The sequence below is a fragment of the Scyliorhinus torazame genome, chromosome 18 (assembly GCF_047496885.1).
Source record: "Scyliorhinus torazame isolate Kashiwa2021f chromosome 18, sScyTor2.1, whole genome shotgun sequence".
NCBI classification, from domain to species: Eukaryota; Metazoa; Chordata; class Chondrichthyes; order Carcharhiniformes; family Scyliorhinidae; genus Scyliorhinus; species Scyliorhinus torazame.
Genome location: NC_092724.1, coordinates 63,474,327 through 63,762,684, shown reverse-complemented (window position 1 = coordinate 63,762,684; position 288,358 = coordinate 63,474,327). Strand labels below are relative to the sequence as shown.

The window sequence follows — 288,358 nt, the reverse complement described above, 5'->3', positions numbered from 1 at the left end:
TCCCTTTCGGATAAAGTTACCTGCCAGTAACCTTTAAGTAAATCCAGTTTGGAAATAGAAGCAGATTGTCCCACTTTCTCAATGCAATCCTCCAAATGTGAGGTAGGATAAGAGTCCATTCTTGTAACTGCATTAACGTTTCTATAGTCCACACACAACCATTGGGTACCATCTGGTTTAGGTACCATCACTATGGGTGAGCTCCATTGGCTGCAACCCACTTCAATTATGCCATTTTTAATCATACTCTCAATCTCTTTGTTAACCTGTGCCAATTTTAAAAGGTTAAGTCTGTATGGATGTTGTTTGATTGAAACAGCATTTCCGACATCTACATCATGTATAGCCATTTTAGTGCTTCCCAATTTATCTCCACAAACTTGTTCACGTGATATCAATACGTCTTTCAGGTCAGTCCATTTTTCCTCTGGAAGGTAACTCAACAATTTATCCCAATTTTTAAGAACATCCTCGTTTTCCAGTCTAATTTGAGAGATGTCAAGTTCACAGTCATCTGGATTTGGTTCACCACTTTGAGTTAGAATCATTAAAACCTCTCCTTTTTCTCCTTCCCTTTCAAAGTACCTTTTAAGCATATTCACATGACACACTCGGTGAGTCTTCCTTCTAGCTGGTGTTTTTACAACATAATTCACCTCACTTAATTTCCTTTCAATCTGATAAGGTCCACAAAACCTAGCTTTTAAAGGTTCACCTACAACTGGTAGCAATACTAAAACTTTATCTCCACAGGCAAAACTCCGAACTTTGGATTTCTTGCCCGCTACCCGATTCATCACATTTTGTGCAACTTTTAAATGTTGTCCAGCCAATTCACCAGCTCTATTTAATCGTTTCATAAAATTTGACACGTAATCCAATAATGTAATTTCCGATTTCTCCCTCACCAATTTTTCCTTAATCAATTTAAGTGGTCCTCTTACCTCATGACCAAAAATTAGTTCAAAAGGACTAAATTTAGAACAAAGAACATAGAACATTACAGCGCAGTACAGGCCCTTCGGCCCTCGATGTTGCGCCGATCTGTGAAACCACTCTAAAGCCCATCTACACTATTCCCTTCTCGTCCATATGTCTATCCAATGACCATTTGATTGCCCTTAGTGTTGGCGAGTCCACTACTGTTGCAGGCAGGGCATTCCACGCCCGTACTACTCTCTGAGTAAAGAACCTACCTCTGACATCTGTCCTATATCTATCTCCCCTCAATTTAAAGCTATGTCCCCTCGTGCTAGACATCACCATCTGAGGAAAAAGGCTTTCACTGTCCACCCTATCTAATCCTCTGATCATCTTCTATGCCTCAATTAAGTCACCTCTTAACCTTCTTCTCTCTAACGAAAACAGCCTCAAGTCCCTCAGTCATCCCTCATAAGATCTTCCCTCCACACCAGGCAACATTCTGGTAAATCTCCTCTGCACCCTTTCCAAAGCTTCCACATCCTTCCTATAATGCGGCGACCAGAATTGCACGCAATATTCCAAATGCGGCCGCACCAGAGTTTTGTATAGCTGCAACATGACCTCATGGCTCCGAAACTCAATCCCTCTACCAATAAAAGCTAACACACCGTACGCCTTCTTAACAACCCTCTCAACCTAGGTGGCAACTTTCAGGGATCTATGTACATGGACACCGAGATCTCTCTGCTCATCCACACTACCAAGAATCTTACCATTAGCCCAGTACTCTGTCTTCCTGTTATTCCTAAATTTGGTTGACTCATTAGGTGCATCCCTAATTGCAAACAGTATGAATGGAATTCCTTTATCCCAATCCTCTGGATAATCTTGACAATAAGCCCTCAACATTGTCTTTAATGTCTGATGCCACCTTTCTTTTTTTAAAATAAATTTAGAGTACCCAATTAATGTTTTCCATTTAAGGGGTTATTTCGCGTGGCCAATTCACCTACCCTGCACATCTTTGGGTTGTGGGGGCAAAACCTACGCAAACACGTGGAGAATGTGCAAACTACACATGGACAGTGACCCAGAGCCGGGATCGAACCAGGGACCTCAGCGCCATGAGGCAGCGGGGCTAACCCACTGTGCCACCGTGCTGCCCTGATGCCACCTTTCAAATGCTCCCTGCGAGTCTGGATGGTACGCAGTTGATTTAAGCAGTTTTATTCCTAAGCTATCCATAACTTCTTTGAATAACCTTGAGGTAAAATTTGACCCTTGATCTGATTGTACTTCTGTGGGTAGTCCATATCTAGTAAAGAAATTAAGTAACTCCTCCACAATCTTTTTAGCTGTAATATTGCATACTGGAATGGCCTCTGGAAACCTCGTATACACTTCCATTGTAGTCAAAGATATTGATTCCCACTTTTTGTTTTAGGAAGCGGTCCTACGCAATCAATGAGGACCCTTGTAAAAGGTTCCTCAAATGCTGGAATGGGTAACAAGGGTGCTGGTTTTATCACTGCTTGAGGTTTCCCTATCACTTGACATGTGTGACATGATTGACAAAATGTAACTACATCTTTATGTAGTCCAGGCCAATAAAACTGTTTCTGGATTTTAGCTTCAGTTTTCCTTATTCCCAAATTACTTCCCACTGGTACCTCATGTGCAACTAGCAACTCCTCCTTTCTATACCCTACCGGCAATACTACTTGATGAACTTCTGCTCACTTTTCATCCACCTGCATATGTAAAGGTCTCCATTTTCTCATCAAGACATCACTTTTACGGTAATAACACTCTGGTATACATTCAGATTCCTCTTCTGTGTATGCTTTCTGATACATCCGGTTTATTTCTACATCTTTCTGTTGTAACTCCACCAATTTTCCTGAACTAAAAATATCCGCCTCATCCTCCACCTGTTCTTGTTCTTTTTCAACCATCCGATCAAAAATCGTTTCTGATAATTGCACTTCAACGTCATCTTCACTCTTTGATTTCTCCTCTTGTCTTAACCTGTGACTTTGCGACCTTGTTACGACACAATCTGGAAAAATCCCAGGATATTCGTCCTTCAACACTTCAGTTGTCTGATCTTGCACTGGCCTATCAACCACAGTAGGCATCACTCCCACCTGCGATCCAGCTATACCATTACCCAAGATAAACTGTATTCCTGGACAAGATAGTTACTCTATTACTCCGACTACCACTTCACCACTCTTCACTGGACTTTCTAACCTTACCTTATATAATGGAACACTACTCTTCTCACCCTGAATTACACATATTACCATCTTTTCTGGCAACATCCTTCACAAACTACATAACCCCTCATCTCTTACCATTAAAGATTGACTAGCTCCCATATCTCTTAAAATTGTGACTTCTTTACCTGCTCCTCCTGATACACATGAATAAACTTGACCCACAAAAGTAAATTCTTTAAAGACACGTGCCACCTTCTCATCAATCACCTCTTGATCAGGCTGTACAATCTTTTGCACCTCCTTTGCCTCACTTGGGCTTTCCTTTACCACTTTAACAAACCCCACTGTCTTATCCTGTTTTACCATATCAGCCTTCCCAGTGCCTTTCTTCAACCACCAACACTGTGACTTTACATGGCCTAGTTTATTACAGTGAAAACATTTGAAACTTTTCATGTCTCTTCCACCCTCCTGGATTTCTTACTTAATCTGTGGTACACTCTCCTTATTATCTCCCATCAGATCACCTTTACCTTTACCACTTGAGTATTTCTCATGTCCCCCATTTCTATCCATTGCAGGCTGAAACTGATGTCGGAAACAAAGCTTTGATTTCTGACCTAATTAATAATCATCTGCCATTTCTGCTGCTAATCTCGCAGTTTTAACCCTCTGCTCTTCCACATGAGTTCTCACTACATCAGGAATTGAATTTTTAAACCCCTCCAAAAGTATAATTTCTCTGAGAGCTTCATACGTTTGGTCTATTTTCAAATCCCTTATCCACCTATCAAAATTACCCTGTTTGATCCTTTCAAACTCCATGTATGTTTGACCAAATTATTTCCTGAAATTTCTAAACATTTGTCTGCAGGCTTCAGGCACTAGTTCAGATGCAACCCAAAATTGATTTTTTCACCTCCTCATACGTCCCAGATACCTCCTCCGGTACTGATGCAAACACTTCACTAGCCCTATCTTCAAGCTTTGTTTGAATCAGTAATACCCACATGTCCTGCGGCCATTTCATTTGTTTAGCTACCTTCTCAAATGAAATGAAAAAGGCTTCAACCTCCTTCTCATTAAAAGTCCAGTTCTGCTTTCAGCAAAATTAATTGTAATAATAATCTTTATTGTCACAAGTAGGCTTACATTGCACTGCAATGAAGTTACTGTCAAAAGCCCCTCGACACCACATTCCAGCGCCTGTTGAGGTACACAGAGGGAGAATTCAGAATGTCCAATTCACCTAACAAGCCTGTCTTTCGGGACTTGTGGGAGGAAACCAGAGCTCCCGGAGGAAATCCAAGCAGACATAGGTAGAGCGTGCAGACGCCGCACAGACAGTGACCCAAGCCGGGAATCGAATCTGGGACCCTGGAGCTGTGAAGCAACAGTGCTAACCACGGTGTTACCGTGCTGCCTGATGTGATTTTTCATCACATAGCAATTAAAAATCCAGTTGCACCTGATTGAAGGGTTTATTTATTTCTAACAGCAGAGAGGAAAAGTGCCAGTTCTTTCTGATTTCAATGATTGTGGCTCCAGGGAGGTTTGGCAGTAAGGCCAGTGACAGATCCCAAGTGACAGCCACAATTTAAGGATTTCCACTCATCCTGCATATCTGACATCTGACGCCGTGGTCAGTTTCAGAGGAATAATAATGATGAACACTGACAATTCATGGACCTCCTCCAATTCAGTATGTCTCCCTTGCTGATTTACTCCCCTCCTGTATGGAGTACTGGTACGGTGAGGTGAACAGATTTTATCTGAATGTGTTAATATGGTGATTGACCCTTTAAGAGTAACACAGGAGATAAAGTGTCACCTGTCCTGGGGGAGCAATTGGGATTCAGATTAGGGAATCACCCAAGGGGTGGGACCCCCTTAGGAACAGCTCCAGGCAGCAGGCGACTGAGGGGATTATCCAACTCGACTATCTGCCCCTCTACCATAGCTACATTTGCGGCTGGGTGTTCCTGAGAGGGAGAGCATGCGGTGCCCACAGGTACATCAAGGCTGTCTGTGCCCTGTGGGCCCGCAAGGCCAGGGGTGCTTTATCGACTCTTTTAATCATGTTTTAGTTTGATGTTTTAAGTTTCATTTGCTCTTTGTTTTTGTTTAATGCAGTATCCCATTAAGGAGCGGTTCCTTTTTAATTTGTCCCTCAATTTGTTTCATCTAATTTAATTGGTTCAATCAAAATAGTTGGAGTACTCTTCGGAAAAGAGACATTTTAGGAGTTAGCTACAGCAATGCGGCAGCTGTACAGTTCTTATTAATAAATACCTTTGTTGTTAATTAATGAAGTCTGTGAAAGTGCATCTTTACAGTCAATTAAAATAAATTTACATGGTGAAGAAAGTTAAGAACACAGCCTTTCCCTGGAGGAAAGGAAATGCTGATGTAACATCATTGGAATTTTCTTGTTTGAACGAAAATAATCCAAATGAATTGTTCACTCTGGTGAACATTAACGTGGGAAGAACACTGTGGTAAACATCACTAGTAACACATTGCATGTATTACAGTACTACCCATGTATTACAGGTACCATGGTAAATCCCTGCCTGCTGGCTCCTCCCAGCAGGCAGCGTATAAAAGTGTCTGCTCTCCAGCGCTGCTTCCATTCTGGTTCCAGCTGCAGGAGGCTCAACATCTTGTTCAATAAAGACTCGATTGTTTCACCATTCTCGTCTCCTGATAATTGACGGTACATCAATTTATTGCACAAGATTTTAAAAGATGGACTTCCTAATCAAGCTTGATTGCCTGCAGCTGAGCCTTCACGCAGCCAACGCCATGTCCACCTTCGAGCACTGGCTAGCCTGCTTCGATGGCTACCACAGAGCAGCCACTGAAGAACTCCCAGACACACAGAAGCTCCAAGTCCTCTACTCACGGGTGAGCCCTGAAATGTTTCCCCTCATCCGGGATGCACCCACCTACACAGAAGCGATGACGCTATTAAAGGGACATTACGTTAAGTCGGTGATTCAAGTGTACGCCAGTCACCTCCTGGCCACGAGACGGCAACTCCCCGGGGATTCTCTGGATGATTTCTTGCGGGCTCTACAGATTCTCGGTAGGAACTGTGACTGCCAGGCAGTTTCGGCAGTCCAACACACCGAACTATTAATCAGAGACACTTGTGTCACTGGCATGAAGTCTATGTACCTTCGCCAGCGACTATTGGAAGGGGGGTACGCTCAACCTTGCAGAGACTAGGCAGCTTGCTAATTCACTAGAAGTGGCCTCCCGTAATCTGGAGGCATACACCTCTGACCGCGCGGTACCCTCACAGGCATTGTGAGCCCCACCAGCTGCCGACTCGAGCTCACCGCAAGCCTGCGCCGCCCTGCAGCCAGCCAACTCCGGAGGGCCCTAATGTTATTTTTGCGGCCAGAGCAAACATCCCAGGCAGTGCTGCCTTGCGCAGAGCGCGAGCTGCAACGGGTGCGGGAAGAAGGGCCACTTTGTTTCCGTTTGCCAGGCCCGGTCGGTCGCCGCTGTTTCCAGGCCTGGCATTGCTGCACCCCCCACGTGTGATTCAGGGGCGCCGCCATCTTCTCCACAACAAGCCACGTGCATCCCGTGGGCGCCGCCATCTTCTCCACCACAAGCATGAGCCGCCCGTGGGTGCCACCTTCCTTGATGCCGCCCGCCATGTGCGCCCCTTGGACGCCGCCATCTTGGGCCCGCCGCAGGACCTTTGCTCGTCGGGCTGTTTGGTCCCCGCTGATACCTCCGCCACTGCCGATCAGCCAACATCTTCCGCAGCTCGCCTCAATCACCCTGGGTCAGTCTTGGCACCACAACCTCGCGACCGCTACGACGACGGGCGCTACGAACGAAGATCAACGGGCACGAGACAACCCGCCTCTTTGACTCCGGGAGCACCGAGAGCTTCATCCACCCACTACGGTAAGGCGCTGCTCCCTCCCGGTACTCCCCGTCACCCAGAAAATCTCCCTGGCCTCCAGATCTCATTCCGTGGAAATCCGGGGGTACTGTGTCGCGACCCTCACCGTTCAGAGCGTAGAGTTCAGCAACTTCAGGCTCTACGTCCTCCCCCATCTCTGCGCTGCCCTGTTACGAGGTCTTGATTTTCAATGCCATCTCCAAAGCCTTACTTTTAAATTCGGCGGACCCCTGCCCCCCCCCCACCATCTGTGGCCTCACGACCCTTAAGGTCGATCCACCTTCACTGTTTGCAAACCTCACCCATCGCCACTAGGAGCAGACGGTACCGTGCCTTTATCAAGTCGGAGGTCCAACGGCTTCTGCGGGAGGAGATCATTGAGGCCAGTAACAGTCCCTGGAGAGCTCAAGTGGTGGTAGTGAAGACTGGGGAGAAGCACAGGATGGCCATTGACTACAGTCAGACCACCAACCAGTACACGCAGCTCAACGCGTACCCCCTCCCACGCATATCTGACATGGTCAACCAGATTGCGCAATACCGAGTCTTTTCCACAGTAGACTTGAAGTCCGCATACCATCAGCTCCCCATCTGCCCGGAGGACAGCCAATACACTGCCTTCGAAGCAGCTGGCCGCCTCTATCATTTCCTTAGAGTTCCCTTCGGCGTCACCAATGGGGTCTCAGTCTTCCAGCAAGAGATGGACCGAATGCTTGACCAGTACAGGCTGTGAGCCACCTTCCCATACTTGGATAATGTCACCATCTGGGGCCACGATCAGCTGGACCACGACGCGAACCACCAAAAATCCCTCCATACCACCAAACTCCTTAACCTCTGCTACAATAAGGAGAAATGCGTGTTCCGCACCAACCGCTTAGCCATCCTTGGCTACGTAGTGGAAAATGGAGTCTTAGGGCCCATGACCGCATGTGCCTCCTCCTGGAACTCCCTCTCCCCCACTGCACCAAGGCCCTGAAACGATGCCTGGGGTTTTTCTCCTACTATGCCCAGTGGGTTCCTAATTATGCGGACTAGGCCCGCCCGCTCATCATGTCCACAGTTTTTCCCCTTATGGCTGAGTCCCTCCAGGCCTTCAACCACATCAAGGTGGACATCGGCAAGGCCACGATGCACGCGGTCGACGAGACCCTCCCCTTTCAGGTCGAGAGCGATGCATCGGACGAAGCTCTGGCCGCCATCCTCAACCAGGCGGGCACACCCGTGGCTTTCTTTTCCCGCACCCTCCATGCCTCCGAAATTCGGCACTCCTCTGTCGAAAAGGAGGCCCAAGCCATTGTGGAAGCTGTACGACATTGGCGGCATTACCTGGCCGGCAGGAGATTCACTCTCTTCACTGACCAACGGTCGGTGGCCTTCATGTTTAACAATACGCAGCGGGGCAAGATCAAGAACGACAAGATCTTGAGGTGGAGGATCGAACTCTCCACCTATAACTATGCGACCTTGTATCGCCCGGGGAAGCTCAATGTGCCCCGTGATTCCCTATCCCGCGGTACATGTGCCAGCGCACAAGTGGACCAACTCCGGGCTCTCCACGATGACCTCTGCCACTCGGGTGTCACCCGGTTCTTCCATTTTGTCAAGGCCCACAACCTGCCCTATTCCATTGAGGAGGTCAGGACCGTGACCAGGGACTGATAAGTCTGCACAGAGTGCAAGCCGCACTTCTACCGGCCAGATAGAGCGCACCACGTGAAGGCCTCCTGCCCCTTTGAGCGCCTCAGCATGGACTTCAGAGGGCCCCTCCCCTCCACCGACCGGAACGTGTACTTCCTCAACATAATTGATGAGTACTCCCGGTTCCCTTTCGCCACCCCATGCCCCGACATGACTTCTGCCACGGTAATCAAATCCCTGCACAGCATCTTCACTCTGTTCAGTTTCCCCACCTACATCCACAGCGATTGGGGTTCCTCCTTCATGAGTGATGAGCTGCGTCAGTACCTGCTCAGCAAGGGCATCTCCTTGAGCAGGACTACAAGCGACAACCCCCGGGGGAACGCGCAGGTGGAGAGGGAGAACGTAACGGTCTGGAAGGCCGTCCTGCTGGTCCCTTGGTCTAGAAATCTCCCAGTCTCCCGCTGGCAGAGGTCCTCCCCGACGCGTTCCACTCCATCCGGTCACTCCTGTGCACCGCAACTAACGAGACCCCTCACAAACGTGTGTTTGCCTTCCCCAGGAAGTCCACTTCAGGGTCTCGCTCCCAACATGGCTGACAGTTCCTGGACCTGTCCTCCTGCGGAAGCTTGCGTGGAGCCATAAATCGGATCCCTTGGTTGAGAAAGTCTACCCCCTCCGTGCGAACCCACAGTACGCCTAGGTGGCACAGCCCGACGGGCGACAGGACACAGTCTCCCTCCAGGACCTGGCATCCCCCGGGTCCCCACCCTCAACCCTCAACCTGATACCGCTCTCCCCCAGGTTGCTTCATTCACCCCTGCGCCACCCACCCTGCCACCAGCGAACCTCACCGCAGCCCTCACTCCAGCAGGATCCGTCCCCTTACTGGATCCACTAAGGGGTGGCGAAGGAGAGGACAACACGCTCCCGGAGTCGCAGGTGACCACGTCGCTGCCCACATCACCACCAGGACTGAGGCGATCGCAGCGGAGGATCAGAGCCCCCGACAGACTCAATCTGTAATGTTTACTTCACCCCCGCCGGACACTTTTTTAAACAGGGGGTGAATGTGGTAAACATCACGAGTAACACATTGCATGTATTATGGTACTGCCCATGTATTACAGGTACCATGGTAAATCCCAGCCTGCTGGCTCCTCCCAGCAGGTGGCGTATGAAAGTGTATGCTCTCCTGCGCTGCTCCCATTCTGGTTCCAGCTGCAGGAGGCACAGCATCTTGTGCAATAAAGCCTTGATTGTTTCACCATTCTCGTCTCGTGGTAATTGATGGTACATCAAACACAAAATAAAATTAAGAATAGATTAAAGAGGGACTTCCGGCGACAGGGATGTGTTGAGGAGTCACACATCAGGTGGCTCGCCTCCCACGAACCTGAAACATAGGCATTTCTGCCTGAAAAATGCCCGCTAACAACATCAATCATCCCCACAGCACTAACAAAGCATAGAAGAAGAAAAGGATGCAACTAGAAGCCCAGGAGGGAATAATTGAACTGGAAAGGACTGCGACTGACCAAGGCAACTGGGCTGTCGCCCTGGAAAAGGAGGTGGCAAGGCACGCCGCGACACAAAGGAACCTGAGGGGAAAAGTTGAGGACCAGGAGAACCGATCGAATCGTGGGCCTATCAGAGGGGATTGAAGGTAGGACCGTGGGGACAAAATCCCCCATCAGGTTAGTCACCTGGAACATCAGGGGACTTATCGGGCCAGTGAAAAAATCCAGAGTCTTCACCCACCTGAAAAGTATGAAAGCCAACATAGTCTTCCTCCAAGAGACGCACCTGCGAGAGGAAGGTCCTACTGCGGGTAAGGAAGGGCTGGGTGGGGCAGACGTACCGTTCATGCTGTGCGATGAGGGCCAAGGGGGGTAGCATATTCTGTTAAATAAGAGGACAAGAGCGTAGTGGCGCAGTGGTTAGCATTGCTGCCTCACGGCGCTGGGTTCCCAGGTTCGATCCCGGCTCTGGGTCACTGTCCGTGTGGAGTTTGCACATTCTCCCCGTGTTTGCGTGGGTTTCGTCTCCACAACCCAAAAGATATGCTGGGTAGGTGGATTGATCATGCTAAATTGGCCCTTAATTGGAAAAAATTAATTGGCTACTTTAAATTTATTTTTAAAAAGAGGTTGGACACGGCCCTCCTGGCAGACAAGACTTGCTGCGAGAAAATGTACAGCCACAGGCGAGTATATTACTAATTGCCGTAATGGGCAGGTCTCACCCTTCACATTCTGGGAGGCACTGAAGGCTGTGAAGGGGTAAAATTATTGCCAACAAGTCACGTAGAGATAGGGAAGAGAGGATGGCTAGGCATCAGCTAGTCGGGTCTATACTGAGGCTAGACTGGCAATACTTCGAGGCCCCGACTATAGAGCTCCTGGTGAAGCAGAAAAAGTTACAAATGGACTTTGACCTGCTCTCCACGAGGAAAGCAGAGCATCATCTCTGCCAGGCACGGGGGATCCTGTACAAACACAGAGACAAGACTACCCGCCTGCTGGCTCACCAGCTGAGAAAGCATGCAGCCATGAGTGAAATATCCTAGATCAGGGACATCAAAAGCAAATTAGAAGCGGAACTGGAGGAGGTCAAAGCATTTGAGACCTTCTATCGGGGGCTGTACTCCTCGGAGCCTCCAGCAGGGGACCCGGGGATGAAGCAGTTTCTGGAGTGGACTTGCCAGTCATGGGGAGGATAGGAGACGGGTCCTGGCAGCGCCGTGAGAACTGGGAGAGGTCATGGAGAGTATTAGCTCCATGCAGGCGGGGAAGGAGCCGGGACCATACGGTTTCCCAGCAGACTTCTACAAAAGATTTGCAACAGCACTGGGCCCGCACCTGCGGGAGATGTTCACAGGTTCACTGACAAGGGGCACACTGCCGCCTACGCTAGCACAATCCTCAATCTCGCTGATACCTAAAAAGGACAAAGTCCCAATTGAATGAGGTTCCTACAGACCCATCTCACAGCTAAACACAGAAGCGAAAATACTGGCCAATATCCTAGCCAAAAGGCTGAAGGACTGCGTACCAGAGGTGATAGCAGAACTCCAGATGGGTTTTGTCATGGGTAGACAGCTGGCAATGAACATCAGGGGTGGGTTCTGCGGGAATTGGCGGGGCGGGCAACTCCAGCGGGAAGGAGTGGCGTGAACCATTCTGGCATCGGGCCGCCCAAAGGTGTGGAATCCTCCGCACCTTCAGGGGCTAGGCCAGCGCCAGATTGGTTTGCGCCGCGCTGGCTGGCAGGGAAGGAGCATGGCGCCTCACCAACTGGCTCCGAAGGGCCTCCACCTGGCAGCACGTATTGGCGCATGCGTGGGAGCACCAGCGTGTGCTGGCGTCATCCCAGCGCATGTGCAGGGGGGGATCTTCTCCGCAGAGGACCACAGCAACCAACGCGGAGGAATAGAATGCCCCCACGGCACAGGCCCGCCCGCAGATCGGTGGGCCCCGATCGCGGGCCAGGCCACCCTGGGGCACCTCCCAGGGCCAGATCCCCCCGCGCCGCCAGGTCCCGCGGTAAGTACCTACTCTAATTTACGCCAGCGGGACTGGCCAAAAACAGGCGGCCACTCGGCCCATTACAGGCCGGAGAATCGCTGGGGGAGGGCGCTGCTAGTGGCCGTCGACTGGCGGACCACGATTCCCGCTCCCACCAAATCCCCGGCGCCGGGGAATCCCGCCCCAGGATGAATGGGATGATGACCCCATCTGGGGAGAGAACATCTGAGGTGTATCTCCTGCCCGATGGAAGAGGTTGGCAGAGAGATTAATACAGATGGGAGGGTTCTTGATGGTGGTGGGGGTGATGTTGGCGGTGGTGGTGATGGTGGTGATGGTGGTGGTGGTGTTGTGTGTGTGTAGGAAGTACAGTAAGGGGCTAAGTAGGCAGACTTGCGGGGCCCTGGTATTGAGGACCATCTTGGAGGAGGTGTTGTTGTTTATCCTGACAGATTGACCGACTGTCTAACACTGTGCTTTGTCTGTCTATCTCCCCCTCCACCACCAGGAAAGGTGGCCCACAACCGCCAGGAGAGGGAAAAGACTGGAGGGGAACCACCAGACCCACAGCCCCTCACCGCAGCAGAGCAGCGGGCATTGGACCTGCTGGTGGGCCCGGAGAGAGGGCCGTTGCTGGGGTGAGGGTCAGCATTGGGTGACAATGTGAAACCCCGCTGAATTGTGGATCCTCATGGCACATACAGCCCCATTCCCCCACGCCCACCACGACCCCCACCACCACCCCCACCACCAACCCCACCCCACCACCCCCACCACCACCACCCCACCACCACCACCCCACCACCACCCCCACCATCACCATCACCACCACACCACCATCACCCCCACCACCACCACCAACCCCACCACCACCACCACCAACCCCACCACCACCACCATCACCACCACCACCATCACCCCCAATACAACCACCAACCCCACCACCACCACCATCACCACCATCACCACCACCGCCAACATCACCCCCACCACCACCACCAACCCCACCACCACCACCATCACCCCCACCACCACCATCACCCCCACCACCATCACCCCCAATACCACCACCAACCCCACCACCACCACCATCACCACCATCACCCTCACCACCACCACCAACCTCACCACCACCAACTCCACCACCACCACCACCAACACCCCCCCACCACCACCACCATCACCAACCCCACCACCACCACCACCACCATCACCCCCAACACCACCACCAACACCACCAACACCAACCCCACCACCGCCACCACCACCACCCCCAATACCACCACCAACCCCACCACCACCACCATCACCACCACTACCACCACCACCACCATCACCCCCACCACCACCACCAAACCCACCACCACCACCATCACCATCACCACCCCCACCACCATCACCCCCACTACCACCACCACCAACCGCACCACCAACAACCCCACAACCACCATCACCCCCAAAACCACCACAGCCCCACCACCACCACCACCACCAACCCCACCACCACCACCACCAACCCCACAACCAATAACCCCACCACCATCACCACCAACACCACCACCACCACCAACCCCACCACCACCAACTCCTCTACCACCACCACCACCACCCCCACAACCACCACCCCCACCACCACCACCACCACCATTACCCGCACCACCATCACCACTACCCCCACCACCATCACCCCCACCACCTCCACCACCACCCCCACCACCACCCCCACCATCTCCACCACCACTAACCCCACCACCCCACAACCATCACCCCCACCACCACCACCATCACCACTACCCCCACCACCATCACCACTACCCCCACCACACCCACCACCACCACCCCCACCACCACCACCAACCCCACCACCACCACAATCCACACCACCACCACCACCATCACCCCCAATACCACCACCAACTCCACCACCGCCACCATAACCACCACCACCACCGCCATCACCCCCACCACCACCACCAACCCCACCACCACCATCACCACCACCACCATCACCCCCAATACCACCACCAACCCCACCACCACCACCATCACCACCACACCACCATCACCCCCAGCACCACCACCAACCCCACCACCACCACCACCAACCCCACCACCACCATCACCCCCAATACCACCACCAACCCCACCACCATCACCACCACCACCACCAACCGCACCACCAACAACCCCACCACCACCACCACCAACCCCACAACCACCATCACCCCCACCACCACCACCACCACCACCAACCCCACCACCACCACCACCAACCCCACAACCACTAACCCCATCACCATCACCACCACCACCACCACCCCCACAACCACCACCACCACAACCACCACCCCCACCATCACCACTACCCCCACCACCATCACCCCCACCACCTGCACCCCCACCACCATCACCCCCACTACCACCACCCCCACCATCTCCACCACCACTAACCCCACCACGCCCACAACCATCACCCCCCCCACCACCACCACCACCACCACTACCCCCACCACCATCACCACTACCCCCACCACCATCACCCCACCACCTGCACCACCACCCCCACCACCACCACCCCACCACCTCCACCACCACTACCCCCACCATCCCCACCACCACCCCCACCACCACCACCTCCACCGCCACCACCACCACCACCCGCAACCCCACCTCCACCCCCACCCCCACCAACCCCACACCTACCCCCCCACCACCACCACCACCCCCCCCACCACCTCCACCACCCCGCACCACGCCACCCACAGACTCCAACTCCACCACCAACACCCTTGAAACCATCCCCTCCCACACCTCCCTCCATCACCACCAACCCCACCACCACCACCATCACCACCACCACCACCACCACCGCCGCCATCACCCCCACCACCACCACCCCCAATACCACCACCAACCCCACCACCACCACCATCACCACCATCACCCCCACCACCACCACCAACCTCACCACCACCAACCCCACCACCACCACCAACAACCCCCCCCCACCACCACCACCACCAGCCCCACCACCACCACCACCATCACCCCCAACACCACCACCAACCCCACCACAATCACCATCACCACCACCACCACCACCGCCAACATCACCCCCACCACCACCACCAACCCCACCACAACCACCATCACCACCACCACCATCACCCCCAATACCACCACCAACCCCACCACCACCACCATCACCACCATCACCCCCACCACCACCACCAACCTCACCACCACCAACTCCACAACCACCACCACCAACCCCCCCACCACCACCACCACCATCACCAACCCCACCACCACCACCACCACCACCATCACCCCCAACACCACCACCAACACCACCAACACCAACCCCACCACCACCACCACCACCACCACCAACCCCACCACCACCACCACCATCACCACTACCCCCACCACCATCACCCCCACCACCTCCACCACCACCCCCACCACCACCCCCACCATCTCCACCACCACCAACCCCACCACTAACCCCACCCCCCCCCACAACCATCACCCCCCCACCACCTCCACCACCACCCCCACCACCACCACCCCACCACCACCACCACCACCACCCGCAACCCCACCTCCACCACCACCCCCACCAACCCCACACCTACCCCCCCATCACCACCACCACCACCACCCGCACCCCCACCAACCCCACCACCACCTCCACCACCCCGCACCACGTCACCCACAGACTCCATCTCCACCACCAACACCCTTGAAACGATCCCCTCCCACACCTCCCTCCATCACCATCACCCCTACCACCACCACCCTCACCACTATCACTCCCACCACCACCCACACCACCACCCACACACTCCATCTCCACCACCAACACTCTGAAACTATCCCCTCCCACACCTCCCTTCCACCACCACCAACATCCCGCACCACCCCCACACACCCTCCATCACCAGCACCCCCAAACCATCCCCACACCACCCCTTCATCCAAACCATCCCACCACCCTGCCGCACCACCCTCCACCACCACCAACCCCACACCGCCCTCACCACAACCACCGCCACCCCAACCCACTTTCCAATCATGCGCCATGTCTTGTGTCTTGCAGGATCTCCTGGCGAGGAGAGGGCCTCTCTGGTGTCCTCCATCCACAACCCCAACCCCAAGTCGATAGCAGCGTGGACGAGGACACAGACAGCAACGGGCCAAGACACCCCGGAGCATCAGTCCAGGGATGACAATGAGTTCCCTGCACAGCTGTCTCCAACACCCTCCACCATTTCAGAGACACCTCTATTAGGCACTTTAGTGAAGAGGCTGCTGATGCATTTTCTGGTGTGCACCACACACTTGCAGTACAGCAGTTGCAGGTATTCACCTGATAGGTGAATGGTCGGTCTGAGTGCAGCCTGACCCCAGGGACTAGTTAGCATCCAGACAGGTTTGGGTTCCTGGAAAGGGAGGTCCCATCAATAGTGGAGATGCAGTCACAGAGCCAGGGATTGTATCAGGAGGTGTCAGCAACCATCCAGAGCCTGAAAGTGCAGATGAAGGAGTCCAAACACATGCAAAATCAGGAGGTGGTGCCAACCATGCGTGCCACCCAGGACAATGCTGCACGGGTGGCATCCGCGCTGGAGGCCTTGAGGTCAAAGGTATCGGCCATGGGTCAAGATGTCCAAGGTTTGGGGCCCTCTGTGCAGGCAGTGGCCGAGGCCCAGGACAGGGCTGTCCTGCCACCAGCAACCATGAACCAGAATCCCTTGGAAATTGCAGCGGCGCTCCAGTCACAGTGGTTCATGGCTGAGAGCATTGATGTTATTGCCCAGGGCCTGACAAATGTGGCACAGACCCAGAGGGAGATGGCGCAGTTACTGGCTGATGTGGCACAGCCCCAGGAAGTGGTGGCATAGTCACAGGGTGATGTGGCAAAGTCCCAGAGGGAGGTAGTCTACTCCCTGTGCTCCATGGCCACGAGCATCGAGACCCTGGTCGAGACGGCAGTGGGCTTCCAGGACTAGCGATGCCAGATGCCTGGGAGCCTCAGGGGTTGGTTACGCTCCCACACCCATCCATGGAGTAGCCCAGGGGCCAACAGGCAACCCAAGGAGGGGCGGGTGATGGGGCCCATGCCGGTGACTCCCACAGGGGAGATGCAGGAATACCACAATGCCTTGGACCCCCCCCCCCCTTCTCTCCCTGGCACATCTGGTGGGCAGCAGCCAGAGCCGGGCGGCACCATGCCACCTAGGACACCTGAGCAGCAGCCAGGCCCATCCAGACCGGTTCACCCCAGAAAACGGCCACCAAAGGCACCCAGGTCACAGGGTGGGAATCGCAGCCGGCCGGCCACCTCAACTCGTAATGTACAGCCTGGAGATCCACCGATAAGTTCACTGTTTTACAATAAATGCATGTTCACAAAGTTTTAACCAGCCTCTGTGCTCTGTCAGTTGGATGTGAAGGATAAGCTGGGCTGTCTGCAGAGGGGACAGTGGGGATGGGGGGAGATGGGCGGCCAGTGGGTGTGGGCCTTGGCCAGGGACCCCAGTTCAGCCAGCGTTCGCCGCTCTGGTGCCCCTCCCCCATCCCTTTCCACCGCCAATTCCTCCCACCTCGCCTTCCCCCCCACCCCTGTCCCGACCTCCGCCACCCCAAGTGTCCAGTGGGACCATGTGATGGAATGGCCAGCTCGCAGGCAGGCATCACTCAGGTAGACAGTGGAAAGTGTTACCCTGGGCAGAAGTCAAACGTTGTTAAATTATTGCAGAGCAGGTTGTCATCATCCTTCATCCTGTGGAGCAGACCCACTGTTACTGTCAACTCAGGGCCCACACCGCCGAGTGAGGGAGGTAGGAATCACGGAGGGGGTTGCAGAGAGGAGGGGGCTCAGAGTGGGTGTTCATGGGAGGGAGTGTCTGCACCTATCCAATGCCTGCAGGGGGTGGAAGGCTGACATGTTAGCATGGCGCGTACTCCCATGCCCAACCAAGTCCACAGGGGTACCTGGTGGCCCCGGCCTGCACTGCAGCCCCTGCCACCCCATGCCCCTCCCTCCCACCCCCTTCCTCCTTCCCCATACCCACCCTCGGTACTTTGCTCTCTGCACCCCTGGCCCCGTCGGTGCCCGGCACTGTGGGGGCCCCTTGCCCTTGCGCCGATCCCTTCTGCCAGAGGTTCCATTGGTTGGTGATACCCATGCAGGTGGTACGCCCCACGGCTCCAATCGGCACCGTCCTGTAGAGGCTACTCTTATTGCCCTTGAGTGGGCCTTGCGGCTCCGCCAGTAGGCTGGTGGCCGGTTGGGGTGTGGGTCAGTTGGTGGGGGGTGGGAAGCAGGGGTGGTGGGGTGGCCATCTATACAGCCGGTGTCACTCTGCTCAACCATGGGCCACAGTGGATGGTCTGTGGGGTGCGCAATAAGGCCATGCAGGCCACTGCAATGGCAGTCTGTGCTTCATCGCGCTGGTCCCATGGGCGGTCACTCCGACCCCCTGGCTCATTCACTGATCACCCCATGTCACCGTCCTGGCAGACGTGCACCCCCCCAGCCAGCCCTGCCAATGACAGGACAGGCAGCCCACAGTCCCGCCTCTGCTTGTCCCACCTCTCTCCCCCTCATCGGCCACAGCGCCTGTTTTTTGATTTTTGAAACCACAAGTGAAGCACGCGGTCGGCAATCCCTCCCAGCGGAGGCTGAGCACCGCTGAGGCCCCAGAGAATATCCGGACAGGCACACTAATGATGTGTGGGCAGAGTTTACTGAACGTGCAGAGTTGAATGCATTGGCACTGCTGTGGAGGCACCGAAGCATGGCATTCTGCCGGGCGCCCGGCGCCGGCCACGATTTTGGCCTCACGACCTGTTTCCTGCCCGATCGCCTTTCCCGATTCCGGTGTCAGCCGACAGAGAATCCGGCCTGTAGTTAGGGAATGTAATAGTGTTAAAATTAAGATTTTAAAAGTCAGAACTGTTGGGTGGGCTTGCAGATAGGTCGCCACGCTCAGGAACCACCTTGGAAACAGGATAGCCTGCCGGGTTCCGTGCTTGTACTGATCGTCAGTCATTGGCCTCACAATTGTGGTTGGGGCTCGAGGCGGCCTTCAAGTAGACATTAATGGCGGCGAGGACAGGAAAACCTCGGCCTACCCCACCCAGCCCTTCCCCGTAAAACTGTGGCAGGATGGGATTTCATGGCAGGGTGGCAGAAAGGCCACCTGTCCCTCCCTGCACACTGCAAACCTGCCGGCTGGGGTTCTGTAACATTTTGTCCATGTCGTTCAGTGACAGAGCAGCCATGATCCCAGTCAATAGCAGAGAACATCCAAGAAGGCAAATAGACTGCTCCAGTTCCTGTCCTCCCATATGTTACTTACACGCCTGACTTCAAAGAACTGCAGTTGCCATTTCAAGGACAGGGTATTTTTCTAGACAAATAGTGGGAAGAAGATTTCGTTTTTTGTTTATTATCTACAGATTTCCATTTGAGCATCAACATGGCCATGGCTCAGTGATTTCTGATTCTGTAATAGAACAGCTGCAAATGAAGTGTTACAATTCAGGCAACTTCCCAATATTCTTAATGTTCGTTAATTTGTTTTGTTATAACCTCTGACCACAATTTCCAAATATTCCCCATTTCTATTGCCAGATCTCTATTTGTATTTTTCTGATCTTTCTGTAGCTGTGAAAATTCCTACCAGTAAACTTTGAGCATCAAGTAACAAACAAAATGAAAATAATGGGTTTATATTCCCAGCGCTCCCATGGGAATGGTAGCATAGACCATAGAACATAGAACATTACAGCGCAGTACAGGCTCTTCGGCCCTCGATGTTGCACTGACCTGTGAAACCACTCTAAAGCCCATCTACACTATTCCCTTATCGCCCATATGTCTATCCAATGACCATTTGAATGCCCTTAGTGTTGGCGCGTCCACTACTGTTGCAGGCAGGGCATTCCACACCCTTACCACTCTCTGAGTAAAGAACCTACCTCTGACATCTGCCTTATATCAATCTCGTCTTAATTTAAAGCTATGTCCCCTCGTGCCAGAGATCACCATCCGAGGAAAAAGGCTCTCACTGTCCACCCTATCCAATCCTCTGATCATCTTGTATGCCTCAATTAAGTCACCTCTTAACCTTCTTCTCTCTAACGAAAACAGCCTCAAGTCCCTCAGCCTTTCCTCATAAGATCTGGTAAGATCTTCCCTCCATACCAGGCAATATTCTGGTAAATCTCCTCTGCACCCTTTCCAATGCTTCCACATCCTTCCTGTAATGCAGCGACCAGAATTGGACGCAATACTCCAAATGCGGCCGCAACAGAGTTTTGTACAGCTGCAACATGACCTCATGGCTCCGAAACTCAATCCCTCTACCAATAAAAGCTAACACACCGTACGCCTTCTTAACAACCCTCTCAACTTGGGTGGGAACTTTCAGGGATCTATGTACATGGACACCGAGATCTCTCTCGGTCTTAGTGATTTCTGATTCTGTAATAGAACGGCTGCTGCAAGCAGTGGGGAAATGAAGTGTTGCAATTCAGGTAACTTCCTAATATTTTTAATGTTCATTAATGTATTTTGTTATAACCTCTGACCACAATTTCCAAACATTCTCCATTTCTGTAACTGTTACAATTTCTACCAGTGTCATTTGAGCTTCAAACATCAAAAAAATGAAAACAGTGTGAGACCCTGGGTGGGATTCTCCACCGGCCGACACCAAAATCAGGAAACCCAAATGGGCGGAGAATCGGTACCGATGCAAAAATCGTGGCGGGAGCCGATTTCATGCAAAATCGCCATTCTCCGTCGCCTCGACAGCGGAGTCAATGCGTTCCGGAATGCACGTACAGTAAACGCCATTGGCATATCATTAGGGGCCAGTAGATGGGGGATGGGAGGGGGGACATGAGGGAGCAGAGGCCGCAGTGCCAACTGGGTACCTGTAGCCCGTTGGAGCTGGTTGGGCACGGGGTTATGCACCATGCTAACATGTCGGCCTTTCACCCCCTGCAGACAATGGATATTGGAATTCAACCAGCAAAGGTGGTCTTCCTCATAGTCGCCACAGCCCTGGGGATTGCCCTGTGGCTGTACAGGTTGGCACTGTTCGAGGGGGAGGAAGCTGCAGCAGCAGAGCATGTAGCAGTGGAGCCTGCCCCAGAGGCACAGGAGGCAGCTGCCCAGGATGGAGAGCCGGCAGCCCAACAGGCCAAGGAGGAGGAGGGAGAGGTGCAAAGGAGACGTCACATGAGGCTTCGTGTGTACCGGCAGATCTGTCATTCAAGGACCTGTGGGACCGGGCATGCCGCCGAAGACTCCGGCTGAGCAGGGGAACAGTGCGGCGTACTTGCCTAACATGGCACACCTGGCAACATGGGGTAATGGGGGAGGACACCCGCTCCCGGTGGCCATCGCGGTGATGGTCATCCTGAACTTTTACGCCTTGGGGTCCATCCAGGCACCAAGTGGGGACCTGTAAGAGCAGCACGGTGGTGCAGTGATTCACACTGCTGCCTATGGCGCTGAGGATCCGGGTTCGATCCCAGCCCTGGGTCACTGTCTGTGTGGAGTTTGCACTTTCTCCCCATGTCTGCGTGGGTTTCACCCCCACAACCCAAAGATGTGCAGAGTAGGTGGATTGGCAATGCTAAATAGCCCCTTAATTGGAAAAAAAATAATTAGGTACTCTAAACTTCAAAAAAAGTGGCGATCTGTCCGGGGTCTCACCGGGCTCAGTGCACAGGTGCATCCGTGCCGTAATGGAGGCCATTTATGTCAGTTGGCACAATACATCTACTTCAATGTGGACCGAGCCCACCAGGTTCCCTGGGCAGTTGGGTTCGCCGCCATCGACAGGATGCACTGGGGGTGATTGACGGAATGCATGTCACCCATTAAGCAGCTGAAGATCATAGGCACTCTACATAAACCAAAAGGGGTTCCACTCGATGAACGTGCAGCTGATATATGACCGATACCCGGGCACTGTGCATGGCATCTTCATCCTGGCACACGCGACGATTCCTGACATGTTCGAGATGCTCCCCCAGCCCCGGCTGGGTGGTTGGCTCCAGGATGACAGGGGTATCCAATGTGATGGTGGCTGATGACACCTATCTGGAAGCCACAGACCGACACGGAGACCTTCTACAACGCAGCCCATGCAGCGACCAGGAGCATGATAGAGCGGTGCTTCGGCCCCCTGAAACTGCGGTTCAGGTGCCTGGACCGCTCTGGAGGGACTCTCCAGGATGATACTAAGGTTCGCCTGCATTGTGGTGGCCGGCTGCGTCCTCTACAACATCATGCAGCAGATGGGCAACGTGCTGGAGTGTGAGGATAAAGCCCAGGCCTCCTCCGATGAGGAGGATGTGGGGGGAGGGCAAGGATGGGCAGGACATGGGGCACAGGCAGGCACGGGAGGTTGCATGATGTATGCGCCAGGGCCAACACTCACAGGATGCCCTGAACGCCTCAAAGACGACGGAGGGTGGGGGAAACAGGCGAGGGGCACGGACACCGTATCGCTGTCCCACACCACCCCCGTCCCACCTGGCCGCCCCTTCACCTGGAACCCCCCGTGACACATACCTGCCGCACTACAGCGTGCAGGCCCTCAATTGGCAGTAACACTGGGTCTGGTCCATGGGATGTTTGATGATGACAACCTGCTCTGCAATGAGCTCTGGTGCTCCGCATCATAAGAAACTGTCTGACTCCTGCCCACGATAGCACTTTCCACCGTCCATCTGGGTGATCCCTGCATGTGAGCTGGACATTCCATCACAAGGTGCCATCAGACTCCTGGATGATGGTGGTGAGGGCCGTCAGGAGTGAGGGTAGGGAGCCCAGGCCACCCACAACCTCCACCCATTCCACCCCCCACTGCGACCCCTCTCTGGCCAGTCCAGACCAGCCCACCCCTCACACCCATCTGACAGAGCACCGAGGCAGTGACAGTGTAAATAGAAGTTTAATGTGAACAAATACATATTTACATACCCTAGCCCCTATCGCTAAACTGTGCCCTGCACCCATGCCAACTTAACTGGTGTCTAACTTCCTGGCCTTACTGACAACGCTAATTCTAGGTGATGCCACAGATGGTACAACAGGAGTGGAGATGGTCTGCTGTGATTCCCACCCTGCGACCTTTGTCCCCGATGGTGGCCGTCTTCTGGGGCAATCGGGCCTGGACGGGTCCAACTCCTGCTCAGGTGTCTCAGATGGCATGTTGCCACCCTGTTCTGCCAGCTAATGCACCAGGGACAAGAGAGGGGAAGCCAAAGGTGCTGCGGTGTTCCAGCACCTCTGCTGCCGGTGTCACCTGCAGGGGCCCCAACACCCCCTCCCTCAGGGTGCCTAATGGCCCCCAGGCTATTTCATGGGATGGGGGTGCAAGGGGAGCTAGCCCCTTAGACTCCCCCGCCACCTGGCACTGCCAGTCCTGGATGCCCACTCTGATCTATGCCAGGGTCTGCATACTCGCGGCAATGGAGCACTCCATGAAGATGTACTTCAGGTGCCTGACCGCTCTGGAGGGACTCTCCAGTATGATACTGAGAGGGTCGCCCGCATTGTGGCTGCCAGCCGCGCCTCCACAACACCTCCACAACATCGCGCAGCAGAGGGGCGACGTGCTGGATGGAAGAGGATAATGAAGCCCAGGCCTCCTCTGATGAGGAGGATGCGTGGGAGGGTGAGGATGGGCAGGACATGTTGCACAGGCAGGCAAGGCAGACAGCATGATGTATGCACCAGGGCTAAAGCTCAAAATATTGTTGCTTTTACAACTGAGATTCATAGATTGTACAAATGTATCAATTTATTAGGGAAAGGTGGGCCTTTGGAGTTAGGTCACAGGTCAGACATGATTTTATTGAATGGAGGAGCGTGCACAAAGGGGTAAGTCCCTCCTCCGGTTTCCACATTCCTAGGTGAAGAATGAAGGATACATGGGATGAACCCCTGGTTAGAAAGGAGTAGAATACACTGGAATCATTTCATAAAAATTGGGGGTTGCAGGGTCAATGTGGATGGGCCAAATGGTCTTGAATATTTGAAATGTTAATATGAGCTGGCTCTTTATCTCTCCTCAGATGCCATTAGACATTCTGCTCCCACCATTATTTCTGTCCCATGTGCTCTGTGTGAGGAAAACTTACCCATTGGTTTTTGGTAACAATTGTTTATTTGCATTCTCCACTAATCAACCAATGGCAACTGGTATTTGCAATTTGCAATGGTTTTTGCAACTATCTATTAATATCCACTACAAGTCCACCGACTCCCACAGCTATCTGGACTACAGCTCTTTGCACCCTACACCCTGTAAGGACTCTATCCCTTTCTCTCAGCTCCTTCGCCTCCGTCACATTTGTTCCGATGATACCACTTTCCAAAATGGTGCTTCGAAAACATGTTCCTCCTTCTTCAACTGTGATTTCCCACCTACAGTTGTTGACAGGGCCCTCAACAGTGTGTGGTCCATCTCCCGTGCCATGACCCTCGCCCCTTCCCCACCCTCCCACAACAAGGATAGAGTCCCTTGGAAGTGCTGCCATCTCCAGCTCCTCCAAGACCGAGTTAGGGAACTGGAGCTGGAGTTGGAAGAACTTCGGATCATTCGGGAGGCAGAAGGGGTCATAGATAGCAGCTTCAGGGAATTAGTTACACCAAAGATTGGAGATAGGTGGGTAACTGTAAGAGGGACTGGGAAAAAGCAGTCAGTGCAGGGATCCCCTGCGGTCATTCCCCTGAGAAACAAGTATACCGCTTTGGATACTTGTGGGGGGGAGGACTTACCAGGGGTAAGCCATGGGGTAGGGGCCTCTGGCATGGAGTCTGTCCCTGTTGCTCAGAAGGGAAGGGGGGAGAGGAGCAGAGCATTAGTAATTGGGGACTCGATAGTCAGGGGCACAGATAGGAGATTTTGTGGGAGCGTGAGAGACTCACGTTTGGTATGTTGCCTCCCAGGTGCAAGGGTACGTGATGTCTCAGATCGTGTTTTCCGGGTCCTTAGGGGGGAGGAGGAGCAGCCCCAAGTCGTGGTCCACATTGGCACTAATGACATAGGTAGGAAAGGGGACAAGGATGTCAGGCAGGCTTTCAGGGAGCTAGGATGGAAGCTCAGAACTAGAACAAACAGAGTTGTTATCTCTGGGTTGTTGCCCGTGCCACGTGATAGTGAGATGAGGAATAGGGAGAGAGAGCATTTAAACACGTGGCTACAGGGATGGTGCAGGCGGGAGGGATTCAGATTTCTGGATAACTGGGGCTCTTTCTGGGGAAGGTGGGACCTCTACAGACAGGATGGTCTACATCTGAACCTGAGGGGCACAAATATCCTGGGGGGGGAGATTTGTTAGTGCTCTTTGGGGGGGGTTAAAAACTATCGACTAGTTTAAACTAATGCAGCAGGGGCATGGGAACCTGGATTGTAGTTTTAGGGTAAGGGAGAATGAGAGTATAGAGGTCAGGAGCACAGATTTGACGTCGCAGGAGGGGGCCAGTGTTCAGGTAGGTGGTTTGAAGTGTGTCTACTTCAATGCCAGGAGTATACGAAACAAGGTAGGGGAACTGGCAGCATGGGTTGGTACCTGGGACTTCGATGTTGTGGCCATTTCGGAGACATGGATAGAGCAGGGACAGGAATGGATGTTGCAGGTTCCGGGATTTAGGTGTTTTAGTAAGCTCAGAGAAGGAGGCAAAAGAGGGGGAGGTGTGGCGCTGCTAGTCAAGAGCAGTATTACGGTGGCGGAGAGGATGCTAGATGGGGACTCTTCTTCCGAGGTAGTAAGGGCTGAAGTTAGAAACAGGAAAGGAGAGGTCACCCTGTTAGGAGTTTTTTATAGGCCTCCTAATAGTTCTAGGGATGTAGAGGAAAGGATGGTGAAGATGATTCTGGATAAGAGCCAAAGTAACAGGGTAGTTATTATGGGAGACTTTAACTTTCCAAATATTGACTGGAAAAGATATAGTTCGAGTACAATAGATGGGTCGTTTTTTGTACAGTGTGTGCAGGAGGGTTTCCTGAAACAATATGTTGACAGGCCAACAAGAGGCGAGGCCACGTTGGATTTGGTTTTGGGTAATGATCCAGGTCAGGTGTTGGATTTGGAGGTAGGAGAGCACTTTGGGGACAGTGACCACAATTCGGTGACGTTTACGTTAATGATGGAAAGGGATAAGTATACACCGCAGGGCAAGAGTTATAGCTGGGGGAAGGGCAATTATGATGCCATTAGACGTGATTTGGGGGGGATAAGGTGGAGAAGTAGGCTGCAAGTGTTGGGCACACTGGATAAGTGGGGCTTGTTCAAGGATCAGCTACTGCGTGTTCTTGATAAGTATGTACCGGTCAGGCAGGGAGGAAGGCGTCGAGCGAGGGAACCGTGGTTTACCAAGGAAGTGGAATCTCTTGTTAAGAGGAAGAAGGAGGCCTATGTGAAGATGAGGTGTGAAGTTTCAGTTGGGGCGATGGATAGTTACAAGGTAGCGAGGAAGGATCTAAAGAGAGAGCTAAGACGAGCAAGGAGGGGACATGAGAAGTATTTGGCAGGAAGGATCAAGGAAAACCCAAAAGCTTTCTATAGGTATGTCAGGAATAAGCGAATGACTCGGGAAAGAGTAGGACCAGTCAAGGACAGGGATGGGAAATTGTGTGTGGAGTCTGAAGAGATAGGCGAGATACTAAATGAATATTTTTCGTCAGTATTCACTCAGGAAAAAGATAATGTTGTGGAGGAGAATGCTGAGCCCCAGGCTAATAGAATAGATGGCATTGAGGTGCGTAGGGAAGAGGTGTTGGCAATTCTGGACAGGCTGAAAATAGATAAGTCCCCGGGACCTGATGGGATTTATCCTAGGATTCTCTGGGAGGCCAGGGAAGAGATTGCTGGACCTTTGGCTTGGTTTTTTATGTCATCATTGGCTACAGGAATAGTGCCAGAGGACTGGAGGACAGCAAATGTGGTCCCTTTGTTCAAAAAGGGGAGCAGAGACAACCCCGGCAACTATAGACCGGTGAGCCTCACGTCTGTAGTGGGTAAAGTCTTGGAGGGGATTATAAGAGACAAGATTTATAATCATCTAGATAGGAATAATATGATCAGGGATAGTCAGAATGGCTTTGTGAAGGGTAGGTCATGCCTCACAAACCTTATCGAGTTCTTTGAGAAGGTGACTGAACAGGTAGACGAGGGTAGAGCAGTTGATGTGGTGTATATGGATTTCAGCAAAGCGTTTGATAAGGTTCCCCACGGTAGGCTATTGCAGAAAATACGGAGGCTGGGGATTGAGGGTGATTTAGAGATGTGGATCAGAAATTGGCTAGCTGAAAGAAGACAGAGGGTGGTGGTTGATTGGAAATGTTCAGAATGGAGCTCAGTCACAAGTGGAGTACCACAAGGATCTGTTCTGGGGCCGTTGCTGTTTGTCATTTTTATCAATGACCTCGACGAAGGCGCAGAAGGGTGGGTGAGTAAATTTGCAGATGATACTAAAGTCGGTGGTGTTGTTGATAGTGTGGAAGGATGTAGCAGGTTACAGAGGGATATAGATAAGCTGCAGAGCTGGGTTGAGAGATGGCAAATGGAGTTTAATGTAGAGAAGTGTGAGGTGATTCACTTTGGAAGGAATAACAGGAATGCGGAATATTTGGCTAATGGTAAAGTTCTTGAAAGTGTGGATGAGCAGAGGGATCTAGGTGTCCATGTACATAGATCCCTGAAAGTTGCCACCCAGGTTGATAGGGTTGTGAAGAAGGCCTATGGAGTGTTGGCCTTTATTGGTAGAGGGATTGAGTTCCGCAGTCAGGAGGTCATGTTGCAGCTGTACAGAACTCTGGTACGGCCGTATTTGGAGTATTGCGTACAGTTCTGGTCACCGCATTATAGGAAGGACGTGGAGGCTTTGGAGCGGGTGCAGAGGAGATTTACCAGGATGTTGCCTGGTATGGAGGGAAAATCTTATGAGGAAAGGCTGATGAACTTGAGGTTGTTTTCGTTGGAGAGAAGAAGGTTAAGAGGAGACTTAATAGAGGCATACAAAATGATCAGGGGGTTGGATAGGGTGGACAGTGAGAGCCTTCTCCCGCGGATGGAAATGGCTGGCACGAGGGGACATAGCTTTAAACTGAGGGGTAATAGATATAGGACAGAGGTCAGAGGTAGGTTCTTTACGCAAAGAGTAGTGAGGCCGTGGAATGCCCTACCTGCTACAGTAGTGAACTCGCCAACATTGAGGGCATTTAAAAGTTTATTGGATAAACATATGGATGATAATGGCATAGTGTAGGTTAGATGGCTTTTGTTTCGGTGCAACATCGTGGGCCGAAGGGCCTGTACTGCGCTGTATCGTTCTATGTTCTATGTTCTATTTTGAAGCGGGGCACAGTGGTATTTTCAATGGACGAATAATTCTGGTTCCCCTTTCAATTGGGAACCCAAGTTCAAATTTAACCATGGCTTATAGTGAAATCAATTTATAAAAATCTGAAATTAAGTCCAACGATAACCATGACACCATTGTCCACCGTCATCACACAAAAAAAATGTGGCTCATTAATGTCCTTCAGGGAAGGAAATCTACCATCCTTCCATTGCCCAGCCTACACGTGACAAAATAGTTCAACAGCAATGGCCCAGTAAGTCAATCAGTCGAAGGGCAATGAGCGATGCGGTCCCACTGTAGCCATCTGGGATGGCCACTCCCAGAATACAAAATGGATGCTCGCAATGAATGTAGGGAACTATGGACAATGTTAGGAAAGCAAGCAGGCGCAGAGCCTGTATGCATATTGGGAAGGAAGCTCCCAGACGGGCCTGAAACTGTAGGTCAATTAACATACTGATAGCCCATCTCCGGGAACAAAGGAAAGACACTCGAGCAACCGATTCAGCTCCAGACATCCCGGCGGCAGTTCCCCAAACCGAAAGCACAAACAAAGCAAGGCCAACGGCCACCTAAGACACGCCCAGCCATCAGGGCACCCACCCCTTTATTGGTCAAGATCAATACCAGTGATCAAGATGCGGCGCAATTAATTGGGGCCAAGTTTAAGGCCCACCCAAAAGCGCGAAGCCCCTTCGGGTATAAGAAGAAACCCCCGAGAGAGAATCGCTCTCTTGGACTTGGCTCTCAAAGCGGAGAGACCCGTCCACCAGCTGCACCAGAAGCAAGTAAGTCCAAGGTCAACGCTCGATACCAGATGGACGACCTTAGCTGTTTCCCCTCTACCTCTTCGAACCCAACAGCCTCAGATCCGAACAACGGCCATTGTTACTCTGACTGAGTGGGCACCCAAAGTTAAGTATAGGCGTTAGCGTTAGAGATAGTTTAGTTTGTAGTACTTTGTGCATGTGTAGATCTTACCATGTGTGTAAATAAATAGTATTGACTTTGAACTAACTAACTGATGCATTGGCTCTTTGATCAGTATTCGGGTTTGAACCTTGTGGCGGTATCGAGAGATACCTGGCCACTCTAAAGCAAACATAATTAGAATTAAGGAACGCGACCATATTGACCGCCATATTTAGAACCAGAGAAACAGAGCAACATTACTGGTGACATCTGACGGGACTCGACCTAGAAGTGGCCTAGCCACTCCGAGAGAACCCAAAATTTGAATTAGAATCCAATTGGAAACAGAAAAACCACAAGTGTAAGAACAATACCGATCAAACCACCAAGATTCGGAAGTGTGTTATTTGCATGCGTTCTAACAGGGATATAAGGTAAACCTGAGAGATTTTGTTGCGTAAAACTGTCGGGAGTTTTGTAGGCCGGAAAATAGCGTAAGCCGCACCTGTGTTTACATCACCACTTTATCACCCCCTGTTCCAAATTCGGTAGAGACCCCTGAGATAGCGATAGAAATGGCAATGAAGGCAATGGAACGCCTTATGAACCCCAAGAATTCGAGGTCACAGCGACCAGTAGAGTAGGACAGTGTCCCATATGGGAAGAGGAAATCAGAAAGTACCTCAAAGGGAAAGGGTGGCCCCTTTGGAGCGAATTCTGCACGAATGATGAAACCGGTCCCGGAAGTATAGGGCATACTTGGTGGGAGCACCTGACAGAGATCCATAGGAAGAACTTAGGGAACGTTTGCAAGCCGATGGCAATCGTGTCCTGCTTGGCACAAAGGAGGTCGTGAGGACGCTCCGTAGAGAGATTGAGGAGAGAGAGACAAGAATAGTGAAGGAGACGCGAGTGAATAAGAGAAAGAGAACAGGGAACTGAGAGAGCAGTTAGCGGCGAGGGACAAGGAGATGGCTGATACCAAGCGGGCACACCAATCTCGTCTCGCCCATTTGAGCAGCTTTCAGTCGCAATACGACAAAGCCTACCAAGACACGGTTTTGGTAAGGGAGGAAACAGAACAACAAGTTGAGCAGTTACAGAAACAGTGTAACGATCTAAAAGCAGCCTTACGAGCACTCCACACTTCCACAACGGAACAAAGGCCGAGCTCGGTAGATCACGCAAAATGCCAGAAGCAAGTTGCAGAATTGCAATCTCTGCTTTCTGTCTAAAATGGGTTCCAGGACACGTTTGGATCCCAATTAGACCTAGAAAATGGCCCCGATTGGCAGGAATTAAACGAGACTGCCCACAGATTTGTACATGGCACATGTACACAGGACAAGCCACAAAAGAGAAAAGCATCCCAACCCTCGACTGCTCAGGCAGAGGACAACCCTATGAATCCCCTGTCACCACACAGCGCAGGGCTACAACGGAAGGAGACCCAGATTTTCTGTACACCACCCCATTAATCGTCACTCAATTATGGGACACCTGCGACAAGATTACACCGTTCCTACCCACATCTGACCCCCACCATTACGTTGCAAGAGTAAAACAACAGGCGACCATGTACGGCCTGGATGAAAAGGAGCAAGTGAAGATCACAGTTTTAAGCCTCGACCCTTCAGTCATGGCAGCCCTTCCCAACCCACAAAATGTAGGAGGCGGCACCCTCCAGGAAATGCACACAGCGATCTTAGATGCAATCGGCTATAACAAAGGAGACCCCGTAGAAGTCCTAAACAAGTGTAGGCAAAAGAAGACAGCACCCCACAGTGTTTGCTGGACGTTTGTGGATACATTTCACAGCGGTGTTTGGAGAGTTAGCCCGTGCCCATTTGACCCCAGATAATATGGCCAAAGGGACCCGCATCCTAGTCTCTCATGCGACAGAGGCAGGACAGAGAGCTTGCGCAAATTACGACCCCTCAGACAAGGCCCACAACGAGAAATGGGTTTTAAAGAGATTGTCCCGAGCTTGGGAACAGTCCGTTCAGGGAAAATCAGCTCATGGTAAAGCAGAGGAAGAGCAAGCAGATGCTAACATGCATCCAGTTAGGACACACCAGAACCCCGCATGGGTAAATGAGTGAAGAAACAGCTCACAGCAGCCTAAACCCCAAGAATGTTACAATTGCGGATAATTAGGACATCACACACGAGAATGTAAAGGCCCCCGAACCAGCAATGACACCAACAGCCCCAATCCCTCACCCAGGGAACCATACCCAAGGGAGCAATACCCCAGAGAGCCTGCTTCACCTTATGTGCCCCAGGGGTCATGTTACAACTGTGCACAGTCAGGACCCTTCGCCCGAGATTGCAGGAGACCCCCACCACCAGCTAGACTAGCCCCCAGATATGAAAGAGAACACCACCCACAGCAGCTGCAAGGTCCCTGCTGCCCCATGCAAACTGTGAGCGCTTACCCACCACTTCTCATGGCAGGGACACCTCAGCAATGTCACTTCATTTTTGTTTCTCTCCTCCTTCCTCTCTTCTTCGGTCACACTACACTGACTCCATATGCTAGTTACACCCCAAGCCAAATGTGATTTACGGTATCCTACTTTCTGATGGAACCTGCACGATTTTGTTGTGTTACGTTAAATGTTTGTTACTGAAAACATTGAATGTTGTTGGTCCACTTAAAGTTTTCATGGCCCCATGCCACCACTATTTTAACGCCCACTGGCAGTTAAAGGAACAAGTTTGTCCGTAGACAACTGACCATAGCTACTCTCCTGTTTTGAAGGTAGCCACAAAAGGCAACCCCACGATGATCACAAATTCTTACCATTCTTGTCCGGTCACTCAGGCAGTGGAGAAACGGCACTGCTCCCCGCCCTGACCGAGGACCCCCATCTGGTCAGCTACGCTTGGGTAGAGCACATACGGCACTGGTCACCGTCCTACCCGGGGATTCCACCCATTCTTGCCCCGCCGCGGCCCATACGCACCCCATTTGGAACTTTTAGTTCAAAATTCTTTTGTTTGTTTCACAGTGACCCTCAGGTTGCTTTCCATATGCTACTCACATCCTCAAACACTGGGATGGTACATTCAGCGCATTGCCCACACAGGCTGCGAGACTGCTCGCATTGTGTCAGTATTTTCTTCTTGGATGTCTTGTCCAAAAATATTTGGTTTAAAAAAAATCAAAAAATGAGGGAGTCACAGATGATGACCAATTATAATGGGTAATTGGCAATAAAAGGACAGACAGACATATGAGATCTTAAACAAGATAATAACAGAAATTATGCTGTATCCACAGAACGCCGGAACCACAGAAGCCTCAGGACGATTATGAAAGAAAGAAGAACATGAAGACAACCATCATCGTCTACATTTGGATCTTCGTGGGATCCCTACAGTTGCACGCGGACGCAACCTCCCTGGCCCCTACCACACAGGCCGTGAATGTTTTCCATCCCTGCCATACACTGTACCCAGAGATAGCAACCGATACACCAACCTGGTGTGACAAGTTCATTACTTGGTATTCCCTGTCCTACGTTGTAGAAGCACTATTAGTAATTGCAATACTCTGCAGTGTCGTTCAGACACTAAGGCTGAGGAAGTGGCAGTGGAAAGCCTCCCGCACTCCGGTATACACGTTCAGATCCCCTATTTTCGGACTTCAACAAACCCCCCACCCTCTTTAAGTGAATTAAAGTGCATCCATATTTTTTGTGTTTGTTTGTTCTTATAAAAGAAATATAAAACTCTGTGCTTGACTGCCAAGACAGAGAGACCTGTGTTGCTGCTACTGTATAGTTTAAAAGGTTGTACATGTTTTCATTGATTAAGGATAGTTTAGTTAAGGACAGTTAGAGGTTCCAGTTTTTTATTTTGTAATGCATGCCTGAATGTCATAGCGCCCCATAGAATTTTATAATGATGTGTGTACATAAAGTAATTTGGGAAAAAGTTCCAATCCATAGGACAGAGTAGTGTAGAGCCTGTCCTTGCCCGACTTAGGAGGAGAACGAAGAAGATGCAGTAATTTGATCCTTCACGCTTCGCGTTGAGGATCACAAGGAGGGCATGTAGCCATCTGGGATGGCCATTTCTAGAATACAAAATGGATGCTCGCAATGAATAGGGCAGCACGGTAGCATTGTGGATAGCACAATTGCTTCACAGCTCCAGGGTCCCAGGTTCGATTCCGGCTTGGGTCACTGTCTGTGCGGAGTCTGCACATCCTCCCCGTGTGTGCGTGGGTTTCCTCCGGGTGCTCCGGTTTCCTCCCACAGTCCAAAGATGTGCAGGTTAGGTGGATTTGCCATGATAAATTGCCCTTAGTGTCCAAAATTACCCTTAGTGTTGGGTGGGGTTACTGGGTTATGGGGATAGGGTGGAGGTGTTGACCTTGGGTAGGGTGCTCTTTCCAAGAGCTAGTGCAGACTCAATGGGCCGAATGGCCTCCTGCTGCACTGTAAATTCTATGAAAATTATGAATGTAGGGAACTATGGATAATGTTGGGAAAGCAAGCAGGCACAGAGCCTGTATGCATATTGGGAAAGCAGCTCCCAGACGGGCCTGAAACTGTAGGTCAATTAACATACTGATAGCCCATCTCCGGGAACAAAGGAAAGACACTCGAGCAACCGATTCAGCTCCAGACATCCCGGCGCCAGTTCCCGAAACCGAAAACGCAAACAAAGCAAGGCCAATGGCCACCAAAGACACGCCCAGCCATCAGGACACCCACCCCCTTTATTGGTCAAGATCAATACCAGTGATCAAGATGCAGCCCAATTAATTGGGGCCAAGTTTAAGGCCCACCCAAAATCACGCGAAGCCCTTCCGGGTATAAGAAGAAACCCCCGAGAGAGAATCGCTCTCTTGGACTTGGCTCTCACCGAGGAGAGACCTGTCCACCAGCTGCACCAGAAGCAAGTACATCCAAGGTCAATGGTCGCTACCAGGTGGACGACCTTAGCTGTTCTCCTGTACCCCTTCGAACCCAACAGCCTCAGATCCGAACAACGGCCATTGTTCCTCTGACTGAGTGGGCACCCGAAGTTAAGTATAGGCATTAGCGTTAGAGATACTTTAGTTTGTAGTACTTTGTGCATGTGTAGATCTTAATGTGTGTATAAATAAATAGTATTGACCTTGAACTAACTAACTGGTGTATTGGCTCATTAATCAGTATTCGGGTTTGAACCTTGTGGCGGTATCGAGAGATACGTGGCGACTCTAAAGCAAACAATTAGAATTAAGGAAGGCGACCACATTGACCGCCATATTTAGAACCAGAGAAACAGAGCAACACCACACCAACTCCCCCCAATAATAATTTTTAAAAAGTACTTTAAATCATTTACAGTATTCAATTATAATCTGTTGATGCTCTGTTCACCCAAAATAGCCCGCTAATACAAAGGATAAAACATCCCCACACCTCAACCAGCAGCAACACGAAGGGACAATGCCAAACAACAGCCACTCCAAAGGCTGCGTGGAAACTGGAGTGGAAAAAGCAAGGAGAAACAAATGGCCAAGCCAGTTGACGTATGAGGCAGCGAAACATGGGCCTCGCCAGAATGGGAAGGACCGACCCGCCCACACTGAGTGGAGGATGTTTCTCTCAAGGAAACTGAGAGAACACAGAAGAGACAAAAATCATTCAAGCTACGGTCAGGGGTGCGGTCGCGGAAGCTCTGCTGACCATGCAGGTGGCCCGAGACAAGGCGGAGAGCCAACTGGAAGCTCAGGAAACACAATCAAAGAGCTGGAGAATACCGCAAAAGACCAGAATGGCCGGATCGTCACCCGAGAAAAAGCAGCAAGTCTGGTCAGGGGAGTCTGAAGGAGAAAATCGACAACCAGGAAAACAGATAAGAGGTGCGAAAACCAGCGGAATGTGAGTCTGCCTAAGTGGATCGAAGGTCGGAACCCAATGGACTTTGTGGCACAAATGTACAGTGCAGAAGCAATTCGGCCCATTGAGTCCACACCGGCCCCGGAAAGAGTACCCTACCTGAGCCCACACCTCCACCCTATACCTGGAACCCATCAACCCCCACCTAACTTTTTGAAACTACGGGGCAATTTAGCATAATCAATCCACCAAACCTGTACATCTTTGGACTGTGGGAGGAATCCAGGACAACCAGAGGAAAGCCACGCTTTCCTCTGGTTGGAAAGGAGGGAGAATGTGCAGACACTGCACAGACAGTGACCCAAGCTGGGAATCCAACCCGGGTCCCTGGCGCTATGAAGCAACAGTGCTAACAACTGTGCCGCTGTGCCATTGGGTTGGATAGCTTCGCCAACTCACTGGTCACTTTGCACAAAGTCGGGGAACAGATGAGGGCAATCATCACTAAAATGCACCGGTACCAAGAGCTGGAACCTATCCTGCGCTGGGTGATGCAGACAAAGAACTGTAACTGGGAAGGTCACCAGATTAGAATCTACATGGACATTGGGGCTGACCTGGCCAAGCACCGGGCAGAATTAACAGGGCGGAGGCTGCCCTGTAGATTGGGATGCTGTACCCAGCCGAACTCAGAGTCATATTCCAAGACAACGAACACTTCTTCAATGCCCCTGCGGTGGACAGGGACAGCAGTGAAGGGATTTTCGGAAGAGACTTTATTTGTTGATTTGCTAACTGTGAACCAACATGATGAACACTTTGCGTGGGACTGCACAACCTCGTTGTGCGGACGACAAATTAAAGAGAAGGAATGAGTGATGGCAGCAAAGCGCAGAAAAGGGTGAGGAGAATGGCAGGTAGGGAACTCAGAGAACAGGCGATGGGAGGACACAACTAACCTTGGGAGGAGGGCTACCACACTAGCAGGGAAGCTACCACCCATAAGCGTACAGGAAAGCGAGGCCGTGGTGCATCTCCTGCAATGGAGAGAGTGCCTGGCAAAGGGGAGGGGGGCAGACAATGGTAATAGGGCACGACTAGGGGAAGAAACCGGGAAGGGAGCAGGGTGGGGGGGCAGAGAATACCACAAGGGTAACGCAGGAACAAAGAGATCAAGCACATTAGGCTGGCTGCAACAGGTCACCCGTGACCACTTTGAACAAAATGGCACTGCAAGCAACCACGATGGAGGATCTCTGAACAAAGGCAAACCCCAGAATGCAGGGTGTCACCCACATAGCGTACGCACAGTTGTCGGCCATGCTAGGCGGCCCCTAGACAAACGGAAACCCCAGAGCGCAGGGACTTGACCTCATGGGGAGAACGGTGACTGTGGCGGTCTTGGACAACCCTCTAACAAAGGGAAACCCTGGAATGCAGGGGCGTGTCCACGAGGTAAGGGTGCTCCCGCAGGAACGGGGGGGCGGACAAAAAAACCACCAGGATAGTCACCTGGAACGCCAGCGGACTCTACGAACCAGTGAAAAGATCCAGAGTCTTCGCCCACCTGAAAAGTTTGAAAGCCGACACAGTCTTCCTCCAAGAGATGCACCTGCGAGAGAAGGTCCGACTGCGGGTAAGGAAGGGTTGGGTGGGTCAGACCTAATGTTCCAACGATGGGACAAGGGCCAGGGAGGTAGCTATCCTGCTAAATAAGAGTTTACAGTGACAAGGAGGGTTACGGACCAATGGGGACGGTATGTCATGGTCAGCGGTGTCTTGGACGGGACACCAGTGGTCCTGGTCAACGTGTACACTCCCAACTGGGACGGAGAACATTTTAAAAAGTCCATGCCGGAAAATGCACGACAAAGACACGTGCCAACTAATCAAGGGGATACTTCAACTGTGTACAGGACCCACGGGCGGACAGATCGAATCCCAAAACAGGAAAGTGTTATGGGTCCGGGTTTACAGAACCCCAAAGTATTTCATGAAGTTCAACCCACCCACAACTTTTAATAGATTGTGGTGTGGGACGCACAAGGCGTACTCTCCAGGTGTGATACAGTAATTATGGACAAATGGTTTTTAAAACAAAACAATGTTTATTCTATGAACTCAATTTAACCTTTTAAAAACAAACATTGAATATCTTAACACCCATTACTTCAAAGATAACCCCAAAAGACTACAACACTAAATAATCCTTCAAACTGTTCCTTTAAACATCCAAAAGACCTCAAACCTTCAAAAACAGACATGAGGTTACATTCAATATATTTATAGTCTTTGGGTTTGCAGACAGCAACAGACCAGCTCTGTGTTTCTTCCTGCAGCTCTCAGCTAAACACAGACATTCCCAGCTGCCTCCTCAAAACTGAAACCAAAAGCAGAAGTGAGCTCAGCTCCCCCCACCCTCTGACATCACTTCTGTAATATGATCAGCTCCATTTCTTAAAGATACATTGCTTAAACATCCATTTCTTAAAGGTACTCTCACATGACAAAAGATTTCCAACATGGTGAAAGAAGTTGGCATATTCATGGAGCAGATGGGGGCTATGGTTCACCCACCCAGGGGAGAAGGAATTCTCCTTCCCCCAGGTACACAATGTACATTCATGGATCGACTTCTTTGTAGTGGGGAAATTGGTGCTTCATGGGCTAGTAAGAGCAGAATATTCCGCTATCGTATTCTCCGACCACGCTCCATATTATGTGGGTGTGTGGTTGGAGATGGCTGCAACCAACGCCCCCCATGGAGTTTGGACATGGCCCTCCTGGCCGATAAGGCTTTCTGTGAGAAAATATCAGAGGCCTAGATGAGTATATTACTGATAACCAGAATGGGGAGGCATCATCCTCCAGGCTCTGGGAGGCGCTGAAGGTTGTGATCAGGGGTGAAATTATTGCCCTCAAAGCACGAATAGACAGGCAAAAGAGGGTGGCTAGACAACAGCTAGCCAACTCCATACTGGGAGTAGATCGGCAATACACCGAGGACCTGACTGTAGAGCTGCTGGTGTAGAGGAAAATGATATAGACTTTGACCTGCTCTCCAAGAGGAAAGCTGTGCACCAACACCGCCAGGCACGGGGGACCCTATACGAGCATGGGGATAAGCCCAGCTGCGTGCTGGCTCACCAGCTGAAAAGGCAGGCAGCCACAAGGGAAATAGTCCAGATTAGGGACAGCAAAGGCAACTTAGTAGCGGGGCCGGAAAAGGTTAACAAAGCATTAGAGACATCCTTGCAGGGGACCCGAGGATGAAGCAGTTCCTCGATGGACTGGACATGCCAGAAGTGGGGGAGAATAGGAAATTGGGGCTGGAAGCACCACTAGAACTGGGAGAAGTCATGGAACACATCAATTCACTGGCGAGGGGCACCCTGCTGCCTACACTTGCACAAGCCTCAATCACTCGGATACCCAAGAAAGACAAACCCAACAGAATGTGGGTCCCATCTCACTGCCAAACGCAGGGAGAGTGCAGATGATCAAGCTGAATGTACTGCCCAGGTTCCTCTTCCTGTTCAGATCTAAGGTCTTCTTCAACTCATTAGAAAAACTGATCATGGCATTTGTGTGTTGGGGGAGTGGGGGGTATGAGAGCGAGAACCATGGGGTCCTAGCCCTCCCAAACTTGTAATATTACCACTGCGGAGAGGGTAAAAGGGTGGAGAAAAGAGCCAGAGACCGAGTGGGTGCTTATGGAGGGGAGCTCCTGAAGTGAGACCTCCTTCCGGGCCCTGGCCACGGCGGTATTTACATCCCCACCTAACAAATACTCGACAGGTGCAGTGGTGATAGCAACACTCCGGTTGTGGAACCAGCTGCAACAGCACTTCAGGCTATCCAAAATGTCCGACAAGGCCCCCATCTGCAACAACCGCAGGCTCACGCCTGCGACAATGGACATTGATAAGATGGAGATAGGACGGGGAGGACGCTGACAGTTGGACCCTGCTGCACTGACAACAGATTGACAACACTCCAGGAACTAACAGAGAAGTGCCAGCTGACAGGGGAAACAAACATAAGATACATGCAGGTAACTTCTTGCATAGGGAAACGAGGACATACCCACTGCCACCAAAACAATCGTTGTTAGAGGACCTACTGGACGCAGACATCCTAGGGAAGGGGAACTGCGGCGATACGTATGGACAGCTACTGGGGAGGGCTAACACACAACTGGACAAGACAGGAAAAAAGTGGGAGGAGGACTTGGGGTTTGATATAGGGTGGGGACACTGGAGCAAAGCCCTGCATAGGGTCAACTCCACCTCCACTTGCGCAAGGTTAACCTAATACAGCTGAAAGTGGTACACAGACCTCACATAACTAGAACCTAAATGAGCAGATTCTTCCCGGAGGTGGAGGACAAATGCGAATGGTGCCAAGGAGACCATGTCAACCATGCCCACATGTTCTGGTCTTGCCCCAGACCTGTTGGGTTTTGGACAGTCTTCTTTGAATGACCGTAGCCATGGTATAACAATGAGGCTTGGGGGGGGGGGGGGGGGGGCGGTTCATACCAACCCATTAAGAACAGGACATAAGAGCTGATGAGGGAAGGCGGCACTGCAGATGGCCAGAAGGAAAGGGGGTTCAGGAAGAAAAGGGGAAGAGTAAAACAGGGGAACAAGCAAGAACTAAACGCCTACTGGGGAACGTAAGACGATAAGCTGTAACCGCTGTAAATAACGGAAGATAACCGATGTGTATATATATTTTTCTTTAGTTTTCAATGTATGGCCATGCTTACCTTTGTTCTCTTATGAAAAATCCTCAATAAAAACGTTAAAAAAATTATAATCTGTTACCCCCTTCAGAATCCAGCTCTTAGGCTCGTGCTGAATCAGGGGCGAAATTCTCCGGAAACGGCGCGATGTCCGCCGACTGGCGCCCAAAACGGCGCAAATCAGACGGGCATCGCGCCTCCCGAAAGGTGCAGAATGCGCATCTTTGGGGGCCAAGCCCCAACATTGAGGGGCTAGGTCGGCGCCGGACGAATTTCCGCCCCGCCAGCTGGCGGAAAAGGCCTTTGGTGCCCCGCCAGCTGGCGCGGAAATGACATCTCCGGGCGGCGCATGCGCAGGAGCGTCAGCGGCCGCTGATGGCATTCCCGCGCATGCGCAGTGGAGGGAGTCTCTTCCGCCTCCACCATGGTGGAGACCATGGCGGAGGCGGAAGGGAAAGAGTGCCCCACACGGCACAGGCCCGCCCGCGGATCGGTGGGCCCCGATTGCGGGCCAGGCCACCGTGGGAGCACCCCCCAGGGCCAGATCGCCCCGCGCCCCCCCCAGGACCCCGGAGCCCGCCCGCGCCGCCTTGTCCCGCCGGTAAGGTAGGTGGTTTTAGTGGCGGGGCTTCGGCCCATCCGGGCTGGAGAATCGAGCGGGGGGACCTGCCAACCGGCGCGGCGCGATTTTCGCCCCCGCCGAATATCCGGTGCCGGAGACTTCGGCAACCGGCGGGGGCGGGATTCACGCCAGCCCCCGGCGATTCTCCGACCCGGCGGGGGGTTGGAGAATCTCGCCCCAGGTTTGTCGTTCTCTTGCATGCCTGGAATCAATGAAGGTGACATATTCACAAATGGGCAGTGATCATGTGGCTCAAAATCTTACATCAAACCGGTCAGAGCAATGTAGTATTATTTGCTCCGAAGTTTGAGATACAGTGGTGGGAATGCTACGGTAGGTTTTTGTTCGTGAAGCTTATTCAAACTTTAGTAAGACTGATATTTAGCAAGTGAAACAAGTTTTTATTTACGAATGAGTTAAATGGCTATTTGAGGTAGAAATATTATGGGTAATGAAAAGGCTCTCTTTGATTTGTCTATGTGACGATTGGAATTGTTTTAACAGAAGGAAACACAACAAAGACTTGTATTTTGTAGCAATTTACGACAATCTGACGCCTGAAAGTGCCTTGCAAACATTAACTTACTGTTTGTAATGAGGTCACTGGGCAACCGATATTCGCAGGGCAAACCCCCTGAGCAGGGAGGTGCTAATGAATAGATATTTTGCTTAAGAGAATGTTTGATTGCAGCACTTAATCATCTCTAATATGGGGTAGGAGCCTCCTACAGATACATTATCAGTTTTTTTTTCCAAACAGTTCCGTGGGGTCACTTACAGCCAAGTAGTGAGAGTGGGACACAGCACAAAGTTGCGCCCGAAAGTCAGCGCTTTTGGCAATGTAGCATTTCATCAGTACTACACTGGAGTGCCAGTCTTGATCTGTCTACTCAGTCCCTAGGCTGGGAGTTGAACTTGGATAATAAGAGGTGATTGTCCTGCAATCTGAGCCACAGCTGAGGTTTCTCTCACACTGAGGAGATATATTTTTTCTTTTCAGGCAAAATCAGCCTCTAATCCGCAATGTGATATCTCGAGGAGCGCCACAGACCTGCAGGAAATATTCTGAGAAAATGTCCATTATAATCTCGGACTGTATGGAAAAGCCGAATATGCTTTTCTCGATATAAACCGGACTTTATATTAATTAGATTCCTTGTTACTTTGTGCTGAAATAACTGGACTGTCATTTTCTCAAAAATTTTAAACTTTTAATTAAACTGTTGAATCAGATGTTGAAAATAGTATTCATTTCAGATCATTTTGCTGTCTGTATTAATGCTGCAATATATTTCCCTGCACATGCTATGGTCTGGCAGGTGGGGAGGGCTGGGCAAACCAAATCCCAAAGGGGCACTTCGAAAGCTATCACAACACATTTCTGTTGCATTTTGACTGCAAGATGATATGTGTAATTAAGTCCAAAGCCACAAATTCCGAAAACACAGATTTTAAATATTAAATTAAAACATTTATCAACATAAACTTCAACAAACAAGGTTCCACTTCCACAGTTTAAATTAGTCTTACAGAACATTCCCCCAAAAGGATTGCACACAAACTTAGACTCACAAATAAACACCACTTTAGGAAAAGATCCCTTGTATAAAATCCAGCAAAGTTATCACTAGGCAAACACACTGTTGCTGCAGTGGAGATGTCATAGGGCATCCCCTTCACCCACACTCTGCTGTGGAAACTCAAAAAACTTTAAATTAAAACCCTGATTTCTGAAAAAGCAGACACCGTTCTTCACGGCTCTCTTCCAGCACACGCCGGGGCTTTTAAATAGCCATCGCTTAAGCTCACAGAACCATTCCTTAAGTACTCTCCCTGCTGTACCCCCCCCCCACCCGCCCCAATGTTATAAATTTTGAATTTGACCTTTCACAAAACGGAAAAATCTTTTCTGTGTTCCCTATTGCCACCACATCCAGGTAAAATAAACTTTAATAACCTTGCCTTATTTATAAGCTTTTCTAAGTTGGACACCCTTCTTTACTTCCCTTTCAAATTCAACAACTGAACACAGCAAACCTTCATTATCTCCTAAAACAAAATTCCAAGTAACGTTTATTTATTATGGAAAATTCAACTTGATCACGTTTACTTCAAGCACCTTTCACGCCTCAACCCCATTTGATGTCCTCAAAACCTGTAGACACCCGATCCCCAGCTTCATTAAATGATATTCTCTCACACACACACACACACACACAAGCCTGCTTCACAGAATAGCATAATAAACCTGCAAAATCAAGCCTCAGACCACTCGGAAACACTGAATTGCAGAAAGATGGTTTCATTTCCGCAACCGATTTTACATTACTGCCTATATTTATCTTTTCAAACACTTTATTACACTATTACATTTTAGGGTAGATGCACCAATCATGAACATAGACACAAATATTTTGTACAAATTGAGCACATTTCAGCCCATTCTACATTTTCCAAATGTTAAGATTCCTTTGAATTTTAAACTCTCGACAACACGTCTGCAATTATCCTTTCCCGTCGAGCCGGATGTATAACTTTAGAAATTAAACAGCTGCACTAACAAACTCCACCTGAACAGTCTGCTATTCTGCTTTCAAAACTTCTGCAAGGATTGTGGTCAGTGTAAATAATTGTCTCTGAAAAATTGCTTGCAATATAAATTTCAGAATTTTATAAGGCTAACAGCAAACCGAGAGTCTCTTTCTTGATGGCTGAATATTTCTACTGATGTGCAATCAACTTCCATAAGAAATATCCTGTCTCTTCAAAATCTACTTCATTTTCTTGTAATAACACAGAACCAACATCCACATCACCGACGTCAATAGCAACATAACCCGATTTGTAAAATCAGGTTCTGTTAAAACAGGTGTAGCATCAATCAGGGGTAGTGGTCATTCCGCTTTCAAACTGTCAAATTTGGACACTCATGTATCTATTGGAATTAACTGCTCTTTTTTAAAACTAATTCAGTCAATGGAGCAACTACACTTCTAAACTTTGACACAAACTTCCGATAAAATCCACCCATGCCTAGAAATCTCAAAACTTCCCCTTTTGTTGAAGGCATTGGGAATTTCACAATGTCTTTTACTTTTACATTTCGGAGGGCCACTTGACCGTGTCCAACAATGTGGCCTACATTGACCGTGTCCAACAATGTGGCCTACGTTGACCGTGTCCAACAATGTGGCCTACATTGACCGTGTCCAACAATGTGGCCTACGTTGACCGTGTCCAACAATGTGGCCTACATAATTCACTTTCGGATTAAAGCCGAATTGGTTTCTTGCAGTCGATCAAACATTTCCTGTAAATGTTGCAAATGTTTCTCCCAAATTTGACTGAAAATTACTTAGTCATCAATATATATATTTTTTATAAATTCAGTGTACCCAATTATTGTTTTTCCAATTAAGGGGCAATTTAGAGTGGCCAAACCACCTTCCCTGCACATTTTTGGGTTGTGGGGGCAAAACCCATGCAAACACAGGGAGAATGTGTAAGCTCCACTCGGACAGTGACCCAGAGCCGGGATCGAACCTGGGACCTTGGCGCCGTGAGGCAGCTGTACTAACCACTGCACCACCATGCTGCCCATTAGTCATCAATATAAACAGCAGCATTAATCAGACCTTGAATTATTCTGTGTTAGTTTTTGAAACTGGGTGATCTGGCATCAAAAAAGCCGATTTCTATTTTGCGCTTTCCGATAAGTGTACTTGCCAATACCTCTGTAGCAAGTCAATTCTTGTGATAAACTCTGACTCTCCCACTTTCTCAATACAATCCTTGGATTGTATTCACTTCTGGAAATCTAGTGGTCACATTCATGATTACTTTTCCTGAAATACTTTTCACTGTACTTCGGTACATGTGACAATCAATATCAATCAATCAGTCATGATTGTCAGCAAATGCTGATTTCCATATTATATCATGGAATATAATATGAATCTATGTTTGTTACTCTGTTCACTTTGTGGTAATCAACAGAGTCTTTGCGATCCATTTGATTTCACAATGGGTGAACTCCAGTTACTGCTAATTGGGCTCTGGGTTGCAATTCTGAAAAATGAATCTGATTTTGTTTTACATTTGAGCTAATTTTACTGAATTTAATCTATCAGGCTGTTGCATTATTGAAACCAAAGTTCTCACATCAACATCAGGTACAGCTAAATGCTTTTTAAAATCTATCTTATTTCCACAAATTGCTTTGTGTGACTGCAGTGGCACTTTCAAATCATTTTGACACTTTTCTGGAAGTTAACTCAGTATCATAGTTAGATTCCAAGTATTAATATGTTAGATTCCAAATATTTCCCCATTTTCCAGTTTAATTAGAGGAAAGTCAATTTCAGAATACTTAATTTCTACCCCCTTTTCCTTCTCCATGACCACCTGTATTTCCTTCTGATTATCCTTCCTGCCAAAGTATTTTTAAGCATGGCACACTCTCGAATTCATTTTTCTATCTGGGTTAATTACTAAACATGTTGAGAAATTGAACTAAAGAAAAGAGCATTAGACTGGGATGACCAGTTAGAATAGTGCATTCTGGACATTAATTCGGGTTGCAGGGAGTGAACAAAGAGATGGGCAAAGCATGGCGAGAGCGGGAGGGGTGGCTATCGGGACTGGTTCTTTGCACAAAGGATGCTGGGAGGCAGAGGCCCAGAGGAAGGAAAGGAATGTGTAATGAGCCTATCAGAATCAGTGGCAGTTAGATTATATGACCAGGTCAAGGAAAGGGCCTATCGGAACCTTGTATTCGTGTATGTGGAACTTGATACTGCACGAATGTAAACTAAAGACCACATGTGTTGCCTCCCTTTGTCTCACTCACTCTGGGAGTTTCAAGAGACATGGGTCTCCTGCCTTCATCAGAGGGACTGTAAACTTGCAAGCTATTTGAAATAAACTAAAGGAATTTCTAAATCCGAACTCAGCCTTTTAATTGAGACCAGACTGGACAGAAAGAACTCAATTTCTTCATTTGGTGGCAGCGGAGGGATTTCTACAGGCGACTACCGGTCACCTGCAAAATTAGAATTAAACTGATCTCGGACAAAGAGAGAGGAAATGGGCCCACGACGTGTGTAGCTGGAAAATGACCATGTCGGTTTTCCTCTGTCTCATAGTCTGATGAAGTTTAATCACTCGCACATGGTCAGGTAAGTGCGTCTCGACAAAATCAAAGGTCAGTCTGGCGGATTAGAAAACTAATTTCAATCGATATAAGTACGATTGAGGGCTATTTAACTGAGGGAATTCGAGGGGACAATTCAGCTAGGGCTTGAGGGAATGTGCCTCGGAATTCATTTTGCATGTTGAAATTAAAATTGGTTGTATTGAATTACACTTTAATTCGGTTAAGTTCTTTAACGGGTTGAGGAAATGTTACAGACAATTCAGCTTAGACCACTGAGGGAATGTTCTGGAGACAATTCAATGCCGTACAATTAGAATTGATTAAAGTTGGATTTTGTTAGGAGGAGGTATGTCTCATGAGTGAAAAAGTTGGGAGATGAATGGCCACTAGGGGGAACCAGAGATTTGGAAAATTCAGAACCGTATTGGAAAAGAGGAGATTTCAGGAATGTTAAATTTTCTTTACAGTTTTGAAGAAGGAAAAACACGTGCAAATTCAAAGTTTTATTGTCTAGTTGGTTGAAATGAATGAAAGTATAATGCTTTGAATTCCTATCGGTTGAGTGGAGATCTCGGTGGATGAATGAGTGTGTGTTTAAAAAGAATTTGTGAACTTCCTCTGGTATTCCTAGTTTTTAAAATGTTGTGTTTTGCAAAACGAAGTTGCACATCAATTAGGAGGTATACAGGTGCAGGTAAAGTGAGATTTAAAACGGGGTAAGTATTTGAAAGTGCTTTAGAAAATCAGTAATAATGATTAACATTGTGGAAGTTATTTAGAACACAATTCTCAGGAAGTAAACAAAAAGCAAAATCAAAATGTATAAATTGGGATTTGTAAATGATTAGTTGAACTCGGCAGAGAAAAAGAGAGAACAAAGGAATCAAAAATTGAAATGCGAACACTAGGCATTCGGTGAATTGAGGCCATGTGCTTCTTTATTCGAGGCAGCCATGATGTAACAACATTTAAAAATTTTGTTCGGTGAGTTCCAAATTGTAGAGATTTCAGTATTTTCTCTGTAAACTCACTACATATTAAATTTAAGACTTGGGGATTTTCATATAGCAAAGACTATGGATTTTTAAAAACTTTATTTTAAGATTACACAGGGGGAAAGAAAGATCCCAGTAGAAAGGAAGTGATATGGCACAGCTCCACTGGGTCCTAGTGCCCGCTGAGTTACAAGAAAGTCACTAGCAGAAGAAATGAAGTTTAGAATTTAACTACATTGCAGGCAGAGCTTTAGGGAATAAAGATATGGGACCGGAGCTTAGATTAGAAGTATTACTTGCAGTATCAGGAAATGAGAATCTGATGGCAGGGAACGATTAATAAAAATAGATGCAGAAAACAAAAATTAAGATATTAAAACCAATCGATAACGTAAAGGAAATAAGGAAAGCAAACCTAGCAATAAAAAGAATGACACAGGGTTAATCAGCACACAATTCCAACACACAATCCAGGGAGACGATACAGGCCGTAAAAGAAATAGCCCTTGAACCGAGGTGCCAAATGCGAGCTGGAGATAATGATCAAAGAGTTAGAATAGCACGGAATCATTCAAGAAGTCACATCATCGATGAATAGCCCACTTCAGGTAGTTAGCAAGCCTGCTGGTACATTTAGAATGGTAACGAATTACAAAGCATTAAATAAGGTTACAAAAAGGAAAAAGAGAAGGATAAACAGTATTTAATAAATCCACAAACTACATTGGAGAAGGTGGCAGGCAAAACCTATTTAACTAGTACAGGTTTAGCCAACGGATTCGGGAGTGTTCCGTTAGACCCAAAAAGCAGGGAAAAGACAGCATTTACCTTTGGCACCAAACATTACGTATACTGTAAATTGCCACAAGGATATGTTAATTCCCCAGACCACTTTCAGGCAATAGTAAGGGAGTTGATTAAAGATGATTTGGCTTTAGTATATATTGATGACGTGTTAATTGGAGATGATGATCAGGGGGACACGTGTTGAAGGAGTGACCAAAATTATTAAAACACTTAATGAAGCAGGGTTTAAGATAGGGCTAAAGAAATGCCAGATTGGCAAGAGCGAGGTCGATTATCTAGGGTAGTCAGTGTCAAGGGCAGGTGGGGAAGCCAGTGTTGGGATGAGAGAGAAAGCTGCTAGAATCGCAGCGCCCGTTTCACGAAACGGGGGTAAGCAAATCATGGGAATTTTGGGGTATTTGAGACCAGTATTGGAAAACTTTGATCTTTATGCTAGACCCTAAATGGAACTTTAAAAGGGGATTTTAGGTGGACCAGTGAAGAACAAAGAAAATTACAGCACAGGAACAAGCCCTTCAGCCCTCCCAGCCTGCGCCGATCCAGGGGTGAAATTCTCCCCAAACGGCGCGATGTCCGCCGACTGGCGCCCAAAACGGCGCCAATCAGACGGGCATCGCGCCGCCCCAAAGGTGCGGAATGCTCCGCCACTTTGGGGGCCGAGCCCCAACATTGAGGGGCTAGGCCGGCGCCGGAGGGATTTCCGCCCCGCCAGCTGGCGGAAACGGCGTTTGTTGCCCGGCCAGCTGGCGCGGAAATGACATCCCCGGGCGGCGCATGCGCGGGAGCATCAGCGGCTGCTGACAGTTTCCCGCGCATGCGCAGTGGGGAGAGTCTCTTCTGCCTCCGCCATGGTGGAGGCCGTTGCGGAGGCGGAAGGGAAAGAGTGCCCCCACGGCACAGGCCCGCCCACGGATCGGTGGGCCCCGATCGCGGGCCAGGCCACCGTGGGGGCACCCCCGGGGTCAGATCGCCCCGCGCCCCCCCCCAGGACCCCGGAGCCCGCCCACGCCGCCTTGTCCCACCGGTAAATAGTTACTCTAATTTACGCCGGCGGGACAGGCAATTTATTGGCGGGACTTCGGCCCATGCGGGCCGGAGAATCGAGCAGGGGGGGGCCCGCCAACCGGCGCGGCCCGATTCCCGCCCCCGCCCAATCTCCGGTACCGGAGACTTCGGCAACCGGCGGGGGTGGGATTCACGGCGGCCAACGGCCATTCTCCAACCCGGCGGGGGGGGGGGGGGGTCGGAGAATGACGCCCCAGATCCTTTATCTAAACCTGCCACCTATTTTCCAAGGATATACTTCCCTCTGTTCCCCGCTGTTCATATATCTGTCTAGATGCATCTTAAATGATGCTACCGTGCCCACCTCTATCACCTCTGCTGGCAAAGTGTTCCAGGCACCCACCACCCTCTGCGTAAAAACTTTCCACGCACATCTCCCTTAAATTTCCCCCTCTCACCTTGAAATCGTGACCCCTTGTAATTGACACCCCCACTCTTGGAAAAAGGTTGTTGCTATCCACCCTGTCCATATCTCTTGAGATTTATCCTACTTTCCCTATATTGCTCCAAAGCTTCATCAGTTTTAAGTCGCTGAGATTAACTTGATAAATCAGTTAGCAGAATAGAGTTGGTAAATGCTTGGGTGGATTGGATTGGATTGGATTTGTTTATTGTCACGTATGCTTCCTTTTTCATCTTGGCTAGTCTCACAATTCCACCCGTCATCCATGGTTCACTAATCTTGCCATTTCGATCCCTGATTTTCTCAGGGACACATCTGTCCTGCACTCTAATCAACCTTTCCTTAAATGACTCCCACATTTCAAATGTGGATTTACCCTTAAACAGCTGCTCCCAATCCACCTTCCCTAGCTCCTGCCGAAGAGGAGGTTGGACCAGTTAAAAACAGCTGTAGCAACATCCGGGCCATTGGAGGAGAGACATGGGGCGAAATTCTCCCCAAACGGCGCGATGTCCGCCGACTGGCGGCCAAAACGGCGCCAATCAGACGGGCATCGCGCCGCCCCAAAGGTGCGGAATGCTCCGCATCTTTGGGGGCCGAGCCCCAACATTGAGGGGCTAGGCCAATGCCGGAGGGATTTCCGCCCCGCCAGCTGGCGGAAACGGCCTTTGTTGCCCCGCCATGGGGTATGTCAGGAATAAGTGAATGACTAGGGTAAGAGTAGGACCAGTCAAGGACAGGGATGGGAAGTTGTGTGTGGAGTCTGAAGTGATAGGCGAGATACTAAATGAATATTTTTCGTCAGTATTCACTCAGGAAAAAGATATTGTTGTGGAGGAGAATGCTGAGACCCAGACTATTGGAATAGATGGCATTGAGGTACGTAGGGAAGAGGTGTTGGCAATTCTGGACAGGCTGAAAATAGATAAGTCCCCGGGGTCTGATGGGATTTATCCTAGGATTCTCTGGGAGGCCAGGGAAGAGATTGCTGGACCTTTGGCTTTGATTTTTATGTCATCATTGGCTACAGGAATAGTGCCAGAGGACTGGAGGATAGCAAATGTGGTCCCTTTGTTCAAAAAGGGGAGCAGAGACAACCCCGGCAGCTATAGACTGGTGAGCCTCACGTTTGTAGTGGGTAAAGTCTTGGAGGGGATTATAAGAGACAAGATTTATAATCATCTAGATAGGAATAATATGATCAGGGATAGTCAGCATGGCTTTGTGAAGGGTAGGTCATGCCTCACAAACCTTATCGAGTTCTTTTAGAAGGTGACTGAACAGGTAAATGAGGGTAGAGCAGTTGATGTGGTGTGTATGGATTTCAGTAAAGCGTTTGATAAGGTTCCCCATGGTAGGCTATTGCAGAAAATACGGAGGCTGGGGATTGAGGGTGATTTAGAGATGTGGATCAGAAATTGGCTAGCTGAAAGAAGACAGAGGGTGGTGGTTGATGGGAAATGTTCAGAATGGAGTTCAGTTACAAGTGGCGTACCACAAGGATCTGTTCTGGGGCCGTTGCTGTTTGTCATTTTTATCAATGACCTAGAGGAAGGCGCAGATGGGTGGGTGAGTACATTTGCAGACGACACTAAAGTCGGTGGTGTTGTCGACAGTGTAGAAGGATGTAGCAGGTTACAGAGGGACATAGATAAGCTGCAGAGCTGGGCTGAGAGGTGGCAAATGGAGTTTAATGTAGAGAAGTGTGAGGTGATTCACTTTGGAAGGAATAACAGGAATGCGGAATATTTGGCTAATGGTAAAGTTCTTGGAAGTGTGGATGAGCAGAGGGATCTAGGTGTCCATGTACATAGATCCCTGAAAGTTGCCACCCAGGTTGATAGGGTTGTGAAGAAGGCCTATGGAGTGTTGGCCTTTATTGGTAGAGGGATTGAGTTCCGGAGTCAGGAGGTCATGTTGCAGCTGTACAAAACTCTGGTACGGCCGCACTTGGAGTATTGCGTACAGTTCTGGTCACCGCATTATAGGAAGGACGTGGAGGCGTTGGAGCGGGTGCAGAGGAGATTTACCAGGATGTTGCCTGGTATGGAGGGAAAATCTTATGAGGAAAGGCTGATGGACTTGAGGTTGTTTTCGTTGGTGAGAAGAATGTTAAGAGGAGACTTAATAGAGGCATACAAAATGATCAGGGGGTTGGATAGGGTGGACAGTGAGAGCCTTCTCCCGCGGATGGAAATCGCTGGCGCGAGGGGACATAGCTTTAAACTGAGGGGTAATAGATATAGGACAGAGGTCAGAGGTAGGTTCTTTACGCAAAGAGTGGTGAGGCCGTGGAATGCCCTACCTGCAACAGTAGTGAACTCGCCAACATTGAGGGCATTTAAAAGTTTATTGGATAAGCATATGGATGATAATGGCATTGTGTAGGTTAGATGGCTTTTGTTTTGGTGCAACATCGTGGGCCGAAGGGCCTGTACTGCGCTGTATCGTTCTATGTTCTATGTTCTATGACGCCCATGAAGAGGACGATTTGAGAATTAAATTTGATTTGTACGCAAATGGCTTTGGTACTCAGACACCTATCAAACATTGACAGGTCAAGGGCTGAACAAAAGTTTTCGGACATTGCGAAAGGTTTGGCACCAATAACAAAAAGGATAGCAGAGATTGAAAATTTATCAGCCGGAAAGAAAATTTATGTCACAAATGAATTTTTAGAATTGACAGAGTCGACCAAGAGACAGGGTTGCCAGCAAGGCTCGAATACAGCTTGAGGGGAAAGATGGGAAACCATTCTTTTAAACCCTGCCTTAATGTTTATTCATAACATTAAAGAGGGACAGAAACTTGATAAATCAGTTAGCAGAATAGAGTTGGTAAATGCTTGGGTGGATTGGATTGGATTGGATTTGTTTATTGTCACGTGTACCGAGGTACAGTGAAAAGTATTTTTCTGCGAGCAGCTCAACAGATCATTAAGTACATGAGAAGTTTTTTTTTTGGATGTTAGAACGAGTATAAGTTAAGTAAAAAGTGGATCTGTTTGGGAGAGCTCGCAGAGTCGCCTCGCTCTGGCGCCATCTTGGAAGGTGTTATATACGGATGGCAGTAAAGTTAAGGAGGACGAGGGGCAAGTCAGGGGGGCATCCATTTTTAAAAAAAGTTCAGGAAAGAAAATGTGGAGAAACAGGGAGTAAAGAAACAGGGAGTAGCATAGAAAAAAACTGAGACACTGATGGAAGAATGGTTACTAGAGTATGCAGGCCCTCTTTTTCCTAGAAGCAGCAAAAGTAATTTGTACTTTTTAATCAAAGCTGATAGCAGCACGGGGGACATTGAATTAGAGAATTAGTGGCACCTGGAGCAAAGGAATTGTATCAGAACTAAAACATCCGACCCAATTAAATGAGAAAAGAGGGAATATTATAACCCATAAGCAACCTATCGGCAGCAAATGAAGAAACGTAATCAGTAAGGAATTGAGAATATGGGATGATAGGTCACGGGCTGTTATTAATGGACCCCAGTTTAAAATGATTAATTGTCAACATAATGAAACATCGTGTCAAGGATGTGGCACGTTCTGTAGCCCAGTAGTTTGGACAAGGAGTAATCATATGAAACCTAGGAGAATGGCAGATATAGCATTCAGGTGAGTTGATATTGCATTTAGAACGACAGAAATGGGGAAATGCTTTGGCTCTCAGGGAAATTTGGGGAATTCAGTTGTCATGATTGTTTTGTGAAACATCAAGCAACGCTGATGATCGACGTTTGTGACCACATGATAGCTTTTGACCATGAGATAGTGTGATGATGATAAATTGTAATTACTGCAGAAAAAAACAAGCTGATGACGGAGTGATTGGGAAAGGATGTACAGGATTGTGAAGAAGTGATAAACTTGTGGTACCAATTAGTGAGGGAGTATGTAGTTTAAGAGATGTTGGGATGACCCGGGGACGTAAAATTAGCCTAACGGTGTTTAGAGACTGTGGGCGTCATTCTCCGAACCCCCGCCGGGTCGGAGAATGGCCGTAGGCCGCCGTGAATCCCGCCCCCGCCCCCGCCGAAGTCTCCGGTACCGGAGATTGGGCAGGGGCGGGAATCGGGCCGCGCCGGTTGGCGAGAGCCCCGCTGGATTCTCCGGCCCGTATGGGCCGAAGTCCCGCCCAGAAATTGCCTGTCCCGCCAGCGTAAATCAAACCTGGTATTTACCGGCGGGACCAGGCGGCGTGGGCGGGCTCCGGGGTCCTGGGGGGGGGGGGGGCGCGGGGCGATCTGACCCCAGGGGTGCCCCCACGGTGGCCTGGCCCGCGATCGGGGCCCACTGATCCGCGGGCGGGCCTGTGCCGTGGGGGCACTCTTTCCCTTCCGCCTCCGCTACGGCCTCCACCATGGCGGAGGTGGAAGAGACTCTCCACACTGCGCATGCGCGGGAAACTGACAGCGGCCGCTGACACTCCCGCGCATGCGCCGCATTTCCGCGCCAGCTGGCGGGGCAACAAACGCCATTTCCGCCAGCTGGCGGGGCGGAAATCCCTCCGGCGTCGGCCTAGCCCCTCAATGTTGGGGCTAGGCCGCCAAAGCTGCGGAGCATTCCGCACCTTTGGGCCGGTGCGATGCCCGTCTGATTGGCGCCGTGTTTGGCGCCAGTCGGCAGACATCGCGCCGTTGGGGGAGAATTTCGCCCTGTATCTCTGCAATGATGCATAGATCATGGGCGGCATTCTCCGACCCCCCAGTCGTGAATCCCGCCCCCGCCGGTTGCCGAAGTCTCCGAAGGGAGAAAAGTCGGCGGGGCGTTAATGGCGCCGCTGACGTCGGAGAATGGCACGGGTGGGCGGAAGGCAGCCGATTATGGGCCAGCCGATATTCTCCCGTCCGGATGGACTGAAGTCCCGTCGACGTGATGACCGGTCACGTCGACGTAAACCAAACCTCCTTTTAATCGGCGTCAACCTGTGCTCCAGGTTTACGCCGACCAGCGTGGAGGTGGGTGACGGCCTGGGGGGTGGTTAGAGTGGGCTGGGCTCCGGGGGAGTGCCGGGAGGGGGGGTCTGTGCCGGGGAGGAGCATGGGGGGGGGTCCGTGCCGGGGAGGGTGATGGGGGGGGGTCCGTGCCGGGGAGGAGGATGGGGGGGTCCGTGCCGGGGAGGGCCGGGGAGGGGGATGGGGGGGGGTCCGTGCCGGGGAGGAGGATGGGGGGGGGTCCGTGCCGGTGAGGAGGATGGGGGGGGTCCGTGCCGGAGAGGGGGATGCGGGGGGTCCATGCCGGGCAGGGGGATGGGGGGTTCCGTGCTGGGGAGGAGGATGGGGGGGGTCCGTGCTGGGGAGGGGGATGGGGGGGTGGGTCCGTGCCGGGGAGGAGGATGGGGGGGTGCGTGCCGGGGAGGGGGATGGGGTGGTCCGTGTCGGGGAGGGGGATGGGGGGGGTCCATGCCGGGGAGGAGGATTGGGGGTCCGTGCCGGGGAGGGGGATGGGGGGGGTCCGTGCTGGGGAGGAGGATGGGGGGGTCCGTGCCGGGGAGGGCCGGGGAGGGGGATGGGGGGGGGGGTCCCTGCCGGGGAGGAGGATGGGGGGGTCCATGCCGTGGAGGTCCGGGAAGGAGGATGGGGGGTCCGTGCCGGGGAGGAGGATGGAGGGGTCCGTGCCGGGGAGGGGGATGGGGGGGTTCCGTGCTGGGGAGGAGGATGGGGGGGTCCGTGCCGGGGAGGGCCGGGGAGGAGGGTGGGGGGGTTCGAGCCGGGGAGGGCCGGAGAGGAGGATGGGGGGGGTCCGTGCCGGGGAGGAGAATGGGGTCTGTGCCAGGGAGGAGGATGGGGGGGTCCGTGCAGGGGAGGAGGATGGGGTCCGTGCCGGGGAGGGGGGGTGCGAGGGCAAGTGAGTTGGTCCACCTGGCCAGGTGCCAGCCTCCAACAGTTGGACCCATGCGGTGCATGCCACCTGGCTGGGGGGAGGAGGGGGTATGGGCAATGATGACATGTCATCGTGCCCCCCGCCCCACCCCCCCAACAGGCCGTCATGTTTTCCGATCATCCAGCGATGTTGGCCGCCGTGGCGGCAGCCGCTAATGTCTATGGTGCCCTGGATGAGGAGGAGGAAGTTCGTGCCAGAGAGGCGGTGTAGGCTGCCGCAGAGGGGCAGGCTGGAGGGACACCTGACCGACAGGATGAGGAGGGGGAGCAGGACGTCGCGGCCCCACGCCCCCGAGGGCGCCCCGTGTGTACCGGCCCCGGCAGTCATACCAGGACCTCACGGACCAGGAATGCAGGAGGAGACTCCGGATGAGGCGGGAAACCGTGGCACACATCTGCCACCTGCTGGCACACCTGTCACCGCGTGGCACTGGCGAGGGACACCCTCTCCCCGTGTCTGTCAAGGTTACGGTGGCCCTGAACGTTTATGCAACGGGGTCATTCCAGGCACCGAGTGGGGACCTGTCCGGCATATCGCAGACATCGGTGCACCGGTGCATCCGGGCCGTGACAGATGCCCTATATGCGATGGCGCACCGCTACATCCGCTTCCCTGTGGACCGGGCCAGCCAAGATGCCCGGGCCGTGGGCTTCTCTGCCGTGGCCGGGTTCCCCATGGTCCAGGGCGCGATTGATGGGATGCACGTCGCCGTGCGGCCACCTCCAGATAACAGGGCCGTGTTCACCAATAGGAAGGGGACCTATTCGATGAACATACAGGTGGTCTGCGACCACCGCATGATGATCCTGCACGTCTGCGCCCGTTACCCAGGCAGTGTACACGACTCATACGTGTTGTCGCGGTCATCCATCACTGGCATGTACGAGGGACGCCATCCCCGGCTGAGTGGCTGGTTGCTGGGCGACAGGGGCTACCCATTGCGATCGTGGCTGATGACGCCTATACGGAGGCCACGCAATGAGGTGGAGAAACGCTACAATGATGCCCATGTAGCGACAAGGTGAGTGATAGAGAGGTGCTTTGGCGTGCTGAAGATGCGTTTCAGGTGCCTGGACCTCTCTGGGGGCGCCCTCCAGTATCGGTCAGATAGGGTCGGCCGCATCATTGTGGTGTGCTGCGTCCTGCACAACATAGCCCAGCAGAGGGGCGATGTGCCGCAGGCAGAGGAGGGCGGAGTGGAGGAGCAGCAGGAAGAGGCGCAGTCCTCCCCAGATGAGGGAGATGGGGGCAATGGTCAGGGCAGACGGGCTAGACACAGGCGGGTGGCTGTCCACTGTTACCGGCTGGCCCAGCGGGCACGGGACAGGCTGATAGCCGCCCGCTTCACTGACTAGATGGGCTTGGGAATCGGGTAGTACGGCCACAGACCGCACACCATGGCAACAGCCGACCACCCACAATCCCCACCCATCCACCCACCCAGCACCCTCATCCCCCTCCCCAACCCCACCCACCCCACCCGCATGCACACCACCCCCCCCCCCATTGCCGATCCACCTGCGGCACAACGGCCGGGCTCACACAGTTGCGGGTGGACGCGTGTCTATTGCAGGCCATGGAGGATGATGACAACCCGCCCTGCGGTGAGCTCCTGGCTCCACATCGTTGGACTATGTCTGACCCATGGCCACAGTACCACCATCCACCCGGACCATCCCTGCATGCGGCTGTGACACTGCAGCGCACGGTCCCGTCCTCTGTCCGGGGGGATGTTGATGGCGGCCCAGAGGGAAGGGGCAGACTCACCTGGGGCCACCCCTCACACACACACACTTGCGCTCAACGTACATGACACCCCCGCACGCTTTGGACAGAGCACAAAGGCAGCTTCTGTAGGTTTAACATTGACTTTAATAACCAAAGGAGTTCATGCACGTGCCCTAGCGCCTAAAACTCATCTGTACCCTGCACCCGTGCCAACTTACTCAGTGTCTAATTGTTTGGCCTTAAGGGCCCTTTGACTACGTCTAGGTGGTTCCCCAGACGGTATAGCAGAACTGGAGGTGGACTCCTGTGATTCCTGCCCTCTGACACGGAATCCCTTTGGCGGCCGTTTCCTGGGGCATCCTGGCCTAGATGGGCCAGGCTGCGGCCCGGGCGACTGGGATGGCGAGCTGCCAGCCTGCCCTGCCCGTTGCCCACCTGATGCACCTGCGACGGAAGGGGGGGAGTCCTAGGTGTCGCGGTGTTCCGGGACCTCCCCTACAGGGGGACCCGGGACGGACCACACCTCCTCCTCCCTCGGGGTGCCCGATGGCCCCCAGGCCTCTACATGGGTGGGGGATGCGAACGGACTGGCCATCCGACGCCCCCCCGACATCTGGCTCTGCCAGTCCTGGAGGCCTGTGCTGGTATCGACAGGGGTCTGCAGGTTTGCAACCATGGAGCCCAGGGGATTGGCAAACCCTGTCTGTGACTGAGCGACGCCGGCTCGCACATGGCCAATGGCGCCGATGCCCTCAGCGATGGCCTGCAGAGACTGGGCTATGGCCTGCTGAGACTGGGCTATGGCCTGCTGAGACTGGGCCATGGCCTGCAGAGACTGGGCTATGGCCTGCTGAGACTGGGCCATGGCCTGCAGAGACTGGGCTATGGCCTGCTGAGACTGGGCCATGGCCTGCAGAGACTGGGCCATGGCGTTGAGCGCCTCTGCCATCTGGCGCTGGCACTGGCTCATGGCCTCCTGTGAGAGGGCAGCCATGTCCTGGGCCACAGACGCCGCCTGCACGGAAAGCCCCAGGCCTCGCAAACCGTTCCCCATGTCTGACACCGTCGCACCCATTGCCTCCACCGCGGACGCCACCCGTGCGATGTCGGCCTGGGTGGCACGCATGACCGGCACCACTCCCAGCTCATGGACGCGGGTGGACTCCTCCACCTGCGACTGCAGCCGCCGCAAGCCGGCCGTCACCCTCTTCACTCGTCTCCGGTTCGGTGGTTGCATCGGACCTATGGGTGGGTGTGGTAACTCCAGGAACCCGGATCCATCTGGGCGGCAGATGTTCGCTTGGGCTGGGCTGCCCTCCAACCGCCCAGCCCCTCTGCTGCTCCTACCTCCACCTGCTGTACCGGGACGGCTGTGTTGTGCGCACCAGTGAGTGTACCAGACGCCTCATCACTGAAGTGCCCAACCGAGGTGGGTGTTTCTGCGATGGTGGAGGGTGTTGGTGACAGCAGTGGCGTTGTGTCGTGCTCTTTGTCCCACTCTGAGTCCATGGCACTTTGGGGTGTGGGTTCGTCTCCACCCATCCACTCTGTGTCACCGTCCGGTATTTCGTCTTCCTGGGTAGTGCTGTCCCGGGTAGGGGTGTCCTGGGTAAGGGTGTCCTGGGTAGGGGTGTCCTGGGTAGTGGTGTCCTGGCTCGGCTGTGACGGGAGCCTGTGGCTGCCCCTCTCGTCGCTGGGTGGCACACGCCTGCGTCGTCGCACCCGCACGTGACGGGGGCATCGTCTCCCTGTTGCCCCAGGTCTCTCCGTCTCCCGTGGTCTCCGAGGGACATCCTGCGGGCGTCGCATGCCGGAGGGTCCGGGTCTCTCCGTCTCCCGTGGCCTCCGAGGGGCATACTGCGGGCGGTCTGCATCTGCGGGGATGGGTGCCACGACGTTTGCTCCTGCGATACACAATGAAGCATGCATGGTTAGACACGCAGGCAGTGATCAGGTGATATGGGGAAGGGGGATATAGGGGAGGGGGGATATGGGGACGGGCTGTCGGTGGCTCACTTGCTAGTACGCCCCTGACCTCTGCATCAGCAACCTCCCGGTCCTCAGGTCCGCCAGCCAGTTCCAGGGCCCTTTCCTCGTGTTCGGTCAGTGGTCTCTCATCGGCGGGGCCTCCCCCAGTCCTCACATGCTCCCTGGTGTTGTGTGCGCGGTTCTCCTGTGGCCGGGGAGGGGGGGGGGGGCGGGGGGTGGTGGCAGGGGTAAAAGGCAACAGTGTTAGACAGGTATATGAATGCACGCCATCGGTTGCGCGTGTATTGCAGAGGTTAAGGTTACGGCTGGATTCACTTGGGGATATGGGGGATATGGGGGAGGGGGGATATGGGGGATATGGGGGAGGGGGGAAATGGGGGAGGGGGGATATGGGAGGGAAGGATATGGGGGATATGGGGAGGGGGGTTATGGGGAGGGGGGTTATGGGGGATATGGGGGAGGGGGATATGGGGGATATGGGGGAGGGGGGATATGGGGGATATGGGGGAGGGGGGATATGGGGGAGGGGGGATATGAGGGATATGGGGAGGGAGAATATGGGGAGGGGGGATATGTGGGATACGGGGAGGCGGGATATGGGGGAGGGGGGATATGGGGGAGGGGGGATACGGGGAGGGGGGGATATGGGGGATATGGGGGAGGGGGATCTGGGGGTTATGGGGGAGGGGGGATATGGGGGATATGGGGGAGGGGGGATATGGGGGATATGGGGGAGGGGGGATATGGGGATATGGGGGAGGGGGGATAGGGGGAGGGGGGATATGGGGGATATGGGGAGGGGGGATATGGGGGATGGGTATATGGGGGAGGGGCATATGGGGGATATGGGGGAGGGGGGATATGGGGGATATGGGGGAGGGGGGATATGGGGGAGGGGGTATATGGGGAGGGGGGATATGGGGGATATGGATATCAGGCAGGGGGGAGGAGGCTCACCCTGCCTGCTCTGACGAGGTCGTTCACCTTCTTGTGGCACTGGGTGCCTGTCCGTGGTGTCAGGGCCGCAGCGGTGACGGCCTCTGCCACCTCCCTCCACAGACGCCGGCTGTGGCGTGGGGCAACTCTGCGGCCGTGCCCGGGATACAGGGCCTCCCTCCTCTGCTCCACTGCGTCCAGGAGCGCCTCCACATCCCGTGACTGGAACCTCGGGGCTGAGCGGCGGGCGGCCATCCAGTCGGGTGTTCCGGTTGGGTGTTTCAGTCGGGTGGGGGGGAGCAGCGTGTCCTTATGAGCCGTCACGCCGTGCGGCGTGTATGACGCTGCGCGGCGTGAACCACGTGAGCAAGCGTGGATCCCGTCACGTCGCTGCTCGCCCATTTTGGTCCGGAGACTTCGCGACGACTTTTGCGGCGTGACGCAAGTCGGATTTGCGCCGTTTTTTGCGCCGATCGGCGGACTTTGAGCCGATAACGGAGGATTTCGACCCATATCCCCAAACCGCTCGGACAAGGGAAAAGGAATGTTTGGTTGTGAGTGGCTGGGGATAACTGCACTTGCTAGTATAATGGAATTAGTGGAGTGGGATGCCAGGGAATTGAAACCTGTTAGCAGCATCGATAGGACAGATGATAAAAGTGAAAATGTCATGATTGGAAATTACTTTCATAAAAATCCAGTCGTAATCAAAATTAAAGGAATTAAAGTACATGCAGTAGCAATATCAGACATGTATCAGACACTAAGATAAATGGTAAAGCAAAAAGTGCAGAGGATACTGGAAGTCTGCAGAGGGATTTGGATAGGCTAGGTGAATGGGCTAGGGTCTGGCAGATGGAATACAATGTTGACAAATGTGAGGTTATCCATTTTGGTAGGAATAACAGCAAAAGGGATTATTATTTAAATGATAAAATATTAAAACATGCAGCTGTGCAGAGAGACCTGGGTGTGCTAGTGCATGAGTCGCAAAAAGTTGGTTTACAGGTGATTAAGAAGGCAAATGGAATTTTGTCCTTCATTGCTAGAGGGATGGAGTTTAAGACTAGGGAGGTTATGCTGCAATTGTATAAGGTGTTAGTGAGGCCACACCTGGAGTATTGTGTTCAGTTTTGGTCTCCTTACTTGAGAAAGGACGTACTGGCACTGGAGAGTGTGCAGAGGAGATTCACTAGGTTAATCCCAGAGCTGAAGGGGTTGGATTACGAGGAGAGGTTGAGTAGACTGGGACTGTACTCGTTGGAATTTAGAAGGATGAGGGGGGATCTTATAGAAACATATAAAATTATGAAGGGAATAGATAGGATAGATGCGGGCAGGTTGTTTCCACTGGCGGGTGAAAACAGAACTAGGGGGCATAGCCTCAAAATAAGGGGAAGTAGATTTAGGACTGAGTTTAGGAGGAACTTCTTCACCCAAAGGGTTGTGAATCGATGGAATTCCTTGCCCAGTGAAGCAGTAGCGGCTCCTTCATTAAATGTTTTTAAGATAAAGATAGATAGTTTTTTGAAGAATAAAGGGATTAAGGGTTATGATGTTCGGGTCGGAAAGCGGAGCTGAGTCCACAAAAGATCAGCCATGATCTCATTGAATGGTGGAGCAGGCTTGAGGGGCCAGATGGCCTACTCCTGCTCCTAGGTCTTATGTTCTTATGTATCAGGGAAAGTTTCGACCCGCTTGGATCACTGAATTAGTAAAAGAGGAGTTTGAGATTCTTCGAGTCTCACTCAGGGGTGCAACGATAGGAGAAGGAGGCTTAACAGGCCTTAATCGTATGATGTATGTCAAGGATGAGAAGGGAATTAAATGGAAATCCGGAAGTCCTGGAGAGGGCACTTTTGGAACATCCAAACAAGAATAGAAAGATACAAATTAAGAAATCGGGCCCTCTCCGCCTTTGACCTGTTCATTTGGTTTTCAGATGGAGCAAAAATAACACAGACGAAGAACGAGAACTACACTCCAGAGAAAAATGTTTTAGACAGTATGGGGGGGAAACCTATATATTTGAGGGAATTAAATGACAAGAGCCCAGAAGGAAAACCTTACGGGTTAGAATCAAATCAAAATATCAAATTATTCCTCAATAGTGAAACCTCCGGTCAGACATCTCGAACTACACGTCAGCTGATAGATGATTTGTGGTCTCCATGGGCTATGTACCACGCGGTGGAGTTATTCAGTGTCTTGGTAGACGGCAGCGACTGACGAGGAACCCCCGCATTTTAAATGACAATAGTTTAGGAATTTTGGCAGCTTGATGCCACGGCGGGAAATTTGTAACCAATGCAGCAAACAATATTGTATTGGAGAATGTAATAGTTATTACTGACAAAATGTCCTGTAAGTTGTTAGGGACTGTTATGTATGGATTCAATTGGGTTGTAACCCCAAAGGTTGACTGTATTGAATGTGCAAGTGGTGTTATTGCAAAGTAGAAAAACAAACAAACAAATAATGGCAAATATACACTCCATGCTGTAAGGAAAATGATAACGGACAAAAGGGATTTGAAGAAAACTGAATTATTGTCTCGTGTAAACCGGGGCTGGCAGAGTACATGGTTCAGTACAATGTTAGACGTTAGTGTGAGGAAGTCAGGAATAAAAACAGGATTGATTGAAGCTTCTGCAATTCATAAAGAGAGATAATCAGTGGATAGTACATGATATCATAAATAATACCAGTGAGGGATGAAAACCTTTTTGGTCGCTGATGGACTGAGTTGTGTGCTGTTTCTAAGGGACACGAGGAAGCTTTTACGGTGCTGCTACCCCAAGGTAATCAGATGGCTTGGAGGTAGTGGAACACACGGATATAGCTATTGGGTTACCTTCCTGAGTAGCGACAGCTATGGTTCACGGTGATTGGACTTGAGGCAAGAACAATACAAAGAGTCTATCGACACTGGTCTGCGGGATGGATGAATTTACAGTTGATTTCCGTGCACAGTTTACAAATCACGACATGTATACACACGCATGATAAGGATCAGGGATAGCTGCCAGTCAGTACAACTAGAAGGGGGATATAAACCCTGCAGTAGGATTCAGCTCAGTCAGCACTCATAGCTCGGTCATGGGGTTTTACCTGATGCATGGATTGATAATACTTGTTATTATAATTGTATATTGCATAATCATTGGATGCCTTAATATGTGGTGTTGTAAGATGACTATGGCTCGGATGATGCCGATAGACTCGGTCCATCACCACTCACCAAGAACATACATAAGAACATTTGAACATACCGTTACTGCCGACCATCAAACCAGAAGGAACCCGGACAGAGAGCCAGTGGCTGTAAAAATGTGATGAGGTGTTTATGTACGGAATGTAATGAATTGCAGGATGGTCTTTCAGACCAGACATTGATGTGGGTTATTAACCCGGGGATGTTTATAATGGACACTGGGAGTTGTATGCCTAACCAAACTCCAAATTTGGACCGAGACAGCAACAGGACTGTTGTTGGTCTGGCGAATTGTTAGCACACTTTTTGACCATTAGGGGGAATACCTACCCACACATTTCTCTAGCGATAGAGACCCTCGTGGCAGAGGTGAAAGAAAATATAACGTGTCTGTTCTCCACCTGCACGGAACAGAGGTGTAGCGTAACCCAGACGTCAGGCCAATGCACCTACCACAACGCAACCGTTGTTCCGTTGTCGGCGGGTAGCGGAAGGGAATGTTGGTTAGGAGGCAGCCTAATAGTTATCATAGAATGATAAAAGGAGAGAATGAGGAATTAAACTAAAGAAAAGAGCATTGGACTGGGATGACCAGTTAGAATAGTGCATTATGGACATTAATTCGGGTTGAACAAAGAGATGGGCAAAGCATGGCGAGAGGGGGAGGGGTGGCTATAGGGACTGGTTCTTTGCACAAAGGATGCCACAAATTATGCTGGGAGGCAGGGGCCCAGAGGAAGGAAAGGAATGTGTATTGAGCCTCAGAATCAGTGGCAGTTAGATTATATGACCAGGTCAAGGAAAGGGCCTATCGGAACCTTGTATTCATGTATGTGGAACTTGATACTGCACGAATGTAAACTAAAGACCACATGTGTTGCCTCCCTTTGTCTCACTCGCTCTGGGAGTTTCAAGAGACAAGGGTCTCCTGCCTTCATCAGAGGGAGTGTAAGCTTGCAAGCTATTTGAAATAAACGAAAGGAATTTCTAAATCCGAACTCAGCCTTTTGATTGAGACCAGACTGGACAGAAAGAACTCAATTTCTTCAATGTCACCCCACTCAGTCTCTTTTCGATCTAGTAAGGTTCATTAAATGTTACTTTTAACACTTCGTCTGGCACTGGCAACAATACTAACATATCTCCCCCGGCCACAAAACTATGAGCCTTTGCTCTTTTGTCCGCAATTGCCTTCATCACTTGCTGTGACATTTTAAATGCTCTTAAGCTGACTAATATGCTCTATTCAATTTTTCTCTGAAATTTGTCACATAATCCGAGAGTAGTTTCAGAACTTTGACTCATCAACTAAATCCTGTTGATTTATTAGGAGTGTCCATTATACAGTGTGGTGATGTGCATCACTGTAAATACATGTAAGCTAGCCAGACACTAGAGGGAGCACCAGAAACATTACACACACACACACTCAACCAATAGATAAGTTAGATAGGGGGCGACCAATGGACATTCACGATACACAAGGAGGTGACACGGCCACAGGGGGGCATTACACCAACCCATATATAAAGGACACCACACACATGATCAGCCCTTTGGCCAGTGGAGACAGTCAGTGAGGAGAGGCACAGGGTTGATTCAATATTACACCCACCACGTGGAAGACAGCAGCTGGTTAGTCAGTTTGGGTAGCTATAATAGGATTAGCAGTAGTGTCGAATTCAAGTTATAAAGGTGTAGATTGTGTAAATAAATGTGTTGAAGTTATCTACACGTCTGAACCTTCCTTTGACAAATGCAACACAAGGAAGCCGCTTATGTTACAAAGGAAACATAACAAAACATGGTACCAGTAGTGAACTGTTTAAATCCAGATAGCCATACCCCAGCGTACAGTGACAACCAGCAATACCCAGGCAGGATGTTCGAGCTCCCGGTTCCACAGCAGCTCCAGAGCCATGGCGATCTCCGCAAAAACTGGCAGGTATTCCGGCAAATGTTTGAACTCTTCCTGGTGGCAGCCGAACTTCAAGACCTGGCCGATGATGAAAAAACAGAGCTTCTCCTCACCATCGCTGGTGCAAGAGCAGAAGAAATCTTTTAAAAATTCAAGTTCTCCAAGGGGCAAAACAGGTGCGACCTCCAGGCAGTCCTGTACAAATTCAGCGAATACTGTGAGGAAAACACACTCCAATCGGCAAGAAAAGGTAAGAGAAGCGCCAGTACTCACCTCGAGGCCGAAATCCCGGACCAGAGAACGATTGTGGTCGGCGGCCATCTTGCTAAAGGGGCTGCACTAGCGCAGTTGTGCGAGAAGTGCGCAGAATGGGAAGGTTCGTTTGCGCATGCGCGAGACGCCGTGCATGCGCAATCAAGAAAACGGCCATCAATAAAGGAACAGCGATCTGCGCATGCGCAATCGCTTCCTATGTGCTACGTCACGCGCGTCATGACGTCAGAGGCCCCAGACCGCACCAATTTAAAGGGGAAACGTCCCATATCAAAGAAAAAATATTTTAAAGCTGTAAAACAACCTTCCTTCACCTGGAATGACAGCACAATGCCTCAAATTGAACCAGGAAATGAATTTAACCTCCGAAGAACCCTGCAACAATCAGTTACCTATGCACAAACCGATAATTCCGACCTTGAATACTCCGATACCGATCTTTACATTTTCTCTGGACCTCGCGAGCCCAATGACAGCTCCATGGTCCTAGACGACTACGACTCGGACGAACCTTTCACCTTGAGAGGCTACCCCAGTACCAAATCCGAACCGCAACTGGACGTGTTGCACATTGGCGACCCCCGTATTGAATCCGACGCAGACGCGGATTCATTCTTCGGATTTGAGGATCTTCAACCCAGCAGATATGACGTCCCAACTCAGCAGTGCAGGATGATGCTGCAGCCTGAAATTAAGAGACAAAGAGCGGTACAAGCCCACAGAGAGCGGCCTGCTGCCACACAGAGCGTGGTCCACGCCCCGCTCAGGGTTCCCGACTCTACGAAAGCAGAAACACAAGAATCCAAAGCGCAGTCCTTACACGCACAAGAAGTGACTCCAGTGTCACAAGACTCCACAGCAAGCTTGTGGACAGACTCCACAATTGCAGAAGCGCATGACTCCAATGCGCAGTCCTTGCAGGAACAAGACCATGAGGGTCTAGCAACCTCCTCTGACCAACTAGCGGCAGACGATGTAAGTCTGCCATGCTCACGTAAACAGCAAGAAGACTATAACAGTCTACCACGCTCCACTGCACAGCAGGACGACCATGACGGTCTATCATGCTACAATGAAGAACAAAGCGATGATGACTGTTCAAGCCCAAATGAAGGACAACGGCAAGACAATGACAGTCCACCCACATTGTTTGCACCACCAGATGAAAACTCTGACAATTTACCCAACCCTAGTGAACAGCAAGCAGCTACTGAGGATCTACCCACGGTATATGAGACGAGTGATGACAACATCCCACTTCCCATGCAAGAGGTACAAAGTGACAGACCTCAGCTAGTGTGTACAGAGGCACTCGACGATCACGGTGAGACCACTGGTGACTCCGGTGACACCACACTACTTCCACCCTCAATTGCTCGAACCTCTTCATTAGTCAATGCATTCCTGCATGTTCCGACTCCAGACGTGCAGCTTCAAGAAATCTCAGCTGACTCCAGTGAACCTGCTAAGACTCTGGACGGGGAGCATCAACAAAAAACAGACCAGACTCCAGATGGGGAGCAACCAAACGGCGACTCTGATTCACGTAAGCCAGACTTTACTCCAGACAGGCAGTGTCGCAACCTCAGTGATGGCACGCTCGGGGTGACAGCAGATGCCACAACGACAGGAGATGGATCACGTAACAATCACACTGGGTCAGCAATAACAAGCAGCGGCCACAGTCCAAGAGGAATACACCAATTTACACAACAGCTATGTCCACACATTTGTTCCACACCGACAGTGCGACCAATGACAGCTCATGCTGGACAAACCCAGTATTCAAGCCTGCAGCAGCCAGCAGTCTATGCAGCACATTCTCAAACAGGCCAGCACTGCGGATTGCCCACTAATGGAATCAAGACCGAAGGAGGACTACCGCCAGCGCAATCTGCACTACAGACTGGATGCCTTAGTTACAGCCCAGGATTTGTTGCACCACAGCCTGGCCACACAGCATATTACTATCAGATGCAAGGTTCTAGTTTCACACCATCACCAGACATTGATGCGAGCAGCAATTCTGTCTCCAAATTGACATGCTTCAACGCTTCTCAGCAGAATCACCCTTCCAGCACAGCATGTGGCCAGAACCAGTATGCACAGTCTTATCCAACTTCAGCATATGGCACATCCATGACCTCGAATGATACTGTTGATGGTACCTCTTCAATGTCAACGACCCAACAGCTACAAGATGCCATCCGACAGCACCACCACAAACTTCAAAAAAGAAAAAGACTCCAAATCAGACAGCGAAGTGATTTGACCACTTCTTGGTTCCTGTGGCTCGGAAACGTTGATGGCGTTCATAACCAAGAGAGACATTTGACCATGATGATTGATGGTTTATGGACTCAGATGAATGATTTGGACTTATTGTTTAATCACCGTTCCCATGACTATACCTTACCTTATCTACCTGTTCTTTGTTCAGTTTTTCTTAAAGTGTACAGGAAATATGAACATATAAAAAGGGGAGGATGTAGTGATGTGCATCACTGTAAATACATGTAAGCTAGCCAGACACTAGAGGGAGCACCAGAAACATTACACACACACACACTCAACCAATCGATAAGTTAGATAGGAGGCGACCAATGGACATTCACGATACACAAGGAGGCGACACGGCCACAGGGGGGCATTACACCAACCCATATATAAAGGACACCACACACATGATCAGCCCTTTGGCCAGTGGAGACAGTCAGTGAGGAGAGGCACAGGGTTGATTCAATATTACACCCACCACGTGGAAGACAGCAGCTGGTTAGTCAGTTTGGGTAGCTATAATAGGATTAGCAGTAGTGTCGAATTCAAGTTATAAAAGTGTAGATAGTGTAAATAAATGTGTTGAAGTTATCTACACGTCTCGACCTTCCTTTGACAAATGCAACACAAGGAAGCTGCTTATGTTACAAAGGAAACATAACAAAACATAGAGAACAACAAAAATGGGTTTCCTCAATCCCAATGCTCTTGGAAGTCTTGAATAAAAACTCTCATCAGGATCTTTAAAGTCTATGCCGCCTCTCGAGGCAACTTGTTATTCAGGGTGATAGACTGATGATCTGAACTGCTTTATTCCAAAGCCACTTCGTTCAAAGTACTTGTTCAACAGCTGTGACATGACATTGTAAACCTGATCCCACTTTATTTATTTTAGTAACCCTTAACTTCTAAAGCGTTCGCTCAACTCCTCTATAAATTACATTTTCCATAAACGTTCTTAAAGGCATCACTTCTGGAAATCTAGTGGTCACATTCATGATTACTTTTCCTGAAATACTTTTCACTGTGCTTCGGTTGTGCTTCAGTACATGTGACAATAAATATCAATCAATCAGTCATGATTGTCAGCAAATGCTGATTTCCACTTTCAGTCTGGGGGGGGGGGGGGTGCAGGGCTACACAATCAATAGGGACCCTGTTCAACGGCTCCTCTACTGTTTGGATATCAATAAACGGTGCAGGTTTAATTGCTTGAAGTTTTCTTATCACCTGTGGCATGTTTGACAAAATATGACTCCATATTTATGTAGCCCAGGACGTCAGAAATGTTTTTGTATCTTAGCTTGAGTTTTCCTCGCTCCTAAATGTCTAGTAATTGAAATTTTGTGAGTCACTCTCGATTTGCATTCCAATATCCAGATGATGTTACTGTTAGATTCACTACCACCAACTTTCCGTCTGTTGGAACATGAGGTGGTCTTTTTCTCATTAATACGGTATTTTTAAGGTAATAGCAATTTTCCACTATGACAACAATCACTTCTCCTGCCTTCAAATTACTTAAATTTACCTTATACTTGGTACTTGGAATAAAACTGGCTTCCACATGAAATCCATCACGTTTTCCTCCAATAGCCCTTCTGGAAGTAATTCTGGAAGCAATTAGGAGACTGTAAATATTAAATTAAATGTTTATCAACATCAGAAAATAAAACCTGTAAAGACAAAATTACATTTACAGTTAAAATTAGTCTGACAGAACATTCCCCCAAAATATTCCTACACCATTAGTCTCAAATAAACATCCCTGTTGAGCAACAATCCCTTAGAGATATTGTATCTATTTTATATATCCAGTAATATTACATCAACGCAATTGGAAAGAATGATACAGTGCTTCCCTACCTGTCCCACTTTGCTCTGGAAGTTCAAGAAACCTTAAAAGAAGTCAATGTTCTGGGTTAACCGATGCTGCCTCACTTTGCTTCCTTACAGTTCTCTTTCAACATAGCTCACACTGCAGGAGGTCTTAGCTGGCCACTCCAGGTTTTCAAAATCATTCTTCAGTACTTTCCTCCCACTTTTATCTTGATTCTATTCTTTTTATGTTTCTTTTGAAATTTACATTTCCCAGTATATTCCCAGTGCATTTCCCAGTAAAAACGTTTGTTTTCCGTGTTGCAACCACTTAAACTTTAAATAACCTTACCTTCTTGATCCGTGACCTTTTCCGAGTCGTAACTTTTCACGTCCTTCTGAAATTCAACAACTCAACACACCAAACCATTTGTCTCTCATAATGCAAACCTCTACCAATGGTTTTGTTATTTCCAGATGGTTCAACTTGGCAATACTGACTTCAAGTGCCTGCCTTTTACAGCTAGGCCCCTTTGATGTCCTCAACTCTGCAGACACCTAGTCCCCAGTTAAAGTGGATTGTCTTCATACACAGATCAAAGAAAACACAATAAGCCCCAATATGTCAGAAATAATGGGCGTCATTCTCCGCCGGCGGGAGTCTCCGTTCTGCCGGCGCCCGGGGGTTTCCCGACGGCGTGGGGCTGCCCCACAATGGGAAACCCCATTGACCGGCCGGTGTTACGGAGACTCCCGCCGGCCGGTCGGCGCAGAAATGTGGCGGGGCGGGTAGGAGAATTTCGCCCAATATTTTTCTTCACTCATGGATGATTTAACTCCCCAATGAAGATTAAGATGCTGTGTTTATCAATTGATTGAAGGGAGTTCATTCTCTAACCATTTGCCTCTCTTGTTGAAAAATTATTGGGGACTTCCGGTTGCGGCGATGCGGAGCTAAGCCGCACATTTCGGCGGCTCCCGCTAGAACGGACTTTTGGGCTCTGCAGAGGAGCCCTAACTGAAATTTTTTGACGACTTCCTGTGTGGGAAGGTGAGAGGAAGGTCCCCCTTCCATAGTATATGGAGTGGACCAGAAGTGGAGCGGTAACAAAAGCGGCTTTGGAGCAGCGAAAGAAACGAGGGAGAAAAAACAAGATGGCGGAGGGCAGAGATTGAGCAGCATGGGGGCCGGAGCAGCAGGAGTTTCTCAGGCGCTGCGTGGAGGAGCTTAAGAAAGAGGTGCTGGCGCCACTGCTGACGGCAATCGAGGGGCTGAAGGAGACCCAGAAGGCCCAAGGGGTAGAGATCCGAGAGGTGCGGGAAAAAGCCACCGAGAACGAGGGCGAGATCTTGGGCATGGCGGTGAAGATGGAGGCGCACGAGGTTCTACACAAGAGGTGGGGCGAAAGATTCGAGGACCTGGAGAACAGGTCGAGGAGGAAGAATCTTCAGATTCTGGGTCTCCCTGAAGGGGTGGAGGGGGCCGATGCCGGGGCATATGTGAGCACGATGCTCCATTCGTTGATGGGTGCGGAGGCCTCTCCGAGTCCCCTGGAGCTAGATGGGGCTCATCGGGTCCTGGCGAGGAGACCCAAAGCCAACGAGCCGCCAAGGGCGGTAGTGGTGAGGTTTCATCGTTTCGTGGACAGAGAGTGTGTCCTGAGATGGGCCAAGAAGGAGCGGAGCAGCAGGTGGGAGAATGCGGTGATCCGAATCTATCAGGACTAGAGTACGGAGGTGGCAAAGAAGAGAGCTGGTTTTAATCGGGCCAAGTCAGTGCTGCATAGGAAGGGGGTGAGATTCGGAATGCTGCAGCTAGCGCGATTGTGGGTCACATTTCAGGATCGACACCACTACTTTGAAACGCCTGAAGAGGCTTGGACCTTTATACAAGCTCAAAAGTTGGACTCAAACTGAGGGTCTGTGGTTGTGGGGGGATGTCGGTTGCATACAGGGTTTTAACTATGCGTAAGGAATGTTCCATGGGTGGGGCGATGGATGGGGATGGGGGAAGAGATCTGATGGGGAGACTGTGGGGAATGTGGGCACTGGTGCTGTAGGGAGGGGAGGCCCGGGGATGGGGGAATTGGGATAAGGCCGCAACAGGAGCTGTGCCAGAGGGGGCGGGGCTGGCTCAGGAAAGCGCGGGCTTTTTCCCGCGTTATGGAAGGACGGGGGGGGGGGGGGGATGAAGCCCCCCAATCCGGCTGATAACGTGGAATGTGAGGGGCCTGAATGGGCCGGTTAAGAGGGCCCGAGTGTTCGCGCACTTAAAGGGACTGAAGGCAGATGTGGTCATGCTTCAGGAGACACATTTGAAGGTGGCAGACCAGGTCAGGTTAAGAAAGGGATGGGTAGGTCAGGTATTCCATTCGGTGCTGGATGCGAAGAATAGAGGGGTGGCAATACTGGTGGGGAAGCGGGTGTTGTTTGAGGCCAAGAATATAGTAGTGGACAATGGAGGTCGATACGTAATGGTGAGCGGTAGGCTGCAGGGGGCGTGGGTGGTATTGGTAAATGTATACGCCCCGAACTGGGACGATGCTGGATTTATGAAGCATATGTTGGGGCGCATTCCAGACCTGGAGGTCGGAAGCTTGATAATGGGGGGGGATTTTAACACGGTGTTGGACCCAGCATTAGATCGTTCCAGATCTAGGACAGGGAAGAGGCCGGCTGCGGCCAAGGTGCTTAGGGGGTTTATGGACTAGATGGGGGGGGTGGGGTGGATCCGTGGAGATTTGCCAGGCCCCTGGCCAGGGAATTTTCTTTTTTCTCCCACGTACACAAAACCTACTCCCGGATCGATTTTTTTGTTCTGAGCTGGGTGCTGATCCCGAAAGTGGAGGGAACAGAGTATTCGGCCATAGCCATCTCAGACCACGCCCCACACTGGGTGGAACTGGAGTTGGGAGAGGAGAGGGACCAACGCCCGCTGTGGCGTTTGGATGTGGGATTACTGGCAGATGAGGAGGTGTGCAGGCGGGTGCGGGGGTGCATTGAAAGGTATTTGGAGGCCAACGACAACGGGGAGGTGCAGGTGGGGGTAGTATGGGAGGCGCTGAAGGTGGTGGTCAGGGGAGAGTTAATCTCCATCAGGGCTCACAGGGAGAAGAGAGGGGGCAGGGAAAGGGAGAGGTTAGTTGGAGAGATTTTAAGGGTGGACAGGAGATATGCAGAGGCCCCTGAAGAGGGACTACTTAGGGAGAGGCGAAGTCTCCAGACGGAATTCGACCTGTTGACCACAGGGAAGGCAGAGGCACAGTGGAGGAAAGCACAGGGGGCGACGTATAAGTATGGGGAGAAGGCGAGCCGGATGCTGGCGCATCAGCTCCGTAAGAGGATGGCAGCGAGGGAGGTAGGTGGAATCAAGGATGGCAGGGGAACTACGGTGCGGAGTGCGGTGAAGGTAAATGAGGCATTTAAGGTCTTCTATGAGGATCTGTACAGATCTCAGCCCCCAGCGGGGGAAGAGGGGATGCGATGATTTCTGGACCAACTGAGGTTCCCGAGGGTGGAGGAGCAGGAGGTGGCTGTTTTGGGGGCGCCAATTGGGTTGGAGGAGCTGATTAAAGGACTGGGGAGCATGCAGGCGGGGAAGGCCCCAGGACCAGATGGGTTCCCGGTTGAGTTTTACAGGAAGTACGCGGACCTGCTAGCCCCGTTGCTGGTGAGGACTTTCAATGAGGCAAGGGAGGGTGGGACCCTGCCCCCGACAATGTCCGGGGCGATGATATCTTTGATCCTGAAGCGGGATAAGGACCCACTGGAATGTGGGTCGTATAGGCCGATTTCGCTCCTTAATGTGGATGCTAAGTTGCTGGCAAAAGTGCTGGCTACGAAGATTGAGGACTGTGTCCCGGGGGTGATTCACGAGGACCAGACAGGATTTGTAAAGGGCAGGCAGCTAAACACCAATGTGCGGAGGCTCCTAAACGTGATTATGATGCCATTGGTGGAGGGAGAGGTGGAGATAGTGGCAGCTATGGACACGGAGAAGGCCTTTGACCGAGTAGAGTGGGAGTATCTCTGGGAAGTTTTGCAGAGGTTTGGGTTTGGGGAGGGGTTTATCAGTTGGGTTAAGCTCCTATACAGAGCCCCGGTGGCGAGTGTGGTTACGAATCGGCGGAGGTCCGAGTATTTTCGGCTGTATCGAAGGACGAGGCAGGGGTGCCCCCTGTCCCCCCTGTTGTTTGCATTAGCAATTGAACCTTTGGCCATGGCACTAAGGGAGTCCAGGAAGTGGAGCGGGGTGGTCTGAGGGGGAGAGGAGCATTGAATGTCGTTGTATGCAGATGACCTGTTGCTGTATGTGGCGGATCCAGTGGAGGGGATGGTGGAGGTCATGCAGATCCTAAGGGAGTTTGGGGACTTCTCGGGCTATAAGCTCAATGTCGGGAAACGTTACCTCTTCGTGGTGCATCCAGGGGACCAGGGAAGAGGGATAGACGACCTACCGTTGAGGAGGGCGGAAAAGAGCATTAGCAGGTGATTAAATCTTAACAGGTCCAGAGATGGGGGCAACCTCAGGTTAAAGAGGTGCGAACCGTGTCAAGCCAGGACGGTTGGTAGGACCTCGCAGGCCAGATGGTGGGGGATGAATATAATGCGACATGAATCCTAGGTCCCGGTTGAGGCTGCACTCATGTGTGCGGAACTTGGCTATAAGTTTCTGCCCGGCGATTCTGCGTTGTCGCGCGTCCTGAAGGCCGCCTTGGAGAACGCTTACCCGGAGATCAGAGGCTGAATGCCCTTGACTGCTGAAGTGTTCCCCGACTGGAAGGGAACATTCCTGCCTGGTGATTGTCGCACGATGTCCGTTCATTCGTTGTCGCAGCGTCTGGAAAAGGAAATAGCATTTCAAGTTCGAGCAAAAAGAAAACTTCAACCGTGTCCGATTAAAACTATTTCCCATGTTTGATTCTGGAGAAAGGACTTTGTGCAGCCAGATGGCGGCGCGCTGACCAGCTGCAACTTCAGCAACAATTCAGAGGGACAAACACTGGGCTCCAGTTCTGAGAATCAGAATTCCCAATGGCCACTCCCTCCACCCCTTGAGGAATCTCACCAGTTTCTAATTCTAATAAAGACAACTTCATCCCAGTCAAATGTGGTTCATCTTGACATCCACCATCAAAGGACAAATCCAATCCTGGCCGGCAATTGGAAATGAAATCAGCTGTTGTAGAAAGATCAGGATATGCTATTTTCTTTGCACATAGGTTAGCGTAATAAATATCACAAACTACCATCATTCCCCAAAATACAAAACTAACTAAAATAATACATTTTGAATTCTCTGGAAATGATAAACATGATAATATAGACAATGTTAACAGTTGAACCGTTTTACTGTGCCAGTCTGAGTGGGTAACAGCCAGGAACAAAGATGGCATTACTCAAATAATCACGGTTGTGTTTCAGGCCGCATGCTATATTTTATTGACCTTGTTTATTCTTTAGTTTTGACAGACCCTCCCTGTAATGAGTTAGTTCCTCAGTTTACAAATTCACCTTAGACGTTTGAATAGATGTTTAATTGCCTCATCTATAATATGCATATATTTTGCTTCGTGGATCACCATTTGCCATATTTAAGAAAAAAAAGTGCTTCAATGTTCCAGTATTGTCTTTTAAAAGAGTGCACAGATGAAACACAATCATATGATTCATCCTTGTTTGAAGGTCAACAGGGAAGAAATGACACTTTTGAAACGTTCCATCCTAAAAATGTGTTTAAAATATTGAAATGTAGTTCTGAGTGGAGAAACAGTGGAGAAGTGATGCAGTTCTTGGATTTTATAAACCCAGGATTCAGACAATTGGTTAAGAATTCTTCACTGTTAAATAACCGTATTTTAGGAAATTGCACAAACGTTTCCTCTTTTCTGCACAACCTACCCAATATAACTTGTATTAATTCAACAACAGTACAATAATCGCAAAAACTGCACTGTTTTGATGTCTTGCCGTTTTACAGACTTTATTCCAATAGAATTTTCTGATAAACACCGAATCAAAAGGAAGAATCTTGGTGAAGAGGATGTAAAAGGATGCACTGAAAAGACGTTGCAACATCTTATAGTCATCAAATAATCTAATTTGTTACTGCTAATGGACAGTAATAGAGTATGCAAGGATTGTGAGGTATTTGGGTTTCTTTAAACTATAACATCTTCACGTTCTGGATAAAATTAAAATAAATCTATGGTCTGTACTGGTACAACATCCGGAACACATTTCCTGTGTTATGGACCAGGGCTTAGAGAACCCCAAAATGTATCATGGAGTTCACCTGACCCACAACTTTTAATAGAATGTGGTATGGGGAGCACACGGCCCACTCCATAGGTGTGGTGCAGCAGAGATCGAAAAGTATTTTTAAAAACAAAACAATGTTTATTCTATGAAATCAAGTTAACCTTTTTAAAACACAGTGAACATCTTAGCAACCATCAATTCAAATACAACCCGCAAAGAATACAACACTATGTAATCTTTAAACTTTCTTTTAACATCCATAAGGCATAAAAAACAACCTTTTAACAGAAGCACATCAGGTTTAGATTTACTACTGAGAACAGTTGTCACTCTGAATTCACCAAATTATCAAGAGATAGCCTTTGCATGGCAGAGAGAACAACACTACACATTATTTGGGTGGCTGCAGCTCCAATACAGCAATGAAACCAAAAAAACACAGACACACCCAAGCTTTTCTCAAAGTGAGACTAAAAAGCAGAGCCAGAGCTCAGCTCCTCCCATAGTCTGACATCACTGCAGTAACTTTAGCAGACTACCATTTCTTAAAGTGACATTCTCATGACACCTCCCCCGAAGAAAAAAAAACCCATCAACTTCAAGATGGTTCCATTTTTCACCTTTTCACTATCCTTTAAGAAATGCACACAGTAAATATACTTTTTTGTTTCAAAAAACAATTCACGCAAACAGGTATAACAATATAGTCCATTTTTTTTTCTTATTCCTCCAACTGGAATCCCTCTCGATTGACAGTCTCTTTGAACTAGAAGGTCTCTGCACGATCCATCCATTTCTCTACGCCTCGGCATGTCTCTTTAAAGTCAGATACTTTAGTTCAATCTGATCAGACTCCCTTGTAATTTTCCAACACAGGAGCATTGGTTATCACAGATTTCAGTCAGTCAAATGCCTGTTGAAACTCCGCAGTCCACTGAAATTTTCGACGTTTCTTCAGCAGGTCCATCAGTGGAGTAACCACGATACAGAAATTTTGCACAAATGTTTGATCAAATCACTCATGCCTAGAAATCGCATTTTATTTCCCTTCATGTCGAGGGTATTGGAAACTCCCCAATAACTTATTTTCACATCCCGTGGGACCATTTGACCCTGTCCAATAGTATGGTCAAGGAAAGTGATTTGGGATTTTCCAAATTCACTTTTGGCTAGGTTTATCACCAAACCGGCCTCCTGAAGTCGATCGAATAACTCCATCAGATGTTTTAAATGTTCTTTCCATGTCTGGCTGAAAATTACCAGATCGTCGATGTATACCGCACAATTGGGTAATCTGAAACAACTTTGTTAGTTAACCGTTGAAATGTGGCTGGAGCATTTTTCATGCCAAATGGCATAACTTTGAATTGGTATATGCCATCTGGAGTCACAAAAGCTGAAATCTCCTTCGCCCTTTCGGATAAAGGTACCTGCCAGTAACCTTGAAGTAAATCCAGTTTGGAAATAAAAGCTGATTGTCCCACTTTCTCAATGCAATCCTCCAAATGTGGGATAGGATAAGAGTCCGTTCTTGTAACTGCATTAACCTTTCTATAGTCCACACACAACCATTGGGTACCGTCTGGTTTTGGTACCATCACTATGGGTGAGCTCCATTGGCTGCAACCCACCTCAATTATGCCATTTTTAAGCATACTCTCAATCTCTTTGTTAACCTGTGCCAATTTTAAAGGATTAAGCCTATATGGCTGGTGTTTGATTGGAACAGCATTTCCCACATCTACATCATGTATAGCCATTTTAGTACTTCCCAATCTATCTCTATAAACTTGCCCATGTGATATCAATAACTCTTTCAGGTCAGTCCGTTTTTCCTCTGCAAGGTAACTCAACAATTTATCCCAATTTTTAAGAACATCCTCGTTTTCCAATTTAATTTGAGGTATGTCAAATTCACAGTCATCTGGATTTGGTTCGTCACTTTGAGTTAGAATCATTTAAACTTCCTCCTTTTTCTCTCCTTCCCTTTCAAAGTACCTTTTAAGCATATTCACATGACACACTCGGTGAGTCGTCCTTCTATCTGGCGTTTTTACCACATAATTCACCTCACTTAATTTCCTTTCAATCTGATAAGGTCCACAAAACCTAGCTTTTAAAGGTTCCCCTACCACTGGTAACAATACCAAAACTTTATCTCCACTGGCAAAACTACAAATTTTGGATTTCTTGTCTGCTACCCGTTTCATCACATTTTGTGCAACTTTTAAATGTTGTCTTGCCAATTCACCTGCTCTATTTAATCATTCCCTAAAATTTGACATGTAATCCAATAATGTAATTTCTGATTTCTCACTCACCAATTTTTCCTTAATCAATTTAAGTGGTCCTCTTACCTCATGATCAAAAATTATTTTAAAAGGACTGAATTTGGTTGACTCATTGGATGCATCCCGAATTGCAAACAGTACGAATGGAATTCCTTTCTCCCAATCCTCTGGATAATTGTGACAATAAGCCCTCAGCATTGTCTTTGATGTCTGATGCCACCTTTCCAACGCTCCCTGCGATTCTGGATGGTACGCAGTTGATTTAAATTGTTTTATTCCTAAGCTATCTGAAGTGGGAAATGGTTCAGAAGGGCACTTGGCACAGAAGATGGCTGCCTGACACTCAACATGGAGACACAGAGAATAAAGCAGACATAACTGATGCCTGGAGCCAGATCCAGGACAAAGGGAGCCCAGACAGGAAGATTAAGAAAATCATAAATGCGGGACACCACTTGAATAAAGCTGACTTCAGCCAAGGTGTACACAATGATATGCTAATACGAATGTCTTGGGCCATTTCCTAAAACAAAGGGACAATCGATACTGCTTTCCTGCTGCTACCTGTAACCTGTAAAACCTCTTTAACTGTAACCATCTGTAAATGGCAAAACTCTTACAAATAGCGATGTACAATCTATAAAATGTTTAAAGATAACAAGGTGATAATTGTTTTGTATCTGGGCCCATTGTGAACCCAAAGTATAAAATGAATGACTGCCATTCAAACCACGAGAAAGGCTGGCTACTGTACCGCGGGGTACGTACGCTTTCTCCCGAAGTTTCGTGTAACAATAAAACTGCACTGATTTGAACACAGCAAGTCTGACTCCTAAAGTGGTTGATTTTTCCCACAACATATTGGCGTAGTCTGGCAGGATCTTACTCCTGGTGAGTTCCGATCGAAGGCCTCGATCGGAAAGCCAGAGTAAAGATCGTTTCAAAACTGCAGAAGTCAGACAGGTCAAAAGGTGCAGTTTAAAATAAGGTACCTAAAGTGATAAGCAGAGTGATATAAGTCTTGACTGTATAGTGACATGATAATAGATCAGGTTTGGTACTAACTGCTGATAGTATTAAGGATTTGTGGCTTGTGCTGATCAACAAACGGACAAGGTAGTGCTGCCCCAAAAGCCCAGCCTTAGACTGGCTGTCAAGAGGAGGAATCTCCCACGCAAAGGTCAGGATTTGAAGTGGGTATTGAGGCACCAAAGGCACTAAGGATTGTGAAGCACAAGTGGCAGAAATTGGCTAACCCCGAACTCTGTAGTGGCGAACAAACGCAGAGTTCTTGTATGAAAGTAGAGCATAAGTTGGGTACTGGGCTGTCAAATGTCTTATTGGCGGTGCGGAAAAGGAGCTGATCAACTCTGAAATAGAGCCGAACTCCGGTGGAGAAGCACGTTGCCGAGGTGGTAATAGTGGACACTGTGAGTATAAGTCAAATCCTGAGAGACGGTAGCGTTAGCGCGGCGCTGGAACAGTAATAGTGGCTGGGGGGTAGTGAAGTCCCCTCAGTAGAGAGCACACTTTGCTAGGAGGCAGCTGCGGCCGTGCAGATGGTGCTAGGGTAGTAATAGTGGCTGGGGGGGGTAGTGAAGTCCCTCCAGTAGAGAGCACACTTTACTCATAGTAACAGGGGGTATTGAAGTCTGCGAGATGGCAGACAATGATATAAAAAGGGGATCTGCAGGTTCTCTTATCGAGACATATATGACAGACAGACAAGCGTTGATAAAAAAGATGAAAAAGGACGGCTGGGACACTTCCCAGACCTTAGAACAACAGAGGGGTTGGATAGACAAAGAAAAGAGAAACAAGACTAAAAAGATAGGGATAATGTTAGTACATCAGTTAGCAGGACTAATTGAACAAGTAGGCACCTCTACTGAAAAGTGGAAGGAAGACAAAGAGAAGATCAGGGAATTAGAATCTAGAGTAAGGGAACTGGAGAAACACAACCACGTGCTGAGAGAATAACAAGGGAGAGGGGAAACTGATCCCCTACCCCATTACGAGCCCACACAGCAGGGGCCAACCGCCCCTCCGGCAGGGTGGGGTGCGTTAGAATACAATTTAGCGCCAGTAACCCGAGGGGGAACAGATGCGCAGCCAAAAGCGAATTATAAACCCTTTACCCCAGGTGAGAGACAGCAGATAATGGCTTCCCTGGGCAAATTACAACCGAGAAGCGCAAACACCAAATTCTGGGAAGAATTAGACACAATCTGGGTCGGACACCAGTTACACCTAAGAGGCGTACACCAGCTGGTCAGGGCAGCCTGTCCAGCAGATAAGTGGAGGCAGGTAGCTGGCGGACCCGCCACTCCTGCAGCCCAGGATTATAACGGGGGACGGTGGACACATGCCGTCGCTTTAACAGCAGAGATAGATGCACAGCAGGACCCCTTCGCCCAATTTAAAACGGAAATCCAGAGAGTGTTAGGGAACACTCCCACTAACTGGAGCAAGATCACTCCCACAAGACAGCAGAAAGGGGAAGGAGCTTCTGAATACGGGGAACGTGAGTAAGGGAACCCATGCCGTGGGGATCAGGTGTTCATCCAAGCTTTTGAAGATGGACTCTCTAGTGCCCACCAGGCTATCCTAAAATTGGGAGTGATTATGTCCCAGGATTACGACGAGTTGTAGAGTGGGCTAGCGGTGTACAGGTAGAGGCGACATCCCAGGTCAGAGCAAGACCAGAAAGAGTAGCAACCCCCAGTAACGGGAACTGGGCCAAGCCAAAACTGACCTGCCACAATTGTGACCGGCAAGGGCACCATGCGAGGGATTGCGGGGCCCCACAGAAAGGTGACAGACCAGGAGACAGTGGGAAGCATTGCAGCCACTGTAATAAGTATGGACACTCAGAGGCAGTGTGTTGGGAGAAGCATGGGAGACCCCCAACCCGATCCAGGACCACCACAGAACCGGAGGGATCACGGAACCTCCGAGGTCAATAGGGCTGGCTGTCTGCAGCCCCCACTCACAAGGATAAAATTTATGTGTCTGCACTAGTAGGGGGCAGACAATGTGAGATGCTAGTGGACACAGGAGCGTCCACATATGTAACCAACCTACCCTTACCCCATACAAGCAAAATGATTCACCTAACCGGGATAGGATGGAACAAAACACCCGCCTACCTGAGCGAAACCACGTTAGTAGAAATAAATAATTTGTATATACCTATGAGATTCTATGTACGCCAAAATAACAAGGGTACAATAATGGGAAATGATTTAATGAAGGAATATAAAGTTTTAATAGATTGTGGAAAGGGAGAATTGATTTGGCCAAGACAGGACGGTCGGAAAACTAAAATAGGGAAAGTTACAAATCACTTGGAAACCATAAGGTCAGGAAGGATTGACGGAGGTCAATCCGCACAAGTAGCTGAACTAGTGGCGCTCACACAGGCACTAGAGTTATCTGAGGGAAAAACCGTGAACATATACACGGATAGCCGATATGCATTTGGAATTATACATGATAACATGACAACATGGGGAAGGAGAGGGTTCATAACCACTGGCGGAACCCCTATCAAACATCAGCAAAGAATTAAGTCACTATTAAAAGCCAGTGAGAAACCCCGAGAAGCCGCAGTAATCAAAATTAAAGCGCACCAGAAGGAGTCAGGAAGAGACAACCTAGAGTGGTTGAATTTCAAAGGAAACCAAGCAGCTGATGCAGCAGCACAACTGGCTCTAGAACAAAAAAACAATTAGCGAGCTACCAGTAGCAGCTACAGAACCAGTAGAAGAAGATATAGATATTAGGGAATTACCGGAGAACATCCCAAGTGAGGAGAGAGAGAGGTGGGAAGCGCAGGGTGCAGCCAAAGGGGCTGATAATGTTTGGAGACGAGAGGATAAGGTGATAGCACCGGAATGCATACAGAACACCCTATTGGAATTACACCATGGGCTCTCGCATGTGGGTAGAGAGGCCATGATAACCAGCTTAGGAAGAGAATGGTGGTGGAAAGGGATGGGAAGAGACGTAGCCCGATACTGCCACCGATGCGTGATATGTGCACAACACAACCCTGGTAAACCCATAAAAATTAAAATGGGACACCAACCAGACCCAAGGGACCCTGGGAACACCTGCAAATGGATTGCACAGGGCCACTACCACAATCCCATGGAAAAACTTATTGTCTGGTCATCATAGACCAATTCAGCCGGTGGGTAGAAGCATTCCCTACCAGAAATTGTACTGCTACCACGGTAGCCAGAATATTGGCAGAGGAAGTAATCCCTAGATGGGGAGTGCCCCTACAAATTGATTCAGACCAGGGGACACACTTCACTGGGAAAGTGATGAAAACAGTATGTAAGCTGATGGAGATAAAACAAAAATTCCATATCCCCATTGTTATAACCTGCCTACTTACCATTGGTTGGGGACTAATGACAATCCCACAATCCTGTGGGAGTATGAACCTCCCCAATGAGGGGGGCGGAGAAACCATTAGTAAACTCCTAGTATAAATAAAGCTGGCCAGTTTAGGAACCAGCAGGAAGCAGTGTGCAGCAAGGGAAGTTGCTGCTGCTGTTATATAGATATGTTATTGTAAACAAATGTTATTACTTTGTATCCTTAAAACTCGTGCTGGATTCTTCATGGCCCTCACAAAACTGGCGACGAAGGTTAAAGTGCTGAAGCCACCTCCCTGGATTTTTGTTGGATACAGGTTGGAAGTTGTTTTCTATTATACCATGCCTCTGTACGGACGTTGGATGTTTTTGATGCTGCGCTGGAAAGCTGGAACCAGTACACACAACGGATGCATTACTATTTCGGGGCAAACAATATCACCGAAAATGAGCGGCAGGTGGTCATATTGCTCACCGCCTGCGGGCCGCATACGTTTGGGGTGATTAGGAGCCTTACGTACCCAGCTGCGCCGGACACCAAAACGTTTGATGAACTTATGAATATAGTGGGGCAACATTTTAACCCAACCCCATCCACGATAGTCCAGCGTTACCGGTTTAATACCGCTGAGAGGACACCTGGAGAATCCCTTGCCGATTTTCTATCCAGGCTACGCAGGATTGCGGAGTACTGTGACTATGGTGAGACCTTGTCAGAAATGTTACGCGACCGTTTGGTTTGCAGTATTAACAATGCGGTCACCCAGAGAAAGTTGTTAGCTGAGCCAACATTGACTTTTCAACAGGCCATTCAAATAGTATTGTCCCGAGAGAGCGCAGAACGAGGAGTGCAGGAGCTACAGGGAATGGAAGTGCATGCCTTGGGGCGCAACCCCTTCCGTCTGAAAACGTCCCCCCGCACTCCTGTGGTACCTTGGGCGAGGCAACATTCCTCCCCGAAGGGAGCCTTCTCCAGAACCAATGGATGAGGAGCCATGTCCGTGTCAGACTTGTAGGCGCCGACCCCGTCACGGACCGAGGTCCTGGGGTCGCCAGAGGCGCCGTCGTTCCGACCGAAACTGGGACCAGCCCAGGGGCCGTAACTGGGACCAGCCCAGGGGCCGTACCTTCCATGTGGATGAACCTGCGGTGACAACTCCTGAGGACGTGGAGACAGAGGACGACTGCCTGCAGTTGCATTGTGTGGCAGCTCCCCATGTGGCCCCCATTAAGGTGACAGTATGGGTCAATGGCCACCCGCTTGAGATGGAGTTGGACACTGGCGCAGCGGTCTCCGGGATCGCCCAGAGAACATTCGACCGCATCAAGCAGGGTATACAGACCCTTACATTAACCGACTCACAGGCCAGGCTGGCCACTTACAAGAGGGAACGACTGGACATTGCAGGAACTACAATGACCCCTGTTGTTTATGGACGCCAGGAGGGGCGTTTCCCACTTATCGTGGTGCTCGGCCATGGGCCCAGCCTGTTGGGTCGGGACTGGTTGCGCCATTTGCGGTTGCAATGGCAGCACATCCTCCAAACAGTTTCTGAAGGGTTGACTGAGGTGCTAGGACGATACCCAGATGCATTCCAGCCTGGTTTGGGGAAAATAGAAGGGGCCGTAGCCCGTATCCAAGTCGAACCAGGAGCCACGCCGCACTATTTCCGGGCGCGCCCGGTGCCTTACGCCTTGCTCGAGAAGGTAGAAGGGGAGCTCATTCGTTTGGAGAGTTTGGTTATTATCAGGCCCGTCCGTTTTGCTGACTGGGCAGCACCAATTGTACCTGTAATGAAGCCAGATGCCACAGTTCGCTTGTGTGGCGACTATAAACTTACAGTGAATACGGCTTCCCGACTCGACCGATATCCAATGCCTCGCATCGAGGATCTCTACGCGAAGCTTGCAGGTGGACTCTCGTTCACAAAATTAGATTTGAGTCACGCCTACCTGCAGTTGGATCTGGACCCTGCCTCCCGACCATATGTAACGATTAATACACACTGGAGCCTGTATGAATATACACGGTTGCCCTTTGGCGTATCCTCTGCCTGCGCAATTTTTCAACGTGTTATGGAGGGCATTTTGAGCGGTTTACCACGTGTTGCTGTCTATTTAGATGACGTTTTGATTACAGGGACGTCGGAGCAGGAACATTTGGAAAATCTGGAGGCTGTCCTTAGACGCCTTTCGGAGGCTGGAGTCCGTTTACGTCGCACAAAGTGCTTATTTCAGGCAAAAGAAGTAGTCTACCTAGGTTATCGGGTGGACCGCGAAGGTTTGCACCCCGTCGCAGAGAAGGTGCGTGCAATTCAACAGGCCCCCGCCCCGACTGACACTTCGCAACTTTGTTCTTTTCTCGGTCTCGTAAACTATAACCGGAAGTTCCTCCCCAATCTGGCAACTACGCTGGCCCCTTTGCACCTTCTGCTAAAGAAAAATCACACCTGGGTTTGGGGTCAGCCGCAAGAAACCGCTTTCCGGCGGGTAAAGCAACAATTGTCGTCGTCTGGGTTACTAACCCACTATGATCCTGGAAAGCCTTTGCTCGTCACATGTGATGCATCCCCGTATGGTATTGGGGCCGTCCTGTCCCACAAGATGGAGAACGGGGCCGAGCGACCGATAGCTTTCGCCTCCCGCACATTGACTGCAGCGGAGGAAAAGTGCGCTCAGATCGAGAAGGAGGGCTTGGCAGTGGTTTTCGCGGTGAAACGCTTCCACCAGTACGTGTATGGCCGCCATTTCACTATCGTGACTGATCATAAGCCTCTGCTGGGACTTTTCAGAGAGGATAAGCCAATACCGCCCATTGCTTCCGCACGGATCCAGCACTGGGCTTTGTTGCTTGCTGCATACGAGTATTCTCTGGAGCACAAACCAGGTACGCAGATAGCAAATGCCGACGCACTGAGCCGATTGCCTTTATCGACCGGCCCCATGTCGACCCCCACGACCGGTGAGGTGGTTGCAACCCTAAATTTTATGGACACCTTGCCTGTCTCGGCATCACAGATCCGTGAGTGGACCCAGACGGAGCCAGTCCTGTCAAAGGTTCGGCACATAGTCCTATATGGTGGGCAGCATAGACAGCTCCCAGGCGAGTTGCGGGCATTTTCCTCCAAGCTGTCAGAATTCAGCGTGGAAGACGGCATCCTCTTGTGGGAGGCGCGTGTGATTGTCCGGGAAAAAGGCCAGGAGCTGATACTAACAGACTTGCACAATGGGCACCCAGGCGTGACCAAAATGAAAATGTTGGCCCGGAGTTAGGTCTGGTGGCCAGGCCTCGACACCGACATTGAGAAGGTGGCCTAAAACTGCTCCATTTGCCAGGAGCATCAGAAGCTTCCGCCGGCCGTGCCCCTACATCACTGGGAATGGCCAGGGCGGCCTTGGGCACGCTTGCATGCAGATTTCGCAGGCCCTTTTCAAGGATCCATGTTCCTTCTACTAATTGACGCCCAGTCTAAATGGCTAGAGGTGCATAAGATGCAGGGGACAACGTCCTGCGCAACAATTGAAAAGATGCGTTTATCGTTTAGTACGCATGGCCTCCCCGAGGTGCTGGTCACGGATAACGGCACTCCATTCACGAGTGAGGAGTTTGCGAGGTTCACAAAGATGAACGGCATCCGCCATATCCGCACTGCCCCTTACCACCCGGCTTCAAATGGGTTGGTAGAGCGCGCAGTGCAGACATTCAAAAGAGGCCGAAAGAAGCAGTCTTCTGGATCAATGGACACGAGACTGGCTCGCTTTTTGTATACGTACAGGACCACCCCCCATGCAGTGACTGGGGTAGCTCCCACAGAACTCCTAATGGGCCGGAGACTTCGCACCCGCCTTAGTATGGTTTTCCCGGACATTGGCGCAAAGTACGCCGCACACAAGAACGGCAGGGATAGGGATTTTCTCGGCATCGGCCGATTCGGCAGTTTGCGCCCGGTGACCCAGTGTTCGTTCGGAATTTTGCTGGTGGTGCCCAATGGGTTCCTGGTGTAATCTTTCGCCAAACGGGCCCTATATCTTACCAGGTGCAAGCCCAGTGTCGTCTCCAGCGCAAACATGTAGACCACGTTCGGTCCAGAAGACTATCCCCTCAAAAGATTCCCCGCCCCCAGAGCTCATTTCTACAGCCACAGAGACCAGAGACAAGAGAAGGTAGTCCTCACAATCTTCCACTGGTGCCTCACTCGAAGCCTGCGCAGGTCGTTACGGAACCGAATGGAGATAGAGACGCTGCCATGACGGAGGCAGCAGACTCTGACTCCGAGATGGAGACACAGGATGCATCAGAGGGGGAATTCTCGGGTCCACGGGCCACGGATGTACACCCGTTGCGCCGTTCATCACGGAAACGCCGGCCTCCGTCTCGTTACACGCCGCCTGATCCAGCGCCGCGTGCAAATGGTGTCCGGCCTGCGGCCAAACGAGTCCGACGCCCTCCTTCGCCAGGGTCTTCAGTGGATTCCTTGGACTTTGAGGGGGGGGGATGTTATAACCTGCCTACTTACCATTGGCTGGGGACTAATGACAATCACACAATCCTGTGGGAGTATGAGCTTCCCCAATGATGGGGGCGGAGAAACCATTAGTAAACATCTCGTATAAATAAAGCTGGCCAGTTCAGGAACCAGCAGGAAGGAGTGTGCAGCAAGGGAAGTTACTGCTACTGTTATATATATATGTTGTTGTAAATAAATGTTATTACTTTGTATCCTTAAAACACGTGCTGGATTCTTCGTGGCCCTCACAAAACCGCCATTTCACTATCGTGACTGATCATAAACCTCTGCTGGGACTTTTCAGAGAGGATAAGCCAATACCGCCCATTGCTTCCGCACGGATCCAGCGCTGGGCTTTGTTGCTGGCTGCATACGAGTATTCTCTGAAGCACAAACCAGGTACGCAGATAGCAAATGCCGACGCACTGAGCCGATTGCCTTTATCGACCGGCCCCATGTCGACCCCCACGACCGGTGAGGTGATTGCAACCCTAAACTTTATGGACACCTTGCCTGTCACGGCATCACAGATCCGTGAGTGGACCCAGACGGAGCCAGTCCTGTCAAAGGTTCGGCACATAGTCCTATATGGTGGGCAGCATAGACAGCTCCCAGGCGAGTTGCGGGCATTTTCCTCCAAGCTGTCAGAGTTCAGCGTGGAAGACGGCATCCTCTTGTGGGGGACGCGTGTGATTGACCCGGAAAAAGGCCAGGAGCTGATACTAACAGACTTGCACAATGGGCATCCAGGCGTGACCAAAATGAAAATGTTGGCCCGGAGTTATGTCTGGTGGCCAGGCCTCGACACCGACATTGAGAAGGTGGCCCAAAACTGCTCCATTTGCAAGGAGCATCAGAGGCTTCCGCCGGCCGCGCCCCTACATCACTGGGAATGGCCAGGGCGGCCTTGGGCACGCTTGCATGCAGATTTCGGAGGCCCTTTTCAAGGATCCATGTTCCTTCTACTAATTGACGCCCAGTCTAAATGGCTAGAGGTGTATAAGATGCAGGGGACAACGTCCTGCACAACAATTGAAAAGATTCGTTTGTCGTTTCATACGCATGGCCTCCCCGAGGTGCTGGTCACGGATAACGGCACTCCATTCACGAGTGAGGAGTCTGCGAGGTTCACAAAGATGAACGGCATCCGCCATATCCGCACTGCCCCTTACCACCCGGCTTCAAATGGGTTGGCAGAGCGCGCAGTGCAGACATTCAAAAGAGGCCTAAAGAAGCAGTCTTCCGGATCAATGGACACGAGACTGGCTCGCTTTTTGTTTACGTATAGGACCACCCCCCATGCGGTGACTGGGGTAGCTCCCGCAGAACTCCTAATTGGTCGGAGACTTCGCACCCATCTTAGTATGGTTTTCCCGGACGCTGGCGCAAAAGTACGCTGAACACAAGAACGGCAGGGATAGGGATTTTCTCGGCATCGGCCGATTCGGCAGTTTGCGCCCGGTGACCCAGTGTTCGTTCGGAATTTTGCTGGTGGTGCCCAGTGGTTTCCTGGTGTAATCTTTCGCCAAACGGGCCCTATATCTTACCAGGTGCAAGCCCAGGGTCGTCTCCAGCACAAACATGTAGACCACGTTTGGTCCAGAAGACTATCCCATCAAAGGATTCCCCGCCCCCGGAGCTTATTTCTACAGCCGCAGAGACCAGAGACAAGGGAAGGTAGTCCTCACAATATTCCACTGGTGCCTCACTCAAAGCCTGCGCAGGTCGTTACAGAACCGAATGGAGATAGAGACGCTGACATGACGGAGGCAGCAGACTCTGACTCCGAGATGGAGTCTCAGGATGCATCAGAGGGGGAATCCTCGGGTCCACGGGCCGTGGATGTACAACCGTTGCGCCGTTCATCACGGAAGAGCCGGTCTCCGTCTCGTTACACGCCGCCTGATCCAGCGCCGCGTGCAAATGGTGTCCGGCCTGCGGCCAAATGAGTCTGACGCCCTCCTTCGCCAGGGTCTTCGGTGGATTCCTTGGACTTTGGGGGGGGGGGTATGAGCTTCCCCAATGAGGGGGCAGAGAAACCATTAGTAAACTCCTAGTATAAATAAAGCTGGCCAGTTTAGGAACCAGCAGGGAGGAGTGTGCAGCAAGGGAAGTTGCTGCTGTTGTTATATATATATGTTATTGTAAATAAATGTTATTACTTTGTATCCTTAAAACTCATGCTGGATTCTTCATGGCCACAAAACCCATATCATCCACAGAGTTCTGGGATGGTGGCAATGTATGAATAGAACACTTAAGAATACATTAGCTAAAGCCATGCAAACATCGGGAAAAATGTGGACAGAGGTATTGCCCACTATACTAATGAGGCTAAGATCTACCACAAACCGGACAACCGGATTAACCCCTTATGAGCTAATGACAGGACGGACGATGCAATTACCAGAAAGCATCATAACAGGTGGGACCGATGTAGGTCCGCTAAAAGACAGAATCAGGAGATATGTTTCGGAACTGAGCGCCCAGCTAAAAGGGATGCGCAAATTCGTAAAAGACAATCAGGAACAAAAAGACGCACAAAGGGAGCTTGAAATATTCCCTGATGTCCCAGCAGCGGGAAGTTGCGTCCTAATAAAAACACTACCTGTTAAGCCAGGATTTGCCCCAAAATGGAATGGACCATATGAAGTCATAATTAGTGTAGACACCTATGCCTGTATTGACATAAGAGGGAAGGGAACATGGAAACACGGGTCCCAGATAAAATTGTATAAACCTGAACATGAATGAACTAATCCGATTGCTTTCCCCCAAACACAGGAGGAGACCGCGAGCGAAGGACCAGTGTACTCGGAAAGTGTAGAACAGTTCTGCAACCAAGCATACAGACAGATTATAAACTATAGTGTTAGAATTGATACTTGCTCGTTGTAAAAATGTGTGTAACCACGGGTGTGATTATGATACTTTGCGTTGTCGCGACTGTAAATTTGACTGGGCTAGAGGATAATCTATTTTACAAAGCCCACATAAACTTACACGGGAATCGAACTGTATGCTACCCATTCAGCACAGTCGGTAGAAGCCCTATTTGTAGCCACCCCTGGGTGGATCCCGAGCAATTTATATATAGTTGATTCATCAGGTGCACCCTGTAAGGGAGAAATCGGAAAGTATAAAAAGGGGATACAGGGGAGATGTGTGAAACTTGTAAATCCCACCGACTCTGAGGGCGGGGAGCTCCAAAAGGAGGGAGGGAAACTGGTCAAGATACAGCAAGCTATCCGCTTTGTTTCATAGGGCAGGGATGGGGATGTGCCTGTGCCCTGGTCCCCACAAATAATTCCTGCATACAGACGCAGTGCATCCGCCAGCATTGTCGGGTTAATAAAGGACAGTTTAATTGCACCTGCAATGAACTAAAATGCATGAACATAACCGCTGGAAGACAGCTCATGTGTGGGCAGTGCAATGGGACTCACGTAAGCTCAGCCACATGGACATACCCGTTTGATACCTCCCAGGTGGTGGAATCAAACGGGGAGTCAGGGGAACCGAGAAATTGGGAATACAAGCAGACTCACAATCAGGACACTACATGCTACCGAGCAAAGGAGGGATACGTGTTCCTCTTCAATGGAACGTACGCGACAGAAACACTACATCTCCCAGGCCTTTTTGCAGTGGGAACCATAGGACCACTCACCGTACCATGCCCTCAGAAGGGACATATTCGGAGAAGAATAGTGACCCAGGCGATCAGCAAGGAATTCTGCGCTGATTGGGAAACCCCGGTTACATTAGGATCATCCCTGGGGTACGGGTTCCTCGGGACTCTATCTCTGGGGGGAGCAGCAGGAGTGATTAGTGCTAAGAACAGAAATGTAATTGTTTGTGGATTAACAGTCTTGGGAAACAGTACCTCAAAAGCGCTAGAGGCTGTCAACCAAGAAATGGCTGAACTCAGATTATATGCACAACAGACACGGTATGCAGTAGACTACTAGTTAGCCCAACAAGGGGGAGTGTGTACAATCATAGGAGATAAATGTATAACCCAGGTCATAGACGAATCCTATAATATTACAGAGGCCATTCACAATATCGGGGAACAACTGGATAACTTCAGACAGGGTCCCACAAAAGGAAGTAGCTGGCTAGAGTGGCTAGTGGGAAATACCTGGGGACCCTATTTAATACACGGACTGGTCATGTTCATATCGGTCACACTGGTGTGCTGCCTTAGCTTTGGGTGTCTAAAAATCTGCTGTAGTACCGTAACAAAGGTTGTGTCAGGAGCCAGTGTCACCCTTAACTAAACCACGATATTCCTTGAAGAGTCCAGGAGATGCGGAGAAAGACGGGAAGTTGTGGACCTATACCTATGAGAGGTACCGTGGTGTTGGTCTACGGGGCTGCTGGGGAGACAACAGCCCGGACCAAAAGGAGGGGTTGAAGTGGGAAATGGTTCAAAAGGGCACTTGGCACAGAAGGTGGCTGCCTGACACACAAGATGGAGACACAGAGAATAAAGCAGACATAACTGATGCCTGGAGCCCAGCAGAGTGCCAGTGGGACAGATAGGAACAGATCCAGGACAAAGAGAGCCAGACAGCAAGATTAAGAAATACATAAATGCGGGATACCACTTAAATAAAGCTGACTTCAGCCAAGGTGTATACTGGTTTAGCTCACTGGGCTAAATTGCTAGCTTTTAAAGCAGACCAAGGCAGGCCAGCAGCACGGTTCAATTCCCATACCAGCCTCCCCAAACAGGCGCCGGAATGTGGCGACTAGGGGCTTTTCACTGTAACTTCATTGAAGCCTACTCGTGACAATAAGCGATTTTCATTTTCATTTTTCATTTCATGATATGCTAATACGAATGTCTTGGGCCATTTCCTAAAACAAAGGGACAATCGATACTGCTTTCCTGCTGCTACCTGTAACCTGTAAAACCTCTTTAACTATAACCATGTGTAAATGGCAAAACGCTTACAAATAGCGATGTACAATCTATAAAATGTTTAAAGATAACAAGGTGATAATTATTTTGTATCTGGGCCCATTGTGAACCCAAAGTATAAAATCAATGACTGCCATTCAAACCACGAGAAAGGCTGGCTACCGTACCGCGGGGTACGTACGCTTTCTCCCGAAGTTTTGTGTAACAATAAAACTGCACTGATTTGAACACAGCAAGTCTACACTATCCATAACTTCTTTGAATAACCTTGAGGTAAAATTTGACCCTTGACCCGATTGTATTTCTGTGGGTAGTCCATATCTAGTAAAGAATTTAAGTAACTCCTCCACAATCTTTTTAGCTGCAATATTACATACTGGAATGGCCTCTGGAAATCTAATAGGCACATCCATTATCTTCAAAAGATACTGATTCCCACTTTTTGTTTTTGGAAGCGGTCCTACGCAATCAATTAGGACCCTTGTAAAAGGTTCCTCAAATGCTGGAATGGGTAACAAGGGTGCTGGTTTTATCACTGGTTGAGGTTTCCCTATCACTAGACATGTGTGACATGATTGACAAAATGTAACTACATCTTTATGTAGTCCAGGCCAATAAAAATGTTTCTGGATTTTAGCTTGAGTTTTCCTTCTTCCCAAATGACCTCCCACTGGTACCTCATTTGCAACTCGCAACACCTCCTTTCTATACCCTATCGGCAATACTACTTGATGAACGTCTGCCCACTTTTCATCCGCCTGCAGATGTAAAGGTCTCCATTTTCTCATCAAGATAAGACTTTTACGGTAATAACACTCTGGTACACATGAAGATTCCTCTTCCGTGTATGCTTTCTGATATATCCGTTTTATTTTCCATCTTTTTGTTGTAACTCCGCCAATTTACCTGAACTAAAAATATCCGCCTCATCCTCCACCTGTTCTTGTTCTTTTTCAACCATCTGATCAAAAATCGTTTCTGATAATTGCACTTCAACTTCATCTTTATCTTCACTCTCTGATTTCTCCTCGTGTCTTAACCTGTGACTTTGCGACCTTGTTACTACACAATCTGGAAAAATCCCAGGATATTCGTCCTTTAACACTTCAGTTGTCTGACTTTACACTGGCTTATCAACCACAGTAGACATCACTCCCACCTGTGATCCAGCTATGTCATTACCCAAGATAAACTGTATTCCTGGGCAAGATAGATTCTCTGTTACTCCTACTACCACTTCACCACTCTTCACTGGATTTTCCAATCTTACCTTATATAATGGAACACTACTTCTCTCACCCTGAATTCCACATATTACCACCTTTTCTGGCAATATTCTTCCCAAACTACATAACTCCTCATCTCTTACCATTAAAGATTGACTAGCTCCCGTATCTCTTAAAATTGTGACTTCTTTACCTGCTCCTCTTGATACACATGAGTAAATTTTACCCACACAAGTAAATTCTTCAAAGACATCTGGCACCTTCTTATCAATCACCTCTTGATCAGGCTGTATAATAGTTTGCATCTCCTTTGCTTCACTTGGGCTTTCCTTTATCACATTAACAAACCCCACTGTCATATCCTGTTTTACCATATCAGTCTTCCCAGTGCTTTTCTTCAACCACCATCACTGTGAATTTCCATGGCCTAGTTTATTACAGTGAAAACATTTGAAACTTTTCATTTCTTTTCCACCCTCCTGGATTTATTTTTTAATCTGAGGTACACTCTCTTTATTATCTCCCGTCAGATCACCTTTACCTCTACCACTTGAGTATTTCTCATGTCCCCAGTTTCTATCCCTCACAGGCTGAAACTGATGTCGTAAACCAAACTTTGATTCATGAACTAATTCATAATCATCTGTCATTTCTGCTGCTAATCTCGCAGTTTTAACCCTCTGCTCTTCCACATGAGTTCTCACTACATCAGGAATTGAATTTTTAAACCTCACCAAAAGTACAATTTCTCTGAGAACTTCATACGTTTGGTCTATTTTCAAAGCCCTTATCCACCTGTCAAAATTACTCTGTTTGATCCTTTCAAACTCCATGTGTGTTTGACCAGGTTCTTTCCTTAAATTTCTAAATCTTTGTCTGAAGGCTTCAGGCACTAGTTCATATGCACCTAAGGTGGATTTTTTTCACCTCCTCATACATCCCAGATACCGGTAGTGATGCAAACACTTCCCTCGCTCTACCTACCAGCTTTGTTTGAATCAGTAATACCCACATGTCCTTTGGACAATTCATTTGTTTAGCCACCTTCTCAAATGAAATGAAAAAGGCTTCCACCTCCTTCTCATCAAACCTTGGCAATGCTTGGACATATTTAAATGGATCCCCACCAAGCCTCCGACTGTGACACTCCTTCTCACTATCCCCATCACTAGCCTCAAACTGTATGTTTCCCTTTAAATCCGCCAATTTTAACTGACTCATGTTTCATGGCCATTTTCCGAAGTTCAAACTCCCATTCTTTCTTTTTCCTCGCTCTCTCTTTCATTTGCAAGCTGGTTTAATTCTTTCTCATGTTCCATTTGTTTAATTTGTAACTGAATTTTTGCCGTTTCCAATGAGTCAAACACTATCTCAGGCAATTTTAAATGCTTAGCCACCGCCATAATTACCTCATCTTTTTGCATTTTGTCAGGTAATGTTAACTGCAATGTTTTTGCCAAATCTAACAAGCTACTTTTAGTCTCCGTCCATAAGGTACTGCGTGTGACCATCTCCACCCCCAAAAACTTCAGAGGCTCTGAAAGAGCCATTGTCCACAACACACTCCCTACTTAAACTGAAATGCCACACCTGAAAAGCAACCACAATACGCTCACCCCTCACTGTCTTTAAGTTCGCTAAGCCAATCCAATAGATAGACTTTTATCCCGGATGAGCCCCCAATTTGTTATGGGCCAGGGTTTAGAGAACCCCAAAATGTATCATGGAGTTCACCTAACCCACAACTTTGAATAGATTGTGGTAGGGGGAGCACACGGCCTACTCAGGTGTGGTACAGCAGAGATCCCAAAGTATTTTTTAGAGCAAAATAATGGGCGGGATTCTCCGCGCTTGGCGCGATGGCCCGACGCTGGGGTCAAAAACGGCATGAAGCACTCCAGCGTCAGGACAACCGGAACGTCATAAAACCTCCAACCCGGAAGGGGCTAGCAGTGGCGTGATGCCATTCGTGATGGTGTCACGCGCGCACCGTCAATGACGCTGCGCGGCATCTCAGCACAAAAGACACCCCCGCCAGAGACCCAGCAAAATGGCCACCCTCCGCGCAGCGCCGAGGTTCCAGGAGCGTGACATCGAAGCGTTCCTGGACGCAGTGGAGCAGAGGAGGGAGGCCCTGTACCCCGGACATGGCCGCAGGGTTGCACAATACCTCAGCCGGCACCTGTGGAGGGAGGTGGCAGAGGCCGTCAGCACTGTGGCCGTGAAAGCCAGGACAGGCATCCAGTGCCACAGGAAGGTCAATGACCTAGTCAGGGCAGCCAGGGTGAGTACCCCATCCCCCCCCCCCCCACCCCACGATGGGCGGGACAGGCTGTGCTGAAACTGACATGGCTGCATCCACCCATGCAGGCTGCATTGGCAGGATGGGGTGTTAATATATGCCATCATACACACAACCGCTGGTCCGCATGTATATGTCTGCCTACCATTGCCCATTATCCCTGCCACCCCCCCCCCCCCACCCCCCACCCGCAGGAGAAGAGCGCTGATAACAACCGGGAGCATGAGAGGACCGGAGGGGGTCCAGCTGAAGTGCGCCCCCTCACCGTTCATGAAGAGAGGGCCCTGGACCTTGCAGGTGGACCCGACGACCGGGAGGTTGCAGATACAGTGGTCAGGGGCGCATCACCATGTGAGACGCCCCACTGCCTGCCCTCCTTTTCCCCTTCCCCATCCCCCTTTCCCCCTTCCCCCTTCCCCCATCCCCATCCCCATCCGCCTTTCCCCCATCTCCCCTACCCCCTTCCCCTTCCCCAAACCCCTTTCCCCCCTTCACCCTTCCCCCGTTCCCCATCCCCCCTTCCCCATCCCCCATCCCCTTCCCCATCACCCCTTCCACCATCCCTCCATCCCCTCTTCCCCCATCCCCCCTTCCCCCATCCCCCCTTCCCCCATCCCCATCCCCCTTTCCCCATCCCCCATCCCCATCCCCCTTCCCCATCTGCCCATACTTCCTTCCCCATCACTCCTTTCCCCATCCCCTCTTCCCCATCCCCCCCTTCCCCATCCCCCCTTCCCCCATCCCTCCATCCCCCTTTCCTCATCCCCCCTTCTCCCATCCCCCCTTTCCCCACCCCCTTTCCCCCTTCCCACATCCCCCCTTCCCCATCCCCCATCCTCACCTGCGTGTCGAACCATGCATGTTGTATTGTATATTGCAGGACCAAACGTCAACCCACCCGTCCCTGCAGATGCCGACCGCCCCCGGAACCTGCCTAGGGCGCCCACGAGACAGGGATAGACCCGGCCCGTCAGGCATACGACGCCCCCACCCAGTGCCAGGGCACCCACGATACAGGTATAGGCCCGGCCCGTCTGGCATACAACGCCACCACCCAGTGCCAGGGTGCCCGCGAGCCAGGGATAGACCCGGAGCGTCAGGCATACGACACCCCCACCCAGTGCCAGGGCGTTCATGAGCCAAGGATAGACCCGGAGTGATGCACTATCAATTATGACGAGACCAGGCTTTATTACACAGATATGTGTGGCCTCCTACAGCAGCTTACGAAATGGCTGCTGTTCGGAGAGCACACACATTTATACTCCGCCTCCTGGGTGGAGCCAGAAGGCAGGGATCTACCCCCGTACCTGTGGTACAGGGGCCTTACCGTAATACCCATATATACAATACAATACAACAGTGGTGACTACCACATTCATCCACCGTTAGAAATGAGTCCAGCGGGGGTGGTGGAAAACTATATACATACAGATTGGTTTTAAAATTACAGAGAAGGTTACAAATTTAGACGATCGTGCGTCTTGATCTGTCGTTGAGAGCGCCGCAGTGCTGGTGGTGAGTCAGGCGTCGGCTTGGTCTTCGGTGACTCTGGGAGCGTGTCGAAATCCTCCTGATCCCCGGGTGGGAGCAAGGGGAGGACGGTTGTCCTGGAGCAGGGGCTGTGGTGGGGTGCGCCGGGGGAGGGGAGGGTGGCGCTGGGGCGGGGGAGGGGTGTGGGGACCCAGCTGGTGCCAGATCCCTGAGGGAGACTGTGTCTTGGCGGCCGTCGGGGTACGCTACGTAGGCGTACTACGGGTTCGCATGGAGTAGCTGTACCCACTCAACCAATGGGTCCGCCTTGTGGAGCCGCACATGTTTGTGGAGAACGGGTCCTGGAGCTGCCAACCACGTTGGGAGCGAAACCCCAGAGGTGGACTTCCTGGTGAAGGCAAAGAGACGTTCACGGGGCGTTTCGTTAGTCGTCGTGCACAGGAGCGACCGAATGGAGTCAAGTGCATCGGGGAAGACCTCCTGCCAGCGGGAGGCCGGGAGATTTCTGGACCGTAGGGCCAGCTGGATGGCCCTCCAGACCGTCTCATTCTCCCGCTCCACCTGCCCGTTTCCCCTGGGGATGTAGCTGGTCGTCCTGCTCGAGGCAATGCCCCTGTAGAGCAGGTACTGGCGCAGCTCATCGCTCATAAATGAGGATCCTCGGTCGCTGTGGACGTAGGTGGAGAAACCGAACAGAGCGAAGATGGTGTTGAAGGCTTTCATGATGGTGGCAGACGTCATATCAGGGCATGGGCCGGCGAAGGGGAATCGGGACTACTCGTCGACCACATTAAGAAAGTACGTGTTGCTGTTGGTGGAGGGGAGGGGCCCTTTGAAGTCCACGCTGAGGCGTTCAAAGGGGTGGGAGGCCTTCATCAGGCGCGCACGGTCTGGCCGGTAGAAGTGCGGTTTACACTCGGCGCAGACCTGGCAGTCTCTGGTGATAGCCCTGACTTCCTCGATGGAGTAGGGCAGATTGCGGGCCTTAATGAAGTGGTAAAAGCGGGTGACTCCCGGGTGACAGAGATCGTCGTGCAGGTCCGGAGTCGGTCCACTTGTGGGCTGGCACATGTACCTTGGGATAGGGCATTAGGGGGCTCGTTGAGCTTGCCGGGGCGATACAAAATCTCGTAATTGTCGGTGGAGAGCTCGATCCTCCACCTCAAGATTTTATTGTTTTTGATCTTACGCCGCTATGTGTTGTTAAACATGAAGGCAGTTTTGTTATGCTCTTGACGTAGCATAAGCTGCTTCCTTGATGTGCACTCTGACAAAGGAAGGTTCAGACTTGGAGATAGCTTTAACACGTTTATTAAACTATTAACAATTCTCCTACCTGGATTCGACTCTACTGTTAATCCTTCTATAGCTACTCAGACTGACGAACCAGTCTGCTACAATCCATGTCGTGGGTGTGATGTGTTTCAAATCAACCCTGTGTACTCACTGAGAGTCTCCACTGGAAAGAGACTGAGCATGTGTGATATGTCCTTTTATATGGGTTGGTGTAATGCCCTCCTATGGTAGTGTCACCTCTATGTGTATCTTGAATGCCCATTGGTTGTGTCCTATCTTACTGACCTATTGGTTGAATGTCTGTGTGTCATGTCTCTGGTGCTCCCTCTAGTGTCTAGCTAGTCTACGTGTATTTACATTAATCCGTTGTGTATTTACAGTGATGCATATCACCACATCCCCCTTTTTCTCGTGTTACATATTTTCTGTACAGTGTTAAAGAAAATTGAACAAAATAGGTAGATAAGTGATGCTATGTACAAGTTATGTTGACTGTGATGACTATACAATAATATACAAGACCAAATAATGGTTGCGATGACTTTGAGGATAAGACAATACAAAAAGTTATGAGTCCAAATTTCATGAATTTATATGGTCTGGTATAGAAGTGTCAATGGTGACATTGTCATTCCCTTGTGAACGCCATCAGTGTCCTGGTGTTTGGTCATCGGGAGGTGTTCAAGTCATCAAATCACTTCATTGACTGACTTGGAGTCTGGTTTTTTTTCCGATGCTTATGGTAGCAATTCTTGATGGCATCTGTCCTGAAAGCCATGTTGCCTGTTGGTAGTGCGGCAAACGTGAATTTATAAAATGCATCGTCCTGCCATGGCATGTCATTGTACTGAGCTGAGCAGTAACAGTGTCCCTCATGGGCAGAGTTGTACCATGTCGTACCAGTCGTTGTTTCATTGGCATTGTTTTTGTCATGCTTGTTGTCAACGTTGTTGCCTTTGGTATGCTTCTTGTTATCATCTTTGATGTTGTTTTTGTGTTGGTTGGTTTTGTTGTCGTGTTTGCTGCGCTCAAGGACCACTCTGTGGATAATACGAGTCCTTCACACAGTTACTCGTGTCAGCGTGCTTTGCGGCGTCTGCTGTTTCCTTGAGCGTGCCGTCACTGAGTTTGCAGCGCTCCCCGGCTGGAATCATGTCCAGCTTACTTGAATCAGCTTTGGTTTGTCGATGCTCCCCGTCTGGAGTCTGGTCTGTTTATCCGGAGTCGGTTTTGGCTTCTTGATTCTCCCCGTCCGGAGTCAAAACAGTCAGGAATGCATTTGCTTGTGGAGAATGAGGTTTGAAGTAACGTGGTGTCACCGGAGTCACCAGTAGTCTCACTGTGATTGTCGAGTGCCTCTGTACATTCTAGCTGAGGTCTGTCACGTTGCACATCTGGTATGGGAAGTGGGATGCTGTCGTCACTTGTCGCACATACAGTGGGTAGAGCCTCAGTGTCTTCTTGTCGTTCACTTGAGCTGGGTAGACTGTCAGAGTCTTCTTCTTGTTCACTGGAGCGTGGTAAACTGTCATAGTTTTTCTGTTGTTCACTTGAGCGTGGCAGACTTGCATTGTCTGCTGCTGGTTGCTCAGAGGAGGTTGCTAGACCCTCATGGTCTTGTTCATGCAAGGACTGCGCTTTGGAGTCTTGCGTTGCTTCTATCGTGGAGGCTGTCCACGAGCTCGCTGTGGAGGCTTGTGTCACTCCCTCTGTGGAGTTTTGCAACGTTCCCTGTGTGGAATCGTGCATTCATCTCGCTGTGGCGTCTTTCATCGCTTTCTGTGTGGAGGCTGGGGCCCTTCGTGGTGCGTGGACCACTCTCTGTGTGGCAGCAGGCCGCTCTCTGTGGTCTTGTACCACTCTCAGTCTCTTGGCGTCAGGCCGCAGCATAATCCTGCACTCACGAGTCGGGATGTCATATATGCTGGGCTGAAGATCCTCAAATCCGAAGAACACATCCGCGTCTGTGTCGAATTCTTCACTGTAGAACAAATCTCGTTGCGGTGTGGATTTGGTGCTGGGGTCGCCATCTCCAATGATGAAATCATCATCTGAGTCGTAGTCGTCTAGGACCATATCATCACGTTTTGTGTCGGAGCTGGCATTGGGCTTGCGATGTCCAGAGGAGAATTCAAGGTCTGAGTCACAGTCTTCAAGGACTGTATCATCTCTTTGGGCGGTGCTAACTGCTTGTTACAGGGTTCTGCGGAGGTTACTTTCAGCTACTGGTCGAATTTCAGGCATTGTGTTGTCGTTCCAGGTGAAAGAATCGGGTTTTACGGTGTAAATTTTTTTTACCATGTTTTGGGACATTTACCCTTTAAGTGGGCGTGATCCGGGGCCTCTGACGTCACGGAGCGTGTGCCGTAGTTCGTAGGAAGCGATTGCACATGCGCATATCGCTGTTCCTTTACTTGGGGTCTTTTTCGCAAGTGCGCATGCGCTTTTTCTCGCGCATGCGCAAATGGACCTTCCCGTTCTGTGCGCTCTTCACTCAACTGCGCATGTGTAGCACCTTTTCCAAGATGGCTGCAATTCAAAACTGCCGTTCGTTGCTGCAAGCCTACCTCGTAGTGAGTTTTGACACCTCTTTTATCTTTTCTTCTCATATGTTCCTTGCAGAATTCTTGGAATTTGTCCAGGACTGCCTGAAAGTCGCTCTTGTTTTGCCCCTTTGAGTATTTGAAGGTCTGGAAGATTTCAACTGCTTCTGGACCTGCGATGGTAAGTAGAAGCTTTATTTTCTCTGCATCCGCCACGCCATCTAGGTCGGATGCTACCAGGTAGATCTTGAATGTCTGCCTGAACCAACGCCAGTTTTCACTAAGATCGCCTTGGTACCTGAGCTGCTGTGGAACCCGAATCCCGAACGTCATCTTGCCTGGCTGATGTTGCTGGTTGTCACTGTTCGCTGAGTTTTAACTATATGGATTTAACAGTCAGTCCTGGGTACCATCTTCTGTTATGCTCTTGACGTAGCATAAGCTGCTTCCTTGATGTGCACTCTGACAAAGGAAGGTTCAGACTTGGAGATAGCTTTAACACGTTTATTAAACTATTAACAATCCTCCTACTTGGATTCGACTCTACTGTTAATCCTTCTATAGCAACTCAGACTGACTAACCAGTCTGCGACAATCCATGTGGTAGGTGTGATGTGTTTCAAATCAACCCTGTGTACTCACTGAGAGTCTCCACTGGAAAGAGACTGAGCAGGTGTGATGTGTCCTTTTATATGGGTTGGTGTAATGCCCTCCTGTGGTAGTGTCACCTCTGTGTGTATCGTGACTGCCCATTGGTCGTGTCCTATCTTACTGACCTATTGGTTGAATGTCTGTGTGTCATGTCTCTGGTGCTCCCTCTAGTGTCTAGCTAGTCTACGTGTATTTACATTAACCCCTTGTGTATTTACAGTGATGCATATCACCACAAAGGCAACCGACCATTGGTCAGTGAGGAGAGTGAACCTCCTGCCAGCCAGATAATGCCTCCAATGTCACACAGCTTCAACGATCGCTTGGGCCTCCTTTTTGATGGAGGAGTGCCGAATTTCGAAGGCATGGAGGGTGCGGGAAAAGAATGCCACGCGCCTGCCTGGTTGAGGCGGCCAGAGCGACATCTGATGCATCGCTCTCGACTTGGAAGGGGAGCGTCTCGTCGACCGCGTGCATTGCGACCTTGGCGATGTCAGTGGGAAAGTGGTGGGTTGAATGAGTGGGCAGGCCTTGTCCTCATAGTTTGGGACCCACTGGGTGTAATACGAAAAGAACCCCAGGCATCGTTTGAGGGCCTTGGGGCAGTGGGGGTGGGGGTGTTCCATGAGAGGGCGCATGCGATTGGGGTCGGGCCCTAGAACTCCGTTCTGAACCACATAGCCAAGGTGGCTAATCGGTTCGTGCTGAACACACACTTCTCCTTGTTGTAAGTTAGGTTGAGAATTGTGGCGGTGTGGAGAAATTTGGAAAGGTTAGCGTCATGGTCCTGCTGGTCGTGGCCGCAGCTGGTGACGTTGTCCAGATACGGGGAAGTGGCCCGCAGTCCGTACCGGTCAACCATTCGGTCCATCTCCCGTTGGAAGACCGAGACCCCGTTGGTGACGCCACAGGGAACCCTAAGGAAATGGTAAATGGTCTGCTTCAAACGCAGTGTATGGGCGGTCCGCCTTATGGATGGGGAGCTGGTGGTAGGCAGATTTCAGGTCCACTGTCAAGAAGACCCGGTACTGTGCAATCTGATTGACCATATCAAATATGCGTGGGAGAGGGTACGCGTCGAGCTGCATGTACCGATTGATGGTCTGACTGTAGTCAACGACCATCCTGCTTTTCTCCCCGGTTTTCACCACTACCACTTGGGCTCTCCAGGGGCTGTTGCTGGCCTCGATGATACCTTCGCGCAGCAACCGCTGGACCTCAGACCTGATGAAGGTCCTGTCCTGGGAGCTGTACCGTCTGCTCCTGGTGGTGAAGGGTTTGCAATCCGGGGTGAGATTTGCAAACAGGGAAGGCGGGTCGACCTTAAGGGTCACGAGGCCGCAAACAGTAAGGGGTGGTAGGGCCGGCCAAATTTCAGGGTTAGGCTCTGGAGGTTGACTGCAAGTCCAGGCCGAGTAGCAAGGCAACGTAGAGGTTGGGGAGGACGTAGAGCCGGAAGCCGCTAAACTCTACGCCCTGGGCAGTGAGGGTGGCGATGCAGTACCCCCGGATCACCACGGAGTGGGATCAGGAGGTCAGGGAGATTCTTTGGTTAGTGGGGTGTACCGCGAGGGAGCAGCGCCTTACCGTATCGGGGTGGATGAAGCTCTCGGTGCTCCCGGAGTCCAGAAGGCAGGACATCTCGTGTCCGTTGACCTTCGCTTTTGTCGAAGCGGTCGCGAGGTTGTGTGGTTGAGACTGGTCGATTGTGCCCGAGGCGAGGCGCGGCTGGTCGTCGGCGGTTGCAGGCGATGAGCGGGCCGATGAGGTGCCTGACGGGCAGGGGTCCTGAGGCGGGTAAGATGGCGGTGCCCACGGGCCGCATGTGTCCTGGGGTAGGCAAGGTGGCGGTGTCCATTGGTTCTGAGGCAAGCAAGATGGCGGCACCCACGGGCCGCACATGTTCTGAGGAGAGGAAGATGGCGTCGCCCACTGGCCACATGTGGGGTGTGCCAGGACAATAGCGGCGATTGAGCGGGGCTGGCACAATGCAGCGAAATGTCCCTTCTTGCCACAAGCCTTGCAGAGCGCGCTCCGTGCCGGGCAGCGCTGCCGGAGGTGTTTTGTCTGTCCGCAAAAGTAGCACTTGGGTCTCCCGTGGTTGGTTGGCTGCCGCACGGCGCGGGCGTGGGGTTGGCTGAGGGCGGTCGCTGATGGGGTCCACGATGCACGGGGGGGGGGGGGTGGGCCGTGCGGTCGGGGGCATAAGCCTGTACGTTGCGTGAGGCGACCGTGAGCGAGAACGCTCGTTTCTTGGTCGCCGCGAGGTCAAGCGTGGCCCCTTCTAAGAGGCGCTCGCGGATGTAGTCAGACCTTATGCCCATAACGAACGTGTCTCTCATTAGCAGGTTCGAATATTCAGAGGCCGAAATGGCCTGGCAATCACAGTCTCTCACCAGGGCGAGCAGGGCACGGCAGAAATCTTCCACTGACTCACTGGGAAGTTGGTGCCGCGTGGAGAGGAGGTGCCTGGCATAGGTCTTGTTGGTCTGCTGAGCGTAATTCTCCTTCAGTAGCGCCATGGCCTCTGCGTAAGTAGGCGGTCCTGGACGAGGGGAAAAACGTTGGAACTCAGCCGCATGTACAGAATATGGAGCTTCTGTGCTTCTGAGATTGGGTCTGGCGCAGACCCGATGTATGCTTCAAAGCAAGCTAGCCAATGTTGGAAGTCCTTTTTGGCATTGGCTGCTTGAGGATGCAGCTGCAGTCGATCCGGCTTGATGCGGAGATCCATCTCTGAAAAATCTCTGTAATAAATTGAGTCACTATCAATTACGACGAGACGAGAGTAAAATGTAATCGAGGCTTTATTACACAGAGATGTGTGGCCTCCTACAGCAGCTTACGAAATGGCTGCTGTTCGGAGAGCACACACATTTATACTCCGCCTCCTGGGTGGAGCAAGCAGGCAGGGATCTACCCCTGTACCTGTAGTACAGAGGCCGTACCGTAATACCCATATATACAATATAATACAACAGTGGTGACTACCACACGGAGCGTCAGGAGTACGCTGCCCTCATCTAGTGCCAGTGCGGCTATGCTGATGGGCCACACCCAGCAACGAGGAGGGCAGCCACAGCAACAGGCCCCCGTCCTAGTCGACCTGGGACACTGACACACAGGACACCCACACACAGGACACAATCCCCCAGGACACACAGGGGACGGATGGACAGGAAACACCAAGGGACCCCGGACTTCGGGTCGGATGAGGATCTCGACATTACGCCACTGCTGTCTCCTACACCCTCCACCATCGCAGAGACACTCACCTCGGTTGGGCACTTTAGCGATGAGGCCTCTGGTACACGAACTGGTGCGCACAACACAGCCTTCCCAGTACAACAGATGGAGGTAGGAACAGCCGAGGGGACGGACAGTCAGAGGGCAGCCCGGCGCAGTAAACCAGCTGCCGCCCAGATGGGTCCCGGGTTCCTGGAGTTACCACACCCACCCATAGACCCGATGCAGGCACGGACCCAGGGACGACCGAAGGGGGTGACGGGCGACTTGCGGCAGCTGCAGACAAAGGTGGAGGAGTCCACCCGCGTGCAGGAGCTGGGAGTGGTGCCGGTCATGCGTGCCACCCAGGCTGACACCGCACGGGTGGCGTCCGTGGTGCAGGCAATGGGTGCGATGGTGTCAGACATGGGAAGCAGTATGCAAGGCCTGGGGCGTTCCGTGCAGGCGGCGTCTGTGGCCCAGGACATGGCTGCCCTCTCACAGGAAACCATGAGCCAGAGCCAGCAGCAGATCGCAGAGGCGCTCAACGCCGTGGCCTAGTCTCAGCAGGTCTTTGCTGAGAGCATCGGCGCCATTGCCCAGGTGCTGGCCGGCGTCGCCCAGACACAGACAGGGATGGCCAACTCCCTGAGCTCCATCGCTGCACGCTTACAGACTCTTGTTGATACCAGGGCCGGCCTCCAGGACTGGCAGCGCCAGGTGCCGGGGGTGCGTCGGATGCTGGATCCATTTATACACCTGACCCATGGAGAGGCCCGGGGGCCATCGGGCACCCCAAGGGAGGAGGAGGTGCTGGGGCCCGTTCTGGGTCCCCCTGCAGGGGTGTCCTGGAACACCGTGAAACCTCAGATCCCCCCTTCCGTCCTGGGTGCATCTGGTGGGCAACGGGCTGGACAGGCTGGCAGCTCACCATCCCAGTCGCCCGAGCTGCGGCCTGGCCCATCCAGGCCGGGCCTCCCCAGGAAACGGCTGGCAAAGGGGTCCCTTGTCACAGGGCAGGAATCACAAGAGTCCACCTCCTGTTCTGCTGTACCATCTGGGGAACCACCTCGACATAAGGCCAAAAACATTAGACACTGAGTAAGTTGGCCTGCACCCCAGATGCAGGGCACAGATTAGTTATAGGGGCTAGGGCACGTGTATGAACTGTTTGTCATTACAATCACTTTCACATCTACAGAATCTGCCTCTGTGCTCTGTCCGATGTGTACGGGGGGGGTGGTGTGAGGTGAGTGCCAGTGTGTGTGTGAGGGGTGATAGGACGTCGGCCTCAGGTGAGTGTGCTTCCTCCCCGCCCCCCCCACCCTCAGGTCGCCCTCGCCATGCCCCCGGGCAGACGACGGGACCGTGCGCTGCAGTGTCAAAGCCGCATGCAGGGACGGTCCGGGTGGAGGGTGGTACTGTGGCCATGAGTCAGACATTGTCAAACGGTGTAGAGCCCGGAGCTCATCGCAGAGCGGGTTGTCATCATCCTCCATGGCCTGCAGTAGACACGCTTCCACTGGCGACCGTGTGAGCCTGGCCCGTTGTGCTGCAGGTCGATGTGCAATGGAGGGGTGGTGTGCATGCGGGTGATGTGAGGGTGATGGTGTTGGGTGGGTGGGAGGAGGGTGAGTGGTGGTGGGTGGGTGGGGGGGGAGGGTGGTTGGTGGTGGATGGGTGGGGTGAGGGTGGTAGGCTGGTGCCATACTGTGTTGTCTGTGCCCATACCCGGCGATTCCCATACCCCCTAGTCTGTGAACCGGGCGGCTATCAACCCTTCCCGTGCCCGCTGGCCCAGCCGGTAACGGTGGGCAGCCTCCCGTCCATGTCCAGCCCATCTGTCGTGTGCATTGCCCCCATCCTCCTCATCTGGGGAGGCCTGCCCTTCGTCGTGTTGCTCCTCCCCTTCCCCCTCCTCTGCCTGCAGCACATCGCCCCTCTGCCGGGCTCTGTTGTGCAGGACGCAGCAGACCACAACGATGCGGCCGACCCTCTCTGACTGGTACTGGAGGGCCCCTCAGAGCGGTCCAGGCACCTGAAACGCATCTTCAGCAGCCCAAAGAACCTCTCCATCACACCCCTGGTTGCTGCATGGGCAGCGTTGCAGCGGTTCTCCGCGTCAGCCTGTGGCCTCCGTAGAGGCGTCATCTGCCACGACCACAACAGGTAACCCTTGTCACCCAGCAACTCGCCCCTCAGCCAGTCCCTCGAACATTGCGGGGATGAACGATTGCGTCAATACAAACGATTCATGTACACTGCCCGGGTACCGAGCGAAAACGTGCAGAATCCTCATGCAGTGGTCGCAGACCACCTGAATGTTCATGGAGTAGGTCACCTTCCTATCCGTGAACACAGCCCTGTTATCAGCTGGTGGCCGCACGGCGACATGCATCTCATCGATCGCCCCCTGGACCATGGTCATCCTGGCCACAGCAGCGAATCCTGCTGCCCGGGCATCCTGGTGGGCGCGGTCTACAGGGAACTGGATGTAGCGCTCCGCGATGGCAAACAAGGCGTCCGTCACTGCACGGATGCACACCGACCGATGCCTGCGAGATGCCGGACAGGTCCCCACTCGGCAACTGGAATGACCACGTCGCGTAGACGTTCAGGACCACCGTAACCTTGACGGCCACCGGGAGAGGGAGTCCGGCCCCAGTACCACGCGGTGCCAGGTGTGCCATGAGATGACAGATATGGGCGACAGTTTCCCGTCTCATCCTGAGTCGCCTCCTGTATGCCCCGTCCGTGAGGTCCTGGTACGATGTGCAGCGCCGCAACACACGGGGCCTCATCGGGCGGCTCCGTCGCCGTGGCACCACCACCTTCTCCTCCTCCTCCTCGTCCTGTCGGGCGGGCAGCCCTCCAGCCTGGGCGGCTGCCACCTGCCTCCCTGTGGCACGCTCCTCTGCGGCAGCCTCCGCTGCCTCCCTGGCACGCTCCTGCTCCAGGTCTCCCAGGGCAACGTGTAGAAGGGCGGTTCCCCCCACGGCAGCCAACATCGCTGGGTGATGCCCAAACATTACGGCCTGCAGTGGGTGGGGGATAGATGACATATCACCATTGTATATACCCCCCCCCCCCCCCCCCCCTCCAGAGCCAGGTGCAATGGGCTGCATGGTCGTGATGATTGCCACCTGGCACCTGGCCAGGCAACCCCCCCCACCCACCTGGCACTCACACTCCCCGGCACGCACCCTCCCCAGCACCCCCCGCCCCCTCTCCGGAACTCACCCTCCCCAGCCCCCCACTCCCTGGCACTCACACTCCCCAGCCCAACCCTTCCCGGAACGCACCTTCCCCAGCCCCCCACTCCCTGGCACTCACACTCCCCAGCCCCCACTCCCCAGCACTCACCCTCCCCAGCAGCCCCCCCCCGGCACTCACCCTTCCACCACACCGGCACCCATTCGGCCCTGAGAATTAGAGCAGCCCCCCGCGGGGCCCATAGCGACGCGCCAACCCTCGCTATTCTGCGAGGCACGCGGCACGATTCCCATTGATAGAATTTTAGGCTGTCGGAGAATCCCGCCCAATGTTTATTCTATGAACTCAAGTTAACCTTTTTGAATAACAGTGAACATCTTAGCAACCATCAATTCAAATACAACCCCCAAAGAATACAACACTAAGTAATCCTTAAACTTTTCTTTTAACATCCATAAGACATTAAAAAAACCTTTTAACAGAAGCACATTAGATTTACTACTGAGAACAGTTATTACTCTGAATTCACCAAATGATCAAGAGATAGTCTTTACACGGCAGAGAGAACAACACTACGCATTCTGTGGCTGGCTGCAGCTCCTACACTGAAACAAAACCAAAAAAACACAGACACACCCAAGTTTTTCTCAAAGTGAAACTAAAAAGCAGAGTTAGAGCTCAGCTCCACCCACACTCTGACATCACTGCAGTAACTTTAGCAGACTACCATTTCTTAAAGTGACATTCTCATGACACTTGACTCAAATTATTAGTTATATAGGGGCGGGATTCTCTGACCCCCCGCGGGGTTGGAGAATCGCCGGGGAGGTGTCGGGAATCCCGCCCCGCCGCTCCGATGCCGGCTGCTGAATTCTCCGGCGCCGGTTTTTTAGCGGGTGCGGAGATCGCGCCGTGCCGGCCGGGGGCTGTTGGCAGTGGCCCCCCCCCCGGCGATTCTGCGGTCCCCGATGGGCCCAGCAGCCGCCCATTTTCGGCCGGTCCCGCCGGCGTGAATTGCACAAGGTTTGTACCGGCGGGACTTGGCTCTGGGGGCGGCCTGCGGGGTCCTCGGGGGGGGCGCAGGGGGATCCAGCCCCGGTGAGGCCCCCCACGTTGGCCTGACCCGCGATCGGGGCCCACTGATCTGCGGGCCGGCCTGTGCCGTGGGGGCACTCTTTCCCTCTGCGCCGGCTTGTGTAAAGCTCCACCATGGCCGGCGCGGAGAAGAAACCCCCTGCGGATGCGCAGGAATCACGCCAGCGGTTCTGGGAACATGCTGGCACTCCTGTACATGCACCAACTTGCGCCAGGTCTTTCGGCGCCTGTTTGCGCAGCGCCAATCACTCCAGCTCCGGCCTAGCCCCCGAAGGTGCGGAAGATTCTGCACCTTCCAGGAGGCCCGATGCCGGAGTGGTTCACGCCACTCCTTGGCGCCGGTAGGGCCTGCCCGCCAGATACCGGAGAATCCCGCCCATGATTCTTGAGGGGGTGCAGGAGCAGCGAGACCTGGGTGTTTATGTGCTTAGATCATTGAAGGAGGCAGGACAGGCAGAGAATTTGACACAGAAGCGAGTGATATTCCTGGATAAACTATCCGACTATAATAATATTGGTTCAACCATAGGAACCAATTAACAAACAGCAAATGGATCGGGTTGTATGCGGCCAGCTGTGTTCGATATGGAAATAAGCAAGGGGCAAAGATTTAAGGTAAGGGACAGGAGGTTTTGAGGGGATGTGAGGAAAAACCTTTTTACCCAGAGGATGGTGGGAGTTTGGAATTCGCTGCCTGAAAGGGTAGGGGAGGCAGAGATTCTCACATCATTTAAGAAGTATTTAGATGTGCCCTTGCGATCTCAGGGCAGACAAGGCTATGGGCCCAGTGCTGGACAATTGGATTAGAATAGTTCTGTGGTTGTTTTTGACCGGTAGAGACAAGATCGTCCGAAGGACCTTTTCTGTGCTGTCTGAGTCGATGACTGCAATTTCCTACCCTGGGAATCTGCCCAGGCAAATCTGACCAGAATTTAACAAGTTTTTGTACCTTAATTCCAAAGGCTAATAATTTTAAATTTCCCCCACAGCAGCGTACTGTTTAATGGTTGAAGAGATTGACTGCAGCATGCAGAATCTTCCTTCTGATTGTCTGACTGAATCCACTGAAATACCGAAATCCACCAGCAGAGGGTGGCCATTATTCGAAATGTTACAATTTCAGCAAAAGCAATATCGTTCCCAGTCAATTTCATTAACTTTAAATAACCCAAAATACCTCACAGGGTGTCTGTACACTCAGCATAATCAGTAAAACGTTAATAGGAAACTAATCTGAAAGAAGATGATCCCATGTTGTTCTGGTGTATTTAAGAATACAACTCGAGCTGCAACCTGATGGTTTGAAGTTTTGAATATTGGGCTGTAATTTAGAAACATCTTGGTTTCAAACTGTTCTCGGTAAATATTTGAGTAAATTGCCTTTTGTGCTGATGTTGTTTCTCTCGCAGTCACTGTTCTCACTGTTGATGCTGCTTCATGTCAGAATTGGCCCTCTGTATTGGATGTCATTCCCGATCAGCCTCCTGCAGAATCTCCCAGCTGTTTGTATCCAGATTGATGCACTATCAATTCAGCCAGATTCAGCTTGTTCTTCACAGCATCCTTCAAATCCTCCCCCAGCTACTCCACACATTCATGTTTCAGTTCCTTGTGGATGACACATCCGTGTCTGTTTACCTGCAGCAGAGTTGGGATTTGATTGGGATTGTCACAACGTTGTTTGATTTTTCCTGAGACAACCAAAGACCACAGGCAAGGCAGAGTTTGAGATCACTGTGCTACATTGCACTGAGCTCTCCACAAACCCACCCTTTCATCTGTTAAAGAAGCAACTCAATGAAAACCCACCTGGGCCCGACCCACCTGGACCCCTCCCCCCCCCCCCCCCAACCCCGCCCCACCTGGCGAGAGGCAAAAAGTCCCAACCCCACCGGTGTAAAATTCCCCCGATGGCGGGTCACTCGTCCCGTTGGCAGGTGTCTTAAACCACATTTGCATGTATTAGCATCTCATGAATGCTCATTAAAACAGCTGGTCGCCAGAATCCCGTCAGGCTTTTCAATCTTGCATCACACGAGCGAGAAATCAGGTCGGCATCAAACCCGATTGGTAAAGTCTGCATGGACAAGATCACCCTCAGTTCACCAGAGACTTTGTGCTCTGTGCACCATGTAAAGCCTGCCTGCCGTAGTGCAACGCGGCTCCTGATACTCTGTTCACCAGCCTAATGGGACAGATCAATTCCTGCCTCCATCTCCAAGCCGAGCTGCTCATCATCGATGGCACGTGCTGCTGGACGCCCATCCTGTGTCACCAAATCAATTCAGTACTCCGCCAGAGTTGCGATTACAGAGGTCTCCATCCCCTCAGTGCCACATACCAGTGCCTATCTGGACAGCACTGTGCTGCAGGATAGATGAAGACATCACAGCAATGGTTAAGGGGTGGGGTGCAAGGCGAAGGCAGGGGGTGAGGTGAGCAGGCAAAGACGAGCGGGTGCAAAGTGGAAGGAGGATTGTGCCAAGAGTGGGATGGGGGAAAGGCAAACACTCGGGGGTAATGTGGAAGGAGGTCTCTGCAAGGAGGGGGAAAGGGTGAGGTCTCACAATGGTAGGCAGAGGGACACGATGGATGAAGAGGGTAAGGGTCTTCCTGTTTATTTCCTGTTTATTCCCTTATTTCCCCCTTTCTTTTATTTTTCCCGTTACATTTTTGAACTATGGTTGATTAATGGACATGTGTCTTTAAGGCAAGCTGCCTGTATCTTTAATTCAAACAGAAGAATCCAGAAGTGACCAATGAATTGGTCCAAAATGCTGTGCTCTGCCCGGTTACAGGTGGTGATTGAATCTGATACCACTCGTCTGCTTTTCAGAGTTTCACGGTTTCAGTTTTGATCTTGGCCGCCCCAGAAAAGTATTTGACACCCTCGCCTCTCCATTTTGTCCAGAATGCTGTGTTTCTGAACAGACAGAGAATCTGGATTAATGTATTTACAGGAGAACCATTACAGGCTATGCAAGCAAAGTCCAGAAAACCTGTGGTGGGTGCTATTTCTCTCCAGGAGGCCTATGAGTGCTGTTGTCCTGAAACTACAGAAGACTGAATGTGAATCATGGACTGAAAGCAAATTTGAATAGAAATCGGAGGTGAGATTCTCCAATCCCGCGGCAGAGTGTCCACGCCGTTGTAAACGCCATTGCGTTTTACGACGGCATGAACGGGTCGCTCCCACGTCTAATTCTGTCCCCTACAGTGGGCCAGCGGTTCGCGCCGCTCCAGCTGCAGGTCCCAACGCGAACTGGGCACCGATGGATCTGCGCATGCGCAGTTGCGCCAGCGTCAACGAGGACATGCACAATGGCCTCCTTCAACGCGCCAGCCCCGACGCAACATGGCGCAGGGCTACAGGGGCCGGCGCGTAGGAAAGGAGGCCCCCAGCCACAGAGGCCGGCCCGCCGATCAGTGGGTACTAATCGCGGGCCAGGCCACATCGGAGGCCACCCCCCCGGAGATGGATACCCCAAACACCAAGGGGAGCGAAGCTGAACTCTGACAAGGCTGCATGAAAATCAGACTAACTAGGAGGTCTAAGGGCTTGGCACATGTATCACTGGAAGGGTATGCATGCAGACTGCAGATTAAGGGGTGGGTGCCTGTTCGTGTGGCACATTCGGGATCGTTTGCATGAACACTAAACAGATCAGGACTGCAACCCTTTGTGAAGGTCACTGTTGTTCAGGGGCTGGCAGACAGGCAAACGAGGCATTTAGGGTCTCCATGATGGTGCGGATGCATGTGTGCAGTGAGATTCCAGACAGGTCCCCACTTGGTACCTGGAAGGACCCCATGGTGTAAAGGTTCAGGGCACCCGTCACCTTGTAGGCCACCAGGATCGGGTGTCCTCCCCCATTGTCCTCTGGTTCCAGGTGCGCAATGATCCTGCAGATATGTTGCACTGTCTCCCTGCTCATCCAGAGTCTTCGACGGCATGCCCAGTCTGGCAGCTCCTCGAATGACAGGCTCTGCCTGTACTCATTAGACCTCATGCGGCCTCTCCTTGGCACCTCCTCCTCGGCCTGTTGGGAGGACAGCTCTCCATCCTCAGCAGCAGCCTCTTCCTGCAGCTTCCTCCTCCTTGAGCAGCTCCAGCTCGTACAGCCGCAGTGCATCTCCCAGGGCTGCGACGACTAGGAGGAAGGCCACCATTGCTGGTTGAACTCCAATATTCATTGTTAGCATAGTGCGTACCCTGGTGCCCAACCAGTGCCACCAGGCTACATGGTGACCCTGGTTTGCACTGCAGGCCCTGTCCCCACATGACCCCCCTCCTCTCCGCAGCCCTGGCCCCGTCGATGGCCAGAACCATGAAGGCTTCTGGCACTGATGCGCTTCCCTGCTGCCAGGAGTACCGTCAGCTGGCGCTACCCTGCTGACAGGTGGCGGCCAGTTGGGGGGGTAGTATGGTGGAGGGTGGGGTGCGGGCACGTGAGGATGGAATTGACTGCGCACTGATGTCATTCTGCAGCACCAAGGCCAATGTGGGTAGTCAGTGCGGTGCATAGAATGATGGCTGGCTTGCAGGCCACGGCAATGGCAGTCCCATGACATCGCCCCAGTCCTGTGACGGGTCACCCAGCCCTCAGCCCACCCCCCCACCCCCCCGCCCACCCCCGTCAGCCCCCCTCCGTCCAGCCCCAGCAGGGCCCTCACTCTAGCCAGCCCGGCCAGTGTTAGGACCAGCAGCCCAAGGTCGCATCTCTGAATGTCCTATTGCCTCTCTCTCCCTGAACAGCCACAGTGCCAGTTTCACGATTTTTAAAAGCACAAGCGCCATTGGGAATTCGTCTCAATGGAGGCAGGGAATCGCGGAGGCCCTGTAAAATACTGGGTCAGTCCGCTAATGATATGACATTGCCGTTCAGTGTACGTGTGTTATGGAACACATTGACGCCACTGTCGATGCGGCAGAGAATTGCAATCTGGCTTGAAGCTGGCACCCGCCACCATTTCGGTGTCGGAACCGATTCTCTGCCCAATTGCGTTTCTCAAATTTGGCCCTTTACTTTGGTAATAAATTATTCATTTGACTCTTCTTTCCGGACACCTCTGTGAATACGAAACTTCATGACATAAAATTGATGAAATTCTCCTTGCAAGTACAAACCTGATTCACAATTAAGACCAGGGAGACACTCAAACGTCAATCACTGTGCTTTGTGGGTGTGTTGGTTGGGCAGTATCAATCTCACTGTGTTTCGAAGAAGTGCATTTCATTACAAGTCTAAGAAAAATACACTCGAGGAGGTGTGGTGGAATTTTGATCATATCAACAGCCAGTCCATCAGAGCCAGAGGGCCATAAAGTTCCATGTGTCAGCTTCAGTCGATCAATGACTCCTGGTGATTTTATCTCACACCCTCCTTGGAAAGAAGGAATCTCAAATATCCAGAAAGAAGCCAGAACGCTCAAGTAATTGTTTAATAGTTTTACAATGTCATTAGTTAAGCTCCATCGAATAGCATGTTTTCACTTTAGCACAGTCTGTAAATTATGGACATTCTCCAATTTGAAGATAATTGAGAAAAGGTTCACTTGACTGATTGCTGTGACGAAGGGGGTGATCTCATGAGGAAAGGTTGGACAGGTGGGACCTTTACCATTGGGATTTAGAAGAATGAGAGATGATCTTATGGAAACATATAATATCCTGCTTGGCAGGGTGGATGCTGAAAGGACCCGTAGTGAGAGACTAGAACCAGGGCACACAGTTCAAAAATAAGGGATTCTCCATCAGCTGACACCAAAATTGGGAAACGCGATTGGGCGGAAAATCGGTTCCGACACCGAAATCGCGGCGGGCGCGATTTGACGCCAAATCGCAATTCTCTGTCGCCTCGACTGCGGCATCAATGCGTTCTGGATTGCACTTACATTAAGCACCATTTGCATATCATTAGCGGGCATGGCCTGGTATTCTCAGGGGCCTCCGCAATTCTCTGCCTCCGATGGGCCGAATTCACGACAACGAGGTTCACTTGTGCTTCTAAAAATGGTGAAACCAGCATCGTGACTGAGGCAGCCTGCTTTATTCCTGCCCTGTGACCTGGGTCTCTGTTGGTGAGTTCTCCCAGTGAGACAGAGAGAAGACAGCCAGGAGTGAGACAGCAAAGAGTGAGTTTGGGAATTTGAATCGAGGTGGGAATTCGAAGCTGGGTGGGGAGGAAGTGCTTTTTGTGACTGGTAAGTAGTGTTTCTGTTCTTCTGTTTCTTTTCATTGGTATATTTATTAATTTTTTTCTTTGTTGTTTATTTATTTATTTAAAATTTTTTTTGGGGGAAATTGAAATTGTTGAAGTTAACCGAAGGTTTAAGACATGGCAGGAGATCTCAGACCCGTGTCATGCTCCTCGTGTGCGATGTGGGAGCTCAGGGAAACGTCCACTGTCCCTGGCTCCTTCACATGCAAGAAGTGTGTCCAGTTGCAGCTCCTGTTAGACCGCTTCACGGCTCTGGAGCTGCGGATGGACTCACTTTGGAGCATCCGCGATGCTGAAGAGGTTGTGGATAGCACGTTTAGCGAGTTGGTCACACCGCAGGTGAAAGGTACTGAGGGAGATAGTAAATGGGTGACCAAAAGACAGAGCAAGAGTAGGAAGGCAGTGCAGGTGTCCTCTGCGGTCATCTCCCTGCAAAACAGATATACCGCTTTGGATACTGTTGAGGGAGATGGCTCACCAGGGGAAGCCAGCAGCAGCCAGGTTCATGGCACCGTGTCTGGCTCTGCTGCGCAGCTGGGCAGGAAGAAGAATGGAAGGGCTATAGTGATAGGGGACTCAATTGTAAGGGGAATAGACAGGCGGTTCTGCGGACGCAATCGAGACTCCAGGATGGTATGTTGCCTCCCAGGTGCAAGGGTCAAGGATGTCTCGGAGCAGCTGCAGGACATTCTGGGGGGGGAAGGGTGAACAGCCAGCTGTCGTGGTGCACATAGGCACCAATGATATAGGTAAAAAACGGGATGAAGTCCTACAAGCTGAATTTAGGGAGCTAGGAGTTAAACTAAAAAGTAGGACCTCAAAGGTAGTAATCTCAGGATTGCTACCAGTGCCACGAGCTAGTCAGAGTAGGAATGTCAGGATAGAGAGGATGAATACGTGGCTCGAGAGATGGTGCAAGAGGGAGGGATTCAAATTCCTGGGATATTGGAACCGGTTCTGGGGGAGGTGGGACCAGTACAAACCGGACGGTCTGCACCTGGGCAGGACTGGAACCAATGTCTTTGGGGGGGGGGTTTGCTAGAACTGTTGGGAGAGTTTAAACTAATGTGGGAGGGGGATGGGAACCGATGCAGGAAGTTGGAAGGTAGTAAAACAGGGACAGAAACAAAAGGCAGTAAGGGGGAAAGTGTAAGGCAGAGAAGCCATAGTCAAAAATCAAAAAGTGCGACAGTACAAGGTACAGTGACTGAGGGGAGCTCAGTGAATAGGACCAGGAATGCTAAAAGAAATAAAACGGGAAGTGAAAACATTAATGGTAAGCGACGCAGCAGGTTGTTACAGGAAGATATGGGTTCGACGACAAGGAAAATTAGGAGAAAGGTTAAAAGGAAATATAACTTAGGAGAGGTTACTGATCGAGGTTTTAAGATTCAGAACAGAGGTAAAAAAGCCAACATAAGTGTACTTTACCTGAATGCTCGTAGTATTCGGAATAAGGTAAATGAGTTGATGGCGCAAATCATCGTGAATGACTATGATTTAGTGGCCATTACTGAAACATGGTTAAAGGATGGTCACGACTGGGAGTTAAATATCCGAGGGTATCAAACTTTTCGGAAGGACAGAGTGGATGGTAAGGGAGGTGGTGTAGCTCTGTTATTTAAGGATGACATCCGGGCAACAGTAAGGGATGACATCGGTGCTATGGAGGATAAGGTTGAATCCATTTGGGTGGAAATCAGGAATAGTAAGGCGAAAAAGTCACTGATAGGAGTAATCTATAGGCCACCAAATAGTAACATTATGGTGGGGCAGGCAATAAACAAAGAAATAACAGATGCATGTAGAAATGGTACAGCAGTTATCATGGGGGATTTTAATCTACATGTTGATTGGTTTAACCAGGTCGGTCAAGGCAGCCTTGAGGAGGAGTTTATAGAATGTATCCGCGATAGTTTCCTCGAACAATATGTAATGGAACCTACGAGGGAACAAGCGGTCCTAGATCTGGTCCTGTGTAATGAGACAAGATTGATTCAGGATCTCATAGTTAGGGATCCTCTCGGAAGGAGCGATCACAATATGGTGGAATTTAAAATACAGATGGAGGGTGAGAAGGTAAAATCAAGCACTAGTGTTTTGTGCTTAAACAAAGGAGATTACAATGGGATGAGAGAAGAACTAGCTAAGGTAGACTGGGAGCAAAGACTTTATGGTGAAACAGTTGAGGAACAGTGGAGAACCTTCCAAGTGATTTTTCACAGTGCCCAGCAAAGATTTATACCAACAAAAAGGAAGGACGGTAAAAAGAGGGAAAATCGACCGTGGATATCTAAGGAAATAAGGGAGAGTATCAAATTGAAGGAAAAAATATACAAAGTAGCAAAGATCAGTGGGAGACTAGAGGACTGGGAAATCTTTAGGGGGCAACAGAAAGTTACTAAAAAAGCTATAAAGAAGAGTAAGATAGATTATGAGAGTAAACTTGCTCAGAATATATACACAGATAGTAAAAGTTTCTACAAATACATAAAACAAAAAAGAGTGGCTAAGGTAAATATTGGTCCTTTACAGGATGAGAAGGGAGATTTAATAATGGGAGATGAGGAAATGGCTGAGGAACTGAACAGGTTTTTTGGGTCGGTCTTCACAGTGGAAGACACAAATAACATGCCAGTGACTAATGGAAATGAGGCTATGACAGGTGAGGACCTTGAGAGGATTGTTATCACCAAGGAGGTAGTGATGGGCAAGCTAATGGGGCTAAGGGTAGACAAGTCTCCTGGACCTGATGGAATGCATCCCAGAGTGCTAAAAGAGATGGCTAGGGAAATTGCAAATGCACTAGTGATAATTTACCAAAATTCACTAGACTCTGGGGTGGTCCCGGCGGATTGGAAATTAGCATACGTGACACCACTGTTTAAAAAAGGAGGTAGGCAGAAATCGGGTAATAATAGGCCAGTGAGCTTAACTTCGGTAGTACGGAAGATGCTGGAATCTATCATCAAGGAAGAAATAGCGAGGCATCTGGATGGAAATTGTCCCATTGGACAGACGCAGCATGGGTTCATAAAGGGCAAGTTGTGCCTAACTAATTTAGTGGAATTTTTTGAGGACATTAACAGTGCGGTAGATAACGGGGAGCCAATGGACCTGTACTCCTAGATCTCTTTGACTTTCAATACTCTTGAGGGTTCTACCATTCACTGTATATTCCCTACCTGCATTAGACCTTCTAAAATGCATTACCTCACATTTGTCCAGATTAAACTCCATCTGCCATCTCTCCGCCCAAGTCTCCAAACAATCTAAATCCTGCTGTATCCTCTGACAGTCCTCATTGCTATCCGCAATTCCACCAACATTTGTGTCGTCTGCAAACTTACTAATCAGACCAGTTACATTTTCCTCCAAATCATTTATATATACTACAAACAGCAAAGGTCCCAGCACTGATCCCTGCGGAACACCACTGGTCACAGCCCTCCAATTAGAAAAGCATCCTTCCATTGCTACTCTCTGCCTTTTATGACCTAGCCAGTTCTGTATCCATCTTGCCAGCTCACGCCTGATCCCGTGTGACTTCACCTTTTGTACTAGTCTACCATGAGGGACCTTGTCAAAGGCCTTACTGAAGTCCATATAGACAACATCCACTGCCCTACCTGCATCAATCATGTTAGTGACCTCCTCGAAAAACTCTATCAAGTTAGTGAGACACGACCTCCCCTTCACAAAACCATGCTGCCTCTCACTAATACGTCCATTTGCTTCCAAATGGGAGTAGATCCTGTCTCGAAGAATTCTCTCCAGTAATTTCCCTACCACTGAAGTAAGGCTCACCGGCCTGTAGTTCCCTGGATTATCCTTGCTACCCTTCTTAAACAGAGGAACAACATTGGCTATTCTCCAGTCTTCCGGGACATCCCCTGAAGACAGTGAGGATCGAAAGATTTCTGTCAAGGCCTCAGCAATTTCCTCTCCAGCCTCCTTCAGTATTCTGGGGTAGATCCCATCAGGCCCTGGGGACTTATCTACCGTAATATTTTTTAAGACACCCAACACCTCGTCTTTTTGGATCTCAATGTGACCCAGGCTATCTACACACCCTTCTCCAGACTCAACATCTACCAATTTCTTCTCTTTGGTGAATACTGATGCAAAGTATTCATTTAGTACCTTGCCCATTTCCTCTGGCTCCACACATAGATTCCCTTGCCTATCCTTCAGTGGGCCAACCCTTTCCCTGGCTACCCTCTTGCTTTTTATGTCCGTGTAAAAAGCCTTGGGATTTTCCTTAACTCTATTTGCCAATGACTTTTCATGACCCCTTCTAGCCCTCCTGACTCCTTGCTTAAGTTCCTTCCTACTTTCCTTATATTCCACGCAGGCTTCGTCGGTTCCCAGCCTTTTAGCCCTGACAAATGCCTCCTTTTTCTTTTTGACGAGGCCTACCATATCTCTCGTTATCCAAGGTTCCCGAAAATTGCCATATTTATCCTTCTTCCTCACAGGAACATGCCGGTCCTGAATTCCTTTCAACTGACACTTGAAAGCCTCCCACATGTCAAATGTTGATTTGCCCTCAAACATCCGCCCCCAATCTATGTTCTTCAGTTCCCGCCTAATATTGTAATAATTAGCCTTCCCCCAATTTAGCACATTCATCCTAGGACCACTCTTATCCTTGTCCACCAGTACTTTAAAACTTACTGAATTGTGGTCACTGTTACCGAAATGCTCCCCTACTGAAACATCTACCACCTGGCCGGGCTCATTTCCTAATACCAGGTCCAGTACCGGCTCTTCCCTAGTTGGACTGTCTACATATTGTTTCAAGAAGCCCGCCTGGATGCTCCTTACAAACTCCGCCCCGTCTAAGCCCCTGACACTAAGTGAGTCCCAGTCAATATTGGGAAAGTTGAAGTCTCCCATCACCACAACCCTGGTGTTTTTACTCTTTTCCAAAATCTGTCTACTTATCTGCTCCTCTATCTCCCGCTGGCTGTTGGGAGGCCTGTAGTAAACCCCCAACATTGTGACATCCTGGACCCTGGCACCAGGGAGGCAACATACCATTCTGGAGTCTCTTTCACGTCCACATGAGCACCTATCTGTGCCCCTGACTATAGAGTCCCCTATGACTATTGCTCTTCTGCGCTTTGACCCTCCCTTCTGGACATCAGAGCCAGCCACGGGCGAGGAGGTGAGATCCTGCTGAGTTGCGGTTCCCCATGCCATGTGTGTCAACCCTCCCCACACCACCCTCCCCCTCCTTCCCACCCACATCCCACACCATCCTCACCCTCAGCCCCACCCTCATTCCCACACCACCTTCACCCTCACCCTCACCCCCACCTTCATTCCCACACCACCTTCACCCTCACCCCCACCCTCACCCCCACACAACCCTCACCCTCAGCCTCACCTCCCCCACCCGCCCCCCCCTTCACACCCTCCCCCCACCCCCACCCCCACCCCCGGCCCACAGTCTAATTATGCGTCTTGTCTTGTGTCTTGCAGCATCTGCTTGGGATGGGGTGGATCAATCTGATGTCCTCCACCCCAAACCAGTGCCACAGCCAGAGCGCCCGGTGTGCCGACCAGCAATGAGGAGAGCAGGCCAGATAGCAGCCCCCCACGCGGGACCCAAGATACCCCGGAGCTTGAGTCCGATGATGACACTGACTTCCCGTCACAGCTATCTCCAACACCCTCCATCATCTCAGAGACATTGAGTATAAGAATTGGCAAGTCATGTTGCAGCTGTATAGAACCTTAGTTAGGCCACACTTGGAGTATAGTGTTCAATTTGGGTCGCCACACTACCAGAAGGATGTGGAGGCTTTAGAGAGGTATGGAGGGCATTAGCTATGAGGAGCGGTTGAATAAACTCGGTTTGTTCTCACTGGAACGAAGGAGGTTGAGGGGCGACCTGATAGAGGTCTACAAAATTATGAGGGGCATAGACAGAGTGGATAGTCAGAGGCTTTTCCCCAGGGTAGAGGGGTCAATTACTAGGGGTCATAGGATTAAGGTGCGAGGGGCAAGGTTTAGAGTAGATGTACGAGGCAAGTTTTTTACACAGAGGGTAGTGGGTGCCTGGAACTCGCTACCGGAGGAGGTGGTGGAAGCAGGGACGATAGTGACATTTAAGGGGCATCTTGACAAATACATGAATAGGATGGGAATAGAGGGATACGGACCCAGGAAGTGTAGAAGATTGTAGTTTAGTCGAGCATCATGGTCGGCACGGGCTTGGAGGGCCGAAGGGCCTGTTCCTGTGCTGTACTTTTCTTTGTTCTTTGTTTTTTGATTTCCACCCCAGCGACCTGCCTTTCTGACCACGCCCATGGCTCTCTGCTCAGCCACGATGAGCGGCCACAGGTCTGGCAGACCCCCTCCAGTTTTCTCTCCAGCAGCTATGGGCAGCCTTCTCCAGGGAAGGGAAACGGTGTTCGACAGTCCGATACACGCAGCCCCGAGGGTGGGTAGCTGGCCGCCTCAGTGGCCAGGCGCCCGGCCATGGCATCCGCTATGGGTGCCAACATGTGGTACAGGGTGGGGCGTCGCCCGCCGTCTGGGTGGGGGTAGGAGTGGTGTGTGTGGGGAGTGAAGTGTACATATGCAGATTGTGTCAATCGCAAATCTGCCGAATCACACACTGTTTCTCATTGGAATCGATTGTGTTTCATGCGGCTCCTGGGCTAGCCCCTTAACCTTCGCTGAGTCGGTCCAGGTGCAGCGCCAGTTTTGCTGTCGTGGAAGTCCATGAATCCTGCGCCAATGTCAACACTCAGTCTCCGGAACGGAGAATCCCATCCAAGAGGTTTCCCCATTTGAGACAGAGATGAGGAGAATTTATTTATCCCACAGAGTCAATAGTCTGTGGTACTCACTTCCCCAGAGAACTGTGGAGGCCGGACCATCAAACATTTTTAAGGGCAAGTTCGATCGTTTCTTGAAAGAGAAAGGAATGAAGGGGCAGAAAAGTAGAGTGAAGGCTACAATAAGATCATCCATTATTATATCACATGGCAGAGTAGGCTGGAGGGGCAGAATGGCCTACTCTTAATTCATACATTTGAAGAGCGCTGCCTCCATTTTTGTTTTGCGTGGTTACAGCCCATGCTCAGTCTTTTTACATGAGTGGTATTTAATAGCAAGATTTTATTCAAGAAACGCGTTTGGAACCAAATGCTGTGTACGGCTGTGTAGCTCACATCAAAAACTTTAGATAAAGACTAGTGGTGTTCAAGTTAAAAAATGGAAATATGAAATGTGGTAATCATCAAAATAGACAAACAAATTCAGTAGGGAAGTGGTGGCCAGGATATTAAAAGAAGAAATAGTGACTTAAAATTATGAGATAATATATCGGGCGCGATTCTCCGAGCCCCGCGCCGGGCCGGAGAATCGCCGCAACCTTGCCGCCCCGACGCCGGCGCGTGATTCTCCGAGGTGTGGAGAATCGGCGCCATTTGCGCCGGCACGTTTGGCTCGGCGCCGGTCGCGCCGATTCTCCGGCCCGGCGCGCGGCTCGGATGGGCCGAGCGGCTGAGCGGAAATGGCAGAGTCCCGCCGACGCCGTTCACCCCTGGTCGCTGCCGGCGGGAACTCTGCGCGAAGGGTCGGGGGGCAGCCTGTGGGAGGGGGGGGTGCTCTGTTCCCAGGAGGGCCTCCGATGGGGTCTGGCCCGCGATCGGGACCCACCGATCGGCGGGCCGGACTCTCCCCCTGGGCCTACTTTGTTGCGCGGCCGGCCCCTGAACCCCCACGCCATGTTGTGTAGGGGTTGGCACACTGAAGAAGACCCAACTGTGCATGTGTGGGTTTGTCGCGGCGCACATTTGGCGCCGGGAAGGGAGGCTGGAGCGGCGTGACCCGCTCCAGTGCCCGCGCCCGTTTCGCGCCGTTGTGAAACACGACGACGTTCACGACGGTGCGAACACTTAGTCTCCATTTTGGAGAATCGCGTCCACAATATCTCCATTACAGATGCTGAAATATTTGTACATTTTGTCATTTAAGTACTTCATTGATGACCCAAACCATGTGAGGAATTGGTTACATCAGTTGAAAAAAAGCAAACCGCTGTTTCTCTCTCCCTACCTTCCAGCTCGCTGTCTCCCTGACCCACCCGCCCATTCACCACTTCTCTCCTCCAATACCCTCACTCGGCAATTCACTCCCTGAACCCCCCAATGGCTGCCCCTCTCCGTGCGCCCTCCCGCTCACCATTTCCCTTTCCCAAAGGCTCGCTGCTTCCCGCCCAGCTCCTCACTCGTCACCCCTCTCCTTAGCGAGGGGTCAGGAGAGAGGCAGCAAAGCGGGAGCGAGGGAGTGAGAGAGGATGCAAGTCAGAGAGAGGGATTGGGGCAGGTGGCAGGAAGCAGAAAGCGTTACAGGTAGCGAGCTGGAAGCAAGAAACTGTGGCTTGGGGGTCACTAGGAAGAGTTATTAAGAGGAATCTTTGTCCAGTTAGACTCAAAGCAGCCAATCGCCATTTAATGTAAAATTACAGGTTGGAAGGTCAACCATTCACATGTTCTTTGACTCGTAGAATTCCTGCAGCGCAGGAGGTCATTCGCTCCATCGCGTTTGCACCAGTCCTATAAATAGCACCCTACCTAGGCCCACTCCCCTGCCCCAACCCCACCACCCCACCCAAACCGCACACCTTTGGACAAAGCGGCAATTTTAGCATGGCCAATCCACCTAACCTTCTCACCTTTGGACTGTGAGAAGAAACTGGAGCACCCAAAATAAACCCATGCAAACACGGGGCAGAACGTGCAAACTCCATACAGACGATCACCAAAGGCCGGAATCAAACCCGGGTGCCTGGCGCTGTGAGTTCAATTCACTCTTGTTCTCTTGTGAGAAAGCAGTTTTTATTTGGTATCTTTTCATTTAGAACTCTGTTGTTTAAGAACACATTCGGAATGTTAAATGAGGGATAGATCTGTCACTGTTCTGGCTCAATGCTCTGAAGCCACCAGATTTCTTGAGAAGTGAAAGGAGGGAAACGTTACTCCAAATAGTGATTGATCTGAAACTGCGAGGACAGAAGGCATGTGAGGATTTCAGCTGGAACATGTTGATCAGTTCATTATGGGCGGAGTTCTTTTCGTCTGTGCATTCTCACAGAGATTGTGACATTCCAGAATTCACTGTTTTTTTTTGTAACAAGCCTGTTTTACATTGCAATCGCATGCCCACATGAAGGGTTTGCAAACCAAAGATCGCGCACTCTCTTTTAAATCTATGTTGTGTCGTCCAACACCATGTACGTAGGGTGGATATTGAGCCCGGTTTAGCCATCAGCAAGAACAGCAACGCAAGCGTAAAACCATAGAATCCCTACAGTGCAGAAGGAGGCCATTCAGCCCATCGAGTCTGCACCGACTATTCGAACACTCTACCTAGGTCCACTCACCCGCCCACCCTGCACTATCCCCGTAACCTAATCTCCATATCTCTGGACACTAAGGGATAACTTATCATGGCCAATCCACCTAACCCCCACAACTGTGATCTGAAATCGGAGGACCAGGAGGAAACCCACGCAGACATGGGGAGAACGTGCAAACTCCACACAGTTACCAAAGGCTGGAATCGGGGTCCCTAGTGTTGTGAGGCAACAGTGCTAACCACTGTGCCCAGGAGTCAGGAAACACGAAGGCGGCACGGTGGCGCAGTGGTTAGCACTGCTGCCTCACGGCGCTGAGGAGCCGGGTTCGATCCCGGCCCCAGGACACTGTCTGTGTGGAGTTTGTACATTCTCCCTGTGTCTGCATGGGTCTCACCCCCACACCCAAAGATGTGCAAGGTAGGTGGATTGGCCACGCTAAATTGCCCCTTAATTTGGAAAAAAATAATTTAAAAAGAAAACACCACTCCCACCGGCGAGAGCGTATTTCCCGAATTTCCAGGCCCCTCGCCGATGACAAAATGAGTTTTCCACCCAGGAAGCGGGGTTGTTGTGTCCCAGCATTGTCGGAGAGTGTTGCTGGCAGGTTTTAATGACTCTCACTGCTTTGGTATGCCAGGTCTCAAGGGGTCTGGCAGTTGGTGTGCCTGATACCGCTTCACGCGCCCCTCTTCCTGGGCTTGTGGCCATTCTCCTGCTGAGGGATTGCCCTTTTAGAGTGGCAGCTGGAGGTGGGTGGGAATGGGTGAAATCACAGGGTCAGCGACTGTGATTTCCCTGAATATGGTTGCATGAAACGACAGGCTGCATGGATAGAGTGAGGGACTCTGACAAGGGATGTGAGCAACTACATGAGGGCAGAAGACCCTCACACAGGTAAAGGATGAGCGCAGTCAGAATGAACCTCCACACCCAGGCTGCAGAGTGCATCCTTGGGGCATCAGTGGCCTGGAAGGGAAAAACCACTGGTTTTGGAGGACAGGTGATAGGAATCAACTATTTCCTGATTGATCTGATAGGTAAAAGTAGGCTGTTTAGTGTAAATATTAAGCCCCAATTTTAATACCCATTTTAAATTGAGGATTTCAGCACTCATATCCTCAGGTCACGATAAAACACGTAGCTTCAACAGAGACGCAAAAAGCCTGACACATGCATAAACTCATTGGAGATTAAAACAACATTTTTACTGAGCAAGATGAAAATCCTATTGTTCTAATAAACATATTTTCAAAGACAGTTTGACATTAAAAAATGAGCTGTACCAGTAATCTGATCAAGGAATAAGCAGGCACCATAGCAACATGAAGGCACCATTGTTCATAATGTGGATAAAGCGAAGTCAGCAAAAAAGCAGTAGAAACTAATCTTGATAATAGCACAGAATCGCATTGCATAACATACACAAATATTCAAACATGAAACATTCAAACTTATGTTGCACATTAAGGATTGACAGCTAAACGTCGAATCAAATACATATGATTCTAACCCAAACCAATTAGGACGACATAGAGGTGTAGATAGATGGCTCAAGACAGATAAGATTTCCTATAAACATGATGGTCAGTACGGCCATCTTTATTCCGGGATCATCCTCTACTGTGACCTAATTATTCGTTATCTCTATTTTTCATATTTTCACTTTTCCACTCTAACTCTTGAAGTAAATGCAAGCTGTTTTGCCATAAGCAGGAAACCATTTCTGTATTATTTTGAAAGTTCAATTGTGTACAAGTTACTTCTCTTTAAGTCCTTTTGCTAGCCGGACTTTATTGAGAATAGATTTAAGTTTCTCCAAATTGTAATCAGATAGAGGTAATAAAGATTCTTGTTTGCATCCGAGGAGTTTAACTCAAATTTCTACTGAGTTTTAGTGTTGCAAGACCTCACTAATTCCACATGGTAGATCTCATTAATTTGGCGTAGTCGGCAGAGGGAGGAACGCTGAGACGGAAACGGCCGAAATTGGAACGAGTTGGAAACAATCGGGAAGAATAGGAGGAAATTGGAAGACCGAAGATCGTATCGTTAACAGAAGTCCAGAAGGACGGAAGACCCCAAAAAAGACCCATTAAAAGTCTTAAAGCTGCATCAAGTAGTGCTCCGACCCCTTAAAAAGGACCTTTTTTCAGACAGAGTTATTCAATCGGGTGCCGGTCGTTTAAACTCAAAATAACACGTGGCTGAAAGGTAAATAGTCACGGTAGTGTACCAAGATTACACATAGCGTGGTTGGCGACCCAGAAATTGTGTGTAAGGCTGAATACGGTGGACATGACTCCTAAAATAGATTCAGAACCTTCAAATAGTCGAGAACTACTTCCCACAACATCCAAGGGAGGTCGCTCTGTACCGGATGTCTCGATTGATGATATAATGGGTGATCTTAAATCTTTAATTTATAGACAATTTGGACTGTCTAAAGTATCCACAAAAATTGAATCAAAATATGACACCCCTAAAGGACAGTGGTCCCTTGACAACATCAAAAAGGTTTTGGAAAAAACCACACGATTGACCAAAACGAAACCTATGAAATGGTCTTTTGCAGTAACGGCACAGCTTCATTAAGACTGAGTGGCTGGCTACTCAAGTTGCAAGTTTTATTTAATCTGCAGACCATGAGAGCTGGGGGAATGGGGGTGCTATCTAAGGATGAAGGCGGCTGCAAGTTGCTGTTTCAACATGAGTCCTCACAAGGTGAAACCAGTTACCTGATTAGCTCTCTGACCATTCCATGATGAATCAATTGTGCCAATTTTATCATTCCTGCAATGCTGAGTGTGTCACTGGTTGGTGCCCGTTGAGCCAGTCGAGCTGGCAGTTCTATTGATAGCTGTGCAGCAGCAGCAGTGACACATCGATGTGCCGCTGCACACGGCCAGGACCAGTGCCCTGCAGAGCAGGGGGCGGCATAGTCCACTGATCTTCTGGGACCAGGGCCACAGCTGGTGGAGCATCGGAGGAGATGCTACCAGCTAAGGGTCTACCACTGGAGAACATCCTACCTTCAGATGTCAGAGGTCAGGTGCCAGAGAAGGCTGCGTCTGACCTGGGGGTGGTGGACCACCTATGCCAGGTGCTGCAAGAGTTGGCACCACATGGACTGGGAGGTCACCCATTGCCTCAGGTCCTGAAAGTCACAGCTGCTCTGAACATTTATGCCAGCGGCTCTTTTCAGGACTGCACGGGTGACCTGTGCTGCATTTCCCAGTCTGCCAGATATGATATTTGCGATGACCCATCTGTACATCAACTTCGACTGGGGCCAGGTGAGCCAGGATGCCAAGGCCATGGACTTCGCCACATAGCTGACCTGCCCCATCTTCAGGGTGTCATCGACTGCATGCACGTGGCTCTGCGTTCCCCATGGCTACATGGGGTGCTGATAGTGAACTACAAGGGATTCCACTCCCTCAATGTTCAGGTAGTTGTGATCACACCATGTGTATAATGCAGGTGTGTGCCCATTTCCCGGGGTACCTTCATGACAACCTCATCCTTGGACACTTGCAGATCCCAGCCATTGTTGAGGGAGAACAACGGCTGGACGGGTGGCTTCTCGGGGCCAAATGGTATCCCTTCAGTGACGCTAGTGCCAAGGCCACGAACCCTACTGAGATTCAATGAAATGAGGATCATGCATTAATGAATGCATTGGTCAAACAGGCAATTGGCAAGCTCAAAATGCAGTTCCAGTGTCTGGACCGGTAGGGGGAAGCCTTCCCAAACAGTTCCCCAGAGGGTGTCCCGTATCATATTGGTCTGCTGAGCTCTGTACAACCTGGCACTGCAGCAGGGCGAGCAGCTGCAGCAGGAGAAAATGGAGAAGAAAATTTCCATGGGTGAGGAGGTCGAGTAGCGAGACAAGGGGCAACCTGTGGAGGAGATTGAGAAAGGACCTAGGGTGATTGCCTGGGCCCACAAGAGGCATAAGGCTATGGATGTACCTATTGGCGCGGTTTAGGGACGATGAGGGCACCAAGACCTCTCCCAACATGGGTTCTGAGATCCTCTCACTACAGTGATGCCTGGGGGAGGGCATCATCATGGTCACTGGATAAACGCTTTGACAAAGGGTCATCTGGACTTTAAACATCAGCTCTTTTCTCTCCTCACAGATGCTGCCAGACCTGCTGAGATTTTCCAGCATTTTCTCTTTTGGTTATCGTCATGGTCACTCCATTCATGGGTAGGACGCTAAAGCGACAGACTGGATGCTGCAGGAGATTGATGATGATGACTTGCATTGAGGACAGAGCCATGCTCCTCTTAACCTCTGTGAAATATCTGACTCCTCCCTTACAGAGAGCTGAGTGCGAGCTGTCACTGAACAGTGTGATCTCGGGGTCCAGAGAGGCATAATGACACATCTCAGTAGCTACTGCCTCCTCCGAGGTCAGGAGTTCTGGTGTTTATCTCCTCTGACTGTCGAGGTGGACAGACTCTCGCACGTTTTCAGTCCATAGCGTCGTCATGTCTAGAGAATGTTGGTAGACATGATAGGCCTGAGCGTTAGTTGGGAGGGGGTACTTTCCATGGGTGAGGAATGGGGGAGTGGAGCTGAGGGCATCTGCCAATGTCACCTCATGGGGGAGGTGACATTGTGCTGCCATTCTCACACTGCACAAGGAGGAAGCATCGTGTTTGTGTGGGGGTTTGCACAGCATGACAGTGTGGAGGCTCTTTACGGGTGATCAAAATGATTTTTAATGCTAGCTAGTTATTACAATAGTGACTTTTCTCTACTAGTGCCTAATTTCACCTCTGCCGACTTGGTGACTATAGTTTATTACTTTTCCTCACCCTCCCGCTACGTCTAGGTGTATCCCAAGGATCCACAACTAAGGTTGAGATGACCTGCTGGTCTATTGCCTGAGGTGACCTGGGGGGGCCGGGTCCTTGAGGGTCCGGGCCTACTTACAGTCAGCGTGGGTGCTGCCCCCCTCGGTGTGTAGTGCAGGAGTTGTATTGCTCACAGGGAGGGGGTGTCAGGTGAGCTGGATACCCCTAGGGTCTCCTGGGTGAAGAGTCCCAGGCTGCGCTCCTGCCAAACCTTTTCCCTTTGGGTGCCTAGAATCCATGGACTCCTCAATGGGATAGAGGGGCAACTGGAGCGAGATCCAGCAGCCCGACGTCCTCTGGCGCTAGCACTTGTGGATTCCAATTAGTGCTTGAGCGATGCAGTTGAAGCCGAGCACCATGGAACTCATACCCTCAGCCATGGAGGTCATGGCCTGGATCATGGAGCTGATGTCCCCTAATCAAGGAGTGCACATCCTGCGTCAAGGTCTCCACTGCAGATGCTGCGCATCAGAGGGACAGCATCATAGGAAGGCGATGGGATTCTTCCAGTTGGCCAGGCAGTCCAAGGAGGGATACTGTCATCCCTTCTTGATGCTTGCGACTCTCACTTTGCAGCTTCGGCAGGACGACTGTACCCAGGGGAACGTCATCGGCCTGGGGCCCAGCAAAGTCCTGGGCTCTGGCATCCCTGATTGCCAGATTCCTGCGATGTGCCTGCCTCCACCGACTGCGAATCATCAGGTGTGATGTGTTCACCATTGAGCGACCCAGAAGCCTACCTATTAATTAATCCCACTGAGGTGTGAGTATCTGTGCTGGTGTGATCCCTCTTCAATGCTGGTCTCCGAGATGTCACCCTCGGGGCTGTTCAGGGACAATGTGGATAGTCTGGGTCGGTCTCCTGATTGATCTGCAATGGAAGGGAGATAGCATTAGTGCAGGGCGAGGGAAACACTGATAGAAGAAAGGTCACTCACATAAGGCTTGCACCATGGCTGGATGTGTTGAGGGCTCTCATTTGTGTCTTTGATACCGACCTCGTCCTCTTGCAGAGGAGCGCTCCTACTCCTTGCTGGCCAACTCAACAGCTCATTCCTAAAATGCGGTGAGGGTCCTGAGCTCCGGCTTCACTCCCCGCAAACTCAAAGCACAACTAGCTGTGCCCGCTGACACTGGTTGTGCTTGAGTTTGTCCTGCAATGAGACAGATGGGGAGAGTGTGGGTGGGAATCGTGCCAGGTCAGATGGTTTGCATGGGAGGCGAGTGGGGGCAGGCATGTGAGGGGCTACAGGGCTATTGGAGGGATAATGGGGATGGGCTGGGCAGCATAACAGGTGCTGGAACCGCACAAGGTGGGAGTGAGATCGCCATGGAGGTGTGAGGGCTGTGTTATGGGGTGTAGCCCCCACCCCCACTGGCCAGGGTATCAATTCCTGGGCTTACCATTGACCAGAAACTAGCCATATAAAGACTGTGGCTACCACAGTAGGTCAAAGACTAGGAACCCTGCAGCAAGTAACTCAATGCCTGTCCTCCACTGACAAGGCACAACTCAGGAGCGTGATGCAATACTCTCCACTTGCAGCTCCAACAACACTCAAGAAGCTTGACAACATCCAGAACAAAGTAGCCTACTTGATTGGCACCTCATTCACAAACATTGACTCTCTCCACCACCACAGTAGCAGCAGTGTGTACTATCGACAAGATGCACTGAAGACCCCACCAAGGTTCCTTAGACACCTCTTCCAAAACAGGGAACACAACCATTTGGATGTTCCCCTACAAGACTCATACCACCCTGACTTGGAACTATAGCTGTGTTCCTGTACAGTCTCTGGGCCAACATCATCAAACTCCCTCTCTAACAGCACTGTGGGTGCACCTACACCACATGGACTGCTCTGGTTTGAGAAGGCAGCACACCACCATCTTCTCGAGGGCAATTAGGGCTGGTCAATAAATGCGGGCCGAGCCAGCGACACCCACTTTCCAAGAATGAACTAAAAATTTGTAATGACAAAGTCAGAAGGAGGAAGGAGGGTGTGGTGGGGGAGGTGGTGAGGAGGCGGGGAGAACAGGAGGTGGCCTAATGCCATGTAATACACAGGCGATTTGTCACTCCTGAGGATGCTGCTCACTATGATCTATTCAGCTGTGAGCAAGTGAAGATCGAGATTGGGAGTTTAATTTCCTCATGGCAAATGGAGTGGGGATTGAGAGGGTGCCCAGCAACAACCCGGCCTGAAAAGGCCTTTGTGAGTGTTTTTTTATAATAATCTTTATTATTGTCACAAGTAGGCTTACATTAACACTGCAATGAGTTTACTGTGAAAAGCTCCTCGTCGCCACATTCCGGCGCCTGTTCGGGTACACGGAGGGAGAATTCAGAATGCCCAAATTACCAAACAGCACGTCTTTTGGGGTTTGTGGGAGGAAACCGGAGCACCCTGAGGAAACCCATGTAAACATAGGGAGAACGTGCAGACTCCACACAGACAGTGACCCAACCTGGGACCATGGCGCTGTGAAGCAACAGTGCTAACCACTGTACTACCGTGTTTCGTAAGTTACTCTATAAACAACATTACGTTCCCACTCCAGGCACATTTTCTAGCGCAAACAAGTAATCTTAAGATTCTCTGTCTTATTAATCTTCCCACATGAAACAAATCAAATCCCTAATAACTCTATCAGCAAATTCACTATACTCTGTAACAGTGGAAAGGGCAAATGTATTCAGCGGGATTCTCTGTTCCTGAGACACCGTTGACACAGTCTGGAGAAGGATGAGGTGGGGGGGTTATGAGGGAGGTGGGGAGAACATGGGGTGGCATAATGCCATGTAATACACAGGTGACTTGTCTCTCCTGTTGATACCAACGCAGAATTCATGAACAGCAAACCTGGTGCCGCACTGTACCGATTCAGCTGGTGCCGCACTGTGCCGATTCAGCTGGTGCCGCACGGTGTTGATTCAGCTGGTGCCGCACTGTGCCGATTCAGCTGGTGCCGCACTGTGCCGATTCAGCTGGTGCCGCACTGTGCCGATTCAGCTGGTGCCGCACGGTGTTGATTCAGCTGGTGCCGCACTGTGCCGATTCAGCTGGTGCCGCACGGTGCCGATTCAGCTGGTGCCGCACTGTGCCGATTCAGCTGGTGCCGCACTGTGCCGATTCAGCTGGTGCCGCACGGTGTTGATTCAGCTGGTGCCGCACTGTGCCGATTCAGCTGGTGCCGCACTGTGCCGATTCAGCTGGTGCCGCACTGTGCCGATTCAGCTGGTGCCGCATGGTGCCGATTCAGCTGGTGCCGCACTGTGCCGATTCAGCTGGTGCCGCACTGTGCCGATTCAGCTGGTGCCGCACGGTGCCGATTCAGCTGGTGCCGCACTGTGCCGATGCAGCTGGTGCCGCACGGTGTCGATTCAGCTGGTGCCGCACGCTGTCGATTCAGCTGGTGCCGCACTGTGCCGATTCAGCTGGTGCCGCACGGTGCCGATTCAGCTGGTGCCGCACTGTGTCGATTCAGCTGGTGCCGCACTGTGCCGATTCAGCTGGTGCCGCACGGTGCCGATTCAGCTGGTGCCGCACTGTGCCGATTCAGCTGGTGCCGCACTGTGCCGATTCAGCTGGTGCCGCACGGTGTCGATTCAGCTGGTGCCGCACTGTGCCGATTCAGCTGGTGCCGCACTGTGCCGATTCAGCTGGTGCCGCACTGTGCCGATTCAGCTGGTGCCGCACTGTGCCGATTCAGCTGGTGCCGCACGGTGCCGATTCAGCTGGTGCCGCACTGTGCCGATTCAGCTGGTGCCGCACGGTGCCGATTCAGCTGGTGCCGCACTGTGCCGATTCAGCTGGTGCCGCACGGTGCCGATTCAGCTGGTGCCGCACTGTGCCGATTCAGCTGGTGCCGCACTGTGCCGATTCAGCTGGTGCCGCACTGTGCCGATTCAGCTGGTGCCGCACGGTGCCGATTCAGCTGGTGCCGCACTGTGCCGATTCAGCTGGTGCCGCACGGTGTCGATTCAGCTGGTGCCGCACTGTGTCGATTCAGCTGGTGCCGCACTGTGCCGATTCAGCTGGTGCCGCACTGTGCCGATTCAGCTGGTGCCGTACTGTGCCGATTCAGCTGGTGCCGCACTGTGCCGATTCAGCTGGTGCCGCACGGTGCCGATTCAGCTGGTGCCGCACTGTGCCGATTCAGCTGGTGCCGCACGGTGCCGATTCAGCTGGTGCCGCACTGTGCCGATTCAGCTGGTGCCGCACGGTGCCGATTCAGCTGGTGCCGCACGGTGCCGATTCAGCTGGTGCCGCACTGTGCCGATTCAGCTGGTGCCGCACGGTGCCGATTCAGCTGATGCCGCACTGTGCCGATTCAGCTGGTGCCGCACTGTGCCGATTCAGCTGGTGCCGCACTGTGCCGATTCAGCTGGTGCCGCACGGTTCCGATTCAGCTGGTGCCGCACTGTGCCGATTCAGCTGGTGCCGCACTGTGCCGATTCAGCTCGTGTCGCACGGTGCCGATTCAGCGACTGTTAAGGGTCTAGCACCGGCGCCACGTAAAACGCAATCGATTCCAATGAAAAACTGTGCCGGATTCACAGGGTCCGAGATTGACACTCAGGAGGCTGAAAGGCTGTTGCCACAGATACACTTCCCCACACACACCACCCTAGCCAACAAGATGGCAGCAAGGAGAGCGGCGCCGAAATTCACAAACACTGAGATGGACCCCTCCTGGATGAGGTGGAGGAGAGGCGGTCACTCTGTACCCCGGCCCGGGAAGGAGGCTGACAGCCGTCGCCATTCGCTGTGCCTGGGCGCAGGTAGCAGAGGCGGTGAGCGCAGTCAGCAAAACTGCCCGGATCGGCCAGCAGTGCCAGAAAAAACTGCACAACCTCCTCAGGTCGGCCAGGGTGAATAGGCAGCACAGTGCCCCACATCCAGCATCCCACACACCAGTAACCCAATCCGCCCCCCACCACACACACAACCCGGAGGGCGGCCGAACACCCACACTTCACCACATGCCGGCATCCATACCGGCCACATGGCCGGGTGCCCTGGCCACTGGGGACACCAGCTACCCACCCCCTGGGTTCCAAGTGTCATTCTGTCTAACACTGACATTTTCTGTTCCCCCACCCCTCCACGTCAGGAGAAGGTCCCTCAAAACCGCCAGGACAGGAGAAAACTGGAGGGGGACTACCGGACCTGCGGCACCTCACCATGGCAGAGCAGAAGGCCTTGGACCTGGTCGGCGGCCGAGAGGAAAGGGAGGACGCCGAGTTGGAGATCGGACGTGGGCAAGAAAGTGAGACCCTGCTGAATTGTGGTTCCCTGTGGCACGTGTGTCAACAACCCCCCCCCCACACCACATTCGCACCACCCTCATCTCCACACCACCCGCACCCAGACACCACCCTCACCCCCACACCATCTCCCACACCACATTCACACCACCCTCATCTCCACACCACCCGCACCCAGACACCACCCTCACCCTAACCCTCACCACATCATCTCCCACACCACATTCACACCACCCTCATCTCCACACTACTCACACCCAGACACCACCCTCACCCTCATCCTCACCCCCACACCATTCTCACCCCACCTTCATCTCCACACCACCCAAACGCAGACACCACACTCACCCTCACCCTCACCCCCACACCATTCTCACCCCACCCTCATCTCCACACCACCCGCACGCAGACACCACCCTCACCCTCACCCTCACCCCCACACCATCTCCTACACCACATTCACACCACCCTCATCTCCACACCACCCGCACCCAGACACCACCCCCACCCTCACACCCACACCATTCTCACCCCACCCTCATCTCCACACCGCCCACACCCAGACAGCACCCTCACCCCCACACCAGATTCACCCCACCCTCATCTCCACACCACCCGCACGCAGACACCACCCTCACCCTCACCCTCACCCCCACAGCATCTCCTACTCCACATTCACACCACCCTCATCTCCACACCACCTGCACCCAGACACCACACCCACCCTCACACCCACACCATTCTCACCCCACCCTCATCTCCACGTCGCCCACACCCCCACACTCTCGCCACCACCCACACCACTCTCACCCTCAGCATCAGCCTCATCCTCACCGCCACACCACCCTCGCCACCCCCCACACCACTCTCACCCTCACACAACCCACACCCCCACCAGCCCACTCCCCCCATGGCCCGCAGTTTAATCATGCATCTTGTCTTGAAGGGCCTGCTGGAGATGTGGCGGATCCATCTGGTTTCTCCCGTCCCAGCTATTGCCACAGCAAGAGCACCCCCCCGCCCCCGCCCCCGCCCACCCCCCATCTCCCGTGAACTGAGCAGTGACGCGGAGAGCAGATGAGATCCCCCCTCTTTGATCTCCTGGCCAACTCCCTCAGCCAATATGTACAAACCTGATGACCTGGTTAGTATCTCACTGCTGAGCATGGGAGCTGGCCTTACTCAGAACAGTTGCCATGTTTTTTGTAAATGTCAGCACAGTTTCAGAGGGCCATAACTGCTCTTCCCTTTGAGAGAGAGCTGACTGGTAGTGACTTAACCTGAGGGTCACCACACCTCAGGTGAGGAGCAAGGTTGAGAAGGCAGGACCTTCATGAATAGCCTCAGGCGGTACAGGAATTGAACCTATGCTGTTGGTGTCACTCCACATCACAAACCAGCCGTCCAGCCAACTGAGCTAACCAACCCTCAATTTTCTATATTCCAACAGTGACAATACTTCAGAAAGTGCCGTGACAAACTAAGGTCATATTAGGTGCAAACCTATAATCAATAAATCAAAATGAAGAATTCTAACAATTAGGTAGGTTGCCCAATTTGAGGTCGGGCGGAGCTAGGCTAAACCTTCCCTGGAAATAGGATCCACAATGTACTGTCTGAGAATGCGGTGCACGCAGATTCAATAGTAACTTTCAAAATGGAATTGGATTAAATTTGAAGTGGAACAATTAGCAGGACAATTAGCCATAGAGGCGGTGGCGTAGTGCTGCTGTTACTGCATTAGTGATCCAGTGACCCAGGGTAATGCTCTGGGTACGAATACCGCCACGGCAGATGGTGAGCATTTTGGGGCTGCACGGTGGGACAGTGGTTAGCACTGCTGCCTCACAGTGCTAGGGACCCGGGTTCGATTCTTGTCTTGGGTGACTGTTTGTATGCCCTCCCCATGTCTGTGTGAGTTTTCTCCGGGTGCTGTGGTTTCTTCCCACAGTCACAATATGTGCAGGTTTGATGGATTAGCCATGATCAATATGTAGGGATATGGGAAGTGGGCAGAGGTAGGGTGCTCTTTCGGAGGACGGGTGCAGACTCAATGGGGCAAATGGCCTCCTTCTGCACTGTAGGGATTCTATAGACTCCAATAAAAGCGCTGCGTGGGATTATTCGATGAAGCACAGTGAATAAAATTTCTCTTTCTCTGCTGTATGATTCTATAATCCTGCAATAGCACAAAAGTAGAAAATGAAATTTCCAGATTTTAAAATGCTTTACAATTTAAATGAGCTAAAATAAAATTATGAAAAAAAGCAAAAGTTCAGTTACAAATACTTTAGGTGCTTTTTATTACTGTATTGTAACTACTGGTGCCTCATTCTAAGACCTCACATGGTGCTTTCTTCAGCTGAGGAGTGGCATGAGTTCAGTCTTGGCTCCCCTTGTTTAGCAGCCTAGGGCCCAATTAGATTACCCACTCACTTAATTTGGGTTTGCAACAATGTCTTAACACATGGTTTGGGGCACTTGTCTGACAATGTCATTACTGATGATTAACGGGGAATGTGCAACAGAATCTCAGGTCATCTTAGTTCAATGGGGAGAAAAATAAACATCAATGTGTGCCTTAAGGGGGTAGTAGGTAACCAAACTGTGTGAGAAGCCTCTAACCCTTCTATTTTACGGGTATATAAACCCTAACCCTCAGACAGAATAATCTAGAAAGAAGGAGGCTGCATAACCCAGAAATCTCGGTGAGATTACAGTCATTTTCTTTACTCACATTTATTGGGATATGATGATGTCTGTAAATGGTTTCATATCAGAAGATTGTATCACATTTTCCCATTCCAACCTCTGTAATAAATCTCATTTCAATCTCAGACTCATTTCATCTGTGTTAAAAATACTAATTTTACTCTGTGTGTTAAGCCTTCGCAATATTTTACTCTCCGTGTTAGTCTCTTTATTTTACTCTGCGTGTTAGTCTCTTCATTTTACACTGCACATTATTTCCCTTCATTTTACTTTGCGTGATAGTCTCTTTATTTTACCCTGCGTGTTAGTCTCTTCATTTTACTCTGCGTGTTGGTCTCTTTATTTTACCCTGCGTGTTAGTCTCTTCATTTTACTCTGCGTGTTGGTCTCTTTATTTTACCCTGCGTGTTAGTCTCTTTATTTTACCCTGCATGTTAGTCTCTTCATTTTACTCTGCACATTATTTCCCTTCATTTTACTCTGCGTGTTAGTCTCTTCATTTTCCTCTGCGTGTAAGTCTCTTCATTTTGCTCTGCGTGTTAGTCTCTTTATTTTACTCTGCACGTTATTTCCCTTCATTTTCCTCTGCGTGTTAAGTCTCTTCATTTTACCCTGCGTGTTAAGTCTCTTCATTTTACCGTGCGTGTAAAGTCTCTTCATCTTCCTCAACGAGTTAAGTCTCTTCATTTTCCTCTGCGTGTTAAGTCTCTTCATTTTGCTCTGCGTGTTAAGTCTCCTCATTTTACCCTGCGTGTTAAGTCTCTTCATTTTACCGTGCGTGTAAAGTCTCATCTTCCTCAACGTGTTAAGTCTCTTCATTTTCCTCTGCGTGTTAAGTCTCTTCATTTTCCTCTGCGTGTTAAGTCTCTTCATTTTCCTCTGCGTGTTAAGTCTCTTCATTTTACTCTGCATGTTAATTCTCTTCATTTTACCCTGCGTGTTAAGTCTCTTCATTTTACCCTGCGTGTTAAGTCTCTTCATTTTATTCTGCTCTTTATTTCCCTTCATTTTACTCTGCGTGTTAGTCTCTTCATTTTACCCTGCGTGTTAAGTCTCTTCATTTTACTCTGCGTGTTAAGTCTCTTCATTTTACCCTGCGTGTTAAGTTTTTAATTTTATTCTGCACATTATTTCCCTTCATTTTACTCTGCGTGTTAAGTCTCTTCATTTTACCCTGCGTGTTAAGTCTCTTCATTTTCCTCTGCGTGTTCAGTCTCTTCATTTTACCCTGCGTGTTAAGTCTCTTCATCTTCCTCTGCGTGTTAAGTCTCTTCATTTTCCTCTGCGTGTTAAGTCTCTTCATTTTACTCTGCGTGTTCAGTCTCTTCATTTTACCCTGCGTGTTAAGTCTCTTCATTTAACCCTGCATGTGAAGTCTCTTCATCTTCCTCTGCGTGTTAAGTCTCTTCATTTTCCTCTGCGTGTTAAGTCTCTACATTTTACTCTGCGTGTTAAGTCTCTTCATTTTACCCTGCGTGTTAAGTCTCTTCATCTTCCTCTGCGTGTTAAGACTCTTCATTTTCTTCTGCGTGTTAAGTCTCTTCATTTTACCCTGCGTGTTAAGTCTCTTCATTTTCCTCTGCGTGTTAAGTCTCTTCATTTTCCTCTGCGTGTTAAGTCTCTTCATTTTACTCTGCGTGTTCAGTCTCTTCATTTCACCCTGCGTGTTAAGTCTCTTCATTTTACCCTGCGTGATAAGTCTCTTCATTTTCCTCTGCGTGTTAAGTCTCTTCATTTTCCTCTGCATGTTAAGTCTCTTCATTTTACCCTGCGTGTTAAGTCTCTTCATTTTCCTCTGCGTGTTAAGTCTCTTCATTTAACCCTGCATGTTAAGTCTCTTCATCTTTCTCTGTATGTTCAGTCTCTTCATTTTACTCTGCGTGTTCAGTCTCTTCATTTTACAATGCGTGTTAAGTCTCTTCATTTAACCCTGCGTGTTAAGTCTCTTCATCTTCCTCTGCGTGTTAAGTCTCTTCATTTTACTCTGCGTGTTAAGTCTCTTCATTTTACCCTGCGTGTTAAGTCTTTTCATCTTCCTCTGCGTGTTAAGTCTCTTCATTTTCCTCTGCGTGTTAAGTCTCTTCATTTTACCCTGCATGTTAAGTCTCTTCATTTTCCTCTGCGTGTTAAGTCTCTTCATTTTCCTCTGCGTGTTAAGTCTCTTCATTTTACTCTGCGTGTTCAGTCTCTTCATTTTACCCTGCGTGTTAAGTCTCTTCATTTAACCCTGCGTGTTAAGTCTCTTCATTTTCCTCTGCAGGTTAAGTCTCTTCATTTTACCCTACGTGTTAAGTCTCTTCATTTTATTCTGCACATTATTTCCCTTCATTTTACCCTGCGTGTTAAGTCTCTTCATTTTACCCTGCGTGTTAAGTCTCTTCATTTTCCTCTGCGTGTTAAGTCTCTTCATTTTCCTCTGCATGTTAAGTCTCTTCATTTTACCCTGCGTGTTAAGTCTCTTCATTTTATTCTGCACATTATTTCCCTTCATTTTACCCTGCGTGTTAAGTCTCTTCATTTTCCTCTGCATGTTAAGTCTCTTCATTTTACCCTGCGTGTTAAGTCTCTTCATTTTACTCTGCGTGTTAGTCTCTTCATTTTACCCTGCGTGTTAAGTCTCTTCATTTTCCTCTGCGTGTTAAGTCTCTTCATTTTCCTCTGCGTGTTAAATCTATTCATTTTACTCTGCGTGTTAAGTCTCTTCATTTTACCCTGCGTGTTAAGTCTCTTAATTTTATTCTGCACATTATTTCCCTTCATTTTACTCTGCGTGTTCAGTCTCTTCATTTTACCCTGCGTGTTAAGTCTCTTCATTTTCCTCTGCGTGTTAAGTCTCTTCATTTTCCTCTGCGTGTTAAGTCTCTTCATTTTACTCTGCGTGTTCAGTCTCTTCATTTTACCCTGCGTGTTAAGTCTCTTCATTTAACCCTGCGTGTTAAGTCTCTTCATCTTCCTCTGCGTGTTAAGTCTCTTCATTTTACCCTGCGTGTTAAGTCTCTACATTTTACTCTGCGTGTTAAGTCTCTTCATTTTACCCTGCGTGTTAAGTCTCTTCATTTAACGCTGCGTGTTAAGTCTCTTCATCTTCCTCTGCGTGTTAAGTCTCTTCATTTTACCCTGCGTGTTAAGTCTCTACATTTTACTCTGCGTGTTAAGTCTCTTCATTTTCCTCTGCGTGTTAAGTCTCTTCATTTTACTCTGCGTGTTCAGTCTCTTCATTTTACGCTGCGTGTTAAGTCTCTTCATTTTACCCTGTGTGATAAGTCTCTTCATTTTCCTCTGCGTGTTAAGTCTCTTCATTTTCCTCTGCATGTTAAGTCTCTTCATTTTACCCTGCGTGTTAAGTCTCTTCATTTTACCCTGCGTGTTAAGTCTCTTCATTTAACCCTGCGTGTTAAGTCTCTTCATCTTCCTCTGCGTGTTAAGTCTCTTCATTTTACCCTGCGTGTTAAGTCTCTACATTTTACTCTGCGTGTTAAGTCTCTTCATTTTCCTCTGCGTGTTAAGTCTCTTCATTTTACTCTGCGTGTTCAGTCTCTTCATTTTACGCTGCGTGTTAAGTCTCTTCATTTTACCCTGTGTGATAAGTCTCTTCATTTTCCTCTGCGTGTTAAGTCTCTTCATTTTCCTCTGCATGTTAAGTCTCTTCATTTTACCCTGCGTGTTAAGTCTCTTCATTTTACTATGCGTGTTAGTCTCTTCATTTTACCCTGCGTGTTAAGTCTCTTCATTTTCCTCTGCGTGTTAAGACTCTTCATTTTCCTCTGCGTGTTAAGTCTCTTCATTTTACCCTGCGTGTTAAGTCTCTTAATTTTATTCTGCACATTATTTCCCTTCATTTTACTCTGCGTGTTCAGTCTCTTCATTTTACCCTGCGTGTTAAGTCTCTTCATTTTCCAATGCGTGTTAAGTCTCTTCATTTTCCTCTGCGTGTTAAGTCTCTTCATTTTACTCTGCGTGTTAAGTCTCTTCATCTTCCTTTGCGTGTTAAGTCTCTTCATTTTCCTCTGCGTGTTACGTCTCTACATTTTACTCTGCGTGTTCAGTCTCTTCATTTTACCCTGCGTGTTAAGTCTCATCATCTTCCTCTGCGTGTTAAGTCTCTTCATTTTCCTCTGCGTGTTTAGTCTCTTCATTTTACCCTGCGTGTTAAGTCTCTTCATTTTCCTCTGCGTGTTAAGTCTCTTCATTTTCCTCTGCGTGTTAAGTCTCTTCATTTTCCTCTGCGTGTTCAGTCTCTTCATTTTACCCTGCATGTTAAGTCTCTTCATTTTACCCTGCGTGATAAGTCGCTTCATTTTCCTCTGCGTGTTAAATCTCTTCATTTTACCCTGCGTGTTAAGTCTCTTCATTTTCCTCTGCGTGTTCAGTCTCTTCATTTTACCCTGCGTGTTAAGTCTCTTCATTTAACCCTGCGTGTTATGTCTCTTCATCTTCCTCTGCGTGTTAAGTCTCTTCATTTTCCTCTGCGTGTAAAGTCTCTTCATTTTACCCTGCGTTTTCAGTCTCTTCATTTTACCCTGCGTGTTAAGTATCTGCATTTAACCCTGCGTGTTAAGTCTCTTCATCTTCCTCTGCGTGTTAAGTCTCTTCATTTTCCTCTGCGTGTTAAGTCTCTTCATTTTACCCTGCGTGTTAAGTCTCTTCATTTTATTCTGCTCTTTATTTCCCTTCATTTTACTCTGCGTGTTAGTCTCTTCATTTTACCCTGCGTGTTAAGTCTCTTCATTTTACTCTGCGTGTTAAGTCTCTTCATTTTACCCTGCGTGTTAAGTTTTTAATTTTATTCTGCACATTATTTCCCTTCATTTTACTCTGCGTGTTAAGTCTCTTCATTTTACCCTGCGTGTTAAGTCTCTTCATTTTCCTCTGCGTGTTCAGTCTCTTCATTTTACCCTGCGTGTTAAGTCTCTTCATCTTCCTCTGCGTGTTAAGTCTCTTCATTTTCCTCTGCGTGTTAAGTCTCTTCATTTTACTCTGCGTCTTCAGTCTCTTCATTTTACCCTGCGTGTTAAGTCTCTTCATTTAACCCTGCATGTGAAGTCTCTTCATCTTCCTCTGCGTGTTAAGTCTCTTCATTTTCCTCTGCGTGTTAAGTCTCTACATTTTACTCTGCGTGTTAAGTCTCTTCATTTTACCCTGCGTGTTAAGTCTCTTCATCTTCCTCTGCGTGTTAAGACTCTTCATTTTCTTCTGCGTGTTAAGTCTCTTCATTTTACCCTGCGTGTTAAGTCTCTTCATTTTCCTCTGCGTGTTAAGTCTCTTCATTTTCCTCTGCGTGTTAAGTCTCTTCATTTTACTCTGCGTGTTCAGTCTCTTCATTTCACCATGCGTGTTAAGTCTCTTCATTTTACCCTGCGTGATAAGTCTCTTCATTTTCCTCTGCGTGTTAAGTCTCTTCATTTTCCTCTGCATGTTAAGTCTCTTCATTTTACCCTGCGTGTTAAGTCTCTTCATTTTCCTCTGCGTGTTAAGTCTCTTCATTTAACCCTGCATGTTAAGTCTCTTCATCTTTCTCTGTATGTTAAGTCTCTTCATTTTACTCTGCGTGTTCAGTCTCTTCATTTTACCCTGCGTGTTAAGTCTCTTCATTTAACCCTGCGTGTTAAGTCTCTTCATCTTCCTCTGCGTGTTAAGTCTCTTCATTTTACTCTGCGTGTTAAGTCTCTTCATTTTACCCTGCGTGTTAAGTCTTTTCATCTTCCTCTGCGTGTTAAGTCTCTTCATTTTCCTCTGCGTGTTAAGTCTCTTCATTTTACCCTGCATGTTAAGTCTCTTCATTTTCCTCTGCGTGTTAAGTCTCTTCATTTTCCTCTGCGCGTTAAGTCTCTTCATTTTACTCTGCGTGTTCAGTCTCTTCATTTTACCCTGCGTGTTAAGTCTCTTCATTTAACCCTGCGTGTTAAGTCTCTTCATTTTCCTCTGCAGGTTAAGTCTCTTCATTTTACCCTACGTGTTAAGTCTCTTCATTTTATTCTGCACATTACTTCCCTTCATTTTACCCTGCGTGTTAAGTCTCTTCATTTTACCCTGCGTGTTAAGTCTCTTCATTTTCCTCTGCGTGTTAAGTCTCTTCATTTTCCTCTGCATGTTAAGTCTCTTCATTTTACCCTGCGTGTTAAGTCTCTTCATTTTATTCTGCACATTATTTCCCTTCATTTTACCCTGCGTGTTAAGTCTCTTCATTTTCCTCTGCATGTTAAGTCTCTTCATTTTACCCTGCGTGTTAAGTCTCTTCATTTTACTCTGCGTGTTAGTCTCTTCATTTTACCCTGCGTGTTAAGTCTCTTCATTTTCCTCTGCGTGTTAAGTCTCTTCATTTTCCTCTGCGTGTTAAATCTATTCATTTTACTCTGCGTGTTAAGTCTCTTCATTTTACCCTGCGTGTTAAGTCTCTTAATTTTATTCTGCACATTATTTCCCTTCATTTTACTCTGCGTGTTCAGTCTCTTCATTTTACCCTGCGTGTTAAGTCTCTTCATTTTCCTCTGCGTGTTAAGTCTCTTCATTTTCCTCTGCGTGTTAAGTCTCTTCATTTTACTCTGCGTGTTCAGTCTCTTCATTTTACCCTGCGTGTTCAGTCTCTTCATTTAACCCTGCGTGTTAAGTCTCTTCATCTTCCTCTGCGTGTTAAGTCTCTTCATTTTACCCTGCGTGTTAAGTCTCTACATTTTACTCTGCGTGTTAAGTCTCTTCATTTTACCCTGCGTGTTAAGTCTCTTCATTTAACCCTGCGTGTTAAGTCTCTTCATCTTCCTCTGCGTGTTAAGTCTCTTCATTTTACCCTGCGTGTTAAGTCTCTACATTTTACTCTGCGTGTTAAGTCTCTTCATTTTCCTCTGCGTGTTAAGTCTCTTCATTTTACTCTGCGTGTTCAGTCTCTTCATTTTACGCTGCGTGTTAAGTCTCTTCATTTTACCCTGCGTGATAAGTCTCTTCATTTTCCTCTGCGTGTTAAGTCTCTTCATTTTCCTCTGCATGTTAAGTCTCTTCATTTTACCCTGCGTGTTAAGTCTCTTCATTTTACTATGCGTGTTAGTCTCTTCATTTTACCCTGCGTGTTAAGTCTCTTCATTTTCCTCTGCGTGTTAAGACTCTTCATTTTCCTCTGCGTGTTAAGTCTCTTCATTATACTCTGCGTGTTAAGTCTCTTCATTTTACCCTGCGTGTTAAGTCTCTTAATTTTATTCTGCACATTATTTCCCTTCATTTTACTCTGCGTGTTCAGTCTCTTCATTTTACCCTGCGTGTTAAGTCTCTTCATTTTCCAATGCGTGTTAAGTCTCTTCATTTTCCTCTGCGTGTTAAGTCTCTTCATTTTACTCTGCGTGTTACGTCTCTACATTTTACTCTGCGTGTTCAGTCTCTTCATTTTACCCTGCGTGTTAAGTCTCATCATCTTCCTCTGCGTGTTAAGTCTCTTCATTTTCCTCTGCGTGTTAAGTCTCTTCATTTTACCCTGCGTGTTAAGTCTCTTCATTTTCCTCTGCGTGTTAAGTCTCTTCATTTTCCTCTGCGTGTTAAGTCTCTTCATTTTCCTCTGCGTGTTCAGTCTCTTCATTTTACCCTGCATGTTAAGTCTCTTCATTTTACCCTGCGTGATAAGTCGCTTCATTTTCCTCTGCGTGTTAAATCTCTTCATTTTACCCTGCGTGTTAAGTCTCTTCATTTTCCTCTGCGTGTTCAGTCTCTTCATTTTACCCTGCGTGTTAAGTCTCTTCATTTAACCCTGCGTGTTATGTCTCTTCATCTTCCTCTGCGTGTTAAGTCTCTTCATTTTCCTCTGCGTGTAAAGTCTCTTCATTTTACCCTGCGTTTTCAGTCTCTTCATTTTACCCTGCGTGTTAAGTATCTGCATTTAACCCTGCGTGTTAAGTCTCTTCATCTTCCTCTGCGTGTTAAGTCTCTTCATTTTCCTCTGCGTGTTAAGTCTCTTCATTTTCCTCTGCGTGTTAAGTCTCTTCATTTTCCCCTGCGTGTTAAGTCTCTTCATTTTACCCTGCGTGATAAGTCTCTTCATTTTCCTCTACGTGTTCAATCTCTTCATTTTACCCTGCGTGTTAAGTCTCTTCATTTTCCTCTGCGTGTTCAGTCTCTTCATTTTACCCTGCGTGTTAAGTCTCTTCATTTAACCCTGCGTGTTATGTCTCTTCATCTTCCTCTGCGTGTTAAGTCTCTTCATTTTCCTCTGCGTGTAAAGTCTCTTCATTTTACCCTGCGTTTTCAGTCTCTTCATTTTACCCTGCGTGTTAAGTCTCTTCATTTAACCCTGCGTGTTAAGTCTCTTCATCTTCCTCTGCGTGTTAAGTCTCTTCATTTTCCTCTGCGTGTTAAGTCTCTTCATTTTCCTCTGCGTGTTAAGTCTCTTCATTTTACTCTGCGTGTTCAGTCTCTTCATTTTACCCTGCGTGTTAAGTCTCTTCATTTTCCTCTGCGTATTAAGTCTCTTCATTTTCCTCTGCGTGTTAAGTCTCTTCATTTTACCCTGCATGTTAAGTCTCTTCATTTTACCCTGCGTGATAAGTCTCTTCATTTTCCTCTGCGTGTTAAATCTCTTCATTTTACCCTGCGTGATAAGTCTCTTCATTTTCCTCTGCATGTTAAGTCTCTTCATTTTCCCCTGCGTGTTAAGTCTCTTCATTTTACCCTGCGTGATAAGTCTCTTCATTTTCCTCTGCGTGTTAAATCTCTTCATTTTACCCTGCGTGTTAAGTCTCTTCATTTTCCTCTGCGTGTTCAGTCTCTTCATTTTACCCTGCGTGTTAAGTCTCTTCATTTAACCCTGCGTGTTAAGTCTCTTCATTTTCCTCTGAGTGTTAAGTCTCTTCATTTTACTCTGCGTGTTCAGTCTCTTCATTTTACCCTGCGTGTTAAGTCTCTTCATTTAACCCTGCGTGTTAAGTCTCTTCATTTTACTCTGCGTGTTCAGTCTCTTCATTTTACCCTACGTGTTAAGTCTCTTCATTTTATTCTGCACATTATTTCCCTTCATTTTACCCTGCGTGTTAAGTCTCTTCATTTTACCCTGCGTGTTAAGTCTCTTCATTTTCCTCTGCGTGTTAAGTCTCTTCATTTTCCTCTGCATGTTAAGTCTCTTCATTTTACCCTGCGTGTTAAGTCTCTTCATTTTATTCTGCACATTATTTCCCTTCATTTTACCCTGCGTGTTAAGTCTCTTCATTTTCCTCTGCATGTTAAGTCTCTTCATTTTACCCTGCGTGTTAAGTCTCTTCATTTTACTCTGCGTGTTAGTCTCTTCATTTTACCCTGCGTGTTAAGTCTCTTCATTTTATTCTGCACATTATTTCCCTTCATTTTACCCTGCGTGTTAAGTCTCTTCATTTTCCTCTGCATGTTAAGTCTGTTCATTTTACCCTGCGTGTTAAATCTCTTCATTTTACTCTGCGTGTTAGTCTCTTCATTTTACCCTGCGTGTTAAGTCTCTTCATTTTCCTCTGCGTGTTAAGTCTCTTCATTTTCCTCTGCGTGTTAAATCTATTCATTTTACTCTGCGTGTTAAGTCTCTTCATTTTACCCTGCGTGTTAAGTCTCTTAATTTTATTCTGCACATTATTTCCCTTCATTTTACTCTGCGTGTTCAGTCTCTTCATTTTACCCTGCGTGTTAAGTCTCTTCATTTTCCTCTGCGTGTTAAGTCTCTTCATTTTCCTCTGCGTGTTAAGTCTCTTCATTTTACTCTGCGTGTTCAGTCTCTTCATTTTACCCTGCGTGTTAAGTCTCTTCATTTAACCCTGCGTGTTAAGTCTCTTCATCTTCCTCTGCGTGTTAAGTCTCTTCATTTTACCCTGCATGTTAAGTCTCTACATTTTACTCTGCGTGTTAAGTCTCTTCATTTTACCCTGCGTGTTAAGTCTCTTCATCTTCCTCTGCGTGTTAAGTCTCTTCATTTTCCTCTGCATGTTAAGTCTCTTCATTTTACCCTGCGTGTTAAGTCTCTTCATTTTCCTCTGCGTGTTAAGCCTCTTCATTTTCCTCTGCGTGTTAAGTCTCTTCATTTTACCCTGCGTGTTAAGTCTCTACATTTTACTCTGCGTGTTAAGTCTCTTCATTTTACCCTGCACATTATTTCCCTTCATTTTACTCTGCGTGTTCAGTCTCTTCATTTTACCCTGCGTTTTAAGTCTCTTCATTTTCCAATGCGTGTTAAGTCTCTTCATTTTCCTCTGCGTGTTAAGTCTCTTCATTTTACTCTGCGTGTTAAGTCTCTTCATTTTACCGTGCGTGTTAAGTCTCTTCATTTAACCCTGCGTGTTAAGTCTCTTCATCTTCCTTTGCGTGTTAAGTCTCTTCATTTTCCTCTGCGTGTTACGTCTCTACATTTTACTCTGCGTGTTCAGTCTCTTCATTTTACCCTGCGTGTTAAGTCTCATCATCTTCCTCTGCGTGTTAAGTCTCTTCATTTTCCTCTGCGTGTTAAGTCTCTTCATTTTACCCTGCGTGTTAAGTCTCTTCATTTTCCTCTGCGTGTTAAGTCTCTTCATTTTCCTCTGCATGTTAAGTCTCTTCATTTTCCTCTGCGTGTTCAGTCTCTTCATTTTACCCTGCATGTTAAGTCTCTTCATTTTACCCTGCGTGATAAGTCTCTTCATTTTCCTCTGCGTGTTAAATCTCTTCATTTTACCCTGCGTGTTAAGTCTCTTCATTTTCCTCTGCGTGTTCAGTCTCTTCATTTTACCCTGCGTGTTAAGTCTCTTCATTTAACCCTGCGTGTTATGTCTCTTCATCTTCCTCTGCGTGTTAAGTCTCTTCATTTTACCCTGCATGTTAAGTCTCTACATTTTACTCTGCGTGTTAAGTCTCTTCATTTTACCCTGCGTGTTAAGTCTCTTCATCTTCCTCTGCGTGTTAAGTCTCTTCATTTTCCTCTGCATGTTAAGTCTCTTCATTTTACCCTGCGTGTTAAGTCTCTTCATTTTCCTCTGCGTGTTAAGCCTCTTCATTTTCCTCTGCGTGTTAAGTCTCTTCATTTTACCCTGCGTGTTAAGTCTCTACATTTTACTCTGCGTGTTAAGTCTCTTCATTTTACCCTGCACATTATTTCCCTTCATTTTACTCTGCGTGTTCAGTCTCTTCATTTTACCCTGCGTGTTAAGTCTCTTCATTTTCCAATGCGTGTTAAGTCTCTTCATTTTCCTCTGCGTGTTAAGTCTCTTCATTTTACTCTGCGTGTTAAGTCTCTTCATTTTACCCTGCGTGTTAAGTCTCTTCATTTAACCCTGCGTGTTAAGTCTCTTCATCTTCCTTTGCGTGTTAAGTCTCTTCATTTTCCTCTGCGTGTTACGTCTCTACATTTTACTCTGCGTGTTCAGTCTCTTCATTTTACCCTGCGTGTTAAGTCTCATCATCTTCCTCTGCGTGTTAAGTCTCTTCATTTTCCTCTGCGTGTTAAGTCTCTTCATTTTACCCTGCGTGTTAAGTCTCTTCATTTTCCTCTGCGTGTTAAGTCTCTTCATTTTCCTCTGCATGTTAAGTCTCTTCATTTTCCTCTGAGTGTTCAGTCTCTTCATTTTACCCTGCATGTTAAGTCTCTTCATTTTACCCTGCGTGATAAGTCTCTTCATTTTCCTCTGCGTGTTAAATCTCTTCATTTTACCCTGCGTGTTAAGTCTCTTCATTTTCCTCTGCGTGTTCAGTCTCTTCATTTTACCCTGCGTGTTAAGTCTCTTCATTTAACCCTGCGTGTTATGTCTCTTCATCTTCCTCTGCGTGTTAAGTCTCTTCATTTTCCTCTGCGTGTAAAGTCTCTTCATTTTACCCTGCGTTTTCAGTCTCTTCATTTTACCCTGTGTGTTAAGTCTCTTCATTTAACCCTGCGTGTTAAGTCTCTTCATCTTCCTCTGCGTGTTAAGTCTCTTCATTTTCCTCTGCGTGTTAAGTCTCTTCATTTTCCTCTGCGTGTTAAGTCTCTTCATTTTACTCTGCGTGTTAAGTCTCTTCATTTTCCCCTGCGTGTTAAGTCTCTTCATTTTGCCCTGCGTGATAAGTCTCTTCATTTTCCTGTGCGTGTTCAATCTCTTCATTTTACCCTGCGTGTTAAGTCTCTTCATTTTCCTCTGCGTGTTCAGTCTCTTCATTTTACCCTGCGTGTTAAGTCTCTTCATTTAACCCTGCGTGTTATGTCTCTTCATCTTCCTCTGCGTGTTAAGTCTCTTCATTTTCCTCTGCGTGTAAAGTCTCTTCATTTTACCCTGCGTTTTCAGTCTCTTCATTTTACCCTGCGTGTTAAGTCTCTTCATTTAACCCTGCGTGTTAAGTCTCTTCATCTTCCTCTGCGTGTTAAGTCTCTTCATTTTCCACTGCGTGTTAAGTCTCTTCATTTTCCTCTGCGTGTTAAGTCTCTTCATTTTACTCTGCGTGTTCAGTCTCTTCATTTTACCCTGCGTGTTAAGTCTCTTCATTTTCCTCTGCGTATTAAGTCTCTTCATTTTCCTCTGCGTGTTAAGTCTCTTCATTTTACCCTGCGTGATAAGTCTCTTCATTTTCCTCTGCGTGTTAAATCTCTTCATTTTACCCTGCGTGATAAGTCTCTTCATTTTCCTCTGCATGTTAAGTCTCTTCATTTTCCCCTGCGTGTTAAGTCTCTTCATTTTACCCTGCGTGATAAGTCTCTTCATTTTCCTCTGCGTGTTAAATCTCTTCATTTTACCCTGCGTGTTAAGTCTTTTCATTTTCCTCTGCGTGTTCAGTCTCTTCATTTTACCCTGCGTGTTAAGTCTCTTCATTGAACCCTGCGTGTTAAGTCTCTTCATTTTCCTCTGCGTGTTAAGTCTCTTCATTTTACTCTGCGTGTTCAGTCTCTTCATTTTACCCTGCGTGTTAAGTCTCTTCATTTAACCCTGCGTGTTAAGTCTCTTCATTTTCCTCTGCAGGTTAAGTCTCTTCATTTTACCCTACGTGTTAAGTCTCTTCATTTTATTCTGCACATTATTTCCCTTCATTTTACCCTGCGTGTTAAGTCTCTTCATTTTACCCTGCGTGTTAAGTCTCTTCATTTTCCTCTGCGTGTTAAGTCTCTTCATTTTCCTCTGCATGTTAAGTCTCTTCATTTTACCCTGCATGTTAAGTCTCTTCATTTTATTCTGCACATTATTTCCCTTCATTTTACCCTGCGTGTTAAGTCTCTTCATTTTCCTCTGCATGTTACGTCTCTTCATTTTACCCTGCGTGTTAAGTCTCTTCATTTTACTCTGCGTGTTAGTCTCTTCATTTTACCCTGCGTGTTAAGTCTCTTCATTTTATTCTGCACATTATTTCCCGTCATTTTACCCTGCGTGTTAAGTCTCTTCATTTTCCTCTGCATGTTAAGTCTCTTCATTTTACCCTGCGTGTTAAGTCTCTTCATTTTACTCTGCGTGTTAGTCTCTTCATTTTACCCTGCGTGTTAAGTCTCTTCATTTTCCTCTGCGTGTTAAGTCTCTTCATTTTCCTCTGCGTGTTAAATCTATTCATTTTACTCTGCGTGTTAAGTCTCTTCATTTTACCCTGCGTGTTAAGTCTCTTAATTTTATTCTGCACATTATTTCCCTTCATTTTACTCTGCGTGTTCAGTCTCTTCATTTTACCCTGCGTGTTAAGTCTCTTCATTTTCCTCTGCGTATTAAGTCTCTTCATTTTCCTCTGCGTGTTAAGTCTCTTCATTTTACTCTGCGTGTTCAGTCTCTTCATTTTACCCTGCGTGTTAAGTCTCTTCATTTAACCCTGCGTGTTAAGTCTCTTCATCTTCCTCTGCGTGTTAAGTCTCTTCATTTTACCCTGCGTGTTAAGTCTCTACATTTTACTCTGCGTGTTAAGTCTCTTCATTTTACCCTGCGTGTTAAGTCTCTTCATCTTCCTCTGCGTGTTAAGTCTCTTCATTTTCCTCTGCATGTTAAGTCTCTTCATTTTACCCTGCGTGTTAAGTCTCTTCATTTTCCTCTGCGTGTTAAGCCTCTTCATTTTCCTCTGCGTGTTATGTCTCTTCATTTTACTCTGCGTGTTCAGTCTCTTCATTTTACCCTGCGTGTTAAGTCTCTTCATTTAACCCTGCGTGTTAAATCTCTTCATCTTCCTCTGCGTGTTAAGTCTCTTCATTTTACCCTGCGTGTTAAGTCTCGACATTTTACTCTGCGTGTTAAGTCTCTTCATTTTACCCTGCGTGTTAAGTCTCTTCATCTTCCTCTGCGTGTTAAGTCTCTTCATTTTCCTCTGCGTGTTAAGTCTCTTCATTTTACCCTGCGTGTTAAGTCTCTTCATTTTCCTCTGCGTGTTAAGTCTCTTCATTTTCCTCGGCATGTTAAGTCTCTTCATTTTACTCTGCGTGTTCAGTCTCTTCATTTTACGCTGCGTGATAAGTCTCTTCATTTTCCTCTGCGTGTTAAGTCTCTTCATTTTCCTCTGCATGTTAAGTCTCTTCATTTTACCCTGCGTGTTAAGTCTCTTCATTTTACTCTGCGTGTTAGTCTCTTCATTTTACCCTGCGTGTTAAGTCTCTTCATTTTCCTCTGCGTGTTAAGACTCTTCATTTTCCTCTGCGTGTTAAGTCTCTTCATTTTACTCTGCGTGTTCAGTCTCTTCATTTTACCCTGCGTGTTAAGTCTCTTAATTTTATTCTGCACATTATTTCCCTTCATTTTACTCTGCGTGTTCAGTCTCTTCATTTTACCCTGCGTGTTAAGTCTCTTCATTTTCCTCTGCGTGTTAAGTCTCTTCATTTTCCTCTGCGTGTTAAGTCTCTTCATTTTACTCTGCGTGTTAAGTCTCTTCATTTTACCTTGCGTGTTAAGTCTCTTCATTTAACCCTGCGTGTTAAGTCTCTTCATCTTCCTTTGCGTGTTAAGTCTCTTCATTTTCCTCTGCGTGTTAAGTCTCTACATTTTACTCTGCGTGTTAAGTCTCTTCATTTTACCCTGCGTGTTAAGTCTCATCATCTTCCTCTGCGTGTTAAGTCTCTTCATTTTCCTCTGCGTGTTAAGTCTCTTCATTTTCCCCTGCGTGTTAAGTCTCTTCATTTTACCCTGCGTGATAAGTCTCTTCATTTTCCTCTGCGTGTTAAATCTCTTCATTTTACCCTGAGTGTTAAGTCTCTTCATTTTCCTCTGCGTGTTCAGTCTCTTCATTTTACCCTGCGTGTTAAGTCTCTTCATTTAACCCTGCGTGTTAAGTCTCTTCATTTTCCTCTGCGTGTTAAGTCTCTTCATTTTACTCTGCGTGTTCAGTCTCTTCATTTTACCCTGCGTGTTAAGTCTCTTCATTTAACCCTGCGTGTTAAGTCTCTTCATTTTACTCTGCGTGTTCAGTCTCTTCATTTTACCCTACGTGTTAAGTCTCTTCATTTTATTCTGCACATTATTTCCCTTCATTTTACCCTGCGTGTTAAGTCTCTTCATTTTACCCTGCGTGTTAAGTCTCTTCATTTTCCTCTGCGTGTTAAGTCTCTTCATTTTCCTCTGCATGTTAAGTCTCTTCATTTTACCCTGCGTGTTAAGTCTCTTCATTTTATTCTGCACATTATTTCCCTTCATTTTACCCTGCGTGTTAAGTCTCTTCATTTTCCTCTGCATGTTAAGTCTCTTCATTTTACCCTGCGTGTTAAGTCTCTTCATTTTACTCTGCGTGTTAGTCTCTTCATTTTACCCTGCGTGTTAAGTCTCTTCATTTTATTCTGCACATTATTTCCCTTCATTTTACCCTGCGTGTTAAGTCTCTTCATTTTCCTCTGCATGTTAAGTCTGTTCATTTTACCCTGCGTGTTAAATCTCTTCATTTTACTCTGCGTGTTAGTCTCTTCATTTTACCCTGCGTGTTAAGTCTCTTCATTTTCCTCTGCGTGTTAAGTCTCTTCATTTTCCTCTGCGTGTTAAATCTATTCATTTTACTCTGCGTGTTAAGTCTCTTCATTTTACCCTGCGTGTTAAGTCTCTTAATTTTATTCTGCACATTATTTCCCTTCATTTTACTCTGCGTGTTCAGTCTCTTCATTTTACCCTGCGTGTTAAGTCTCTTCATTTTCCTCTGCGTGTTAAGTCTCTTCATTTTCCTCTGCGTGTTAAGTCTCTTCATTTTACTCTGCGTGTTCAGTCTCTTCATTTTACCCTGCGTGTTAAGTCTCTTCATTTAACCCTGCGTGTTAAGTCTCTTCATCTTCCTCTGCGTGTTAAGTCTCTTCATTTTACCCTGCATGTTAAGTCTCTACATTTTACTCTGCGTGTTAAGTCTCTTCATTTTACCCTGCGTGTTAAGTCTCTTCATCTTCCTCTGCGTGTTAAGTCTCTTCATTTTCCTCTGCATGTTAAGTCTCTTCATTTTACCCTGCGTGTTAAGTCTCTTCATTTTCCTCTGCGTGTTAAGCCTCTTCATTTTCCTCTGCGTGTTAAGTCTCTTCATTTTACCCTGCGTGTTAAGTCTCTACATTTTACTCTGCGTGTTAAGTCTCTTCATTTTACCCTGCACATTATTTCCCTTCATTTTACTCTGCGTGTTCAGTCTCTTCATTTTACCCTGCGTGTTAAGTCTCTTCATTTTCCAATGCGTGTTAAGTCTCTTCATTTTCCTCTGCGTGTTAAGTCTCTTCATTTTACTCTGCGTGTTAAGTCTCTTCATTTTACCCTGCGTGTTAAGTCTCTTCATTTAACCCTGCGTGTTAAGTCTCTTCATCTTCCTTTGCGTGTTAAGTCTCTTCATTTTCCTCTGCGTGTTACGTCTCTACATTTTACTCTGCGTGTTCAGTCTCTTCATTTTACCCTGCGTGTTAAGTCTCATCATCTTCCTCTGCGTGTTAAGTCTCTTCATTTTCCTCTGCGTGTTAAGTCTCTTCATTTTACCCTGCGTGTTAAGTCTCTTCATTTTCCTCTGCGTGTTAAGTCTCTTCATTTTCCTCTGCATGTTAAGTCTCTTCATTTTCCTCTGCGTGTTCAGTCTCTTCATTTTACCCTGCATGTTAAGTCTCTTCATTTTACCCTGCGTGATAAGTCTCTTCATTTTCCTCTGCGTGTTAAATCTCTTCATTTTACCCTGCGTGTTAAGTCTCTTCATTTTCCTCTGCGTGTTCAGTCTCTTCATTTTACCCTGCGTGTTAAGTCTCTTCATTTAACCCTGCGTGTTATGTCTCTTCATCTTCCTCTGCGTGTTAAGTCTCTTCATTTTCCTCTGCGTGTAAAGTCTCTTCATTTTACCCTGCGTTTTCAGTCTCTTCATTTTACCCTGCATGTTAAGTCTCTTCATTTAACCCTGCGTGTTAAGTCTCTTCATCTTCCTCTGCGTGTTAAGTCTCTTCATTTTCCTCTGCGTGTTAAGTCTCTTCATTTTCCTCTGCGTGTTAAGTCTCTTCATTTTACTCTGCGTGTTAAGTCTCTTCATTTTCCCCTGCGTGTTAAGTCTCTTCATTTTACCCTGCGTGATAAGTCTCTTCATTTTCCTCTGCGTGTTCAATCTCTTCATTTTACCCTGCGTGTTAAGTCTCTTCATTTTCCTCTGCGTGTTCAGTCTCTTCATTTTACCCGGCGTGTTAAGTCTCTTCATTTAACCCTGCGTGTTATGTCTCTTCATCTTCCTCTGCGTGTTAAGTCTCTTCATTTTCCTCTGCGTGTAAAGTCTCTTCATTTTACCCTGCGTTTTCAGTCTCTTCATTTTACCCTGCGTGTTAAGTCTCTTCATTTAACCCTGCGTGTTAAGTCTCTTCATCTTCCTCTGCGTGTTAAGTCTCTTCATTTTCCTCTGCGTGTTAAGTCTCTTCATTTTCCTCTGCGTGTTAAGTCTCTTCATTTTACTCTGCGTGTTCAGTCTCTTCATTTTACCCTGCGTGTTAAGTCTCTTCATTTTCCTCTGCGTATTAAGTCTCTTCATTTTCCTCTGCGTGTTAAGTCTCTTCATTTTACCCTGCGTGATAAGTCTCTTCATTTTCCTCTGCGTGTTAAATCTCTTCATTTTACCCTGCGTGATAAGTCTCTTCATTTTCCTCTGCATGTTAAGTCTCTTCATTTTCCCCTGCGTGTTAAGTCTCTTCATTTTACCCTGCGTGATAAGTCTCTTCATTTTCCTCTGCGTGTTAAATCTCTTCATTTTACCCTGCGTGTTAAGTCTCTTCATTTTCCTCTGCGTGTTCAGTCTCTTCATTTTACCCTGCGTGTTAAGTCTCTTCATTGAACCCTGCGTGTTAAGTCTCTTCATTTTCCTCTGCGTGTTAAGTCTCTTCATTTTACTCTGCGTGTTCAGTCTCTTCATTTTACCCTGCGTGTTAAGTCTCTTCATTTAACCCTGCGTGTTAAGTCTCTTCATTTTCCTCTGCAGGTTAAGTCTCTTCATTTTACCCTACGTGTTAAGTCTCTTCATTTTATTCTGCACATTATTTCCCTTCATTTTACCCTGCGTGTTAAGTCTCTTCATTTTACCCTGCGTGTTAAGTCTCTTCATTTTCCTCTGCGTGTTAAGTCTCTTCATTTTCCTCTGCATGTTAAGTCTCTTCATTTTACCCTGCATGTTAAGTCTCTTCATTTTATTCTGCACATTATTTCCCTTCATTTTACCCTGCGTGTTAAGTCTCTTCATTTTCCTCTGCATGTTACGTCTCTTCATTTTACCCTGCGTGTTAAGTCTCTTCATTTTACTCTGCGTGTTAGTCTCTTCATTTTACCCTGCGTGTTAAGTCTCTTCATTTTATTCTGCACATTATTTCCCTTCATTTTACCCTGCGTGTTAAGTCTCTTCATTTTCCTCTGCATGTTAAGTCTCTTCATTTTACCCTGCGTGTTAAGTCTCTTCATTTTACTCTGCGTGTTAGTCTCTTCATTTTACCCTGCGTGTTAAGTCTCTTCATTTTCCTCTGCGTGTTAAGTCTCTTCATTTTCCTCTGCGTGTTAAATCTATTCATTTTACTCTGCGTGTTAAGTCTCTTCATTTTACCCTGCGTGTTAAGTCTCTTAATTTTATTCTGCACATTATTTCCCTTCATTTTACTCTGCGTGTTCAGTCTCTTCATTTTACCCTGCGTGTTAAGTCTCTTCATTTTCCTCTGCGTATTAAGTCTCTTCATTTTCCTCTGCGTGTTAAGTCTCTTCATTTTACTCTGCGTGTTCAGTCTCTTCATTTTACCCTGCGTGTTAAGTCTCTTCATTTAACCCTGCGTGTTAAGTCTCTTCATCTTCCTCTGCGTGTTAAGTCTCTTCATTTTACCCTGCGTGTTAAGTCTCTACATTTTACTCTGCGTGTTAAGTCTCTTCATTTTACCCTGCGTGTTAAGTCTCTTCATCTTCCTCTGCGTGTTAAGTCTCTTCATTTTCCTCTGCATGTTAAGTCTCTTCATTTTACCCTGCGTGTTAAGTCTCTTCATTTTCCTCTGCGTGTTAAGCCTCTTCATTTTCCTCTGCGTGTTATGTCTCTTCATTTTACTCTGCGTGTTCAGTCTCTTCATTTTACCCTGCGTGTTAAGTCTCTTCATTTAACCCTGCGTGTTAAATCTCTTCATCTTCCTCTGCGTGTTAAGTCTCTTCATTTTACCCTGCGTGTTAAGTCTCTACATTTTACTCTGCGTGTTAAGTGTCTTCATTTTACCCTGCGTGTTAAGTCTCTTCATCTTCCTCTGCGTGTTAAGTCTCTTCATTTTCCTCTGCGTGTTAAGTCTCTTCATTTTACCCTGCGTGTTAAGTCTCTTCATTTTCCTCTGCGTGTTAAGTCTCTTCATTTTCCTCGGCATGTTAAGTCTCTTCATTTTACTCTGCGTGTTCAGTCTCTTCATTTTACGCTGCGTGATAAGTCTCTTCATTTTCCTCTGCGTGTTAAGTCTCTTCATTTTCCTCTGCATGTTAAGTCTCTTCATTTTACCCTGCGTGTTAAGTCTCTTCATTTTACTCTGCGTGTTCAGTCTCTTCATTTTACCCTGCGTGTTAAGTCTCTTAATTTTATTCTGCACATTATTTCCCTTCATTTTACTCTGCGTGTTCAGTCTCTTCATTTTACCCTGCGTGTTAAGTCACTTCCTTTTCCTCTGCGTGTTAAGTCTCTTCATTTTCCACTGCGTGTTAAGTCTCTTCATTTTACTCTGCGTGTTAAGTCTCTTCATTTTACCCTGCGTGTTAAGTCTCTTCATTTAACCCTGCGTGTTAAGTCTCTTCATCTTCCTTTGCGTGTTAAGTCTCTTCATTTTCCTCTGCGTGTTAAGTCTCTACATTTTACTCTGCGTGTTAAGTCTCTTCATTTTACCCTGCGTGTTAAGTCTCATCATCTTCCTCTGCGTGTTAAGTCTCTTCATTTTCCTCTGCGTGTTAAGTCTCTTCATTTTACCCTGCGTGTTAAGTCTCTTCATTTTCCTCTGCGTGTTAAGTCTCTTCATTTTCCTCTGCGTGTTAAGTCTCTTCATTTTCCTCTGCGTGTTCAGTCTCTTCATTTTGCCCTGCATGTTAAGTCTCTTCATTTTACCCTGCGTGATAAGTCTCTTAATTTTCCTCTGCGTGTTAAATCTCTTCATTTTACCCTGAGTGATAAGTCTCTTCATTTTCCTCTGCATGTTAAGTCTCTTCATTTTCCCCTGCGTGTTAAGTCTCTTCATTTTACCCTGCGTGAAAAGTCTCTTCATTTTCCTCTGCGTGTTAAATCTCTTCATTTTACCATGCGTGTTAAGTCTCTTCATTTTCCTCTGCGTGTTCAGTCTCTTCATTTTACCCTGCGTGTTAAGTCTCTTCATTTAACCCTGCGTGTTAAGTCTCTTCATTTTCCTCTGCGTGTAAAGTCTCTTCATTTTACCCTGCGTTTTCAGTCTCTTCATTTTACCCTGCGTGTTAAGTCTCTTCATTTAACCCTGCGTGTTAAGTCTCTTCATCTTCCTCTGCGTGTTAAGTCTCTTCATTTTCCTCTGCAGGTTATGTCTCTTCATTTTACCCTACGTGTTAAGTCTCTTCATTTTATTCTGCACATTATTTCCCTTCATTTTACCCTGCGTGTTAAGTCTCTTCATTTTACCCTGCGTGTTAAGTCTCTTCATTTTCCTCTGCGTGTTAAGTCTCTTCATTTTCCTCTGCATGTTAAGTCTCTTCATTTTACCCTGCGTGTTAAGTCTCTTCATTTTACTCTGCGTGTTAGTCTCTTCATTTTACCCTGCGTGTTAAGTCTCTTCATTTTCCTCTGCGTGTTAAGACTCTTCATTTTCCTCTGCGTGTTAAGTCTCTTCATTTTACTCTGCGTGTTCAGTCTCTTCATTTTACCCTGCGTGTTAAGTCTCTTAATTTTATTCTGCACATTATTTCCCTTCATTTTACTCTGCGTGTTCAGTCTCTTCATTTTACCCTGCGTGTTAAGTCTCTTCATTTTCCTCTGCGTGTTAAGTCTCTTCATTTTCCTCTGCGTGTTAAGTCTCTTCATTTTACTCTGCGTGTTAAGTCTCTTCATTTTACCCTGCGTGTTAAGTCTCTTCATTTAACCCTGCGTGTTAAGTCTCTTCATCTTCCTTTGCGTGTTAAGTCTCTTCATTTTCCTCTGCGTGTTAAGTCTCTACATTTTACTCTGCGTGTTAAGTCTCTTCATTTTACCCTGCGTGTTAAGTCTCATCATCTTCCTCTGCGTGTTAAGTCTCTTCATTTTCCTCTGCGTGTTAAGTCTCTTCATTTTACCCTGCGTGTTAAGTCTCTTCATTTTCCTCTGCGTGTTAAGTCTCTTCATTTTCCTCTGCGTGTTAAGTCTCTTCATTTTCCTCTGCGTGTTCAGTCTCTTCATTTTACCCTGCATGTTAAGTCTCTTCATTTTACCCTGCGTGATAAGTCTCTTCATTTTCCTCTGCGTGTTAAATCTCTTCATTTTACCCTGCGTGATAAGTCTCTTCATTTTCCTCTGCATGTTAAGTCTCTTCATTTTCCCCTGCGTGTTAAGTCTCTTCATTTTACCCTGCGTGAAAAGTCTCTTCATTTTCCTCTGCGTGTTAAATCTCTTCATTTTACCCTGCGTGTTAAGTCTCTTCATTTTCCTCTGCGTGTTCAGTCTCTTCATTTTACCCTGCGTGTTAAGTCTCTTCATTTAACCCTGCGTGTTAAGTCTCTTCATTTTCCTCTGCGTGTAAAGTCTCTTCATTTTACCCTGCGTTTTCAGTCTCTTCATTTTACCCTGCGTGTTAAGTCTCTTCATTTAACCCTGCGTGTTAAGTCTCTTCATCTTCCTCTGCGTGTTAAGTCTCTTCATTTTCCTCTACGTGTTAAGTCTCTTCATTTTCCTCTGCGTGTTAAGTCTCTTCATCTTACTCTGCGTGTTCAGTCTCTTCATTTTACCCTGCGTGTTAAGTCTCTTCATTTTCCTCTGCGTGTTAAGTCTCTTCATTTTCCTCTGCAGGTTATGTCTCTTCATTTTACGCTACGTGTTAAGTCTCTTCATTTTATTCTGCACATTATTTCCCTTCATTTTACCCTGCGTGTTAAGTCTCTTCATTTTACCCTGCGTGTTAAGTCTCTTCATTTTCCTCTGCGTGTTAAGTCTCTTCATTTTCCTCTGCATGTTAAATCTCTTCATTTTACCCTGCATGTTAAGTCTCTTCATTTTATTCTGCATATTATTTCCCTTCATCTTACTCTGCGTGTTCAGTCTCTTCATTTTACCCTGCGTGTTCAGTCTCTTCATTTTACCCTGCGTGTTAAGTCCCTTCATTTTCCTCTGCGTATTAAGTCTCTTCATTTTCCTCTGCGTGTTAAGTCTCTTCATTTTACCCTGCATGTTAAGTCTCTTCATTTTACCCTGCGTGATAAGTCTCTTCATTTTCCTCTGCGTGTTAAATCTCTTCATTTTACACTGCGTGATAAGTCTCTTCATTTTACTCTGCATGTTAAGTCTCTTCATTTTCCCCTGCGTGTTAAGTCTCTTCATTTTACCCTGCGTGATAAGTCTCTTCATTTTCCTCTGCGTGTTAAATCTCTTCATTTTACCCTGCGTGTTAAGTCTCTTCATTTTCCTCTGCGTGTTCAGTCGCTTCATTTTACCCTGCGTGTTAAGTCTCTTCATTTAACCCTGCGTGTTATGTCTCTTCATCTTCCTCTGCGTGTTAAGTCTCTTCATTTTCCTCTGCGTGTAAAGTCTCTTCATTTTACCCTGCGTTTTCAGTCTCTTCATTTTACCCTGCGTGTTAAGTCTCTTCATTTAACCCTGCGTGTTAAGTCTCTTCATCTTCCTCTGCGTGTTAAGTCTCTTCGTTTTCCTCTGCGTGTTAAGTCTCTTCATTTTACTCTGCGTGTTCAGTCTCTTCATTTTACCCTGCGTGTTAAGTCTCTTCATTTTCCTCTGCGTGTTAAGTCTCTTCATTTTCCTCTGCGTGTTAAGTCTCTTCATTTTACTCTGCGTGTTCAGTCTCTTCATTTTACCCTGCGTGTTAAGTCTCTTCATTTAACCCTGCGTGTTAAGTCTCTTCATTTTCCTCTGCAGGTTAAGTCTCTTCATTTTACCCTACGTGTTAAGTCTCTTCATTTTATTCTGCACATTATTTCCCTTCATTTTACCCTGCGTGTTAAGTCTCTTCATTTTACCCTGCGTGTTAAGTCTCTTCATTTTCCTCTGCGTGTTAAGTCTCTTCATTTTCCTCTGCATGTTAAGTCTCTTCATTTTACCCTGCGTGTTAAGTCTCTTCATTTTATTCTGCACATTATTTCCCTTCATTTTGCCCTGCGTGTTAAGTCTCTTCATTTTCCTCTGCATGTTAAGTCTCTTCATTTTACTCTGCGTGTTCAGTCTCTTCATTTTACCCTGCGTGTTAAGTCTCTTCATTTAACCCTGCGTGTTAAGTCTCTTCATCTTCCTCTGCGTGTTAAGTCTCTTCATTTTACCCTGCGTGTTAAGTCTCTACATTTTACTCTGCGTGTTAAGTCTCTTCATTTTACCCTGCGTGTTAAGTCTCTTCATCTTCCTCTGCGTGTTAAGTCTCTTCATTTTCCTCTGCATGTTAAGTCTCTTCATTTTACCCTGCGTGTTAAGTCTCTTCATTTTCCTCTGCGTGTTAAGCCTCTTCATTTTCCTCTGCGTGTTATGTCTCTTCATTTTACTCTGCGTGTTCAGTCTCTTCATTTTACCCTGCGTGTTAAGTCTCTTCATTTAACCCTGCGTGTTAAATCTCTTCATCTTCCTCTGCGTGTTAAGTCTCTTCATTTTACCCTGCGTGTTAAGTCTCTACATTTTACTCTGCGTGTTAAGTCTCTTCATTTTACCCTGCGTGTTAAGTCTCTTCATCTTCCTCTGCGTGTTAAGTCTCTTCATTTTCCTCTGCGTGTTAAGTCTCTTCATTTTACCCTGCGTGTTAAGTCTCTTCATTTTCCTCTGCGTGTTAAGTCTCTTCATTTTCCTCGGCATGTTAAGTCTCTTCATTTTACTCTGCGTGTTCAGTCTCTTCATTTTACGCTGCGTGATAAGTCTCTTCATTTTCCTCTGCGTGTTAAGTCTCTTCATTTTCCTCTGCATGTTAAGTCTCTTCATTTTACCCTGCGTGTTAAGTCTCTTCATTTTACTCTGCGTGTTAGTCTCTTCATTTTACCCTGCGTGTTAAGTCTCTTCATTTTCCTCTGCGTGTTAAGACTCTTCATTTTCCTCTGCGTGTTAAGTCTCTTCATTTTACTCTGCGTGTTCAGTCTCTTCATTTTACCCTGCGTGTTAAGTCTCTTAATTTTATTCTGCACATTATTTCCCTTCATTTTACTCTGCGTGTTCAGTCTCTTCATTTTACCCTGCGTGTTAAGTCTCTTCATTTTCCTCTGCGTGTTAAGTCTCTTCATTTTCCTCTGCGTGTTAAGTCTCTTCATTTTACTCTGCGTGTTAAGTCTCTTCATTTTACCCTGCGTGTTAAGTCTCTTCATTTAACCCTGCGTGTTAAGTCTCTTCATCTTCCTTTGCGTGTTAAGTCTCTTCATTTTCCTCTGCGTGTTAAGTCTCTACATTTTACTCTGCGTGTTAAGTCTCTTCATTTTACCCTGCGTGTTAAGTCTCATCATCTTCCTCTGCGTGTTAAGTCTCTTCATTTTCCTCTGCGTGTTAAGTCTCTTCATTTTACCCTGCGTGTTAAGTCTCTTCATTTTCCTCTGCGTGTTAAGTCTCTTCATTTTCCTCTGCGTGTTAAGTCTCTTCATTTTCCTCTGCGTGTTCAGTCTCTTCATTTTACCCTGCATGTTAAGTCTCTTCATTTTACCCTGCGTGATAAGTCTCTTCATTTTCCTCTGCGTGTTAAATCTCTTCATTTTACCCTGCGTGATAAGTCTCTTCATTTTCCTCTGCATGTTAAGTCTCTTCATTTTCCCCTGCGTGTTAAGTCTCTTCATTTTACCCTGCGTGAAAAGTCTCTTCATTTTCCTCTGCGTGTTAAATCTCTTCATTTTACCCTGCGTGTTAAGTCTCTTCATTTTCCTCTGCGTGTTCAGTCTCTTCATTTTACCCTGCGTGTTAAGTCTCTTCATTTAACCCTGCGTGTTAAGTCTCTTCATTTTCCTCTGCGTGTAAAGTCTCTTCATTTTACCCTGCGTTTTCAGTCTCTTCATTTTACCCTGCGTGTTAAGTCTCTTCATTTAACCCTGCGTGTTAAGTCTCTTCATCTTCCTCTGCGTGTTAAGTCTCTTCATTTTCCTCTGCAGGTTATGTCTCTTCATTTTACCCTACGTGTTAAGTCTCTTCATTTTATTCTGCACATTATTTCCCTTCATTTTACCCTGCGTGTTAAGTCTCTTCATTTTACCCTGCGTGTTAAGTCTCTTCATTTTCCTCTGCGTGTTAAGTCTCTTCATTTTCCTCTGCATGTTAAGTCTCTTCATTTTACCCTGCGTGTTAAGTCTCTTCATTTTACTCTGCGTGTTAGTCTCTTCATTTTACCCTGCGTGTTAAGTCTCTTCATTTTCCTCTGCGTGTTAAGACTCTTCATTTTCCTCTGCGTGTTAAGTCTCTTCATTTTACTCTGCGTGTTCAGTCTCTTCATTTTACCCTGCGTGTTAAGTCTCTTAATTTTATTCTGCACATTATTTCCCTTCATTTTACTCTGCGTGTTCAGTCTCTTCATTTTACCCTGCGTGTTAAGTCTCTTCATTTTCCTCTGCGTGTTAAGTCTCTTCATTTTCCTCTGCGTGTTAAGTCTCTTCATTTTACTCTGCGTGTTAAGTCTCTTCATTTTACCCTGCGTGTTAAGTCTATTCATTTAACCCTGCGTGTTAAGTCTCTTCATCTTCCTTTGCGTGTTAAGTCTCTTCATTTTCCTCTGCGTGTTAAGTCTCTACATTTTACTCTGCGTGTTAAGTCTCTTCATTTTACCCTGCGTGTTAAGTCTCATCATCTTCCTCTGCGTGTTAAGTCTCTTCATTTTCCTCTGCGTGTTAAGTCTCTTCATTTTACCCTGCGTGTTAAGTCTCTTCATTTTCCTCTGCGTGTTAAGTCTCTTCATTTTCCTCTGCGTGTTAAGTCTCTTCATTTTCCTCTGCGTGTTCAGTCTCTTCATTTTACCCTGCATGTTAAGTCTCTTCATTTTACCCTGCGTGATAAGTCTCTTCATTTTCCTCTGCGTGTTAAATCTCTTCATTTTACCCTGCGTGATAAGTCTCTTCATTTTCCTCTGCATGTTAAGTCTCTTCATTTTCCCCTGCGTGTTAAGTCTCTTCATTTTACCCTGCGTGAAAAGTCTCTTCATTTTCCTCTGCGTGTTAAATCTCTTCATTTTACCCTGCGTGTTAAGTCTCTTCATTTTCCTCTGCGTGTTCAGTCTCTTCATTTTACCCTGCGTGTTAAGTCTCTTCATTTAACCCTGCGTGTTAAGTCTCTTCATTTTCCTCTGCGTGTAAAGTCTCTTCATTTTACCCTGCGTTTTCAGTCTCTTCATTTTACCCTGCGTGTTAAGTCTCTTCATTTAACCCTGCGTGTTAAGTCTCTTCATCTTCCTCTGCGTGTTAAGTCTCTTCATTTTCCTCTACGTGTTAAGTCTCTTCATTTTCCTCTGCGTGTTAAGTCTCTTCATCTTACTCTGCGTGTTCAGTCTCTTCATTTTACCCTGCGTGTTAAGTCTCTTCATTTTCCTCTGCGTGTTAAGTCTCTTCATTTTCCTCTGCAGGTTATGTCTCTTCATTTTACCCTACGTGTTAAGTCTCTTCATTTTATTCTGCACATTATTTCCCTTCATTTTACTCTGCGTGTTAGTCTCTTCATTTTACCCTGCGTGTTAAGTCTCTTCATTTTCCTCTGCGTGTTAAGTCTCTTCATTTTCCTCTGCATGTTAAATCTCTTCATTTTACCCTGCATGTTAAGTCTCTTCATTTTATTCTGCATATTATTTCCCTTCATCTTACTCTGCGTGTTCAGTCTCTTCATTTTACCCTGCGTGTTCAGTCTCTTCATTTTACCCTGCGTGTTAAGTCCCTTCATTTTCCTCTGCGTATTAAGTCTCTTCATTTTCCTCTGCGTGTTAAGTCTCTTCATTTTACCCTGCATGTTAAGTCTCTTCATTTTACCCTGCGTGATAAGTCTCTTCATTTTCCTCTGCGTGTTAAATCTCTTCATTTTACACTGCGTGATAAGTCTCTTCATTTTACTCTGCATGTTAAGTCTCTTCATTTTCCCCTGCGTGTTAAGTCTCTTCATTTTACCCTGCGTGATAAGTCTCTTCATTTTCCTCTGCGTGTTAAATCTCTTCATTTTACCCTGCGTGTTAAGTCTCTTCATTTTCCTCTGCGTGTTCAGTCGCTTCATTTTACCCTGCGTGTTAAGTCTCTTCATTTAACCCTGCGTGTTATGTCTCTTCATCTTCCTCTGCGTGTTAAGTCTCTTCATTTTCCTCTGCGTGTAAAGTCTCTTCATTTTACCCTGCGTTTTCAGTCTCTTCATTTTACCCTGCGTGTTAAGTCTCTTCATTTAACCCTGCGTGTTAAGTCTCTTCATCTTCCTCTGCGTGTTAAGTCTCTTCGTTTTCCTCTGCGTGTTAAGTCTCTTCATTTTACTCTGCGTGTTCAGTCTCTTCATTTTACCCTGCGTGTTAAGTCTCTTCATTTTCCTCTGCGTGTTAAGTCTCTTCATTTTCCTCTGCGTGTTAAGTCTCTTCATTTTACTCTGCGTGTTCAGTCTCTTCATTTTACCCTGCGTGTTAAGTCTCTTCATTTAACCCTGCGTGTTAAGTCTCTTCATTTTCCTCTGCAGGTTAAGTCTCTTCATTTTACCCTACGTGTTAAGTCTCTTCATTTTATTCTGCACATTATTTCCCTTCATTTTACCCTGCGTGTTAAGTCTCTTCATTTTACCCTGCGTGTTAAGTCTCTTCATTTTCCTCTGCGTGTTAAGTCTCTTCATTTTCCTCTGCATGTTAAGTCTCTTCATTTTACCCTGCGTGTTAAGTCTCTTCATTTTATTCTGCACATTATTTCCCTTCATTTTGCCCTGCGTGTTAAGTCTCTTCATTTTCCTCTGCATGTTAAGTCTCTTCATTTTACCCTGCGTGTTAAGTCTCTTCATTTTACTCTGCGTGTTAGTCTCTTCATTTTACCCTGCGTGTTAAGTCTCTTCATTTTCCTCTGCGTGTTAAGTCTCTTCATTTTCCTCTGCGTGTTAAATCTATTCATTTTACTCTGCGTGTTAAGTCTCTTCATTTTACCCTGCGTGTTAAGTCTCTTAATTTTATTCTGCACATTATTTCCCTTCATTTTACTCTGCGTGTTCAGTCTCTTCATTTTACCCTGCGTGTTAAGTCTCTTCATTTTCCTCTGCGTGTTAAGTCTCTTCATTTTCCTCTGCGTGTTAAGTCTCTTCATTTTACTCTGCGTGTTCAGTCTCTTCATTTTACCCTGCGTGTTAAGTCTCTTCATTTAACCCTGCGTGTTAAGTCTCTTCATCTTCCTCTGCGTGTTAAGTCTCTTCATTTTACCCTGCGTGTTAAGTCTCTACATTTTACTCTGCGTGTTAAGTCTCTTCATTTTACCCTGCGTGTTAAGTCTCTTCATCTTCCTCTGCGTGTTAAGTCTCTTCATTTTCCTCTGCGTGTTAAGTCTCTTCATTTTACCCTGCGTGTTAAGTCTCTTCATTTTCCTCTGCGTGTTAAGTCTCTTCATTTTCCCCGGCATGTTAAGTCTCTTCATTTTACTCTGCGTGTTCAGTCTCTTCATTTTACGCTGCGTGATAAGTCTCTTCATTTTCCTCTGCGTGTTAAGTCTCTTCATTTTCCTCTGCATGTTAAGTCTCTTCATTTTACCCTGCGTGTTAAGTCTCTTCATTTTACTCTGCGTGTTAGTCTCTTCATTTTACCCTGCGTGTTAAGTCTCTTCATTTTCCTCTGCGTGTTAAGACTCTTCATTTTGCTCTGCGTGTTATGTCTCTTCATTTTACTCTGCGTGTTAAGTCTCTTCATTTTACCCTGCGTGTTAAGTCTCTTAATTTTATTCTGCACATTATTTCCCTTCATTTTACTCTGCGTGTTCAGTCTCTTCATTTTACCCTGCGTGTTAAGTCTCTTCATTTTCCTCTGCGTGTTAAGTCTCTTCATTTTCCTCTGCATGTTAAATCTCTTCATTTTACCCTGCATGTTAAGTCTCTTCATTTTATTCTGCATATTATTTCCCTTCATCTTACTCTGCGTGTTCAGTCTCTTCATTTTACCCTGCGTGTTCAGTCTCTTCATTTTACCCTGCGTGTTAAGTCCCTTCATTTTCCTCTGCGTATTAAGTCTCTTCATTTTCCTCTGCGTGTTAAGTCTCTTCATTTTACCCTGCATGTTAAGTCTCTTCATTTTACCCTGCGTGATAAGTCTCTTCATTTTCCTCTGCGTGTTAAATCTCTTCATTTTACACTGCGTGATAAGTCTCTTCATTTTACTCTGCATGTTAAGTCTCTTCATTTTCCCCTGCGTGTTAAGTCTCTTCATTTTACCCTGCGTGATAAGTCTCTTCATTTTCCTCTGCGTGTTAAATCTCTTCATTTTACCCTGCGTGTTAAGTCTCTTCATTTTCCTCTGCGTGTTCAGTCGCTTCATTTTACCCTGCGTGTTAAGTCTCTTCATTTAACCCTGCGTGTTATGTCTCTTCATCTTCCTCTGCGTGTTAAGTCTCTTCATTTTCCTCTGCGTGTAAAGTCTCTTCATTTTACCCTGCGTTTTCAGTCTCTTCATTTTACCCTGCGTGTTAAGTCTCTTCATTTAACCCTGCGTGTTAAGTCTCTTCATCTTCCTCTGCGTGTTAAGTCTCTTCGTTTTCCTCTGCGTGTTAAGTCTCTTCATTTTACTCTGCGTGTTCAGTCTCTTCATTTTACCCTGCGTGTTAAGTCTCTTCATTTTCCTCTGCGTGTTAAGTCTCTTCATTTTCCTCTGCGTGTTAAGTCTCTTCATTTTACTCTGCGTGTTCAGTCTCTTCATTTTACCCTGCGTGTTAAGTCTCTTCATTTAACCCTGCGTGTTAAGTCTCTTCATTTTCCTCTGCAGGTTAAGTCTCTTCATTTTACCCTACGTGTTAAGTCTCTTCATTTTATTCTGCACATTATTTCCCTTCATTTTACCCTGCGTGTTAAGTCTCTTCATTTTACCCTGCGTGTTAAGTCTCTTCATTTTCCTCTGCGTGTTAAGTCTCTTCATTTTCCTCTGCATGTTAAGTCTCTTCATTTTACCCTGCGTGTTAAGTCTCTTCATTTTATTCTGCACATTATTTCCCTTCATTTTGCCCTGCGTGTTAAGTCTCTTCATTTTCCTCTGCATGTTAAGTCTCTTCATTTTACCCTGCGTGTTAAGTCTCTTCATTTTACTCTGCGTGTTAGTCTCTTCATTTTACCCTGCGTGTTAAGTCTCTTCATTTTCCTCTGCGTGTTAAGTCTCTTCATTTTCCTCTGCGTGTTAAATCTATTCATTTTACTCTGCGTGTTAAGTCTCTTCATTTTACCCTGCGTGTTAAGTCTCTTAATTTTATTCTGCACATTATTTCCCTTCATTTTACTCTGCGTGTTAAGTCTCTTCATTTTACCCTGCGTGTTAAGTCTCTTCATTTTCCTCTGCGTGTTAAGTCTCTTCATTTTACTCTGCGTGTTAGTCTCTTCATTTTACCCTGCGTGTTAAGTCTCTTCATTTTCCTCTGCGTGTTAAGTCTCTTCATTTTCCTCTGCGTGTTAAGTCTCTTCATTTTCCTCTGCGTGTTAAGTCTCTTCATTTTACTCTGCGTGTTAAATCTCTTCAATTTACCCTGCGTGTTAAGGCTCTTAACTTTATTCTGCACATTATTTCCCTTCATTTTACTCTGCGTGTTCAGTCTCTTCATTTTACCCTGCGTGTTAAGTCTCTTCATTTTCCTCTGCGTGTTAAGTCTCTTCATTTTCCTCTGCGTGTTACGTCTCTTCATTTTACTCTGCGTGTTCAGTCTCTTCATTTTACCCTGCGTGTTAAGTCTCTTCATTTAACCCTGCGTGTTAAGTCCCTTCATCTTACTCTGCGTGTTAAGTCTCTTCATTTTCCTCTGCGTGTTAAGTCTCTTCATTTTACTCTGCGTGTTAAGTCTCTTCATTTTACCCTGCGTGATAAGTCTCTTCATCTTCCTCTGCGTGTTAAGTCTCTTCATTTTCCTCTGCGTGTTAAGTCTCTTCATTTTACCCTGCGTGTTAAGTCTCTTCATTTTCCACTGCGTGTTAAGTCTCTTCATTTTCCTCTGCGTGTTAAGTCTCTTCATTTTACTCTGCGTGTTCAGTCTCTTCATTTTACCCTGCATGTTAAGTCTCTTCATTTTACCCTGCATGATAAGTCTCTTCATTTTCCTCTGCGTGTTAAGTCTCTTAATTTTACCCTGCGTGATAAGTCTCTTCATTTTCCTCTGCGTGTTAAGTCTCTTCATTTTACCCTGCGTGATAAGTCTCTTCATTTTCCTCTGCGTGTTCAGTCTCTTCATTTTACCCTGCGTGTTAAGTCTCTTCATTTAACCCTGCGTGTTAAGTCTCTTCATCTTCCTCTGCGTGTTAAGTCTCTTCATTTTCCTCTGCGTGTTAAGTCTCTTCATTTTACCCTGCGTGTTCAGTCTCTTCATTTTACCCTGCGTGTTAAGTCTCTTCATTTAACCCTGCGTGTTAAGTCTCTTCATCTTCCTCTGCGTGTTAAGTCTCTTCATTTTACTCTGCGTGTTAAGTCTCTTCATCTTCCTCTGCGTGTTAAGTCTCTTCATTTTCCTCTGCGTATTAAGTCTCTTCATTTTACCCTCCATGTTAAGTCTCTTTTTTTTCCTCTGCGTGTTAAGTCTCTTCATTTTACTCTGCGTGTTAAGTCTCTTCATTTTACCCTGCGTGTTAAGTCTCTTCATTTTCCTCTGCGTGTTAAGTCTCTTCATTTTCCCCTGCTTGTTAAGTCCCTTCATTTTTTCACGACTTCCGGGTGCGGCTATGCAGAGCTAGGTCGCATATTCGGTAGCTCCCGCTTGGAACGGACTTTTGGGCTCTTTTGCAGGGCCCCCACGGCATTTGTTTGACATTTCCCAGTGTGGCAAGAGGACTGCAACACTCCCCTGACGGTGTCCCCCAGGAGTGTTGTGTCTTTTGGCTGCCAGACCCGGCAGAAGCAGTGGAAGATTTGGCTGCAACAGGATAAACAGCATTTGCAGCAGTTTGCAGCATGCAAGCGGGGGAAGGGCAAGCTTAAAGCTGCAAACAGTCCTGAGGACCTTTATCAAAAGTGAATTCTAACAGCAGAGGGAACAACTGTGAAAAGATCTCATCGGGGCCACTGAAGAAGCGGGGACGAGGCTTCAGGTGGCGGCCATGGAGGAGTAGGTCACGCATACGGCGGCTCCCGTCTGGAACGGACTCCCTCTCGAGACTTTTCAGGGCCCCCAAGGGCACTTTTTCGACGTTTCCCGGTGTGGGAAGGAGTTAATGGTGGTTCCCCGTCAGTATATGGCTTTAACTAGGAGCGGGATGACAGAAAGGGTGGTGGTGGACCAGAAGAAGGGAGGGAGGGGAGATGGGATGGCGGCAGGCGGAGACCAGGCAGCATGGAGGCAGTGGGCGGAGGAGCAACAGGAGGGTATCCAGCGCTGCCTCAGAGAAATTAGAGGGGACCTGCTGGAGCCGATGAAGGCTTCTATTGATAAGCTGCCGGAGACACAGACGGCCCAGGGGGTGGCGATCCGAGAGGCTCAACAAAAGATCTTTGTCAATGAGGACGAGATCTTAGTCCTGGCGGTAAGGGTGGGGGCGCACGAGGCGCTCCACAAGGAGTGGCGGGAGTGGTTCGAGGTAATGGAGAATCGGTCGAGGCGGAAGAATCTGCGGATTCTGGGCCTCCCGGAGGGGCTGGAGGGGCCGGACGTGGGGGCCTATGTGGTCACCATGTTAAACTCGCTGATGGGAGCGGGGTCCTTCCAGGGGCCCCTGGAGCTGGAGGGGACCCATAGAGTGTTGGCGAGGAGGCCCAAGGCTAACGAGCCTCCGCGGGCGGTGCTGGTGCGGTTCCATCGGTTCGTCGATCGGGAGTGTGTGCTCAGGTGGGCCAAGAAGGAGAGGAGCAGCAGGTGGGAGAACGCGGAGGTTCGGATATATCAGGACTGGAGTGCGGAGGTGGCGAAGAGGAGGGCCGGGTGCAGTCGAGCGAAGGCGGTGCTGCGCAGGAGGGGGGTGAAGTTTGGCATGTTGCAGCCGGCGCGATTGTGGGTTACGTACAAGGACCGGCACTATTATTTTGAGTCTCCGGAGGAGGCGTGGGCCTTTGTTCAGGCCGAGAAGCTGGACACAGACTGAGGGTCGGGATGGGTGATTGGGGACTGCGGTGGATATGTTATGCCTGTTTTTGGTTCGGTGGGGGGGGCCTTTGCATTGTTTTGGGTTTCTTTTTCTCTGTGTTTTTCTCTTTCGGTTTGGGGAGGGTGGATGGGGCGGGTTGGGCACTGTTTTGGGTGGTGGCGGGGCCTGGTAGGTGGAGAGCGCGGGATTTTTTTCCCGCGCCAAAGACTGGGGGGGACGGGACCGGGCGGGGAAGCGAGGATTGTTTCCCGCGCTTAGAACGGAGGGGGAGAGCCTGTGAATGGGGAGCGGGAGAGGAGGGTGTGCCACACAATGGGAGGAGTCGAAGGGGAGGCGGGAGTGGCCGGGGTCAGCAGGAGTCAGCTGACTTGCGGAAGTGCAATGGGGGGAGTAAACCAGCTAGGATGGGTCCTAGCCGGGGGTGGGTGGGGGGTGGGGGGGGGGGCAGAATCGATTTGCTGCTGCTAAGATCAAGGAGGAGCTGGAGCGAGTGGGGTGGGTCAAGACGGGGATATGCCGCTGTGGGGAACGGGCCGGGTGTGGGGTGCGGGCGCGTGGCTGGCCGAGGAGGGGTCATGGCTAGTCGGCGGGGGAGGGGGGGCGGGTAGCCCCCTAATCCGGCTGATAACCTGAAATGTAAGGGGGCTGAATGGGCCGGCTAAGCGGGCCCGCGTGTTCGCGCACCTGAAACGGCTCAAGGCGGATGTGGTTATGCTCCAGGAGACACACCTGAAGGTGGCAGACCAGGTAAAACTGATGAAAGGGTGGGTAGGTCAGGGGCGAAATTCTCCGTTATCGGCGGAAAGTCAGCCGATCGGCGCGAAAAACAGCGCAAATCCGACTTGCGTCACGTCGGAAAAATGGGTTGAAGGTCTCCGGCCCGAAATAGGCTAGCAGCGACGTAACGGGATCCGCGCTTGCGCAGTGGTTCACGCCGTGCAGTGTCATACGCGCCGCACGGCGTGACGGCTCATAAGGCCGCGCTGCTCCCCCCACCCGACCGGAACACCCGACTGGATGGCTGGCCGCCGCTCAGATCCGAGGTTCGAGTCACGGGATGTGGAGGCGCACCTGGACGCGGTGGAGCAGAGGAGGGACACCCTGTATCCCGGGCACGGCAGCAGAGTTGCCCCACGCCATAGCCGGCGTCTGTGGAGGGAAGTGGCAGAGGCCGTCACCGCTGCGGCCCTGACACCACGGACAGGCACCCAGTGCCACAAGAAGGTGAATGACCTCATCAGAGCAGGCAGGGTGAGCCTCCCATATCCCCCCTCCCCCATAGCCCCCCTCCCCCATAGCCCCCTCGCCCATATCCCCCTCCCCCATATCCCCCATCACCCATATCCCCCTTATCCCCCTCCCCCATATTCCCCTCCCCATATCCCCATATCCCCCCTCCCCCATATCCCCCCTCCCCATATCCCCCCTCCCCCATATCCCCCCTCCCCCATATCCCCCCTCCCCATATCCCCCCTCCCCAATATCCCCCCTCCCCCATATCCCCCATATCCCCCCTCCACCATATCCCCCCTCCCCATATCCCCCTTCCCCCATAGCCCCCATATCCCCCCTCCCCCATACCCCCATATCCCCCCTCCCCATATCCCCCTCCCCATATCCCCCCTCCCCCATATCCCCCCTCCCCATATCGCCCCCTCCCCCATATCCCCCATATCCCCCCTCCCCATATCCCCCATATACCCCCGCCCCCATATCCCCCCTCCCCCATATCCCCCACTCCCCCATATCCCCCTCCCCATATCCCCTCTCCCCATATCACCCCTCCCCATATCCCCCTCCCCCATATCCCCCTCCCCCATATCCCCATATCCCCCACCCCATATCCCCTCTCCCCATATCCCCCCTCCCCCATATCCCCCCATATCCCCCCTCCCCCATATCCCCCTCCCCATATCCCCCCATATCCCTCATATACCCCCTCCCCCATATCCCCCATATCCCCCCTCCCCCATATCCCCCTCCCCATATCCCCCCATATCCCTCATATACCCCCTCCCCCATATCCCCCATATCCCCCTCCCCCATATCCCCCTCCCCATATCCCCCTCCCCCATATCCCCCACTCCCCATATCCCCACTACCCATATCCCCATATCCACCCTCCCCATATCCCCCCTCCCCATATCCCCCCTCCCCCATATCCACCCTCCCCCATATCTCCCTCCCCATATCCCCCCTCCCCCATATCCCCCCTCCCCCATATCCCCCCTCCCCCATATCCCCCCTCCCCATATCCCCCATATCCCCCCTCCCCCATATCCCCCATATCCCCCTCCCCCATATCCCTCACATCCCCCCTCCCCATATCCCCCTTCCCCCATATCCCGCCCTCCCCCATATCCCCCCCCCTCATATCCCCCCTTCCCCCATATCCCCCATATCCCCCCTCCCCCATATCCACCCTCCCACATATCGTCCCTCCCCATATCCCCCCTCCCCCATATACCCCTCCCCCATATCCCCCCTCCCCCATATCCCCCCTCCCCCATATCCCCAAGTGAATCCAGCCCTAACCTTAACCTCTGCAATGCACGCGCAACCGATGGCGTGCATTCATATAACTGCCTAACAGTGTTGCCTTTTACCCCTGCCACCTCCGCCCCCCCCCCCCCCCCACAGGAGAAGCGCGCACACAACAAGAGGGAGCATGTAGGACTGGAGGAGGCCCCGCTGATGAGAGGCCACTGACCGAACACAAGGAAAGGGCCCTGGAACTGGCTGGCGGACCTGACGACCGGGAGGTTGCTGATGCAGAGGTCGGGGGCATACTAGCAAGTGAGCCACCGACAGCCCGTCCCCATATCCCCCCTCCCCTATATCCCCCTCCCCCATATCACCTGATCACTGCCTGCGTGTCTAACCATGCATGCTTCATTGTGTATCGCAGGACCAAACGTCCAGGCACCCATCCCCGCAGATGCAGACCACCCGCAGGATGCCCCTCGGAGGCCACGGGAGACGGAGAGACCCGGACCCTCCAGCATGCGACGCCCGCAGGATGCCCCTCGGAGGCCACGGGAGACAGAGAGACCCGGACCCTCCAGCATGCGACGCCCGCAGGATGCCCCTCGGAGGCCACGGGAGACAGAGAGACCCGGACCCTCCAGCATACGACGCCCGCAGGATGCCCCTCGCACACCACGGGTGACGGAGAGACCTGGAGCAACAGGTAGACGACACCCCCGTCACGTGCAGGAGCGACCACCCAGCGACGAGGGGGGCAGCCATAGGCCCCCGTCACATCCGAGCCAGGACACCACTACCCAGGACACCACTGCCCAGGACACCACTACCCAGGACACCCCTACCCAGGACACCCCTACCCGGGACAGCACTACCCAGGAAGACGAAATACCGGACAGTGACTCAGAGTGGATGGGTGGAGACGAATCCACACCCCAAAGTGCCATGGACTCAGAGTGGGACGAAGAGCACGACACAACGCCACTGCTGTCACCAATACCCTCCACCATTGCAGAAACACTCACCTCGGTTGGGCACTTTAGTGATGAGGCGTCTGGTACACTCACTGGTGCGCACAACACAGCCGTCCCGGTATAGCAGGTGGAGGTAGGAGCAGCAGAGGGGCCGGGCGGTCGGAGGGCAGCCCAGCCCAAGCGAACAACTGCCGCCCAGATGGATCCCGGGTTCCTGGAGTTACCACACCCACACATAGATCCGATGCAACCACCGACCCGGAGACGAGCGAAGAGGGTGACGGCCGGCTTGCGGCGGCTGCAGTCGCAGGTGGAGGAGTCCACCCACGTCCAGGAGCTGGAAGTGGTGCCGGTCATACGTGCCACCCAGGCCGACACCGCACGGGTGGCGTCCGTGGTGGAGGCAATGGGTGCGACGGTGTCAGACATGGGGAACGGTTTGCGAGGCCTGGGGCTTTCCATGCAGGCGGCGTCTGTGGCCTAGGACATGGCTGCCCTCTCACAGGAGGCCATGAGCCAGTGCCAGCGCCAGATGGCAGAGGCGCTCAACACCATAGCCCAGTCTCAGCAGGCCATGGCCCAGTCTCTGCAGGCAATGGCCCAGTCTCTGCAGGCCATCGCTGAGGGCATCGGCGCCAGTGGCCATGTGCGAGCCGGTGTCGCACTGTCACAGACAGGGTTTGCCAACCCCCTGGGCTCCATGGCTGCAAACCTGCAGACCCCTGTCGATACCAGCACGGGCCTCCAGGACTGGCAGCACCAGATGTCGGGGGGGCGTCGGATGGCCAGTCCGTTCGCATCCCCCACCCATGTAGAGGCCTGGGGGCCATCGGGCACCCCGAGGGAGGAGGAGGTGGTGTGGTCCGTCCCGGCTCCCCCTGTAGGGGAGGTCCCGGAACACCGCGACACCTCGGCCTCCCCCCCTTCCGTCCCAGGTGCATCGGGTGGGCAATGGGCAGGACAGGCTGGCAGCTCGCCATCCCAGTCGCCCGGGCCGCAGCCTGGCCCATCTAGGCCAGGACGCCCCAGGAAACGGCCGCCAAAGGGATCCAGTGTCAGAGGGCAGGAATCACAGGAGTCCACCTCCAGTTCTGCTGTACCGTCTGGGGAACCACGTAGACGTAGTCAAAGGGCCCGTAAGGCCAAACAATTAGACACTGAGTAAGTTGGCACGGGTGCAGGGCACAGATGAGTTTTAGGGGCTAGGGCACGTGCATGAACACCTTTGGTTATTAAAGTCAATGTTACACCTACAGAAGCTGCCTTTGTGCTCTGTCCAAAGCGTGCGGGGGTGTCATGTACGTTGAGCGCAAGTGTGTGTGTGAGTGGTGGTCTTACATCAGCCCCAGGTGAGTCTGCCCCGTTCCCCCTGCACCGCCATCAACATCCCCCCGGGAAGAGGACGGGACCGTGCGCTGCAGTGTCACAGCCGCATGCAGGGATGGTCCGGGTGGATGGTGGTACTGTGGCCATGGGTCAGACATAGTCCAACGATGTGGAGCCAGGAGCTCACCGCAGGGTGGGTTGTCATCATCCTCCATGGCCTGCAATAGACACGCGTCCACCCGCAACTGTGTGAGCCCGGCCCGTTGTGCCGCAGGTGGATCGGCAATGGGGGGGGGGGGGTGGTGTGCATGCGGGTGGGGTGGGTGGGGTTGGGGAGGGGGGTGAGGGTGCTGGGTGGGTGGATGGGTGGGGGGTGGGGGAGTCGGCTGTTGCCATGGTGTGCGGTCTGTGGCCATACTACCCGATTCCCATGCCCATCTAGTCAGTGAAGCGGGCGGCTATCAGTCTGTCCCGTGCCCGCTGGGCCAGCCGGTAACGGTGGACAGCCACCCGCCTGTGTCTACCCCGTCTGCCCTGAACATTACCCCCATCCCCCTCATCTGGGGAGGACTGCGCCTCTTCCTGCTGCTCCTCCACTCCGCCCTCCTCTGCCTGCGGCACATCGCCCCTCTGCTGGGCTATGTTGTGCAGGACGCAGCACACCACAATGATGCGGCCGACCCTATCTGACCAATACTGGAGGGCGCCCCCAGAGAGGTCCAGGCACCTGAAACGCTTCTTCAGCACGCCAAAGCACCTCTCTATCACTCCCCTTGTCGCTACATGGGCATCATTGTAGCGGTTCTCCGCCTCATTGCGTGGCCTCCGTATAGGCGTCATCAGCCACGATCGCAATGGGTAGCCCCTGTCGCCCAGCAACCAGCCCCTCAGCCGGGGATGGCGTCCCTCGTACATGCCGGGGATGGATGACCGCGACAACACGAATGAGTCGTGTACACTGCCTGGGTAACGGGTGCAGACATGCAGGATCATCATGCGGTGGTCGCAGACCACCTGTATGTTCATCGAATAGGTCCCCTTCCTATTGGTGAACACGGCCCTGTTATCTGCAGGTGGCCGCACGGCGACGTGCATCCCATCAATCGCGCCCTGGACCATGGGGAACCCGGCCACGGCAGAGAAGCCCACGGCCCGGGCATCTTGGCTGGCCCGGTCCACAGGGAAGCGGATGTAGCGGTGCGCCATCGCATATAGGGCATCTGTCACTGCCCGGATGCACCGATGCACCGATGTCTGCGTTATGCCGGACAGGTCCCCACTCGGTGCCTGGAATGACCCCGTTGCATAAAAGTTCAGGGCCACCGTAACCTTGGCAGACACGGGGAGATGGTGTCCCCCGCCAGTGCCACGCGGTGACAGGTGTGCCAGCAGGTGGCAGATGTGTGCCACGGTTTCCCACCTCATCCGGAGTCTCCTGCTGCATTCCCGGTCCGTGAGGTCCTGGTATGACTGCCGGGGCCGGTACACACGGGGCGCACTCGGGTGCCTCCGTTGCCGTGGGGACGCGACGTCCTCCTCCCCCTCCTCGTCCTGTCGGTCAGGTGTCCCTCCTGCCTGGGCGGCTGCCGCCTGTCCCTCTGCGGCAGCCTGCGCCGTTTGTCTGGCACGCTCCTCCTCCTCCTCCTCCTCCTCCTCATCCAGGGCAACATAGACATTAGCGGCTGCCGCCACGGCGGCCAACATCGCTGGATGATCGGAAAACATGACGGCCTGGTGGGGGGGAGGGGAACGACGACATGTCATCATTGCCCATATCCCCTCCTCCCCCCAGCCAGGTGGCATGGACCGCAGGGGTCCAACTGTTGGAGGCTGGCACCTGGCCAGGTGAACCAACTCACTTGCCCTCGCATCCCCCTCCCCGGCACGGACCCCCCATCCCCCTCCCCGGCACGGAACCCCCCAACCTCCTCCCCAGCACGGACACCCCATCCCCCTCCCCGGCACGGACCCCCCCCCCAACCTCCTCCCGGCACGGACCCCAACCTCCTCCCCAGCACGGACCCCCCCCCCAACCTCCTCCCCGGCACGGACCCCCCCCCATCCCCCTCCCGGGCACGGACCCCCCCCCTACCTCCTCCCCGGCACGGACCCCAATCTCCTCCCCGGCACGGACCCCCCCCAACCTCCTCCCCGGCACGGAGCCCAACCTCCTCCCCGGCACGGACGCCCCCCCCCAACCTACTCCCCGGCACGGACCCCCCATCCCCCTCCGCGGCACGGACCCCCCCCCTCCAACTTCCACCCCGGCACGGACCCCCCCCCATCACCCTCCCCGGCACGGACCCACCCCCAACCTCCTCCCCGGCACGGACCCCAACCTCCTCCCCGGCACAGACCCCAACCTCCTCCCCGGCACGGACCCCCCATCCCCCTCCCCGGCACGGACCCCCCCATCCCCCTCCCCGGCACGGACCCCCCCCCAACCTCCTCCCCGGCACGGACCCCAACCTCCTCCCCGGCACGGACCCCCCCAACCTCCTCCCCGGCACGGACCCCCCCCATCCCCCTCCCCGGCACGGACCCCCCCACCAACCTCCTCCCCGGCACAGACCCCTCCAACCGCCTCCCCGGCACGGTCCCCAACCTCCTCCCCGGCACGGACCCCCCCCAACCTCCTCCCCGGTACGGACCCCCCATCCCCCTCCCCGGCACAGACCCCACCCCCCCAACCTCCACCCCGGCACGGACCCCCCCCCAACCTCCTCCCCGGCACAGACCCCAACCTCCTCCCCGGCACGGTCCCCCCATCCCCGCCCCCAGCACGGACCCCCCCCCAACCTCCACCCCGGCACGGACGCCCCCCATCCCCCTCCCCGGCACGGACCCCCCCCCAACCTCCTCCCCGGCACGGACCCCAATCTCCTCCCCGGCACTGACACCCCCAACCTCCTCTCCGGCACGGACCCCAACCTCCTCCCCGGCACGGACCCCCCCCCCCAACCTCCTCCCCGGCACGGACACCCCATCCCCCTCCGCGGCACGGACCCCCCCCCCCCTCCAACCTCCACCCCGGCATGAACACCCCCATCACCCTCCCCGGCACGGTCCCACCCCCAACCTCCTCCCCGGCACAGACCCCAACCTCCTCCCCGGCACGGACCCCCCATCCCCCTCCCCGGCACGGACCCCCCCCATCCCCCTCCCCGGCACGGAACCCCCCCCAACCTCCTCCCCGGCACGGACCCCAACCTCCTTCCCGGCACGGACCCCCCCAACCTCCTCCCCGGCACGGACCCCAACCTCCTCCCCGGCACGGACCCCCCCCAACCTCCTCCCCGGCACGGACCCCCCATCCCCCTCCCCGGCACAGACCCCCCCCCCCCCCAAACCTCCACCCCGGCACGGACCCCCCCCCCCAACCTCCTCCCCGGCACGGACCCCAACCTCCTCCCCGGCACGGACTCCAACCTCCTCCCCGGCACGGCCCCCCCATCCCCCTCCCCGGCACGGACCCTCCCCCCACCTCCTCCCCGGCACGGACCCCAAACTCCTCCCCGGCACAGACCCCCCCAACCTCCTCCCCGGGACGGACCCCAACATCCTCCACGGCACGGACCCCCCCAAAACTCCTCCCCGGCACGGTCCCCCCATCCCCCTCCCCAGCACGGACCCCCCCCAACATCCACCCCGGCACGGACACCCCCCATCCCCCTCCCCGGCACGGACCCCCCCCCAACCTCCTCCCCGGCACGGACCCCCCCATCCCCCTCCCGGGCACGGACCCCCTCCCCAACCTCCTCCCCGGCACGGACCCCAACCTCCTCCCCGGCACGGACCCACCCCAACCTCCTCCCCGGCACGGACCCCAACCTCCTCCCCGGCACGGACCCACCCCAACCTCCTCCCCGGCACGGACCCACCATCCCCCTCCCCGGCACGGACCCCCCCCTCCAACCTCCACCCCGGCACGGACACCCACCATCCCCCTCCCCGGCACGGACCCCCCCCCAACCTCCTCCCCGGCACGGACTCCAACCGCCTCCCCGGCACGGACCCCAACCTCCTCCCCGGCACGGACTCCCCATCCCCCTCCCCGGCACGGACCCCCCCCCATGCCCCTCCCCGGCACGGACCACCCCCAACCTCCTATCCGGCACAGACCCCAACCTCCTCCCCGGCACGGACCCCCCCCCATCCCCCTCCCCGGCACGGACCCCCCCTCCCAACCTCCTCCCCGGCACGGACCCCAACCTCCTCCCCGGCACGGACCCCCCCCCAACCTCCTCCCCGGCACGGACCCCAACCTCCTCCCGGGCACGGACCCCCCCCAACCTCCTCCCCGGCACGGACCCCCCATCCCCCTCCCCGGCACGGACCCCACCCAACCTCCACCCCGGCACGGACCCCCCCCAACCTCCTCCCCCGGCACGGACCCCAACCTCCTCCCCGGCACGGACCCCAACCTCCTCCCCGGCACGGCCCCCCATCCCCCTCCCCGGCACGGGGCCCCCCCAACCTCCTCCCCGGCACGGACCCCCCAACCTCCTCCCCAGCACGGACCCCCCCCAACCTCCTCCCCGGCACGGACCCCCCATCCCCCTCCCCGGCACAGACCCCCCCCCCCCAAGCCTCCACCCCGGCACGGACCCCCCCCCAACCTCCTCCCCGGCACGGACCCCAACCTCCTCCCCGGCACGGACTCCAACCTCCTCCCCGGCACGGCCCCCCCATCCCCCTCCCCGGCACGGACCCTCCCCCCACCTCCTCCCCGGCACGGACCCCAAACTCCTCCCCGGCACAGACCCCCCAACCTCCTCCCCGGGACGGACCCCAACATCCTCCACGGCACGGACCCCCCCAAAACTCCTCCCCGGCACGGTCCCCCCATCCCCCTCCCCAGCACGGACCCCCCCCAACATCCACCCCGGCACGGACACCCCCCATCCCCCTCCCCGGCACGGACCCCCCCCAACCTCCTCCCCGGCACGGACCCCCCCATCCCCCTCCCGGGAACGGACCCCCCCCCCCCAACCTCCTCCCCGGCACGGACCCCAACCTCCTCCCCGGCACGGACCCACCCCAACCTCCTCCCCGGCACGGACCCCAACCTCCTCCCCGGCACGGACCCACCCCAACCTCCTCCCCGGCACGGACCCACCATCCCCCTCCCCGGCACGGACCCCCCCTCCAACCTCCACCCCGGCACGGACCCCCACCATCCCCCTCCCCGGCACGGACCCCCCCCCCCAACCTCCTCCCCGGCACGGACTCCAACCGCCTCCCCGGCACGGACCCCAACCTCCTCCCCGGCACGGACTCCCCATCCCCCTCCCCGGCACGGACCCCCCCCCCCATGCCCCTCCCCGGCACGGACCACCCCCAACCTCCTATCCGGCACAGACCCCAACCTCCTCCCCGGCACGGACCTCCCCCCATCCCCCTCCCCGGCACGGACCCCCCCTCCCAACCTCCTCCCCGGCACGGACCCCAACCTCCTCCCCGGCACGGACCCCCCCCAACCTCCTCCCCGGCACGGACCCCAACCTCCTCCCGGGCACGGACCCCCCCCAACCTCCTCCCCGGCACGGACCCCCCATCCCCCTCCCCGGCACGGACCCCCCCCCCAACCTCCACCCCGGCACGGACCCCCCCCAACCTCCTGCCCGGCACGGACCCCAACCTCCTCCCCGGCACGGACCCCAACCTCCTCCCCGGCACGGCCCCCCATCCCCCTCCCCGGCACGGGGTCCCCCCCAACCTCCTCCCCGGCACGGACCCCCCAACCTCCTCCCCAGCACGGACCCCCCCAACCTCCTCCCTGGCACGGACCCCCCATCCCTCTCCCCGGCACGGATCCCCCCAAAACCTCCACCCCGGCACGGACCCCCCCATCCCCCTCCCCGGCATGGACCCCCCCCCCCAACCTCCTCCTCGGCACGGACCCCAACCTCCTCCACGGCACGGACCCCTACCTCCTCCCCGGCATGGACCCCCCATCCCCCTCGCCGGCACGAACCCCCCCCCAACCTCCTCCCCGGCACGTACCCTCCCAAACTCGTCCCCGGCACGGACCCCCCCCCCAACCTCCTCCCTGGCACGGACCCCAACCTCCTCCCCGACACGGATCCCCCATCCCCCTCCCCGGCACGGACCCCCTCCCCCAACCTCCTCCCCGGCACGGACCCCCACCAACCTCCTCCCCGGCACGGAACCCAACCTCCTCCCCGGCACGGACCCCCCATCCCACTCCCCGGCACGGACCCCCCCCCAACCTCCTCCCCGGCACGGACCCCCCCCCAACCTCCTCCCCGGCACGGACCCCCCAACCCCCTCCCCGGCACGGACCCCCCCCCAACCTCCACCCCGGCACGGACCCCCCATCCCCCTCCCCGGCACGGACCCCCCCCCCACCTCCTCCCCGGCACTGACCCCAACCTCCTCCCCGGCACGGACCCCAACCTCCTCCCTGGCACAGGCCCCCTATCCCCCTCCCCGGCACGGACCCCCCACAACCTCCTCCCCAGCATGGACTCCCACAACCTCCTCCCCGGCACGGACCCCCCCCAACCTCCTCCCCGGCATGGACCCCAACCTCCTCCCCGGCACGGACCCCCCTCCCCGGCACGGATCCCCCCCCAACCTCCTCCCCGGCACGGACCCCATCCTCCTCCCCGGCACGGACCCCCATCCCCCTCCCTGGCACAGACCCCCCCCCAACCTCCTCCCCGTCACGGACCCCATCCTCCTCCCCGGCACGGACCCCCCATCACCCTCCCCGGCACGGACCCCCCTCAAGGCACTCCCCCGGAGCCCAGCCCACTCTAACCACCCCCGCCGCACACACACACACACAACCCGAGACACACCTCTCCTCACACATTCAGACTGCGGCCACGCCATCGCCTGCCCAGAGCCAACCCCCCAGGCCGTCACTCACCTCCACACTGGTTGGCGTGAACCTGGAGCACAGGGTCATGCCGATGAAAAGGAGGTTTAATTTACGTCGACGTGAACGGTCATCATGTCGATGTGACTTCGGCCCATCCGGAAGGGGGAATATCGGCAGGCCGAAAATCGGCTGCCTTGCGCAGACCCGTGCCATTCTCCGACGGCAGCGGCGACATTAACGCCCCGCCGACTTTTCTCCCTTCGGAGACTTCAGCAACCGGCGGGGGCTGGATTCACGGCGGCCAACGGCCATTCTCCGACCCTCTGGGGGGTCGGAGAATGACGCCCCAGGTGTTTCACTCGGGGCTAGATGCCAAAAATCGAGGGGTGGCGATCTTGGTGGGAAAGAAAGTGTTATTCGAGGCGTCGAGCATTGTGGCAGATAATGGCGGTAGGTACATAATGGTAAGTGCTAAGTTGCAGGGAGAGAGGGTGGTACTGGTCAATGTGTATGCTCCGAACTGGGACGATGCGGGTTTTATGCGGCGTATGTTGGGTCGGATCCCAGACTTGGAAGTGGGGGGCCTGATAATGGGGGGAGACTTTAACACGGTGCTGGATCCGGCACTGGATCGCTCCAGGCCTAGGACGGGTAGGAAGCCGGCGGCGGCTAGAGTGTTGAGGGGATTTATGGACCAACTGGGAGGGGTGGACCCTTGGAGATTTGCAAGGCCGGGGGCTAGGGAATTTTCATTCTTCTCACATGTCCATAAGGCTTATTCTCAAATCGACTTTTTCATTTTGAGTAGGGCGCTGATAGCGAGAGTAGAGGATACCGAGTATTCAGCAATAGCCATTTCGGACCACGCCCCGCATTGGGTGGTCTTGGAGATGGGGGAGGAGAGGGACCAGCGCCCGCTGTGGCGCTTGGAGGTGGGGCTGTTGGCGGACGAGGAGGTGAGCGAGCGGGTCCGAGGAAGTATAGAGAGGTACTTGGAGACTAACGACAACGGGGAAGTCCGAGTGGGGATGGTATGGGAGGCACTGAAGGCGGTGGTGAGGGGGGAGCTGATCTCCATCAGGGCCCACAAGGAGCGGAGGGAGCGGGGGGAGAGGGAAAGGCTGATGGGGGAGATGGTGAGGGTAGAAAGGAGGTATGCGGAAGAACCTGAGGAAGGATTGTTGAGGAAGTGGCGCAGCCTCCAGGCCGAATTCGACCTGGTGACCACCAGGAAGGCGGAGGTGCAGTGGAGGAAGGCCCAGGGGGCGGTCTACGAGTATGGGGAAAGGCAAGCCGGATGCTGGCGCATCAGCTTCGGAAGCGGGACGCAGCTAGGGAGATCGGGGGAGTTAAGGACAGGGGAGGGAGCATGGTGCGGAGTGGGGTTGGCATCAATGGGGCCTTCAGGGACTTTTACGAGGAATTGTACCGATCCGAGCCCCCACGGGAGGAGGGAGGGATGGGCCGTTTCCTGGACCAATTGAGGTTTCCAAAGGTGGAAGAGGGACTGGTGGCGGAACTGGGGGCCCCGATTGGGCTGGAGGAGCTGATCAAAGGGTTAGGAAGCATGCAGGCGGGGAAGGCACCGGGGCCGGACGGTTTCCCGGTCGATTTCTACAAAAAATATATGGACCTGTTGGGCCCGCTGTTAGTTAGGACCTTTAATGAGGCAAGGGAGGGGGGGGGGCTTTACCCCCGACGATGTCCCGGGCACTGATCTCCTTGATCCTGAAGCGGGACAAGGATCCCCTGCAATGTGGGTCTTACAGACCGATTTCCTTGCTAAATGTAGATGCCAAGGTGCTGGCGAAGGTCTTAGCCACGAGGATTGAGGATTGTGTGCCGCAGATCATCCATGAAGACCAGATGGGGTTTGTGAAGGGGAGACAGTTGAACGCGAATGTACAAAGGCTTTTGAACGCTATCATGATGCCGGCGAGGGAGGGGGAGGCGGAAATAGTGGTGGCGATGGACGCTGAGAAAGCCTTCGATAGGGTAGAGTGGGGGTACCTGTGGGAGGTGCTGAAGAGGTTCGGGTTTGAGGAGGGGTTTGTCAGGTGGGTTAGGCTGCTGTACGAGGTCCCGATGGCGAGTGTGGCCACAAATAGGAGGAGGTCCGAGTACTTTCGGTTGCACCGAGGGACGAGACAGGGGTGTCCCCTGTCCCCCCTGCTCTTCGCACTGGCGATTGAACCCCTGGCTATGGCACTGAGAGAGTCGAGGAACTGGAGGGGGTTGGTGCGGGGTGGGGAGGAGCACAGGGTGTCGCTTTATGCGGACGACCTGCTGCTGTATGTGGCGGACCCGGTGGGAGGAATGCCAGAGGTAATGAGGATGCTTAGGGAATTCGGGGACTTTTCGGGGTACAAGCTCAATATGGGGAAGAGCGAGCTGTTCGTAGTTCAGCTAGGGGACCAGGAGAGGGGGATTGGCGAGCTCCCACTAAAAAGGGCGGAGAGGAGTTTCAGATATTTGGGGGTCCAGGTGGCCAGGAGCTGGGGGGCCCTGCATAGGCTTAACTTTACAAGGCTGGTGGAGCAAATGGAGGAGGAGTTCAAGAGGTGGGACACGTTGCCGCTGTTCCTGGCGGGTAGGGTGCAGTCAATCAAAATGACGGTGCTCCCAAGGTTTTTGTTCCTGTTCCAGTGCCTCCCCGTGTTTATCCCAAAGGCTTTTTTCAGGCGGGTTAACAGGAGTATAATGGGGTTTGTGTGGGCGCGAGGGACTCCAAGGGTGAGAAGGGTGTTCCTGGAGCGGAGTAGAGATAGGGGGGGGCTGGCGCTGCCCAACCTCTGTGGGTACTACTGGGCCGCCAATGCGGCAATGGTGCGCAAGTGGATGATGGAGGGGGAGGGGGCTGCATGGAAGAGGCTGGAGACGGCATCCTGTGTGGGTACGAGTCTGGGGGCGCTGGCAACGGCGCCGCTGCCACTCCCTCCAAGGAGGTATACCACGAGCCCGGTGGTGGTGGCGGCCCTCAAAATTTGGGGGCAGTGGAGGCGGCATAGGGGGGAAGTTAGGGCCTCGGCGTGGACCCCATTACGGAGGAGCCACCGGTTCGCCCCAGGAAGAACAGGTGGAGGGTTTTCGGGGTGGCACAGGGCAGGCATACGAAAGTTAGGGGACCTGTTTGTGGACGGGAAGTTCGCGAGCTTGGGTGAGCTGGAGGAGGAGTACGGGCTCCCCCCGGGGAACACCTTCAGGTACTTACAGGTAAGGGCGTTTGCCTGACGGCAGGTGGTGGAATTCCCACGGCTACTGCCACACACAGTACAGGACGGTGCTCTCGGGGGGGTGGGTGGGATTGGGGAAGATCTCGGAAACTTACCGGGTGATGCAGGAGGAGGAGGAGGCCTCGGTGGTGGAGTTGAAAGGTAAGTGGGAGGAGGAGTTGGGAGAGGAGATCGAAGAGGGGACATGGGCAGATGCTCTAGGGAGGGTGAACTCTTCCTCTTCATGCGCGAGGCTCAGCCTCATACAGTTTAAGGTGCTGCACAGGGCACACATGACCGGGACAAGGATGAGCAGGTTCTTTGGGGGTGAGGACAGGTGTGTTAGGTGCTCAGGGAGCCCAGCAAATCACACCCATATGTCCTGGGCATGCCCAGCGCTGGAGGAATTCTGGAAGGGCGTAGCGAGGACGGTGTCGAGGGTGGTAGGATCCAGGGTCAGACCGGGCTGGGGGCTCGCAATATTTGGGTGGCAGAGGAGCCGGGAGTGCAGGAGGCGAAAGAGGCCGGAATTCTGGCCTTTGCGTCCCTGGTAGCCCGGCGGAGGATTCTCCTTCAGTGGAAAGATACGAGGCCCCCAAGTGTGGAATCCTGGATCAGCGATATGGCAGGGTTCATTTAATTGGAGAGGGTGAAATTCGCCTTGAGAGGGTCGGTACAAGGGTTCTTTAGGCGGTGGCAACCGTTCTTAGACTTTCTGGCAGAACGCTAGACATTGGTCAATGGCAGCAGCAGCTCGGGGGGTGGGGGTTTACTTTATTTTTGTTTATGTTATTTACACTGGAAGGGTCTGAGGGGGTGTATACACCTGTTGTCTTAAGTCGGGGTGTTAATGTTAATTTATTATTTAGGTACGGGGGGGAGGGGTTTGGGGGGGTTGCTTTTTTAGATTGTGATTTGTACTTACCCCTGTTGGGTTCTTTTTTCTTTCTCATTTTGTTATTGATATTTTATGAAAACCTTTAATAAAAAATTTTTTTTTTTTTAAAGTCTCTTCATTTTCCTCTGCGTGTTAAGTCTCTTCATTTTACCCTGCGTGTTAAGTCTCTTCATTTTACTCTGCACATTATGTCTCTTTGTTTTGCTCTGCGTGTTAAGTCTTCATGACATTTTACTCTGCGTGTTCAGTCTCTTGGCATTTTACTCTGTGTGTTATGTCCCTTCATTTCATTCTGGGTGTTAAGTTCCCCCATTACAGTTCTCTAACATACTGAAGTAAGGTCAGATATTCACTGCAGTATCCAGGTGGTTGAGTTTAAACTGCAGCTTTGCCACTCGTGAGTTTATGTGCTATTATAGATTAAAGCAGATGACCCAGGTTCTTACTTCACTGTAATATGGTAGATGTGCTAAAATTTGAGGGGCTCTATCAACTGTGCATTTCACTCTCCTATCTCCTGATTTGCCATTCCATTTTGAGGCATTAGATTGCTAAACCAAAGAGTCAAGTTCACAAATACTACGGTTAACCAGAATCACAGAAAATACAGTGCAGAAGAGGCCCTTTGGCCAACCGTGTCTGCACCGACCCATGAAAAACACCTGACCTGCCTACCTAATCTCTTAACCTAACCTTTTGCCTACAGAGAACTATGGACAAACACGCCAAGGTCCCTTTGTTCCTTGCAACTTCCCAGTGTCATGTTGAATACTTCCTTGTCAAATTTCTCCTTCCAAAGTGTATCACCTCACACTTTTCCGGGTTAAATTCCATCAGCCACTTATCCACCCATTTGACCACCCTGACTATATCTTCCTGTAACCCAAGACCCTCAACTGTTAACCACCCGACCAATCTTTGTGTCATCGACAAATTTACTAATCCTACCCCCCAAATAGACATCTATGTCACTTATATAAATGACAAACAATAGGGGACCCAGCACAGATCCCTGTGGTACACCACTGGACACTGGTTTCCAGTCACTCAAGCAGCTGTCTGTCATCACCGTCTGTCTCCTACAACTAAGCCAATTTTGAATCAATCTTATCAAATTCAATAGGTCATGCCCGGGCCCTGTTCGCACCGTCATGAAACGCAACGGCGTTCACGACGGCGCGAACACTTGGCCTCCATATCGGCGAATTGTCTCCCATGTGGGACCTTGTCAAAGGCTTTGCTGAAATCCATATAAACAACATCAACTACCCTAATCTACACACCTGGTACCTCCTCAAAAAAAAATCAATAAAATTTGTTAGGCATGACCTCCCTCTGACAAAGCCACACTGACTATCCCTGATCAAACCTTGCTTCTCCAAGTGGAGATAGATTCTCTCCTTCAGAATTTTTTCCAATAGTTTCCCTACCACTGACGTGAGACGCGCTGGTCTGTAGTTCCCTGGTTTATCTCTACAACTCTTCTTAAATAGAGGAACCACATTAGCTGTTCTCCAGTCTCTGGCACCTCCGCGTGACCAGAGAGGAATTAAAAGCTTGGGTCAGAGCCCCTATAATCTCTCCCCTCGCTTCCCACAGCATCCTGGGACACAATTCATCTGGACCTGGATATTTGTCCACTTTTAAGCCTGCAAACACCTCCACTATCTTGTCACTCCCTATGACAATTTGCTCAAGAACCTCACAGTCTCTTTCCCAGAGTTCCATTTCTACCTCCTCAGTCTCCTGGGTGAAGGCAGAGATATTCCAGCAGTGTCCTCTGGCCCCACCCACAGGTTGCACCCTTAGTCCCTAATGGGGCATTTTCTTTCCCTGGTTATCCTCTTCCCATTGATATGCTTATAGAATATGCTGGGATTTTCCTGACTTTTACCAGCCAGACCTTCTAAGATCCCCTCTTTGCCCTCCTAATTGATTTATTAAGCTCGATCCTGCACTTTCTGTACTCTACTAATACCTCCGCTGATTTTCTCCCCTTATGCTCGCTAAAAGCTTCTCTTTTCCTTCTCATCAAATCTTGGATGTCTCTGGTCATCCATGGTTCTCTGGGCTTGTTACTCCTTCCTATTATCCTCGAGGGAACATGTTGGGCCTCTACCCTCTCCATTTCCTTTTTGAATGCTCCTCTGTAGATTTACCCGCAAGTAATTCTTCCCAGTCTACCTTGGCCGGATCATACCTTATTTGACTAAAAGCTGCTCTCCCCCAATACAAACCTTTTTTTGCAACGTGTTTATTTCATTATAACAAGCTTAAATTGGATCATGTTGCTGCCACTATCACTAAAATGCATCCCCATCACCTCAACCACCTGTCCGGTTTCATTCCCCAGAATTAAGCCCAGCACGGCACCGTCCCTTGTTGCACCCTCTACATATTGACCTAAAATGTTATCCTGCGTACATTTTAAGAACTTCACTCCAATTAATGTTGGGAAAGTTGAAATTTATTATTTTTACACACCTCTGCGAATTGCACACAGTTTTGCTCCTCAATGTTCCACTGACTACCTGGGGGTCTATAATAAACACCATTGTCCCCTTTTTATTCCTAAGTTCTACCCACAAAGCTTCAGTTGATGCCCCCTTCAAGATATTCATCTCTCCTTACTGCAGTAACTGGTTCCTTAACTAATAATGCAATGCCTCCTCCTCTTTAACCCTTTCCTCTGTCTTGCCTGAAGATTCTATATATTGGCTATATACTGCCAATCCTGCCCATCCCTCAACCATGTCTCCATGTTGGCCACTATATCTCAATTCCACATGTGCATCCTCGCTCTGAAATCATCCGTTTTACCCGAAATGCTCCTGACCTTAAAATAGAGGCCATCCAGCCTTACCTTACTCCCTTGAAACTTAGTACCATTGTATTCCCTCTGACTTGATAGCTTTACTGTATTATGCTGTATGCGTAATCTGCTAACAGTCTGTGTCCTCTCCCCCTGCTGAATTAGTTTAAACTCCTCCCAACAGCAGTAGCAAACCCACCAGCAAGGATTTTAGTCCTGCTCTGGTTCAGATGTAGACCACCCTGCTTGTACAGGTCCCACCTTCCCCAAAAACGGACCCAGTGGTCCAGGAATCTAAAACCCTCCCTCCTGCACTAAGCCAAGCATTCATCTGCACTATTCTCCTATTTCTGTACTCACTAGCACATGGCACTGGGTGTAATCAAGAGGTGTTACAACCCGAGAGGTCCTGCTTTTTAGTCTACTGCCTAACTCATTGAATCTTGCTGATTGATTGATTTGATTGATTGATTTAATGTCACATGTACCGAAGTACAATGAAAAGTATTTTTGTACGGTCAAGGGAACGTACACAATACGTGCACAGTAGCCAAGAAAGAAATATCGACAAAGTATATTGACAAATAGTGATTGGTTACAGTGTGGAACAAGGGCCAAACAAAGCAAATACATGAGCAAGAGCAGCATAGGGCGTCGTGAATAGTGTTCTTACAGGGAACAGATCAGTCCAAGGGAGGGTCGTTGAGGAGTCGAGTAGCAGTGGGGAAGAAGTTATTCCTGTGTCTGGATATGCAGATGTTCAGACTTCTGTATCTTCTGCCTGATGGAAGGGTCTGGAAGAGGGCAAAGCCTGGGTGGGAGGGGTCTCTGACAATGCTGCCTGCCTTGCTGAGGCAACGGGAGAGGTAGACAAAATCAATAAGAGGGCAGAAAGCTTGTGTGATGCATTGGGCTGAGTTCACCACACTCTGCAGTTTCTTGCGATCTTGGGCGGAGCAGTTGCCATACTAAACTGTGATGTAGCCTGACAGGATGCTCTCTATGGCACATCTGTAGAGGTTTGTGAGAGTCGATGCAGACATGCCAAATTTCTTTAACTTCTTTAGGAAGTAGAGATGTGCCGAATGTCTTTAGCTCCTGTAGGGAGTAGAGACGTTGTTGGGCTTTCTTGACTGTTGCATCAACGTGAGTGGACCAGGACAGACTGTTGGTGATGGTGACCCCCAGGACCTTATCGCCCCTTGCAGAAATGTGTCAATGCACTTCATGAAATAATTAATCACAGTAAAATGCAGTCATGCCCATTATTTGAGCAAAGATAGTAGTTATTTTAAGCACAGTGTGATCCCAGAAATATCTGTGCTTCTTTTGGTACGTTTGTTGCAGGAGGAATGTTGGCCAAAACGCCAGATGTACTGGCTGCTCTTCTTAAAGGAAATGTGTACAAATAGGCCTTTAAACAGGCCATTTGGTCCAAACAGTTCATGTCAACACTTGGCAGCCACATGAATAAATATACACATCTACCATCCTGACCTCATCTGCTTTAATCCAGCTATCCAATCTAATAGTTTCTGTTTCAATGAACAACTTTGAAAATAATTCTACAGCCTGACATTTCTCCTCAAGCTTACAACCACTCATGACTAGCACAGTGACAGGTAACCTGCTTTCAACATGTGGCCAGTTACAAGATATTTGTTGACAGCTAAACAGGTTTTCTTATCCTTTGACTGTTCCCCAGTGGCATTCACCCAATCTCAATCCTTTCCCTTTGATAAATAACCTTCCTCATGACCTTATTTGACCATTTTGTCTGAAAGATTACAGGTTTGTTGAACAAAGCTTTAAAACATTTAGAATTTTGTCTTGATAAAAGTCCAAAATATAGACATGAATATTTGTTCAGATTGTTGAAGAAGTCAGCCTTTTTAAAAAAAAACAAGAAAATATTCTAATTATAATTGGCACAAAAGAACTCCTCAATGTGATCCGGTTATTCGTGTCCAGCTGTTCAAAAGCCTCCAACCCTGATTTCCAGCATAGAGATTGACAGTTTCAGTGATCAGCACCCTCATCCATGAGGTAAAACACTCATGTGTCAATATAAATTTAAGCATTCAATCCAGGCTGTTATTTCTCTGCAGAACCTTGGGACTGCTGCAGCATCAGAGGTGCTGGGTGGAATTTTATGGCCCTGTCACAGCAGGGGCGGCGAGTCATTCAAAAGTCCATTGACTTTGGCGCGACTGGAAAACCCGCCGGCGGAGGGGCTGCAAAATTAACCCGCTGTCTTTTGGATAAGACGTTAAACCAAGTCAAAGTCTAAACCTCACTACCTCCCTGTAAAATTGAGGACAGGTCAGGGGTGGGGGTGCTGCGGATGGCAGGAGGCCAGTGGAAAGGCTTTCAGGGGTTTTACAGCCACCCCCTACATTCCCACTCTCCAGCCTGACAACCTGCCAGCAGGGGAATGTAAAACATAAACCTGTGACCTTATTGAACAATGAGACATGCCCGAGGGAATGAACATGTCTCAAAGTTCCAAAGAATCCAGATTTGGTAAATTGAAGGCGTGAACCAGGATGACAATATTCTAATCTCCAGCCAACCTTGGTTGTCAGTTAGAAAATTGACTAATGTGCTAGAGGCTTCAATGGCATTGTTACAACTTGAATGTATGCCCTGCTTCAGTTCTGGTATGCAAGATCCATTGTGGGAGAGCTGCTACAAATTATCTCAGGGCTTGGCTCAACCATTAGCAAATGTGTCACAGTTTGACAGGTAGCACTTTGCTCTACAGACTTGGGTTATTTTCCCTGTCAGATCGCCTTACCTCAACAGTTTCCATAAAATGAACCATCTCCCTCTATCATTCTGACGTTGCTCTTGCAGTGCACACCGCGTTGACTGCAGCCCAATACCTCCGGGAATTCTGCAACCTTTTACCTTGGTGGGAGAATGCCTGTGTCAAATCTGAAATTTTTCTCATGCCCTCTCTTCATGCCGTGGTACTCCATGTCACTGGGTATACTTAGGGCTTTAATGCTGCATCACATGATCTTTCCAGCTCCATATTTATTTCTTCTGCCGCTGACACAACCTTTCTCGCCATTGTGGCTGTGCCAGTAAGTACTGTCTCTCTTCTATATTCTGACACACTGGCATCCAATTGCACCCCCATTGTCCTCTTGCTCTTTTTGTGTTCCAGCCATTATATGGGCCAAGAGCACACACTGAATAACTAATTAGGGCTGACTCCAGGTTAGCCATGTTGGAGCTCAGTGAACACTACGTTCATGATGCTCCTGACCCTAGATAAATTACTCCCCCATTTTTAATTTGTGGAATGTCTGCGTGATTGAGAATGTCTTGCATGGTCCATGGAAAGAGTCAACTGGTCTCTTCTCACCTCAAGCTTTCTCACCAAGAGTTGACAACAGTGAGTACCCAGGTTTTCACATTAGCAAAACTCCTGCAAGCTACCACTTCCTTGGAATCTACTGAGAGGAAAGTTTGGGAAATTACAGGGAAGGTTCGAACGTGTAAGATGCTAACCTGTCTACTTCATCCTCTTATTTCAGAGAGCGTTCCTGAAGGACGTCTGTACTGTGTCATGTCAACGTCTAGATACTTCATGATGCACTTATACCTGCTTGCGGTCTGTATTCTAATCACAATTTGTGCCTCCTCAACAACTCCCTGTTCAAATCAGGACTGGGAAACCTGGAAGACCATCCATGGGAAAAAATACAACAGTAAGGTAAGAAATCACAGAAGTGAAGAAAATCAATTCAGGATATATTTTTTCTTGAATCAGATAATAATCTGAAGAGAAAAGAATGGCAGGGCTGCAGAAAAAGGCAAGGGTTGGGGGGTGGGGGAAATGAGCTGAGTAGCTCTGAGGGGCAGCAAAGACATGATGGGCTGAATGGTCTGCTTCTGAGCTGTTACCATTTTATGATTCTGTCTAACTCTCCTGTTACCTCAAATTGATGCATGCATGGTTGTTGTAAGTTGTGAGGTTTGCCAACTGACATACTTAGAGAGTAGCAGCTTACATTTCTACAGCACCTTTTACATCCTCAAGATATTCCACAGCTATTTACAGTCAACAGCCAATTAAGAACTTCTGGGGCGGAATTCTCCATAAGCGGCACGATGTCCGCCGACCGCCGCCAAAAACGGCGCAAATCAGTCCGGCATTGCGCCGCCCCAAAGGTGCGGAATCCTCCGCATCTTGACCAGCCAAGCCCTAACCTTGAGGGGCTAGGCCCGCGCCGGACTGATTTCCGCCCCGCCAGCTGGCGGGAAAGGCCTTTGGTGTCCCACCAGCTGGCGAGGAAATGACATTGCCGGGCAGCACATGCGCGGGACCGTCAGCGGCCGCTCACGGCATCCCCGCACATGCGCAGTGGAGGGAGTCTCTTCCGCCTCCGCCATGGTGGAGACCGTGGCGAAGGCGGAAGGAAAAGAGTGCCCCCACGGTACAGGCCGCCCGCGGATCGGTGGGCCCCGATCGCGGGCCAGGCCAGCGTGGGGGTACCCCCCGGAGCCAGATTGCCCCGCACGCCCCCCCCAGGACCCCGGAGAATCGACAGGGGCTGGCATGAATCCCGCCCCCACCGGTTGCCAAATTTTCCGGCACCGGAGATTCAGCGGGAGCGGGATTCACGCCAGCCCCCGGCGATTCTCCGACTCGGCGGGGGGTCGGAGAATCTCGCCCCTGAAGTTTGTCACTGTTGAATTAGAGGATAAACAGCCAAATTCCACAAATGCCCACAAACAATAATTTGATAATAATCAGATAATCCATGTTGGTGATCTTGGTTCTGAAATAAATATTGGTCAGGACACCTGACAGAATTCCCAGTATCTCCCCATGGACAAATAAAACGGCAGAAAAGTGCCATTGAATAGCGAGATGTTTCTTGGTGCTGCAACTCCTCACTAAACACGCTGTTCAGCGAACTTGAGAAAATGTCCGCTGAATGGCAGCTTTAGCGGGGTGTCGCTGCACCAAGAAACATCTCACTGGCCAACGGCACTCTGCCATTTTCTTTTGACCTCAGGGAGATTCTCTCCGATGAGTCCGTACTTAGAGGGATTTCCTGAGAGCAGGAAAGGCTCCTTGCAGATTCGGGCACCATTATAGAAAGCTGCCCAATCTACCCCCCCCCCCCCTCCTTCAGACCCCCCCCCCTGTTTTTGAGCTCCCCCATCACCCCCCCAAACCTGGGGAAACTCCTGGGAACCCCCCCTCGGCCCCCCTCACTCCCCCAACCTGGTAAGTACCCCCCCCAGACCCTATCCCTGGCAGTGCCAATCTGGCACCCGGGCACCCTGGCACTGCCAGCCTGGTACCCTGGAAGTGCCCCGCCAGACTGACAGTGTCATCCTGACATCCCGGTTACCAGAGGGAGAGCCAGGGTGCCACACTGTTCTGCCCCTGACCACCTGGGGGTCGCCTGGGAGAACCCTCCCAGGTGCCATTACGGCTGGTCCTCATTTGTGTGGAGCAGTACTAAACAGTGCCCTGGTGAGGTCTCCCAGGTGCAGCCATTGAGTTCCAGGCACCAGGTGAATCCAGTGAATATATATTTAAATGAACCGTACAGCTGATTAAAATGTGCTGATGGCCCCCAGAGAGGGCGAGATCCAGGTCTCAATGTCTTGTAAGATTTTGTTGAATCTCGCAAGACCTTTTGAACGTCACATATCTCGTGTGAGGGCCTCTCGCGAGATTCAACAGCCTCATCGTGATACCAAGTCAGACGCAATGAGGCCACTGAATAGCACCCAATGTTTAGAATCGAAACAACCAAAGGAAGCCTGCTGGATTCATCAAGGCCATCCGCTATGGACATTAGTGTTGCCCTGGCGCGAGATCTGGTGTGTCCGGAATCTCACATGTAGCTCTTTCACCTCTAAATCAGGAGATTAGTTTAAAGAGCCAGTCCAGGATTATAACATGTAATCCGAGCTGACACTTCTCTTGGCAGTACTGAAGGACCTCTGCACTATCAGAGGCACCGCGCCATTCAGGTAAATTGTTAAACCGAGGTACATTCTGCCCACTAAGGTGGGTGTGAAAGATCCCATGGCAATATTTTGAAAAACCATAAAATTCGCCCTGGTGTCCTGGCCAATATTTTCTCCTCAACCAATATAATAATAATAACAATCTTTGTTCTTGTCACAAGTAGGCTTACATTAACACTGCAATGAAATTACTGTGAAAATCCCCCCGTTGCCACACTCCGGTGGAGAATTCAGAACGTCCAATTCACCTGACAAGCACGTCTTTCGGGACTTGTGGGAGGAAACAGGAGCACCCGGAGGAAACCCACGCAGACACAGGGAGAACGAGCAGACTCTGCACAGTGACCCAAGCCGGGTATCGAACCCGGGTCCCTGGCACTGTGAAGCTACAGTGCTAACCACTGTGGCGCCGTTCCGCCCGTAATGGATTGTCTATATATATAACTCAATGCTACTTGTGGGAGCTTGCTCTGTAAATTTCCTGCTGCTTTATCTACGTTACAAAAATGGCTACACTTCAAAAGTAATTGATTGGCTGCAAAGCTCTCTGGACACTCTGAGGCCTTAAGAGGTGCGATTGAAATGCAAGTCTCCCATTCTTTGCACCTCTCATCCATGTTGACAACATTCCACAATCATTTCTCACTTTTCCTTGTTCAGAAAATAGAGGCTCTCAGGAAAGGAATATGGCTGGACAATCTGAAGAAAATTCAGGAGCACAATGACAAGCAAGGAAATTCGACTTATATAATGGTCATGAACAGTTTTGGTGATTTGGTGAGTAATTTCCTGTAGGTATGGTGACCTATGGCACTGGACTCAGGGGATGCTAGTTCAAATTTCACATAGGCAAGTTGGGAAATGGAATTTGCTAAAACCTAATCCTTTTACCAGGCACCAGGTAAAAAATGACTCAGAATACTGGTTTTGTTATAAAACCCAGCAGGTTCAGTTCATATATTTTAATTCTTACCTGGTTTAGCCTAATATCACTCAGTATCTATAAAAGCTCAGGAGGCCCGAGAAGGTAAATTAAACAACATTTAATTTGTACACATAAAGTAAAGGCTACAACACAGCTCACTGGTCCCAATCGGAATTACTGGAAATGCTGGTCCCAGTCCGGATTGCCTTTTAAAGGGCTAACGTCTGAGCCCCGGCTGGCTGGGCCTCCGCTCACTAGTGGGGGAGCTCGTATTCTACATGTCCTATAAGGTGATCGAATGATATGTCCCCGTGGGACACGTGAGGGTTATTATAGTCCCATGTGACATCATTGACTATTATTGTTCTCTGGACAACAAGCAATGGGCAATAGACATTGCTTACGTCCTAAAATCAGATATTTCAAACAAAAAAATAATCGCAATAGGATCTGGTATCAATATGCTCCATCGGACTGGGGTTTAATTAAACCAGCATTTCTCCTAGGTTAAGTAAAGTGGTTGTTCAATTACCTGCTTGCAATTATCAACATAGCCTTCTGTGTAACTCAATGCTCCGCTTTGCATAAATCAGCTGAACTTTAACAATTTGAATCTTCACAGTCTGGGTTGCTGTCATTTAACCACAGATTGGAAGATCTTTAAGTAAAGAAGGCCAACAGCAGATGGAGAGATAAATGTTTCTTCACAAAATAATCTAATTTTAAATAAATAGATAATGTAATCTTGATTGGACAATCCCAATGGACTAATCGAAAGCTAAAAAGCCCAAATGAAACTCTGTAATCTGCAGGTTTTCATGCCTCATTGCATTTTGTCATTCTTACTCACTTAAGTCTTAAGTCCTCTCTGCACATTATTTCATGATCAAGATGATTCTAGCTATCATTGCAGTGGGTGATGTGGGATCAAACCTGAATATTTTATATGTTTCATTCATTGCTTAGTTGGTCATCGCTCTCACCTCTTACCCAGGAGGCTGCAGGGTCAACTGCATGAGCAGGTTTAAGTGCACAATCGACTGTCAGAGGAGTCATGGTTGAGACATATAGGATTCTTAGGGGGCATAGTCGCAAAATAAGGGGGTTCTCGTTTAAGACGGATTTGAGGGAGAATTTCTTCTTTCAAAGAGCGGTGAATCTTTGGAATTCTTTACCCCAGAAAGCTGTGGAGGGCGAGTCCTTGGAACATTTTCAAGGCTGGAATTGATAAGTCTTTAATCAGTGGGGCAATTAAGGGTTACAGAGAGAAGGCAGGAAAGTGGTCATTGTGAGTATTAGATCAGACATAACCTTATTAAATGGTGGAGCAAACTCTAAGAGCTGAATGACCTACTCCTGCTCCTATTTCTTATGGTCTTATGGAGTCTGTCCTTTGCGCCAGATATTAAATTAAAGCCTTAGCTTCTCCCTCAAGTTCTTGTTTGGCACTACGATAATAAAAGAGTAACAGAGGTCTCTTGGCCAATATTTATCTTTCAACCAGCAATAATTAAAACAGATCATATGGTCATTTGTCACATTACTGTTTGTGGGAGCTTGCTGTGCACAGATTGGCTGCCACATTTCCTACATTATGATAATGCTTTGATGGGTGTCCTGAGGCTGTGAAAAGCACCACGTGAAATCAAATTCTTTCTTTCTATCCCTTCAGACACCAAAAGAGTTTGCTCAATTATTCAACACACATGAGAGGAAAGAAGTGTCAGTGAACAACCAGACACGAGAAGGGATGAAGGCCCGACACACCCACCACCTTCCAGAGAGTATAGACTGGCGCACATCTGGATACGTTACCCCACCAAAGTATCAGGTACCAATTCTTCTCTACCATTGCTTCAGTACATGGTTGCTGATTCATGGTGCTACCATTATATGATGGCTTGGCTCAGTCCTTATTGGAGCATTCCCAGTGCCCTGGGCAGCATATCATCATTAACGCTATCAAGACAACACAGTAGCATATTGCTGTTTAAAGGATGTTGTTCTGGTGAAATGCGTTCCCTATTTTCTTAAGCAACAGCCTCATCATTTCTGAAGTTTAATGGAAATTATATATCCAGTAATTACCTTCACTAGATACACTCTCATTGGCGCAAAACCATAGAAATCCCAACCTAATCACTGGAACTGGAACTGCAGTGCAAGAGGAAGGCCGACCAATGTCTTCTCCAGCAGAACAGTTGGGTAACAAATGCTGACCTTGCTTGGATAAGTAACTCAAAAAATGGATGTGTCAGTGCGATAGAAAATAAAGTTCTTCTTTTTATCTTAATACTGGGTCAAAATAAAAGTATCTGATGTATTAGGAAGTCATGAGCTGCTTTGCCCCAGTCAACTGTCATTCTCACTCCCTTTTCCACTGTCCCCATCAAAAGATTGACTAAGTTTTATTAATTACCTCAGTATGCATTTATTTTGTTCAGAAATTTGCAGCCTTTTTCATCTAAAAGCAGAACCATTAACTAGGTTGAACAGACACTAGTATCTCGTTCAGGTTGCATATGGATTGATCTATGAGAGCTAGATACTAACAACACCTCTCAAGGCAATTTTGACAGTGCACCACCAACCCTAGGCCCGCTATCCGGTGATTACTTCAGTTGGAGAGGCAGTTGTTGTTATTTTCACCTCCTTGCATTCGCTCCTCAGAGAATAGGATGAAGGAGTGGACGGCTGCAGAGTGTGATTCACTGTCTGACAGGCCCCAAGCTGAACACCCTTTCCATCGCTTCTGTACCAGCCAGGATGGTGTTGAGTCTTGCACAATGGGAGGGTTTTATGGGCTCCCACAACCCATACAATGTGAGGTGGGGGTGGGATGAGCACCCACACCCACTGGACTGGAGCATCCTGCTGGATCTCAACCCAAAATTCCAAGCCAGATCGCCTGTCCCTGATTGGTGATGTCCTCAGGATCGGTTGGAGTGGAATTCAGACCCTGCACAAAGAGAGAGATTAGAAGACATTTGAACATAGCGAGGATTGGGACATTGAGCACATCGGGAAGACCAAAGCTAATGGGCAGGACTCTCCATCCCGCCGCACCTGTTTTATGGTGCGGCCCTCCACCACCAGCAGCGAGATTCTGTGTCCCAACAGCCGGCCAGTGGGGTTTCCCACTATGGGCACCCTCATGCCGTCGGGAAATCCGCAGGCGTGAGTGCGCTGCCGGCAAAGCGCAGGATCCCACCAACGGAGAATCCAACAAAATGTCTTCAGTCCCTGACACAAACACTGTTCCCTAGCCACCAGTTCCATCCATCTCCATGCAACTGCCTGACCCCAAGATGAGCTATTGAACAAATATCCAGGTCATCACTAAAACATTTTATTTCCATCTTCATAACATCACCCGACTCTACCCCTATCTCAGCTCAACTGCTACTGACCCCCTCAGCCATGGCTTTGCGACTCTGGAGTTGACTATTCTAACACATGTTCTAACATTTTGCCCTGTGTACACACAAGGGCAACCTGAACTCTGCTATCCATGACCTAACTCACAACAAATGGCGTTGGGGAGAGTTATAGAACAAAGAGATCTAGGAGTACAGGTTCATAGCTCCTTGAAGGTGGAGTCGCAGGTGGACAGGGTGGTGAAGAAGGCATTCGGCATGCTTGGTTTCATTGGTCAGAACATTGAATACAGGAGTTGGGACGTCTTGTTGAAGTTGTACAAGCCATTGGTACGGCCACACTTGGAATACTGTGTGCAGTTCTGGTCACCCTATTATAGGAAGGACATTATTAAACTAGAAAGAGTGCAGAAAAGATTTACTAGGATGTTACCGGGACTTGATGGTTTGAGTTATAAGGAGAGGCTGGATAGATTGGGACTTTTTTCCCTGGCGCGTAGGAGGCTTAGGGGTGATCTTATAGAGGTCTATAAAATAATGAGGGGCATAGATAAGGTAGATAGTCAACATCTTTTCCCAAAGGTAGGGGAGTCTAAAACTAGAGGGCATAGGTTTAAGGTGAGAGGGGAGAGATTCAGAAGGGCCCAGAGGGGCAATTTCTTCACTCAGAGGGTAGTGAGTGTCTGGAATGTGCTGCCAGAGGTAGTAGTAGAGGCGGGTACAATTGTGTCTTTTAAAAAGCATTTAGATAGTTACATGGGTAAGATGGGTATAGAGGGTTATGGGCCAAGTGCGGGCAACTGGGACTAGCTTAATGGTAAAAACTGGGCGGCATGGACTGGTTGGGCCGAAGGGCCTGTTTCCATGCTGTAAACTTCTATGATTCTATGAAATATTCTTCACCCAACACCTCTTTGCTCAGAAACCTACATTGACACCTCGTTTAGCAACATCTTTATTTTAAAATTCTCACCCTTGTTCTTAAATCTCTCCATGGTCTTTACCACCAGCTTCACCCCCATCCCTCCCCCCCCCCCCCCCTCCCTCCGCCACCTTCTCTCCCCCGCCCTGTCTCTGTAATCACCTCCAGCCCTAATACCAGCTGAGCCTCTTGAGCATGGCCAATTTTAATTGCAATGCCTTCAACTGTAAGACCCTAAACTCTCCCTAAACCTTTTCACCTCTCTTCTTCTTTTTCTTCCATTAAGTGAGCCTCCAGTGAGATCACTATGAAATCTGGGACAAAAAAAGCATGATTAAAGATGTAAAAACCTATCGCCTTAGTCAAGAGTTTTGTCATCTGCCCGACTGATGACTCAGTGCCAGATTTGTTTGAAAATATTCCTGTGAAGCACCTTGAAACAATTTACCCTGGTGAAGGTGCTATATAATACATGTTGTTGTTGATGTTGGTGTGGGTGTAGTTAAGGGAGAGACCATTTCATCTTCTAAGGGTGTAATATTTCCTGTTTTATCATAGAATTTACAGTGCAGAAGGAGGCCATTCGGCCCATCGAGTCTGCACCGGCTCTTGGAAAGAGCACCCTACCCAAGGTCAACACCTCCACCCTATCCCCATAACCCAGTAACCCCACCCAAGACTAAGGGCAATTTTGGGCACTAAAGGCAATTTATCATGGCCAATCCACCTAACCTGCACATCTTTGGATTGTGGGAGGAAACCGGAGCACCCGGAGGAAACCCACGCACACACGGGGAGGATGTGCAGACTCCGCACAGACAGTGACCCAAGCCGGAATCGAACCTGGGACCCTGGAGCTGTGAAGCAATTGTGCTATCCACAATGCTACCGTGCTGCCCACTGTTCACCAATCAGGTAAATAACAACTGCGTAGTTTATTTACATATAACTATAATGCAGAAGTTTTCAGCTTTGTAGATGCAAGTCAGTTCCCGGGATAGAACTGATACAGAAACCTGTGCTTGCTTAGGTGATTGCCCACCCTGGTCCCTGATTGGTTACCGGGTCACATGACCCTCTCAGCACATGGCCCCATAAAGATGACAAAAGCTATGCCACGGCACCCTGGACTAGTGTGTGGTAAATTCCAGCCCCACTTGACCCGGAGTCACAACACAGGTGAAATTAGATTTTATTTAGAATACCTAAGGTCCTTGGTTGAGCCCAATAAACTAGTCACCAGTTTTGTAACTTTAAAACACAAGTAACCTTTTATTACGTACAGTAATATAATTAAATGGACAGAAACTGTAACTATCTATTACCCCTTTCCTAACCCCCCTTCCTAACTTGCTTCACTCTATATATATATACACACACACACAGACAAACAACACAGAGGGGAAAGTGTGGTGGAAAGGGAAAGAAAATATGAATAAAATTAAAAGGATTAGGAACTAGAATGATTTGCAATCAATGTCTTTTTGAAGTTCAGGCTTTCATTTTTGTACTTCTTCCTTCTAGACTTGAGATGGTTTTCTCTGGCCAGGTTGCCTACTTTCTCTGCGGATTCAGCATCATTTCAGGTTTACCTCAAAGGATGTGCCAGGCACTCATTTTTTCAGATCAATAGAGAAGTTATTTCACTTCAGCAAGCAGAAAGAGAGATTACGAGAGAGAGAGAGTTTCTTTCACTTCCAAGATTTAAACACTTCTGCTAAGTTCTCTCAGAAAGCTTCATGCAGGAACCAATCACTGACCATTGCCAGACAGAACACTATTCCTGGCCAACCCAACAGTTGCTAGTTAACCAAGCAAAGTGACTTCCTCCTAAACTGATTCCTAAGATCCCCTGGTGCTGAAGAGTCTGGCTTTTCTTCTCCCAAATTCAAAACCTAGAAACACAGGGGGCGCGATTCTCCACTCCCACGCCGAAGTGGCCGCACCGTCGTGAACGCCGTCGAGGTTCACAAAGGTGCGGAACGGCCCCGGTCCTGACCGATTCAGGCCCTGACAATGGGCCAGGATCGGGGCTGAGTTATCTACACGCGCCAGGCCTTGTCGCCCGCGTAAAAGCGGCACCGCATAGATGACGTTTCCGGCGCCGCATAACGGGCATCATCCGCGCATGCGTGGTTGCCGTCCTCTCTAAGTCCGCCCCGCAAGAAGATGGCGGACAGATCTTGCGGGGCCGCGGAAGGAAGGAGGTCCTCCTTCAGAGATGACGGCCCGACGATCGGTGGGCACCGATCGTGGGCCACCCCACATTTCAGGTAAAGCCCGGTGCAGGATCCCCCCTCGCCCCCCCGCAGGCCGCCCCCCCCAGTGTTCACGCACCGCTCACGATTGCAGCGACCAGGTGTGGCCGGCGCCGGGGGAACCTGCCATTTTGGCCTGGCCGCTCGGCCCATCCGGGCCTCAGAATAGCATGGGTGCCGGAGAATCGCCATTTTCGGTGTCTCCGGCGATTCTCCGGCCTGCAGCCCGCGAAACTCGACCAGGCCATTCCCGCCGCTTGGGAGAATCGCGGGAGGGCGCCGGATTGGTGTCCCCAGAAATTTTGCCGGCCCAGGCGATTCTCCCAACCGGCGTGGGAGTGGAGAATCGCGCCCAGGGTTCTGGCAAGAACTGTGCTGGGGCTCTTTGTTTACCTTCTAATTAGAGTCAATAGTCCGTTGATTGGACGTATCAAAATATGAGTTTATTGTTAATCATTCACTTGAATACACTTGGTTAAGAACTGAATCAAACGTTAGAAATGAATTATCAAACAATACATAAAAGAGTCAAACTCATGGCAAAAAGCAAGGTATCAAAATATGATTTTATTGCTAATTATTTACTTGAATACACTTGGTTAAGAACTGAATCAAAACTGTAGAAATTAAATATCAAACAATACATAAAGGGGTTGAACTAATGGCAAAAAGCATAAAAACTAAAAGCGTAAAGAAATCACTTTCAACAGAAACAAACAGATAGATGATTCAAGAAATCAGGAATACAGGAATTCAGGCACAAGATCTCAACCACAAGGTCCTACTTTTAAGGGAATTCTTATCTCTGGTTTAATCCCTCATTTACTCTCATTGGTTTCTAATTCTCAGCTGAGACCTCCTGGTTTGTTCAAATGGATGTCTGTTACTTAGAGGGTGATTTATCAAACAAACATTGGACATTACTTAAGATTGACTGGTGTCCATCAAGGCTGGCTCAGCATCTGCGTGCACTGGCTTAGGAGAATTACTGGATATTTTTCTTATGTCACAAATAATTATCCAAACTGGATAATTATTTGAAGCAGCGGGAGTAACAGGGATGAAGAGAAAGAGTGGGGCAATAGGATTTCTCTAAAAAGGAGCTCGCCCAGAGATGATGGATGAAATGGCCTCATTCTTTTCTCCACACGTCTATTGTTCTTTCAATCCCTGCTCTTCATCAGGTTTTGCTGGGGATTTCTATGGTTCATTTGTAGGGCATTAGTCTAATGTCTCATCTGAAAGGTGGCACTTGTGAATATCAAATTCTCTGTCAGAGCTGACCTGCAATGTCAGCCTGGATTAGGTGCTCAAGTCCAGCTGTGAACTGAAACTCATAATCTTCCTCATCAGGGAAGGTGCAACAGCTGCTGGGCGTTCAGTGCAACTGGGGTATTGGAAGGACAGGTGTTTAAGAAGACGGGCAAGCTCATCCCCTTGAGTGAACAGAACCTCATTGACTGTTCGAGGAGTTATGGGACCTTTGGATGCAATGGAGGTTGGTCATCGAGTGCCTTTGACTACATACGTGAGAATGGAGGGATTGAAGCAGAGTCTACCTATGCCTACACTGCAAAGGTACTTTTGTATTTTGTATTTCACCAATGACCCATGCTTAAAATGAATTCAGATGTATATATCTGTTTCAAAAAACTCCACCAATTTATTAAAACAAAACTCACCAATCTTTTTTTGGTTAAGCATAGTGCATTGAACTTCCCATTGGAATAAAGATGTAACCAACTATTGATTCAAATAGATAAGAACTATCTACGTGCATTTTTATAGTTCCTTCTGAGAAATATCTCGAAGATAATGATTTACAGCATCTGGCACACAGATAAATAAAGCCAACCTTTGGAGCACAGTAGGATCCCATGAACAGCAGTGCAATGTTAGTCAGCTTGGTTGAGTTGATAGAAACCTCACCACAGGCTCAGAAAGATCTGGATTCATGGACCATTCAAGGACTTAAAGATGTAGCTGGCAGTTGCAGCCTGCGTCACCGTTAGGAGTGCTATCTTTTGGAAGTGTTTAATCGAGGCACAATCTGCTTGTCTGGGGGATAAATGAAAATGAAAAATGAAATGAAATGAATTGCTGTGGGGAATAAAATAAAATCATATTGCACAATGGAACAAAGGGATCCAACTTGGTCTTCTGTTGTGTTGGCTGGGCCGCAGTTGGGTAGTATGGTCACCTCTGAGTCAGAACGTTGGAAGTTCAAATCCCATTCCAGAAATTTGAGCTTAGAATCTAGGCTGACACTTCACTAATCTACTGGGGGAGTGCTGCACTGCTGAAGGGACTACCTTTGCAGAAAATTAAACTGAGGCCACCCTTACGTGAACATAAAAGATCCCTTGGCGGGATATTGATGCAGAGGATGTGTTCTTACTCATATCTGGTCAGTATTTACCCATGGACCAGCATTATCAGCAGATCTACTTGGCAGTCACCATGTATTGGCAGCTTGCTGTGTGCAAGTTAGATGCTGTGTTTCTCACATTACAGAAGCGACGACACTTGACTCTGAAGTATTTTGGGATGTCCTGGGACTATGGGTGCAGTGTGACTCCCAGCCACTCTTTAGCATCTTTTGCATTCACCTGAGAGAACCAACAAGGCCTCAGTTTAATATCTCACCCAGAAGATAGCACCTCTGACAGTGCTGCCCTCCCGGAAGCGTCAGCCTAGACTTTGTATCATGTCTCTGGAGTGGGGTTTGAGCCCACAACATTCTGCCGTGGAGATGTGTGGTACCCTCTGAACCTCAGTAACCACAAGGACTCAGTAAGGACTGTTAATTTGGTGCCTATAACTTCCTGCCTGTTTTCCTTTCACACAGGATGGTAAATCTTGCAAATACAATATATCTGAGAGTGTGGCTTCCGTCTCGAGCTATAAAATACTTCCATATGGGGATGAAGAAGCTTTGACAAGAGCAGTGGCTGAAATTGGACCCATAGCTGTGGTGATTGATGCAGGACTGGCATCTTGGCAGTTTTACAGCTCAGGTGAGGACTCCATTCCTCTTATGACCAGCCCCAACTCTTTAAATCACCCCACACTCTTATTTTGCCTGGACAAAGTGCTGGAGAATCTTGCGGATCAGGGCTAGCAGTGGGAGGGAAATTTCATCCAAACTCTGACACCAATATGACGTTGCCAGAGTTTTGAATGGCACATGCTCCGGCCAGTAGATGGAGCCGGAGGACATTATGAGACAAAAAATGTAAGTGAAAAATCTTTTGCTTTTACTTCCCCATAGTGGGTAATTACCTTCATTTGATTGAGCCCCCGATCGGCAAATGTAAAACCACTGGATGAAGGGAACAGTATGATTGGCATTCCTGGGGTAATAATGCCACTGCCTTCCCACCCAACCCAATTTCACAGCTCTCTGGGGTAGAGAATTCCAAAGATTCACAATTCTTTGAGTGAAGTAATTTCTCCACATCTCAGTCCTAAATGATCGGCTCCTTATCCTGGCACAGTGCCCCATTGTTTTAGATTCCATGACTGATCCTCAGGGTCAGTCACTGGCATCTCAGACCAGCCCTCATATTGAGGATCAGTCTGTGACATCTCGGATCACCCTCATATTCAGGATTTATCTCTCAGATCTGAGACTCCCCCTCGTAACGAAGATCAGACTCTTGCATCTCAGACTCCCCCTCATATTGAAGGTCAGTCTCTGATATCTTGGATCCCGTTCATAGTGAGGATCAGTCTCTCGCATCTCAGACCTCCCTCATATTGAGGGTCAGTCTCTGGCATCTCAGACCTCCCTCATATTGAGGGTCAGTCAAACCTGGGACCTCGGCGCCGTGACACAGCAATGCTAACCACTGTGCCACCGTGCTGCCCTCCCCTCATATTTTTTTAAATATATTTAGATTACCCAATTCTTTTTTTTTTCAATAAAAGGGCAATTTAACGTGGCCAATCCACCTACCCTGCATACCTTTGGGTTATGGGGGTGAGACCCACACACACACGGGGAGAATGTGCAAACTCCACATGGGGCCGAGATAGAGGCTGGGTCCTCAGCGCCGTGAGGCATCAGTGCTAACCACTGGCGCCACCATGCTGCCCCAGACGCCCCTCATATTGAGGGTTAGTCTCTGACATCTTGGGCCCCCCTCATTCTGAGGAATAGTCTCTGGCATTTCAGACGCCCCCATAACAGGAATTGAGTATAAAGGTAAGGAAGTGCTGTTGCAACTATGCAAGGCACCTTGAGACCGGACCTGGAGTATTATGAACAGTTTTGGTCCCTTATTAGAGGAAAGATGTAGTGGTATTGGGGATAGCTCAGAGGAAGTTCACTCAATTGATTCTGGAGATCAGAGGCGGGATTCTCCGTTGGCCGACGCAGGAATCATGAAACGCGATTAGGCGGAGAATCGGTTCTGATGCCAAAATCGTGGTGGGTGATGATTTGACGCCAAATCGCAATTCTCCGTCACGTTCCCGTACCGGCCTGCCCGAACAGGCGCCGGAATGTGGCGACTAGGGGCTTTTCACAATAACTTCATTGAAGCCTACTTGTGACAATAAGCTATTATTATTATTATTGACAGCGGCGTCAATACGTACTGGAACGCACGTACAGTAAACACCGTTTGCATATCATTGGCGCCCCGACCCAGTATTCTCTGGAGCCTCCTCGATTCTCCTCCACCGATGGGCCGAGTTCACCATGGCGTGGTTCACTTGTGCTTTAAAAATCGTAAAACTGGTATTGTGGCTGACGAATGAGAGAGAGAGAGGAGGTAGGACACAGTGAGGAGCGACTGTAGGTCGCCGGCCCAGATACTATTCATGCTGGCTGGGGTGGCGGGAGGGTTCCCTGCTAGGGCTTGGGGAGGGGATTTGATGGGGGGAACAGGCCGCGATGATTGCAACTCCCTCCGTGATATATCGCTGTTGCACTACGGGGTGTGGGCCCTGATTTGGCAGTAGCACCGAATCTGGTCCACGGGATGGAGGATGATGACAACCCGCTTTGTGAGGAGCTCTGGTGCTCCGCACCGTATGCCAACATCTAACTCCTGCCCATGGTAGCACATCCACCTGGGAGATCCCTGCAGGCGAGCTGGCCATTCCATCACACGGTCCCATTGAATCCCTGGGGTGGGGTGGTGGGGACCATCGGGGGGTGTGAAGCCCAGGCCACTCACAGGGTCCGTCCATTCCACCCCTGCCACGTCACCTAATCCACCCCCCAGCCCAGCCAGCCAAGACCAGCCCACCCCTCACACCCACCAGACAGAACACCGAGGCAGGTTGTAACAATGGCAACAGGTGTTTAATGTGAACAAATATTTACAGATTTGTGCCGTCGCCCCTATAACTAAACTGTGCCCTGCACCCATGCCTACTTAACTGGTCGAATTTTCTGGCCTTACTGGCCCTAATGCCAGTGGTTCCCCAGATGGTACAGCTGTGATTCCTGCCATGCGACCTGGGTCCCCATTGGCGGGCATCTACTGGGGTGACAGGGCCTGGACGGCCCGGCTGCTGCTCGTGTGACCCGTACTTCCCGTGCCCACCAGATGCCCCAGGGACAGGAGGATGAAAGTCCGAGGTGCTGCAGTGTTCCGGTACCTCCTCTGCGGAAGTCACTGGCAAGGCTCCCATCACTTCCACCTCCCTCAGGGTGCCTGATGGCCCCCGTGCTACTCTATGGGATGGGGGTGCGAATGAAGCTATCCCCTGAGGCCCGCTCTGGTCTCGACCAGGGTCCACATGCTCTTGGCCATGGAACACAGAGAGTGGACCACCTCCATCTGGGACTGCACCACATCACGCTGTGATTGTGCCACCATCTTCTGGGTTTGTGTCACATCAGCCAGTGACTGCGCCATCTTCCTCTGGGATTGGGCCCCCTCCCTCTGTGTCTGCGCCATGTCGGCCAGGGATGTACCTCTGATGCTGTATAAAGCTCTGGTCAGACCCCATTTGGAGTATTGTGAGAAGTTGTGGGCCCCGTATCTAAGGAAGGATGTGCTGACCTTGGAAAGGGTCCAGAGGAGGTTCACCAGAATGATCCCTGGAATGAAGAACTTGTCATATGAGGAATGGTTGAGGACTCTGGGGCTGTACTCTTTGGAGTTTAGAAGGATGAGGGGGATCTTATTGAAACTTTCAGGAGACTGCGAGGCCTGGATAGAGTGGGCGTGGAGAAGATGTTTCCACTTGTCGGAAAAACTAGAACCAGAGGACATCATGTCAGGCTAATTAAAACAGAGATGAGGAGGAATTTTTTCAGCCAGCGGGTGGTGAATCTGAGGAACTCTTTGCCACAAAAGGCTGTGAAGGCCAAATTACTGACTGTCTTTAAGACAGAGCTAGATAGGTTTTTGATCAATAAGGGAATCAGGGGATATGGGGAGAAGGCAGGAGAATAGGCATGAGAAAAAATCAGCCATGATTGAATGGCGGAGCAGACTCGATGGGCAGGGTGGCCTAATTCTGCTCCTATGTCTTATGGTCTTATGTTCGCAGACCACATACAGGGCCCTCTGTTCTGCCATGGTGAGGGGCTGCAGGTCCGGCGGTCCACCTCCTGTCTACTTCCGCTCCTGGCGGTTGTGCGCAGCCTTCTCCTGGAGGCGGGGTGGGGTGGGGGGGGGGGGTTTACAAACAGAAAATGACAGCTTTAGACAGTGCGATGCATGCAGCCCAGAGGGTGGATGGCTGGTGGTCTTAGTGAAACAAAATGAAAATCACTATTGTCACAAGTAGGCCTCAAATGAAGTTACTGTGAAAAGCCCCTAGTCGCCACATTCCGGCGCCTGTTCGGGGAGGCTGGTACGTGAGGCTGGCTGGGGCACCTGGCCATGGCAGCAGGTATGGATGCTGGGTGGGGATTTGACCACTCTTCAGGTGGAGGTGGGGCGGGGGGGGGGGGGGGCGGTTAGTGTCAGGGGCATAATGCTGCCTAGTCACCCTGGCCTCCCTGAGGAGGTCACGCTGTTTTGTATGGCATTTCTGGCTGGTCCAAACAGTGTTGCCCACTGTGCTGATGGCCTCTGCCACCTACGCCCAGGCAAGGCGAACGGCGGTAGCTGGCAGCTTCCTTCCCGGGCTGAGGCACAGGGCCATCTGCCTCTCTTCCCCCATGTCCAGGAAGCTCTCCAGTTCAGCATTGGTAAACCTCAGGGCTACTCTCTTCGCTGCCATCTTGTTGGCTGGGATGGTGTGTGTGGGGAGTGCAGTGTGTATATGTGGCTGCAGCTTGTCAGCCTCCTGAATGTCAATCTCGGAACCGGCGAATCTGGCACCATTTCTCATTAGAATCGATTGTGTTCTACGTGGCACCGGTGCTAGCCCCTTAACAGCTGTGAATCGGTTCAAGTGCGCGCCAGTTTTGCTGTCGTGAAAGTCCACAAGTTCTCCATTGGCATCAACACTTAGGGCTGGATTCTCCGATTTTGAGGCTCTGTCCGGAGCATGTGCCTAGTCTTATGACCAAAAAGTCGGCGGCGCCCCCGCACCGATGCTCTGACCCCCCTCATATTAAGGATCAGCCTCTGCCCCACCCCCTACCTCCTCTCTGCTGTACCTGCAAATGTTAAATATCTCCCTCCTATCTGAGGGACCATCACTGGACCCAGTACTCAGTTGTTCAACAATGCCCTGGACATTTAGATCACTTCCACTGACCTGTTTTTTCTTCTGTGTTGTGCACAATTCCAATTGGTTGTGTTGACTGCTGCATTGTAGGGTTAAGATCTCGAGGTCACTTTCAATTTCACTTTCAGCCATTTCAACACAATTCATGGAGTAATCATCTTTCTTATTTTCCCTACTGTTATGGACGAGGCATTTTCTGAACCCCACAATGCATCATGGAGTTCAACCAACCTCTCCCTTTAATGGATTTGTTGCTTTTCCTAGCAAACACCGTTTTCCCTAGGTGTGGGATTACAATTATGGACACGTGGGTTTTTAAACACAAAACACTGTTTATTCCAAGCCTCCACTATTATAAGTTTAAATCACCCAAATGATCCAGAGATAGTCTTTCCTGGCAGAGATCCAGTTCACTGCAAAACACAGACACCCAAGCTCTTTTCAAAACTGAAACTAAAAACCTGCAAAATGGCTGACCTGAGCTGAGCTCCACCCACTCTTTGACATCACTGTTTTCTTAAAGGTACATTGCTTAAACATCCAGTTCTTCAAGGCACTCTCGCATGACACCTCCCCACATGAAAAATAAATAAACCATCAACTTCAAGATGGTTTGCACCATCAATTAAGAAATGTACACAGTAAATATACCTTTTCGTTATTTTAAAAAACAACACATGCAAACAAGTATAATAATATAGTCCATTTTTCTTTGTTCTTCTTCCTCCAACCGAAATCCTTCTCGATTGACAGTCTCTTTGAACAAAGTCTCTGCACGATCCATCCATTCCTCTACTCCTCGGCATTTCTCTTTAGAATCAGATACTTTAGTTCAATCTGACCACAGAATCCCTTGCAATTCTCCAATACAGGAACATTGGTGATCACAGCTTTCAGGCAGTCAAATGCTTGTTGAAAATCCGCTGTCCATTGAAATTTTTTACGTTTCTTCAGCAATTCCATCAGTGGAGTAATCACACCCCAAAACTTTTGCACAATTGTTCGATCAAATTCATTCATGCTAGGAGATCGCATTATTTCCCTTTGTCTTGAGGATAACGGAAACTCCGCAAGGAAAGTGCTTCGGGCTTCTCCAAATTCACTTTTGGCTAGGTTCACCACCAAACCCGCCTCCTGAAGTCGATCGAAGAACTCCATATGATGTTTTAAATGTTCTTTCCCTGTCTGGAAGTTGAAAATAAAAGCAGATTGTCCCACTTACTCCAGGCAATCCTTCAATAGTGGGACAGGATAAGAGTCCGTTCTTGTAACTGCATTCATCTTTCTATAGTCCACACACAACCATTGGGTACCATATGGTCTCGGTACCATCACTATGGGTGAGCTCCATTGGCTGCAACCCACTTCAATTATGCCATTCTTTGGCATACTCTCAATCTTTCTGTTAACCTGTGCCACTTTTAAAGGGTTAGGTCTATATGGATGTTGCTTGATAGGAACAGCATTTCCCACATCTACATCATGCATTGCCATTTTAGTACTTCCCAAATTAATCTCTACAAACTTGCCCATGTGATATCAATAACTCTTTCAGATCAGTTCGTTTTTCCTCTGGAAGGTAACTTAACAATTCATCCCAATTTTTAAGAACATCCTCATTTTCCAATTTAATTTGAGGTATGTCAAATTCACAGTCATCTGGATTTGGTTTGTCACTTTGAGTTAGAATCATTAAAACCTCCTTTTTCTCTCCTTCCCTTTCAAAGTACCTTTTAAGCATATTCACATGACACACTCGGTGAGCCTTCCTTCTATCTGGTGTTTTTACCACATAATTCACTTCACTTAATTTCCTTTCAATCTGATACGGTCCACAAAACCCAGCTTTTAAAGGCTCCCCTACCACTGGTAACAATACTAAAACTTTATCCCCACTGGCAAAACTACAAACCTTGGATTTCTTGTCCGCTACCCGTTTCATCACATTTTGTGCAACTTTCAAATGTTGTCTAGCCAATTCACCTGCTCTATTTAATCGTTCCCTAAAATTTGACACATAATCCAATAGTGTAATTTCCGATTTCGCACCCACCAATTTTTCCTTAATCAATTTAAGTGGTCCTCTTACCTCATGACCAAAACTTAGTTCAAAAGGACTAAATTTGGTAGACTCATTAGGTGCATCCCTAATTGCAAACAATACGAATGGGATTCCTTTATCCCAATCCTCTGGATAATCTTGACAATATGCACTCAACATTGTCTTTAATGTCTGATGCCACCTTTCTAACGCTACCTGCGATCCTGGATGGTTCGCAGTTGATTTAAATTGTTTTATTCCGAAGCTATCCATAACTTCTTTGAATAACATTGAAGTAAAATTTGTTCCTTGATCCGATTGAATTTCTGTGGGGAGTCCATATCTAGTAAAGAATTGAAGTAACTCCTCCACAATCCGTTTAGCTGTAATATTACGTACTGGAATGGCCTCTGGAAACCTAGTAGACACATCCATTACAGTCCAAAGATATTCTTTCCCACTTTTTGTTTTAGGAAGTGGCCCTACACAATCGATTAGGACCCTTGTAAAAGGTTCCTCAAATGCTGGGATGGGTATTAAGGGCACTGGTTTTATCACTGCTTGAGGTTTCCCTATCACTTGACATGTGTGACATGATTGACAAAATTTAACTAAATCTTTATGTAGTCCAGGCCAATAAAAATGTTTCTGGATTTTAGTTTGAGTTTTCCTTATTCCCAAATTACCTCCCACTGGTACCTCATGTGCAACTCGCAACACCTCCTTTCTATACCCTACCAGGAATACTACTTGATGAACCTCTGCCCACTTTTCATCCGCCTGTATAAGTACAGGTCTCCATTTTCTCATCAAGACATCATTTTTACGGTAATAACACTCTGGTATACTCTCAGATTCCTCTTCCGTACATGCTTTCTGATATATCCGTTTTATTTCTACATCTTTCTGTTGTAACTCCGCCACTTTTCCTGAACTAAAAATATCCGCCTCATCCTCCAACTGTTCTTGTTCTTTTTCAACCATCTGATCAAAAATAGTTTCTGATAATTGCACTTCAACTTCATCTTCACTCTTTGATTTCTCCTCTTGTCTTAACCTGTGACTTTGTGACCTTGTTACGACACAATCTGGAAAAATCCCAGGATATTCATCCTTCAACATTTCAGTTGACTGATTTTCCACTGGCTTATCAACCACAGTAGGCATCACTCCCACCTGCGATCCAGCTATATCATTACCCAAGATAAACTGTATTCCTGAACAAGATAGTTTATCTATTACTCCTACTACCACTTCACCATTCTTCACTGGACTTTCCAACCTTACCTTATATAATGGAATGCGACTCCTCTCACCCTGAATTCCACATATCATCACCTTTTCTGGCAACATTCTTCCCAACCTACATAATTCCTCATCTCTTACCATTAAAGATTGACTAGCCCCTGTATCTCTTAAAATTGTGACTTCTTTACCTGCTCCTCCTGATACACATGAGTAAACTTTACCCACACAAGTAAATTCTTTAAAGACATCTGGCACCTTCTTAACAATTATTCTTGAACAGGCTGTACAATCGTTTGCACCTCCTTCGCTTCCCTTGGGCTTTCCTTTACCACTCTAACAAACCCCACTGTCTTATCCTGTGTTACCACATCAGCCTTCCCAGTGCTTTTCTTCAACCGCCAACACTGTGACTTTACATGGCCTAGTTTATTACAGTGAAACATTTGAAACTTTTCATTTGTCTTCCACCCTCCTGGATTTCTTTTTTAATCTGAGTTACACTCTCTTTATTGTCTCCCATCAGATCACCTTTACCTTTACCACTTGAGTATTTCTCATGTCCCCAATTTCTATCCCACACTGGCTGAAACTGATGTCGGAAACCAATCTTTGATTTATGAACTAATTCATAATCATCTGCCATTTCTGCTGCTAATCTCACAGTTTTAACCCTCTGTTCTTCCACAGGAATTCTCACTACATCAGGAATTGAATTTTTAAACTCCTCCAAAAGTATAATTTCTCTGAGAGCTTCATACGTTTGGTCTATTTTCAAAGCCCTTATCCACCTATCAAAATTACTCTGTTTGAGCCTTTCAAACTCCATGTATGTTTGACCAAATTCTTTCCTTAAATTTCTAAACCTTTGTCTGTAAGCTTCAGGCACTAGCTCATATGCACTTAAGATGGATTTCTTCACCTCCTCATACGTTCCAGATACTTCCTCCGGTAATGATGCAAACACTTCCCTCGCCCTACCTACCAGCTCTGTTTGAATCAGTAACATCCACATGTCCTGTGGCCATTGCATTTGTTTAGCTACCTTCTCAAATGAAATGAAAAAGGCTTCCACTTCCTTCTCGTCAAACCTTGGCAATGCTTGGACATATTTAAATAGATCCTCACCACGTCTTCGACTATGATGCTCTGTCTCACTATCCTCATCACTATCATCCAACTGTACATTTCCCTTTACGTCTGCCAATTTTAACTGATTGTCATGTTTCATGGCCTTTTTCTGAAGTTCAAACTTCCTCTCTTTATCTTTTTCCCTGATCTGTATCTCCCTTTCTTTTTCTTTTTGTTCTGCTAGGGCTATTCTTTCTTTTCTCCTTTCTTCTCTCTCCTTTTCTTTTTCCTGTCTCTCTCTTTCTTTTTCCTCTCTCTCTCTCTCTCTCTTTCTCTTTCCTCTCTCTCACCCTCATATGCCAGCCGCTTTAATTCTTTCTCATGTTCCATTTGTTTAATTTGCAACTGAATTTTTGACATTTCCAATGAGTCAAACTCTATCTCAGGCAACTTTAAATGCTTAACCACCACCATAATTATCTCACCTTTTCGCATTTTGTCAGGTAATGTTAACTGCAAAGTTCTTGCCAAATCTAACAGTCTGCTTTTTGTTTCTGTCTGTGAAATACTACGTGTGACCTTCTCCATCCCCAAAGACTTCTGAGCCTCTGAAAGAGCCATTGTTCACAACATTCTCCCCACTTAAACTAAAATACCACACCGGAAAAGCAACAATCCTTCACTGTCTTTAAGTTCACGAAAGCCAATCCAATAGATAGACTTTTATCCCCCTCGAGCCCCCAATTGTTATGGTGAGGCATTTTCAGAACCCCACAATGTATCATGGAGTTCAAGCAACCTCTCCCTTTAATGGATTTGTTGCTTTTCCTAGCAAACGGCGTTTTCCCTAAGTGTGGGATTACAATTATGGACACGGGGTTTTTAAACACAAAACACTGTTTATTCTATGAACTCAACTTAACATCTTAAATAAACATTGGATCTCTTAACACCCCTTACTTCAAAGATAACTCAGAAAATATTGCAACAGTAAATAATTCCTTAAAATGTTCCTTCAAACTTCCAAGAGGCTTAACACCTTTAAACAAAATCACATCAGGTTAAAGGCTTCACTATTGTAAGTTTAAATCACCCAAATGATCCAGAGATAGTCTTTCCTGGCAGAGATCCAGTTCACTGCAAAACACAGACACACACCAGCTCTTTTCAAAACTGAAACTAAAAACCTGCAAAATGGCTGACCTGAGCTGAGCTCCACCCACTCTATGACATCACTGTTTTCTTAAAGGTACATTGCTTAAACATCCAGTTCTTAAAGGCACTCTCGCATTACACCTATCTATGTGCAGTGCTTTATATCTGCTTGTGTTAAATTTAACCTGCCATAGATCCACCCAGTTACATTTTATTTTGAAATCATTCTGTAACTTCTGTGTGACCAGCTCTGATTCCAGAAGGTGTCACCTACAGTGAGTTTCTGAATCCAATTCATGGATGTGAATTCGCAATAGTGCTGTTCCCAGTCTCCAGTCCTGAGGAATTTGCTTTCTCCACCCTACCTGGGAACTTGTTCATGCTTGGAGGACATTTTTCCATCCGCCTAAACCTGTCATTCATTCCTTTAAACCTTTGCCCTTTATCCTACTCTCAAGGTTTTACACTGAAGAACACTCTTTGCAACTTGATATCTTTATGTACGAAGTTCCTCTCCATCCATTTCTTTTCAAGAGAGAAGTACCCTTGGAACATCATAGAATTCCTACAGTGCAGAAGGGGGCCATTCAGCCCATCGAGTCTGCACCGACCCTCCGAAAGAGCACTCCACCCAGGCCCTCTCCCCTGCCCACCCTATCCTTATAAACCAATCTGCGCATTTTTGGACGCTAAGGGACAATTGTGCATGGCCAATCCACCTAACCTGCATATCTATGGAATGTGGGAAGAAACCAGGGCACCCGAAGGAAACCCACGCAGACATGGGGAGAATCTTAAACACTTCAATTAGATCACCCTTTCATTGATTGATTGATTGATTGATTTATTGTCACATGTACTGACGTACAGTGAAAAGTATTTTTCCGTGGCCAAGGGAACATACACAGTACATACACAGTAGACAAAAAGAATAATCGACAGTACATCGACAAATAGTGCATCAACAAATAGCGATTAGTTACGGTGCGGAACAAGGAGAGTTTAGATTGAATTCTTGCTGTAGTAATGATTGTGTGTTTCATCTTCCAGGTGTTTATTATGATGAGAGTTGCCGGACTAATACCTTTAACCATGCTGTGCTAGTGGTAGGGTATGGAGTTCAATCAGGAATGAAGTACTATATTATTAAAAACAGGTACGTTGGCTGGGTTGGTGCGGGAGGGAGGGGGGAAGAGTTGTGCGGATAATCGGCTGATGATGCCTCTCGCCTCCCGACCTCAGCCAGAATTTTACCAGCAATGGGGCCCACTATCCCACGGACAATTAATGGCAACTTAAGGGCCTCCTGCCATTGCTGCCAGGGTTTTACCTGTGGAGGCCACACTGCTGGCTAGGGGTGTCCTTCTCTTCGGGCATTCTGTGCCACCCTGGGCACCTCTCCACTCCCCCCATGTTACTTACTTTTCCAACTTGTCCCCCCCCCCACCGCTCACCAGGGCGTGCCAGATTGGGGAATTCCAGAGAAACCATTTTTTCCCAAGTGAGTTGAGACTGTGGAACTTGCTACCAAAGAAAATGGTTGAGGTGAATAGCACTGTCGCATTTAAGGGGAAGCCAGGAAACACACGAGGGTGCAAAGAATGGATGTTTCGGCTGATATGGCTCAAGGAAGTAAACTGGGTGTGGAGCATAAAAAAACAGCATTGTCATGATGGGCCGAATGGCCTGTTGGTGTGCTGTGGGCTCGATGCAATTGAATGTAATGGTCTCACCCAGGGGTTTCCAGCAGTATTACAGCAGGAAGTGGGAAATTTGCAAAAAGGGGAAATCCAAACTGGAAAGGACCAATTCCTAAGATGCAATCTTCCCAAAATTGCAGAGTTCGATCAGGTGAGAAAAGCTGTGTGAAGCTCGCCGGCTTCACAGACGCCTTTTCTGGCCTGATTTAACAACACTCTGTGCAATTGTGCAGTGCTGACGATGGTCACACAGCTAGCTGGAGGGGTGGGGCCTAAACACGCCGGACATGCCATTTCTAAAAGGCTCCTGATCTCAAAGTAAAATGTAAGGCCCTTCACCCCCACGGACATGGCACCCCCAGGCAGATAATGGGGACACCCCTCAACCCCCGCATGCAGAAGGGGACACCCCACCCACACAGAGAAGGGGAAGCTGCCCCACAATGTAGGACGGTAACCCCCAGCATTGCCCCCTGGTAGTGCCCCCACCAGTGCCCATTGGCTGTTCCCCCTGGCAGTACCCATGGCATTGCCCTGGCAGTGCTCCCTCACAGTGCCCCCTTGCAGTACCTCCTGGAAATTCCCCCTGGCATTGCTCCTGGAATGTCACCTGGCAGGGTGCCAGGCAATTCCTAATTATGTCCCACAACCCTCGGGGGGGATTAAAGGCACCTCCGCACCCCCCGGGTGGTCATCATGACTGTTTTGTTTGCAAACATAGGAGCATAGGAACAGGAGTAGGCCATTCAGCCCCTCCAGCCTGCCCCACAATTTAATGAGATCATGGCTGATCTGTGACATAACTGCCTTTGGCCCAGATCCCTTAATATTTTTGCTTAACAGAATCTATCTATCTCAGATTGAAAATTAACAACTGATCTAGTTTCAACTGCTGTTGTGGGAGAGAGTTCCAAACCTCTACCATCCTTTGCGTGATGAAGTTCTTCCTAAAATCTCTCCTGAACGATCTGGCACTAAGTTTTAGAGAACGCCCCCTAGTTCCAGAATCTCCAATCAGTGGGAAGAGCTTATCTTTAGCTACCCTGTCTTTCCCTGTTAATATCTTAAATACTTGGATCAGATCACCCCTTAAATTTCTAAATTCTAGTGAAAACAGGCCTAATTTGTGTAATCTCTCCTCGTAACTTAACCCCTGTAATCCAGGTAGTGATTCGCGTTGACAGACAACATGCTGCTGGGTGTGGGGGAGGATCCATCATGGGCAGAGCTCCAGCATCAAATCTTTGGTGACATTAAAATTTATGTTAAATTATGTAAATCAGAAGGGTGTGAATCTGATTATGCCACCAGTGGAAGGGCAGGGAAACCCTGAAACTAAATCTCGCCCTTGAGATTTGCATTTCTGAGTTTGCGCATGATTTAGCAGCTATTACAAGAATCTCCCACATGGCAAACACGACCACCAAATCGCACCCCGAGTCCATGATACGAAAGGTTGAATTGTTATTTAAATTCTTAAATCCTTCGTTTAGTTCTTTTTTTCATTTTTATTCCAGTTGGGGACAAGATTGGGGCCAATCTGGCTACATCCTAATGGCCAGAGGGAGGAAAAACAGTTGTGGAATTGCAAGTTTCCCCATGTACGCACTGGTCTAACCCTTCAGAAAACCCAAGTGTAATACCATGAACAAACAGCCACTAGCAATTAGCACAACAGCCATGTTGTTTAGTCAGGATAAACTTCACATTAAAAACTGTAAGAGAGATTCTGACAATTTACACAAATTTCTGTTCCAACCCTTTCAACGATCTCGCTTCCTCTGACTGGTATTCACTGTTCACAAATAACAGGATTCATTCGAAAGCTTTAGAGTAGATGCTCAAAATGTCCTTTATCCAGACTGAATTTCTTTATCCAGGCTGAACTCCTTTATTCAGACTGAACTCCTTTATCCAGACTGAACTCCTTTATCCAAACTGAACTCCTTTATCCAAACTGAACTCCTTTATCCAGACTGAACTACTTTATTCAGACTGACCTCCTTTAACCAGACTTAACTCCTTTATCCAAACTGAACTCCTTTATCCAGACTGACCTCCTTTATCCAGGCTGAACTCCTTTATCCAGATGGAACTCCTTTATCCAGGCTGAACTCCTTTATCCAGACTGAATTCCTTTATCCAGGCTGAACTCCTTTATCCAGATGGAACTCCTTTATCCAGGCTCGACTCCTTTATCCAGACTGAATTTCTTTATCCAGGCTGAACTCCTTTATTCAGACTGACCTCCTTTATCCAGACTGACCTCCTTTATCCAAACTGAACTCCTTTATCCAAACTGAACTCCTTTATTCAGACTGACCTCATTTATCCAGACTGACCTCCTTTATCCAAACTGAACTCCTTTATTCAGACTGACCTCCTTTATCCAAACTGAACTCCTTTATCCAGACTGAACTCCTTTATTCAGACTGACCTCCTTTAACCAGACTTAACTCCTTTATCCAAACTGAACTCCTTTATCCAGGCTGAACTCCTTTATCCAGATGGGACTCCTTTATCCAGGCTGAACTCCTTTATACAGGCTGAACTCCTTTATCCAGACTGAACTCCTTTATCCAGGCTCGACTCCTTTATCCAGACAGAACTCCTTTATACAGGCTGAACTCCTTTATCCAAACTGAACTCCTTTATCCAGGCTGAACTCCTTTATCCAGATGGGACTCCTTTATCCAGGCTGAACTCCTTTATCCAGGCTGAACTCCTGTATCCAGGCTGCACTCCTTTATCCAGGCTCGACTCCTTTATCCAGACTGACCTCCTTTATCCAAACTGACTTCCTTTACCCAGATTGAACTCCTTTATCCATGCTGAACTCCTTTATCCAGACTGACCTCCTTTATCCAGACTGAACTCCTTTATCCAAACTGAACTCCTTTATCCAGGCTGAACTCCTTTATCCAGACTGAATTCCTTTATCCAGGCTCGACTCCTTTATCCAGACAGAACTCCTTTATACAGGCTGAACTCCTTTATCCAAACTGAACTCCTTTATCCAGGCTGAACTCCTTTATACAGGCTGAACTCCTTTATCCAGACTGAACTCCTTTATCCAGGCTCGACTCCTTTATCCAGACAGAACTCCTTTATACAGGCTGAACTCCTTTATCCAAACTGAACTCCTTTATCCAGGCTGAACTCCTTTATCCAGATGGGACTCCTTTATCCAGGCTGAACTCCTTTATCCAGGCTGAACTCCTGTATCCAGGCTGCACTCCTTTATCCAGGCTCGACTCCTTTATCCAGACTGACCTCCTTTATCCAAACTGACTTCCTTTACCCAGATTGAACTCCTTTATCCAGACTGAACTACTTTATTCAGACTGACCTCCTTTATCCAGACTGAACTCCTTTATCCAAACTGAACTCCTTTATTCAGACTGACCTCCTTTATCCAGGCTGACCTCCTTTATCCAGACTGAACTCCTTTATCCAGACTGACCTCCTTTATCCAGACTGAACTACTTTATTCAGACTGACCTCCTTTAACCAGACTTAACTCCTTTATCCAAACTGAACTCCTTTATCCAGACTGACCTCCTTTATCCAGGCTGAACTCCTTTATCCAGATGGAACTCCTTTATCCAGGCTGAACTCCTTTATCCAGACTGAATTCCTTTATCCAGGCTGAACTCCTTTATCCAGATGGAACTCCTTTATCCAGGCTCGACTCCTTTATCCAGACTGAATTTCTTTATCCAGGCTGAACTCCTTTATTCAGACTGACCTCCTTTATCCAGACTGACCTCCTTTATCCAAACTGAACTCCTTTATCCAAACTGAACTCCTTTATTCAGACTGACCTCATTTATCCAGACTGACCTCCTTTATCCAAACTGAACTCCTTTATTCAGACTGACCTCCTTTATCCAAACTGAACTCCTTTATCCAGACTGAACTCCTTTATTCAGACTGACCTCCTTTAACCAGACTTAACTCCTTTATCCAAACTGAACTCCTTTATCCAGGCTGAACTCCTTTATCCAGATGGGACTCCTTTATCCAGGCTGAACTCCTTTATACAGGCTGAACTCCTTTATCCAGACTGAACTCCTTTATCCAGGCTCGACTCCTTTATCCAGACAGAACTCCTTTATACAGGCTGAACTCCTTTATCCAAACTGAACTCCTTTATCCAGGCTGAACTCCTTTATCCAGATGGGACTCCTTTATCCAGGCTGAACTCCTTTATCCAGGCTGAACTCCTGTATCCAGGCTGCACTCCTTTATCCAGGCTCGACTCCTTTATCCAGACTGACCTCCTTTATCCAAACTGACTTCCTTTACCCAGATTGAACTCCTTTATCCATGCTGAACTCCTTTATCCAGACTGACCTCCTTTATCCAGACTGAACTCCTTTATCCAAACTGAACTCCTTTATCCAGGCTGAACTCCTTTATCCAGACTGAATTCCTTTATCCAGGCTCGACTCCTTTATCCAGACAGAACTCCTTTATACAGGCTGAACTCCTTTATCCAAACTGAACTCCTTTATCCAGGCTGAACTCCTTTATACAGGCTGAACTCCTTTATCCAGACTGAACTCCTTTATCCAGGCTCGACTCCTTTATCCAGACAGAACTCCTTTATACAGGCTGAACTCCTTTATCCAAACTGAACTCCTTTATCCAGGCTGAACTCCTTTATCCAGATGGGACTCCTTTATCCAGGCTGAACTCCTTTATCCAGGCTGAACTCCTGTATCCAGGCTGCACTCCTTTATCCAGGCTCGACTCCTTTATCCAGACTGACCTCCTTTATCCAAACTGACTTCCTTTACCCAGATTGAACTCCTTTATCCAGACTGAACTACTTTATTCAGACTGACCTCCTTTATCCAGACTGAACTCCTTTATCCAAACTGAACTCCTTTATTCAGACTGACCTCCTTTATCCAGGCTGACCTCCTTTATCCAGACTGAACTCCTTTATCCAGACTGACCTCCTTTATCCAGACTGAACTCCTTTATCCAGACTGAACTCCTTTATCCAGGCTGACCTCCTTTATCCAGACTGAACTCCTTTATCCAGACTGACCTCCTTTATCCAGACTGACCTCCTTTATCCAGACTGAACTCCTTTATCCAGGCTGACCTCCTTTATCCAAACTGACTTCCTTCACCCAGATTGAACTCCTTTATCCAGGCTGAACTCCTGTATCCAGGCTGCACTCCTTTATCCAGGCTCGACTCCTTTATCCAGACTGACCTCCTTTATCCAGACTGAACACCTTTCTCCAGACTGAACTCCTTAATCCAGGCTGAACTGCTTTATCCAGGCTTCGCTCCTTTATCCAGACTGACCTCCTTTATCCAGACTGAACTCCTTTATTCAGACTGAACTCCTTTATCCAGACTGACCTCCTTTATCCAGACTGAACTCCTTTATCCAGACTGACCTCCTTGATCCAGGCTCGACTCCTTTATCCAGACTGAACTCCTTTATCCAGACTGAACTCCTTTATCCAGGCTGAACTCCATTATCCAGACTGAACTCCATTTTCCAGACTGACCTCTTTTATGCAGACTGAACTCCTTTATCCAGATTGAACACCTTTATCCAGATTGAACTCCTTTATCCAGGCTAAACGTCTTTATCCAGATTGAACTCCTTTATCCAGATTGAACTCCTTTATCCATACTGAACTCCTGTATCCAGGTTGAGATCTTTTATCTTGTCTTAACGCCTTTATCCATAGAATCCCTACAGTGCAGAAGGAGGTTAGTCAGCCCATTGAGTCTGCACCGACCCTCCAAACACTCCACCCAGGCCCACTCACCTGCCCACCCTGCCCTATGCCCGTAACTTCACCTGGACTTTCAGTGGTATGTTACCTTGGCCATTCCACCTAACCTGCATATCCTTGGACTGTGGGAGGAAACCGGAGCATCCAGAGGAAACCTACACAGACATGGGGAGAATGTGCAGACTCCACATTGACAGTCACCCAAGGCCAGAACTGAACCTGGAATCTGGTGCTGTGAGGCAGCTGTGCTAACCACTGTGCCACCGTGCCTCCCACACCTTTCGCCAGACTGAGTTCCTTTATCCTGTCCCAAATTCCTGTACCCAACCTCTGAACACCTTCAGCCGCACCAATCTCTGTTAAATCTCCAACATGCTGCAATACTGCTAAAAATATTGTAGAGCTGTAATGTTTACTACCACATGTGCTGCCTCACCTGTCATGTTTCTATTTTTATCTTTGACTTGCGTCATCCACCAGATTTAGCTTGTTTTCTAGTCTATGATCATAAGTTTGGTTCCATTTTATAAAATTTTGTGGGCTTGTACTCACAGGAATGTACATCAATAAAACTCTTGAATGCTTACACATCCAATCTATTTGTATTCTCGAAATATTCAATGTTTCCATTAAAGGTCAGTCAGTCTTATTTGTCCACGTACAGAACATGAGGACAGGTGGAGACCATAGACCATCAGGTATAGGAGCAGAATTAGACCTCTCGGCCCATCGAGTCTGCTCCGCCATTCAATCATGGCTGATATATTTCTCATCCCCATTCTCCTGCCTTCTCCCCATAACCCCTGTTCCCCTTATTAATCAAGAACCTATCTATCTCTGTCTTAAAGACACTCAGTGATTTGGCCTCCACAATCGTTGGTGACAAAGAGTTCCACAGATTCACCACCCTCTCGCTGAAAAAATTCCTCCTCATTTCTGTTTTAAAGGATCATCCCTTCAGTCTGAGGCTGTTCTCGACTTTCCTACGAGTGGAAACATACTCTCCATGTCCACTCTATCTAGGCCTTCCAGGATCCTGTAAGTTTCAATCAGATCCTCCCTCATCCTATGAGGGGGACCACTCAGCGACTTGCGCCTGTTCCACCATTCAATGAGATCATGGCTGATCTGCCTCTTGATACCATTCGTACAGTATGACCAAGATCTGACATTCACAGTACAGGGTAAATATTACATGATGGTCATGTCTAACAGTGACTATAGGTCGCCTTGTGGAGTATGAATCTGTCTCCAGCTCTTGTGTATGAACTTCTTAAGCTGAAGGTGGCAATGCATCCTTGCCTGGTCCTTCTAGCCTTAACACCAAGATGTAAGTCAGAATGATGTTTAGCTCCTCAAACGGAGTGACCTGTCTCTTTAAGGCCGCTGCTCAGCTCTTTCATTTAAGGGATCTGTTAGAACCTGCCCGGATCCTATTGGCCGGGGAAGTTTTTTTTTCTTTTAAATTTTAGAGTACCCAATTCATTTTTTCCAATTAAGGGGCAATTTAGCGTGGCCAATCCATCTAGCTTGCACATTTTTGGGTTGTGGGGACGAAACCCACACGAACACAGGGAGAATGTGCAAACTCCACACGGACAGTAACCCAGTGCCGGGATCGAACCTGGGACCTCGGCGGGTGAGGCCGCAGTGCTTACCCACTGCGCCACCGTGCTGCCCTATGGCTGGGGAAAATTGGTTACCCCATGATCCTTGAGAAATATGAGCTCCCCCAATGAAGGGGGGGGGGGGGAGGGGGGGGGAGGGTGAGGGGAATGAGGCAATCATTAGCAACGCAGCTGTATAAATAGAGCTGGCCAACGTGGTACCGGGGAGAGAAGAAATCAGTAGTGAACAGCTGGTACTTTGTACATGATGTTTTAAATAAAATTACTTTTGGTTTGACTCTACAACTCGTGCAATATTCCTCATGACCCTCACAAAAGGATTGAAATAAATGCATCATTGCAGTGTTTAATTGGCAGGAATCGTCGAGTGTGCCAGGATGAAGGCGTTGTGCACACTGCCTGGGTATCAGGCGCAGATGTGTATGATGCGTACTGATGGGGAATATCAGCTACACGTTCATTGAGTGGAACCCCTTTCGATTTGTGTAGAGCGGCCTGTCATCTACATCCCAAACTACGTCGTAGAGGAGAGAACGGGTGGCGGCATGTGGTGCAGGATGGGGGTTCGGACGCCCACTGGTTTGGGGGGCTTTGGTTACGGGTGTGTGGGACAGGGGTTGGTATCAGGGGCCCAGTGCTGCCGATTCACTCTGGCCCCCCTGAGGGGGTTATGCAGTTTCTTCCTGCACTTCAGTCTGGTGTTGCCCACGGCGCTGACTGCCTCTGCCACCTCCACCCAGGTGCGGCCAATGGCAGTGGCTGGCAGCCTCCTACCCGGGCCGGGGTACAGGGTCATCTGCCACTCCTCCACTGCGTCCAGGAGGGTCTCCAGTTCAGTGACGCTGAATCTTGGGCCACGCGTCTTGCTGCTCTCTTGTTAGCTGGGATGGGGTGTGTAGGGGGAGTGAAGTGTGTATATGCTGCTGCAGCTTGTCAGCCTCCTGAGTGTCAATCGCGAAACCAGCAAATCCCACACCATTTCTCATCGGAATCGATTGTGTTCCACGTGGCGCCGGAGCAAACCCCTTAAAGTCAATGAATCAGTTCAGGTGCGGTGGCAGCTTTGCTGTCGTACGACATCAACACTGAGCTGGATTCACTGTTTGTGAGCCTAAGTGCGGAGGAACTATGACATTTTACGTCAAGAAAATCAGCTCCAACCCCTCACCGATCCTGCGACCGGTGAGGGGCTAGCAGCCGCGCGACGTAAGACTCTCGGCTCCCAAGGTAAAAACGGCTGGAGAATAGCCGGGTCCGTTTCCGCGCATGTGCATGGCAATGACCTGCAGCAGTCGCGTTGTAAAAGATGACAGCGGCCGTATGGGGACTGGACCTGCCAGATCGTGCCCCCGGCCTACCCTTGGCCACCCCCCACCAGTCCCCCCCCAGCCCTCGCGGAAGCGCCCCGCCCCCCCCATCCAGCATCATGGCTCCCGCTCAACTGTGGCGGCGCTGGACACAGTCCGCAGCCGCCAGGCCGGATCCCCAATCGCTGAGACCATATGTCAACCGCGCAGTCAGGAACCCGGCCGATCGGGGGCCGATCTTCGGGGGAGGGCATTCAGGTGACGAACTAACGCTGTCCCAATGGCGCACGACACGATGATGCCATTTCGGAAGGGGTGGAGCAAACAAAATCTGCATCAAACATGCACCCCTCCAAATCTTGGCGTCAGAAGGGGTTCTCCAGCCGATCAGCGATTACGAAATCGACATCAGGGAACGGAGAATCCCGCCCCATGTCTCGGAGATGGGGTATCCTCCCTGTATGTTTTCAGGAAGCAGTTCGATCTGGGGGAAAGCGGGGTTAGGCTATTGAGTAGGATGATCAGCCATGATCCTAATGAATAGAGGTGCAGGCTCGAAGGGCTGAATGGTCTCCTGCTGCACCCGCAGGGGCTAATGTTGAACGCCAGTGGGTGGCGGCCGGGTTGGGGTGAGGAGGCGTGGGGGGGGAATGTGCTGGAGGGTGGGGTAGGTGATGGGGTGCCCATACGGACTGTGTCACTATGCAGAACCAAGGGCCAAGGTGGGTGGTCAGTGGGTGTGCAGCAAGATGGCCATTTACACGACGTTGTCCTTCCAGACTTATGTCTGACTCCTGTCTGTCTGCTGCCAGTACGCTGACTCCCTGGCTCATGTATGAGTGAGGCACTGCATTACATTCTTTTGTCCCTTTGCGCTGGAGGAGGAAAATGAGCGAGGGCTTAGGGTTCACTGAATCATGCATGAATCCTATAACTGGAAATAAAACATTTGCACTGAGAGGATTTAACCGCCTGGCAGGCATGGAGGCCTATGGCGATCCATGTCTGGGAAGCACCACAGTCCCGTGCAGGGTCACCCCAGCCACTCGGCCTGGCCCCCCATCACCCACCCCCCCCACCCCCCCAGACTTGGCAGGGCCCCCCTGTAGCGCACAAAGACTCCGTGAGATGAATAGAGTGAAGTCGATGAGGCTTTATTAAGCGTGTCTCGTGTCTGTTCCCCCGCAGCTCAATAGTAGACTGGCCTGCGGGGGAGGACTCCGGCTTCTTATACTCCGCCTTCAGGGCGGAGCTAGAGGTCAACGGCCAACCAGGACCCGGGATCTGTCAGCCAATGACATTAGGGCTTCCAGTCCCACATGACCCCCAATACATACTACCACATTCACCCCTTGTCAAAAATGAACCCGGCGGGGTGATGCTTCGTATGGTGGTAAGGATTTACAGGGCTGGTCCTGGGAGGAAAAAAAACATTCACATGGCAATACAGTATTGTACAATTTTGTCCTGTTTCAACTATTTACAGAGGGTATAGAGAGAAAAGCAAAATGTTCTTGTGAAAAGTCCATATTTTGATTTAGATCGACGCCACGAGTCGGTCGGGCGGTCTGGTCGTCCGTGTCGATCGCCTCGGTCCCGGTGGTGGTGGTGGTGCTTGTATCGGTGTTGTCGTCTCCGGGAGCCTTACGGTTTCAGCTTGGGCTTTATTCTTGGTCGGGCCTGAGGGGAGGGGAACCGATCCTCCTGGGAAGGGGGTGATCGCGGGGTGCGGCGGGCGCCAGATCCCGCAGGGAGACCGTGTCCTGTCGGCCGTCCGGGTACTCCACGTAAGCATACTGCGGGTTCGCGTGGAGGAGGCGAACCCTTTCGACCAACGGGTCCGCCTTATGTGCCCGCACATGCTTTCGGAGCAAGATGGGTCCTGGGGCAGCCAGCCAGGTCGGCAGCGACGTTCCAGAGGAGGACCTCCTAGGGAAGACAAGGAGACGCTCATGAGGCGTTTGATTAGTGCTCGTACATAATAACGACCGGATGGAGTGGAGAGCGTCCGGGAGGACCTCTTGCCACCGTGAAACTGGGAGGTCCCTGGACCGTAGGGCCAGTAGGACGGCCTTCCAGACCGTGCCGTTCTCCCTCTCTACTTGCCCATTCCCCCGGGGGTTGTAGCTGGTCGTCCTGCTTGAGGCTATGCCCTTACTGAGCAGGAACTGGCGCAGCTCGTCACTCATGAAAGAGGACCCCCTGTCGCTGTGGACGTATGCGGGGTAACCGAACAGTGTGAAGATGCTGTTCAGGGCTTTAATGACTGTGGCCGCGGTCATGTCAGAGCAGGGAATGGCAAAAGGGAAGCGGGAGTATTCGTCCACCACATTAAGAAAATATGCGTTGCGGTCGGTGGAGGGGAGGGGCCCTTTGAAATCGAGACTGAGGCGTTCAAAGGGGCGGGAAGCCTTAATCAGATGCGCTCCATCCGGCCTGAAAAAATGCGGTTTGCATTCCGCGCAGATGTGGCAGTCGCTTGTGACTGTACGGACCTCTTCTAAAGAGTATGGGAGATTGCGGGACTTGATGAAATGGAAAAACCGAGTGACCCCCGGGTGGCAGAGGTCCTCGTGGAGGATTTGGAGGCGGTTAATTTGTGCGTTGGCACATGTGCCGCGGGATAGGTCATCGGACGGCTCGTTCAGCTTTCCGGGACGATACAAAATCTCATAGTTGAAGGTGGAGAGCTCGATCCTCCACCTTAAGATCTTGTCGTTTTTGATTTTGCCCCACTGTGCATTATCGAAATTGAAGGCTACCGACCGTTGGTCCGTGAGGAGAGTGAATCTCCTGCCGGCCAGGTGATGCCTCCAATGTCGCACAGCTTCCACTATGGCTTGGGCTTCATTTACCACTGAGGAGTGGCGGATTTCTGAGGCGTGGAGGGTCCGGGAGAAAAAGGCCACGGGTCTGCCCGCTTGGTTAAGGGTGGCCGCTAGAGCTACGTCGGAGGCGTCGCTCTCGACCTGGAAGGGGAGGGACTCGTCGATGGCGCGCATCGTGGCCTTTGCGATATCCGCTTTGATGCGGCTGAAGGCCTGGCAAGCCTCTGTCGACAGAGGGAAGGTCGTGGTCTGTATTAGGGGGCGGGCCTTGTCTGCGTACTGGGGGACCCACTGGGCGTAGTATGAAAAGAACCCCAGGCAGCGTTTCAGGGCTTTTGGGCAATGCGGGAGGGGAAATTCCATGAGGGCGCGCATACGTTCGGGGTCGGGGCCTATTATCCCATTGCGCACTACGTAGCCCAGAATGGCTAGCCGATTGATGCTAAAAACGCACTTGTCCTCGTTGTACGTGAGGTTCAAGGCTTTGGCGGTCTGGAGGAATTTTTGGAGGTTGGCGTCGTGGTCCTGCTGGTCGTGGCCGCAGATGGTTACATTGTCGAGATACGGGAACCCATGTTGATCAACCATTCGGTCCATCTCCCGTTGGAAGACCGAGACCCCGTTTGTGACGCCAAAAGGGACCCTTAGGAAATGGTATAATCGCCCGTCTGCCTCGAAGGCTGTGTACTTGCGATCACTTGGGCGGATGGGGAGCTGATGGTAGGCGGACTTGAGGTCCACGGTGGAGAAGACTTTATATTGGGCAATCCGATTGACCATGTCGGATATGCGGGGGAGAGGGTACGCGTCTAGTTGTGTGTACCTGTTGATGGTCTGGCTATAGTCTATGACCATCCTTTGTTTCTCCCCTGTCTTCACTACTACCACCTGCGCTCTCCAGGGACTATTGCTGGCCTGGATTATGCCCTCCTTTAGTAGCCGCTGGACTTCGGACCGAATGAAGGTCCGGTCCTGGGCGCTGTACCGTCTGCTCCTAGTGGCGACGGGTTTGCAATCCAGGGTGAGGTTCGCAAACAAGGACGGGGGTTGCACCTTGAGGGTTGCGAGGCCGCAAATAGTGAGTGGGGGTATTGGGCCGCCGAATTTGAACGTAAGGCTCTGTAGATTGCATTGAAAATCTAATCCCAGCAAGGTGGGGGCACAGAGTTGGGGAAGGACGTTTAGTTTGTAGTTTTTGAACTCCCTCCCCTGCACCGTTAGGGTAACTATGCAGAATCCTTGGATCTGTACGGAGTGGGATCCTGCAGCTAGGGAAATCTTTTGTGCGCTGGGATAGGTGGTCAAGGAACAGCGTCTTACCGTGTCGGGGTGGATAAAGCTCTCCGTGCTCCCAGAGTCGACTAGGCATGGCGTCTCGTGGCCGTTTATTAGCACCGTTGTCGTCGTCGTCTGGAGTGTCCGGGGCCGAGCTTGATCGAGCGTAATTGAAGCGAGACGTGGTTGTAGTAGTGGAGTGGGGTTCGTTGTTGCCGTCCAAGATGGCGTCGGGGATGGACAAAATGGCCGCCCCCATACATCGCACGTGGCTGGTGGGTCACAAGATGGCGACGGGGGTGGACAAAATGGGCGCCCCCACGTGTCGTACAGGTCTGGGGCGGTCCAAGATGGCGGCGCCCTTCCTCCCCTCGTGGTGGCCGGGACCCAAAATGGCGGCGTCTGCGGGTCGCACATGGGGCGCTGAGGGGGCTGGGGAGCGCTAGGACCGCGCGGAGCTCCCTCACCGGGGACAGCGGTGGTCGGGACCCAAGTTGGTGGCGCCGGCGGGTCAGACGTGGGGCGCGGGGTGGGGGTTAGGGGGGCATTAGGGACGCGCAAAACTCCCTCTTCTCCGTGGAGAGTGGTGGCCAGGACCCAAAGCGGTAGCGCCGGCGGGTGTTACATGGGGTACGGGGAGGGGGGTTGGGGAGCGTAAGCGGCGTGCAGGGCTCCCTGTTCTCCCGGGACCGCGGTGGTCGGGACCCAGAGCGGCTGCGCCTGCGGGTCGTACATGGCGTGCTGGGGGGGGGGGGGGTTGGGGTGCGTAAACGGCTTGCAGAGCTCCCTGTTCTCCCGGGACAGCGGCGACCTCGCGGGACCGGCACACAACCACGTAATGGCCCTTTTTCCCGCAGCTCTTGCAGATAGCTGCGCGGGCCGGGCAGCGCTGCCGGGGGTGTTTCGCCTGGCCGCAGAAATAACAGCGGGCGCCCCCGGTGCGACTCGGCGTTTGGACCGCGCAAGCCTGTGGGGTGTCCGGGGGGGGGGGGTTTGTCGCGACGGGCACGTACGGGGCCCAATGGGCTGCCGCGCGGTCGGGGCCATAGGCGCGGGTATTACGCGCGGCCACGTCTAGGGAGGCTGCTAGGGCCCGGGACTCTGAGAGTCCTAGCGACTCTCTTTCTAGAAGTCTTTGGCGGATTTGGGAGGAATTCATACCTGCCACAAAAGCATTGAGCATTAACATGTCCGTGTGTTCATTTGCGTTCACCGAAGGGCAGCGCAGGCTCGTCCCAAAATCAGCAGCGCGGCGTAGAATTCGTCCATCGATTCTCTGGGACCTTGCTGTCTCGTCGCGAGCTGGTAGCGAGCGTAGATTTGGTTAACTGGGCGGACATAGAGACTTTTCAGTGCTGCGAACGCCGTCTGGAAATCCTCCGAGATGAGGGAGAAGATCTCCGTGCTCACCCTCGAGTGCAGGACCTGTAGTTTTTGGTCTTCTGTGGCCCGGCCGGTGGCCGTTCTGAGGTAGGCCTCGAAACAAGTCTGCCAGTGCTTGAAGGCTGCTGCCGCGTTCACTGCATGGGGGCTAATCCTCAGGCATTCCGGAATGATCCTGAGCTCCATAGTCCTTTTTAGGCACGCTTAATAAATTGTAGCGCACAAAGACTCCGTGAGACGAATAGAGTGAAGTCGATGAGGCTTTATTAAGCGTGTCTGTTCCCCCGCAGCTCAATAGTAGACTGGCCTGCGGGGGAGGACTCCAGCTTCTTATACTCCGCCTTCAGGGCGGAGCTAGAGGTCAACGGCCAACCAGGACCCGGGATCTGTCAGCCAATGACATTAGGGCTTCCAGTCCCACATGACCCCCAATACATACTACCACACCCCCTACCCCAGCCAGCCCGATATCTGGCTGGGCAGTCCGCAATCGCTCCTCTCCATGTCCTACCTCCTCTCTCTCTCCCTCAGCAGCCACCATGCCGGTGGTTTTTAAAAGCACAAGTGAACTGCATCGTCGGGAACTCGGTCCATCAGAGGAGAAGAATTGCGGAGGCCCCTTGAAAAACCAGGTCGGGCCCACTAATAATATGTAAATGATGTTTACTGTACATGCGTTCCAATAAAAAATTGATGTCGCTGTCGAGGTGACGGAGAATCATGATTTGCGTCAAACCAGCATCCACCGTGATTTTGGCATCGGAACCTATTCTCTGCCCAATCGCCTTTCGCAATTTCAGCTTCGGCAAACGGAGAATCCCGCCGATTGTGTTTCAGCTGGTAAGATGATGTCACTAATGGGAGGAGGTACAGAGTTCCAGGCATTTTGCAGTAAAGAAGCAGGGGCTGTTTAGCACAGGGCTAAATCGCTGGCTTTGAAAGCAGACCAAGGCAAGCTAACAGCCCGGTTCAATTCCCGTAACAGCCTCCCCGAACAGGTGCTGGAATGTGGCAACTAGGGGCTTTTCACAGTAACTTCACTTGAAGCCTACTTGTGACAATAAGCAATTTTCATTTCATTTTCATAAAGCTGTTTAGTTTTCGATTGGGATGTGAACAGAAGGCATCTGCTCTCAATACGGTTCAGTTGAAGATATGTCTGCAGACAGACTCACAGTTTCTTTCCAAACAGTTCAGAGAGTTAAGGTGGGTTCCTGAAAGTCAAACCATGAAGACAGTTTCTGAAGAGTCTTTCTAATGAGTCTTTGTGCTGCAAATGGTTAATGCATTTGACTGTTAACGGCAAGGTTGCTGGCTTGAGGTCATCTAGGGGGTGAAGGTTCCACCATTATGGGGTAGCACAGTGGCACAGTGGTTAGAACTGCTACCTCACAACTCCTGGGACCTGAGTTCAATCCCAGCCTTCGGTGACTGTGTGTGTCGTATTTGCACATTCTCACGGTGCCTGTTTCTTCCGGGTGCTCCGGTTTACCCCAAAATCCAAAGGTGTGCAGGTTAGGCGGATTGGCCATACTAAATTCCCCCTTAGTGTCCAAAGGTGTGTAGGTTAGGTGGATTGGCCATACTAAATTCCCCCTTAGTGTCCAAAGGTGTGCAGGTTAGGTGGATTGGCCATATTAAATTCCCCCTTAGTGTCCAAAGATGTGCAGATTAGGTGAGGTTATGGAGTTATGCGGATAGGGTGGGGGAGTGGACCTAGGTAGAATGCTCTTTCAGAAGGTCAGTGTAGACACGATGGGCTGAATGGCCTCCTTCTGCACTATACAAATCCTTTGGTTCTCAGCCTTCAACTAGACATCCTGTATCCTACTGACAGGATTTAGGTCTATGTCTTAAAACAATCTCAAAAGACATCACTGTACAGCAAGTATTCTTGAGTGTTAACTGTATTTAAAACTGGATTTTGATCTGACAGAGGGGGTTGGCATGGTAGCACAGTGGTTATCACTGTTGCTTTACAACACCAGGGTCCCAGGTTCGATTCCTGGCTTGGGTTACTGTGCGGAGTCTGCACGTTCTCCCCGTGTCTGCGTGGGTTTCCTCCGGGTGCTCTGGTTTCCTCCCACAATTCCTGAAAGACGTGCTTTAGGTGAATTGGACATTCTGAATTTTCTCTCAGTGCACCCGAACAGGAAACAGAATGTGGTGACTGGGGGATTTTCTCAGTAGCTTTATTGCAGTTTTAATGTAAGCCTACTTGTGACAATAAAAATTATAAATAAAATAAAATAATAATTAAGGATGGTTCTGTTGTTTGAACGGAAGTAAAGATAGCAGTTAAATGTTATTGTGTCATTGTATTTGATACCACTGTTTAAGGGGTAATTGTAAGCTGTTTTATTGTATGATCCTAAAGATATTTTAATACTGTGTTAGTATTAACGTTTGGTTTACTATATGTTATCCCTATTTTGGGGGAAATCACTCCTGGAGCAAGGCATACTTTCCTCAGTCTTCCAAAATGAAAATAAAATATTTGGGTTTCTTTCCCATATCCTAGCCACTGTTATGGTCTTGTTGGGGATTGTGATATCAGACTGTTGCTTGACTAGTGTGTGGGACAGCTACCCCGGTTTTGGCACAAACCTCCAGATATTAGTGAGGAGGATCTTGCAGGGTCAAGAGGCCATCTATGCCATCTCTGATGCCAAGGCCAATGTCAGTAAATCTATTCAGTTTTATTCTTATCCGAGAGAAGAAGGCTAAGAGGAGATTTGTTTAAGACATTAAAATCATGAGGGAGCTAGCTGGACAGAGTAGGTAACTGTTCCCACTTGTAAAATAATCAAGAACGAGAGGGCACAGATTTAAAGTGATTTGCAAAAGAGGCAAGTGTGATGCAAGATAAATCTATTCACACAATGGGTGCATCAGGTCTGGAATGTTTTGCCTGGGAGTGTGGTGGAGGTAGTTTCAGTGGAGGTATTCAAGAGGTCAATTAGGGATGGGCAACTTATTCTGGCCTTGCCAGCAATACCCACATCCCATGAAAGAATATCACACATTAAAAGTGAAGCAGATGGATTTTTAATGACAATGTTCGTGGCAGCATCACTTCTAGCTTTTTATTCCAGTTTTATTAATTCATTGAATAGTAAATTTCCCCATTTGCCATGAGGAGACTTGAACTCACGTCTCCAATCATTGGTCCAGTTCTCTGGACTATTCATCCAGTAACATAACTCTATGTTGTCAAATGTAAAATAACAAATATTAAAATCATTAAATTCTACATTTAGGGAAAGATAATGTCACACATCACAAAGAAATGACGCAAAAAAGTGTGTGAAATATTCTGCGGTGTTTATTGGTAATGATGGTATTGTGAAACCCTTCTCCTCTACATCCCTGCTCCTTTGATGGAATACCATGAGAATTATTGTGTTTCTGTTTACGGATATAAATGCATTTTAGCCTGAAGCAGCTTTAATTTCAGAGGGTCAGCGCAGAGACTGTTTAAACTCTCAGTTGGGCCATAAGCGTGCAGAAACGGTCACACTCCAATCACTGGATGCACCATTGTCAACAAAATCCTTTGCTGCAACCTGCACAAAGTATAAAGCTCTGGATCGGAGCCCACTCAGGATATAGCTGGTTTGGTCGCTGATCTCAATCTGTGAGGTGGAAAAGAAAAAAGAAGCCAAGTTATCCAAAGCCTACAGGTAACATTACAACTGAGAATAATGTTAATGAAATACTGAGCACCTTTTCACATAACGTCACAGCTTCACAAGCACAGATCAACCCGAGAATTCTGATCATTTTGTCATCCACGTTTATGAGGAATCAATCTGCAGATTAGAGGTCCAGCTCTAATGTCATATCCTTAACTATAGATTTGATAAATCCCAGACTAGCTGCAAGTTTTCCATTAGATTATGATGAGTTCAATTGAGAAGACAATAGCTTTCCAAACTAGATACGTAAATATGGCCCAGTATATTTACTACGTTCGACAATCTTTGAGTTGTTGACACTTCTGGGTTCTATCTTGTTAAAGCGTATGTACACCCAGCAACCTGTGTGATTCTATCTGTTGGCTGACGGTTGTCAGATGAATGGAGTCTGAGGGGACTATCAGCCAGGAAAAATCTTTTTTCTAATTATGAAGAAAATCTGATGGAAAAAATGCTATTCACATTACAATAATTGAATTTCAAAACATGAGAATGACTATGGGTTCCATTGTGTTACACTCCTCCCATTGCACCACTAAATAAAATAATGATTTTCAATGTGGGTGAGGGAAGTCTTTATGTATTACCAATATTACTTTTCATACAGAGGGTATCTCTGTGCAATCATGGCCCATGGTAATGTTACCTTGCTTGATTAACAGAAAGACTACTTACCTGGGGAGTGGAATGTGCTCTTGGGCAGTGGTAATGAAAGGGTTGGTCTAGAATCCATGATAGTGTAGATCATATTTTGCAACAGACATTTAAGGGTCAAATAGCTAATGCCTCAAACTTTTCTTTTTTACCCTTGATAAAGGTTCTTTGGTGGCAATATGCACATTCCTGGAAATGTTGGGCTAGATTTTCCTTTGGGCTTCATGCTGAGAGAAAGACAGAGGGTCAATGTTCCCCGAGACAACCTCCAAAGTGGCTGTCATCATGCTCACCATCCTAATAAGGGTAAAGGGTGTTCTCCCAATGTGTGCAGCCCCAATCAGAGGGCCGTTAGCTCTGGCAACGTGGCAGTCCCACCAGGAGAGGTGGGTGCTGCTGAGGCAGATTGGATACCGTGAGGGCATAACAACATGGAGGCCTGCACAGAATAAGACTCCTAAAGCTGGTATAGGCATTAGGGTGGATGGGAAACCTGCTGCCAGATGAGATGCTGTGGTGATTGCAACTTTCCATCCTCACGGTCCCTCCATGGGGCATTGAGCATCCAGCTCTGATGGGCTCCTGGCCTACCATAGGGAGACCACCTTGATTGAACTGGCAGGCTGCATACACAGTGGGGAGCTGCTCCACTGGTGGGAACTACTGGCGATGCCACAAAATAGCTCTTAATATGGTGTCAACTGTTACTAGCCCAACAATGGGAAAGGTCCCCAGGGATGGGAATACATTGGGAAGCTACCCCCACCTCCCTGGGTCCAGGGGAATGCAGCCCTCTGTCTAATATTTCTCATAAGACCAAAATAATTTAAATTTAAATTACAAGCCCAGCAGTGACCAGTCTTACATCGCTGACCCTCAAATGGGAGTAAAGCTGCCTGCGATCCTATTGGCAGCTGCTGAGTGGGTAAAGAATAGATTGTGAAGTGGCGGTGAATGAAGGGGAGAATACTGAGACGGGGAGCAATTTCAAACATTCGCAAAATGGTAATCGGGAGAAACTTTCAGCATTTCAGCCTCGGAGTGAATTGATGGAGGACATTGCCCATTCTTTATCAAACCTGCTGAGCTTTCATCGTTCAGAAATCGATAGGGTGGCCATCAGTTGTGTTGTCCAACAGACAAGCAGTGCCAAACTACAGTAAAAAGGTGCTGAAGGTAAAAACTTCACACACATAGAATTAACAGCACAGAAAAAAGCCATTCAGCCCAACCATTAAGTGTAAGTCTCTGTGCTCCACACGTGCAACCCTCCTTCCTATTCTACATCTATCGATGTCTCTTCTATCCCTTTCTTCCTCAAGTAATTATCTAATTTCCCCTTACGTTTTTGTACGTTTGCTTCAACTACTTTGTGCGGTTCTACATTTTAACCATTCTCTCAATAAAGAAGCTTCTCCTGAATTCCTGACTGAATTAATTCATTCATATTTATGACCCGTAATTTTGAACTCCTCCTAGGTGGAAACATCTTGGTCCAGATTCTCCGTCCCTGAGGCTAAGGTGTTGTCGCTGGGGCAGGATTAGTGGAGTTCTCCAACAGCAAATTTGGCGCTGCAACTGGACCAATTCACCAACCGTAAGAGGCTAGGGGAACATGATCAATTCCAATGAGAAATGGTGTCGGATTCGCTGAGGGCGGGATTGGCACTCGAGAGGCAGACAAGCTGCAGCCTCATATTAGCACTCCACTCCCCTCACTCATTCCAGTCAAGATGGCACTGGTTGCGCTGGAGCGCGCCCATCTCATTGATGGGTTGGTTTGGGCCAGAGTGTATCTAGGGGGGTGGCCTGGGTGACACCCATATGACCTGTGGCACAAAGTTCATAGTGGGCAGTCAGCGGCGTACGCAGTCGCGTGCCTGCACAGCCCAACCCACAGCCCACCTCCTGGCCAGCCCCTGCGACTCCGCCCGGCCCTGGCAGAAGCCCTCCGGCCAGTGGCACAACTGTCAGCACACTGTTGCGATGTTGGACACTTTCCGTCCCCCCTCTCTCTTCCTCATCAAACACAGCGCCTGTTTCACGATTTTTAAAGCTCAAGTGAACCTCGTCGTCAGGAATTCCCCTCAGTGGGGGCGGAGGCATCAGAGATTACGGGATCAGGCCCACGAACGATATGCCAACGGTGTTTACTGTATGCACGGAGTGTAACGCATAGACACCACTGTCAAGGCACCAGAGAATTGCGATTTGGCGTGAACATGGCACCCACCACGATTTCGGCATCAAAACCAATTCTCCACGCAATCGCGTTTCACGATTCTGCCGATGGTGACGGAGAACCTCGTCCCTTCACTTTGAATACCCAAGTCCTTGTGTAATTTTAAACGCCTATGTCAGGAACTCCTGCAGCCTTCTCATCCAAGGACAAATCCGAAACCTTTTGGTCTATTTGGTCTTTTCGGACAGTTAGAAGCTTTCAATTCAGATGTCATCCCGACTCTACCTATCCCTATAAAAATAGCAGGAAAAGTTGTCCTTACCATTCTGTGTCTTGTTGATCCCTCTGGCCAATACTTTATTCTGTATTTCAACAAAAATAGACTGGGATCCGGCCACGTGACAGGTGGATTCCACTGCAACAATAACTTCCTTGCTTGGTTGGGTATTGGAGAAACACTGACATCAGTCGGTGGATCTGGCTTGACTACAAGAAAGAGGGTATTGTTTTTAATATTTTGGGGGATTTATTGTGTTATGCTGTGAAGTGGGCTCATGGCTGTGTGTGTGTATATGTGTGTGCATGTGTGTGTCATTAATTGAATTAAAGTCAACAGTTTGTCTGCACAGTGAGGACATTAAAGAAGTTTAAGGGCCGGGATTCTCTAAAAACGCGGCTAAGTGATGGGCCGGCATAAACACCGGAGTGTTTCACGCCAGCGTCAATGGGCCTCTTGGCCCAGCGCTTCTGTAGCCCACAGGGGGCCAGAACGGTGCCAGAGTGCTCCGTCCTGCTCCAGCTGCCATACGCGGCCCTGCACCGCGTGCATGCGTGCCGTGGCCGCTTCCGCACCGGCGCCACGCAACATGGTAGAGCCACACAGCGGGCCAGTGCGGAAGAAGGTAGGCCACCCCCAAATCGCGCCCACCCACCGATCGGTGACCACCGATTGCTGGCCTGGCCGTCGTGGCAGTCTCCCCCCAGAAAATGATTCCCTCGCCCCCCCACCAGAACGGCCAGCGCAGCCACGACGCAGAGTTCCCGCCGGGTGAAACCATAGGTGATCCACGCCGGCAGGAACTTGGCCGGTTGATCGCGGAGAATCGCCGCGGGGGCCTCTTTCAACGGCCTCCGACCGGCACCGTATCGACTGCACACACGCGACTGCCGCCGATTCTTCAGTCGCCGGTGAATCGCAACCCGGCATCGGACCCGATCGCGGGTCTGAGGCCCCATTCTCTGCCTCCGCGCCGAGCACCATTTTGGCGCAGTGGCTCGGAAAATCCCGGCCAAGGGTCAAAGGCATACACTTGATGTAAATATGGCCGAGTTGAATCATCAATAAATAAATAAGCCATGCATAGAAATCTGCAATTGGAGATAAAGATAGTTTGTTGTGTCAAATTTCAAAGGCAAGTTAAAAAGATTTACAACTTAGAAAAGGTCATAAATAAGGCAAAGTTATTCAATTTTATTTTACCCGGAGGTAGTGGCAATAGGGAGAACAAAAAATAGTTTTGTATTCTGGGAAAGCTAAGTGTCAAAGAAGGCTGAGGGCAATGGAATAAAGATGGACGAAAATAAAAGCTACTTAAGGAGAGATATAAGATCTGTATTGGGAGTGACCATGTAAGACCTTCTGGAGTGTGGTCTGTGCTGGAAGAGAACTGTGACACAACAAAGTGAGCTTCAACTAACCCAGTAAAGTGTCATGTTCTTTGAGAAAACTGGCTTTTGTTTTCAAGTTTGTTGAGTTCCACAACAGTGTGGGAGTGAGAGAAGTCCAATGACATACCTTCCCTCCCACAAATATGGAGTTGCCTTGTGTTAATATTGCCGGATTTTTGTCGATTTAAACATCTATCGGGGAATACTGTCTAAGTTGGATGTTTATTGAGTCTAACCAAGTAGCAAATCATTTGGAGGGAATGTTCTGTAAGTTTAATTTTAACTGTGTAAATGTAATCTTGTGTGTTTAAGTTTTTTTTGTGAAGGAATATTTTAATTTAATGTTTAAAATCTCCAAAAATCTTACTGGAATTTGTGGCTTCTGACTTCACCACATGTATCTTCTCATGGCAAAACTAAAAGAAAATGGCTGTGATAACGTGCCAAGTTTCCCTTTGGGATTTGGTTTGCATGATATTTACTGCCTACCTGATCATAACATATAGGTAAAGGACACAGTTGAAATTCCTATTTTGAAAAAAGGTGCTTTCATTTAGTGTGTAACAATATCAAATTTAGATACTATGATTTCTTGGGTTAGTTTTCAAAATTTTTTCAATAGTTAATTATATTGGTTTCTGCACATTGTGCTACACGTTACTGATTAAATCATGTCTTGGAATTTCATGGGTAGTGTGTCAGGTAACTTCAAAGACAGGTCTATTTATTTTAAAACTGTGTAGAATTAGGAGAGATTTCATAAAGGTATATAAAATAATGCAAGGGTTGAATTGTATATCAGTCAGTGGAGTATTTCAGTTTGCTGATTGGGGAGGACCAGCGGACTTATATTTGTATATAGTATAAAGGAGTAGGAATAGGTTGGATGCCAGAAATTTTCAGGAAGGCATTGCCAATTTATAGATTGTGTGTTGATATTCTATTCTGCTCATATGGGAGATCAACCATTCTTGGCTGGGGCAGAGATCATTTCATGTCGAAACAGTTAATGAAAACAAGGATAAGGTGAATAAAGATATTACTATTTTTAATATTTGGGGGGGGTCAGTGCTGTGCTATGAATCAGGCTAATACTTGTGACTGTCTGTTAAAATAAGTAAATTAAGCTGGGGAGAAAGTGTCTGCAAGGTTGAGGGCATCAAGTAAGTCTAGATGTGAAAAGCATGCACTTGAAGTAAATATTTCAAAGTTGAATTTTCTACAAGTAAATAAACTATGGGTAGAAATTTGCATGAGGACATAAAGAAGGTTTGTTGTGCCAGTTGTGAATTTCAAAGGGATATAAAAAAAGGTTTACAACTTGGAAAAGATCATAAGTAAATAAGGCAGAGTCATTAGGTTTTATTTCAACTGAAAGTGTGACAGTAGAGAGAACATGAAAGATGTTTATACTCTGGGAAAGGTGAGTTTCAAAGAAAGATATGGATAAAATGAAAGAGAAACAAAGCTACTTAAGGAGAGATGCAAGAGCTGTGGTGGGTGTGGCCAAGTAAGACCTCCTAGATCGCTGCTCTGTGATGGGAAAAGGATATATGAAGAAAGTGAGCAATATTCCAGGCAAGCCAGAAAAGTGTATGTTTTTCAGAAAGCATGGTTTTGCTTTTAAAGTTTCTTGAATCTCCACAGCAGCGTGGAGAGTGAGGGAGAAGGCCTGTGACCATAAGACCATACTTCATAAGACAAAGAAGCAGAATTAGGCCACTCAGCCCATCGAGTCTGCTCTGTCATTCAATCATGGCTGAAATTTTTCTCATCCCCATTCTCCTGCTTTCTCCCCATAACCCCTGATCCCCCTTATTAATCAAGACATCCCTTCCCTACAAAAACAGCGTATTTGCTGTTGCTCTCTTTGGTTGGCTCTGAGTATGGCGGTCAATATGGCCACCTTCCTTAATCCTAATTATGTTTGCTCTTGAGTCGCCAGGTATCTTTCGATACTGCCACAAAGTTCAAACCCGAATACTGATCAAAAGAGCCAATACACCAGTTAGTTAGTTCAAAGTCAATACTATTTATTTACACACACAGTAATATCTACTCATGCACAAAATACTACAGACTAAACTATCACTACTGCTAAAGCCTATACTTAGCTTTGGGCGCCCACTCAGTCAGAGTAACAATGGCCGTTGTTCGGATCTGAGGCTGCTGGGGTCGAAGTGGTAGAGGGGAAACAGCTAAGGTCGTCCGTCTGGTAGCGAGCATTGACCTTGGACTTACTTGCTTCTGGTGCAGCTGGTGCACGGGTCTCTCCGCTGTGAGGGCCAAGTCCAAGAGAGCGATTCTCTCTTGGGGCCTTCTTCTTATACCCAAAGGGGTTTCGCGCGCTTTTGGGCGGGCCTTGAACTTGGCCCCAATTAATTGGACCGCATCTTGATCATCCGCATTGATCCTGACCAATAAAGGGGTAGGTGCCCTGATGGCTGGGCGTGTCCTGGGTGGCCGTTGGCCTGCTTTGTTTTCTGCTTTCGGTTTGGGAAACTGGTGCCGCGAAGTCTGGAGCCAGATCGGTTACTTAAGTATCTCCCTTTGTTCCCGGAGATGGGCCATCCATATGCTAATGGGCCTACAGTTTCAGTCTTGTCTGGGAGCTACGGCTCCAATATGCAGACAGGCTCTGTGCCTGCTTGCTTTCTTAACGTTGTCCATTTTTCCCTGCAATCTTTGCAAATGTCCATTTTGTATTCTGGATGTGGCCATCCCAGATGGCTACACTATCTTCTTGTGATCCTCAACGCGAAGCGTGAAGGATCAAATAACCGTGTCGTCTTCGTTCTCCTCCCAAGTTGGGCACCCGTAAGCACTTCATAGGCTCTACACTGCTCTGTCCTATGAATTGCAACTTTTACCTAGATTATTTATGTACATACATCATTATAAAATTCTACGGGGCGCTATGACATTCAGGCATGCATTACAAAATAAAAAACTGGAACCTCTTACTATCCTTAACTAAACTATCCTGACTCAAACAATCAAAAGAATTTACAACATTTTAAACTGTATCAATAGCAGCAACACAGGTCTCTCTGGCTTGGCAGTCAAGCACAGAGTTTTACATTTCTTTTTATTGGAAAGAATAAAACACACACAAAAAAACGGATGTACTTTAATTCACTTAAAGGGGTTGCGGGGTTTGTTGAAGTCCGAAAATAGGGGATCTGAGGGTGTATATCGGAGTGCGAGTGCGGGAGGCCTTCCTCTGCCATTTCCTCAGTCTTAGAGTCTGAACGACACTGCAGAGTATCGCAAGTACTAATAGTGATTCCACAACATAGGATAGGGAATACCAGGTGATGAACCAGTCACACCAGATCGGTGTACTGGTCACTGTCTCAGGGTTTAGTGTATCGCAGGGGTGGGAACCATTCACGGCCTGCGTGGTAGGGGTCGGGGGGTAGCGTTCGCGTGAAACTGGAGGGATCCCGCTAAGATCCAACTGTAGAGCATGATGGTTGTCTTCATCTTTCCTTCTTTCTGTCTTCTTCTTTTCTCCTTCTGAGGTTCCTGAGGTTCCGATGTTCTATGGACACAAGCATAATATGTTATTATCTTGCTTAAGATCGCGTATGTCTGTCTGTCTGTCCTCTTATTACCAATTACCCATTATAATTGGTCACCATCTGTGACTCCCTCGTTTTTTTTTTAAACCAAATATTTTGGACAAGACATCCGAGAAAAACTGACACAGTGCGAGCCGTCTCGCAGCCTGTGCGATCTACCATCCCAGTGTTCGAGGATGTAAATAGCATTTGGAAGCAACCTAAGGGTTGCCATAAACAAACAAAAAGTTTTGAACTAAGGTGCCGAAATTGGGTGCGTATGGGCCGCGGCGGCGGGTAAGAATGGGTGGAATCCCCGGGGAGGACGGTGACCAGTGCTGTGTGTGCTCTACCCGAGCGTAGCTGACCAGAGGGGGGTCCTGAGGCAGGGCGGAGACCAGTGCCATTTCTCCAATGCCTGAGCGACCGGCAAGAGCGGTAAGAATTTGTGGTCGTCGTGGGTGCTGCCTCTTATGATTATCTTCGAATCAGAAGAGTAGCTTATGATTGGTTGGCTGCCGATAAACTTGTTCCATTAACTGCCAGTGGGCGTTAAAAGAGTGGTGGCGTAGGGCTGGTGCAGGGGTGTAATCGTAGCGTGGTGTGCTGGGGCTGTCGCTATCGCCATCGCTATCGCTGTCGCTGTCGCTGCTGGTTGAAGGAAGGGAGAGGCGGAGTCGTGCCTCTGGGGGTGGAGTCGAAGTTGTGTCTGAGGACGGGCTGGACTGGTTAGGGGAGGGTAGGAATACGTCATTCGTGGGCGGGGCGTGCTCATCTGCTGCTGCAAGCGAGATGTGGTGTGCATGGTTGTTCTGCGAGCCATAAGCCTTAAGCTGGTTTATGTGAAACCACGCAGACTTGCCATTGGGATATGTGATCTTGTATACAGAGGGGCTGACTTTGTCAGAGATGGAGTACGGTCCGGAAAATTTTGGGGAAAGGAATGAACTGGGATTGTACAGGGATAGCATCACTTGCTGCCCTACTGCAAACTCAGTGGCGTGTACCGTTTTATCAAAGCAAGCCTTGTTTTGTTTCTTCTGTGTCCCAAGTCTGACAGCTGCTGCGAGCTGGGCTGCCTTTTCATTATCAATAATCTGCTGTACTGCTTTTTCATGCGCAAGGGCGGTGACTGTGGGGCTGGCCAAATCCAGTCCTAATAAATACTCTGTCCCTTTCATGGGGCGTCCGGTCATGAGGGTGGGGGGCTGTATCCTGTGGACATGGATACTGTGCTTCAAATGAGCATTAATGCAAATGGGAGAACGGTGTCCCAGGTGCTATTGCGCTGTTGCACCATTTTCCTGAGGGTGGCTTTTAGAGTTCTGTTCATCCTTTCTACAATGCAGCTTGATTGGGGTTGGTATGCAATATGAAATTTTGCTTTATGCTGAAAATTGTGAGGACGTTTTTCATCACTCGTCCTGTAAAATGGGAGCCTTGATCGGACTCTATACTGCGTGGAAGGCCCCAACTTGTAAAGATGTGCTGTGTTAGGAATTTAGCTGTCGTTTTGGCCGTGTTTGTTCTGGATGGAAAAGCTTCCATCCATTTTGTGAAGGTGTCGATGACCACCAACATATGCTTAAAACCATTTCTGCAGGGGGGTAGGGGTCCTATATTGTCGATTTGCAAATTCGTCCAGGGGCCATTAACGGGGATAGTGTGACTTAGCTGGGCGTTTCTTGCATCTCTGTCCGGATTGTTCTGGGCACAGATAAAGCAATTCTCGATGTAATGCGTAGCATTGGCTTTTAAGTCAGGCCACCAGCAGAGAGGTCTGAGGTGGGCTAGGTTGGGTTCAATGCCCTGATGTCCATGATTGTCATGGAACTGACAAATAATTTGGTTACTGTCCTGGCTGGGGACTACATAAATGTCGTCTTTTAAAATCACACTGTCATGTGTGGTTATCGCGTTTTTAAACTTATCATAAGGGGCTGGGAAGTTGCCTTTTAAAACTTTCCTGAGCTTCTCATCTTCTTTTTGAGTCTTTACCAAATCTTGAATGTTGGTCTGTGAGACCTGAACCGCGTCTGGGGTGCTTTCGGGGGAGGTTGCAAAAGTGACCATGTCTGGAACCTGCCTTCGCTAGGGCATCTGCATTAGCGTTACCAGGGGGGGAAGAACGATGATGATTATGAACTTTAATAATGCCATATATACTATATTTAGCTGTCTCTAGGATATCCCGGAGTAATGGGGCTGAGGGTAGGGGCTTTCCGTCTGCGGAAACAAATCCTCTAGTTTCCCACAGGGATAGAAATTCAGTTAAACTGTTGCAGACATATAAACTGTCCGAATAGATGTCTGCTGGGGTCGGAAACGAGTCGGGGTGATCTACAATGTACGCTGCTGCCAGTTCTGCTGCCTGCGAGCCTAAGTGTCCTGGCAATTTTAACAAAATCTCTTCTAGGGTACGTCCCTGCGCGTCCTCTACATAAATACCACAACTGGTAATTCTTTTCCCATTTAAAACTGTGGAGGAGCCATCCACATAGATTCTCAGGGGTGCACATGTGTCTGTGGGCTGGGGTCTCTGGGGTGTAGTATCTGCTTTCCTGGGAGCTGACTTAGGTATAAAGGGTCCTGAATTATGTTTAGTGGAGATGATCTCACACTTGTGTGGGGTACCTGCATATTGTAAATTATCAGCTAGGAAAGTGTGGGTCTTGGTTCTCTTAACTGTTATGTCCCGTCCCTGTAAAAGAAGGGTCCAACGGGCTGCGCGGATTTGGCTGCCTGTGCCATCCTTAAGTCTACCATCTAGTAGTAGCTGTGTTGGGGTGTGTTCAGTGAGAATGATGATTGGGTTGAGTCCTGTAATGTAGGCTAAGTATTGTATTGCCCAAAAAGCTGCGAGCAGGTGCCTTTCGCAGGCAGAAAATCCATGCTCGACAGGATTTAACACGCTTGAAGCGTATGCCACGGGGGGTAATTGGTCATGGCGTTCTTGGAGGAGCACGGCCGAAAGGGTTCGGTCAGTGCTTGCAACTTCAATTGCGTACGGGGAAAGTGGGTCTGGGACCTGCAACGAGGGGGCTGTGCTGGGGGCTCTTTTTAATGCATCCACGGCATCCGTGTGCTGTGGAAGCCATTGCCAAGGTGCTTGTTTCTTGAGAAGTTCAGATAGGGGCGCTGCTTTTGTGACGAAACCATCGATATGGTTTCTACAGTAGCCAACCAGTCCGAGAAATGACCGGAGGGCTGTTACGTTATGGGGAAGTGGCAATTTGACGATCAAGTCAATTCTCTTTTGCTCGATCTCGGGTTTACCATGTGTGATTTCTGTACCCAAGTAAATCACTTTTTCCTGCAAAATCTGGGCCTTCTTGAGGTTCACTTTACATCCAATCTGTTGTAGGAGTAGTTCGACGAGAAGCAAAATGCGCTCTCCCTTTGTGTCCGTCTGCAGTAGCAGATCATCTACATATTGGACCAGACAATCGGGTGGGGAAAATTTTGCTAATCCATTTGCCAGCTGTCGGTGGAAAATGGAGAGGGAGTTATGGAAGCCTTGTGGAAGGTATGCCCACATATATTGTTGTCTCTGGAATGTGAATGCAAATTTATATTGGCACGCTTTATCCAATGGAATGGATCAAAAGCTGTAGCTAATGTCCAAAATCGAAAAAAAAATTGACTGTAGTCCCTGTTTGAGCATGGTCTCGAGACTCGTGGCTACGGTGGGGGCTGCTACTGGGGTTACTTTGTTCAGTTCCCAGTAATCAATGGTCAGTCGCCATGATCCATTGGGTTTCCTGACGGGCCAAATTGGTGCGTTATTTGTGGAACCTACTGATCGGAGTACACCTTGATCAAGCAAACTCTGTATTACCTTTGAGATTTCTCCCTCTGCTTCTTGGGGAAAACCGTACTGCTTTTCGGGTCTGTGGCCGGGACATTTAATATTCACTAAGCCAGCGATATTGCCACAGTCGTGCTTGTGCTGTGCAAATGCTGCTTTGTGCTACTGCAGGACTTCCCTAACTTGTTTGTCCTGACTAATGGCTCGAGGGTCGAACCAGAAGTCTCCTACTGCACTGATTCTATTTTCATACTCTCCAACTATGAGTGTGGCGGGGGCTCGTGCTGCCTTTGCCATTCTCCACACTCGTTTATTTACCGGAACAAATAATAGATTGTGGGAGCTCATAAAGTCAATTCCTAAGATGTGTTCGGCTGTCTGGGGTAGATCGACTAGAACTACAGGGTGTTTAGTTTTAATGTTCCCTATCTGGATTGCTGCAGGGGCTGTGATGTGTCCCTGCGGTAAATGACCTGTAAAACCGCTGAGGTGTCTGTCATGGGCCACTTCTCTCTCTGAAACATTGTGGAGGAATTGAGCGTGGTGCGGGACCCTCCTGTGTCCCAAAGGAATTCTACGGGGTGTCCCCGGACTGTGCCTGCCACTACCGGTCTACCGGACTTATCCCAAAGGGTGTCGCAGACCCAAGTTGGGGAGCCCGAACATCGTCAGTCGGTGCCGTTCGTATCTGCATTCTCAGAACGGGCACTAACGTTGTGAATTGGCTTTGCCCTATTCTTATTTAGGGTGCCTGTCTGTTGGTTTCTCTGCTGCTTCTGGGGCGCATTGCACTCTCGTGCGTAGTGTCCTAATTGTCCACAATTGTAACATTCCTGGGATTTTGGCTGTGATGGGCTGTTCCTGCCCTCATTTACCCATGCGGGATTCTGGTGCATCCTAACTGGATACAAGTCTGTCTGTTCTTCCTCTGCTCTACCAAATGCTGTTTTGCCTTGGGTGGACTGTTCCAGAGTGCGGGCCAATCTTTTCAAAACCCATTTCTCGTTGGGGGCCTCGTCTGAGGGGTCGTAATTTGCGCAAGCTCTCTGTCCTACCTCTGTCGCATGAGAGACTAGGATGCGAGTCCATTTGGCCATATTATCTGGGGTCAAATGGGCGCGGGCTAACTCTCCAAATACCGCTGTAAAATGAATCCACAGGCGTCCAGCAAATGCTGTGGGGTGCTCTGTCTTTTTCTGCCTACATTTGTTTAGGCCTTCTACGGGGTCTCCTTTGTTATAGCCGATCGCATCTAGGATCGCTTTGTGCATTTCTTGGAGTGTGCCTCCTCCTACATTCTGTGGGTCGGGAAGGGCTGCCACGACTGAAGGGTCGAGGCTTTAAACTGTGAGCTTCACTTGCTCCTTTTCATCCAGGCCGTACATGTTCACCTGCTGTTTTACTCTAGCAAAGAACTGGTGGGGGTCCGATGTGGGTAGGAACAGTGTTATTTTATCACACGCGTCCCGTAATGGGTTACAGTTAACGGGGTCGTGTACAGGAAATCTGGGTCTCCTTGTGTTGTGGCCCTGCGCTGTGTGGTTACAGACTTCATAGGGGTGTGTTCTGCCTGTGCAGTCAGGGGTTGGGGTGCTTTTCGTTTCTGGGGTTTTTCCTGTGTACATGTTCTGGGGCAGTCTCATTTAACTCCTGCAATTGGGGCCGTTTTCCTGGTCTAACTGGGGTCCAAACGTGCTCTGAAACCCATTCTGAATGGAAAGCAGAGATTGCAATACTGCAATTTGCTTCCGGCACTTTGCGTGATCTACCGAGCTCTGCCTTTGTTCCGTCGTGGAAGTGTGGAGTGCTCGTAGGGCTGCTTTTAAGTCATTGCACTGTTTCTGCAACTGCACAACCTGTTGTTCGGTTTCCTGTCTTACTAAGACCGCGCGTTGCGTGTCTTGGTATGCCTTATCATATTGGGTCTGAAAACTACTCAAATGGGCGAGACAAGACTGGTGTGCCATCTTGACACCAGCCACCTCCTTGTCCCTCGCCGCTAACTCTATTCCCTGTTCTCCTTCTCAAATTCGCTCACATCTCCTTCACTATTCCTGTCACTCTCTTCAATCTCTCTACGGAGCATCCTAACGACCTCCTCTGTGCCTCGCAATTGTGCCAAGCAGGACACGATTGCCATCGGCTTGCGAGCTTTCCCTCAGCTCTTCTTATGGATCTCTGTCCGGTTCTCCCACCAAGTATGCCCTATACTTCCGGGACCTGTTTCATCATTGGCGCAGAATTCACTCCAAACAGGGAATCCTTTCCCTTTGAGGTATTTTCTGATCTCTTCTTCCCATATGGGACACTGTTCTCCTCTACTGGTCGCTGCGACCTCGAATTCCCGGGGGTTCATAAGGCGTTCCATTGCCTTCATTGCCATTTTCTCTATCTCTGGGTTCTCTACTGAATTTGGAACAGTGGATGATAAAGCGGTTATGTAAACACGGGTCCGGCTTACGCTAATTTCCGGCCTACATAACTCCCAACAGTGTTATGCAACAAAATCTCTCAGGTTTACCTTATATCCCTGTTAGTACACATGCATTAACACACTTCAGAATCTTGAAGTTTGATCAGTATCATTCTTACACTTGTGGTTTTTCTGTTTACAATTGGATTCCAATTCAAATTTGGGTTCTCTCGGAGTGACTAGGCCACTTCTAGGTCAAGTCCCACCAGAGTCGCCAGTAAATGTTGCTCTCTTTGGTTGGCTCTGAATATGGCGGTCAATATGGTCGCCTTCCTTAATCCTAATTATGTTTGCTCTAGAGTTGCCAGGTATCTTTCGATACTGCCACAAGGTTCAAACCCGAATACTGATCAAAAGAGCCAATACACCAGTTAGTTAGTTCAAAGTCAATACTATTTATTTACACACACAGTAATATCTACTCATGCACAAAATACTACAGACTAAACTATCACTACTGCTAAAGCCTATACTTAGCTTCAGGTGCCCACTCAGTCAGAGTAACAATGGCCGTTGTTCGGATCTGAGGCTGCTGGGGTCGAAGTGGTAGAGGGGAAACAGCTAAGGTCGTCCGTCTGGTAGCGAGCGTTGACCTTGGACTTACTTGCTTCTGGTGCAGCTGGTGCACGGGTCTCTCCGCTGTGAGGGCCAAGTCCAAGAGAGCGATTCTCTCTTGGGGCCTTCTTCTTATACCCAAAGGGGGTTTCGCGCGCTTTTGGGCGGACCTTGAACTTGACCCCAATTAATTGGACCGCATCTTGATCATCCGCATTGATCCTGACCAATAAAGGGGTAGGTGTCCTGATGGCTGGGCCTGTCCTAGGTGGCCGTTGGCCTGCTTTGTTTCCTGCTTTCGGTTTGGGGAACTGGTGCCGCGAAGTCTGGAGCCAGATCGATTACTTAAGTATCTCCCTTTGTTCCCGGAGATGGGCCATCCATATGCTAATGGGCCTACAGGTTCAGTCTTGTCTGGGAGCTACGGCTCCAATATGCAGACAGGCTCTGTGCCTGCTTGCTTTCTTAACGTTGTCCATTTTTCCCTGCAATCTTTGCAAATGTCCATTTTGTATTCTGGAAGTGGCCATCCCAGAAGACTACATTGCCTTGTGGCAATTTACTGGAATGTTTAAAATTAAACATAAGGGATTATTGCCGAAAGGTATGTCTATTCGCGAATCTAACCACATAGGAAATATTTGTGAGGGAATATTCCACTCAACTGATGTTACATGTATAAATGTAATCTTGTGTGTGTAAGTTTTCTTTTCTTTTTGTTAATGAATGTTTTCATTTAATATTTAAACAAATGTGTTACTGTAATGTGTGGCTTCTGACATCATTACACATATCTTCTTGTCAAAATACAAAAAGAAAACAGTTGTGATAGCTTGCCAAGTTTCCCTTTGGGATCTGTTTTGCACAGCAATTACCATCTACTGAATCATAATAATACATAATATAAACTTTCATCAAGTAAAAAAAAAACTAGCCTGGTCCAGTAGCATGCCCAGCAGTGAAAGCAATGTGCATGTGACATGTGAGCACACTAGAAGATCTGGTTGATGAAGGGACACACAGTGAGAGATTGTGACATAGCAGTAATGTCAACTGATTAGTAATCCAGGGGCCCAGGCTAATGCTCTGGGGACAGGGGTTCAATTCCGACTATGGCAGCTAGTGGAATTAAAATTCAGTTAATAGCTCTGGAATTCAATAGTGACCATGAAACCATTGTTAATTATTGTAAAAACCCATCTTAGTCATTAATGCCCTTTAAGGAAGGAACTCTACCGTCCATATCTGGTCTGATGTACATGTGACCCCAGACCCACAGCAATGCGGTTGATTAATTTTGGAAATTATTTTTATTAAATTTTTAACCTTTCATACAAAAGAATATGAAAGGCATGAACCATAACAAACAATCTTTAATAAGATTCCATTGATTAACACATTTTACAAAAACTCTCACCTACCTGGGCTCCCCCCCCCCCCCCCCCCCCCCCACCTGCCCCCATAAACAAGTAAGCCCCCATCCCTCCTTAAACTCTTGCAGTGACAAATTCTTTGAAATACACTGTGACCGGTCGCCATCTTCGATATAACCCCTCAATCGATCCTCTCAAGGTATATTTGACCTTCTCGAGGCACACAAACGCCATCAACTCACCTAGACATGCTGAACCTTCGGCGGTGTCGCAATCCTCCAGTCGAATGAGATGTGCGTCCGAGCCAACATCAAAGCAACGGCCAGGACATCAGCCCCTGCTCCCATCAGCAGTTCCTGCACATCGGAGACCCCAGAAATCGCTAACTTCAAGAAAGGACCCCCAAAACTCCACCAGCCTGGGGAATAACCAGAACATGTAGGTGTGTGCTGTGCGTGCCCCCTTGAACAACCTGTCTTGTTACCTGTGAGATAGGTAACTAGTGCTACTCAATCCTTGGTTGATGGTGAGGTCTTCTGAATCTGGATGAAGAAGACTCAAACTCGTCCAGTAACAACAAAGGTTTATTGAGTAACTATAACAACAAGTTCATGAGTTCTTTACTTTAACTTTGCTACTAATGATAAGGTTAACAAGATATAACACCAGTGACTATATGTAACTCCACTAACTATCTTTACTATTCTGATATTACCCTGATCACAGTGTACCCGAGAGAGAGAGACTGAGGGAGACACAATGTGGTTGCTTTTTATACCCCTGTTGGTACTGCCCTCTAGTGATCATGTGGTGCTGCTGATCACACATTAACCCCTTGTGTACATGCACATACAGAGATCTCTACACCCCCTCCTTTTTTTTGTGTTACATATTTTCTGTATGTTGTAAAGAAAATTGAACAAACATAATAAATGCAATGAACTGGAGACAGGTAAGACAAATAAAGCTGTGTACAATCTGTGATGGTAATGATGACTGTACAAAGCCAATCAATGTTGAAAGAGTCCAATCTGAACAAGAAAGAGTCCAAGCTTTATGAATTTGATCAGTTGGGTTGCTTTCTTCTTCTGTCGTCGAGGTGGCAATGTTGATGTCGTCATTTTGGTGTGAACATCGTCAGTGTTCATGTGTGTAAGTGACCTGCAAGTCATCATGAGGTGTTCGAATGGACGAAGCAGCTTGTTGTCAGCCCCAGACATTTTTCTTTTGTGCTTGCGGTATTGAATCCGTACGTCCTCGTTCTTGAAAGCTGGGTTAGTTGCTTGTTGTGGTGCAGATATGAAATTGAGAGATTTGTTGTCAGGGAATGTAATGTTTGTAGTCTTACCACCGTTTTGAACTGTGCTTGTACATTGTCCTTTGTGTGTATAATTGCGATATGATGTACAGGTTGTTGTGTCATTGTTGTTGTTTTTGTTGGTGCCGTAGTTATTCCTGTTGTTGTTGTTGTTGCAGTTTTGCTCACTGCCTGTACCATGTATAGTATTCGAGTCATACTCAAAGGTGTTTGTGTCAGTGGCCTTTTTAGTAGCCAATGTTACGTTGAGCGTTTTTTTTTGAATTATGAGAATGACCTGATGTTGCATTGATGTTGGTGACATCAGTCATTTGTGGAGGATTTGATTGCTCTTCTTTGCATCCTTGGTGCTCCTCGCCTGGAGACATTTTCAAGATTTCAAATGACGTGGTCTCACTGGACCCAAGAGTAGTCCAACTCTGTGCTTCTGTACAGACGAGCTGAGATCTGTCAGTCTCGCTGTGATCCTGCACACTCTGTATGTCGAGTGTGATCACTTTTTCACTGTTTTTACATACAGTGGACAGGCATTCAATGTCTTCTTGCTGCTTACATGAGCTGGGTAGACTTTCATAGTCTGCTGCTGGTTGCTCAGATAAGGCGGAAAGACCTTCATAGTCTTCCTCATGCACGGTTGTCGCGCCGGGGTCTGTAATTGCGTCCATTCTGGAGTCTGTCAATGAGCTGGCTGTGGAGGCTAATATCACTCCCTTTGTGGAGTCAATCTGTGCTCTCCTCTTTGGGTGTTGCAAACTGCTTGTTCCAGGGTGGTGCGGCGGTGATGTTTAACTGTAGGTGGAGGGTCGGGCTTACTTCTGTCGTTGGAGAAAAAGTTTTGTAACTTTAAAACTCTTGTTGTTTACTTTCGGACATTTCGGATGAGGCGTGGTGACTATTATGTAAGGTTCCTCGGTTGATTGAACCATGTCCACGCCGTATGAGTAGTCACAGGCTAGGTCAGCATTTTCAGATAAGTAATCACCATAGGTTGGTTTGTGTTCCATTGATGCAACGTTCCTAACATCGCAGGGCCTTAGATTTTGTCCTTTGGAATTCATGTGTAGGACAGCTCTACATTTAGAGGCATAGTGGTTGTATTTTCCACATCTCAGGCACTGTTTGTCAAAGGCCGGACATTGCCCTTTTAAATGGGCGTAGCCGCAGTGAAGACACATCAACACGCTGTCCCCCCATGCTTGCGCATGCGCAGTAGTCTTTTCTTCCGGGTCCAATCTTCGAGCGAACTGCGCATGCGTGTGGGACATTTCTAGGTTCGCGCGTGCAGGATTGCCTATGGAGGAACGCCTTTGAGATGCCTGGGCCACCATTTTGACGGATCCAACTTCGTGGTGGAGGCCTTGATCCCGGTGAGTAAATTGTTCATACTGTGCTTCAGTAATTTCATGAGCAGAGCATTTTTGAATGGCCATTTCAAGTGTTAGGTTTCTGTGTTTCAGAAAGGACATTCTGAGTCCCTCATCAGAGATGCCACTGACAATTTGGTCCCTGATGAGGGAGTCACGGAGGTTTTCATAATTGCAGGATTGGACCATCAGCTTTAAGTCAGTGAGAAAGCTGCTGAATGTTTCGCCTTGTCTTTGTAGGCGCCTGGTGAATTTAAAGCATTCAAATGTCCCATTAACCTCAGGTTTGCAGTGGTTGTCAAATTTTTTTATAAATATGTCCAGTTTGTTCTTGTCCTCCCCTTCCGCATAAGTAAATGAATTATATATATCAATGGCCTGTTGCCCTGCCGCAGATAAGTGGTAGGCAATTTTTTTAGAATCTGGCGCAGCGGTAATGTCCTTAATTTCCATAAATAAACTAAATTCTCGAAAGAACATTTTCCAATTATACTGGAGATTACCAGAGGTTCTGAGTTGCTGTGGTGGTGGAAAACCCATCTTACGGGTTGTTGTTTTCTTGCCCGAGAGGTCCAAATGCTGCGAAAGCTTCCGTGGTCGAAAATCTATCCAAATTTGTTTTCTTTTTCATTTCTTCTTGTCTAACCTTATCTAACTAGTTATTTCAAAGTCAAGACGTCTGGTGCCATGTTTTGTTACCTGTGTGATAGGTAACTAGTGCTACTCAATCCTTAGTTGATGGTGAGATCTTTTGAATCTGGATGAAGAAGACTCGAACCCATCCAGTAACAACAAAGGTTTATTGAGTAACTATAACAACAAGTGCATGAGTTCTTCACTTTAACTTTGATACTAATGATAAGGTTATCTAGATCTAACACCAGTGACTATATGTAACTCCACTAACTATCTGTGCTATTCTGATATTACCTTGTTCACAGTGCACCCGAGAGAGAGAGAGACTGAAGGAGACACAATGTGGTTGCTTTTTATACCCCTGTTGGTCCAGCCCTCTAGTGATTGTGTGGTGCTGCTGATTACACATTAACCCCTAGTGTACATGCACATAGAGAGATCACTACATAACCTGCACACCTATCTTCTGTCTCTTCAAAAAAGCAGCTCATCCTCGCTTTAGTGAGGTGAGCGCGGAAAACTATCTTTAACCGAATGAAGCTCAGTTTCGCGCAAGACGATGCTGCATTCGCCCCCCTCAACACCTCACATCACATCCCTTCCTCTAGTATCGACCCCAACTCCTCCATCTATTTTTCCTTCACTTCACCCTGCCAACCAGACCCAACTCCTCCACCGCTATACGTTGGTTAATCCCGGACGTACTAACCTCCACCAATCTTGAGCAGGGTAAAATCTGTTCCAACAGGTGGATTGCTGAACCACCGGAAAGGCTGGACAAACCTTCTCAACCCAGCTCCACATCTGAAGGTACCTAAGTCCGTCTGTGTCCGAAAGCCCATATTTCCCCTTTAACTCTTAAATACTCTTAAATACCCTCTACAATGGCTTAGCAAGCCACTCAGTTGAGTCAAAACCACTACAAAAAGGAATGAAACTGGATGAATCACCCAGCATCGACTGAGGCACCAGAAACATAAACAGCACCCCTGTCGACCATTCAAATTCATCCTTACTAACACCTCGGGGTCATGCCAAAATTGTGAGACCTGTCGCACCAACTGGTCAAACAACAGCCTGACATCGTCATTCTCACAGAATCATACCTTACAGACAATGTACCAGACAACACCATCACTAACCCTGGGTATGTCCTGTACAACCAACTGGAAAGACCCAGCTGAAGTGAGGACACAGTGTGTAAGAGTCCTTTCTGTTTCCCCCAGAGCCGCTCAGCACCTGACCACATTACAACCATAATAATAATAATCTTTATTGTCACAAGTAGGCTTACATTTACATTTACACTGCAATGAAGTTATTGTGAAAAGCCCCTAGTCGCCACACTCCGTCACCTGTTCAGGTACACAGAAGAAGAATTCAGAATTTCCAATTCACTTAAAAGCACATCTTTCAGGACTTGTGGGAGAAAACCGGAGCACCCGGAGGAAACCCACGCAGACACGGGGAGAACGTGCAGACTCCGCACAGGCAGTGACCAAAGCCAGGATTCGAACCTGGGACCCTGGTGCTGTGAAGCAAGAGTGCTAACCACTGTGCTACCGTGCTGCCCCAATCAAGGACAGAAGAGCTGAACTCCAGAGGTGAGGTGAGACTGACTTCCCTTGGCATCATGGTAACATTTGACCAAGTATGGCATCAAGAGCCTTAGCAAAACTGGAGTTTATGAGAATCAGGGGAAAACGTCCCACTGGTTGGATTCTTACCTGGTACAATGCAAGCTAGTAGTGGGTGTTGGAAGTCAGTCATTTTAACTCTCGAATATCACCAGGGGTTCCTCAGGGTAGTGCCCTAGGCCCAACCATCTTCAGCTGCTTCATCAATGGCCTTCCTTCCATCAAACGGTCAGAAGTGAGAATGTTCGCTAATGACTGCACAATGTTCAGCACCATTTGCAGCTCCTCAGATACTGAATGTTCAAATGCAGCAAGAGCTGGACAATATCCAGGCATGCCTGACAAGTGGCAAGTAACATTCCTGCCACTCAAGTGCCAGACAATGACCATCTCCAACAAGAGAGAATCAGAGGCAGCAGGGTGGCACAGTGGTTAGCACGGCTGCCTCACAGCACCAGGGACCTGGGTTTGATTCTGGCCTTGGGTGACTGTCCGTGTGGAGTTTGCACTTTCTCCCCGTGTCTGCATGGGTTCCCTCCAGGTGTTCTGGTTTCCTCCCACAGTCCAAAAATGTGCAGGTTAAGTGGATTGGCCATGATAAATTGATCCTTAGAGTCCAAAGATGTGCAGGTTAACTGGGGTTAGGGGGTATGGTGGGGCGTGGGCCTAGATAAGGTGCTGTCAGAGAATTGGTGCAGACTCAATGGGCCAAGTGGTCTACCTCTGCAGTGTAGGGATTCTATGAATTCTATGGAATCTCACCATTTCCCCATGATATTCAGTGGCATTACCATTGCTGAATCCCCCAGTATCAACATCTTGGGGGTGACCATTGACCAGAAATTTAACAAGACTAGCCATATAAAAACTGTGGCTACAGGAGCAGCTCAGAGGCTTGGCTTGAGTGTAAGTCACCTCCTGACTCCCCAAAGTTTTCCACCATCCCCAAAGCACAAGTCAGGGGTGTAACGGAATATTCCCTACTTGCCTGGCGTGCAGCTCCAACCACACTCAAGTCGCTTGACACCATCCAGGGCAAAGCAGCCCGCTTGATTGGCCCCCCAACCACCACTATCAATATTTTCTCCCTCCACCACCAATGCACATTGGCAGCTGTGAGCACCATCTCCAAGATGCAATGTAGGAACTCACCAAGGCTCCTTCGACAGCATCTTCCAAACCCACACCTCTACCATCTGGAAGGACAGGGGCAGCAGGTGCATGTGAACACCACCAGCTAGAAATTCCCCTCGAAGACACGCACCATCTTGTCTCGAAAATATGTTGCCATTCCTTCATGTTGCTTGTTCAAAATCCTGGAACTCCCTCCCTCACAGCACTTTAGATATACCTATATCATAGGGACTGCTGCGGTTCAAGAAGGCAGCTCATCACCACCTTGGCAAGGGCAATTAGGGATGGGCAATAAATATTGGCCTAGCCACCGATGCCCCTATCCCATGAAAGAATAAAAGCAATAATAAAAGTCAGAATGCTACTGAAGGACAATGTCACTCCAGCAGAGAGGGATTGATTATCAAAGGACAGAAGCATGTCTACTGTGCAACATGTAGCGGTATAAATCTGCTTAATCATTTAGAATGCCCACACCATCCATTGGTAACTCTGACTTTGATAAGCACAATCAGTTACCAATACAGATGCAGTATCAGCAAGATTGAGAAGGTTTTGATTCCACAATCCCACTTCACTGGTCTGAGCAGACAATCTGGGCAGGCACTCTCAGTGTAATCCTGAGGGATTGTTGCTCTGTCAGAGGTGTAGTCTTTTAGCTGACATATTAGACCAGATCCACACCTGCTCTCTCGTGTGAACATAAAAGTTCCCATGCACTGCTCCTGGTTTTTGAAAACAGAGCAACGTCTTCTTCTGGTGTGTAATGAGCTTGTGTACTTCACTCATCATCAGGCTGCTGAACCCGAGGAATAGGTGCTACGTGTTCTAATCTAGAAAGTAACCGTGTGAAGGATAAAACTGGAGCCAACCTTTGCACACTTGGATAAGCATTTATTTAAAGAGATACACTTTGCAAGCATACCCCGCCTAACCCAACAATCACAGTTTCAGTCTCTTTCTATTTATTTGGACACATTTGAATCCCTTAGTGCCCACCGCATGCAGTTGAATACGAACTTCTGGGTCAGAAACCACAGAGCTACACTATTAAAACTTATACTATACCATTTAAAATAAATCCACGTACTAGTGTTTTTGAAACAGCACCATGGGACTTGGTGTGTAAATGTGTTGATTATCAAAGTTGCATAGCTCATTTCATAATATAGGGCACAGGTCATGAGAAAAGTCACAGATTGAATTACAAATGGGGACATAGATCGCGACGCACACACAATTCTGATTTACACTGGAATGGATAAATAGTGTCACTTACTTATCTTCTCCACGATAAACTGGTTGATAGTGGATCTGAATCCCAGTGGGTTTGTTGCTGTCACTTTCAATGTGTAAGGAATCTTTGAAAAGAGTTGGATGTCCTCAATTATACAGTTCCCCTGCAGCGTCTCTTCACTTGAGCAATGTTCAGCATCTCCAATTCCATATCTTTCAAAAATATAAAGGGATTTCCATCAATACAAATCAAATCAGAAATACCAATAGGCTGATTATTAATTGAGCACCAGAGGCATTCCTAATGGTTTTCCCTGGGAGTTTGGTCTGTAGCTTTAGAGGGTAAAGGCTCATTGCAGGAACATATGAGACAGAAAGGAGCACCCCAACTCTCCTCCCATGTATTCCAGGGACAGCATTTATTCAGTAATCCAGCACAAGTTCAGCGACAAGAGCCAGGAGTTTACAGGAAGTGTAGCTGACTGGGAGCAGAGTCGGAGGGCGGAGATCTAGTTAGTCCACACAGCAGCTATATTCTGTAAGGTAAGAGGGGATGGAGGCTAGGCCAGTTACATGCTCCTCCTGTAGGATGTGGGTGGTGAGGGATACCACCGGTCTCCCCGCTGACTATACCTGCGGGAAGTGCACCCAACTCCAGCTCCTCAAAGACCGTGTTAGGGAACTGATGCTGAAGCTGGATGAACTTCGGATCATCCGGGAGGCAGAGGGGGTGATTGAGAAGAGTTACAGGGAGGTAACCACACCCAAGGTACAGGACAAGAATAGCTGGGTTACAGTCAGGGGGAAAAAAACAAACAGGCAGACAGTGCAGGGATCCCTCGTGGCCGTTCCCCTTCAAAACAAGTATACCGTTTTGGATGCTGTTGGGGGGGATGACCTACAGGGGGAAGGCCCTAGCGGCCAGGTCTCTGGCACTGAGTCTGGCTCTGGGGCTCAGAAGGGAAGGGGGGAGAATAGAAAAGCAATAGTTGTAGGAGATTCAATGGTTAGGGGAATAGATAGGAGATTCTGTGGTCGCGAGCGAGACTCCCAGAAGGTATGTTGCCTCCCGGGTGCCAGGGCCAGGGATGTCTCGGATCGTGTCTTCAGGATCCTTAAGGGGGAGGGGGAGCAGCCAGAAGTCGTGGTGCACATTGGTACCAACGACATAGGTAGGAAAAGGGGTGTGGAGGTAATAAACAAGTTTAGGGAGTTAGGCTGGAAGTTGAAAGCCAGGACAGGCAGAGTTGTCATCTCTGGTTTGTTGCCGGTGCCACGTGATAGCGAGGCTAGGAATAGGGAGAGAGTGCAGTTGAACACGTGGCTGCAGGAATGGTGTAGGAGGGAGGGCTTCAGGTATTTGGATAATTGGAGCGCATTCTGGGGAAGGTGGGACCTGTACAAGCAGGACGGGTTGCATCTGAACCAGAGGGGCACCAATATCCTGGGAGGGAGGTTTGCTAGTACTCTTCGGGAGGGTTTAAACTAATTTGGCAGGGGAATGGGAACCGGATTTGTAGTCCAGCAACTAAGGTAGCCGATATTCAGGACGCCAAAGCATGTAATGAGGCAGTGGGGAAGGGAACACTGACAAAGGAGAGTATTTGCAGGCACGGAGATGGGTTGAAGTGTGTATACTTCAACGCAAGAAGCATCAGGAATAAGGTGGGTGAACTTAAGGCATGGATCGGTACTTGGGACTACGATGTGGTGGCCATCACGGAAACTTGGATAGAAGAGGGGCAGAAATGGTTGTTGGAGGTCCCTGGTTATAGATGTTTCAATAAGATTAGGGAGGGTGGTAAAAGAGGTGGGGGGGGGGGGTGGCATTATTAATTAGAGATAGTATAACAGCTGCAGAAAGGCAGTTTGAGGAGTATCACCCTATTGAGGTAGTATGGGTTGAAGTCAGAAATAGGAAAGGAGCAGTCACCTTGTTAGGAGTTTTCTATAGGCCCCCCAATAGTAGCAGAGATGTGGAGGAACAGATTGGGAAACAGATTTTGGAAAGGTGCAGAAGTCATAGGGTAGTAGTCATGGGCGACTTTAACTTCCCAAATATTGAGTGGAAACTCTTTAGATCAAATAGTTTGGATGGGGTGGTGTTTGTGCAGTGTGTCCAGGAAGCTTTTCTAACACAGTATGTAGATTGTCCGACCAGAGGAGGGGCAATATTGGATTTAGTACTGGGTAATGAACCAGGGCAAGTGATAGATTTGTTAGTGGGGGAGCATTTTGGAGATAGTGACCACAATTCTGTGACTTTCACTTTAGTAATGGAGAGGGATAGGTACGTGCAACAGGGCAAGGTTTACAATTGGGGGAAGGGTAAATACGATGTTGTCAGACAAGAATTGAAGTGCATAAGTTGGGAACATAGGCTGGCAGGGAAGGACACAAGTGAAATGTGGAACTTGTTCAAGGAACAGGTGCTACGTGTCCTTGATATGTATGTCCCTGTCAGGCAGGGAAGAGATGGTCGAGTGAGGGAACCATGGTTGACAAGAGAGGTTGAATGTCTTGTTAAGAGAAAAAAGGTGACTTATGTAAGGCTGAGGAAACAAGGTTCAGACAGGGCATTGGAGGGATACAAGATAGCCAGGAGGGAACTGAAGAAAGGGATTAGGAGAGCTAAGAGAGGGCATGAACAATCTTTGGCGGGTAGGATCAAGGAAAACCCCAAGGCCTTTTACACATATGTGAGAAATATGAGAATGACTAGAGCGAGGGTAGGTCCGATCAAGGACAGTAGCGGGAGATTGTGTATTGAGTCTGAAGAGATAGGAGAGGTCTTGAATGAGTACTTTTCTTCTGTATTTACAAATGAGAGGGGCGATATTGTTGGAGAGGACAGTGTGAAACAGATTGTTAAGCTCGAGGAAATACTTGTTAGGAAGGAAGATGTGTTGGGCATTTTGAAAAACTTGAGGATAGACAAGTCCCCCGGGCCTGACGGGATATATCCAAGGATTCTATGGGAAGCAAGAGATGAAATTGCAGAGCCGTTGGCAATTATCTTTTCGTCTTCACTGTCAACAGGGGTGGTACCAGGGGATTGGAGAGTGGCGAATGTCGTGCCCCTGTTCAAAAAAGGAACTAGGGATAACCCTGGGAATTACAGGCCAGTTAGTCTTACTTCGGTGGTAGGCAAAGTAATGGAAAGGGTACTGAAGGATAGGATTTCTGAGCATCTGGAAAGACACTGCTTGATTAGGGATAGTCAGCACGGATTTGTGAGGGGTAGGTCTTGCCTTACAAATCTTATTGAATTCTTTGAGGAGGTGACCAAGCATGTGGATGAAGGTAAAGCAGTGGATGTAGTGTACATGGATTTTAGTAAGGCATTTGATAAAGTTCCCCATGGTAGGCTTCTGCAGAAAGTAAGGAGGCATGGGATAGTGGGAAATTTGGCCAGTTGGATAACGAACTGACTAACCGATAGAAGTCAGAGAGTGGTGGTGGATGGCAAATATTCAGCCTGGATCCCAGTTACCAGTGGTGTACCGCAGGGATCAGTTCTGGGTCCTCTGCTGTTTGTGATTTTCATTAATGACTTGGATGAGGGAGTTGAAGGGTGGGTCAGTAAATTTGCAGACGATACGAAGATTGGTGGAGTTGTGGATAGTAAGGAGGGCTGTTGTCGGCTGCAAAGAGACATAGATAGGATGCAGAGCTGGGCTGAGAAGTGGCAGATGGAGTTTAACCCTGAAAAGTGTGAGGTTGTCCATTTTGGAAGGACAAATATGAATGCGGAATACAGGGTTAACGGTAGAGTTCTTGGCATTGTGGAGGAGCAGAGAGACCTTGGGGTCTATGTTCATACATCTATGAAAGTTGCCACTCAAGTGGATAGAGCTGTGAAGAAGGCCTATGGTATGCTCGCGTTCATTAACAGAGGGATTGAATTTAAGAGCCGTGAGGTGATGATGCAGCTGTACAAAACTTTGGTAAGGCCACATTTGGAGTACTGTGTACAGTTCTGGTCGCCTCATTTTAGGAAGGATGTGGAAGCTCTGGAAAAGGTGCAAAGAAGATTTACCAGGATGTTGCCTGGAATGGAGAGTAGGTCTTACGAAGAAAGGTTGAGGGTGCTAGGCCTTTTCTCATTAGAGCGGAGAAGGATGAGGGGCGACTTGATAGAGGTTTATAAGATGATCAGGGGAATAGATAGAGTAGACAGTCAGAGACTTTTTCCCCAGGTGGAACACACCATTACAAGGGGACATAAATTTAAGGTGAAAGGTGGAAGATATAGGAGGGATATCAGAGGTAGGTTCTTTACCCAGAGAGTAGTGGGGGCATGGAATGCACTGCCTGTGGAAGTAGTTGAGTCGGAAACATTAGGGACCTTCAAGCAGCTGTTGGATAGGTACATGGATTACGGGAAAATGATATAGTGTAGATTTATTTGTTCTTAAGGGCAGCACGGTAGCATTGTGGATAGCACAATTGCTTCACAGATCCATTGTCCCAGGTTCGATTCCGGCTTGGGTCATTGTCTGTGCGGAGTCTGCACGTCCTCCCCGTGTCTGCGTGGGTTTCCTCCGGGTGCTCCGGTTTCCTCCCACAGTCCAAAGATGTGCGGGTTAGGTGAATTGGCCAATGATAAATTGCCCTTAATGTCCAAATAGCCCTTGGTGTTGGGTGGAGGTGTTGAGTTTGGGTAGGGTGCTCTTTCCAAGAGCTGGTGCAGACTCAAGGGGCTGAATGGCCTCCTTCTGCACTGTAAATTCAATGATAATCTATGATTAACCTAGGACAAAGGTTCGGCACAACATCGTGGGCCGAAGGGCCTGTTCTGTGCTGTATTTTCTGTTCTGTTCTGTTCTGTTCTATTACAAGGTGTTAAACTGGGCTGCTTCCTGCCGAGAGATAACCTTATTGAGAGAAGCCCATTCAGTTCAGAGAACCTTCCTGTGCCCCAACCCATTTACTGAACATCAGGCCCTATCCACTATCCATCTTATTCCAAATACTTAGCAGTCTTTGAGTAAAAATATTTTTTTTGATAATCATTGACTTTTCAATCATTTAAATGTTTCCCCTGGTCATACTATCTTGGCTTAATTTGAAGTAATTTGAAAGATTATTTTCCCAGGACAATTTAATATTAATTACATTCCTCCTTCCATTCTCTGCCTGAGGTGAGTCCACTGTGGATTTTTTTGCCATGGGTGGTGTTAGGCCCAGAGTTTACCGCAGCTGGAACGGCCCAAACCCTGTACTTATGGCAGTTTGGATTACTAACGCAAAACAATCTGAACTGTGGCCTTTCCCAGCTGGCACGTGGACAAGGCCTGAGGTTCGCCGGGACCTGAAGATGTCAACCACAGAGCAGAAAATGAAGGTTAGGATTGGTTTATTTATTTAAATTTGAATAATTTTGAATCTTTTTTCACGGCACACCTGTTTATCTTTATTCATTCATGTGGGCATTGCTGGCTGGGCCATCATATGTTAAGAGTCAACCACACTGCTGTGGGTCTGTAGGCCAGATCAGGTATGGACGGTAAATTTCCTTCAGAAAGGACATCGATAAATAGATGGGTTTTTATGACAATCAACAATAGTTTCATGGTCATCATTAGACATTTTACATTGAAAATAAAAATTCCCCATCTGCCATGGTGAGATTTGAACCCACACCCCCAGAACATTACCTGGGTCTCTGGATTACTAGTCCAGTGACAATACCACTATGCCACAACATCCCCTGACCAATCTGGAGCCTCTGGTCAAGTGATTTCTGATTAACTTCATTTTAAAAGCAGCCCAATGTGAAATGGATCCTATTAGCAGCTCTCAGACCCAAGCTACCACTGTCCCCATGGCCCTATTTCTTCCTTGACTTATTTCAGTCTGTGCCCTAACCTTTTTGTTATAACCCCCACGCGACCCACGGGGATAACCAGATTGATCTCCCCCTGGGGCCTGGCGAGCTCGAGCTCCCCCAGTGAGGGGCTGAGGCCCAGCAGTGGACGTGTAAATACCCCGAGGAAAAGGCCAGCCCAGGAAGGAGCCAGCATCTCAAAATGGTCCCGGCTGAGACTTGGGATGTTGCTTCGTTGCTGTATTTCCTAGCTGTGAGTCGGGAATAAAGTACTTTGACTGACATTTTCGGGACTCCTCATCGACTGCAATATTGGCAACAAGGATAAAACGGAGCTACAGATGGCATTGCAGGCGGCTCAGACTATGCCTGCTTCTGCCTCTACACAAAGAAGCAATGTTTGCACCGTTTCAAAAATGCTGCTGTTTGGTAGACTTGACATGTTTGATGTGGAAAACTGGGCTCAATATGCAGTGCGTATGAGCTATTTCTTCACAGCAAATGCTCTGACTGGGGAAGATTGCCAGAAGATGATTCTTTTGACCTACTGTGGGGCCGCCCACTCGCAGCGTCATAATGAGCTGAGAGTTCCCAGACTCCAAGACATTTGAGGAATTGGTGGCGAGTGTGATACCGATTTAATACGGCCGAGAGAATCCCGGGGAGTCTGTTACTGAGTTTCTGGCACGATTGTGAAAACTGGCGGAACACTGCGACTACAGGCCATCCCTACCCAATACGCTATGAGGCCGCCTTGTGTGCAGCGTAAACAACACGATAACGAGCGTGGAGAAGTGAGTCTGGGAGCTCCAGGGTTCTTCGGGAATGGAGGTGAATAGCGTAGGATGCCCGCTAGTCAAACAAGCAGCGGCCTCCGGGAGCAGGGCCTTTGGGACCCCACCCTTGCCCAAACACCATCGTGGCCAGGCCTGTTGGCTGAGGACCACTTCAGCCAGGCCAGACAGCTCCCCAAAACCACTGGAAGAGGATTCCCAGTGGTGCGGCACCTGTGGCGGGAGAAACCACAGGAACTGGCAAAGCCAGATCAGCCAACAAGAACCCAGGTCGAGGGAGGCTCCTACCTAGAGCCACGACCCTCCACCTAGAGCAGCCGGATGAGGTCAAGTCCATGCAGTTGAATTGCATCACCACATTCTAGGTCGCCCCCATCAAAATCACTATCCAGGTGAATGGTCACACACTCGAAATGGAGCTGGACCCCGGGGCTACAGTCTCAGTGAGTGAATGGCAGATGTTCGAAAAGATCCAGCATTTGACCCTAAGGTACACCGAGGTGAGGTTGGCAACATATCTGGGGTGACCAGGAGCCATCGCAGGTATAACGATGACCCCAGTTGCCTACAGATAGAGGTCTGTCAGGTTGTCCTTGATAGTTTTACGGGGCCCCAGCCAGAGCCTGCTGGGCCATGATTGGCTATAAAGGCTCCATTTGGACTGGCATCAGATTTTCCGGATAGGCACTGGGGGATTATACAAAGCCCTGTGGAAATATCTGGAGGTTTTCCAGGACGGCCTGGGTAAAATCAAAGGTGCTGTGGCCAAACTACATGCAAACCCTGAGGCCCAACTAAAGTACTTCAAGGCCCGTCCAGTTCCCTACGCATTGCTGACAAAGGTAGAAGACAAGCTCCACCATTTGGAAAGCCTAGGAATCACCCAGCTGGAACAATTTGCAGATTGGGCAGCGCCGGCATTCCGGGTACTGAAATCAGACAAAACCGTCCACTTCTGCAGGGATAACAAGCTAACAGTGAACAAGGCCTCTTGTTTGGACAGATTCGGAATGCCATGAATACAGGACTTCTACGCAAAGTTGGCTGAAGGACACACTTTTTCTAAACTGGACGAGTCACGCAAACCTCCAATTGGAGCTAGAATCAGGGGCGTCATTCTCCGACCCCCCGCCGGGTCGGAGAATCGCCAGGGGCTGCCGTGAATCCCACCCCCGCTGGTTGCCGAAGTCTCCGGCACCGGAGATTCGGCGGGGGCGGGAATCGCGCCGCGCCGGTTGGCGGGCCCCCCCGCTCGATTCTCCGGCCCGAATGGGCCGAAGTCCCGCCGATAAATTGCCTGTCCCGCCGGCGTAAATTAAAGCACCTATTTACCGGCGGGACAAGGTGGTGTGGGCTGGCTCCGGGGTCCTGGGGGGGGCGCGGGGCGATCTGACCCCGGGGGGTGCCCCCACGGTGGCCTGGCCCGCGATCGGGGCCCACCGATCCGCGGGCGGGCCTGTGCCGTGGGGGCACTCTTTCCCTTCCGCCTCCGCCACGGTCTCCACTGCGTGAGAAACTTTCAGCGGTCGCTGACGCTCCCGCGCATGCGCCGCCCCGACATGTCATTTCCGCACCAGCTGGCGGGGCAACAAAGGCCGTTTCCGCCAGCTGGCGGGGCGGAAATTCCTCCGGCGTCGGCCTAGCCCCTCAATGTTGGGGCTCGGCCCCCAAAGATGTGGAGCATTCCGCACCTTTGGGGCGGCACGATGCCCGTCTGATTGGCGCCGTTTTGGGCGGCAGTCGGCGGACATTGCGCCGCTTCGGGAGAATTTCACCCCAGGTTCCAGAAAATCTGTGACCATTAATCCCCACAGAGGCCTCTACAAACACACCAGGTTGCCATTTGGAGTGTAAGGCTTGCGCTATTTTCCAGAGAATCATGGAGAACATCCTACAAGGACTACCGCGACTGGCGGTCTACTCGGATGACATCCTGGTCACCGGAGCCACCCGAAAAGGAGCACCTGAGCAACCTGGTTTTCTGAGATAGGCAACCACCTTAAAAGAGGAAAATGCATTTTCTATACCAAAGAGATCACATACTTAAGGTATTGTGTCGACCGAGACAGCCTGCACCCAGTAGAGGTGCGAGCAATCAGACAAGCTCCCATGTTGGAGAGTGCAATCAAATTGCGGTGGTTCTCAGGACTCGTGAATTATTACAGGAACCGAAACCTGGCAACCATCCTCACATCAATGCACATGCTACTGAAGCATCATCAAGGTCACGGAGAGCGTCGCAAAAAGTAATCTTCACCAAAGTGAAGCGGCAGCTGTTGTCACCAGGATTATTGACCCATTTTTACCCCTCAAAGCTTTGTATGGTCACTTCTGGTCACTTCATCTTTTCATGTGGATTCGGGGCAGTGTTATCCCACTGCTTGGACGACAGAAAGGAGAGACCGATAGCCTATGCATCGCAGACCTTGGCGCTGTAGAGCGCAACTATGCCCAGATTGAGGAAGAAGGGCAGGCCATCGTCTTTTCAGTGAAGAAATTTAACCAGTACGTGTATAGGCATCGGTTCACCATCATAACGAACCAAAAGCCATTGCTCGGATTGTTTAAAGATTCCCTCAAAAGTATCTGCCCAGATACAGCGATGGACCTTATTGTTAGCAGCATACAAGTACTGTTTGAGCATCACTGGGCGTGCCGATCGCAAATGTGAACGCTTTGAGCCGGCCCCCGTTGTCGACACACCACATCTCCACCAAGGACTGACGAGATGGTAGCAACCTCAAATTTCCCGGATATCTTGTCAGTCACCGCCGCACAAATATGCAATTGGACGGAGAAGGACCCATTATTGGCAAAGTTACGCCATGTTGTCTTACACGGGGTCAGCAAGGGAAACTGCCTGAGGAGTTACAGGTTTTTGAGCCCAAGCAGCAAGAGCTCAGCGTGGAGGACTTCATCCCTCTGTGAGGAGCTTGTTTTGTGATCTCAAGTCAGGGCAGACAGACCATACTTCAAGATTTATACAATGGACACCCGGGGGTGTCAAAATGCTAGCCAGGAGCTAGGTATGGTGGCCATGTCTGGTTGGCGTGATCGAGCAACTGCCCTGCAATGCACCACTTGCCAGGAACATCAGAAGCTTCTGCCAGCCGCACCACTCCACCCATGGGAAAGGTCGGGCCAGCTTTGGGTGCGAGTACATGCAGAAGTTTCCGGCCCTTTTCAAAGCTCAATGTTCTTGCTGATAGTGGACGCCCATTCCAAATGGCTAGACGTCCATCGAATATCATTCACCACTTCAAAGGACAGCATTGAGAATCTACGACTCTCATTCACTACCCATGGCATCCCAGAAGTAATAGTCACAAACCCCAGTCACCACCGAGGAGTTTGCATGCTTTACGAAGACAAATGGGCTGAAGCACCTCCGGACAGTCTCTTACCACCCTTCCTCAAATGATCTGGCTGAACGAGCAGTACAGACTTTCAAGTAGGGCATGAGGAAACAGGCCACGGGATCCGTGAGACGAGGCTGGCGGGCTTCTTGTTCAGCCGGACCACACCACATATCACAGCCGGAGTGGCACCGGCAGAACAGTTCATGGGCCGGAGGCTCAGAACTAGCCTTAGCCTAACGTTCCCTGATATTAGCGGGAAAGTAGAAAGGAGTCAAGACTTTCAGCAATGGTAAACGGATGCAGGTCAGAGGTTCCCGACTGGGGGAGGGTGTGGCACAGTATACGTCCAAAACTTTGGTGATGGTGTGTCCGGTGGTGAAACAGACTGGACCGGTCTTGAACTCGATAAAGACAAGAGAATGGACAGTGCAGAAGCATCTAGACCACCTTCGGAACAGGAGGCCAGTGCCAGGACATACTCCATCGGAAGAATCATCTACCAGCACCCCTGGCCTGGCACAAGGGAATGTGGGACATCACCCCCTAGGAGCATCGACACGGAGATGCGTGAAGTGGAAGATTCAGGATCCGACATGGAGACTCAAACATCCTAGTTCTCGAATGATGGTTTCACCAGGGAATAGTCACCAATGGTAACCCCTGTCATGTGCGATTACCTTTAAGAAATGTGTGTTTATTAAATAGCTGTAGTGGATGTACCTTTAAGAAATGGGTGTTTATAAAATAGCTGTAGTGGATGTAACTTCAAGAAATGGGTGTTTATCAGTGATGTTAGAGTGTGGGTGGAGCTGGGCTGCCTGTCTGCTTTTACTTTCGCTTTGGGCTGTCTGCTACGGATGCATTTTAGTTTTGTTTTGAGAGCTTGATAGCTGCAGTCACAGCAAGAAGGTGTATTAGCCTCTCTCTCTGCAATCTAAAGACTGTCTCCAGATCCGTTGATGATTTTAAAATAATACCTGTTTCTGTAGAGAAGTTAAACCTGATGTCTTTCTGTAAAAAAGTTTTTTTTTAAATCTTATGGATGTTGCAAGGAAAGATTAAGAGTTACTAATCGAGTACTATATTCTTTGGGGGATTTATTGGTGTTGATAAGTGTTAAGATGTTTACTGGGGGTTGATAAAGTGGCAATTGGTTTCATAAATAAACATTGTTTTAATTTAAAAGTACTGTAGATCTCTGTTGCATCACACCTGCAGAGTAGGCTCGTGTATTCCCCATAACCACAATCTATTCAATGTTGTGGGTCAGGTGAACTCCATGATACACTTTGAGATTCACTAAACCCTGGTCCATAACACCCCCCTCCAGACGATTGACACAAATACGACATTCCTCAACAAGCTACACACCGCCACCCCCCCCCCCTCCCCCGCCCCCCACCGACCCCCTGACCCAGCCCCGCAACAGCCAGAGGTGCAATCACAGACAAAGTGGAGAAGACAACCTCCCCCACTCACTACAGAGGAACATACAAACTTTGGGGTGGGAGGGATGTTATAACCCCCATGAAATCCATGAGGTTGACCTGATTGATCGCTCCATGGGGCTCATGGAGTACGTGCTCCTCTGCTGAGGGGCACAGGCCCAACAGCAGGCTTGTTACCTCCCCGAGATAAAAGCTAGCCCAGGAGGGAGCCGGCATCTCAGGATGGTCCCGGCTAGGACTTGGACAGTTGCTTAGTGCTGTATTTCCTATCTGTGAGTGGGAAATAAACTACTTTTGACTCACATTTTCGGGACTCTTCATTGACTACTTTCCTCTTCCTGTGGCAAAGATTCATGTTTCAACAAATTCTGTATTTCTTCATAATGTCTCTCCTCCTGATCAGTGACCATTTGGAATTGAAGATGCCTCATTATTGACACACAATTCAGCAGAAAAAGTTTCCAACACCCCCCCCCCTCATATCCACTCCCCCCCCCCACCCCCCCACCCACCACTACCCCCCCCCCCCCCCCCCAAACCCCACCCCATTGTCCTCTACACACCCATCTATTTAATGGACTTTCCTTACCTGTATGTGACATTGATCCGTGTGGGAAGGTAGGTTTGGTTTTCCAGCTTCCAGGAGCAGACAACATTCAATGGATATCTGACTGACCAACATGCAACCTGAGGCTTTCCCGGCGGATCTGTAATTTGGAAATGATGATGGGTAATTGCAACACTTGAGGCGCAGAGTAGCAGTGACTCTCCTGTTCCTCTTCCTTGAGTTCCGTAACTCAGAATCGGTAATATACTGGGGTGGGGTAGGGGTGTACGGACATGGAGGAGGGTTAGTTACCTTAAGCTGACTTGCCAGGCAGAAAGCCCACTGGACTAGGTGCAGCACTGGTTTTACGACTCGCCCAATCAAAACTTAATTGAATGGAGCGTAAAGCCAGCATTGCACCCAATCCAGTCAGTTCTCGACAGTTGGGTTAAAATTCACCCCCCATAATGTGTATTACCATCACCATAACTCATTTTCTAAAACTCTGCTTATCGCACTGAGAGATGTCAGCCCTGGTACTTGGTGTCAGAGTCACAATTTTCCAGACAGTGTTAAACATAGCCAGATACAGAATTAATCTCCCTCTAGTTAGCTCTAATTAGGTGCAGAATTGCACCAATGTGAATTTTTCCATGTCACGACTCGGATTGAACTCTGGGTTGTTAATCAGGCTTATGCCTCAATTGTGATGTACTGGCCATAATTTCCAAGCTCCCCAGCATCATATTGAGGGGGGTTACCCCAAAGAAGTGCTTGGGAATCCCCTTTAGCGGTTCACAGGTAAGGTTTGCGGATGACGCAAAGATTGACGGAGTTGCTAGTAGTGGATTGTCAAAGGGTACAATAGGACACAGATAGGTTGGAGACTTGGACACATAAATGGCATCTACTCTCCCCAGCCCTGAGTGGATTCGCCCCAAGCAACCCCCCACTGCCCCCACCCAACGCCACTTCCACAGGCTTGTCCTGACATGAGACTGCCACTTTGTGTTCTAATGGTGAACATCTCCCACAGTCATGTGCCCCTGGAGATCACAATATGTAGCTCAGTGTGCCTGAAGCTGTGGTGGGTTTGTGCATCCACAAAAGAGAGGGAAAGTGGACCGCATTAGTTGGATTTCAGGGCCTTCATATTCCCTGTGCTCCTACCACTTCCGCATTCCGAGAACAAAAGCCGGCTGCCCTCAGTCATTTTCCACTCTCCAGGGCGTTAAATGGCTCAGGGGAAATTTCCGTCCCCATCTGGGGGACAAGTCCCATCTTAGAGCATTCTGACCAATCCGATTACCCAGCAGCTCTAGTCCCAGCAATGGCAGGTTTGCGCGCTGGGACTACAACCAGTCCCTGATGAAGAGGGGGTTATGGTAACCGAACTGAAGGTAAATCCGGTCTATTGGTAGGTCCTGACTGGCAGGCTCCAGTGAGAGAGGTGAGGGAGGTGGGGAGGGACAGGGTTTGACAGGTTGAGTGGTGAAGGTTATAGGTTGATACAACCTGGGGTGAGGGTGCATCCGATGGGCACGGGGGGGCCTCTCCAAAGCAGGTGCTGCCCAGCAACTAACTCACCTAGCAAAAGTGTCCATTAATTGGCCACTTGAGTGCCTCAATAGGCCCAAGAGTGAGGGGGCCATCTTACGCCTCCACTGTCCCTCATAAAATGGAAGACAGGTTGGGTATGGGTGGGAAGGCAGTAGACAAGACACATGCTGTATTTTACAAGGAACCCCCCAACTTCAAAAACACCGGCGGGTGGTAATAAAATCCAACACAACATCTCTGCCCCAGACCCCAACCTTATTAGGAGGCTTGTTCACAATTTGCAGAATAATTCCAAACCTTACTTCTTGAACAGTAACAATTACACAAACTTTCCTTTAATTAGTGCCTTTATTATAAGAAACCATTCCAAGGTTTGTGCTACACGTGTGCCAGTCAATGACAACCTCCAACAAGAGAGAATCTAACCAGCGCCCCTTGACATTCAATGGCATTACCATCGCTGAATCCCCGACTATCACCATCCTGGGGTTACCATTGATCAGAAACTGAACTGGGCTAGCCATACAAATACTGTGGCTACATGAGCAGGTCAGAGGCTGGGAATTCTACAGCAAGTAACTCACCTCCTAAGTGTGTGTGGAAAAGGTACATTCTCTCAGGTGGTACTGTTTAAATAGAGAGTGACTGACAATGCCTCATTCAGTTGCAAACATTTTTTTGGGTGTGGAAGAGGTCACTTGGGCTAGTTTACAATGAGTGATTGAAACAAAACTTTTGGATTTGGTGAACAAGCCGCAGTTTACTTTTTCTGAAGGGGTTAGGAAGATCATAGAATTTACAGAGCAGAAATGGGCCTTCGGTCCCATCGAGTCTGCACCGGCCCTTGGAAAGAGCACCCTACTTAAGCCCATACCTCCACCCTATCCCCATAACCCAGTAGCCCACCTAACCTTTTGGAGATAATACAAACTATAGACCAATATTTAAATTTGTCAGAGACACAGATTGAATCATCCGAATTAGCTAGAATTCAAGTAGAAATGAAACAATTAGAAATGCAGGGATAAACAGAAAGAAATAGAACTGAAGAAATTAGAAATGAAAGAAAAGGAGAGAGGTTCCTCTGGCAGAGGAACAGGGAAAGGTGAAAGAATTTGAACATTACAAAATGGAAATGAATGAAAGGGAGTTGGGAAGAGAAAGAGAATATCAACTTAAAATATTAGAGTTAAAGGCAGAAGTTGAGGAACGCCTAGAGGAAAGATAAAACACTCCCCATTAAAGCCTAGTAGGGATATGTTTAAATGTATTCAAGCATTGCCAAGGTTTGATGAAAAAGATATGGAAGCCTTTTTTAATCTTATTTGAGAAAGTGGCTAAGCAATTGAATTGGCCAAAGAGCATGTGGGCATTGTTGTTCAAACAAAGTTAGTAGGTAGAGCTAGTGAAGTGTTTGCATCACTACCACAGGAGGTATCTAGGGATTATGATGATATTAAGTGCATGTGAATTAGTACCAGAAGCCTACAGCCAAAGTTTAGAAATCTCAGGAAAGAACCAGGTCAGGCATATATAGAATTTGAAAGAGTTAAGCAAAATAATTTTGACAGGTGAACCATAGCCTTAAAAAAAGACAAAACATATGATGCTCTTCGAGAAACGATTATTTTGGAGCAATTTAAAGATTCACTTCATGCAGTAGTGAGAACTCATGTGGAAGGGCAAAGGGTTAAAACTGCTAAACTAGCAGCAGAAAGGGCAGATTATTTGAATTAGTTCACAAAGCAAAGTCTGGTTTTCAACACCAATTTCAATCTGTGATGGATAGAAACTAGAGGATCAAATTAGATAGTCAGAGATAAAGCAGTTTTATCAGAAAGCATCTACAGAAATAGAATCTGATTGTGTACCAGAGTGTTATTACATTAGAAAGAATGTATTGATGAGAAAATGGAGACCTTTACATATTCAGGAAGATTAAAAATGGCAGAAGTTCATCAAGTGGATTACCGGTGGATTATGAAAAGGAGTTATTGTGGGAAGCACATGAGGTTCCAGTAGGGGTTCATTTAGGAAAACATCAGCAAAAATATAAAAACATTTTTATTGGCCTGGATTGCATAAGGATGGAGTTGAATTTTATCGTAAATGTCACACATGTCAGGTAATAGGGAAACTTCAGGCGGTAATCAAACCAGCACCCTTAATACCCATTCCAGCAATTGAGGGACATTTTAATAGGGTCCTAATTGATTGTGTGGATCCTCTGCCAAAAATGAAATTTTACTCAAATGGGTATCATCCAGAATCACGAGGAGCATTAGAAAGGTGGCAAGAAACATGTTGATGGCCTCTAGTCAGGATTATCCAGAGGATTGGGATAAAGGAATTCCATTTGTACTATTTTCAATTAGAGATGTACCTAATGAATCAACTAACTTCAGTCCATTCGAATTGAGTTTTGGTCATATGGTAAGAGAACAACTTAAATTGATCAAAGAGAAATTGGTGAGTCAAAGTTCTGAGACTGTGTTGTTGGACTATGTGTTCAGCTTTAGGGAGAGATTAATAGGAATGGAGTTGGCTCAAAAACATTTTAAATTGTCACAGCGTGATGGAGAAGGAAAGAAGGAGGAGGTGTTTGTCATTCTTACTCAGGGAGAAGTGATAAATCCAGGTGATTCGGAATTTCACATTCTCAAATTAGTTTGGGCAATGTGGACGTGATAAGAAATTGGGATAAATTACTGAGTTACCTTCCTGAGAAAAATCAAAGTGACCTGAAATAATGATTACAGTCATATAGACTTATATATAGGAACAAATTGGGAAGTACAAAAGCAATTATACATGATGTAGATGTCGAATGTGCTATTCTAATTAAGCAACATCCATACAGGCTCACTCCACTAAAGTCAGCACAGGTACAAAAGGAGAAAACATGCTTAAAAATGATATAATCGAAGTGAGTTGCAGTGATTGGGGCTCGCCAACTGTGATGGTGCCAAAACCAGATGGAACACAACGATTGTGTGTTGATGATAGAAAAGTCAATGCAGATACAAAATCAGATTTGTATCCTATTCTTTGATTGGAAGACTGTGATGAAAAGGTGAGACCAGCTAATTTTATTACAAAACTTGACCTACTTAAAGGATACTGGCAAATACCTGTATGAGACACGATGAATGAAGTTTTGGCTTTTATGACACCAAATCATCTGTATCAGTTTAAAGTTATGCCATTTGGAATGAAGAATGCACCAGCAACACTCCAATGATTGACCAACAAGGTTCAGTCAAATGTGGAAGGAGCATTTGGAACATTTAAATCAGCTATTCGATCAACTACAGAAGACTCAATTGGTGGTAAACTTGACTAAAAATAAATTCAACGAAAGCTTGTCACATTCTTAGGCCATACAATTTCACATAATCAGATGGCCCCATGGAATGTGAAAATGAAAGCTATTGGGGGTGTTTCCAATACCATCAACGAGGAGAGATGTTCTGAGATTTATGGGCATGAGTAGTTTCTACCAGAAATCCGCGCCAAATTTTAACAGTGTGGTTGCTGCACTGACTGAACGTTCAGTAGACGTTAGAATGTCGGGGGTGGCATTTGACAATCTGAAAACTGTGTTAACCACTGCACCAGTTTTGGCAACACCTAATTATGCCAAGCAATTTGACGTGGCAATTATGTGAGTGAAGTGGACATTGGTGCTGTACTGTTAGAGGAAGACAATGAAAGAATAGAAAGGCCTGTTTGTTATTTTTCTCAGAAACTAAATACTTATCGAAAAAACCATTCAATCATCAAGAAGGAGACATTGAGTTTGGTATTGGCATCACAGCATTTGGACAGTTATGTTGCTAACAATTCATTGGAGACAATTGTATATTAAGACCATAATCAATTAAAGGTTCTGGAAAAGTTTAAGGAATGAAATGCAAGACTGTTTAGATGGAGTTTATTGCTACAACCATTTAACTTTAAAATTATACATGCAGCAGGAAGATAAACCATGATTGCAGATGCTTTATTATGGCTTTGAAATGTGAGAAGACTGGAAGGTTCAAAGGTGGAAAGGAAAGACTGTACTTGACTATACGCATGTTTAAATTTGCATGGTTAAATGTAATATGATATGTATCTTACAGAGTATTTGTTGTGTTTAGTAATGAATAATGTTTAGAATTGAAAGCCTTTGGAAAATGAAGCTGTATTTATATTGTTGGTTCATGATTCTTAGGGAACAGGTGTGATAAATTTAGAAATTTTAGATATATTGTCTTCTCTGTATTTGGTGCAGTAAAGATTAAATGCCTGGGTCAGTGAGTATATGACTGCTGCAGTATTGTGTTTAAAAATTCTGGTTCGCAAGACAGCTAAGCTTTTTTGGGAGCCAGAGGTGGAATTAAAGCATTGTAAATGTTTGGGCTGATGAATTTTTGTTTGGATTAAGACGGTTCCTTGCGGAGTAGTTAATTAAAGACAATGGGCTGGATTCTCCGATTGCCGACGCCGAAATCGCATTCGGTGACTAGCTGGAGAATCCATTTTTATGCTGAAATCGGGGTTGGCGCCAATTTGCAGATGCTCCGCCCCCTAAAAAACAGCATCATCACTGAGTATCCCACATGCCGTTGGGATGGCATCACATGAGGCCCTCCCCTGATGCGCCGACTTCCTGACGGTATGGGGCGCGTGTGCTCACAGTTTTCGGAGACCTCGCGTGGTGGCTGCGCCATCACAGTCGGGGAGGGAGCATTCTGCTTGCTGGGGGTACTTCTGCGGGGACTGGGGGGACTGGTGGGGGTGGTCCGGGAGAGGCAAGGGGTGATGCAGGGGGGCACTATATGGCAGGCTGGGTCCGCCCATGGCCGGCGCCATGTTGTACGGCGCGATCGCTGCAGGTCGCCGCCGTGCTCATGCACGGCCACGGACCTGGCAATTCTGCGTCCGTTTCTGCAGGTATCTTGGGCGTAGAACTAGACACATGCTCCGGACATAGCCTCAAAATCAGAGAATCCAACACATTGTGTTCAGTTTAGTGAGATGATGTAGTTAATGGGAAGAGCCAGGGGTTGAAGCAGTCAGATGTTGAGGTTCAGTTTTTTTAGTTTGTGGCTGGAAGGCAAGCTGAGAGGTTTCTGAAGAAATACAGCTGAGATTCTGCATGGTTCTGACAGGGTTCAGGTCTATCTTTTCAAACAGTCTCAAAAGACATCTCTGTGCAGCAAGTATTCCTGAGTTCCAACTATGTTTAAAAGTGGTTTAGAATCTGAGATGCTTCTGTTATTTGAGTAGAAATAAAGATAGTAGTTAAGGGTTACTGTACTGAGTAGTATTATTTAAGGGGTAATTGTAGGCTATTTTCTTGTGTGATGTTAAAGATATTTTAATACAGTGTTATAATGAAGTTTTTCAATATATCATATCCCTATTTGTGCGTGAAATCACTCCTGGAGTGAAGTATCCTTTCCTCACAGTCTTACAAATTAAAACAAAATATTGGGGTTTCTGTCCAGTATCCGAGCAATTGTTGGGGTGTGGTCCAGGATCATAACAAAATAAAACATTCCATGAACAAATTTAAAATGTGCTACACAGGAGTGTACTGAACAGAATTGACACTAAGATGCATAAGGAAAGGTTTCCCCCCAAAAAGGTAACTTTTAATTAGTGTCTCAAAGGAGAAGAGAGAGGTGATCAAGAATTGAGGTTTCTGGAGGAAATTCCAGGGACCGGGGCCTGACCTTTCATCCTTGAGGTGGGTTAGGGCAGTCGGGAAAATTCCTGGCTGGGCCTGCTTGCTTTCTGAGGCAGAATCTTCATTACTCTGGGGAGGCTGCGGGCTGGAATCTGGCCAGTCAACTCAGGAATAAGTGTCTAGGCAATCACAGGCAACGCCAGGTAAGGAGGTGGAATGTTTAAATGGCCCACCTCAGTGTCCCAGTGAAAATAATGCAAAGGCCTTCCAGCTCTCATACACATTTCGCCCACCAAACACTCCCCATGCCACATCTATGCCATCTCATGCCCTTACCCCCTATGTCCTCTTCATGCCGCCATGTTAGCGTCAGCCCTTCCACCCAACCCCTCAGACTCCTCATCCCCTGATGCTAAGCTCAGGAAGTTCTATGCTCATTGTCCCACTGAACATTTTCTCTAACCAATGAGCACCACAGTGTAACATGATATCTGTAAACAAAAGCTTTGAAAAATGCAATCCATTGATAAATGTCTCCTATGAAAAAATGTCTGGCCAGCAAGCCAATAAAAGTGTCAAACATCCAGCCTTTGAAGTTTCAAAAACTACAAATGCTGAAAACTACTTAACTAATGTCAACAAACCTAGCGAAATTGAATTCAGGGCTGGAATTCTCCGGCCGTTGGGATTCTCTGTCCCCACCAGCAGTGCACCCCTGCCATGGGTTTCCCGGCGGCATGAGCTGGCTTCAATGGGAAATCCAAATGACAAGCTGCGGGAGTAGAGAGTCCCGCCATCAGCGAACGGTGCGCCGCTGAGAAACACGCAGCTGGGGGACCGGAGAATACAACCCCAGTTATCAGAGTGCCTGAGCTGTTAATCAAACAATGATTCCTCTGAGAAACAGGTGGTCCATTATTCTAATAGTTTCTTCTGGCAGATCTGTCATGGAGTTGGGAGGGGGATGTAGTTTCTCCTGCGTCCCTATTTAGGACTTCAACTACAATTGTAGCCAAGTCCCAGTGACATTGGATGACATTAAATCGAAGTAACTAATCCTTTTGTGTTTGCTTCCTGGAGAGTTTTCAAAATGAATTGCTGAGATTGTCACAATCTCGGAAACTCTGCCAAGGATTGACATTGAATGACAACTTGATTAATTGAATTAGCCTTAAACCTACAGCCTAACAGCAATGAGACTGTGCTGTAAACATTGCCTGACTCCAGATTGTGACAGCTGTACCGCCCTTCCTGGGATTCATTGATGTTGAAGAGGGTGAGGCTTGTTCCAGTTAGTTCCATGTCTTTGGTTCTGATGATTTCTGAGTCATTCAGCTGCCATTCGGCCACACTATTATCTGTGTTTTTACATAATAGTGTGATGTTCCTCCCGATCTGACCATACTCTGTGGTAACACCTGAAACACAAGGAGAAAACACTCCAAGTTGAGTTCAGTGCAAAGGCTTATATTAATTTCTCCTGTTGATTCAGTGATTGCATGATTTGATATGTAGCTCCATACCCTGTCATTAAGCTGTCGTGAGTTAGTTGAGGCCATTTTGGGAACACTGGGAGACAGTGACATTGCCGATAATGTCACAGGACTAGTAGTCCAGAGGTCCAGGCTAATGACATGAGGGCGTGTGCAAGGCAATGGTGAGACTACACCAGGAGTACTGTGGAGAGTTTTGGTCTCAATACTTGAGGAGGAATGTAGCTGCATTAGAGGCGGTTCAAAAGAGGTTCACTAGATTGAGTCCAGAGATGAGGGAACCATAAAATTCCAACAGTGCAGAAGGAAACCATTCAGCCCATCGAGTCTGCACCGACTCTCTAAAAGAGCACCATAGATAGGCCCACCATAACCCCACCTAACCTGCACATCTTTGGACTGTGGGAGGAAACCATGGCACTCGGAGGAAACCCACGCAGACATGGGGAGAACATGCAAACTCCACACAGACAGTCATCCAAGGCTGGAATTCAACCCCGGTCCCTGGCGCTGTGAGGCAGCAATGTTAGCCACTATGCCACAGTGCGACGCTGGATTGTCCTTATGAAGAGAGATTGAGCAGGTTGGTTGATGCTTAACTGCCTCTGATATTGCCGAGGAGCCCACTAAGATCAAAGGCAACTAGGGATGAGCAACGAATACCGGCCTTGCCAGCAATGCTCAAATCCCAGGAAAAAATAAATAAAAAGCAGCCCAAGGTAACAGATCAGCCAGTTTTCAAACTCATGGTGGGAGGATTTGTGAATACATTTAAACGTCATCATTACTCCTGATAATTGCCCACTCCAACCCGTGTTAGATTGTCCATTTACTTTGGCCAATCACGACAGGTCCCCTGGGGCGTACACCTGGTGAGCACACAGAGAACAAGTCAGTTTTGGTGTGTTATGTGTTTATAATAATTAAAGGAACAAACCACTCATGAGGGATTGTGTACACACATTGTGGATTCCTTTATTTAGACTAGGGACATGAGAACATTTCTACAAAGGCAGGAACTATGTGTGTTTGTGTGCTGTACTCAAAAGCAAAAGTAACACTAAGGCTGGATCGTACGACACACTTCTACTGATGTCATGCTGCTTCTGCTTAAAAGTATATAACAACATGGTTAAAAACAAACAGTGGATACATTACCGTCCATTCTACACTCCCATTTACACAGAGCTCTGCCCAGTGTTTATGAGTAAGAAGTCTTACACCACCAGGTTAAAGTCCAACAGGTTTGTTTCGAATCACTAGCTTTCGGAGCACTGCTCCTTCATCAGGTGAATAAGCTGCACTCCAAAAGCTAGTGATTCAAAACAAACCTGTTGGACTTTAATCTGGTGTTGCAAGACTTCTTCCTGTGCTCACCCGTCCAACGCCAGCATCTCCACATCAGTTTTTATGATGCAGCAAGAGTGGTAATAGTACAAAGTATTTGGCAGTTTTCCTCACCCACAACACCTAAATTTGGTTAGAGCGTTTCAGCAGGTATCAAGGAACAACTTACCATCCACAACAGTTTGCCCTTCTGTTGTGACTAGGATATTTAGCAGCAGCATCATAGCACCAAGGATTATGGTCAGCTTCAGGTACATCTTGGATATCTAAAAATCAGACTAAAGGGAGTCGGACACAAATGAAGAAATAGGGTTGGCTAGGAACACATTGCAAGGAACACATTTAATTAACATGTTGAGGTGATATTAGAAACAAAGCACAATGATAGTCATTTGAACGGCAAAATTGACATAATGTGGAACGTGTGCATGGAACAGTTTCAGTGCACTCGCGCAGAGGAACTGGGTAGCACAGTGTGTCAGTGCACTAGTGTAGAGGGACTGGATGGCACAGTGTGTCAGTGCACTAGTGCAGAGGGATTAGATGGCACAGTGTGTTAGTGCACTAGTGCAGAGGAACTGGGTAGCACAGTGTGACAGTGCACTAGCGCGGAGGCAGTGGGTGGCAAAATGTATCTGCACACAATTGCAGATGGACTGGATGGCACATTGTGTCAGTGCACTCATGCAGAAGGACTGGCACAGTGTGTCAGTGCACTAGTGCAGAGGGTCAGGGTGGCACAGTGTCTCAGTGCAATAGTGAGAAGGGAGTGGATGGCACAGTGTGTCAGCGCACTAGTGCAGATGAACTGGGTGGCACAGTGTGTGAAAGCATTAGTGCAGATGGATGGGGTGGCACAGTGTGTCAATGCAGTAGTGCAGATGGACTGGGTGGCACAATGTGTCAGTGCACTAGTGCAGAGAGAATGGGTGACACAGTGTGTCAGTGCACTAGTGCAGATGCACTGGGTGTCACAGTGTGTGAATGCATTTGTGCAGATGGACTTGTTGGCACTGTGTGTCAGTGAACTAGCGTCAAGGGAGTGAATGGCTCAGTGTGTCAACGCACTAGTGTGGAAGGACTTGGTGGCACAGTGTGTCAGTGCAGCAGTACAGATGGACTGGGTGGCACAATGTGTCAGTCCACTCGTGTGGGTGGAGTGGGCGGCACAGTATGGCAGGATGCTACTACGGAGGGACTAGGTGGCATAGTGTGTCAGGGCAATAGTGCAGATGGGCGATATGGCCCAGTGTGTCAGTGCACTAGTGCAGATAGATTGGGTGGCATTTTGTGTCAGTGCACTAGTACGAGGGGACTGGTTGGCACAGTGTGTCCATGCACACATGCAGATGGATTGGATGGCACAGTGTGACATCACTCTAGTGCAGATGAACTTTATGGCACTGTGTGTCAGTGCACTAATGCAGATGGAGTGGGTGGTACTGTGTGCAAGTGCACTAGTGCAGGTGGAGTGGGTGGCACTGTGTCAGTGCACTAGTGCAGGTGGAGTGGGTGGCACTGTGTGTCAGTGCACTAATGCAGATGGAGTGGTTGACACTGTGTGTCAGTGCACTAGTGCAGATGGAGTGTGTGGCACTGTGTGTAAGTGCAATAGTGCAGATGGAGTGGATGACACTGTGTGTCAGTGCACTAGTGCAGGTGGAGTGGGTGACACTGTGTGTCAGTGCACTAATGCAGATGGAGTGGGTGGCACTGTGTGTCAGTGCACTAGTGCAGGTGGAGTGGGTGGCACTGTGTCAGTGCACTAGTGCAGGTGGAGTGGGTGGCACTGTGTGTCAGTGCACTAATGCAGATGGAGTGGTTGACACTGTGTGTCAATGCAGTAGTGCAGATGGAGTGGGTGGCACTGTGTCAGTGCACTAGTGCAGATGAAGTGGGTGACACTGTGTGTCAGTGCACTAGTGCAGATGGAGTGGATGGCACTGTGTGTCAATGCAGTAGTGCAGATGGAGTGGGTGACACTGTGTCAGTGCACTAGTGCAGATGGAGTGGGTGACACTGTGTGTCAGTGCACTAGTGCAGATGGAGTGGGTGACACTGTGTCAGTGCACTAGTGCAGATGGAGTGGATGGCACTGTGTGTCAATGCAGTAGTGCAGATGGAGTGGGTGACACTGTGTGTCAGTGCACTAATGCAGATGGAGTGGTTGGCACTGTGTGTCAGTACACTAGTGCAGATGGAGTGGGTGACACTGTGTCAGTGCACTAGTGCAGGTGGAGTGGGTGACACTGTGTGTCAATGCACTAATGCAGATGGAGTGGGTGGCACTATGTGTCAGTGCACTAGTGCAGATGGAGTGGGTGGCACTGTGTGTCAATGCACTAGTGCAGATGGAGTGGGTGACACTGTGTCAGTGCACTAGTGCAGGTGGAGTGGGTGACACTGTGTGTCAGTGCACTAGTGCAGGTGGATTGGATGACACTGTGTGTCAGTGCACTAGTGCAGATGGAATGGGTGGCACTGTGTCAGTGCACTAGTGCAGATGGAATGGGTGACACTGTGTGTCAGTGCACTAGTGCAGATGGAGTGGGTGACACTGTGTGTCAATGCACTAGTGCAGATGGAGTGTGTGGCACTGTGTGTAAGTGCAATAGTGCAGATGGAGTGGGTGACACTGTGTGTCAATGCACTAGTGCAGATGGAGTGGGTGGCACTGTATCAGTGCACTAGTGCAGATGGAGTGGGTGACACTGTGTGTCAATGCACTAGTGCAGATGGAGTGTGTGGCACTGTGTGTAAGTGCAATAGTGCAGATGGAGTGGGTGACACTGTGTGTCAATGCACTAGTGCAGGTGGAGTGGGTGGCACTGTGTGTCAGTGCACTAATGCAGGTGGAGTGGGTGGTATTGTGTGTCAGTGCACTAGCGCAGATGGTTTGGGTGGCACTGTGAGTCAATGCACTAGTGCAGGTGGAGTGGATGGTACTGTGTGTCTGTGTACTCGTACAGGTGGACTAGGTGGCACACTGTGTCAATACACGAGTGTGGAGGGACTGGTTGGCACAGTCTATCAGTACACTAGTACAGGGGGACTGGATGGCACAGCGTGTCAGTGCACACATGTGAAAGGAGTGGGTGGCACAGTTGGCAGTACATGAGTGAACTGGGTGGCACAGTGTCGAGGACTGGTTGGCACAATGTATCAATACAATAATGCAAAGTGAGTGTTAGCACAGTGTATATACACATCAATGCAGTGGATTGGGTGCACAGCATGTCAGTGCACTCGTGCAGTGGGATTGCACGGCACAGTGTGCTAGTGCACTAGTACGGAGGGACTAGGTGGCATAGTCTGTCAGTGCACAAACGCAGATGGACTGGTGGAACAGTGTGTCAGTGTACTAGTATGGAGCGACTGGGTGGCAGGTGTGTCAGTGGTTTAGTGCATATGGACTGGGTGGCACAGTGTGTCCGTGCACTAGGGAAGAGGGAGTGGGGTGCACAGTGTGTCAGCGCACTAGTACAGAGGGATAGGGTGGCACAATGTGTCAGTGCACTGGTGTGGACAGATTGGTGGGCACTCTGTGCCAGTGTGCTCGTGCATATGGACTGGGTGGCACAGTGTGTCAGTGCACGAGCGCAGGTGGACTGGTTGGCATAGCGGATCAGTGCACTAGTACAGAGGGACTGGATGGCACAGTGTGTCAGTGCGCACATATGAATGGAGTGGGTGGCACAGTGTACAGTGCACTAGTGCAGAGGGACTGGGTGGCACAGTGTGTCAGTGCAATAGTGCAAAGGGAGTGGATAGCACAGTGTGTCAGCACACTAGTGCAGTGAACAGGGTGGCACAGTGTGAGTGCACTAGTTCAGGTTGACTGTGTGGCACTGTGTCAGTGCAGATGGATTGGGTGTCAGTTCATTAGTGCAGATGGACTGGATGGCACAGTGTTTCATTGCACTGGTGGGGATGGACCGGTTTTAAGGATCCTATAGAAAATTAGTTTTCCGTCATGCTCTACTACACCTCCAAATCATTGCCACAAATGCAGAATCCAATCCTCATCCAAACCGTACACAATAGAATTGTGCTGTAATACAGTGCCCAAACAGGCCATTAATCATAACTATTCTGTGCTTCTGTTTACCCTCCACAAGAGCCTAGATAACTCCAGAGATTCTGTTACATATTCGAATCATGGCATTACACTCAGAGATTTCATTACAATTCCAAATTTTTTCCCAACCGACCTATACATTCTAAAATGAGTATATCTTTCACACTATCAAGAAAGTGAAATAAATCCTTCAAGTGTGTACATTGCCGACAAAACAGAATTGTAACTATCTGCTGTTGAAGACTAACTGATGCGGGTACATGGTTTTATTCACACAATAGCATACATGGAATCTCTTCAACTCTTGGTCAAGTTCAACATTCTTCATCACTCTTTAAATCCGCATAATAAATCTATCGCAATAGAAATAATTCTCATAATTAAAATACTTACCTTTTCGGAAAAGGATACTGGGATAAGAAACGGTTGCCCTGAAACGCTCTGCTAGAAATCCCACTACTAACTGTAGAGTCAATGATTCAGAGACTATATTCAGTGATTCCTATTGTCCTCAGCAAATAAGGTCATATTGCTAAAAATGGACAACAGATTTGTGCTCCTTATTTAAGTTGCACCTCATCATGCACACATGATTGCTCTTTGCGTGGAAGTTACTGGTGACTCTCATGAGATTAATCTCTAGTTTTATATAAACAGATGCAAATCACTTCCTTGTGAAGTTAAGCCCTCTTGTGTTTTGTATACTGAGGAAATATAGTCAACAACAAGCCCATTTTGGTATATGGCATCTTAAAGAAGTCTTTTCACCTTGAGATGAGCTTTTGACCAGCAAACATGGTCATGCTCAATGTCACACAGATATCAAGTATCTGTCAACCGGATAAATATCAAGTGAGGACCACATTACGTCAAGGCCAAACCACCATGAAGTCTGGTTGATTCCAATCGCATGTACTATGATTAGCTCAATTGGCTGGCCGGCTAGTTTGTGATGCGGAGTGACACCACAAACGTGGGTTCAATTCCGGTACTGGCTGCGGTTACCATGAATAATCGCTTATTGTCACAAGAAGGCTTCAACGAAGCTACTGTGAAAAGCCCCTAGTTGCCACATTCCGGCGCCTGTTCGGGGAGGCCGGTACAGGAATTGAACCCGCGCTGTTGGCCTTGCTCTGCATTACAAGCCAGCTGTTTAGCCCACTGTGCTAAACGAGTCCCACCTTCTCAACCTTGCCCCTTGCCTGAGGTGTGGTGACCATCAGGTTACATCACTACCAGTCAGCTCTCTCTCTCAAAGTGGAAAGAAACCTATGGGTCCTCCGTGACTATGGCAACTTTCACTATCATTACAATGAGAATTGATTATGCAATTGCTTCAGCTAAAATATAGGTACTCAGGCAAGTTCACCTGAAGGCTGGAATTTACTAATCTACTGGTATCAATTGATCCATTTAAATGGAACATTTTTAAAAAGAACAGAGAGAACGGGGGGGGGTGGCGGGGGGTTCAGCACAAAAATAATTGAGTGAGAGGGCAAGTTGATGAGGTTATATTAAAATGATGGGCTCTTTGATTTTTTAAATAGACGTAGAGAATACAAAAGCAAGGACATCATGATAATTCGGGGGAATTGGTGTCATAGTGAACTAATAAGTTCAGAGGTCGAGGAGAATGTTCTGAGGACATGGGTTCAAATCCAGTGAGGGAATGGAAAACTAGCCTCAGCGATGCATAGTGACCGTGGAAATTATCATTGAAATCTCTTCTGGTTCATTAATGCCCTTTAGGGGTGGAAATCCGCTGCGACTCAAGACCCGCAACAGTGTGGTAACTGTAACGGCCTCAAAATCATTTCCATCCAAGGGTGGTGGGCAAACAAACGTGGTCTACCTTGTCCCATGAAACAATACTTTTTTTAAAAAGCCTTCATCAATCACTGATTAGGCGATTGTGTCCAGTCCAGCACAGCACTCTTGAGTAAGAATGCCAAGATCTACAAGGGTGCAGAGAAGATTTGCCAGAATGTTACAGGGACTTCGGTTACATGGAGAGAATTGAGAAGCGTGGATCTTCTTCTTGGAGCAGAAATGTTTAATTATAAATTTGATAGACCCGTTTAAAATCATGTAAGGTTCAGATAGAGCGAAACTGTTTCCAATTGCAGGAGGATTATTAACCAGCAAGCACAGAAAATAGGCAATACCTCCAGGGAGGAATTGAGGATAAATTGCCTGGAATACGATGCCTGTAGCATGGGTGGATATGGATTCAACAATATTTTTCAGAAAGGAATTGAATATATGCCGGGTTATATGGTCCCTATATATATGACAATACCAAAGAAGAACAAGGTAGCCTGCCTTAACGATTACCGACCTGTGGCCCTGATGTCTGTTATCATAAAATGTTTCGAGCAGCTAGTCATGAGACGGATCAATGCCAGCCTCCCAGATGGTTTCGATGACAAGGAGACCTACGTGAGACTGCTGTTCATAGACTACAGCTCCACCTTCAACACCATTATCCCGACAAGACTAATAACCAAACTCTGCAATCTTGGACTTGACCCCTCCCTGTGCAGCTGGATCCTCGACTTCCTCACCAACAGACCGCAATCTGTCAGGATAGGCAACAGCACCTCCTCCACAATAGTCCTCAACACTGGGGCCCCGCAAGGATGTGTGCTCAGTCCTCGACTGTACTCCCTATACACACACGACTGTGTGACAAGATTTAACTCCAACTCAATCTATATATTTGCGGATGATACGACTGTGGTGGGCCGTATCTCAAACAACGACGAATCAGACTACAGAAGGGAGATAAATCACTTGGTTGCATGGTGTATCGAAAACAACCTCTCTGTAAATGTCTGAAAGACAAAGAAACTGATCATCAACTTCAGGAAGCGCAGCACGACACACACTCCCGTCTGCATCAATGGTTCTGAAGTGGAGATGGTCGATAACTTTAAGTTCCTGGGGGTCACCATCACCAACAGTCTGTCCTGGTCCACTGTCGTTGATGCAACAGTCAAGAAAGCCTAACAATGTCCTTACTTCCTAAAGAAGCTAAAGAAATTCGGCATGTCTGCATCGACTCGCACAGACTTCTGCAG

General features: G+C 49.0%; 2 protein-coding genes across 2 annotated transcripts; one reads left to right on the top strand and one right to left on the bottom strand.

The window, feature by feature from the left end:
* Positions 1–137,028: 137,028 nt before the first annotated feature.
* Positions 137,029–224,020, top strand: LOC140395257 (cathepsin K-like). Its single transcript, XM_072482823.1, has 8 exons — positions 137,029–137,099; positions 192,862–193,040; positions 195,980–196,096; positions 197,917–198,075; positions 204,155–204,379; positions 205,650–205,818; positions 217,008–217,113; positions 219,175–224,020. Exons 2-8 carry the CDS (start codon positions 192,894–192,896, stop codon positions 219,272–219,274), a joined length of 1,023 nt encoding a protein of 340 aa, XP_072338924.1. The 5' UTR covers positions 137,029–137,099; positions 192,862–192,893; the 3' UTR covers positions 219,275–224,020.
* An 11,133-nt stretch (positions 224,021–235,153) lies between these two features.
* Positions 235,154–285,730, bottom strand: ebi3 (Epstein-Barr virus induced 3). Its single transcript, XM_072481997.1, has 7 exons — positions 285,672–285,730; positions 281,370–281,478; positions 279,542–279,778; positions 271,166–271,283; positions 259,189–259,358; positions 238,703–238,866; positions 235,154–235,481 (listed from the first exon to the last, which is right to left on the bottom strand). The coding sequence occupies exons 2-7, from the start codon at positions 281,455–281,457 to the stop codon at positions 235,332–235,334; spliced, it is 927 nt and encodes a 308-aa protein (XP_072338098.1). The 5' UTR covers positions 281,458–281,478; positions 285,672–285,730; the 3' UTR covers positions 235,154–235,331.
* Between the last annotated feature and the right edge of the window lie 2,628 nt (positions 285,731–288,358).

Coding starts and splice junctions, on each gene's coding strand:
- LOC140395257 (XM_072482823.1), top strand. CDS start 192,894: ATGTCAACGTCTAGATACTTCATGATGCACTTATACCTGCTTGCGGTC. Junction 193,041..195,979: donor GGAAAAAATACAACAGTAAG/GTAAGAAATCAC, acceptor TTCCTTGTTCAG/AAAATAGAGGCTCTCAGGAA. Junction 204,380..205,649: donor CCTATGCCTACACTGCAAAG/GTACTTTTGTAT, acceptor CCTTTCACACAG/GATGGTAAATCTTGCAAATA.
- ebi3 (XM_072481997.1), bottom strand. CDS start 281,457: ATGTACCTGAAGCTGACCATAATCCTTGGTGCTATGATGCTGCTGCTA. Junction 279,779..281,369: donor AGGGCAAACTGTTGTGGATG/GTAAGTTGTTCC, acceptor CTTGTGTTTCAG/GTGTTACCACAGAGTATGGT. Junction 259,359..271,165: donor CGGATCAATGTCACATACAG/GTAAGGAAAGTC, acceptor TATTTTTGAAAG/ATATGGAATTGGAGATGCTG.